The 249,537-nt window shown below is 37.4% G+C and overlaps 5 protein-coding genes across 13 annotated transcripts; 2 read left to right on the plus strand and 3 right to left on the minus strand.

Annotated features, from left to right (window-relative positions):
* Nucleotides 1-35,881: 35,881 nt before the first annotated feature.
* LOC131667773 (neurocalcin homolog) lies at nt 35,882-209,247 on the minus strand. 9 transcript variants are annotated; one of them, XM_058941458.1, is made up of 7 exons: nt 208,844-209,247; nt 208,640-208,725; nt 206,095-206,430; nt 84,631-84,773; nt 72,364-72,507; nt 57,945-58,073; nt 48,356-55,432 (listed from the first exon to the last, which is right to left on the minus strand). In XM_058941458.1, exons 3-7 carry the CDS (start codon nt 206,225-206,227, stop codon nt 55,256-55,258), a joined length of 726 nt encoding a protein of 241 aa, XP_058797441.1. In that variant the 5' UTR covers nt 206,228-206,430; nt 208,640-208,725; nt 208,844-209,247; the 3' UTR covers nt 48,356-55,255. The 9 variants fall into 9 exon arrangements, with proteins under 9 accessions (XP_058797447.1, XP_058797446.1, XP_058797445.1 ...); XM_058941459.1 differs by having other exon boundaries at nt 208,640-208,728; XM_058941457.1 differs by having other exon boundaries at nt 208,816-209,247.
* An 883-nt stretch (nt 209,248-210,130) lies between these two features.
* Nucleotides 210,131-211,294, plus strand: LOC131667749 (probable small nuclear ribonucleoprotein Sm D1). The gene is made up of 4 exons (XM_058941406.1): nt 210,131-210,264; nt 210,418-210,494; nt 210,679-210,876; nt 210,979-211,294. The coding sequence occupies exons 1-4, from the start codon at nt 210,251-210,253 to the stop codon at nt 211,056-211,058; spliced, it is 369 nt and encodes a 122-aa protein (XP_058797389.1). The 5' UTR covers nt 210,131-210,250; the 3' UTR covers nt 211,059-211,294.
* Nucleotides 211,295-211,319: 25 nt separating this feature from the next.
* On the minus strand, nt 211,320-216,220 carry LOC131667748 (NEDD8-activating enzyme E1 regulatory subunit). Its single transcript, XM_058941405.1, has 8 exons — nt 216,032-216,220; nt 215,711-215,875; nt 215,329-215,511; nt 214,753-215,248; nt 213,268-213,401; nt 212,986-213,188; nt 211,676-211,812; nt 211,320-211,601 (listed from the first exon to the last, which is right to left on the minus strand). The coding sequence occupies exons 1-8, from the start codon at nt 216,097-216,099 to the stop codon at nt 211,371-211,373; spliced, it is 1,617 nt and encodes a 538-aa protein (XP_058797388.1). The 5' UTR covers nt 216,100-216,220; the 3' UTR covers nt 211,320-211,370.
* Nucleotides 216,221-216,420: 200 nt separating this feature from the next.
* Nucleotides 216,421-217,993, minus strand: LOC131667756 (probable palmitoyltransferase ZDHHC24). Its single transcript, XM_058941421.1, has one exon. It carries the CDS (start codon nt 217,801-217,803, stop codon nt 216,946-216,948), a length of 858 nt encoding a protein of 285 aa, XP_058797404.1. The 5' UTR covers nt 217,804-217,993; the 3' UTR covers nt 216,421-216,945.
* A 9,386-nt stretch (nt 217,994-227,379) lies between these two features.
* Nucleotides 227,380-227,963, plus strand: LOC131667733 (uncharacterized). The gene is made up of 3 exons (XM_058941385.1): nt 227,380-227,403; nt 227,507-227,698; nt 227,781-227,963. Exons 1-3 carry the CDS (start codon nt 227,380-227,382, stop codon nt 227,961-227,963), a joined length of 399 nt encoding a protein of 132 aa, XP_058797368.1.
* The last annotated feature ends 21,574 nt before the right edge of the window (nt 227,964-249,537 follow it).

The following is a 249,537-nucleotide window of genomic DNA, read 5'->3' on the forward strand; positions in this document are numbered from 1 at the left end:
TGGTAAAATTTTTTGTCGGCCTGTGTTATTGATCATTTGTTTCAGTACCCAATATCGCCATGAGTAACATGTCCGACCACTCCATAATAGACCCGACCTGCATCAAGATACGGTACTTAAAGCATAAGGCGCTAAGCGAACTCCTGACAGGATTAGAGAGTATCGGACCCATAGAGGAGTTTCATTCACTACAAAATCTCACGAACAACGGTACAAGAATTACTCTCTGCAAATTTACTAGAATTATACATGCAGTTGAAGCAAGAAAAATAAAAAACTGGAATATAAGCAAAATAAGTCGTGCCCATATTGGAAAACCGAAACCGTTACGAACAAATGATTCCAGGTCTACGGAAAAAACCCGACTATTTTGTCGACTTCCCTGGATAATTGAAGAGAGTTATAGAGAAGCCTCATTCTTCCAACACTTCGTACAGTTCGGACCCTTAGTGTATCATAAAGTGGTGCGAGATAACAAAGGAGCCCTTTCTATAGGCTACGCTCAGTATTACAAAGCTGGTGATGCCGCAACAGCCTTAAAAGAATGCGACCCTATTTACGGCGCTAGATACGCTGATGTAAGGAAAAGAAAATGGAACCATAGTGATGAAACCAGGCACCACTGGCTTTGCGACGAATGGATAGACGCATCAATCTATGAGGAACATGATACCACCTGCAAATGGCAGCACCAAAATAAACTCAGGGAAGGAAAAATGAAAAAACAATACCCTAAATTAGAAGTGAGAAGAGTGTATAAAATAAACTCTACCGAAACAAGCCGACCTAATATAGGATTAGACAAAAATGGACCCTTTACAGATCTTGTTACGTTCACAGAAATTAAATCAATGGACCCTACTCCTAATCCACGGGCAACTTTACGAAAAGCCCGACGAATTGACCTAACGGAAGAAGACAGGATAACAGAAATCGACCCTGAAGATAGAATATACTTCGAATCAGCTGTATAAATTATAAGTCATAGGAAAATTTATTGACCCTTTAAATTGTATTATTACTATGTTATTTAGTGGACCCATAACTTTTGATCTGTGACCTATCTCTTTATTCTTGTCTATGTCTAGTCTTCAATCTATGTACTTTTCTCTTGACCACGCAACTAACCGGACCATATTTTACCTTAGGATGGAAGAAATTAACGGAATTTGCCTCCGAGCTGTTGCACCGGTAGACGACTCCCCCACCGCAATTCGAGTCAAATTTGATGACCCGCAACAAGAAGCTGCGGTCATCAAACTATTCAGTACCGTGGGGACCATACGATTCGCTACAACGGTAGCAAGCCCATCCTCCTCACATTATGGAGAAACCATTATTGAATTTCTTCACGAGCATGATTACGTTGCTGCAGTATTACAATTCTTCCCGTGTACCGTAGGGGAATGGTCATCTCACACTTCAGATGAGTACTCTTCGGAGGACGAAGATGAAACAACGAACCCGGTTGGGTTCGCGCCACGATCGACCGCACCGGCCTCTGTGAGAGAGGATGATGCCGATCGACGCTTGCATTTCCTCATACTGCACCGAGATGAACGAAATAAACTATGGCCTGAACAACGGGTCCACAATGACTTCACGCGGTTTGGACCGGTTGATTACATTGAAATATGGCAAGGCTCTTGCGGGCCTATGGGAGTAATTAAATACATATTCGGCTGGAGTGTCACTGCAGCATTGAGTAACCTAAATAAACGTTACAAGGCGAAACATTGGCCACCTCGTCATCTCACAGCCAAACTCCGGAACAGGTCCATGTATGTTTATCATAGTGCCTGCGGACATTACGTTACTAAGACAGAATTGGAAGCACATGGGACCATTTGCCGATACCAAAACAGAAATGTGCTGAGAACGCATTGGTTCTGTGGAAGGCCAGTGCGTACCTTTCCGATTGGGACCAACATTTACAAGAGTGTAATTTGGGGACCTACGATTACAACGGGTCCCCCTTTGACAATATAAACAAGCTGACCTTGTTCTTGCAAACTCCCTCAGCCAATCCAAAGGACCAGCATTTGTTACTCCAGGATCAAGCTTCCTGTCTACTAGATTTAGAGGGACTAGATTTAACAGCTGGACACGATAACCGTCAACTTGCGTTGCGCAAGTAAAAATTGGACCGAATTAACGAGCTTTTGCCTTCTTTCATTAATCATTTTGTTCATATATGAATAAAGAGGACCATTTACATTATCTTATAACCATTTATATTATTTATCATTATTGTGTATATTATTATTTTATTTTTGTACTATCCTAATTGGATCCAAAACGTTACCGAGGACGGCAACGATTCTAAGGGGGGAGGGATGTTACGTGACGGCCTATTATATTACAATTATATACTATCGAATATTATTTTGCTTTCGGGATTTCCGTTAGGACATAGTATAGCTAGCAGTATTCGTATGCGCGACTCGGTGGGAATGAGCGGCAGAGGCTGATTCACGCTGCGTCAGCATGCTGGGACAGCATGCTGCAGTCGGCGTGCTTAGCTAGGTAAGACGAGCCGCTACGAGAAGCGTAAACGTCTAAAGCATATGCGCGAGAGAGAGACGGTATGCTAGGGACAAAGGCTATATAATAAACCAGCGAAAGCAGAGCGACAGAGAATTAGTCAGTTAGAAGCGAGCGCTCAATTAAGAAGGCCGCATATTTTTTCTTACTGAAATTAAAACCATAATAGAAGTTTTGAATATTTAATTGTTTGAGTCATAATTAAAAGAAGTGTCGAGTACGAGTGCTTTAATAATTTTGCGTAAACAAAAAGCCACAGGAATTATCATTTTCTTGCGTATTGGTACGCTATTGGATAAAGAAGATATTAGACAACTAAAATCATAGGAACTAGCATTGTCTCATGTGTTACTACAGCATTGTATAAAAAAAACATATCGGACTAGTTGATCTGATCAGATTTAAAGAAAAAGTGATTGGCCATTTCACGAAGCGAATAATATTCTGGACCAATTTATATTTACAATAATAATACGAAGTAAGTAATACTTTTTATGTAACCGAAAGAATACTAGACATCGCGACGCGAAAATTACGCGTCTGAGAATATATATATATATATATATATATATATATATATATATATATATTCTGTTTAACTTATTTAAGTTTTGAAAGAATCTAGAATAAATATTATAATTGTAAACATTCATAAGTGTATCCATATGCTTCCCCACTATATTAAAGAGAATCGCTATTACATTTTTGGTTTTAATAAATAAGCGAAGAACGTTATAAACGTTCAATTATTTATTTCACAAAAACGTTATCGAGTATCGAATTATAATTAACTGAGATTTCATTATTGACGCGCGAACGGGCCGGGGTGCCCGAAAGCCTGACTACCGCCCGAGTCTAAGGCCGCTCGGCTGTTAAAAGAGCCTTCGTACGGGACAAACTCGACTCGCGCGAGTTGTCACCTATCAGTCACAATGGTATAGTTCATGCCTGGATGGTTGTAGTAGTAGTCCTAGTTCGCATTTACTATTTAGATTAGCATCTAAAGCAGGTCCTCCTACCGAACATATAAAGGTATAGTGTGTTCGCACACAACTTTGCAATGAATGGTGGTCCATCTGTATATACTGTTTTTGATCCGAACTTAATGCCAAGTACGGGTATTCGTGTCTAATATATGCAGATTTTCCAGTTGAGCTTGGTGATTGCTGTACCAATACTGAGTGCAGACGGTATAGATTATAGTAATTTTTGTCAACTAAGGGTACATGAATGACAATATATGTCTTCCTTTCTCGCTGGATCGCGTCAATACTGGAGATTTTAATAATTTCTTCAATTCGGAGGTGTTCTGTTGGAATTGGGAAATTGAGGTCCGGTACCATGAATTTTATATCATTTGCTATGTGGTGCAACATGTTAGGATCTATAAGGTCCGGATGTATTTTGCCCCTTTTTAACGCATGAATAATTTCAAGAAGTTTTTCCGAGCTTTTGATAAGATGATCTAATTTTGCCTCTAGCATTCTTCCAAGTGAATGTGTTGAGTTTTAAAGTGATTGGGCACGGAGACGCTATGCGCTCCGTACTTGTGTGCGTATTTGGAGGACGAATAGATGAAGGTTGAAGGTCACAAAGTGATTTAGTTTTATTCAACGTTATTGCACTGGTAAAGGTTTATTTGAACTTATTTGCAAGCATGCTCGATCCGCCAGAGCTGTAGGGACACGAGCATGGAGTTACTGATGTATCGCGCGCATAGCTGAGGCGCGATAACGATTGATGTAACACGACGCGTGTTGGAGCCGAGAGAAAAGGTGAAACTGCTTGGCTACTGGCGTCGGAGTGTGTGAGGCGAGCGACTTAGCTGAAGTCGCTGCGGGGGGCCAACGTCTGCTTCCGCGCTTGCCGCGCGTGTTGCTGAGACTTGGCGCCGCCTGATGCTTGTAGCGGCAAGCTGGGCGAGGCCGCCACAGCCACTCCCTCCCTAGAAGTTGCCTGAGGAGAAGGCAACGCCGATGAAGGTCCTAGCTGGGTGTTGAGTGGGTTCGACCTCGGTAGTGCTGCGGTCAGCGCGGGTGTCGTGGCTTCCTGAGAGCTCGATAGTTGCGCACGCGGCACCTGAAACGATACTGTGCGAGGCTGGGTGGTTGAAACGTGCATAGGCGTCGGTGTTGACTCATCGGCAGAGATGTAGGCAGGCTTCAACATCGACGTCGACGTGGTATGAGGGCTTCCTCCTACGTCTATGACGTAACGGTGGTCGTCCAGTCTCCTGATGACCCTGTATGGTCCTGCGTAAGGCGGTGTAAGCGGAGGCTTGACTGGTGCACCCAGCTTGAAAACATGCGTGCACGTGCGGAGGTCGCCGTGCCTGAATTGCCTTGCCTTGACGTGATGCGAAGTGGGTGTGGGTCGTATGACTTGGAAGTGCTTGCGCAGGCGGTCTAGGAAGGTTACTGGTGACGTAGATATGTCCTGTGCCACGAAGAATTCTCCTGGGACTCGGAGGGTTGTTCCGAACGTGAGTTCCGCAGGCGATGTTCTGATATCTTCTTTAAAGGCAGTCCTCAGTCCCAGCAGCACCGTGGGTAGCAGCTCTGGCCATGGAGAGCTTGGCTGACACATCAGGGCTGCCTTGAGTGTCCGGTGGAAGCGTTCCACCATGCCGTTGGACTGAGGGTGGTAAGGCATCGTGCGGATACGCGTCGCGCCTATCAGCTTTGCTAGCGAGCTAAAAAGTGCAGATTCAAACTGCGGTCCCTGATCGGTTGTGATATTAAGCGGTGTGCCAAATATGGAAATCCATCCGGAGTAGAACGCAGCAGCAACCTCTTCTGCAGCGATGCCCTTAAGCGGGATTGCTTGCGGCCATCTAGTGAATTTGTCGATTAGAGTTTGGCAGTACCTGTACTCATTAACGAGAGGCATGGTGATCAAATCCATGCGTATGTGGTTGAAACGTGCCTCGGGCACGTCAATGCTAACTGGTTGGTTGCGCGTGTGCCGGTTGATTTTGGCGCGCTGTCATGGAATGCATTCCCGCGACCAGGTGAGCGCGTTTTTCCGTATGCCAGGCCAGAAGTACTTTTCGCGGAGCTTTCTTGCAGTTTCCCTTCCGCTCGGATGCGCGGGGCCATGGATGACATCGAAGGCTGTCCTCCGGAGGGCAGGTGGTAGGTACGGTCGTACCGTACCGGTTGAGATTTCGCAGAGAAAGCGGTGTCCGTCGATCTCGAGCCTCTGTAGACCGCTTATTGATTCAATCTCGCAAGTAGGTAGAGCTTCGTGAGCTGCTTGAGCTTCGCTTATGCTTTTTGCGCTAAGCCTAGTGGGCATGTCGATTTCGCAGATCCTTGACAGCGCGTCGGCGACGACGTTCTTATCACCAGGGATGTAGGCGATCGTTGTGCAAAATTGGCCTATGTAGTCCAACTGGTGTAGCTGCCGCGGCGATGCCTTGTCCGGGCGCTGCAGGAAAGCCTTCGTTAGTGGCTTATGGTCAGTCCTGATGGTGAACTCTTTTCCTTCCACAATGTGGGCGAAGTTCTTCAGTGTAGCAAAAACTACCAGCAGCTCGCGGTCGTACGGGCTGTAGTTGCGTTCAGCGGCGGAGAGCTTGCGAGAGAAAAACCCTAGAGGCATATAATTGCCGTCTACATGTTGTTCGAGCGATCCGCCTATCGCCGTAGCCGAGGCATCGGCTGTAAGGAAAATGGGCGCATTCGGGTGCAGGAAAGCGGTCGATGTGACGTCAGCGAGAGATTGCTTGGTGTTCACGAATGCCTTTTCCAGCAGCGGCGTCCATTCTATAGGAGTTTTGTCCTTCTTCTTAGTGCTACTTGCACTTTCATTCAGCAGCGCTTGCGATTCGGCTGCGTGAGGAATGAGTGACCTGAAATAGTTAATTGCTCCCAAGAAACTCTTCATGTCATGTACCGTTGAAGGCTTTGGGATATCGAGGATGGCTTCTACTTTTTCTTCTGGCGGCCGGAAACCGTCGGCACTAAGTTTGTATCCGAGAAAGTTGACCTCTGGTTGGCCAATTTGGCATTTTTCCCAGTGGATCTTGAGGCCGTTCTTAAGCAGGATGTTGAGTACAGTGCACACGTGCTCGAGGTGCTCCTGCATGTTACTCGATGAGATAAGAATGTCGTCTATAAAGACGGAGACAAAGCTGAGCTGTCCAAGTATGCCATGCATAAACCTTTGGAACGTCTGTGTTGCATTTTTCAGACCAAGTGGCATCCCCAAAAAGTCGAAGAGACCGAACGGAGTCGTGGTCACTGTTTTGGGAACGTCCTCTGGCGCCACGGGGATCTGAAAATAAGCTTTTTTGAGATCTATCGTGGAGAAGATCTTTTTACTGTGAAGAAGGAGAAGCAGATCGTTAATTCTTGGGATCGGGTAGCGGTCCGGAACTGTTTGAGCGTTGAGATTTCTGTAATCTCCCGTTGGACGTAACTTTCCAGACGACGATCGCACCATGTGGATAGGGCTGGCGTAAGGGCTGCTCGATGGCCTGATGATGCCAGCTCGAAGCAGCTCTTCGTACTCCGCCTTAGCGGCTTGAAGTTTCTCACCCAGCATTTGGCGAGGTTTGGCGAAAACTGGTGGTCCAGTCGTGATGATGTGGTGCTGAGTCTTGGCCGTTGGTCCCATGATGAGACCATCGTTGGCCACGGATTTCTTGAAAAATTCATTGATGAGCTCTTGGCATTCCTTGGCGGTTGCCAGTTGGGCTGGAAAGACTGCAGAGATTGAGGATGTTTCAACGTTCTTGACGCTACCAGGAGCGACGAGATTCATTGTAACATCGAAAAGTTTGCGCCTCTTAAGGTCTGGCACTAGACCATAGTACCCCAAGAAGTCCGCTCCCAAGATTGGGATTTTTACGTCCGCCTGGACGAAAGACCAAGGGAAGGCCCTGCGTAGGCTTAAGTCGAGCTTAAGTCGCTGGATCGTCCTGCGTCCACGCCTTGTGATGGGTGATCCATTAGCTGCCGAAAGGTGGATGGCATCCTTGGTTGGCTTTCCCTGACCGTGAGCCGGGATGATGGAGACCACTGAGCCGCTGTCGACCAGAAAGCGTAGGCCTGAAGTGCGGTCGCGTATGTGCAGCCTGTTCTCCTTAAAGTGGTTTCTCGGTGTGGCTAGGGCGACTGAAGAGCTGCTGCCCGTCGCCTGAGGAGGCAGCAGCTTTACATGTTCCCCTGGGCCGGGAGCTGTTGCTGTTGGCCGACGTAGGTGCAGAGGCGGTTGCAGCGATTCGCGGCTGCACCGAATCTGTGGTGATAGTAGCACCTTCCGTTCGTGTGTGGCCGTGGCTTCGAATTCGAGCGGCTGCGTTGGTTGGCGCCTCTTTGCATGCTGTCGGTTCTGGACTGGCGTGGTACTGCAGCTATATCCGCGACTTTAAGAGACAGGTCGCGAGTGGCTGTAATAAGTTGGAGCAGTAAGGATTTGATTTCTGATAATTCGGAGGCGCGATTTTGAACTGCGGCAACATCGGCCGTTGGATTGACCGCTACAACTGTAGGTGCGATTGGTGTTTCAACGATGGCATCAGCAGCGTCGAGCAGCTCGTCGGTTGTGCTGGCCTTGAAGATTTTCAAAATACTTTGGGCATGGCGAGGCAGCATACCGATCCACTTGACTTTTATTAAGTCTGTTATCGCATTTGGTCCTGCAAGGTCAACCATCTGCCTGTACAGTTGTGATGGCTTCTTGTCACCAAGGTCAAGACGTGTCAACAAGCTTTCAAGTTTCTTGTCGGCCGTTGAGCCGAAACGTTCGATGAGTCGATTCTTGAGCGTTGTGTATTTGTTTATAGTTGGCTCAGCTCGCAGAATGTCAGATATTTCACGGAGCTCGGTCGTTTCAAGGGCACCGATAGTTAAGTGATATTTTGAATCGTCCGCACGTATGCGGTTTACCTGGAAAGACGACTCGAATTTTTGCAAACCGAAGCTCGGGCTCTTCCGTCCAAAATGGCAGGATTTTGCATGCCTTGATTGCGGCGATGTCGTTTTCCACGGCGCTGTTTGCCTGGTTGTCGGCCCCGTTGTTTTGCAGGTTTTCCATGACGATTTCCTCGTCGCTGTTGTCGAAGTTGAGCGAGCGAGGTTGAAGATTTTCTAGTTGAACTAACCTTGGATTTTTTACCGTTGTCGACGCGTCGTCGTTGCTTGATTGCGATCCGTCGAGTATCGGCGTTCTGATTGTAACGTCAAGGTCAACGCTATTGTCCCACGCCGGTGTATCGTCGCGCGATGCAAGAAAATCCTCAGATTCTCGTTGATTTCTTGGCGTCGAAGAGTTGCCTCTGAGGCCGCTTGACATGCCACGTTGAGAAGCGTTTCGAGGTTTCTCGATTTCCTTTGTTCTTGAGCGCCCGTGAATTTTTGAGCACCACTCTCAAACTTCTTCAGGAGACTCCTCCGGCAGGAGCAAGTGCTCCTGTAGCAATAGAAAAGCCCGCTGTTAGACAGCGGAACGAATTTCCGCGGATTGACCGCAGCATGGGAACTCGCGACCCTCACGCACACGCGAATGATTGTTACTACTCTTTTTTACGGGGTCACCAATGTTGAGTTTTAAAGTAATTGGGCACAGAGACGCTATGCGCTCCGTACTTGTGTGCGTGTTTGGAGGACGAATAGATGAAGGTTGAAGGTCACAAAGTGATTTAGTTTTATTTAACGTTATTGCATTGGTAAAGGTTTATTTGAACTTATTTGCAAGCATGCTCGATTCCCTAGAGCTGTAGGGACACGAGCATGGAGTTACTAATGTATCGCGCGCGTGGCTGAGGCGCGATAACGATTGATGTAACACGACGCGTGTTGGAGCCGAGAAAAAAGGTGAGCACTGCTTGGCTGCCGGCGTCGGAGTGTGTGAGGCGAGCGACTTAGCTGAAGTCGCTGCGGGGGGCCAACGTCTACATCCGCGCTCGCCGCGCGTGTTGCTGAGACGTGGCGCCGCCTGATGCTTGTAGCGGCAAGCTGGGCGAGGCCGCCACAAATGTTTTGAAAACATGTACTCCAGTCGGGCATTTTCATTTTCTAATTTCCTGAATTTTTGTCGCATTTGGAGGTTTAAATTATAAATCCTGTCCCCGTGGACTTCCATCATTTTATATAGTTTATCCATTCCTGTGGTAATTATATGGGTCTTATCATTAAAGAGTTTAATGATATCTTTTTGGTCTGCATATAATTGATCTATGTTGGCTTCTATTTTATCAGTTTCGTCAATGGTCACTAATTCAAATAAACTATGACTCAGTCTTCCTATGCTTCCAAAAGGTACCAGTCTTTTCGGCCTGATATTTTTAGGTCCTTGGACATCGGGTGGCTGAATAAGTCCCATGTTTTCAATAGCTCCTTGAATCTTCATTCGTATTTGTTCAAGAGCGATTGTCTTCAGATCAACGTGATCCATGCCGATTATATTACCGCAAGTTTCCTCATTGAGATGCCCAGTACAATTTTGCAGTTGTGACTGTAGGTCAATTATAGCAGTGGTCTTCGCCAAGAATAAATTGAAGTTGATAGATATGTATATTTTCCAATCCGCCCTCTTTATTCTCATTGGATCTATTCTTTCGTAGTAAATTCCTGGGTTGTTGTCTAACTTCTCTATAGAATAAGCTTGGGGGTCCATAATAGACGGGGCAAATACGGAGAGAAAGAAAAGTAAGATTAGATACATACTAAATGAAAGGAAGTATATTAAAAGAAATAGTACCTGAAAGAACAGGACAAAGTAAATAGTATAGACGAAGAATATAGAACAGATAAGATAAGTGAGTAATTGTACTTATATAGTTACCCCTGAAGTTTAAGTTTATCCATATGCTTCCGAATTATTTTCCCATTGGGTAATTCTAATAAAACGTTCTTATGATTCAAAATTTCAACGATTTTTAGAGGTTTTTTATAATAACTATCGGCTTTTCCTAACCGAGGTTCGTTTAGTATCCAGGCGTAATCACCGACTTTCCCTTTGAAGGGTCTAGCGTGTTTATCATACTGGTCTTTAGATTTTTCCTTTTCACGAATTTGATTATCACCCGCCGCTATCTTTAGTTCTGTCAAACGTAAGACTAGATCGCGTAGGTATTGGTTATAGGTCTCTAATTTTTCCTCCCTAGGTATCTTCATGGGGAAACGAGCGATTCGTCCATAAACTAGTTCAAAGGGGGTGTAACCAGTTCCATTATGTATACTTGTATTATACGTAAAAACCGCGAAGGGGGTTAATCGATCCCAATCGTCAAAACGTTCCGAATATATTCGTAAGAAATCGATTAATGGTGCATGGCTTCTTTCAAGAGACCCATTGGTCTGAGGTCTATATCCGGAAGTTGTTAAATGATGGATTTTGAATAAGTGTAATAATGATTCTACAATTTCTGAAAGAAAGCTTGTCCCGCGACCCGACAATATTGCTCTAGGGGCGCCGAATTGGCATATTAAGTGTCTGGCTAACGCATCAGCGATAGTGGTTGCTGTAAGGTCCTTTATCGGCACTACAATTAAGTATTTGGTCAGATTGCATTGCATGGTCAGCAGGTGAGAGTTTCCACCAGGAGTGGTTCGTAATTTTCCTACGGTGTCTATTGATACCTTGTCGAACGCCTCGATTGGTGTGTCCGTAATCAGCATCGGTTCCTTAGTCTTGTGGCGATCAATTTTCTTCTTAAGACAACTTGGACATTTCCGTACATAATTTAATATGTCCTTTCGTAGTCCTGGCCAATAATATCTTGCTCGAATTTTTTGGTATGTCTGGTTAATGCCCTTATGGCCACCCACTAGGCTGTCATGTAGTGTTTTAATTATTTCCATCCGCTGGTTTGCCGGTGGGAGAACCATGTTCCCATAGCAAACAATTACTTTTATAGGACTCTTTTCAAAAATTCTTTTTAATATTTCCGTTAGTAATCCAGGTCCAAGGTCATCAATATAGTCCCCTCGTCTAGCAATCCGGAAACTTACTATATTTCTTTTAATCAGTACCTTCTTCAAATTTGTAAGTCCAACTTTCATAGCCTCTATAGTAATGGAGTCATTATAACTGTCTTTTATAACTACAGAGAAAATATTACGGTTTTTATATTTGGTCGTTAATATTTGTCCGACCTTAGGTTTCAAAGATTTCATATTGCGTAGGTCTATGGCTCCAATTTCACTTAATAATTTCGAGATAACAGTTTGGTTATTACATAGTCTCGTGACATAAATATGATATATGATATAATAAATATGATATAAACATGATATATTTTGCAGGTCCTATTGAAGAATTTCCGCTCCCGATTTCACTGCTTGAACTCGGGTTCTTATAGTCTTCCGGTCTTCGATATTAGTTAATTGGTCCTGTCGGCGGCAACGGGAAGAATAATTCATCATCTACGGGTGTTTTCGAGAAGTGTAACTCCACAGGGCTCTTATTTCTAGGGTCTGACTCATCGGGTATACCCTCAAGCCCTCCGAATCTTTCCATGAGTCGAGGTCCTTTAACCATAGGAGTACTTCTGGCTCCCGGTATTCCTGTCTTAATAGTCGGAGTTACTGATATCTTTCGATATCGTGGCTGCCTTAAGGTTTCTTCAGCTTTCTTAATTCTCTCGGGACTTTCTTCCTTAGTCCTATCCGAGAGACGTTGATTTTCACCTTCATCCGGGCGATCTGTGTCCGAGCTACTGTCATGTTCTAGATGAGTTTCCATTAATTTTTGCGAATCTTCCACTAGCTTCGTTATCCTATTCGCCATTACCTCATCAGAATCATTTATTTCATCATATGGGTCAAGCCTCCATAATGTCTCTTGTAGTTCTTGTGGGGGCTCGTCTCCATCTGAGAAATGAGAAGGCATTTCTATGGTTCGGTTGTCTCGCGCAAGGCCCATATCGTCCCAATAGTAGGATTCATTATCTAAACTTTTATGTCTTTGCAAACTGGCTTCGAATTTTTCTGCCGATTCCCACACTTCGTTTGCCGACAAACTAGTCCTTTGTGCCGGGGCCCGTTCTTCACAACTTTTAGTAGAACTTTCATTTTCTGATAATTCATCGTCTTCTCCAGAGTTCCCGCTGGTTTGAGGTCCACTAACTTCTAGCTCTATTCGTTCAGTGAATTCTGATTTATCACTCTGACCTTCATCGCTTGAGTCGTCCACTTCCGTTTCGGTTTCTCTTCTCAGCCCACTATGCCGCGGATCTTCTATCGGGGGTCTGTCATCCGTACTGTCTTGGACATTTTTCGGACCTTTATCCTCCATCCTAGTTGAGGGTAACAAGGGTCCCTGAGAGGAGCTTGTTTGTTTCATTCCGATTTCGCTGTCGTAGTCTGAAACACTGGCACTAATGTTTTCCTTCTCCAGTCGATCTAAAATATCCTGGACCCGTTTGTGTCGTCCACTCGGCAGGTATTGTCCAAAAGATGAATCTTTAACGAACTCGCTGCTATCGATCTCCTTCACGACAACTTCGATGGCAGATTCATTAGTCGACGTTACTCCTTCCCGCTCTGTAACTTTAGGCAAGGTTTGCTTGTCCGATTCACCGGTTTTTAATCCGGGATCATCTATTGCCGCATCCGATGTAGTTTTTCGTAACGCCTTTAGCCTCTTGGGTAAGGGTTTATCCTTGTATAATTTAGTCCCTTTTTCAACTCCCAATTTGAGTTCAGAAGTGCCGGGTCTGGGCTCATTCGGTAATCGGAGAGTTTTTTCTGTGGTTTTGACAGGCTTCTTGCTTCGGGTTCTTTCAGCAATGGTACTATGATCTAAATTTGGTTTTTCCTTATTCGTCTTGGCCCCAGCAGGTCTTCCTCTTGTCCTTGGCTCATTTGGAATCGTATGAGCCCTCTTACGTTTACCAATCGATTCCCGTGGCTCTACTGTCTCTTGTTCGTCAATTTCTTTTCCTCCGGTCTTACGTTTTAGCATCATTACTTGAATCTTCGGAATATTTTCATTCAGCTCTTTCTCTTTCCGAGCCTTCTCGTCCAAATACTCCTGTAAGTTAATCGGATTCCTTGAAAGTGTGTCTGCATTGTAGTTTAAATTTCCAGGTTTATACTTGAATGTATATTAGTAATCTGTGGATTTAAACATCCATCTCATAAGCCTTTGTCCTAGGTCCTTGCGATTATGCATAAAGTTTAGAGGTTCGTGATCAGCAATCAAGGTAAATTTCTTGCATAAGAGATAAGGTCTAAACTGATTCATTGCGTATAAAACTGCAACACATTCCTTTTCCGTGGTAGTATAGTTTCATTCTGCTTTATTTAACAACCTAGAAAGATATGGTACAGGCCTTTCATGACCATCCACTTCTTGTGATAAAACTATTGCGCAATCCGAAGCATCTGTGGTTAAGGTAAAAGTCTTCTTAAAATCAGGAAAAGCTAGGATAGGGGCCTCACAAAGCATCCGCTTCAGCCTTTCAAAAGCCTCTTTCTGTGGCGGTCCCCAGTTATATGCTTGATTTTTTTTCGTTAAGTCACTGAGAGGCTTGGCTACCTTCGAGTAGTCCTGGATAAATCGACGGTAATATTCGGAGAGTCCAAGAAAAGATCTGACACTTTTCACTCCATTGGGCGTTGGAAATTTCTTTACGGCTTCAATCAATTTAGGGTCCGGCTGAACTCCTTGCGCACTAACAATGTGTCCCAAGAATTTTACTTCTTGACGTTGGAAATTTCCAGTTGTAAGACTAACCCTGCGTCGGTAAGTCTCTCAAACAACTTCCCTACCTTAACTTCATGTTCGTGTAAATTCTTAGCGTAATCTATCACGTCATCCAAATACACTAACATTTCTACATTCAGTAGTCCTCGCAGCAACGCATTCATCATTCGTTGAAACGTCGCTGGCGCGTTCATTAGTCCTTCCGACATTCTGATATAATGAAAATGTCCATCAAAAGTTGAAAATGCCGTCTTCTTCCTGTCCTCAACTCTTAAGGGAATTTGTTGAAATCCACTGATTAAGTCAAACGTCGAGAAATACATCGAACCTCCCAACTGATCTAGAATATCAGCATTATTGGGTAAAGGGTAGGCATCACCAATAGTCTTTTTATTTAATTCTCTAAAGTCGATGACCATCCTCCACCTTGGTGTGCCATCACTTGCCGGGCTTTTAGGAACAATCCAGAGCGGCGAGTTATAAGGTGAGTTAGATTCTTTGATTATTCCTTCCCTTAAGCGTTTTTTTATTTGTTCCGATATAAATTCTCGGCGCACAGGAGGATGCCTATACTGTTTGGTATTAACTGGTACTCTGTTTTCTAAGTGTATTTCATGTTCTATCAAGTTAGTACATGGTAAAGGTTCTCCAGGGAGTAAAAACACATTCGGATATTTCTTCAATAGCTGTTTAATACTCTTGAGCTCGTGCGAATTAAGGTGTCCTGTTCTATTCAATTGCAATAATTGATTACGCCGTTTCTCGGGTTGATCCATAGTCCGCGATCCCTGAAAGCTACCTTTCTGATCTGAATTCGTGTCACTAGAGAATTCCGACTTGTATAATCCAAATGGAATAATTTCCTTTGGGTCCACTTCTATGGTTACTTTTGTCTCGTGGGTATTGATGGCCATAATCCTACAGGTGTCATGATCGTTAATGACTATGCCTTCCCCAAGAAATACTTTATCATCCGCCACATTTATTCTAGGTAAATATCCTTCCGCGAGTGTGCTCTTCAGTAAATTAATCTGTATAACTTGGCGAGTCGTTGGTGCTAAGGTATATCGTACCGTGCCAACCGGCAGTCCCTCTTTGCCATTTGTAATCTTATTATTCACGTTTTCATTACAATCCAGTCGTTCTATTCCTCTGTCCAGATCCGCTGTAGTTTCAATATCCGATACCTCATCTTCACGAGCTCTAATACTCATAGCTTGTATCAGGTCATCTTGTAATCGGTCAATGGGAACATCATTCGGTAAAAACGATATCGGGTTCATTACGTCGCTGTTACGTGACGCTTCATTGTATTATTTTTTTTATTTTGTCAAATAATATTTCGGACCCGAGATTTCCGTTCGGACATAGTATAATCAGCAGTATTCGTGTGCGCGACTCGGTGGGAACGTGCGGCAGAGGCTGATTCACGCTGCGCCAGCATGCTGCGACGGCATGCTTCGGTCAGCGTGCTTAGCTAGGTAAGACGAGCCGATACGAGAAGCGTAGACGTTTAAAGTATATGTGCGAGAGAGAGACGAAAAGCGAGGGACAAAAGATATATAACGAACCGGCGTAAACAACGAATCAATCCTTAGTCAGTCAGGAGTCAGCGCTCAACTAAGAAGCCTGCAAGAGTTTGAGAATATTACAGTAAAATTATATCGAAATACCGAGTATCGTTATTTCTAACGATTTTTTTTGCATGAACGAAAGTCATACCAGGACTCACTTTACTTGCTATTGGAATACTATTGGAATATTATTGGATAAAGAAAATATATTGGACCAGTTTATTGAACGAATTCGAAACCAGTGATTACCTATATAATGAACCTAACAATATTTCGGACCTAGACAACAGAGTGAGTACTTTTGAGCTCTATCCTCGATAAGGTGAAATCTCTTCCTTATTGTTATTTTATTATCTCTCTCTCTTCGCTCTAATACTACTAAGCATAATCAAGGTTCCCCTTTCGGCGAATCCACGTGATTGCGTACCGGGACCAAGTGTTTAAGCGCCACTGACCGCGCAAATTAAAATACTTATTTAATAAAACGCGAACCACATAGTACCGCAATATTATTACTAGAAGTGTTATCATACGTATTAAAGTATATATATATATATATATATATAATCCTATCTAACGCACCGGTGTAAGTTCATTTAAAAAAACCGGCGAAGCCCCTTCCCTTTTTGCTTCCCGATTACCGCCGCTATCCCCTCGCAAGGTCGAACTTCGGATATTATCGGCGAAGACGCGATCCATTCGGTGACACGGTCGGGGTACCGTACTGAAGGTCTAGTCCGCCCGAGTCAGAACCACTCGGAGCTAAAAACGGTCTAGCACGTGCCCGTTTTGAAGAGACATCAAAACTGTCACGTAACAAATGGTAGCAGAGCGTGGTTAGTATCTTCGATTAGTTGCCGTTGAATAACCATATAAATTTATTCATATGCCGGGTAGCACGAGTACTAATGTAACAAGTATCAATAATCTATACTATTAGAATATATGTATTTTTCATTAGTGTGCGATATATATAATCATGTAATACTATATGTATTGCATAGCGTTAATATATTGACGCGTATTAATTAATATTAATTCATATTGATAAATCTGTCGTCTCTTTTTTTTTATCGTTATTAATATTAAATTTTTTTTTTCTTCTTTTAAATTTTTTTTTCTCTTCTCTGCCTTTCCTCTCTCTCATATCTTGAAACGCGATACGGGCAATAGGACGCTCGTTTTTGAGCGAGGTAAAGCCACGCCGGAGACGCGAGAAATTTTTTTTTCTCACACGGAATTCGTCGGAGTTTCGTTTTCAATCGTACGTAAGCGTAATCAGAGTGTTTGCGCCTGAAACCGGGTGGGTCTCCTTATCCGCTCTCACATTTTGTGATTGGTTGGCAGAATGGCATTGGCAACGTGATCCTTCGCTTACAAATGCTTGAAAGTGAAAACGCGGGTTAGAAAATTCCCTTGATTTATGAACGGTCGTTTATAATTTTGACATGCGGGTCAGCGAAATATTTTATTTCTTTTTTTTTCTGCTGTAATAGGGGACTGACCCTTGGCATTGTCCCGTGTCGTTCGGCTATTAAAATTTCCCTTAATGATTTTTGTGTTTACTTTTGCTACTAAAAGTATTTATTAATATAAGAATAATATCTTTATTAGGAATAATATTTTATTAATATAATTTATTTATTGACTAATGAAACAATGTAAATTAATTATTAAAACAGAAACTTATAAAGAAATATAACGGATTGTTGCTGATCAAGGATAATAAACGTTATTTTGCTAATTATAATTAATCAATAATTATAATTGGTACTTTGTTAATGCAATGATTATTTGAATAAATTATAATCGTAGTATTATCAGCTTTATCCATTTATTATTGATTAATTAATAAAATAAATAAAATAAATAAAAAAAAAATATATAAAAAAAATTTTAAAATAATAAAATTTAAAATAATAAAATAAAAGAAAAATATAGGACCTAGGACCTAGACCATAACGAAATGGAGTCGGCAACCCTCCAGTTATTGACTAATATGTCAGCAAGTTTTACTTTGCAAAGTATTGTGCAAGGAATCACGGAATTCAACGGGAAAAATGTTCCCCTAAAGGACTTTATTCAGGACATCCGCAACGGAAAGGCACTTATAGCTGATACACAAGAACCAAATTTTATTCGCTTGATTATAGCGAAATTAAAGGGACCAGCGAGAGATTGCATTTACGGTAAGACCGTAAATACAGCCGAGGGACTAGTTAAAATTCTTAAGGAGCGATTTGCCCCGTGTAAGGACTTCTCTTACTATGATTCCAAGATTCATAATTTGCGAATGAAAAATGGGGACACGGTCGGAGATTTTCACGACCGCATCAATATCCTATTAAACTGCGCACAGAACGCGCTGAAGGAAGAACTTGGAGCTGATTATAGTGATGTCATGATGACCCTGATAAAGAATTCCACACTTAAAACCTTCATTGACGGGCTGCCGAAAGAAATCGGGGACTTAGTCGATATTAAGCAGCCGAAGTCTCTTGAGGAGGCTTACAAGGAAGCCCTTCGCATAGAGACTAGAAATAAGAACAAGCCAAAAAATGAGGACCTTAGTATGGGTAAGTGGCTGTCGATTAACCGTGGATTTAATGTTGGGTATATTCAGGATCAGCAAGTTGAAGCTGAGGAACCATACTACGAGGAATGGGAAGAGGTACCCGCGGAAGTGCAACAATTTCTTATCCAACGACAGAACGGACGATTTTATCAGAATAATCAACGACAACAATACCAGAATCAGAACCAGGAAAGCCAGGCTAGACAACAGGAAAATCAGTCCCAGGGGCAGAGGCAGTTTATGTTCAGAAATTGGAGGGGACGCCAGCGGAATAAAAATTTTCAAGATAACGGCAGTCACCCAGGACGATTGTACAATCCTGATACGGACATGTATCAAAACCCTACGGGACGAAGATACGGGGCAATTGCCTACGACCAACAACAGAGATTCAATGAGTTGAGACCGAACCCACCGTATCAACACTTTGGAGGAAATCCTGGTAATTTAAACTCCGATGGGGCTCGCCCTGGAGTGACTGCGGTGGGCCCATCTCAGACATCCCCGGCTTAGAATTATCGGCAGCAACAGGCGAAAACTCTGATAACGGAAGTTCGACAGACGCCGGAAGCGGAGAAGCCGGGAGTACCGCCAGCGAAAGTGATGACGATACTGAAAAATTCGGAGACGTTGCTTCCGAGTCAGTCGTCGCAGTTGCCATAGATCGGGGATCTGGCGCAATAGATAATAAAATCCATGCGCCTACAGGAGTAAGATTTCGAATACCCGAGACCGATAAACGGTGGACCGTATTTATGGTCGATAATGGATCGGCTGTAAATTTTATAAAATTTAATGCTTTACATTGGACTACGAGGTTCGACCCAAGAGAGTCGACTACGCTGAGCGGGATAACTGCACACACTGTTCCGACTCTTGGCACTGTATTGCTAACAATAAATGGCAAGCCTGCAAAATTCCATATAGTGTGGAATAATTTCCCCATTGAAGAAGATGGCATGCTAGGAAGGGACTATTTAATAGACACAAGTGCAGTTATATCATATTATAATGGAACATTAATGGTAAACAGTGATTTAATGAACCCGATACCATTTCTACCTACTAAGGTGCCCATGGAGCACTTACAAGACAATCTTATCAAAGCTATGCGCATAGTACCGAAAGACGATGAAATATCGGAACTTGAAACTGATACGGACCTGGATTATGCGATAGAGCAGCTTGCAAACGAAAGGATTAGTAACTCTAAGCCCGGACGAGTGAAGAACGTGGTCAATCACGGTACGGTCAGATACACAATAGGACCAAGATCTCGTCAAATTATTCAAATTAACTTGATCGAAACCGAGTTGACAGAAGGCTACCTGCCCAGGATTGACGTGAAGGACGAAAAGGTATTTCTTGGAGAGGGAGTAGTCGCAAATGCAAATAATACCTGTAAAATCATGGCAATTAATACACACGATGACGAGGAAGTTACCATTGAAGTGGACCCGAGAGAAATTTTGCCATTCGAGCAGTTTAAATCGCAGTTTTCCAGCTCTGACGGCGAAGGTGTTTCGGAATCTAAAGTTACCAGGCAGATCGATGACCAATATAAGAAGAGGGGAGAGAACCTCTTACAATTAATCAGGACCGGACATCTTAGTCCAAGCGAGCTCCAAAGCGTTCAGCGATTACTAAAAAGGTACCCACACGTATTCCTACTACCCGGAGAACCATTGCCCTGCACGGACTTAATAGAACATGAAATTCATCTTGAAAATAGAATTCCCGTAAATACCAAACAGTATAGGCACCCTCCTGTTCATAGACAATTTATTTCTCAAACGTTAAGAAAACGACTGGAAGACGGAATAATAGAGGAATCGAATTCACCATATAACTCGCCACTTTGGATAGTACCTAAAAGCCCGGGAAGCGATGGAACCCCGAGGTGGAGAATGGTCATCGATTTCCGAGAACTGAATAAAAAAACTGTCGGTGACGCTTACCCTTTACCGAATATAGGGGATATATTAGATCAACTAGGGGGATCCCTTTATTTTTCAACATTTGATCTTGCGAATGGATTTCAACAAATACCCTTAAGAAAAGAAGACAGGCCCAAGACAGCGTTTTCGTCGTTTGATGGGCACTTCCAATATAAAAGGATGCCGGAAGGATTAATGAACGCGCCGGCAACATTCCAGAGAATGATGAATGTATTGCTGCGCGGGCTCCTAAATGTAGAGATGCTAGTGTACCTAGACGACGTAATAGTTTATGCTAAGAACCTTCATGAACACGAAGTGAGGGTTAGTAAACTTTTTGAGAGACTATCGGATGCGGGACTAGTCCTACAGCCCGACAAGGTGAATTTCCTTTGTAGGGAAGTAAAATTCCTTGGGCATATTGTAAGTGGTCGAGGAGTCGAGCCAGACCCTAAATTAGTCGAAGCTGTAATGAAGTTCCCAAGGCCAAAAGGAGTGAGAAGTGTTAGGTCTTTTCTAGGACTGTCCGGATACTATAGGCGATTTATTCAGGATTATTCGAAAATTGCCAAACCCCTCAGTGATCTTACCAAAAAGGGACAAGAATATGATTGGGGACCTGCACAGGAAGAAGCCTTTGAAAAGCTTAAAAAACCCCTATGTGTAGCCCCGATTCTAACATTTCCGGACTTCAATAAACCATTCACGCTAACTACAGACGCCTCAGATTACGCGATTGGAGCGGTACTTTCACAAGAAGAAGATGGAGTCGATAGGCCTGTAGCTTATTTGTTGAGACTGCTAAGTAAACCCGAAAGAAACTATACGACCACTGAGAAAGAGTGTATCTCAGTTTTATACGCGATGAATCAGTTCCGGCCATATCTCTTATGCAACAAATTCACGCTAGTCTGTGACCATGAACCTTTGAACTATATGCATACGCGCAAGGACCCTGGACAACGCCTTATGAGATGGATGTTCAAGTTCACGGATTACCAATACACCTTTAAGTATAAGGCGGGAAAATTGAATTGTAATGCCGATGCACTGTCAAGGAACCCGGTAAATTTACAAGAATACTTGGATGAAAAGGAACAAAAAGAGAAGGAACTGAATGAAAACATACCGAAAATTCAAGTAATGATGCTGAGAAATAAAGTGAGTAAAAGGAAAGTCACTAAAGAACAGACCGAAGAAGATCCAGAACAACCGTTAGCAATACGAAGAAGAGCGCACACCATATCCAGCGAACCTAGACCAAAAGGCAGGCCAGTAGGGGCCAAAACGAATAAAGGAAGACCACAGTTGGATCATAGCACCGTAGCAGAAAGAACGAGAAGTAAAAGGCCTGTACCTACGACCTCGAGATCTACTAAGAATGTTCGCCCAAATGCCTCCAATACTGAAATACACGAGAAAACCTGGGCGCCAGCCGATAAAGAAAAGATGCGATCGAAAAGAGTCCAAGAGCTAAGAATTACGAAGCGGAACTTCCCACAGACGAGTCAAGTACAGAACCCACGAAGGAGATCCAACAGAAAAAACAACTGACCAACCAAAACTATGAGTCCGTGGCAAATACTTCCGAAATAGAAATAGTTGTAAATGAAAATGCGAATGAGGACGAGAAACAAAAGTCGGCCCGTCCTAAATTACATTGGCGCGTGCAAGAAATTTTAAATCGATTGGACCGAGAGAGTCAAAGTTCAATTATGTCGGACTCTGAGGCGGATATGAGCAAACTACGGCCCAGTTCCTCGAGACGTTCTGTAATATCCTCTACTGGTGTAGAGGATAGGGACGCGAAAGAAGCTCATGACAGTACAGACAACCGACCTCCCATAGAGGACCCGCGATATAGCGGACTAAGAAGAGGTAAAGAAACGGAAATAGAAGCGAGTGAGTATCAAAAATCTGAAATGAAGGGTCCGAAGACAAATAAGGCTAGCGGTACGACGACTGAGGGAGCTCTATCTGAAACAACCGAAGAGTCAATTGAAATACCGATCACTGGACGCCAAACTAGCGCGAGTTCTGAGGAAACTGAGGATGAAACCTCCGAGGAAAACGCAAACGGCGCAGGTCAAGAGGACCACGATGGTTTAGAGAAGGGCCCAAGCACCAGTCTGACAGCAGACGAAGTCTGGACATCGGCAGAGAAATTCGAAGCCAGTCTACGCCGACATAGAAGCTTGGACAACGTATCGTACTTTTGAGACGATTTGGGTCTAGCCCAAGATAACAAAACCATAGAGATGCCTTCCCATTTTTCGGTGACGGTGACGAACCGTTTCCGGAAATACAGGAAACACTATGGGAATTCGACCCATACGACGACGAAAATGAGACTAATGAAGAAATGGCTGGACGAATAAAAAAATTGGTGGAAAAATCTCAAAGGGTCGTTGCCTCTCAAATTGAACAGAGTAGTGATAGCGATGAAAATGACGCGTCACGTGAAAACCAGAGGCAACACACAGAGTATTCAAGCGAAATCAACAGAGAGAAGCGTGACGACATGACGGAAGTGGCGCGCCATAGAGAAATTTCAGTGACTCCGAGCATAAAGGTAGGAGCACCAACTGCCAAAAGTACGCCCATGACTCAGGGGTGACGCCCCATAGTGAGTTTCAAGGGACTAAACGCTATCACTGAGGAATCGGCTACGAAAGATGAAACGCCGGTAGAATTACATTTTTCACAAGCACCCGTAGAGGATGAATTGTTTCTCATGGTACCCCCACCCTTGGGACCACTAAATCAATATAAAAGACCCGAAAATTATCGAAATCCGACTTCTAGTAGCGAGGGTACCAGCGGTGACCAAACGTTGGGACCTGCGAATTATATTCTTCAAAATAATGTCAGCACGAGCCAACAGTGTTTGACTTATAAGAGGGATAACATTGTTCATTTTATTTCACGGAATTGTGACAATAAAACCTCTGTCTCCAAGCTATTAGAGGAAATTGGAGCGATAGACTTACGGAACATGAAGAATCAAAAGCCAAAAATTGGACAGATTCTAACGACCGAGTACAAAAATAAATACATCTTCTCAATCGTCGTTAAGGACAAGTACCACGACTCCACTAGTATCGAAGCCATTAAAATAGGGTTAATAAACTTAAAAAAATTGCTCCTGCAGAAAAAACTGAACAGTTTTCGTATAGCTCGGAGAGGAGATTATTCCGATGACCTAGGACCCGGACTATTAACCGAAATATTAATAAGAGTATTCGAAAACAGTCCTGTAAAGGTTACAATTTGCTACGGTAAATCCATTATACCCCCAGAGGACGAAAGAAAAGAGATTATCCGAACTCTACATGATAGTCTTATTGGAGGGCATAAGGGAGTCAATCAAACTTATCAAAAGATAAGGGCCCGGTATCATTGGGCTGGACTACGCAATGATGTGCTGGATTACGTCAGAAGGTGCCCGAAATGCCTCGAGAAAAAAATTGACCGGCATAAAACAAAAGAGCCAATGTTAATTACAGATACGCCGATAGAGGCGTTTGATAAAGTGTCAATTGATACTGTAGGAAAGCTCCGGACCACCCCTGGTGGAAACTCCCACCTGCTAACGATGCAATGTAATTTAACTAAATACTTAATTGTAATACCGATAAAGGACCTTAAAGCAACCACTATTGCTGACGCGCTAGCCAGACACCTAATATGCCAATTCGGTGCCCCTAGAGCAATATTGTCAGATCGTGGTACCAGTTTCTTGTCGGAAATTGTAGAATCACTTCTACATCTATTCAAAATCCATCATTTAACCACTTCCGGTTATAGGCCTCAGACCAATGGGTCACTCGAAAGGAGCCATGCACCCTTGATAGACTTTATACGTATATATTCAGAGCGCTTTGACGACTGGGACCGCTTGACACCGTTCGCGGTTTTCACATATAATACTAGTATCCATAAAGCGACCGGTTATACCCCGTTCGAATTAGTATATGGACGAATTGCTAGGTTCCCAATGAAAATACCGCGAGAAGAAAAATTACGAACGTATAACCAATATTTGAAAGATCTTGTTTTACGTCTTACCGAATTAAAGATAGCGGCCGGCGAAAATCAAATACGTGAGAAAATCAAATCAAAAGGGCGATATGACAGACATTCTAACGCATTCAATGGGAAGGTAGGAGACTATGCATGGGTCCTAAACGAACCACGAATAGGAAAGGCCGATAGTTACTACAAACGACCTTTGAAAATCATCGAAATTTTAAATCGAAAAAATATTTTATTAGAATTTCCGAATGGAAAGAAAGTACGCAAGCACGTGGATAAGCTAAAATTGAAACATTGACTATATGCTATTTAAATTCTACCTTTTAAGGCCATAAATCTACACTTACTATCTCGTACCTTACAGAAAAAAAAAGTTCTTCCTTTCCAACATGCAAAACTTTCTCCTTCTTCTCCTATGCTCTTTACTCGCATTATCTGTTACGGACCCCCAAGCTTACACGATAGAAAATTTGAGCCAAAATCCAGGATTATATTATGAAAGATTGGACCCCATAAGAATAAAAAGAGCAGATTGGAAAGTATACCTTACGGTTGATACGAAGTACTTCTTGGCAAGGACCACCATAATACATGACTTTCGTATATTGCTTGGGAATTGCACCAAACACCTAGATGGAATTACGTGTAACAACCTGTTAAATAAAGATATTTTGGATATAAAAGAGCTCACGCTTCAACAGCTACAAACGGAAATTACTGAATCAATCGGAAACATGGGAAACATCCAGCCACCCAGAGTTCGAGGGCCCGGAAGCATCAGGAACAAAAGATTAATACTATTTGGAGGGATAGGAAGTTTAAGCCACAGTTTGTTTGGATTGGTAACTGTGGATGAAACGAATAAAATAGACGCGAACATCGATCAATTATACCAAGACCAGAAATCGTTAATCAACCTCTTTAACAAAAGGACACACATTATTACCACGGGAATAAACAAATTATTCAAGATGATAGACATACATGGTGACAAAATCTTCCAGCTTGGAACCCAGATGCAGCAAAAATTTGAAAAATTAGAAAATGAAAACGCACGCTTAGAATATATGATTTCTGTACAATCTTTTGGAAGAATGTTGGAATCTAGATTAGATTATTTCATTAAAGGTTCAGAAAGATTTCTAGAAATTCTCCGCGCATTAAAAGAAGGAAAAGTGCACCCAGATTTAATAAGCACTGATGTGCTGCACCAAATAGTTAATGATATCAAACATACGGTAACGGACCTTGATTTTCCTATCCCAACGGAGCATCTCAGAGTGGAAGAAATAGTTAGAATTTCGAAAATCGATGCATCGCATCGCGAAGGAAGGACATATATAGTAGTGCACTTGCCCCTTGTGGACAGAGATTACTATAATTTATATAGCATGCATTCTATATTAGTACCACAATTATCGATCTCTAAAAAAGGGTCAGCATACATAAAATATAATTACCCTTACTTAGCCTTGAGCTCAGACCAAAAACAGTTTATGCAAATGGACCATCAATCTCTATTAGATTGCACTCGAACTCACTACACCTTTGTATGCTCAGTAAAAGGACCCCTTCTAGATGTTAATCTGCATAAGAACTGTGAATTAGGAATGCTAATACAACCATCCGCCCATGAATTGTACCATTGTGATATAGTACTGAAAAGTCAGGAAACGACACAATGGAATTATATTTCGATGGACGGATCGTGGATTTTCTCTGCTCATCAACTGGACACTATACGAATCGCTTGTCCGGACCGAATGGACCAGATGATCCACATACAAGGGCTAGGGATACTCAAAATCGCCCCAGGCTGTATTGGATACTCGAGTGACGCGACTCTGTTAACAGAAGCAAAAAAGGAATGACACGAACATTTATCTATATAAACCAGATTTGAACCTCAACTTAACGACTCTATACCCTACCGTACATCACTTATTCGATTCAGATATAAAATTAGAAAAATGGGTCCCGCAATCCGGAATGTGGACTAGCCAGGAAAAAGCCTTAAATGATATTATGGAGAAGGCAGAAACTATAAGTCAACACAATAAAATTACTACCTATCAATCCGGACTGATCTACGGAGGACTAAGTATCAATATTATTATGATAATGTTACTAATTGCACTTGCGTATAGATGGTGCACTAACTGCACATGGACCTCGCATAGCACCGAAATCACAAATCACCCGACGCTCGTAAATCTAACCGAGACTCTATAGCAAGAACCACATCGATTTTCCAAAGTCTAAAAATGACTAGGACTAGGAAGAATTCTAAACGGACGGATGAACCAAGACAATCTATTGTTCATACGTTAAGCGACAATTCATTGGACCAAAACGAAACAAAATCAAAAGCATCATCTACACCGAAACCTAACCTCCAAAAGCGACACGACAATACCCTTGCACTGCAAACCCAAATCGCAGAATTAACTTAATGACTATTAACATATTTATATGACCAACTCACGATCTGTTTCAGAAAAAAAAAGGGGTGAAGAAAACACGACATGAGTGAAGTAATCAATAATACGGTACAGGACCCTAAAAGTATAAAAATTCTTTACCCTAACCACCTGCCATTAAATGGACTTCTATACAGATTGGAACAGATCGGACCAGTTCAGGAGTTTCATGCACTAAAAAAAAGGGCCAATAACTGCTTAAAATTTGTGTTATGTAAATTCGATCAGGTCAAACATGCTAAAATAGCTAGGAGGACTAAATCATGGACCCCTGACCTAATAACTAAACATTCGCCGCGCATAGAAAGGACCAGAGTTTTTAGAAAATCTTCACCAAGACCAATTGATAACACACGCTTATTCTGCAGACTACCGTGGAGTATCGAAGAAAATCGAAGAGAAGTAGCCTTTTTCGAGCATTTCGTAGAATTCGGACCCTTGCTGTATCATAAAGTATTAAAAGATAAGTCTGGATCATTGGCTCTGGGATATGTCCAATACTACAATGCGATTGACGCAGACAGAGCAGTAAAAAGTTGTGACCCGATATATGGCGCAGAATTCGTGCAATTACAGAAACGGCGTTGGAATCAGGACTACGAAACCAAACACCACTGGTTATGCGACGAACAAATAGAGCTTACGATTTACGCAGACCATGACAAGACTTGCACGTGGCAGCATCAGAAAAGGATAAGAGAGAAAAAGGCTAACGAACGTTATCCAAAATCAGAAGTTTGAAGACCATCGTCAAACCTTATAGTTATAAACACGAACAATACCACGATTGATCCTGAATCCAAGCACGTGAAATCCAATGACCAAGCTGATACTCCAACTGAAGATGAAATAAACATAAACATTGACCAAGAGCGAGAATATTTAGAAACTTATGTATAAAATGGGGCAAAAGGGAGAAAGCTGATTACACTAAAATATAAATATAAATCTATCCAAAAAAAAAAAAAAAAAAAAAATATGAACATTTTGTAGCTTAAAGGAAATTCTTTCAAACCAAGTGTGATCACCTTTGTCACTTTTGTTAATCTTAGTTATACGCGCGCCGACGATTAAATAATACCTTGAATAATTGCATGTTTGTAGCTACTACCCGTGAACTAATTGTAAAACCCCGTTTAACGCTTCTCGTAGTACATCCCTCTTCCGATTTATCTACATTTTATCATTTATCTCTCTAAAGGACCATACTTAAAATTTACAGAAAGACCTTTAACATGGACCCACGGCTCAGATATGACGTTGAGCCAATGCTTAACGAAAACTATGGTCTTACAGTGATATACATGGACCCGAACAGGAAAGCGGAAGCAATGTGGCTCGCTTGCCAATATGGACCCTTAGAAAAGATGATTGACGTGGCGATTCCCGAGAAATTCAGGGAAAGCATAGGATGCACAATCTTTTACTTTGCGGACCCCATTCATGCCCTGGAAGCAATCGAGCACTTATTCAACAATCGGAAACCGTTTTCCAAGGAAATTCTGGGACTGGAAGAGGACTTACCGACCTATTATCACCTTGAGAAGGTAATATTTGACAGCAACGACCTCTCGGAAGCCGCCAATGAACCAGACTTATCTGATGACGAGGATGGGTAAAACACCGGCGTGAGTAGTGCCGCCCTGGTCCCCCAACAAAAAAATCTTGGTCCTAAACACAATCGCCTAAATAGGATTCACTTCTTATTACCCTATAATTGGACCGAAGTAATGGCAAATAAGGCCTTACTAAAGTTTGGCCCTATGGATTACATAAAGTACGTCCCGATGCGGAATGGAAACGGTTTAATGGGGTTCGCCGCATTTATCCATACCTCCGACGCAGAAAGGGTGGTCGTGAATAAGCTTGGCCAGTATTTAAAGGCCAGACTTATTCGCCCCAGGATCGTAAAATACGGCGAAAACGTGTTGGACCTCTACGAAAAGCACGATCTCTGCGGCCACTGGATTACCTCTAACGAACGTGGCAAGCACGTGTTACTCTGCGATATGCAGATTGGAAGTAACTTAAGAAAACACTACTTCTGCGGCAGGTTCATAGAATTAAGAGAATGGGACCAGCACCTAAAGGGCTGTAGTATGAAGAATTTTGATTATGTCAGTAACGTAAAAGAACAGACATTAGTCGACCTCGCTGGGCCCCCAGAATCAGCAGCAAGGACCAACAATACGGCGCAGGCCATCTCGGATGATTTAGCACGGATAACAATCTAGGACCAGGTTATTCCCTTGTTAAATACATGTACACACCCCCACCCCCTCTTTATACGCTATCATCGATTATACTAATGGACTAGGAATAAAGGACCTTGTATATTTACTAATTTAGTCACTAATTTATTCCTTACCGACCCATTGCAGACCCTGTGGCTCTTGATACATTGCCGAGGACGGCAACGATTCTAAGGAGGGAGGGATGTTACGTGACGCTTCATTGTATTATTTTTTTTATTTTGTCAAATAATATTTCGGACCCGAGATTTCCGTTCGGACATAGTATAATCAGCAATATTCGTGTGCGCGACTCCGTGGGAACGTGCGGCAGAGGCTGATTCACGCTGCGCCAGCATGCTGCGACGGTATGCTTCGGTCAGCGTGCTTAGCTAGGTAAGACGAGCCGATACGAGAAGCGTAAACGTTTAAAGTATATGTGCGAGAGAGAGACGAAAAGCGAGGGACAAAAGATATATAACGAACCGGCGTAAACAACGAATCAATCCTTAGTCAGTCAGGAGTCAGCGCTCAACTAAGAAGCCTGCAAGAGTTTGAGAATATTACAGTAAAATTATATCGAAATACCGAGTATCGTTATTTCTAACGATTTTTTTTGCGTGAACGAAAGTCATACCAGGACTCACTTTATTTGCTATTGGAATACTATTGGAATATTATTGGATAAAGAAAATATATTGGACCAGTTTATTGAACGAATTCGAAACCAGTGATTACCTATATAACGAACCTAACAATATTTCGGACCTAGACAACAGAGTGAGTACTTTTGAGCTCTATCCTCGATAAGGTGAAATCTCTTCCTTATTGTTATTTTATTATCTCACTCTCTTCGCTCTAATACTACTAAGCATAATCAAGGTTCCCCTTTCGGCGAATCCACGTGATTGCGTACCGAGACCAAGTGTTTAAGCGCCACTGACCGCGCAAATTAAAATACTTATTTAATAAAACGCGAACCATATAGTACCGCAATATTATTACTAGAAGTGTTATCAGACGTATTAAAGTATATACAGTCGAACCTCTGCTACTGCACCCTCCGCAACTGCCCGACCTCTGCCATTGCCCGTTACCTAGCCTCTCTAACTGCCCGATTTATGACTCGAGCGCAGTGTCGTACGCTCTCGGTCGCTTACCTGGCACCTGCCGGCGGCGTACTTTTATGGGTCTGGCGCCGACGCGTCGCTCTTATATCTTGCATATCTTCAAGTACAAGATGACTCCTTGAAATTTGTGACTTATGATTTACACTCCTTGTAATTTATGACTCTTGTAATTTGTGGGAGGGGATATGTACCTAAATTTGTAACATTTTCTCCGGGCCCCCCTCGAGACCAGCGCGGCACGCCACTCAATGCCCGTACCTGACGGAGCGCTCTTATTGGCTAACGCCAGAGAGCCCGTAGCGGGCAGTGGCGGAGGGCACCAACTCCCGAAAGCGTGCAGTAGCAGAGGTCCGACTGTATATATATATATAAACCTATCTAACGCACCGGTGTAAGTTCATTTAAGAAAACCGGCGAAGCCCCTTCCCTTTTTGCTTCCCGATTGCCGCCGCTATCCCCTTGCAAGGTCGAACTTCGGATATTATCGGCGAAGACGCGATCCATTCGGTGACACGGTCGGGGTACCGTATTGAAGGTCTAGTCCGCCCGAGTCAGGACCACTCGGAGCTAAAAACGGTCTAGCACGTGCCCATTTTGAAGAGACATAAAAACTGTCACGTAACAGTCGCTATTTACCATTAGGCTGTTATGATAATACGAAATCACTGCATTGGTATCGATCAAGTAATCTCTGCCTAACATCCCGTCCTCTTCAATAGGAAAATTATTCCATACTATATGGAATTTTGCGGATTTTCCATTAATCGTTAATATCGCCGTACCTATGGTCGGAACGGTGTGTGCCGTAATACCGCTCAAGGTAGTGACCTCCCTCGGATCAAACCTCGTAGTCCAATTTAATGCACTAAACTTAATTAAGTTCACGGCCGATCCATTATTAACCATGAACACGGTCCACTTTTTACTGGTCTCTGGTATACGAACCCTTACTCTTGTTAGCTCATAGATCTGATTATTTCCTGTGCCAAGTCCCCAATTTGAGGAAACTACGATGACTGGTTCGTTAACGATTGTGGATTCTTTAGTATTGTCATTACTTTTGCTGGGGGTACTCCCGGTTTTTCGGACGTCGATACTTCCTGAATTTCGGTCAACATCGTCTTCGCATTCGGTTGAACTTTCTCTTGATTCTGGCGGCAAGTCTGACAGGGGCCCGTTCCATTTGCCGCTGGGCGAGCCCCATCTGAGTTTAAATTACTTGCATAATTGTGTTGCTGGTACTTTGGATTAGGTCTAAGCTCGCCTCTTTGCTGCTGGTCGTAAGCTATTGTTCCATAGCGTTTTCCAGACGGATGATGATAAGAGTCTGTATCTGGGTTATATAGCCGTCCTGCGTGTGGTCCACTGTCCTGAGAATTTTTGTAACGAGGCTTCCAATTCCTATTTTGGTTCGGTTTCTGCCCTTGAGATCGACTCTGTTGCTGTCCTTGATTTCTCTGTACAAATAATTGTTGGATTTCTGCGGGTAATTCACCCCACTCATCCTCTAATTGTTCCTCTTTGTCGTTTTGTTGATCTTGAACGAAGTTAACATTGAGGCTGCGCAATAAATTCGTCCATTTATTAGGGGTCAACTCCCCATGCCTCGCCCTTGATTTGTTTCTGGTTTCTATACGTAATGCTTCCTTATAAGCATCTTCCAGGGTTCTTGGCTGTTTAATATCTACTAAATCTCCAATTTTTTTTGGCAATCCATCTATGAAAATCTTGATAGTCGAATTGCGCATTGGGGTCATCATCGTCTCGGTGTTGTCTCCTCCGAGCTCTTCTTTCAAAGCATTCTGTGCACAGTTCAGCAAAATGTTTATCCTGTCATGAAAATCTCCAACAGTATCCCCTTGTTTCATACGCAGACTATGGATCTTGGAATCGTAGTATGCGAAGTCTTTACAAGGTGCGAACCGTTCCTTTAAGATCCTGATTAAGTCATCGACTGCCTTAATGGATTTTCCATAAATGCAGTCACGTGCGGGTCCTCGTAGTTTAGCAATTAGTAACCGGACAAAATTCTGTTACTGTGAATCTGTAATCAATGCTCTTCCATTGCGGATATCTTGGATGAAGTCTCTGAGCGGCACATTTTTCCCATCGAACTCCGTAATCCCTTGTACTATATTCTGTAGGGTAAAACTCGCCGACAGACTAGTCAATAACTGTAGAGTAGCCGACTCCATTTCGTTATGATCCTATATACGTTGCTATCTTGCTATGTATCTTGCTTGCTTTTTCCTATAAGGTAGCACTAAATTTTCTCGCAATAGTTTATGGATTTCATGTGCCCCAGGGTCCTTTTATATATATATATATATATATATATTTTTTTTTTAATATTATAGATAATAAATGAACAAGCCGATAATACAATGATAATAACTCCTAACAAGATAATAATTTATTCAAATAATTATTATCAACAAAATACCAATTATTATGATTAATTAATTATAATTAACAATTTATTCAAATAATAATAACCAATAAAATACTAATTATTATTATCAATCAATAACAATTTATTATATATATATAATTATAAAATTTTTTATTTTAATAATTAATTTATATTATTCCATTAATCAATATATAAATTATATTAATAAAATATATAAATCATTAATTAATAAATTAATTTATTAACCAATAAAATATATATCCCATTAACCAATGTATATCTATCGTTTAGTAATAAAAGTAAAAGTAAAAATAATTAAGGGAAATTTTAATAACAGAATAGTACGGGATAATCCCAAGTGTCAGTCCCCTATTACAACAGAATAAAAAAAAGAAATAAAATATTTCGCAACCGCGCACATCAAAATTTTAAACGATCGTTCATAAATAATACCCCAAGGGAATTTTCCTAAGCCGCGTTTCGACTTTCAAATATTTTTAAGCAAAAGGATCACGTTGCCAATGCTATTCCGTCAACTAATCATGAAATGTAGGAACGGAAAAAGGACGCACCCGGTTTCAGACGCGAAGACTCTAATTACCCTTACGTGACCAAAAAACGAAACTTCGATGAATTCCTGAGGGCCCGATCGTGTGAAAAACAATTTTTCCACGTCTCCGGCGTGGCTTTAGCCTGCTCAAAAACGAGCGTCCTATTCACCCGTATTGCGTTTCGTACAGCACGGGAAAGAAATTATATTTTTCTAATCGTAAATATTACACAAGACTAAGGTGTGAGATATGAGAGGAAAAAAAAAAAATATTAATAATGATGAAAAAGACGGCGGATTAATTAATATGTATTAATATTAATTAATACGCATCAACATATATTAACACTATGTAATACTATATATTACACACCAATCAATAATATATATATACTAATAATATAGTGTATTAATACTTTTAATTATTACTATTCTTTTAATTATTAAGATTTTATCAACGCGAGAAAAGCGAAAAGATAATGCCTGAGAAACCACGCTCTGCTACCAATTGATAGATGACAACTCGCGCGAGGCGAGTTTGTCCCGTACGAAGGCCTTTTAACAGCCGAGCGGCCTTAGACTCGGGCGGCAGTCAGGCTTTCGAGCACCCCGGCCCGTTCGCGCGTCAATAATTAAATCCCTGTTAATTATAATTCGACACTCGATATCGTTTTTGTAAAATTAATAATTGAACTTTTTTAACGTTTTTCGCTTATTTATTAAAAGGAAAAATGTAATAGCGATTTTCTTTAATATAGTGGGGAAGCATATGGATACACTTATAGGCGTTTATAATTATAATATTTATTCTAGTCTCTTTCAAAACATAAATAAGTTAAGCAGAATAGAGATATATATATATATATATATAAATTCTCAGACGCGTAATTTTCGCCTCGCGGTGTCTATTATTTTTTGGTTACATAAAAAGTATTACTCACTTTGTATTAATATTGTAAATATAAATTGTTCCAAAATATTATTCGCTTCGTGATGTGGCTAATCACTTTTTCTTTGAATCGGATCAGATCAACTGGTCCAATATATTTTTTATACAATACTTTAGCAACACGCAAGAAAATGATAATTCCTATGATTTTCGTTGTCCAATATATTCTTTATCCAATAGTGTAGCAACACGCAAGAAAATGATAATTCCTATGATTTTCGTTTACACAAAATTATTAAAACAATTGTACTTGACACTTCTAATACTTAATCGCAACTCAAACAATTATATTCTCAAACTCTTATTACGGAATTCAACTTCAGTAGGAAAATATGCGGCCTTCTTAGTCGAGCGCTCACTCCTAACTGACTAATTCTCCCTGTCTGTTTTCGCCGGTTTATTATATAGCCTTTGTCCCTTGCATACCGTCTCTCTCTCGCGCATATGCTTTAGACGTTTACGCTTCTCGTAGCGGCTCGTCTTACCTAGCTAAGCACGCTGACTGCACCATGCTGACGCAGCGTGAATCAGCCTCTGCCGCTCATTCCCACCGAGTCGCGCACACGAATACTGCTAGCTATACTATGTCCGAACGGAAATCCCGAGAGCAAAATATTATTCGATAGTATATAATTGTAACATAATAGGACGTCACGTAACAGTAACGCACACTAAATCATGCTATGTAAACTATATATAGTTGTAATCTCTTTCCTAATGTATTTTATAATGTAAACTATGTATTTTCTAACAAATGTTTCTATTGTTAATAAAGGGTATAAATACAAAGAACTATCGCAGAGCGACAGTTCAGTCTTAAATCCTCTTCTTTCTTCTTCTGAACGAACTTAGTTCCGTGCGGATACCTCTCAGGAACTTTGTCTCACATTTAATAAAGATACTTAACATCTAACTTATTCGCTTCATTTCGACACCCAGATTCTAACAATTACTACAATTGCGCGTACAAAATTGTGAAAAAGTGTACATCTAGTTTAATAGATGACAGCAGTTTATGCATGCGCAATTTCCACACCTGCTTCACGTCTTCATAAGAGGCATGCCGGTAAAACCGTCGATCACCTTACACTATACAGGATATCATATAGAGTAATCGAAAAGCTGGACAGATAAAGATTCGTTATCTATGTTGACTGCGACCTCTAAACTATCTCGATTGAGAGATTGAAACTGGTGTACATAGCAACAGATAATCCGGCGGTGCAGCTCCAGGCCGGGCATCCCCGCGTCGTTTTGTATCTTTTTAGCTGCTCAGTTAACCAATTCGGATCCCGAACCCAGACGATCAACCTTCATCTCAGCAAGAATTACCTTAAGATTAGGCAACTGCCGGAGAGGGAGTGGCTGTAGCAATTTCGCTCAGTCGCGCTAGCTCTAAGCTAGGAGGCGCCAATTTGCAACACTTTCACCCGCATGCAAGGAAGCAAATTCCGAGGCCACGCCCACTGTTGCTATGCGGTTCGCACTCAGATCGGCTCAGTCTTACCTGTTGACCACGATAGCTTAAGCACATTGAGTTTGTGCGCCCGAAAACCGACTCTTGTACGTATAGCTTGTAATAAAAACTATTCAGAAATCTAAAATCGTAAACAAATAAAGGTTTTATTTTCAAAATTACTGATCGTAGTCTCCTGTTTTTTATGTGACTCAAAGGAAAGTCGTTTTAGGTTTAATAGTAAGTAGTATAGTAAGAAAAATATTTCATCCTTTTGGTATTTTTCTCTCATGTTAGAATTTATTAAATTACCTTGTGGGGTTTCGCACAGAATAGACTTTGAACAAAGTTTAACATAGAATTGATCTTTATTCATGAACATTTGATGCAAAAAGTTTTCAACGTCATAAAACCATGTAATAGTATCGTTTCTTTCAATAATAGTTTGTACAATTCATCGATACATGTGCGTTCGTATATTTCGTTAAAGTAGCCGTACACATTAAACTTCATCGAAATCGCAGCATTTATTGATAATTTAATACCTTTTTCTAGAACAATCGTTACTGTTTTTATTTTATTCCAGATTACATCTACATCGCTTTTTTGAAAGTATGATAATAAGAAATTTCGATCTTTTCTCTTTTGTGATATCATGCTGCTGATGTATACGATTCAAGTATTATTGCTTTAAAGTTTATGCAAGAGGTATAGAAATTGAAGTATTTCAGTGCGTGCAATTATTCAATTCATCTTTGAATTTTGGAAAGATTTTACACAATAAACCACGTAAGAGACGCTTTTAATTACATACGACTATTGCGGCAACAACGCTATGCACCGTAAGGTTTTAGTTACTATTAAACCGTGGACTTTTGCGAACCTTATTAAAAGCGTTCTCAGAGAAGAGTAAGTTTTATTTTCTACAGGTAAGAGACACTACAAGAGTTGAGTAAGAGAAACTTCATCGTGAATAGAGATAAGAAGAAGAAAGCGTTCGTTCGTCACATAACTGTAATTAATTTTTTGTCTACAGCGTATGATTCGTTCATATTTTTCTTGATTTTTCATTATATTCTTTCCTTTTATTATACTGCAGTGTAATCTTTTAATTTTTAAATCTTTAATATTAATGAATTTATCAGTATTTCTTTTATTAACCATTCATTTGTCGCCGTATCAATTATAACACATTATATTATTTTCACACACACAAATTAGCCACGAGTGTTTTAGAAGCGGCCCGATTTTTGACGTACAATATAATATCTATAATATAATTAAAATATAACTATCGTAATTCATATTCATTTTTTTTCATCTGACTTAAACTAGAGTGAGCACAAGACGAACAGATTTACATCTTAGGAAATACAATTGAGCAATTATAAATCTATAACGCCACCTTCAAAATACAAATGATAAAATCGCGGATTCGTCAGATAGTGCCTATACTGTCTCTGTTCGTAATCCAAATTGATTTAAAATAATCACAATTCGTCAACAAGATAATAGTATTATTTATCCTTTATCAAGTTAAAGTCTGCTTAAAAAAATTTTTCTTCGCTATCGTTTGCATTTGAAAAATACAACGATAGAAGAGACGATTGATTATGTGCTACAGTTTCGCATCAACATGTTAATTTATATAGCGTCGTTTTACTTTAATTCGTTTTGTTAAAATTGAATGATTGAACGCGTGCGTTCGTTTGATAAGCTTGTTTTCATTCTCCGTCGTTGGTATAATTGATCGATGCGTAGAATGAACAAGTAAAACAATAATGAATTTCCTTGTTGAGTAAAACGCAGATTCACTACAGATGTAAAACAATATATTTAAGGCATACATTTTATGATCAGGATGTTGTATGAAGAAAATGAAGGAAGCTAAAAAAAGCGCCTTTCTTTATACAATACGCGCGATACGCTTTTCGGCTTCAATTTGTTCAAATTACATTCAACACTCTTGACTATAGACTTTATACATTCTGTTTTACTTTTTTTTATCGCATACTTCTAAAGCAAATCCTAAGCGTAATCACATGAACAATATTATGATTTATGAGGTACATAAATAAATTGTACATTCTACACTCACAAATGAATACAATTATTGACATTAAAAAGGTTTTCATTCGAGTTTCTCCAAATCTTGAAATTTATTTTTCTCCATAAATATTTCTATTTCCGTTTATCTAACTTAATAAGTGCGAAAGGGAACAACTTTCCAACAATTTGTTTTTTGTTAATCGTACACCGTCGAGCCTTTCTTCATGATGCATTCACCACGAATCACTCTATTTTTTTTCTCTCGAATATGACAATTACATTGTAGTAAAGTTAAAGAGCGACAAGTAACGACAAAACGATCGCATTATGTATAGAATCGAAGGCAAGTTAGAGAGACATAGAATAAGTAAGAAAGAAGAGGTTATAAAGTGGAATGGACAATAGTAGCGTATGGCGGAAAGGCTCAATAGTGCTCGTGTAGTACATAATGTAGTACATACGTCGCGCGTATACTTCGGCGCGTTTTTTTCATGATCATCGAAATCAGTCATGTCGTTTCGCTTATTGCGTTAACTGCGCGAGGCGAGAATCACAGTCTCGTATAGCAATGTCTCATACGCTTCCGAAACCAACTTTCAACTTTTCTATTTGCTTTTTCGAGAAATAAAAAAGAGAGTTACGTTAATAAACTCTTATTTTATACATTATTACAGTATTATTACAACATGAATTGCATTAAAATTTGTTAATAGTGTGAATCAAATAACAATTGCGGTTCGTAACAGTCGTCTAAATAGATATTCGTTTCCATAACAACAAGTCTTTCCAAAGCAGTGGAAAAGGATTTACATATTAAATTCTCTTGTATTTGAATACCATCTTACAAAAATAAAAATATTTAATTTTTTTATGGTTTTTGCTTGCTATTTCTCGAGGAAGCAAGTAAAATCGGCAAAACAAATGTCAAGTTTCATCGAGTTCAGCGTAAAATCAACGTTGAGCGTGAGGATGGTGAGGCGGCAGCGGTGACTGCACGTCGGCGGCAGTATAGCTCTCAGCTCTGAAAGCCGTAATTAAACAAAGCGCAACGCTGCGGGCAATGCCGAGTCGAGAAAGCGACGCGACGAGTGTCGGAGCGCAGAGACTGTAAGTCTTGCATCGCACAGCTCTCAAGCGACAATGATAATATGTTATAATCTTGACGCTGATCTACACACAGAGGCGCACGCACACACGTGATGTTTTTGTCCTCTCAGCTCGACAAACATATCACGCTGGGCGTGAGAGTCTGTGTGCGTGTGCGTCTCTGTGTTTCGTGGCGACTGCAATCGGACTAGCCTTAAAGCATATTTTGCTTTTTCTTTTTTCATTTTATCTTTTTTTTTTTGTCTCTTGCAAATAAATTAAACGAATAACGGACTAGCTTGCGGTTGACGCAAGCGACGCAGGGCCCAGCTGCCGTGGAGAGCTCACAGTGTCACCGTTAATGTACGACTGCAATATCTCGACCCTACTCGTATCGTTAAACCCTTGCTGATGCAATTGCTTTGTCTTTATGACTTATGCCTATCGAGCATTGTATAATATACGTACCAAGTTTCAAGCCAATGGACTAGCTTCATGAGCTAATCGTAGAGTTTACGAGTCAGACTGATCATTCCAAGGAGAAATAGCTACTACGCGCAATCTTCGCATGCAGCTTTTTCATTTAATTAAATAGTTACTTTTTTCGCTGACCATTTAAAGAAGTTTAGTAAATTAACGCAAGGCTACTGCTAATTTATTGATTTTATCCAACAAATTTGATTGGAATTTTTTCCTCTACAAAGACTGTATCAATTCAATTTAACGTATGTTAGTAGCTGTAAATGTTGTGTTGTGTAAATAAACAGGAACGAAAGACATCACGCATCAACTTTAATTGACAAGTAGTATAATAGTAATCAAACGGTTAGGCATAAATTTATAAATTTACTAAAAAAAACAGATATTAAAATGAGAAACAAAAAAAACTTAAATATCGGAACTTATCACAATAAAGTTATCAATAACACCAATCTAGATACTGTATTTCTGTCAAAATATGATCTAGTTTATTAAAAAAAAAATAAATTATAAGCTAAATCTTAATCGAGCTTCACAAACTATAATACACAGCTTAGGATGAGTTTAAACTGATAATTTCATCAGATCAAGTAACATTGACATAAATTTATATATTTGGCACTGCATCAACTCGCGATTAATGTGATGCCAATTGAAATAGTGCTATAAAATTACTTAAAAAATAATCACCTCAGATCTATAATAATACAATTAACAGCGGAAATCAGCCTGTGGTTTCATTATTTTAGTAAAACAAATAATTTCAGATCATTAATTACAGCATAACAGTTTGAGCCTTAGGTTTAATTATTAGAGAAGTTACAGTTGGTAAAATCAATATATGAACAGATATTTGTTTAATTATTGAGATGCATATGAAATAAGACTTGATAAAAAGGAATTATAAGATGGTAATAAAATAACAGGCGTGGATGCAGATAAAAATGATGGAGCGACTGGAACACACAAGAAAAGAAACTGAAAAAAGTGGCAGTCGATGGCGACAACTGCAGCGCGATAGTGACCATATCTCCATGGATAAAGTAATCGGGCTTTGACATTTTTGAGTAGGCTCGGGTGGTCGAGCATAATCGGCATGGCAATTGTTTGAGCGGTGATGACTCGTCAGGAGAGAGGAGTTCGTGTGCAAGTGAACGAAGTGTTGGTGTCGGTATGTGTGGACTTTGACGCTGGGAGTGTAAGTGTAATTGCGTGCTGGTTGAGGAATATCCGGATCAAAGTTTGCAGGCTCGTCGGTTGAATGCTGGACTGACTGAGATGGCGGCGGCGGCGAACTCTGCGCACCCGCCAGGGTCTCACTAAGCCTGCGTGCCTGGGTCGCACTGCAAGAGTCGCACGATCGACGGGTCGCTCTTTGCGCCTTCGATAAATTCCTCCAACGACAGCTTGCCGTCCTTGTTCTTGTCCATCTGCCGGAATATCTTGTCCGTGCGTTTCTCCGGCGTCGACTCGTCCTCCGGCATCTTCATCACCGAACCGACCATTTTGTAGATTGCCTGGCAACATAAGGTTTTTCAAATCGATTAGTACTTTCCTGCCGCTAGCTATACATCTATTATAAATCTTATCAACCGATGTGCTTTATTTTGAATGAAATTATGCATTTGGAAATAATCAGAAGATTACTTGGTCAGAGACAACATTGACGATACTGCTTGACGAAATACAAGTAGAACAGTGCAATATCCGACAGTAATATTATAACCGAATTTCAAATTTGAACGAACGCAAATAGAGACTGAAGAAAATAGGTTCCAAACAGTGCTCTTTGTCAGACATGACGTGATGACGTGTAAAAATAACATATTCGTTGCGCCTCCACAGTCACAACATGCACCGTCAATAACAAAAGGTAAATGGATTTCCGAACACAGCCACACATCAGAACGAATTGGCACGATGGGCAACCGACCTTGATTTTCCAATAATTCGTCGTGCCCGCCCGCAACGCAACTTCGAGTCACCGGTGTTGCTGTCGTCAATTCAATTTACAGTGCACCGGTCTGTGCCAGAGCTGAGCATCGGACATTATTTCATTGCGCCTACACTTTAGAACTGTACGTTCTTCCGACAATCATTTTGCATTCTCTATACTGACAATAAAGTCGGACTGGATGAAGAGAACAGGAAAGCGAGTGAAATTCTTACCGTGACAATTTCCAGCATTTCCTGCCTCGAGATGTAGCCGTTGCCGTCGAGGTCGTACATGCTGAAGGCCCATTTGAGCTTCTGCTCGAGTTTGCCACGCGAAGTGACGCTCAGGGCACACAAGAATTCCCGGAAGTCGATAGTCCCGTCACCATTTACGTCGAACGTCCTAAAGACGTGCTCTGCAAACTGATTACACAATAATTCTATTACTTCTACTACACAATGCTCAGTTTCGCTCGTATTGCCGAGTGATATATTTAAAAGTACAAGTGATGGCCAATACAGCAACTGTGATGTTGTATATACTAAGAAAAGTTCTTTATAAAAGTGAAGTGTGTTTTACATTTAGCCCTGACTGGTAAGTTTTTCTCCGTGAATTCGGCTTATTCAAATATGCTAATATAACTTCCAATCAAGTCTAAAGTATTTTTAAAAAACTTTTACCTCCTCCAATACTAAACTAACTTTTGCTCAAGCAGGATTAACACACTTCTTACGAATAGTTCATTGAGCACGTTGAATCAAGCTATTCGTCTCACGACACCTACATCTATATCAAATTCCTTGCAATTTGTGTCATTGAGCGTTTACCTAAACGTCAGTTAATGTCGACTTTCGTATTAACTAAATTCTTTTTTAATGAAGTAAATGAATGAATTATTCGAAGTAACATAAATTCTGCTCATAGTTCCGAGGAGGAGGTAAAAATAGAGCTGCTTTGCCGTGGCTTTGCAAAAGTTACGCTTTATTCAAAGACTGCAAGTGAGGCACAGCATGCAGTTTGACATATTTCACTTTAGCGACGCAAAGCTTTGACCTAATTATTGTTGTTCTAACCAACGACTAATTAAAATTCATTTCATCTACTTCGAATTCGGTTAATAATTTTCAATAAAACAACGATCTTTGTATCAAAGCCAATTGCGCTTGTAGTTTTCATTAAATGTTACTTGGATTCTGTAGTGTCGTTTGTCAAAATTATTAACCGTTTTACGCTCAATAAATTCATTCGTACAGTTGAAAGTCATGTCTATCATCCAATACCATAATTTCGAAAAACTACTTATTTTCAGTCTATTACTATAGTTACTATTTCAAATAGTAAACATCGCACTGCATTAATAATGCAACAAGGCACCTGTCTAACAGTGCGATATATACTGTATATAAAATATTATTTTATTTGCACTGGTAAATAAATGAATTAAAATATGTACCATCTAATTCAATTCAATATCACTGAAAATCTATTCGTTTGAAAAACTGTGTATTATAGTGTAGATACAAAAATAAGGTGAACCAGGTGAAGATAACTTGGATCAAAATAAAAATTCTTTAATTTAAATAAATAAAATTTGTCACAAGTTCTAATTAATATTTTATAATAAAAATAATTTCATTTCACTTCTTATGTACGGAACTAATGTATACAGTTCCGATCATAAGGAATGGAACCCAACCCTTACTTTTTTTATTGTCTATTCTACCATTACACGTAATACATATTATAGTAAATTACCAATTAGAACCTGTAGAATATTAAAAATCGTTTTTTGGGAGGTGATTTTTCCATTTTAAAGGTGTTTCGAAAAATAATCTCGAACGGGTCGACTTTGTTATTGTAATCGACCTAACGATATTATTTTCAGTTTTTTTTTGGCTCTGTAACGTCCGGGTTACTTTTTCAGGAACTTATGAGGTAGACGTTATCTTAAATTTTTCTCTCAAGGCTACGGTAGACTGTAGACTGCCTTTTTTCGCTCGCGCACGCCTTTTTAAAACTTGGGATCGGTTGGAAAAAAATACCTTTCTCAATCCCTCAAAAATTCAAAAATTGAGAAGAGTGAAATGGGTAGCAGGTTTTTAATTGACTTCTTGAGATCTTTCTACTTTTCTCTTTTGGTTTTCGGGCCCTAAGTGGTGGGGGTTGTAGAGAAAACCGAGGGCCTGTGCCTAAAGGCACGGACCCTAACTCGAAAGATGACTATTCAAGTATTATTTTCGTTCTATTTTGTATAACTAATGTTTTTTTTCCAAATATACAAAACTGTCCTTTATATGTCTTACATTGCGTCTAACTATGTTTAATAAATAAAACTCAAATTCTATGTATTCTTGGCTTGTAATTTAATTAATGAATTTTAATCTTCATTTATTCATTATAAAATTGGAATCACAAAATTGTGCATTGTAATCATGGTTTTTACTAAAGCCATTTATATAGAAATTGCTTCATATTCAACTTAAATTAATAATTAGTGAGCTAAAACCATATATTTAAATTATTGTTAATAAAATGTGTTTTTTGTTCCTTTTGACTTAAATAAGTTTTACACGAATAATTAAAAAATGTGGACATAAAAAGGCATTATGATTTTAATATGATTTAATAATACTTATTATTTTATTTATTAAAATCAATCCCAATTATTGCATTAAGTGTCACGTAATAGATTCATATAATTTAGTTTAATAATATAGGAATATTCCGACTATTTATCAATTTATCTGACTTATTTAGCAAAAACGGTTATAAAAATTCGAGATATTTTCATTATTGTGCTGAAACTATGTATCTGAACAAAAAACACGCGAGAGGTTTTAAGAAGCTACAATTTTTATCTATTATTCTATAATTTTCTTTATTTTGTAACTTAAATAAAATTATATAATTTTCTTTCCTGTGGTAAATTTTTAAGCTTCTAAAAAGGTAAAAACCGTTAGGAAAATCGTGAAGCAGGATGTAGATTAAATTCCAGAGCCTCCTCTCGCTAGACCTAAACTTAGTCAAAAAAAAATGTTATGATCATTCTGCATAGAGCCGACATGAGCGCGACAAAGGGGCGAGCGTTCCATATCGTGGGCCATCTGTTTTGACTCTTAAATTACAGGCCTTTTCCTCTTTTCGACACAGAAAGACTTTTCTTATCCTATACCCGTACTAAAGAGTCAATTGCGCTCGTAATAAAAATAATAAAAATAAATTCTAAATTGTAGCCATAAAAAAAAATTGAGAACAACTAAAATTATGGCCCGACGTTACAGACCATTTAAAATTATTTTTCATAAACAGGCACAAAAATAGTAAGACTGTTGATAAAAAAATAAGGGTTGCATTCTTTATGATCGAAACTACATACACTAGTTCCATATTTACATGAAAAGTGAAATGAAATTCATTTCATTGTAAAATATCAATTAGAACTTGAGACAAATTGCAAAGTTCGTTTTTGAGAGTGGACATTGAGAACGGATATCACCTCCTTCAAATGTTTATCCGCAGATAAACAAAACATGTGTTACTTATTTTTCCATGATCTAGAACATATCAAAAGAATATTGAAATCGGTGAGGTCGGGTTGTGTGGGGGTGGGGGGTTGTTCCTTGTTAGAAACGTGTTAATTTTGTGCGCGCATAAATAAAATCCATCAAATTTGCAAGGTTGAAAATTGTTTAAAATGTGAACAAACTATTTGTCCATCCATCCTTTTACGGCAGAAAATGTACTTACACAGAGAACCTTTGGCAAAGAAAAACGACTGTAAAGTAGAAGAAATAGGAAGAGGAGTTCGAACGAATAGCTACTTTAAATAGGATAGATCTACGTCGCGTAGTTAAGAAAGAGCCAGCAAAGGATACATAAGATGTAGAGTAGAAAGTATACAGAGTAGAGATTGATAGAAGTTGAGAGATTTACCGGGGCGATGCAAAAAAAGAAAACTATCGGGAAAATTATGGTACGTACAAACATATGCTTCCAGGAAGATTGATCTGTCGAATAAGCGGATTTTAGTCGTGCGGTTGTGGTCGTGATTTGCATACTTTTCGAGGAGTTGCGAAGAGGTCGTAGTCGAAAGAAAGAGAAGCGATATGACAAGGGCCAATAGCGAGCTGAAATTCCATTAACTAGTAGGCAGCCCGCTCGTTAATGCCTCACGTGCAAAGACGCCCCACGGAGCAGCTACACGTCCTAGTTACCGACTCGCGGATCAACTTATTCGGTATGGTTTCGGGCGAGATCCATTCGTACATGCTGGCAAGTCACCGTATCTGCTCTAGCTCGTTCAAAATATATGACTAATTGTTTGTTATATTTTGTTCGTGGATCTCCCGTAACAATACTGGCGACTGAGGTATCGATTTGTAACTTGGACCAGCACAAGTTTCATTGGAAGTGTATGTTGTAATATAAAAAGTTTTTTAAACCATTGGAAAAGTGCATGCGATACATAGAGCAGTTATACGGCTATGTAAGTAATCAATTTTTATCATCGAAGGACAATTGTAGAAAGCGAAAAACTCGATGAATAGCCGTATAATCATTCCAAAGTGTCAACTTAAAGCATAGGAGTGTCTACGAGAGGTGTGTGCTCGTGGGTGTGTGTACGTGTGTGTAAGCACTAACATTAAATGAAGAATGATGAAAGAGTGCTGCAAAAGCTATTGAAGGTGGAATATTAAAGACTGCAGTTATAACATATATAGAGAATCAAAGGTGCTTTCAATATATAGTCAAAGCAGAAGCTCGATAATATATAGAGTGAATGAAGTACTGAACACACAAGAAACTTTATTGCTGGAATAGACAAATAAATAATAGCACGAACTTGTGAATAATTTTGAATCGATAACTATAATTTTATAAAGATATAAATATATCTAGATTGAAGGAAAATAAAAACTATAGAGTGTAGAAAGTTGCGAAGTAAGTTCCTCAGCTCCATCGATTGCTAGCACCATGCTTATGGAGAAAGCACGTTACCTTTGTCCACGCCAAGTCACCATCGATTTTTTTCAATAATACGGGAAAAAACATTAAAATTCACACGATATCAGTGGCTTTCTTTCAACTACATCAATGTGTCGTTAATTCTTTTCTTTTTTACATTATTATTTTTTCGTTACCTATTACTATGTGCCTATAGAAATCGCAATGAACCTCTTACCTTCGACGCGTCACCGTAAGGAAAAAAATTTCCATATATCTTCTTGAACTCCTCGACGGTTAGATGTCCACTTGGGCAATCCTTCAGAAAGCCTTTGTACCATTCCTGGATTTCAGCATCTGTGAATGGCACATTGACTAGTCAAGCAACGGAACGACACTTACGTAAATTTAGCATAAATAACCATTCATCATACGTTGAAATTTGATTTTAAATAAAATCTAAGATTTACAAAAATTTCCAGCAAATACCAATGTTCGTAATTTTTTCAACTGAGATTAAGAATCGATACTGGAGACCTGAAATTTAGTGCTTTCAAATTTTATCCTACGTAGATTTTTATCAAATAGTAAGATCTAAATACAATTAATTATTCAAATTTTAGTCATATTGCAGTTTCTCTTGATTCAGTAGAATCTCATTGTTATTAAATCATGCTGAAGACGCAAATACATTGGTGCAGCTGGCTACCAAATAGGACACGGAAATGACAGTAAACCGAAAACGTAGAATTTGGTGGAGATAAAATTTATGAACGGTTAAAATTACTCTGCCGAGCACTATAATTTAAAATGGTCAAAGCTATTGTAGGAAAATATTTGATTACAATGAAGATGAAAAAAATTATTGCTGTCACGTAAGATAAATATTACTAGAAATTTATACACAGAAAAGTTAAAAATTAGTGCAAGATTTTCGGGTTTAGCCAGTTAAATAGCTCTTCCAGTTGAACAAGTATAAAGTTTGAAAAGATCGATCAATGGTATGATTAACAAACAAAAATAAAAAATATGAAATTTAGATTGTACAGACGCCCAACATAACTACACTAAAATCCGATTACATAGTTTCAACGGGATGAAGTCGGAACTAGGAAAAGCAGACCGCTAGTAAATTAATTAAAGTTTACAACGAAAAGGCTTTCGGCCTGCGGCGCTACATTCTCGATTAAACGGCCATTGAAAAGCAAAACAAGGCTTGAAATTGACAGAGACTGAAAATATTGTTATAATGAGAAATTGACTAAAATGTTATTTGTAGTCTTAACATTAAAATAAAATAAAGATTTTTGATTGAAATTTATTTCATATTCAGTAAAGCAACGTAAAATGATAGAGTAAAGTATGATTGAATGACTCATGTTCTTTTCGTTGTCTTTGTTTATTGAAGAAGTGAAAAATGTCACTTGAGATTTTAAGACAAAGGTTTTAGAGTATGTAAATAGTAATAAAAATCTGAAATCTACATCTTTGCGAAATGTTAATAACGTTATATTGAAATAATTATTTGATTCAACATCTGGATAATTTTGACCAGTCGGGTTAAGAACATTAACAATATTTTTAATCAAAATAAAATGCGAAAATTGTATTCCCATAAAAGTGGTATTGAATATTAGTTTTCGATTAAACTTTTATCGTGAAGAAAGAAAGAGATGTAGTGTTCAAAAGAACAAAAATAAGGGTAAAAGCTTGTGAACCGTAATTACTCGTTGACCAAACAAAATACATTCGAAGAGAATCAGCGAAGACGTCTGAAGGCTAAGCATGCGTGGAAAGAAGCTTGTGCGCGAAACGAGTGCCGAAGGATGAAAAGATTGATTACCTGAGAATTCGGTGCTCTGCTTAAGATCCTCGAGCACCTCAGGCTTGAGTTTGCTATTTTGTTTGCCCATGGCTACTGGCAGACGAGAGCTGCTGTTGGCTGCTAGAGAGTTAGCTGCCGGCACCTCTTGCCGTGCCGGCCTCCCCCCTTCTTGTCGAGTCGCGCTTTAGTGAGCCCCTCTGAGTTTCTTTCCCGCAACAGTTCACCTCGCCAGCTTACACCTACAATATTACAACCATCCAACGTACTTCACAACTTGTTCATTTCGTATTTAGCTTTCGATAATGCTCGTTGCTGCCCTTTTATTTCGCAAAATGGAATAGTTAAATCATTTTGTCACAAAAACAACATAATATTTGAGCATTTTAAGGTTGGAGTGTAAGGATAAAAGTTATGTAATCAGTCATACTTCACACATTCTCGTATCGTAGTTACCTAAAACAGAAAGAGGTTTGGCAATGGAATGAATTCAAATGTTAGAGCATAGTGCGATTTATTTATAATAATAATAGTAATTCATTATTGTTATTTTTCATAATCGTAATAATAATATCAATAATCATAAAATGTACAATCAACTATAATAGTAAACATAACGAATAATGATACATCAAGTTGTTGGCTGCAACGGCCATATACAAAACATTAATATTCGTGTGTTGATACGCAACGTAATTGCCACTTCACCATATTCTCGTCTATCTACCAATCTCATCGAGTTTTTTGTTTTGATTGACTCTGAGCGAATATATAACATTATTTCATGCTGTGAGACTGCCGTTAAGATCGATGAAAGAGGCATAGAATTGAGAAAAAGTGAAAGGATAAAAAGAGAGACGGTAAACGTTCTGGTCGTCACTGCGGGGACGAGTCTGACCAAACTCCAGTTGAGCTACTTAAAATATATAATCAGCGTATTTTTAAGTCTTATGATCTTTTGATAGCAATCTTGAATTAGAGTAGTATAGTATCGCAACACACGAGAAGAAACATTTCTTTCAATAATGCTAATGAAATCAGGTAGTCTATTAAAATATTCATCAAATACTGCAATTCTAATTAAAGATTAAAAATGGCATTACGACAATGTTTGATTACAGAAAAAAATGACCATTATAACAATTTTTTTCGAGTGGAACTCAACTGGAAGTGGCTCAAACCTCGAAATACGTATTGATATTTAATTTCACATAATAATTAACATGTGCCTATATACACGGGTGTATTATCGTATATACACATACACCAATTAGTGTAAATGATGAGTATCAATGTATTACGAAGAGTTTATCTGTTCTACAGAATTATTAAAATTAGTTTGTGCAGAACTGATTCTGTTCTGTGCTATTTGTTTCCGATTAGACACATAGTACAATTTAAAGAAGGTACCCACTTATAATATACTATAGTTAAATCTTATTTCAATGAATTTCTCTTTGAAAATAGCTAACTTTTATGAAGTACATATAGTGGCCCACATGCATTTTGCGTGGACAAGATAAGCCAAACAAAAATTAGTTTCCTAAAATGTATATACAATCATAAAAATATTACACATTTTATTTGATATATTTTTTCCAGGATGTTTTCAAACAATTTTGCATCAGCACTTACTTTACCGATTTCGACTAGATGTAGGTGTTTTCGCACAATTTTCAACTGATAAATTGCTGAGCATAGTCATACTGGATGAGATATTCGACAATTTATATGAAATGGAGTAAATGATTAAAGAAAAACGCTTGCTAATCTGCTTTTAATTAAATCTCTGCACGGTAAACCCATGTGTGTTTAAATTTAAACGTTTAAATTCAGCGACAATGTATTTCTTATGAGTGACGTTACAATTACATACTTAAAACGTTTAAATTTAAACACATAGGATTTTAAGGTTTTGCCGTGCTGAACAACGTAAAAAATCAACAATTGCCATTCAGTTATTATCTTACGCTAACTTCTTATCATAGGCAGTATATAGCAATGAAAATATTAACATAATCTAATTGTTTACATCTTTCTATCAATTATACAAAAGAAATATTTGAATAATAATTGCAATATGCTCATAACAAATTTTTTGGAAAAAAAATCTCTTTATGATGCTGCATTCACTGAGAATAAGGATTATCGGCATTTATCGATTAATATTTAACCACAAATCTTCTAATCGATTCACCAGATTATTAATTATAGAATATATTTTTATTCTCTATTGAGCGATGGCAGACATTTTTAACATTCATTATATCGATGAAAACCTTATCCAAAATTCATTCTTTACAGAGAGCGTGGAATGTTAATGAAAGGCAAACAATTCTTCCTTCTAAATTGAAATGACGGATAAAAAAACAATTAGATAATATATTTAGCAATATCGTATAGCTATCATGTTTTTTATATAATTTTAAAAATAATATTTCCATGAAAATTGTGGTGAAACGATCGTCAAACTTTTCTAAAGTTTATAATCTCTCTCGAGTGGAAGATAAATTCAGTTGCTTCATTGGTTTCAAATATATTCATTCAAGGCTCGGGTACAAATGAGCGTCAGTTTTGATATAATCAGTATACGTTTATACGTTGAGATGAATTTCAAAGTAAATTTCAGACGAGTAAAATAAAGATTTATAATCTCGAGATTTGTTATATTAAGTTAGAGTTGAGCATGAATGAAATAGTACGTAAAATTTATCTCAACTGAAATAAACAGTTGAAACGTAAATTATTTGTACATCAACAGAGAAATGTTTCACACACTGAGGCCAAAATCGACGCTACAACCTTTAATATAGTTTTGGTAAACTGTTCGCATCGCGTACCAAGCCATTTATGTGTAGCATACTCGAGGCCCTTAAGTACGCGCGCAACATAATTTTCATCATAATCAAGACAACTTTTAAGATACTTGTAATATTTTCTGTAGATTACATTACTTGAATGTAATTTCAACATTTAAATTTACAAAACTGTCTCGATGATAAATGACAGGGAAATAGTATGCTAGCAAATTATAAGTCTTGGTGGGAAAATAGTTTTTTCTTAATTTTAGAGGACACAAATGTGCTCAGTGGATGACATTACAGTAACAAAAAACTCTCGCTCACCTGGATAATAGTAGATTGTCAGTGTTAGGTATAATGTAAAGTAACTCCACAGACTTTTGTTTTCCAGAAAGTCGAGCAGCCAGTTAATTGCAAAACTCAAATTATTAAAGTCTTTATCCACTTTATCTTATTCCCGGCTGCGCGTTCTATTTATCGTCATTCTCTTCATTAGATCCAGCGTACTAATTACTTATTATCGCGGAACACTCATTTTTTTAAGCTTCCTTCCTGCCGGATTTAACTTCGCTGGCGTATCGCGCAAGCACGTAACGTAAGTATTTCTTTCTCCCACTCGCTTGTGTCCTTTTAATGGCTCTATTTACGTATCTGGCTCGGAGTATCAGCTTTCTCGGCGACACTTTTTTCTTTTTCATTAGAGGCCTTCCGAGTTGGCGAAATTACTTATTTGATCGGCAATACCGTTGCCGTCTAAGTCATTCTTGCTTTTTACGTTTTAATTGAGTCGATTTATTTAAATATAAGTCGAGCAGATGAGTGCTATTGACTTTTGGATTTCTTTAAATAGAAAAAAATTTTTACAGTCAACTATTTGTATTGATGAATGTATCATTTTTAATTAAAATTCATTTAAGGACAAAAAATCCAATAAGCAACATAAAATGTCGTTATAATTGATAAAAAATAAGAAACCGGAAATTTTTAGACTGCAAATATATCTAAATGACTTTATTGAGAAAAATGTGTAATATTTTATCACAAATTTTAGACTTGTTATTATAAAAAATACAAATGAGAGATAATTCACGGGAAAGTAAATTAAATTAAAATTCACTGAACTCATTGATTATTATAGTCTGTTTTTCTGTCAGAATCAGAGTAAATAACATATTTTTATAAGTGTGCAATGATGAGAAAATCATATAAATATGACATTATTTTCTTTAATCATGAGAAGTTATTTTTATCTTGCTGTAATTTGAAAGTGTGGAAAAAATAAAACAACGAGTAAAGGTAAAAAAGAAATTAAAATATCGACACCTTTTCTACATTTTTTTAAATTACAATGTTAAAAAGTCTGTCAAATGTACAAAAACACAAAAATCGAAATGCTGGAACCGATGGAATTGTTTTGTAACTGAATGATTAATAAATACATTTTGAAGACAATATGTATACAATATTGAAAAGAAAACGAACGGAAAATTATAATTAATTAAGTAAAACTAACTATGAGGAATATGAGATTCAAGATAAGGCTTATGAGTTGAAGAAGCAGAGTAGAAAAATACAAAGTACAAAAATGTGGAGCACAATCCATGTTGTGGATTAATGTTTTTTGCGCGTAATTACCCGTTTTCAACATCTATTTTGTAATTCGTGGGGAGTAAATAATCGATATTATTTCTCACAATAATGATTTTCACCCGAACTTCGTTTCTCTATATTTTTTTATGGCAGACTTTTATTTGCACGTGCAAAAGATTCGCGATAAAGGTTTCGATTGTCAATGCTCGACTTTCGGATGGATTGCCATGTGGCAATTCCTAGCTCTTGTTTGTAATTTCTTAATTTTTTTATTAATTCAGCCACATTCCATTACGGTTATTATGTGGTTTGACTGATTTTTCATGCGAAGATTAGTAAAAAACTTTTTTTTTGTATTGTTCATTCTTTTATTTAGAATAATACTAATTCTTCAGACAAAAGCATTTTCCCTTAGATGATCAATAAATTAAGCAAGTTTTTTGTGGTTTCAAGTACGGCAAAGATTGACATTGACAGAAACTGAAATTTCATTTCACTAATGCGCTCGAATAAAAATCGCATAGACACATAATATTTTATTCGAAAATGGTTCTCATTATCAATTTGATAAGAAAGCTATAAAGCTATATTGAAATTTAGAATTGATAATTTGTTCATGTGGTTGGTATTTGATATTCAAAATGCTCGAAATCAAAGGAAAAGCGACAGAGCATACGTTCTTCACTGGGAATTGACTTGAAAGTTTGATTACACTTATACTAAGTATAGCTTACAATCGATATTTTAACGATAGTTATAAGAAATGCATATTGTGTGTCAAACTACGATGATAGACGATAGATTTATTCGAGTAAGTCTACTTGATTTCGACAGAGAAATATTTCTAGCGTATTATACGTATCCACGATTATGCTCAAATATTCATATAGTTAGGTGTCACGTATGTGAAAGAACAAGATGATATGTATCTAACCTAAAGAAATGCGACAAGATATACTCCGACTGTTACACGCATCATTAGTTTTTCCTTCCATCGATCTGATTTTTCTGTCCAAGCCCAAATATAGTTCCTGAGACCCGAGCTCGATTCTTGAAAACTCGTTGAAATGAGTCGCAGAGAGCGAGTATTAAACCATTGTAAGTAATCGAACAGCTGAATTCGAGTGAAATAAGAGTTTTACATCTGCATGAAATTCGATTGTTCCAATTATTTTCATGGCGACGAGTGTAGTACAAGTGAAGTGATGCCGTTGTCGCGGGGCTAACGGGCGTCAATTAGAAATTCCGTTAAAAACCTTAGAAAGGCTTTGTAGGCAATAGTCGTCTTTGTTTCTGTGTCAGCGGTTCACCCGACGCTTTTAATTTGTCGAGCCAATCGATCGCTAGCGATGATTGTGTAATTGCAAGTTTCGGATTGCTTCATTAAAGTTGCCATACGATTCTTCGCCCAAATTAATTCTAATTAAATAGAAACAGCGGAGAATCAGTTAAAGCACCAAAAGGTTTGCGATTATATCGCTCGTGCTCTCATTAGTACAATCATATTTTCACTCGTCGTCGCTAGATCCTCTATTTATAACATGCACTTGGTCAAAGGCTATCACTAAATCTATTTTCGCACGCGTTTATTTTATTTTAAGTTGAGAGCCGATCATTTACGACAGATATTACACTCTATTACAGGAATAAGCCTAGCCCCGCTGAAATCTTTAAGCTGACATGGAGATACATTTTATAATTTTTGTTCGAGCTGATACACGCGATAACGACATTGCACGCCGAAAGAAACAGCCAAATGAAATATGTTCAGTCGCAGCTAGCTATCAGATATCAAAATGTAAAATACATTTGCGAGTTCCATAATAATAATACTCAAACGATAGAAAGTTTAAGTAACAATATCGTACAGCTCTTTGAGCAGTTATTACGATGTGAATTTCTTCTCTTCTAGATTATGCACTCGACAACTGAAAATACAAAACAATCGAAACTCATCAACGAAAATTGCCTTTTCGATGTTGATTATTTGCAGCTTTTATCCGATCGTACGCTCCTCCGATGTGAAATAAATTGCGTTGCGTTTTGTACCACCACGCTTACCGATTATCAGACACCAGCGAACAAGAAGACAAAAACTTTCGAAGCTTTGCTTATTTATGAATCGGCATCTGGTGGCAAAATTTTGCGACACGGCATTCTGATGTTTTTTTGCTCAACTGTCTCTTGGTGTTTTCTTAAACGAACAGCAAAATCGAAAGAACTCGTAACAAATTTATTCCTCTTTATTCTCTGCTAAATGTAGATCGTACATAAGAGCTAGAGTTGAAAGAAGTCTGTGGGAGGAGGAGAGGCGAGTACGTATACGCAATAAAGGAATAGGTCGAGCAGAACCGTTTGGGCCGATAGTCAGAGAAGCAGTCTGTTATTGATGCATGCGAGGATGCGTGACGCGCGTATAGCTGGCAAGTACATTCGTGTGTGTATGTATATGCAGATTAATTTACAACGGTCTGATCGAGAGATGGCTTTACAAAAATGCTCGTTACTTTTGGAAGCTATTCGCATCGGCTTGTCAACGTCGGTTTAGTAATGTACCTATATATTTATATATCGTTTATATAATATATCTTAATAATAGTAATGACAATAATACCAATAATAAAACTAATAATAATGCTGATCTAAGCGTCCGTAAGACGACAGCAGACCGGCTAAAAATCGATGTGCGTCACGTCAAGATAAGGAGTCTTTGTCTTACTGCACTATACATATATATATATATGAATATGTATATGTATATAACGTATGCAGGTATGCCTGAGACATTCTGTGGTATTTGTATGTAGTACGCATCGCGGTTACGAGAGCGGAAAACTGTTGCAATGGGGCGCGCGCGCAAGTGGCGCCTCGTCGTCCTCTTTGTTCTTTTTTTTTATTTTCTGTTTGCTTTTTATTATTTTTTTGATGGTGGCCTGTCTTTTTATCTGACCCGATGATCGAACTGATCGGCCAGATGTGTCGCGTGGTGACAGCGATGTTTTTGCCATTGTTGGATTAAGGCGCGAGCATCTTGGACAGCTCCTCGTCCTGGAGGCAACCCTTGAGAAACTCGTCCTGCGTGAGCTGGCCGTCGTTATTCTCATCCATCTTGGCGAATATGTTCTTGGCTCGCTCCTCTGCGCTGTCCGCCGGCCTGTTGCTCGAGCAAGCGCCCAGCATATCGTATATCGCCTGAAATCACAGTAAACACGCAAAGTTCACTCACGTTAATGCCTTACATTGATTCGTCAATACATGATACAAAAAAATTTTATATACTCATACACATGCATGTCACAGTAATTGATATTAAGATTACACGAAAGTGTTATTTGTACGCGAACTTTTTTTCCCGATAGACTATCAAGGCGCAAGCCACTATTTTTGCTTTTGCTGTATAGCTGGTCGGCACATAGGCTCATATTGATTTCGCATTCTATACACAAAAAGAGAACATCTCTCATCCAATTTATCTTTCAATATGAAAGAATCATTTTTCTCTCTTGTTTCCTTTTCCAGGCATTTTCGCGTGCATGTCTTTCCGCTCGCATATTTCAACTGTAGCCCTCCCTCCTCTCTCTCTTCTCTCTTTCTCTTCCTCTCTATATCACTTTCGATTGTTTCGTATAGTTAGCTAATTCCTAAATTATGTAGCGGCTTAATGGAATGTAAATTTTTTAGTGCAGTGTATCCTCGGATCTAACTTTATTACTTCATGTGCTATTTATTCGCGATCAAAAAAATAAACGCGATTTATGTGCGATTAGCCTCAGTAAAAAGCCTTTCAAACGCATATGCACCGAAATCATGCTGGGCACGGGGGCGGGAGCAGGGGGTTATCGAATGACGGTGCATCGTTCATCAAATGGCCGTGAAAGCCATCTATCATTCACAAGCACCAGGATATTTTCCAAAATTTATGGGGAGCTGCTTAAAAATCAAGCATACTTGTCTCGAAATGTTAGTCTTGCAGTGATCTGTTTAACTATTTTATAAATAATGTATATGTTCACACATGGCTACATGCTTCTTAAGGCTATAGAGAACGTAGACTAATGCGTATATGATACCTTGTGTACCTTCGTAGCGTTCAAAACGAGCATAGTTCTTGAAGTAACAATAACAGTAACAATAACAATAAAACGTTAACTTGCGCGGAATCAATATTGCTTATGAATAATTAAATTTTGGCTGTGGATGCTGCGTGAATCACTAGCTTACAGGAAAACGAGGTGCATTGACGTCAGGCGCGTGAACAATCTTTTCTAACGCCACGTGCTCTACTGAATAATACAAAAGAGGGATATTTCCTAGCAACTTCGAACTAACAACCAATGATACGAAAAATAATGAGGTAACGTGCGGATCTTTTCGTTATAGTATAAAGTCTGTAATATAATGTTAAAATGGGTGCTCTCGGTCGGAATAATTAATGACAGTTTACGGTTGAACGCGAACGCATATTTATCGAGGAGGCTATTTGAATTCATTGACAATAATTACTCGGGGAATTGGCTGTCGTTACTGTGTGCGCCACAAAGCCTACATGCACAGACTGCACACACAACCGAATGCTGATCAGGCGTAACGCTTTGGTAGAGGGCCTCAACTAAAGACCTGTGATACGCGCCCTGCTTCCTTAGCTTTGATCGTCAACAATGACAACTTACAGAATTCTAACGGTTGATTAATAATGTCGCTCTGTGTGTGACCTAATGATTATCAAAACTGATAATTACAGGTATTTACGCGAACACTTATTGTATCGTGGTGTCGCGTCACATTACTCGCGAGTCTGACCATATTTTGTGTTGTACTACTTACACGCCGTACATTACTTAGCTCGTCAAACTGATCGAAATAACCTCTTTACTTCATATTCGTTTACGCTTTCAAACACTACGAGTTCCTTACAAGATTGCTTTTATATAATGGTTGAACTCGAGTTTTGTGTTAGAATAAAAAGTTGCTGAGAGTGCTTTGTGATAACCTGTGCGTAGACTAGTGCCGCGGAAAAACTTTTGTCACTTACTCTTTTTGGCGGTACAATGCGGAAAAGTTTTCGACTGCGACCGAAGGCAATTGAAAAAAAGTAATTAGCGACAATTTCACAACTACACGGCTTTCAAAAAAAAAGTAAAAAAAAATGTTGCGACGCACACAGAATTGCATTTCTCATAATTCTCCACGCTGAGTAAGGCTTTTAAGCGCAATTTTCCGAAGCGACCGCTGCTCTATCACGACTGGTAGGCGTTGAATTTGCGAAGCGCAGCCACGCTAAATGTAACTAAATGGCCATATCGCGAGCTTTCCGCTATTTAAATTCACTTTTTTCTACTTTCAAAAGTGCTAATGGATTACAGAGGTTACTCAAAAGTACGTTGAAACCATTAGAGTAACACTAGACACAGATAATTTTCAATGTAAATAGTTTCGAGTAAATATCTTTGTCATCAATTACTATGGTTTTTATTTCAATAACAATTTTTAGAAGCGACGAATTTTGTAATATTTGTAACAACTATTTCAAAACCTACCCGGATTTTAAATCACGAATCTTTTATCTAACCTTTTATGGACGAATTACAAACATATAACCGGAAGAGGACCATTTTGGTTTAAGATTTTCCAATTGAATTCTTTGATATCTACATTTTTGAAAATGTAAAAATTAAATATTTATTAAAATGAAAATCAAATTTACCTGGACAATTTTCGTCATTTCCCCAATGTCTATAACACCATTGCCATCAACATCATACATCCTGAACGCCCATTTGAGCTTTTCCTCGGGCGTACCACTAGATGTGACGTCAATCGCTAGCAAAAATTCCTGTAACATAAATAACATTCACTGAACATTCATAATAATCACTAGTAGTGTTTCTATTAACGAGGAAATTACAGTAGTAAGTATAGTTTTTTTCATATTCAAATGAAAAATGTGAATTTATTTCTGAACAGCGTTGAATTAAAAGTAACCCAGGTACACATAGCCTTGAAAATCTTGCGTGACGGTAGATCGTATCCGTAAACGTATGTGCTTATGTAAGTAGTACTTACGAATGATTTCAATTTTGTACTTGTAAGGGGTGAGGTTTTAAGCAGAAGGTTCTATTATTGTTCTTTTTTGGTCTCTTTTTAATCAAGAGTAATCAACGATACAAATTTTAGCAATAATTTAATAAAAACTTAGTCTAAACAACGAGGAATAAAAAACCCCTGTGGAAAAAAAGCCTTCGTAGTTTTACAAGAATGGTACGATGTTCGTGCAAGCGATATAAACTCGAATAATCGCGGGGAAAACAACTTGCCTGCGTGAATGAAGGAGTCCTACCGCCGACTGACTTTTTCTTACTCTTACTCTAATTTTCGTTATCCCTGCGGCATGCCGAACTCCGAATTCGATTGTTCAATGCTAAAGTTGTCGCATGAGGATGTCGATTATTTATTTCATCGTAATTATTTCAGACACATTTTTTCATGAGTCGATAATATGATAGCTAACTAATAATACCGAAGTAATGAAGAAATATTAAAATTTTGTGGAGTCATTATCCCTCCTCATAGGTGATCCCGACTACAAAAAATTATCTAAAAAAATAAATACAACTTTGTATAAAATGGTGTTTCCACGAGACAACGGAGACGGCGACGTTCGTGCACAACTCGATCAACTTCGCTGCGATACTAAACGGCTCACTCAAAAACCCGTATGTAACAGCAACAACAGCAGCAAAATAACGCTAACAATGCAGTAGACCATGCAGTCAACGCAGCCAACCCGATCCTTGTCAATTACGCATCAGCAATTCATCGTGTTGCATTTTTAGAAAGACCGTCTGAGCATGAAGTTTGCACAGGTCGATTCACAATTCTTCATCTCCAACATCACAAATGAAGTAACGAAGTTTCATTACGTTATATCGTAACTTGAGGATATTATCAACAATCTTTCCATGAAAACTTCGTATATTTTTGACGCCTCAGAAGAACTGCGTATGAGACAGCTTCTCAGTAAAGAGAAACTCGGTGATCGTAAACTATCTCAGTTTCTCCGTCATCTTCGCAACGATTACGGATACGATTGCTATCTAGGATAACCTACTACGTAAACTCTAGCTCCGGCGTCTACCGTCTCAAGTTCAAGCTATTCTCACTCGTAGTCCGCCATTACGTTTGAGAAACTCTACGAGGTGGCGGATAAAATTATTAAAGTTGCAGCTCCTGTATTGATGCACGCTACCACAACTACAACCTCTGTCGAACAACAGCGCATTGATTTGCGCCATCGAAACTCTCATGAAACAAGTTGCAGAACTTTCAATGCGCGGTTCTTATGGTAATGAGAATCGTAGCCGCAGCAGAGGGCGTTGTCAGCCAAGCAACTTAAGACAAGATGCGAATCCTAGTTCTCGTATCTGCTGATACTAAGATAAGTTCCAGAAGAAGGTTAGGAAGTGCATCAAACCCTGCATTTACAAGTCGAAAAACCTCAGGATGGCGTCGAACGGTTCATCTTCGAATAGCCGTTTTTTCATCACTGATCAGATAACCAAACAAAATTTCTTAATCGACACTGGATCAGACATTTGTTGTTTTCCTCGTCGTTTTATTTACCAACGCTTTTCTGCCACCGATTTTGACTTAAGCGCAGCTAATAATAATAAGATAAAAACGTATGGTATACTTCTGTATGGTATATAAGAACAAAGCAAACCTTGAAGATAACCTGGATCTTTCTTCAAAGCAAATAAACTCGCGTGTATATCGGAAAGATAAAATATTACTGTAATTAATCGGTTTTTTTAATACGTTCAAATCGTTCAAATCTATAATTACGAAATAAAACATGAATCATTTACTAACATGTTATGAAATTAGCATGAAACACGAAAACAAATATGTTAAAAGTCAACTATCGTAAATTCCAGCAATAGCGCTACGTATTCCAGGAACATTTGTTCCCTCGTTACCGTCGTAAACATATCATAAAAAACAGTCCAAATGTATTAGATTCATAGAATATGTAAATGAAAAAAGTATTTACTGTATTAACTACAGTAATTTTAAATAAAATCGCAAGTGATTTATAATTATTTACATGTTAATTGAAGTTCTTATAAAGTTTAGAAATTGTATCATAGATTTTAAGTAGGCATAGTCCCACTTTAACCAGTCGTTTTATCTGACAAAGTTTTTATTTTATTGAGCCTCGCGAAATTGCATTCATTCCGTAACTTTGAAATCCAGTTAAAAGTCAATTATAAGACTGTTCTATTTGATAATTATATAAGCCAAGGCTGTAAAAGCCACTTTTAAAGAGTCTTATCAATATCTCCGTAATTTCTGAATAATTTTAATATTAAATGTTTATACTTTCATTTAGCTATCTGAACACTAGAAGTATATTAATTTTTCAATCAAATATTCATGAATATAATCTCGCTCAAGTACAAATTTAATTTACAAGTAAGTGCATTTTTCGAAAGTCAGCTATATATAATGGAAAGATGAGATATAAGCAGGCTATTTCAAGTTGCAATTATTTAAGAGGTTTCGTTAGTTGTTTGCTGTTTATTAGCATTTAAGTGGCTGTAGATTAACGTTTTAACATTTTAACAAGCTCAACTTTATTGAAACTCATGTTAAAGCTCGAATATGACTTAAGTATATTTCAAACTAGTTTTGGCATTAATTTCATCTGGCGTTTCTAATCAGAGTAAAGAGGTTGCTGTCAAAGTGTTGAAACAGCGTTCAATACTTTACTCTCTCTCTCTCTCTCTCTCTCTCTCTCTCTCTCTCTCTCTCTCTCTCTCTCTCTCTCTCTCTCTCTCTCTCTCTCTCTAGCCTACGGGGTTATACCCCATGGCTAAATAAAAAAAAAAAAAAAAATGGTTTAATCTCTCTCTCACGAGACAGACGTAACTGTAAGTAGGGATGTCGTGGACAATTTAGTGACATTATCCTGTCTTCGGTATTTGTGGCTGGAATGCGCCAAATTGTGGCTTTTTCCGAGTGAGTTTTCTAAATATCAACTCCTAAAAAGCTTGTATTGAGAGATTGACTGTTTCTTACGGATGGTACCACCTATCATTTCTTCAGAAATGCTGAGCCTTGGTTTGGTCCGATTATGAATGACAGATTCGTTAGAATATCTAAGTTTTCAGTAATGAGGGTGAATCACAATATAAGCGGAGATGGGGTTGCTCTCTTCATACGTAATGAATCCGAAATGAATGAATGAATTAGGTAAAAAAGCTGCCATTATCTACCACGCAAGGTTCTTTAAAGCATGGCATCCTAGACTACCTATTCTGTAGAGTAAAGTCAGGCGACTCTCCTCTTGTCCTCGTCGGGATCATATATTAACCGCTGAAGATACCCTTGCAACAAGGTAGTTATCTTTTTGATATTCTGCGATTATCCCGTTATCTCTGTAATGATTTTAGTCACAAAATCATTACGGGAGATCTCAGTGTGGACCTAACCTCTGGTTCGAATGATGTCATCATTACTCTTCTCCTAGGTCATCTTTTTAGAACTTGTATAACATGGCTCGACTAATCACGCTGCGAATTCGCATACTTGCATGGATATTACGATGAGTGATAAATGTAACATTATTAGAAATTAAAGAAATTAATAGATATTCAGTTTCGGCAAGCATGCTCTCCTATTAATAGTGTCTCTTTTCGCTATAGAGATTTTCTGAACATAAGCACCGAAAAAAAACTGAGTTATTGTCTGCTATGCTGCAACTAGTCATCTACTAATTCTGTTGAGGTGGATCTGAAGGGAACTGTTTGTTATCTGAATGCCAACTTGATAGAAACCTTCAATATCTTAGCTCCAAAAGACAATGTGTCCTAGAAAAAAGTATGCTTCCTCGTTTAGTCCAAAGCTAAAATGGCTTCTTATCAAGCGTGATGACATACATAGACGCTATAAGCGAATAAGGTAGGTGGAACATTTAGACGAGTTTTTCAGTAATGACGTCAATGCACGTTTGAAGCAAGAGCATAATAGTTTTCTTCAAGATCACATTTCTGGCTTTCTTGATGAAAGTAAAAAATTTGAAAGGAAATGCGGTGTCTTGATCTTTTGTTTGGAAGGAGCGAGGAGGAGCTTCATAGTTTGAGTCTGGATGAGCTGATCACTTAGTGAGGGTTCCAGTCTCGCCATTTGAAAATATGAATAGTGTGATGGAGGACATAGTGACTGTGATGTGGAAGATTTCACTTTTAAACCCGTCACCATTAATGACATTTTCCTTGCAATCCCTCAAGGGGTAATCGCGAAGGCTATTCCGGTGATTGGTAGATATATTGTATCGGTAATAAACTTCTCCTTTTCTCTGAATATCTTTCCTGAAGCCTAGAAGCGGACGCCGTTCATAGCCTCATACAGAGTAATACTATACTGTCAGCTTCGAACTGTCTGATAGCGCTGCTCTGCTTCCTATTCAAGATACTAGAAAAGCTATCCCATGACCAAATCATAAAGTATCTTAACTTGAAAAAATTTCTTGACACCCTTCAGACAGGCTTTTAATATAATTACAGTAGTACGCAGTCTGCGTTATTTAAACTGACACACGATATACGTATGGCCATTGACCAAAAGAGAATGACAATCTTACTCTTGTTTGATTTCAGCAAAGCTTTTGACACAATCGCACGCTTTAAATTACTACGCAAACTCTGCGCTCTTGATTTCACCAAATTGACTCTTCTGTAGATAATTTTGTATTTACGAGGTCGGATCTAGAGAGTAATCCTCAAGGACGGTAACTTAAACTGGAGGGGGACTAATCTGAATATATTATAGGCCTCAAATTTAGGATCTGTGTTGCTATGCTTATATGCCAATGACCTAAAAGACATATGAGATATGAGATTTCTCATCTTTTTTACGCTGATGATTTGCAAATTTATCTGCATATTATATTAATTGTGATATTTGCCAATCAAAGCACCAAAGAAAAAAAAAATGATTAAAGAGAGGTAGAGTTCGCTTCAGGGATAAAGGATGACGAATGAACAATTCAGATGCAATGGATTTATGTGTACACAATTTATTTCCTACGCATATCATTTTATGCTTCACTCATTTTCAATTATCGTATACTATACGCCTAACCAATATACTGTATAAAAGTACGCTTATGTGTATTCATATTTAAGACGCGTTACAATATAAACAAAAAAGACATTGACGAGGGAATAGCGCGATTGACTGAGACAGCTGAGCTGGTATTGTCTTCGGCTCGCGCCTCAATACTCATAAGACCAAAACAATAACTTTTGGTACAAGAACAGATGTTAACAATACCTATGGTGTGGAATTACCGGGTATTGGGGAGCATGGGGGAGGGGGGTCCTCATCCTATTCAGTGAAAAGGTTACCAGCTTGGAAATCGCGTTAAACTTTCTGTTGACGTGGAAATTGCAAGTGGAGCAGATCTGAAAGTAAGCCAGAAAAGCTGTGTACACTGTACGTTTTATTAGAGCGTTGTAACGAAGAATCCTGGCATGATTGTCGTACTGTCGTTGGGCTCACACCGAGGTTTGTGCGCCGTGTCAAGCTGCAAGTGTGTGTGTATAGAGTATACACTCGGCAGCTGAGAGAGAGAGAGAGAGAGAGAAAGAGAGAGATCGTGAGTTGCGCACGCATCCTTGTGCCGATTTTTTAGTCAGTTATTGCTGAGATTCAGCAGGAGCCGTCACGTGCGCTGTTCCGAATCGTTTATTCTCGAAAAAGTTTCCCCGCGCCCTCGCCGATGAGTTTATTTGGAGATGCGCCCGGTATGCGGAATAGTTTATATTCTTGACTGGGTCGCGCCCACCCATGTTGTTTTATTCGGTACCAGTGCGCGTGTGATTCCGGCAAGGCGATGCGGGAGCGCGCGTGAGCGGCCATTGCCGTGGAAAGTGCGGCAGCAGCAACTGGCAGCGAGGTACCTAGCTTATTTTGCAATGATCTGCCTTGATGCCTCTAAAGAATAGCGCAAACGACTACAAAGACTTAGTATATTCATGTGCGCGATATATTTTTGGCGTGCCGCGTAGCGAGCCGATTTTTTCTTACAGAAGACGGTTGGAACGGCTTCACACGGATATATGCAGACTGCGAGAACCTGGCTACCAGGCTGAACTCCTGACTGAATATAAATTCAGGTATCTAGGTAGAACGAAGCAGGCAAAGTTAAGAGTGGTTCAGACGAGAACTAAGAAGTCCCACACATCATTTCAAATCATGGATATCATGGGATCATGGAATTCCGTCTCTGGAATTCTCTTCCCTTAGCTCTGAAACATCTGCCATCGATAAGCTCCTTCAAGAGAGGAGCACGTGAGTACTTTTTTAACGTAACGCGTAGTATCATAGGGGTGGTGCTGGAGCAATTTGACTCAATTGACGTTTATTAATGACAACTATTCTGACTACTTTAGTACTAACTTTGATTATATCTTAACATATTTTATATTTAAGAACTCTCTCTCTCTCTCTCTCTTTCTCTTTTTCTCTTTCGTAAGGTAGGTATGCCATTACAGGAATGCTTGAGTGTTATTATTATTGAACGGTCGCATTATCGAGACGACGTTTTTTAGATAATCCCAGCTATGCGAATTTCATCAAGATCATTGGAACTCTAGGTGTATTGCTGGGATATTTCGAATCTCAAAGGATAAAATTGACGCCTTGCGAGAACTCGTACTCGCTTGGTATGTGTCATTTGAGGTACACGGAGGTAGCGGTAGTGCAGCTTCATTAAAGGCACAAAACAGAGCGGAGAGGAGCAGAGTAAACCAGCTTGGCAGTTGCGTTAAGCAAGCCAGGTGTTATTAGCCGAGGCATGACTCGTCAGATTACTATAGCCATGGGAGTACATGCTAATGAGCTGCTGCCGACTTTTCTCCAAAGGTGAACGTAGCACCATGTGTGTGATTAATAGGCGCCAGTTGCGTTTGCTACTGCGAAACACAGGAAGCTCACTATGAATATTTGACCGAGCGATGCTAGAATGAATTTATGAATCCTTAATAAGCTCTATTTTTTTGGGTTCTATGAATTTTGATTGTTTAAACTCTCTCAGTTGCCCGTCATGATGGAAATCTTTTACCAAACACAACTCTAGTTGACTGTATGCAGCAAGGCGAATATTTGTTGAGCGTAAAAACATTCATACATCGCCATCGAATCTAATCGTGAAAAAAAGAACTAACTCAAATACGTCAAACGAGAGAAGAGCGAGAATAAAAATGTCTTGCAGTCAATTGAACCTATTTCCACTTGCAGAATTACCAATGCTTTGATCTCTTTCGTTCACTCTCTTCCTCTCTCCAGCTGTTCCAATTCGAGGTGCAATGCCTCGTTAGCGAAGCGTTTGTGTTCGTTCAATTAATTGCGGGTGTTAGATATATAATCAAAGTGAAAATAAATCCGATCGATGCGATAATTCATCAGACGCAATTACACCTTTCTTCCCTACAATACGATGGTGGAATTAATTAATGTTGTATTGCTTCCCAGGCCGCAGCTGCATAATTATGAGAAATTTGTCAGATGCCTTCGTTTGAACAACTGCGTGGTAGGGCATATGTAGGTCACTTCTGTCGAATAATGATAAATGATCTTGCATTTGCTTCAATATTTACCACATCAATATTATTACAAATTTAAGTTGATGAGTCTGTTGGACAGACATTACAGGTATAGTTTTCATAATTTTCTTGCTTTCTAATATACCCTCTTTTAACAGATATTAAATAATAGTAAATTTGTTTTGCTCCTTGCGGCAATTTCAACAAACCAATGAAATTGTTATACCACTTGACTGTCCGTCAAAGCAATAACTGAAACTTGACAGCAAATGAAATGTAGCCAGCGAATCGGTTAAAAAATAGAGTGAAAGGAGAGTCGAGCAAGCTTTTAATAATTCGACGTTCGCCAAACGACCCGGGGCTAATCAGCCTGATGCGCAGTAGGTCGAGAAGTATCAGAGTGACTGCAAACAAAAAAGCCTTTACTTGCGCGCTTCTTTGAGCGGTGAGGGCGCGAGCGCGAATCTGCACTACTCGACCCACCTCTCGCCAAATATACTGAATTCGTCGTCGTCATCGTGGTGATGCTAGCGCCAACTAACTCCCTCTTTTTGCTTTCTCGTCACCCCTCTCATCCGCCCCTCTCTCTCTCTCTCTCTCTCTCTCTCGAAATAATTTCACTCGCGGCCTTTTCTGCAACCTTCTTAAGTGCCTCATGCAATATTTATCACTCGCTCGCGAATATTTTACTGCATGCGATCCTGCACAGCGTTGTTTACTTTTAACTAACAAATTTATCGTAATTGTTCAATATATTTTTGAAATATCCGAGAGCCAATAAAACTACCTACTTTTTAGACAACAACAATGGAAACAAAAAGACAGTGTACCGTAGTCATCTGCTATTATCCAGAGAAATCGTTCATTCGTAATCATTTCGCAGGAGGCAACCTCGAATAAAGCGCTTGCACAAGTTATTCCGACAATGAATTGCCGATGTTCGACGATCAGTTATCCACGCGACTACAGCTTTTGTCTTTCTTCTCTCTGTAGTTTTTCGAAAATATATGGCCCAGATATTATTACTTTCCACTATTCCTTAATATACGTTGTTTACAAACACGTCTATTTACGAACTACTGCAGTTTTCGACCGACAAAAACAAAGTATTATATCATCCAAGATTCAGCAAAGAAAGAGTTAGTGGAGTTAATTGCAAGTCTTTTTGAAAGAAAAACTGTTCGTAGTCTCATTCGTCTATTGTAGAGTACTGCGTCTCAAACGAAGAAAATAGTTGCTAAGAATAAAGCAGTAAAAAAAAAAGAAAAAAGAACAATGAAATTGACATTAACCAAGTGAGAAAAGATATAACTAGTGGCGCAGTGCAGGCCGAATCTGCGGGCGAAGGGGTAGGGCGCATTGTAAAGCATCGCACACAAGTAAAGCACATATCGGCCGAGGAATGCCAAAAGTTTTGAGCAACGAACGAAGCCAAGCCGCGTTGGGGCAAGTCTCGAGAAGGCTTCTACGGTAAAAGCTTGCACTGGAATACAGGTCTTGATTTATTAGTGGCCGTCGCCAGCGTCGTGGCCGTTGTCGAAGCCGCCGGCACGGGCTGAAATTCCAAAGTGCATAAATTCTGTCGGCAACCCGAATTGTATTGTGTGTCCCCACCCAGTCGTCCCGCATCGCCGCAGTAAGCAACGCTCCAATATGCAGAGCTCTTATCATTTAGATCAGCAATGCAGAATTCGTTCGACTGCACGATCATAACCAGTTCATTTACTTTACAAATTGTCAGAGACTATTAAAATGTATCCTCATTAAAAGTGAGAAATAAAAGATTATTATTAATTTGAAATGAAGTTTCTTTCGAAATACGAGTGAATGAAACAGTTGCAGAGGGTGCTATAGTTAATTGGGAAGGCAACGAAAACTTTATTAGAGCCCGTTACTTTCGAGCTGCTCTTACTGTGAAACGCCAGCAGTAAATCAATGAAGATGTACAGAAGCCTGCGCATAACTTTTGGACGAATATCAGGCGAGCTGTGAAGGACTGCGTGAGCTTAAAGCTCGACTGACAGAACGCGAGTGAAATAGAGGGGACAGACGGAGCCTTGGAAAGGTGTGCGTTTATAATCCGAAAACTAACAGCGCTTCTCTCTTTCTCGCCTTCCGTCGCGACGGGTAAACTGGGAAACGACTTTCGAGCGAAGTCGACTCGTGGCTGACATCGCGCGCAGTCTTGTTGATTATTATCAAAGTGCTCGCGTACGCTTGCGAGTTTTGACGAGTGCGTAAACTCGGCCGGCGCGGCCTTTTCTGCCTCCTCGCCGATACGGGTATCATACGTACAAAGCACGTAGATCGGGATGCAGCGTGTGCATTCGCGCCATGTGCTTTGCGGTACCTATATATCTCCAACGCTAATCGGACCTCGCGAATCGGGTTCCGCCGTTGCTGCAGCTGGCGCGGCCTATTTGCTTTTCCATCGATTTTATGCGTGCGAGCCGTTGGTTAGCCACGGCTCAATTTCAACGCACCTACGACGACGACGATCGTCGGATTACTCGTTGGAAAAACATTCAATGGTTGGCTATCGGCAGCTTTCATAAATTACCATTTCTCTATGAAGCGTTATTAACCTACTTTCACGATGCCGCTTTGTTCTTCGCACAAACTCATCCAGTTATATAATCATGGAATGATCTATCACATAGCTGTTAACAGTTTAACGCCGATATTTTTCTACATCGAAAAACGTGAAAGCCGTTAGCACGAAAATCATGGCTTCCGCGATCGACAGAGTGATATTAACGAGGCGACAGCGTTGACCAGCTGTGGCCTAAAGGAGAAAGTAAAGGAAAGAAAAACACGTAACGCGAGCGCGGTTGACGTCACTACGGAGAAAAAATCATAAGCCGGATATCGCGTTTGGCAGACACGCGCGAATCCAAAATTAAATAGCTATTAGTTAGAAGCCTGTGGCGATCTTGTACTGACTTCGACCGCCACGTAAGGAGCCACTGGCGTAGACGTAGATTCCATACAACGGGTGCTCATCCGTTAAATTGCAGCATCAAACTGTCTAGAAATCGCTTGGTAGAGACATACGTACATAAAGAAGTTTTTTATGACTGGCGCTCGCTTATCCACGCGCACGACTTCCTTACTCTTAGCGACGACCATCCGCCGACGCCCTTACCTTCTACACTTTGGCGCCTCTTACTATCGCTTCTCTTTTATTTTCTGGCCTCTCAACTTTTTTACTCTTTTCTCGTATTATTCATTCACCAGCGCGTATTATACTTTTTTCAATAGATTTTCCAACTCTGCTATAAAAAATTCATTGTTTTCAGAGAATACTTTATCACTGTGAAAGGAATATTTACTCGTTCAAAGTAACTCACGAATGAAATAAAATTCAAACGGTTAAATGCAGATTTCATATATTGCTGAAAGACGATCAGATTTCGATAATAAATATTCCGATCAAATTTCAATTAGCAGAGCACTTTTCAGTTATCAGATGGACTCTTGCATTCGTGACCCAATTCCCACATCTAGTATTTTCAAACGTTTTTATAATCGAGTTGCTCTGTCATTGCGATTTATTTGAATAAATGATTCCTTCTTTTATTCACTCAGAGAAGAAGTCCTAATTAGAAATATTATCAGGATTTCACTCGTAATAAATTTCCTCGTTAGCCATTTTAGAAAATGAAATTGAAAATCTGTTCTCTTGGAATATAATTGGAAAGGTTTGGCGTGAAAGCCACAGAGAAGTTGATTTACTGTTGAAGTTGGTTCATTTGAATCAGCCGATGTCAACCCACGCCTCACAGCTGAGAGTACGTACATACAGGCTCTGTTTGTTGTCGCATTGTTGAAGCATTGTCGACCTGCATTCATGCTACGTTACGACCGGCACGGCGCCTCTAATCTCTATCTTCCTACCCCCTTCCTCATTTTACACATGCGTGCATTATGAATATATACCTACGAATAGCTGTAAAACTTGAAATCTCCCAAGTTGCGTTTATAAGTAGCATTTTTGCGAGTTTGACGTTGATTCCAGTCTTCTCAGCTTTCCATTTGAAAATTGCAATTTATCTCTTCCCAGACTTCAGGGTCGCTAGTGAAAACGTGAATTTCGACGAGGAATAAACGCAACGAAAACGAAAGTCGTTGAGTCGTCTATATAAATCAGACGGTTCTAATTTAATGATTAATAACGTGAAATGAATAACCGCATGCAAGCGAGGCACTTGGCCCGACACTTTACACGCGTTATTTGACGCGGACTATCCGTCATATTGGCTTACTGGCGTGGTGCCAGACAATTTACCGGTTTATCGTAGTATGTGTCCGCTTCAGCCTCATCTTCGATAGGAGAACAAGAAAACTTCGCAGAGCGGCTTGGGAGAGGTGGCTTCGTGAAAAGTCTGACTTTAATACGACGTTTTTATTCAGGTTGACATTCTCTTTCGAGCGTATTCTACGCGTGCATATTGGCCCATGGCTTACGCCTGTGTTTTCTTTGAACACGGCTTGAAGTGCGCCTCGACGGATTTGCAATGAATAAGCAAGCGTTCATGAACTGGCGCCATCGAGGTTCAACTGAATATTCCCCACATATAGAAATTACAATGAGGTTTTCCCTAAGATAGACCAGATACAATCTCTTATTTGCATAACTTTTCACCGGAAAATTGTAGCTCTGATTGTTTTCGTCCCGTTGTACATGTCCATTCGACGTACAACGCTGACATGGGCGGCGTTAACTGAGAATTCGTACGAGTAGAACGAGAGCTTTCACGAGGACTTGCGAGCAAGCTTAATCGGCTGACCGCATTAGTTACAACATCAGGTAAGGAAATGAAAAATGATGGTCGAATTGAACAATAACAATTGTCCGATCCGCGAGGTTTCGACGGTAAACGCGAGTCTAATTAGATGCAATCAGTCACGTAGCCGATGAGGTATATAAAACGAATACAAGTATCGTGCGCATAACAAGGCGGCAGTGGTCATTTCGAAACGATCCACTGGCCGCGCATACTCCGAAGACTATTATCAAGTCTCTGCCGGAATTACGCGCGTGCAATGAGCGCGCATGAGTGGCTTGATTGTTATGCGGCTCGCATCGTCGACAAGTGGTGGATTCCCCGACCGATTCGCCAGGACTGTGCTATCGGTGTAGAAAGAGAAAAGAACCGAGAGCGAGGAAAAAATAAGAGTTGAAACGTCCGAAAGGAGTGCGGTCGATCGATGAGGCTTTGTAATTAATCCGCTGCAGCAGAATGACAGCGTTGTGGCATCGCTCGTCGCTTAGAAAAAGCAAAGCAAGCGTTTTTGACCCAATTCGTGCTCGCACAGCCAAGCAAGCGCACACACACAGCCTCGCGCGCATTAATGACCAACACTGAAATGCAAGCTTCTCTTTATCCTCCTCTCCAGCTCTTTGTCGTGCTTGCGCGCTAGCTTGTGGGTATTTTTTTCATGGGCGTGGCTTCCGTCGACGTGTCATTCTATTCCCGCTATCGTTTCGTTATCGTTTGGCTTTCTCTATTTTTTTTCTTCTCCCTCGCTGCATCTCCCGTTAAACTGACGTGGCTCTCTACTTTTTCCTCCTCCTCCTCCTCCCTGCGTCTACATAAATAAGCCAAACAACGCGACATACGTACGTCGGCTGCTTCGCTCCTTGCAGCCTATTCCCGCGCGGCTCGAATCTTTGTCGCCGTCGCGCATCAGATACGGATTTTCTTTGTGTCCCGGATATCCAAAGTGGATTTGCGAGCTCTGTTCGCATAGTACCCGCGATGCTGCATTGGCTGCACACAGTGCAATGAAATGTCGTAGACTGCGCTGGAGCCAGACTTCGGCTAACTCGACGAGTTGAAAATGTTGGTCGCATTCGTGCTCGCGGATGGCTCGCGACTCACCTAATGAACGAATTAGAAAACTTTCAGTGTGCGCGATCGTGAATTCGCGCAAAAATAAATCAGAAGTAGCAGCGCGTCCCGCGGCTTTCCAATTAGAGGCCGACTCGCCTAACTTTTACGTAAAGGGAATGTACAAAGTCTTAATGACTCCGCCTCCCGCGGCTAGTTTTGAATTTTTGAATTAATCATATACGAATGAATAGAAGTAGGTGACACTGATACGACGTCTTTATATCCTCGCAGAAGAATCATTAATTACTTGCCGAGCTCCGGGGAGTCGCGAAAAAAAAGAACCGCCCCACAAGAACAAAGAAAGAGGGTCAGGGAGCGGCGAAAGATATGGGAGGGCAAATCATCGTGATATACCTTGGACAATTTTACAGTCGAGCACGCGTAAGTAGAGTTCGACCCAAGATTCAAGACTTTTGGCCTTCCGGCACTTTTTCATCTTTAACTTGGAAAGTAAGACAAACGAAGCGGTACACCACTGAATCAATCACACTGAATCAACAAAAATGTACGAGAAAAAGCTTCTGCAGACAAGTAGTTGAATGCTGCACTCGCTCAAAGGGCATCTAATTTAATTAACATTAATTAATTTAATGAATAAAATAAAATAAAATAATCTTACCTTGAAGTCGATATAGCCGTTTTTATCCATGTCGAATGTGCGGAAAACATGGTCGCAGAACTCCTCGGCGTTCCCTGAGGGGAAGAACATTTTGTACATGTCGACGAACTTGGCGGGCGTGAGCCTGCCATTTGGACAGTCTTGCTGCAACAGATTAGCGGGATTTCCAATTAGATGCACGCATGTACATACGCAAACGTACACAAACGGGGCTAACTTTGTACTGCGATGCGACAATACGTAAACTCGGGGCCGAGTGGAGAATAAATTTCGCTCGAATGGCATTTTCGGCTATGCTGCAATCAGTCGCTCGGCCGAACTTCTGACAAATTCAATCCCATCATCGTCGTCAAGCACGTTGTAACAATCGGGCGTGCGCAGTTAATTTAACGCTATGTTGAGCAGTAATAAACTAACTGCCGCAAGCTGAGCCGCATTCGCAAAGTTCATCTATATTGTTTCGGAAATCATGCAGCCTCGTGCAGTTTACCAATTACCGAATAGCGCACGAGAGTGCACTAGTCATTTATTTTATTCGACAGATAGAAAACGACAATTGGCGCGCCATCAGACTATATCGTCCTATATGCGGTAAAGGCTAGGGCACACGTAGCTATTCGCCTGTGAAAATGACGTCGATATGGTAAAATAGTGGAATCAAGTTTTCGCGCGAGAGAGCCTGGGCGAATAAGGGTCGCGTATTGAATATCTTTGATAAGGGAGGAAGGGGAAAAAAGAAGAATGATCGAGAGAAGAAGCGGGATGGAATTTGCTCTCGCTAAAGACTCGATAACCAATATTGCCGTTTCTCCGACTCAATTCTCGCAGTGAACAGAAGCCGGACTTTCAAGACTATCACGCGTCAGATCTATGCGACAAGAAAGAGACCATCTCATGAAACGTCCAGAGCCAAACGTCGAGATCCGGAACGACGAGGACAGTAAAATGGATGGCTTGACGAGGGTCGCCTAAGTAAGCATGTACTTACAAATTGACCATGACTTTATAACTTTGCTTCAACAGTTATTTGTTGCCTCGTGCAACAAGAAAAAAAAACGCTGCCAACTGCATTGGTGAAATGTCCATTTTCTTGCGATAATATTATTTCCAAGAAATAAAGAGCAAAACCACTACAAATACTGACAGACCACATCTACATGGGCATACAGGCACACAGACATCGTCAAAAAATGTTATATTTGGAATCTATATAATACTTAACGCAAAATCTGCGAGCATTATGAAATTACATTCCTTATAAAAAAAAATATCAGTACAAAGGTTGTCTAGACGTCACAATAAATAACAACAAATGTTTTAATATAAAAAATAGATGCATCGTGGAATAAAACTAGAAATGACGCGTGACTTCGCAATAAATTTTGCGCGTACATGATAGTAAAATTTATTGCCAAAAGTGAGATAAAATTTTTAAATTAGTATTTTGAAAAGTTTGACTAAAAAATTTGGTTATTCTATGACGGATAAAAACGTGGGTGATCGTGTGCCAAAAATAAGATTACAGATATCTACATAGGTGAATTTAGAGCAACATTCGATCAAATTGCCTGAAGGTGAACGAATGGAAAGAGAGGAGAAAAAAAGCAGTAAAATTAGGTTAAGGCGAGCTAGCGCACATAGAGAGTACGTATAGCGTCTTGAGCTCGCGGTAGCAAAAATTATGTCCGTACGTAGCTGGTGGACGTGGCGAATCCTTGAAACCGAGGAAAAATATCGAGGCGATTTTGAGGGCGACCCCGGGACTTACGATCGTATTGCATGCATAGTGCACTCGTGTAAAGCGTTACTTTTTTCCTCTTGTATTTTTTTTTTCAAAAGCTTAAGGCGGCTGAACTTTTGCCGCGTACTTTTCATTACCACGCGCTGCCTCTTATTCAAACAAGTTGATAAAGCCAAAACTACCACAGCGTTTTTACAATTACTCTGCGCGTTTTATTTTATTATAGGCAACGAAGGAACAAGTATTTTTTTTAAACGCGTAAATCAACTGCTGAGGCAACATGGACAAACTTTATATATCCTTTAATCTGAATGAATTATTAATCGTACACTCATCAAGGTTGGTAATAAAAATCTATGTTTCAAGTTTATGCTTATAGATGCAAAATAAGTTTCGTTTGCAGTTGAATGCGCTTGCAGAAAACAAGAAATAATATGACATACAGTTTAATAAAAAAGTCGTTTGCATAAGCAAGCAGCTTTGCTATAGAGAGAGAATGAAATGAAGGTCAGGAAAGAGGGAATGTCATTGCGCGGTGGTCACACATACGTAGAGCAGCACCAAGGCATGCATTGCTGTGGTGGACCGAAAATGCCTCTAGGCGCTCTTAGCATGCACGCAGCTATCCCCTACTTAGCTACTGCACAAATGTCACGTATCTCATTCTCGCTTTTGTACTGCTTTTTTCCTTTCTTTTCTCTTAGCATAATTACATCGTCACCACCACGCAAATTGTATTTTTTATAAAACGTAAACTGTATAAGGAAAATTAAACTTGAAATGTTGCAGTAATAGCGTGCGATAAGAGGAACAATGAAACACGAGTTTGATTAGTGAGGTCGAAAGGCGCAACGTTTTTTCCAACGGCATTTGGGCACGTGAACAATCCATTAGCAGCATAAGGAATCGACAATTGCCGACTGATTTCTTATCCAATGATACGAGGTCCACTTAGACACGTGCTTATCAGCGATTAAAGTAATCGCATCTTCCGGTTCATCTAACTATCCTCATCCGGAACTGATTGACCGTTGGAGAAAGTTGCGCGAAATCTGAGCTTTAATTCGGCTCGCGGTGAGCAATGCCGAGACCGCGCGCCCCTTTGTTCCGTTGCGGCCGATCGATTGGATTTTTGCGCTCTAGAAACTGACTTTTTCTCTCTCGCAGCACGCAAATAGTTGCAAATTTTATCGCGGCAAAACACGCTCGCGCTTGCACTTGCATTTCTGTTTTTCCGAGACTCGAGTATTTTTCTGCAATTTCAGAGTTTGCCTACATTTTTCATCAGCTCGGCAGCTTCGAAAGCGCGCTGCGCGGATCGTTCTCCCGCTTAATTTGTCTATTGATTCGCATTTTAATTAATGCGATGGCCACTCTGTTTGCAGGCTGAGTTGACGGTCGAATAAGCTGAATTGACTCCTTTATTTTTTCAATTTAAACATACAGATAAGTTGCCGGGTGAGTTTTTAATTAGCGTAAACGATTAAAGCAAATTCGTTTGAGCTTTTAGATAATCCATCGAGCAGGCGAAAGTTTTTCCAAGGATGAAAAAAAAAAATGGAGAGTAGAAATACCCTTCCAGTCGAAACAGATAATTTCTCTGTTCACTCGATAAAATCACTCCCAAAGACTCCTAGGACTGGATAAGAGGAAGCCGGGTCCCTGTCTCTCTCACTTACTCTTTCTCATTCTCTGTCTCTCTCTCTCTTTCAATCTCTCTCTCGCTCTCTCTCACTCTGTCTCTCTCCGTTGGTTGCCTTGCGGCGCTCGAAAGTACGGCAACAGAGAGAAACGTGAGAAGAAATTCATTCGAGAATTGACTAACCAAGAGCTTACCCTTTTAGCAAATATTTCAGAGCTATCGAAGCCCGGAAAAACAAAACTAACGTTACTGAGATGACGGAGAAGGAATAGTACAAGATAATGCCACACAATATTTTATCGATTCACAGCATGAACGCACCCTAGTCTAAGAGCTAAAGGGGGTTTCATGGTCGATGTAGATAACATGCTCCACCCAAGTGCATTTTATTTATTTTGAGTTATTCCGAACACGAATTTCGAGAGTGGCTTGCTCAGCTATTAACAATCATCAACTTACAAATATTTTGAAAACGGCATTTTCCGTCTCATAAAAAATCCATAGAGTTTTTCAGGCCCGAAAAATAATGGATAGAACTTGAGATATTGGAATTTGAATTAAATGGTTCAGACGACAGCTTACGTTGCTTATTCGCGTTCGCGCTGCTTATGCCACGTTATCGCTTCAATCTCAACACCTCACATCCTATTCAACATTTCTCAATTCTGAAAGAACCAACGCATCCGTGATTATGTAGAAAATGCATGGCATATTTTCAAATTTTGCCGAGGTGATTCTTTTGCGCAATATGCACGCATATCTTCATCATTCGCCGGGGAATCTCGCGGATATGTAGGCTCTACTTGCTTTCACAGGCGCCGACGAAGGACAAAACCGTCCAATTTGCCTTAAAACAGTCAAAGCTCCATTGGTGCGCGAGCACGCGATCAATCGGTGATCATTTGTGCAAGCGCTCCTCACGTTCAGTCTCAACTATGCGATGGTCCAAAGTGATTTTTTCTTCGCGACGCGGCTTCTTCCCATCTGTCCTCTCGACTTTTTCCATTAAAATCTTCGTCGGCTTTTTTCAAGTAGTTTCCAAACGACCTTCTTTTCTCAGATGAAAAATATGTACACCTGGACTTGTCTCGGTTAGCGCGAATACCTATAATTTTATTACGATGATATAATTTTCGAGGTCGCTTCGTAGAACTCGATAAAAATGGATATATACGATATTTCCGCGCTGGAAATTCCATCGTACAGCTAACAAACAAGATTGTGTACAGGCGTATGTATGGAAAAGCAGCATAATAGCACGAACGAGAGTAAACGCGCGAGGGGTATGAGTATGTTGCACACGAGGCACGCAACAAGAGCAGAAGGAAGCTGAATGTATCGATCGCGCACGCGCGGGGCACATCGCGATATTAGCTTAGGATATTCTGCAAAATCTCGGACCGGATAATATTGCCGGACCAACACGAGTGTCTCTTTTGCTGCAGCAGCGCTGATTCGATATTGCATCAGGTACTTTTTCGCTTTCTATTGCTCATAAAAATATTACATCCTCAAAATATACCGTGGAGCGTAATTCAAAGCAACTTTGCCGAGAAATCGAATTTAACACGAGGTCGATAAACTGTGGTGAACGTTCACGCGATCATTCGTACGATGCGTAGATTGAGGTTCTAATGACAGTACTATTCAATTAGTGACGTGCAATATCACTGAAATAATAAAAGTTTTGTTCAGCACGGCACAGTTGAATTGTATTTCAATTTGGAAGTCCACAGCTATGAGCTCGTCGCGCAAAACTAATTAATTAGCCCTGACAAAGTGAGCATTGAAATCTAGCTAAAACGTCAAGGTGGTCGAGCTTCAAAGAACACTGCTATTACGCGCGCGCAAGATAGATCGAGGCTTTTTGGAATTGGACGCACAAGAAACTAGAGACCCCATTTCAAATTCAATGAGCCACGAGAGAGAAAGCCAATGTTTTTTAATTTTTTTTCGTTAAAGGAGAGTGGTTTTACTTGTTTCTCATGTGCCCGAGCTTTTCATTAACAGCAAGCGTTCTCAGTGGCATTAATTCAGCATTAATCTCTCTTGTTTATTGACACACCCGCTCCATACTTACAGAACCCGAGGCACTTAACGCTGCTGCACGTGTTGGCAAATGTACCTTCGTTTGATGTTACTGGCATGCGCTAGCTCTACATTATCAAGTTTATTCAAAGGTCTGTTAATGCGATAGACGCTCGCCGGATTGGTTCGTTATGCATTTATTTGGAATCTGCTGAACTTGTAAATTAACTGCCACAACATTTTCCATATAAAGAGCTAAAGTTGCGCTCGTGCCATTCAAGCCTTGTTGCGTTTCTAATTTAACACGCAGAGCGAGTTTCTCCAGCCTACTATATACTATAGCGTTCACCTAATTATAGAGCTAAGCTGAATGCGCGCAGACCGCCTCGATCTCATTACGAAGCCGAAAGACACGAAATTTCGCAGCGTACGAGCGCATACACGTGTGTAGCCAACGCAGTGGCTCCTCGTGTTCGCAAACTGCCTGTGGCGAGCGTCTAAACTTTGACGCCTCGAGGAATTTGCGACCACGTGTAGACTAAAAAAAAGACTGCTAGTACGCCGTATTGTTAATTAGTAAAGTCTGTGTGCTGCTCGATGCAATTTCTTAATGAATTTTTCGATACTACGTGCGCGAAGTGCGTCTTTCCCACGCGCTCGGCAGAAAACATGCGTTGAAAATCGCACTTTCCACACGTCGTATCAATAAATACGGTACGGCGCACATGTTCGGGAAAGAGTTTCTCGCTTCGCTCGGTCGTAAATGCCACACGAGACAACAATCTGTTTTCTCGCACTTGTATCTTAATGTACTATTATCTATACTGTTACGTTCACGCGACACAGTCACAGAAGCTCTTTATCTTGAAACTTTTTGACGAAACTCCTTCAAATTTACTATTGAATCTTTATTTTACAATTGTCATTCAAGTGGAATGTCGTTGCCGTAATAGTCAAATTTCCAAAATTGCCCGGGTGTTTTATAGCACTCGGTAGCTATAACGTATTCCTTGTCGATGAGGCCAGTTGCATCAAGACACAGGCCACTTTGTACGTGCACTATCGTTCCATCCTACAAATTAATATGCAATGCATTTGTTATCAATGAATTTGCATTTGCAGATTGCGAGCGATTTTTCTCTATACATCACGTAATTTCCATCTTTTCTGCTCCGTGTATTTTCCACACGGGACCATCTTTACGACAAAAGTGTCCTTCATAACGGTTGCACACATATCGTCTTTTCTCAATGTCTCCGAATCAGTTATGGAGAAATACTGAGGAAAATACAATAAAAACAAGTGATTGTTTGAGTACATTGATTGTTATGCGCGATTGAATACCTGACTCGGCGTGAGATTCTCTTGGCATTTATTTACACTTGCATTGTAAGGCCGCTCCACGTCGTGATCAAGGCTGTCCAGGCACAAATTTCTGTCACGCAAACGTGCTCGCCCGAAAACTTGTACATTTTCGTCAGGTACGAACTTTTCCGGATAGATATTCTGCAAATACCACTTGAAGCTCTTGCATTCAAGTTGTTCGCGCAACTTTATTCGCTCGCTCAAGTCGCCGGTCAGTGTTGTATTGTCCTAATGATAACATGATTTTCGAGACACTTTGCTATACTCGTAAGTGTTATATTTAAAAGTACCTTGTATTCACTGTGGTGTAGGAAAAAAAGTCTCTTGTACTCATCCATCCAAACGTGAGCTACTCTTGCCGTGTTAATTAGGTAAGTGTTCTTATTACTTGGAAACTGATACGGGAAAAATGGCCTGAATATATGCCCAACTCGCGAACAAGGTATTATTTCAAGGCTTCCTCCGCATTGCCATATCTTGAACAATTAGCATTAAATTTCGTAATCACATAATATACATGAGTCGTTTGTTTACGAAACTTACTCTGAACGATATCTCTAGATTTTCGCCACCCCAACCGTTCATTTTATTATCGTAACTGCCAACCTCCCAAAAGTATTTTCTGTCAATGGCAAACAGCCCTCCAGCCATGGTTGGTGTTTTTATTGGAGAAATCGCAGATGTTCGTGATCGAATTTCACTTTCTTGCATTTCCATCCAAATGAAATCTCCTTGCCACATAAATCCACCAACGAAAAAGGTCGTCCGTGCGTTATGTTCGTATGCTAAAGTTTTTTCCGATATTTCGTCAATTATCGGAATAGCAACGACGTTACGGTTCTCTTTTATTCTTTGCAGCAAGGGAGGTAACCTAAAATATTCGTGTTTCCGATGACTTTACGACAAAAAGAAATATATATTGGCAATATTATCCAGCACAATTGAGAGGAATGAAAATTTACCAGCCTTTTGTAACTTCGCAGTGAGCATCGAGGAAGAACAATACATCACCAGTTGCGTTTCTCGCGCCTTCCAAACGCGCTTTGATCAAGCCTTGACGCCCGTGTAAACGTAATAATCTTACTTTGTTTGCTAAACGCGTACGAATGTAATAGTCTAGTAAACCCTTCAAGTCCTCTGTCAATTGGCAAAGTGAAAAGCTCATAGTAGTAAATAATAGAACGGTAAACGTCGATGAAAAATATTCTATATACCTTCGTCACTAGCGTCATCCACCAAAATAATTTCTTTCAGATGATTCGGGGAGGTTTCATTTAAAATACTATATACAGTTCGTAAAAGTACACTCCAAGCTTCATTGTAGAAAATTATAACTACGCTGACTGTAGATAAAATCGTGTCGTAATTCACATCTTTGCATCTAAAATGTTGTTATAGTACGAATGAAAATATAATGGGAAATCTCTTTTCGACGACATTACTTACAAAGGGTTTCTCACGTCAGGCAACTTTCTTTGCAATGGTATTTTCTGAGACACCAATAGATTGATTGCCTTTTTTTCGAATATCTTCTTTGCGCTCAACGTTTCATTTTCTGATAAATATACCGGCTTTCCTAAATCACCGTTGCTTGGTAATGCACCACTTGATTGTTTGTGCAACAACTTCTCATACCTTTATCAATATTAATACAATATAATCCGAACTAAATCGAAGTAAACACTCTGCTGAATCATACCTATCGTTGTAAGGGTAAGCGATGGCGTGATGATTTTTATGTAGTTTCCTTGCTACGCTGAGTATTTTAACTAAAAGTGCAACGATAATAAAAACTAAAACCAGTTGAAGAATATTTCTTCGTTTGAATCTCATTTTCAAATAAACTGGGCGAAAATCCAGAGAACACTGAGTTTCTAAGCGTCAACTTAGTGCCAGCTATTATTTGAACAGTTGTTTGCTGTGATAACGATATAATCATAACAAGTATTTGATGAAGCTATTGAGTTTGATTTGAGTAAATTTAGTTGCTAGGCATTAGTATTTTTATAATTTTCCAGTCCTAAGAAAAAGACGAGATGAGATATAATATTGTTATAAGTTGCTCCTCAGATATCAAACGCGTTAAAAACAATAAGAGTTGCTAGGTGATTTTATTGTTCTCTTCAACTGTTTGTTAGGTGAATCTGGTGATCGATACGAGATAGACTCGCTTACTCTGTTTTTCGAAGTTTCGTACGCGAAACGCGCATGGCGATTTCATGTGCGCTTTGCACCGTAACTAACGCGATAACCGCAAGGATCTGTCACCGTGTCTGGAAAAATAGCGCGCTCACTGATGCGACTACTTTTCCAGACGAGAAGCTGGAAAAACTTCCACAAATTACTGCTAAGGTTACTATTACCGACGCTGCCGGTATGGTATTACTCTTGGTGCTACTCAAAATTCTAGTTAACAACATTAAGCAGATACCTTAAACCTTACAACTTCTGATTTGATCCTCTTTGATAGATAGATCATTCACTTGGTGAATCGCGCTCTGTGGTTGATGACTCGCACTTAGCGGCTGATGCAAACGTGTCCACAAATTGTCGTGTTATTTATAATATTGCGTGAGTGTGAGTGAACAATATTCATGACATAATTGCTTATCAGTTTTCACATTTGAATTCTTAGTAAAGCAAAAAGTAATAATTGTACGTATAAATGTATGCAATCTATTTAAATAAGTGATTGAAAACTGAAAAACTGCTGATCAATACACAAGCGAATCAATACGATGGAAAACCGATTAATTGAGTTTGAAGTGCTTATTGTGACACGTTATTTTTAGACTTGCTTGCGAAATTGTGTTGACGCATGAGTCTTCTGTGCGCTCATAGACAACGTAATGGCACGTTGATAACGAGGAGGAAAGAATTAAAGGTTGCAGCGAGATGGCTTTACTTGTAACTCGTAGGTGTACGTACGTTATGCTGTCGATGATCGCCAAGGGGAATAGATGTTCGTTGTAAATAAATTTCATTGAGCGCGTCCGAGTGCAAATATTGCCGTAGCTTGTGCTGTCTCTCGGCGAATGGAGAAACTTTTGTGCTTCGGAGTGACAGTGACAAGGGTGCCTCGGGGTCAAGTTGGATGATTAAATGCTTGCGTAATCGCTGTTCTGCGACGAACTACATAACCTTACGTAAACGAGTTTGTAGTCATTTTTTATGAAAAATTTCTAACGAACTTGCGTTTCTCAATAAACGCAAAATTTACGCTGAGAAAAGAATAACGTCTCATTGAACTATACAGTCGCGTTTATTTGTAATGTCAACTCGAAGGAAATATCAACATGTAGAAGCATTGAATTGGAAAGCAGGAAGTGACATTTTCGAAAACAAGTTCTTCGTGAAATGTTATTTGACTTTACACGCGCACATACGTATGTATGTGTGAGAAGCTGAAAAGTCAAAGTGGTGGTGTTCCTCCGGCATCTGCTCTCACGTTAGAGAGTTGGAAGAGGTTTCCTCGAGCGAAAGTACGCGGGAAACTGAGCAGGGATGGAGTCGTCTTTTCACAAGATTAAACCATCCAGCCAGATACTCGCAGCTGGTTGGCCAAGGATAAAGTAAATTTTCTCACTTTATCCAATGCATTAGCCGTGTAATTTCGTAGGTGCCACCCTACCTGAAACCTGCAACAGAATTATTTTGCAAACAACCTCAGCGTACCAATCGTCTACTTTCGTAACCTTATTTACACTATGCCTCGCTTGCAATTATGTCAACGTTGTCACAGATTAAATTCCAATGTCGTGTATAGCTTTTAATTCTGTACATTAAACTCCGCGAATAAAGCGGTGACATTGACGAATGAGAGTCACCTCTATAGAACGTACTATTTACGCTCTTTTGCAATGTACAGCATGAGTTAGGAGAAGCCGCTGCGATCCTAGAAATTGAGTTCTTCAGTCAGTATAGATGTACGTATGTAATCGTTAACTCTCACAGATTTCACGAACGTGGTTAAGTGTCGCTATAACAATATATACCATTAGTCACGTTACGAAGATTTGATTATGAAATTGTCGAAGTAGTGATGTTTTTATCACCCATACTCTTTAACTTTTAACTCTATGTATTAGGCGTAACTTTTTGCTTATAAAAGGAGAGTATCAAGAATAATAATAATAATATGCTTTCATCCGTATATTTTCTATCCTCATCGAGGGACTTAAAAGTCATTATTTATACACAAAACTCAACAGGATGTACATACTTCTCTTGAAAACCATTTCATATTTTATTAAGAAAAAGAGACCATCAAAAACACATGCTTTTTTTTAAGTTTAAAGCTTAATATGAATACTTGTACGTGAAATTGAACGAAAACAAACAAACAAATGAATGTTATTTAATCTGGTAAAATCCCTAATAATCTTATCAAAACGGCATGACGAGAGAGGAGGTATTACAGTTGGAACTTTTGAAAGTTGCAGAATGGTGACCTCGCTGCTGCACAATAGTCAAAGTTATATTAATAATGCGAAAAAAACAATGTTTGAATCGGCATTGTTTTCGAGTAAGAATAGCGCGCGGGCAGAACAATGTGTTACACGGGTGGAGAGTTACAAGGCAACGCATCTGCAGCTGCAACAATGTGCACTGACTCTGGTTATTTTCGTGATATTGTAGGGAAAAGTATTTGTGAAAAATAGGGGGAAGGGTGATAAAGGCTGCAATGACGAGAGGAGGATAGAAAGGAGAAAGAGCGAAGAAAGAAGGCGAGCTGTAATATTGCAAATTCATTTGCGTTCCATCAGGCGGCAGCATTGCTGGACATTAAGATAAGCAAGCTCGCGCAGCGAGTCGAAAAGTGTAGGGAAAGAAGGAGGCGGAAGGAGGGGGGGATCCGATAAAGAGACAAGTTTACGCAGATGGAGATAGTCTTCGGAGAGTACGCAGGAAGAAAAATCGAAAAAAGACAGTCGCAAGCTATGCGGAGAGAAAAAGAGCTGTAAGGAAGATAGCTATGTGCTCTGAAAGCACTTGAATGCCAGCTCGTCCCACTTTGCCCGCTCCGCTACAATAACAGCTCTGCGTGCCACGCCAAATGTAAAAGCGCCATCCCCGCTCTCTAAGCCTCCCATCCCTTCCTCTGTTTACCTAGCACCAACGCGATTTCGCAGCAGCTCACGTTATGTTCGCTCGGTTTGCCTAACTTTTTTTTTCGGTGATTTGTTCTACTTTGTTTTCAGGTGCTCTCTTTTTTTCTGCGCATTGTACTTATCACTGACTGCCAATTGTGCCTTTCCGATGAATTTTTTTTACCTTCATTTTCGCTGTTTCTTATTTTTCTTTTTCTTTATAATAACTCAATAAAACACGACCCTGCCAGACGAGAATACTTATCAAGCGTAGCGCGAGTTATAAATTTGGAATGATTTTAAATTGTTTGGTCTGATTGCAGCAGCCGGTATAAGCCTCTGGCGCATTCGAGGAGAAAAGAAGTGAATCTAGTACAAAAGAAATAACGGGTGTGACTTACTTTGAATCCTTTGTACCATTCTTTGATGGTGGCCTCGTCGTATCTCGTGTGGGACTTTAGGAAGTCCATGTCTTCTTTGCTTAGCTTGTCCTTGCTCCCGAAGCAGCCCATTTTTGTGTGTGTATGTGTGTGTGCCGGTATTGCTGCAACAAAAACACACCGACCTTATTTTTACGTGTGTAGTTGTTCTTCCCTTTGCGTAGCCCAAGAGCTCTTTTGCAATAAAACTTGCTGAAACGCAAGTCATTCGCGAGCGTATGAAGCTGCAATTCGAAGGTAGTTTTTGTCTTCGATGCAAAGAGCAAAATTCAGAGCTTATTAGTTTTAACAAAGGTTCAGTGAGCAAGAGTCTTACAGCAAAATATCTCTCTACTCTACGTATTACTCAAAAGAAAGCAAATATGCAACGACAGGCAGGTCGGTCATTCCGCTTGGCTCGCCTCGTAAATTCTTGACACGCGCGAGACGTGCCACTATTTTTCGTATTTACTTAGCCTCCAAGATGGCGCAAGCCTCTTAACAGAAACTGCAATCTCTGTTCTCTCCTTTTCTCGCTCGCTCGACAATGTTTTTATCATTTCGATTCCGCGCGCAATCTCTATACTGCCACTGCTTTGTTCGGGTCTATGGCACTTTCCTCAAATCGTAAAAGCTACTTCTGCCAATGTATAGCTAGCTGCGGCAATAAAAATAAAATAGGCAGACCCTGTATATTTTTCCTTTTTATGGCCCGGAACAACTTGCTTCTTTTTTCAATTCTCCAACACAAACAACTGCCCGATTCATCCCACTCCCCATTCTCAATTATTTAATACGCCTCCACTTGTCAAATGGTTCGATTTACCTCTTACATACGCCCTAAGATGTATTTTATTTGATATAGCCATTGATATGTATGAGATTCTATTTGTCACGGTCTACACCCCCTTCTACGATACGTGCGAACGTTTTTCAGTTAAGAAGCACATTTTCTAGCTTATACGTGGGTATTTGCATTCCATATGAAGTGAACAGCGGGGTACTGCCTTTGTCAACAGACAAATTGAGAGCAAACATAAGTATTGGATTTGTTATCTTATACGTTGATTACAAAACAATTGCAGCTAGGCACATCTCGTAAAAAAACAAAACTCTGTCAATTATTGTCGCTAACGTTCATAGAAACTCGGCAAGTCTTTTTTAATGACGAAATCGAGAATAGAACAAAAAATAAGCGAAGTAACGAGAAAAAAAAATCAATAATAATACAATCAAGCGCGTATTGGAAGTTCTCGGTATAGAACGCAACTTGTAAATGGAATAGTCGCACATAGCTAGGATAGAAAGAGGACGAAACAAAAGGGGTGGTGGGGTGGTTGCGCAGTATACGGAAAAAGACAAGAGCCACCTGTTTGCCGTCATCGACACAATTGTGTGACGTCGTCGCGTCGCGTTTTCGAGTCGAGAGGTCGATAATCGGCGGCTCAATTTTCTGGCCACATATATACATGTATGAAGGCGCGTCGTTGGACATCAACAGGGGGAGTGTGGTCATGTCATTGTGCAAGACTCGTCGTCGCGAGAAAGTGCGCGCGTGTGGTGATGCTGTGGCTTTTGCGGTGGCCATCGACCGCCCGATTTTCCTCGCCAAACTTGCCTTCGCATATCGCTGCTACTATCACACTAAACTTATAGCTGACCCCTACTCTACTATTCTTTTATAACTAGATAACCTGGCTATCAAGTTGTATGTTTCTCCATGTGCAAAAACAAATGATGCAATTTAAAAAACATTACGAACATCGATATTTACCGTTCAATAAAAATGCAATTGGCTTTTGTCATTTGACAAAGATCAATGAACTTTTAGTTACTTTAAGATATATCGGAAAGTATGTACTTAACTAACGCGCAAAGCGATCTCCACGCAGATAAATAGTAACTGTCATACACAAGGTGAGGCTCGTTTTGCCTTCACAACGGAAGAAGTTTGAATGGCCATTCTAGACGTCTGTCTAGCTACTCGCCTGCCAAGACGCCGGCTGTATTGCAACTGCGAGAAGGAAAATATCTCCGGAAACAAACACAGTACTAATTGGTTAGACGTGGGCATAGTTCGTAACTACGTGGTTCCTGGATCGAGAGGGACTGATCTGTTGCCGTTTGGACAGTAATGTCGGAGACCTGAAGGCACTTCACAAGATATACCATGCATACCCTCGCATAATCCTTGTCGAAGCATCGCTGGCCGCAGAGTCGACGTCGCAGAGTTGCGCACACGTAAAATATGCTTCACATGAATATATCGTTCACGTAGTTAACGATGCGACACAAGTTGTGCGCCAAATGCGATGACAAAATACGTACATGCACGCGTACGTAGTGAAGGCGAACGTGCTTCTCGTAACACAACGCAAACAGACAACGAGCAGAAACTTCGATTCGCGACACTGGGGCGTAAAGAGAATAAAAAATCTTACGATTTTCCAAGAGGAAGGAAAGAGGAAAGGCCCTTATCTTTAGAACCTTGTTGTGGATGTTCAATTTAACGCAGCGAAAGGGAAGCACAAATCGGTTATAACTCTCACGGACTCTGTTATCTGTTATCCGTACTGAGGAAACCTTTTTTCGTTGATGACCAGAGGCGCTGTGTTGAGAATTCCGGTTTCTGAAATTTCGGGCTTTTCCGAACAAGTCAAGATGTAAAATTGAGGTCCAGCCATTGGTTAAAGCTTAAGGCGGGTTTCCAGGTAGAGGAAAGTGAAGGAACATGAATCATCTAGACTTTTCGCAAGCCATTTAATTAGTAAACACTTTTAAAAATTTTTGAAATAGGCAATCGCATTTGCAAATCTTCTAATTTCAAATCCAGTGATTCATTTTTTTTCTAAAACATTTTGAAAGATCGAAAACTTTTATTTTATAAAAAGAACCGAAAATGAGTTTTTTTAAAGATAGGGGTAATACAGATCACCCAAAATAAATGTTTCTTACAGTATCGTCTATTTCTTTTTATCTGTGATAGAACCAGTAGTTGTGAGAACAGCGTTAATCGATATCTATAACTATAATATTGAATTTTTTTCACTCTACTTTGGCATCTATATAATTAACTGAATTGTATTTTAGAAAAAATATACAAGCAATCACTAAAACTAATAATTTATTACTAAATCACCTTATTGAATGCATAAAAAATATATACAACATTAACTGAGTGAATTAGCTACTTACGCACATGACATGGCGCGGCACAGCGCGTCGCGTCGTATGCGGCCGTTGCGCTTATTATGCGACCGCGCATGAAAAACGGCTATATAATATTTTTACAACGTTCATCTTAGAGGCATCAAAATTTTTATTTTGTGATGTAGAATAACACGATATTATGGTATATATGATATTGCTTGGTGTTTATAGCTAAAAAGTCTTCTAAGCAATTGATATTACTATTTTGCAATTAAATATTCAACTTTCGAGAGCTGTAATATTGCTCTAAATTATTTAAATGATACACGAGTTAGCTCGTTTTGAAAAACAAAGTATTTTCTTAAAGATTAAACATTTAAGTTGCATTATTGGAAGCCGAGATATAAACGATCTAATGGAAAAAGAGTGTATTTACATTATTTTTGCACTAATTTGTATGTAGCTTTGCATTTAATTAATATTTTTTTAATTAAAAATGGAAAACGTTTAAATTGAAAATTCCACTCAATTTTTTTCATTGGAACTTTGCCGTGTGTTATAGATAAATAAAAAGTTACTTGCATTTAAGTAATTACATAGTTAATAACAAAATAACTGACGAGTTTTAAGTTTGACATCCTCGAAAAATCGATTTTCTGTATCAAAAAGTATTAATATCAACAAAGTTATTGAGGGAAGGTAGAAATGGTTACAGAAAGTGTTGCCAACTCCCAGACAATCGTGACGTGATAAAAGTTAGTAGCGGTCTGCACTTGCCCTCATTTTGAATTACCCTTGTAATTTGAAGTGCAAAGGACTTAATGAAGCAAAGAAATATAGTACAATTGAATGTAATGAATTTTTTTGGCGACCCACATTACCTAAAGCATTGGTAGTCCGTACTTCACTGAAAATATTTTTTTACTTAAAAAAGTATAGAAAAGCTTCATATCGATGAAAAATAATTTTGAAAATACGGTATTGATTTATCAGTAACTGAATAAAGTAAGGAAAAAATATCGAAATTGAATAAATAGCTTACACATATGTTATGTAGGTGGAATAATAATTAAAAAACAATGGTGACGAATAATGCAAAAATTTCAAAAGCCTATAAAAATGTTAGAACCCAGAAGATGATTAAAATATTATGGAATACGGTGTGGAGTAACTAATGAACATAGTAAAAACAACCTCGGCGGCCTGAATCTTCATAAATAATAGGTGATCCATCTTACTCGCAGGGTTCATATTCCCCCACTCTCCTCTACTGCCTATAAGTCTCCTGAATATATTTTCTACAGATACGATGTGAATGATTCAAAGTATAATAAAATTTAAATTTTCATGCCTTCTTCACCCTCAATTTTTGCCCTCGAATTAATTTTGATACTAGATGTCGACAAGTCTATTTTTTTATATTGAAGGAAGGAGGAAAGAACTTTTGAGCTGGCTGTTTTCATAAATATGTAAAAAAAAGAACGCAAAGTTTGTAAAATAGAAATTGAAAGGTGCGTAAGATAATGATACAGAACAAAACATATAGGTATTTACAAAGCGCCCACACATGGTGGGACAAACAAGCTCGCTAAAGTTCATTGATCAGTTTGCAATCCATTGGAAAATAAAGTGAACACGATTGAGATGCAGGAGGGTCAGACGTGCAACAAGACAAGAGCGCAGTTGGCAGCGAAGAGAGTCCCTGAAGAGCGTTTGGGAAAGCAAACGAAGCAAAGGTACAGCATGGGAACTTAAACCATTTATTATCAAGTCTGCCGGAAGAACGTCAGTATACAGTGTGATCCAACACGACATCGCAATAAAGAATGCAAACAAAACGGACGTCGCTCACGCCTATAGATGAGTCCGAGTAAAGAAGCTTTCATTCTATTCGCTACAGCATGCCTATTGTCCGCGGTGCTGTCGCGCACTAGCGCTGACGCAACGGCTTCGGGAACAAGTCGCTCGACAATGCTCACAATGCGCCTGCTGCCGCGCTTCATACTTTCGCCCGTCACTCTCCTTCCTCGCTACAACTCTCTGTATATCCATCGAACATTATTTTGCCATATCGCACGGTACTTAGGCCAAAAACGTCAGTCCAAACTTGCGACAAATTCTGCTAGGGTAGCTTTATTTCTTATCACTTACTGGCGCAAAATTTGTCAACTCCAGAATTAAAGCCTATTTCTCATTTTTAAATATCTCAATCTGAATGAAAATCATCTTTAGATCAACGTTGAGGACATTATAATAAAAATTACCCTTTACATTTGATTTATATTTATTATTGTTAAATAGCTCTGCCAACTAAAATAAAAGTAATTTTCGTGGAAATACTCGGAATAAGTAGTTTTGAGACATATATAAAGTAAACTTTCTCAAGTATAAACTTTTCCATGCTTTAGTATTAGTACTAGTTACGCTGACGTCGCGGCTGTTTACAAACAGAGAATTCCTCAATTAGACTTGAGCTAAACTAAAATACCAAGTAGCTTAGCAGTCACTTTGATATCAGTAAGCAGCGAGCAGCGTCAGCATGAGCCAATAGTGTATTTTTCTCACGAATAATTTTGGAAATGTTGCGATAAATTAAAATGCCAAGTGTTAAATTAAAGTGTTTAATTAAAGAAGGACAATATGACAAAAATATAGGTTTCCTTGTGAAACACAAATAATACTTAGTAGAAAGAAAAGTAAGTATTTTCGCAGACCAGGAAGTTTTGAAGAATTTATTCAAAGTATGTAACGACAATTTTTCTCTGTCTAAACTGCAATATTCTGCAAGCATTTGCACATCATGTCGTTTGGCATTGCAAAAGCGAGATAGATGCGTTGTGTGTGTGTGTGTAAATGCCAATAATATTTATATAAACGGTTCTATTGCAATGTTTTGCTTTATTTTTATTTCTATTGAATGACTCATATTTTTTGGTAAAGATTCGATATTACTTTTATCTTTTGGACAGTCAGCTAGCCAAACACTTGAATTTATTATCGAGTGAAATTGTTGAAACATATCTTTTTTATTATTTTTATTGGAGCTAGTTAGCCACTACGTCCCCGTCGTTGGTCTCGGGATAAAAGCTAAAAGTGTGTTTTTTTTTTTAATTGAAATTACTTAAAAAGAAAATCAACTTGGATTTTCGGATTGACGAATGTAGTCTCAGTAAGTGACAAAAAATAAAGTTGCCCAAGCAGAATTTGAGGTAATTTTGGGTAAAACTTTGGAGCTGTCCCAAACACCGTGTATGAGCAAACGAATCATCGAGTGCGAAAACCTTCGGCTCGTGCAGTACATACACATGCGTGTTTATTGAAATTTCAGACACGCTTTTGCCAAAGCGGCTAGATGGATGTCCTCGTTCGGTCTCGACAGGATATTGCAAGCGCGTCGTTGCCTGATGAAGTAAGCTGCGAGCTAAGGCCTTCAGTGCAAAGTCTGCGATGCCAAGGCATATGTATGCAGCTTGAGCAAACTATTCGTGCAAGATTCAGTTTTAATATTCACTAGCTTCAACGAACAATGGCTTCACTCGACAATTTGAAATTCAAAAAGATATTATCGAAGTACATGAAAGACGCAAGCTTTTATTCACAAACACGGCCAAATGGCAATTTCATAATTAATTCGCCGATTATGACAAAATGAAGGCTGCGTGTGTTGTCCGCTCGGTGCATAAAGTTCTTGGGCGTGCTTCTAGGAAAATCTTGTACGTGCGCGCAGCTTCAACGAGCAGAAACGAATATTACATTCTCCCGAGAACGAGAATTCATCTTGAATTATTTGTCGCACATGTAAGAGTGCATTTCATGAAAAATACAGGAATGAGAAGACGAGCAAAGGATTACAGCTATCGTAGCTTTTGGCGAAGAGCGCAACGGACGCAGCGGTTCTTCCTGATCGCTCATTGGCTCTCGGCATCGGCAGGCCACGTACTGGCGCATTGTGTTTGTCCAGCCAAATCGATCGCCAGTGCCTGCCGCCACCGCGCCGGCAGTGTATAACGTAACAGGAAGCCGCCGAGACGCGCGCGCAAACGGCATACTCAATACGCTACCGCTCTCGTCTATCTATCGGCGAGCTCGCGCAGAATAAAAAGCGCCACGGCCGGAGTTTCGACCCTACCAGAGGACCTCGTACGATTCGCCTAATTTATATAGCATTCTCACGATGGCAATCAAGGAGTACAGGACACGTGCTTGTAAATTAATCGTTTGCCACAAGCCTACCTTTTTTCTCATCCCTATCGACATTCCCTTGTACTGTTAGCTCAATACATTGATTTGTTCTACCTGCATATGTCATTTAAATATCAACACAGTGAACGAGCCTTCAGAGCAGCTTCAAAGAGCGATAATTATTCAGTTATGTCGCAGCGGAAGCAGGCAACAAGAGTTTCTATCTCGAATGATCGCTCGTTCTCTTGGTATCATTCTAACGAAGCGCAATCCAATTACCCGTTCCAGGAGTTCACAATTTGGTGCGCAATAAGGAAGTCGAAGATGGTCTAGTCCAATTTGGAAGGTTACACAGGAAAATGACTTTAAGATCGTTGCCCGATGCTTCAGCAACGATGGCTCCTTCATAAAGGAAGTTTTCCCTCTTCCGGGGAGTTCATAGATGAGTGGTGCTTCGGGCTGAACTCCTTGGTATTGGCGATACATATTACATCAGTGACACCTGCCAGCTACAACTAATCTCCAATTGATAGCCGAGTTATTAACTGGCCTAAGGCCAATTTGCACACACGTACAAGCTCATCTATCAGCCACGTGACACTGCCAAGTAACGAGTAATGCACTTCCAAACTCACAGCCTGTCTCCGTTTATTCACTCGCTCGTCCCATGTACCAGGCTAAACTGCCTGCTGATGTTCTACGTGCACCTATACGTATATATATGCACAGTTCAGTAGGCAGTATTGTTCCAAACTCACTGCTTCACTTTAATCAATCCATACATACACACCTTGCCGATTCTCCATAGCTCGTAAATCTCTCCGCTCAAAATCTCGTTTCATCTCTTATGCTTTGCAAATCATTCGTGATGATTGATCGAATTTCAGCAACAGTTTCATGTGAATGTTTCACGGATGATCACCACACACAACTAATTTCGCTTGTTTGACGCAGTCTGCCGCTACCTATAATCGATAATGTTTGTACGATTAAACGTTGAATAATGCAGTGCGTAACTCGTCATTAGATCGAATCCCGCTGTGCGATGGTTGCCATGTTCCTTCTCCCCATTGCAGACTAATCAAGCACGGTCGATATGCCAAGTGTTTTGTGCGCGAGGCTTGAAAGAGAAAGTCCATTTGGATCAGTGCTCCGAACCGCTGCTTAATGAAATGTTAGATCAAAATATATGAGCAGTACCCAATTAGGTGCCCATGTCCGTGTAACGTATAATTTAAACAAGCGCGCGCTCGCGAGCTTGATGAAGCTAACTCGCGATGCTAAATTAAATTTTCCGCGAAATAACTGTTAAATAAGCGAGCAAACATTTATTACGTTATCCGCGTATTTGTTACATCGGACATAGTTTGTCAACTGGACGCCTAATGATTCTTTGCAGGTTCTTCAGGTGAAACAGCTTCTACCAGGCATTCACGCATGTTGATCAAGATCAACATTGTACAGCGAAATATGGATTGGATTTTGCGTGAAATCAGGTTCAATGGCAAATTAAGCGGAAATTATTGTCGAAAAGCGCATATATGCGACTGGCCAAAACAGACCGAAGATTATATAAGAGGCGTGTAATTTAAGAGGTGCTAATTAATGAAGATTTACGATGTACTTGGAGAGGCATCGAAGCTATACAGCAATAGATGGCTGGTTTTCTTCCGGCAATTACACCTTATCGTTTCGCCAAGCTACATAGTCCGCGAAAAAGTGACGACAGCGACGCAGCAAAGACTTAATAAAAAGAAGTAAAGTAGGTATCGAAGCGATGCCAGAGGAGAAAGAAAAATACGAGCCTCGTAAGTGTGGGCTATTTGCCAAGTACTTGCACAGTGACATTACGCTAAAATCCGCAGTAGCAGCACGTGTCGCAACGAAAAAACCAGCAGGAAAAACCGTCGTTATGTTTTATTTTTCATTCTAGCTATGAATTTACGCTCTATAAGTTATAGCAGAGAGCCCAAGTCGGCCAAGTAGGAAATTGATTTTTGCCCATTACCGAAAGGGGAAGCGTGATAATAGCCAGTGATTACTTGCGAGGAAAAAAACCGTCGACTGCAAATTCGACAAAGCTCGTTTATCCTCGTCTTTTCATTTGCCATTAGTTTCCGTGCAAGGTTCAATAGATGCTATGTATTATCGAGCTCGCATGCGCGGATGATGCGACGGTGAGAATGAGCGAAGAAACGTGCGCGAGGCGGTGCGCGAGCCAAGCCTGGCTAAGAATAGAGAAGCGTCGTCAGCGGACTAAAAATAAGCAGTCGATCGAAAATTTTCAGGCGCCATAAAGCGCGAGTGCACACAATTGAAATTGCACGGCCCAACGGCACTTACGCTTCGTATATATCCACATCTATCACACCTACATATTCTCGGCTATTTTGTGAATGTGTGTATACCGAGCGTCTGACGCCAAGTCATTAACCTAAAAAGCCAAAAACCTGGAAATAAAGGCAATCACGCAAGGTTAATTGACGAGCGAGAGATCGCTGAGCAAGTGGATCAACACGTGCGACGACCCCAATTCACGCACAAATTATAATTGAATATATCGATAAAATAAGTACAAGACTTTTCATTGCTAACTATAGCAGACCACGCCAACCGTCGTTTATCACACTCGTAAATGAAAGTTCGTCGGCAAAAGCCACAACACGTGAAAGCGAGAGAGAGAAAGACTACCGCACGCGTGCTACAACCACCATCGCTACGACCACCAGAAATTCTTTATTCCATGACACCGCGGCAAAGTTTGCGGCACAGGCGAGTCACTTAAATTTTCTTGGGAAAAAGTGCCTTCACAAAAGCTAATTAACTATAAGAGCATGATATGTAAAATTTCTACAGATAGGCACCAGTGCATATATGAAAAATCTAAAGAAATTCATTTTTCCGAGAAGCAATGAAAAATAAGGTTTCTTCGTTTTCCTTTTTTTTGTTTGTGGATTTTACTTTTTTTACACGGAATGACACTAAAATCTTCTGAATTTCATATATTCTATAAATCGATAAATTAGTATAAGCAAGAGCGTGCATACATATGAAAATGTAATCAAACTTTGTCGAACAAATCAGTTAACATGATTTAGAGACAGTGACTCCAGTCATTGATATATCGATGCGATAGAGTCACAATCCTTAGGCAGACAAATTAGTATTATAAATAACAACTTATCCAGACACGCAGACTCAAATCAATACGTCTATATCGCCAGTAAAATCCTAAATACTAGAATGAGAGTTTCTGATAAAGTCTGAACAGCTGCCCTCCCCAAAAATGTTATCATTCAATTATTATTATTATTCAATTATATTTAGATATATGCTTTCAATAACAAGCAGTATCACGCATGCGAGGGCTTTCTTTGGTCGTAGTTTTACGAGCTGAGAGCCCCTCCCACTAAATAACTAGCTTCTAGCGGCATATTGACATTGCGTTGATAAGTAATGTTATCGTTATCGTTCTCTCCAAAGAACAGTGTCGTAATTTATAGACAAATAAATACATATTAATAGATGAATATCAAGTCGCTGATAATCACAGGCACGACATTCGAAAGCCACCAAAAAAGGAGCCGGGGAGTGAGAAGGAAGCGGAAGGCCGATCGATGTGCACAACATACGCGAAGACCTCCGCGATTATTATGGAATTCGACGTGCGTCCGGCTTTCGTTCCGGCTCGTTTTATTTTTGCTCTTCTTCTTTCTCGAGCTTCAGCTTTTAAACTAACGAGAGAGAAAAGAAGGAGTAATCGATATATTTCTTCTACGACCCGGCTAGACACGAAGAAGCCAAGGACACTGGCCATTCATCGACGCTGTTGCTGCTCGTCGAGAGCTTGCTTTCCTCTCTCGACTGTCTCTTTTTTTAAGAAAATTATTTCTACACAAGTGCCCGCTTCTATTTTTCTTTTTTTTATTGAAAGCTTGAACTGGATTTAATTGCCTATTGACTTTTTTGTTTTCCTTCAGCGATTTTATAAGAATCCACGCAAACATCCATTACGGATAATATTTCTCTTTTGAAAGTTTCTCTTGAAATATACACCAGTGGCTTTTATTACCATTATTTTATAACTGCCGTATACATCATTTTTCTTTATTCGCAAACATGAGATTTTATAAATATAGATTTACCGAGGTGTTCGAAATGAAGAACAAAATTTTTAAAAATGTCAGAGTTCGTAGTGTATTGAAAGTAAATAAATAGTGTCTTAAAAATAAAACAAAGCGCTAAAAAAGCTATTTCGGGCAGAGTAAATATCCGCGGCGCCCGTGGGAAATGAAGGCCAACATAAAAGGCCGAGGTTCAAGTGAACTGAAAGTTCGAGGGCTGAATCTTGATAAGCTGAGTTAAGATTTTGGATAAGAGTTGATGAGCAGCAGACATAAAAGAATAAGAAGAGGGAAAGAAAAAAATTACGATATACTTCAGAGGATACATTGAAAAATAGAGAGACTGAGAGAATGAGAGAGAAAGAGAGAAAGAGAGAGAGAGAGAGAGGGAGAGAGAGAGAGAGAGTGAAAAGAAAAATCGGCCTATCAACCGACGATTGAAGGCTGCTATGAGCTCGTAATTCAGAATAGCTACGTCCGTTGATATAATTATACAGTTGAAACTAAGAGCCCTGCAGTAATATAAATCATAAATTTTCAACTTAACATATATCTCTCTCAACTTCTTTCAACTAACACTACGGACACAAGGAAGCACCTAATCGTCTAATCTCATTTTTTCATTCTAGTAATAAATTCAAACGATAAAAACTTTGATTCTGTTTTTTCTTTACAACTGTCAAATCAATTTGTAGAGTCAAGTTAATTGGGAAAGAGAGAGAGAGAGAGAGAGAGAGAGAGAGAAGAAACTCATTAGAGAGAATTCGGAAAATAAGGGCGGAACTGTATACGCGCGCGAGAAAATTGTGTCAGTGAAAGACCTATTAGATAAAAAAAGAAGGAAAGAAAGCAAGGCCAGCCATGGGGAATCATGTGTATATATATATATATATATATATATATATATATATATATATCGAACATTCTCCCCTGCCTCGAGGTCGTAACACGAGTGAGACAGTAGTAGCGAAGAGGAATATCCTCAGGGGACACGACTTTATCACACCCGACCGACACGAACCAACTCAAATTTTAAAATCCACAGAGAACCGAATACTTAAGCCTTGCACGATGATTGAATTCCCCTACATCCATTTTGATCTCTTGGATTTTACTAGCAATGTCTTGATATCATTATTTTACTTTTGGACTACTTGCACGAAACGACAATTTGCGCTGTCGCGCGACTTAACCTTCATTTCGAAAGTGCGAGCACGAATGTGTCGTGCAAAGTAGCTCTTTTTCCGGTATCGAAATATCGCGTTACCGCAACACTTACGTGACTGTGAAGATCAGGTAAAGTGATGGGTTTCGCGTGTGACTCACCTGTAACACAGCAAAGATGTAAAATCCAATAAGAAAACCTACAAATATATACGAAACATCAAACAATTATATTAAACTTTTTCGCGGCAAACAGATCGTTGTCAAACTGTCCGAGCAAGAAAGTTTACTTTATGTATCTGAGGATTAAGTGGGTAAAGGGTGGGAAAAGGGGATCTCGGCTTCACCAGATCCAACACACACACACACCTACACTACACGTATAAACAAGGCGATTACTATTCGAGAGGCTTTCTTCAAGGATGAATTTCGAAAAAGAGAAGACTAGACATGAACGAGGACAAGGTCAAGGCAAGACATCCGTGGCTGACTGTCATCAAGTAAGCGTCCATTTACAAATCATTTATTCTTCGGTTCATTCGTCTTTTACTTGTTCATTGCCGATCAGGTCAATAGATATCATCAATTAGTAAATGCACATCGAGCTCGAAGTTGTGCACTGCTCGAGGCAGCTCACTGCTTTTCGATCGTTCTGATTAATTAAATAGAAATGACATACGTTGACGTTACTAGCATGCCAATAAACCAACTTATACGCACGCCATCGATTGACGAAACGAGAACAGGATGTCGACGTGTATTGACTGAAATTTTAATTCTCATAACGGGTCATATGTATCGAGTTAGTATCTAAAAATTTCGTATGTAGCTGAATGATAACATTGTTCAGAAGAAATTATACAAATGAAAAAATATAGAAAAACAAATGTGAAACAAGTTTTTTGTATTGCGATAAAAGGCATAAAAGCATGTCTTTTTCAAGGCTTCACTCGGACTAATTGCAAGCTCTTATCCATAGTTGCAACTTAAAAACATCGCAAAAGAGAGATCGATATAAGCAGAAGCCTGTAACTCTGCTTGATAGTCAAACATTTAATCAGGCCATTGCAGTTTAAGCTAGGCAGCATAATATACATAATGATAAAATAATCGGGTGTATAAGAATTTAGTCGAATTACCGGCGCTTTTCCGCTGGCGTTCAATTTCCCGAGTAAGAAAAACGAGCTTGTAAATCGTTGATAATCACGCCAACAGGAGGGGGAAGCGATCACGATTACACTCCTATAATTAAACGGCCACCTATCCGTTTGATCGTGGGTAGGAGGGCGGGCAGCGAGTAGATAGGGTTCGCGTTGGGTCAGCCACGCGCGACTGCTACTATAGATTTCTTTCTTGCTGTGACTGCTTGTGCTTCTTCGTTGACAGCATACGGAAAAGCTTATTGCTATGCTACGGTGGCATCTAAATAAAGATACACGCACATAAATGAGCTATCAAAGAGACTCGCGATGGTTTGGCACCTTCTTTTCTAAAAATACACCATAGCCTGCACGTGCTTACATGGCTATCGCCACACTGATTTCCATTAATACTTTCAAGCTACTGTATGTTCCATTTCATTGACACATTATGAATTCATGGCTACTCTTTGCGCTTGTTTTTACCACCCATTATCAAAGTAATTCAAACTGCTGTTTAACTATCGACTGCCAAACATTTGTTAATCGACACAAGAAACTTGAGCACAGCTGGAGCCGATGATTGCGCGAAATCTAATATCTTATATGATACTTGTATGAACTTAAAAGTCAAAACAGGTTATAGAATCAAAAAGTAAATTTGGCCAAGTTTGTCTTGGAAATATGAGCAAGCACGAGGATCACTGCATTTACAGGTTTAATGTGATAGGTCTCTGAATGATGATTATGGCAACAGGCGAGAGCATGAAGGAGACGAGTGTAGTATAGCAGTTGGTCTAGGACTCTTCAATCTGACGTACGACGTACGACGTAGACGCGCACCTATATTTGCGTGTGCGCGTGTAGTCGAAACGGCCAGAGGTAGGCGCGATGAGCTGGGAATTAGAAGGAGCCTCCAGCTGTAATTTGCATGGGTTGCGTTGCGTGCGCTTGAACAGCAATAGCGATCGATCCGAGATATGCTCGATTTTCGTAGGTACTGGCAAGGCCGAGGTCGCGTCTCTGTTTTCATCAAGGCACGCTCCGGTGTACACGTGCGCCTGACCCAACGGAATCTCTTCATGGAAAGTGCATGCCATTGACGCGTGCAGCCGGCATCGCTGATACTGCACCCTCGGCAATCAGTGGTGCTGATTGTCACCCACTATCTTCGTTTACTCGCGATCAACACCGAAAATGCGCTTTCTCGTTCGCTGTTTACTGTTCTCTCGACGAGATTGCTCTTTCGACTGCAAAATAACTGCAACTCCTTCGAGTCCTTTGATTGCGCGAACAATTGTTATTACTTTCCGTCCGTCGGATAGATTTTTCTTCTTCTCGTAAATCTGATATAATTATTATAATGTTATTGTGCAGCCTTGACATTTGTTTAATCGCAAAGTAATAGACGGGACGCGTGGTTTTCGCAATTGCCAGACAGGCCTGATAGTATCCGTACAAGCTCATTCCCCAGCTCCTATCGAGAGTGAATCCACTTGAAAACTGACGAAAATCAGTGCTGATGAGAATGTAAAGGAGCAGGATTTCGTACAATCAAATTAAATCGGCCAAAAAGATATGGATAATTTTCCAAGTGGCATAATTGACGTGCTTCTAGATTGAAAGGCAGATATTCATCACGCGAGAGCTCTCGATCGTATCACGCGCCATTTAATTATAGAAACAGTCGGCGAAGTGCGCGAAGAAAGAATTGCTAGAGTACGAGAAGAGATGACCAGTCGAGTCGTTGCAAATTCAATTATATGTTATAATAAGCGTAAATCGATAAGTTGTCTGGCGGAGCGAAATGAAATAAATACTCGGCTGCAAGCTCCATTACCAAGTGCCGTCAACAATCTATATATACACGTAGCAGTCGCGATCGATTTTTAGCCGCGAGCATGCTGAAGGATTGGTAAAAATAGCATTTCCCGCGGGCGCATTGCTATGTTTTTTTTCCTTGGTAAACGTCAAACTCGTCATCATAGCTATTACATTCGTCATTCTCTTCGCTCGCTCTGCGTCATTATTGACTGGCTAGTGCATTGATCGCTCTGCTTGAAATTTTCAGAGACGATCAATGAGAAGCTGAACAGCGCATCACGGATACGCGCCGTTCATTCAGATTGCGTACATGTCTCGCAATTCAATATACGTGCGTGCCCTTCATTTATACGTTTCTCCAACTCAACGCTCTAAACGCATAAGCCGCGCTTTCGTGATCGCATTTACCTCTTTGCTGCAATGCCACGATCATTTTGTTAGTCATTGCATACAAGTTGTACTCGTCAACATTTCATTGAAAACCTTCATTCATTCGTCACTGTAATACATACAACAGAACCGCATGTGCCTGGAATTACTTTATGAGAAACAAAATATCACACGAGCAATAAGGTTGAGGGATCCGAGCAGAATAAGTTGCTATCGTGAAGTGCTGTTTATGGCTCAAAGTTTTACGTCCTCCCCAAGTTGAAATGAGTTTTGGAAATTTTTAGCTCTATCAACATATCATACGAGGAAATAACGCGATTTATGTGGCCTTTTTCTCACGAAATTGCATTGTGCCACATTAAAATTTGAAAATATTTCAGTCAGTACTCATAAAAAAACTCGCGCGTCTTTTCGTTCGTTCAGCTTTTACTCAACGGGCTAACTTCTAGATTCGGCGAGTTAGAAGATTTCAATTATATTTTCAGACGCTGCTCCACACATATAGATTACGATAAGCTATCTGTAAATTTATCGCCCACACTCGAACTTGAATATTTGATTTAGAAGAAAATGTATTAATCACAGTACAACAATTATTAAAATTTTAGGGTGTAATATTTATCGCTACGATTTATAACTTACTTACGTCGTATCGATAAATATTTCTTCTTTGCGCGTTTGTGTAACGAATATTTCAATAATTTATGTAAGCAGGCTGCACTTCAGTTATCATTGATTGTCTATTAAAAAAAGTAAATTCTGAATACAGTTATACATGAATCTTGGCGGTTTACAAATGAAAAATGCGAAAACGAGCTTTTCTGTTCTAAGGACTTGGCCGCATGGCAGACTTGAAAAGTCTTCTGATCCTTAAAAACTTTTGTACGAAAAATTGAACAAAACGTTATTCACAAAATAACTAGTTGACTGCCTCGATTTGGTTCATTGTGCTCTAAGAACTTTTGTCCGGCACAAAGTATAAGTTAGCGAAGCTCAACCTGCGATTAAAAGGCAGTTTGAAATAATCGTATTACACGTAAAGTGTTTTTATTTATTTATTTTTTGAGTTAAGCAGATAAAAGTAAATAGAGCTATATGAGAATTAACGTCTAACAAGCTTGAAAAAAATCATAAAAATTGAATTTCCATGGTGAGATAAAAGCGTTGGCGGACGAGAGAGGCCCATTTTAACGCGACTAGCGTGCGCGGAATAAAAGAGGGACAGAGGGAGAGAGAGGATGAACGAAAATCGGCCACTCGGCCCGATGACAATCCGCCGCAGTGCACGTATTCTCTATCAATTGTGCCGTGTTCCTCGCTTTTCTATTTTGTCTCTTTCTGTTCCCCCAGAGTCGGACATTGGTGTACACAGTGCGCACACATGGCCATGAAAAAAAACCTCACGCCGTAGCGAGCTGCAGCAGCCAGACACACATTTGCACACGCGTAATGGTTCGTCGGGCATCGACACGTCGTATCTATGTGGCCCTCGTTTGCTCTGTACTTTGCGGTTGGCTGCTAACGTGGATTGACGTTTGGCTACCTCCCGCCTATGCCTTGCGGTCCCACAGGAATATTATGCTTCGATCATAGTAACGTAATAAGTGTCCGCGACGCGCGAGAAGCACAAGCGAGCCAAATTGGAATCGGCGATAACGAGTTAACGAAAGAGCGGCACTGGAACGTTTGCTTACGCCGCTTTATCGAATTTCGTACACTTATCCGTGAGAGCGGGAATGCAAATACAAACGCAGCAGGGTTTGCTGAACGTGGGTGCGTATCGTGCAAACAATGCAATGTTTTTATTTCAGTAAGCGTCCCTTCGGCCTGACGCAAGCAAGCAACAATAATCAAAGTGCTGAGTATTTGAATAAATAGCGAAGTCCGTTGCGGATCGCTATCAAAGAATAGAGAAACCTACACGCATCCCCAAACTGGCGTCTAATTGTAGAAGATAATAAACTCGGTTTTCTTTTTTCCTCTGTACTGGTGTCTCTTTGTACGCGGCGGCACAGTCATTCGCACGCGCATGGACGCGAAAATCAGAGCACCGGACCTTTTTCAGTTAGATCGCGAGCGCATCGAGGCTGACAGACCCTGACACTCGCCGCGAGCGAAGCATTGCGAGACATGTGCAACTATACAAGTATTCTTGCGCACTACGCGCATTCGTATCTCCACTCTTGATTAAGTATACTCAGCTTTATTTAAAAAAATACTTGTTCAGCCAGCATGTTACTTAGTGCGGCCGGCTTTGTCGACAACGAGTAAGGCACGAATCCGTTAAGTTAACGAGCGAATATGCCTCGCACCCTTTCATTAAAATTTTCGTGAATTTCTTCTATTTCCGATGCCACTACGATTAAATCGAGCGGAATATTCTGTCCAGTGAGTTCTGAATCATTTTAATAATATTTAATAAATTGCCATTATCACGGTCTATGATTATAGTGTACAAGTATTTATTAAAAACAAGGCAGTTATTTATTTGACGATAAATTCTTTTGGGAATGTACTTTAACTGAAGAGTTACATTACACGGCGTACTACAACGCGTCAGGCTTGTAATGCAATTGTGCAATAAACTATAATAGTCCTAATTGACTTTTTCAACTTATTAGTTCCAATCAAATTATTGATCGGAGTTTGTGATGATGCGTAACACAAATTCAATCAATATGTTACGAGTCAATTATTTAACTTCATACGGATAAAGATAAAGTGTGTAAAAATGTATTTGGTAAACTTTCTATTTTTTCTATTTAACGATGAACGTGTCTCTCAACAATGATGCCAGTTGATTAATTCATTTAACTATTGCACTATAATTACTTGAGTAAAATTACAATATAATTTTCTCGGTGAAGCATTAAAAGCGCAAAGTAGAACAACGCATTTGCTTGGAGCGTCATTTTTGTAAGTGCTAATTGCAACACGTACAGTCGCGAGAGAGAAAGAGGAAAAAAATAGAGCTTGCGTGACAAACAGATCGATAAAGATAATGGGCGTCTTTCTTAATTTTTCATTTCTATTTTTGTATTTTTTGTTTTTTTTTCGTTTTTTTTTTTCAGGTAGACTTTCCTGCGGACCGAGTAATTAAATTGTAAAAAAAGAGTCTGTTAGAAATATTGAAAAATCAGACATGCCATTGTCGAGGTAAATTAATCGATTAATCGAACATTTATTCGATTTGGAAACGTATATCGGTACTTTTTTATGCAGTAATTACTCAGACTGACCAACTCAATAGAATCTCGTAAAGGAACGGGACCTAATTATTCAACGTTTAGGTGATCGACGAGCATAAAAGAGGGAGAGGGAGGGAGACGGAAAGAGGACTCCAATATGGGCTCTTCCCTTCCTAAGCGGCGAGCTTTGGGGTTTGTTAATAAAAATAGCACTCGCGTGAAGATCCTCTCGGCTTCGCGACAAGACGAGCATAAAACAAATCTACTCGAGTAAACTAAATAATATAAGATTCTAGGCCAAGTTTCGGGCTTTTCCCAACGCCCACTTTTCCAAGTTAGGGCAGCAGCTTTTTGCATTTCGCTCGGGTATTTGTCTCTTCTGCTCTTCTCCTCGTGAGTAAAGTGCCTCGTTTAAAGTAGGATCCATCGCGTTTACAGCTTCACGGACACCGGAGCGCGCATTGTCCCGCAGCTTTTGCATTCACAGAAAACTATTTTTGTTCTTTCTCTCATTTTTTTGACAAGTTGCGCGGGATAAAAGGCGCGCTCTTTACGGCAGTTGCCTCGCGCGCGCCTGCATCGAGTGTCTTTTGCCTCAACTTTTTCATTTATACGCGCTTCCATCCTCGACAAAGCTCTGCCGAGCGGCAATGGAATAATAGACGCAACATCTGTAGGCAAAATCAATATGGATTCTCACTGCAGACACCGAAGAAGAAGCGGCTTTGAAAGATGGCGAGAGAGGATAAGACGAGTTTTTGCTCTCGAAGCGATTGTCCGCTGGGAAGCTCGGCGTTGTTCGTAACGAGGCGGCATTCAGCAATGCGAGGTATGCGCGTCGCCGCGCCGTAAGTCGGCGAAGGATATAGCTAAGTGGGCGAGATCTCACCGAAGATGGTTGGTTCTCCGCGAAGCTCGTTAAAAAATTGAAGGGCCGACGCGACGAAGACAAATAACAAGGAGAGAGAAGAGGAGAATAGTCTGTCGTTGCACGGGTAAAGGGAAACTGGCGGGCATTCATGAGACATAACGACGCGAGGCTGCGTCCCGTTTAGAGCGAGAGCTAGGCAGCGGCTTTCGCCCGCGAAGCAGGCTATGTGTACACAGAGCCAAGCTTTGCTTACAGTTCTCGAAACAGCTTTCTTACCGCTGTCAAAACAGATCAAAGGAGCTTGCTCGCGTTTCCGTGACAGCAGAGCAAAGCCGGGTTGGGTGGCGCGCAGATTAGAGCCAAAGAAGAGAGCTTGAACAGGCGCGAAGAGAAAAGAGAGCCGACTGTCGCGCAGCCAGCTAAAAACGTACGAAAACTCACCTCGAGGTGTGCGTATCGATCGCAAGCAGGCGCTAGGCAGGCAGGCAGGCAGGCAGGCAGGCAGGCAGGCAGGCAGGCGGGTAGGCGGGTAGGCAGGCGGGCAGGCAGGCGGGCAGGCAGGCGGGCAGGCAGGCGGGCAGGCAGGCGGACAGGCAGGAAGGTAAGCAGGCGGGCGGGCACGCAGAGGGAAGGAGGAAGAGCACTGTTTCACCTGCTGCGCTCGGCCGTGTGCCTCGTGTCGCTGCTACTATCTATCTTGCTGTCGCACTGTTTCGGACTGCGGACTGACCGCGAATGGTTTCACGCACAACGGCCACCAGAGATCATAAGCCCGCTTCGGCTGCTGCCTTTGTTACCGCTTGCAACACTCGCAGCCGGGACTAACATGTCACGCACGCACGCAACTATACTCGACTGCTTCGGCGCTGCACTGATCTTCTTGGTGGAAACTCTAGTCCAGCTTGGCTCCGATACGCGAGAATCCAGGCAGACGCACCGAGAGACGGAGCGGCGGATCGTCCGAGGGAAATCAACGCACTGGCACGACTCGTCAACTGGTCGCCAGCTCGCTAGCCTCCTTCCCACCAGCAGCGCCTCCGGCGAACTCCCTCTCTCCAGCCTTTACCCCACCACCCGCACCCCAGCGCGCTGCCTCTTTCATCCGCGCCCGCGCCCGACCACCTATACACCCAGCCAGCCCGACCAAGCCGAGTATCCTCCGCGATTCAGCTCCGTCCCTATACATCCCAACAGCTATTATATATCTTGCTCGCCACGAACCACTCGTTCTTTTTTGCGCCGATCTCCCGTCCGGGCTAGCCTACTACTCGTGCTCTACGCTGCTTGAATGCTCAATTGCGCGTCACGCCGATGCCATCCTTCAAAAATCGCTCGATTCCGCGTTCTTCGGTTTTTCTCGCAACAATTTTCGTCCTCATCTTCGCCAATCCAAGAGCTCGGCAATTTTTGCGCTATGCTCACCTGCTGTTTTTCGTGATCTTCCTGTTCGCTTCGACTAGTGGATAATAAATTTTCCGGGATAAAGGAAGGTTTGGCAGCGTCAGCATCACAAGTATCTTGTATTTAATATTTTTAGGCAATGCGCCTAACATATTACGATCAACCCGCCTGAACTTGACATGCAATTTATAATGATATTTTGAATTATATCTTGCATTTATTGAAAGAGAAGAAAAAAACCAATAAAATCTAATTTCATTCAGACAATGAGTAATAAAAATGAAAAATGTAACGTTATCATCTCTGAGTTACTTCACCAGTGGGACTTTATTCGTTATTATTTCTTATGATGTATATTATTACTGGAGATACGTTACTACTGCAACAACGTACAAGTCGCAGAGAATTTGATTGCGAGTTGCTAAATCGATATTATTTTTATATAATAAGGGTGGGCTATTTGCATTTCTGATGTGTATTTATAGGTTATATTTTATACGTATGAACCCTATAATGGAAAAATCACAGAAAAACTTCACGTGATTAGCAAAACTCGTCAGTAACTCCGCGCAATTTATTTTTTTGTAATCAATTCGACAAGTTGCACGCTTCCTAATCAGTAGAAATTGAATTTGCGTAGCGTTTTTATAGAAATCAATGTGATGAATGGTTAGCAAGAATCATGCGCAATTTTTCCATCCAATCAAAATATCATTATAACTATCCGTTAAAAAATAAATAATATTTCTCGTTATTTGCTGCGATACATGCACATGAAAGATCAGTAGATACGCCTACCACAGGGCTGTAAATATAAATATGTGAATTATTTCTCAAATAATCAGCAATGTCAAAAATCTTAACTTAAATAATACCCCCCCCCCCTCCCCCCCAAAATACTAGTATTGTATTGATAAGTATGGGCTATGTTTTCAATAACCAGTAATATTATAACATTACATACACCCATAGTTATTTGGACTGATAAAATTCATTTAAATAATCCATTCATATCATACATTTGCCATAAGTAGGGCGTAGCTCTTAATTGAGAGGGTATTGTTCCATAGAAATGTATATCTATATTATCGACTAATCTCTCAGGTGCGTGTATTATTGCAATGAGAAATATGAAATTATTGCTTTCTTTTCTTGATGATCATAATGATATTTTGATTGAATAAACAAATAATTTTATCAAGGAAATCTAAATTACGCGGAGTTTTTCTTATCTGTCTAATCGTGCGTAGATATTTTATAATTTTTCTGAATCAATCATCGTCGATGTCCCATTGAGTTCTTTCATCTTTATTGAAGCCTGCGGTTAAAGCCCGAGCATGTGATTCATGACGCTGAGTGATGTATTATTTGTAGAACATGCATGACAATTGACACATTATATAAGCGTGAGAACATGATGATCTCAAACAAGACTGAATAACACATTTGTAAATCTAGCATCACGTACGCCTTTCTCAAAACTGAATCGATCGAATTGAAATGTTTTTTTTTAATAATAGGTTGAAATCTAGAGGCTAGGTTTTGTTAATAAAAACATTTATATTAGTGCGTGGAAGTTGGAAAACAGTAAAATGCAGTGGTTCGGAATCACCATATAATCGGCAGCTTCAGACTACTTCGTGCCCACTTTTAAAAATCATTATATTTTCTTTCACTGCCTTTTAAAATCAATGACAACTATGTCAAGAATTATTTCTTTTAGTTGTGCAACCTATCGAATGAAAGCTCTTGTTGATTTCTACCACCCATATCAGTTCACAAAATTTTTGTAAATAGATGCCAGCTCAATTTATAATCTAGAGAAGTTCACCTTAAGGGGACCAGCCGGTACTGAATAGTGAATATTGAAAGTTTTCTTTGTTGGCATATAAAAATCATTCTGATAAATACATTATCACAAAGCCTTTTTTATCGTAAAGAGCTCAGTAAAAGTTTTCATTTTTTTGCTCATGAGTACCAAAATCTCAATTAGAGACTCTAGAAAGTTTCCTTAATCGTTAATCTTATTTGTTGAAAAAATTAACTTTATCACGCCATTCTGAATGTTAAAACCAACGAAAATTATTTTAGGAAGTCTCATTATCTTCATTATTATCTGTACTAAAGAATGAGTGGAACCGATTTTCAAAACAATTATTTATGTTTGTTAATAAGTTTTCCCGAAATTATGAATTGTTTTCTCTTAATAAAATTCGAAAACCGGCTGAAAGAGATAAGAAAGTAAATTTTTTTTATATTGGCTCCACTTATTCCTTAATACAGGTCCTAACAAATACAATGAATTCTCCCAAAATGATTTCTTTCACTTTAACGTTTAGAAAGGTGTCGTAAAGTAAATTTTTTCAACAAAAATGTTATAATTAAAGAAACTTTCTAGGGCCTCTAAATGATATTTTTAGACTCATAAGCAAAAAAATGAAAGCTCATTCCGAGTCCATTAATATGTAAAAAGTTTCATGATCATCTCTTTCTTAGGACAATTTTTATACGTTAACAAAGAAAACGTTCAATTTTTACTACGAAACACTGGTTCATTCTCTTAATTTCAATGATTTTTCAGTTTATGCAATAACGTAAAACTGCCAAAAAAGTAATTTCTGTGAACTTTTTTGTTCAGGAGCATTTTCCGTTTCAATGCAGCAACATGAAAGGATGTATCCCCATTACAGAATAACTTGTGCGGTTGGACTCACATGTCCAAACAAACTTAATTCAATGAAAAGGAACATATGCATTATGAATAGACATGCATTTCAACTGGATACAATACTGCAAGAATGAATGATACTTATCAGAACTTGGAAATAGTTTATTAAACAAAGTGCAAACTAACTTGTCCAGATATTCTTACTATTGATACCGGAGAGAGGTTTTATTTTTAGATTCAAGTTTTTTTCTTTAAATTATTTTTTTTGTTATACATATCCCAGACTAGTGTACAGGAATTCATTCATCTTTTGGGTTACACTGTATCTATTGTGTAATGTATTGTACTATACTCTGGTTAATAAATAAATGAATAAATATTTGCACAAAATTCTTTATCTTAGTATGTGTTTATTATTTTAAGCAGTACCGAAATGAACAAACCAAGAAGTATAGAAATTTCAAATACAACATAAACTCAGTTTTTTTATACGAATTGTACAAATTCTGTGATTATAGAAGGGAAATTCTTCTATGTTTTGATAACTCTCAAGAGAAAAAAAAAGAAACGTGCTCAAAACCAATCTCTGTACAAGTTGTATAAAAACAGTGCCCTTTAATATTAATGCGAGAATGTGATTTTATCCTCGAGCAAACGTTTTGAAAGGATCACTAATGGAAATCTGTCGCGAAAAACTCGTGCACGAACGCTTGGCGACTTCAAACTTGAAATATCGAGAAAGACTTTTTTGATAAACTCCGGATGATAGTCTGTGATTCGGATTCAATTCAGAGCTGGCAACTTAGATGCTTTGAAATTTAATGAAAATATTGGGAGCTCCTACCAAAAGGAACGTTGAGCATTAAACAAGAACAAACGAAGCGTCAAAGTAATTATCGTAGAACAGACCACAATTATCCAAGGCGTGCATAGCGCTTGCCAAATCGGCAGTGCTCTCTCTATCTCCGCATCCAATCCTTTATCTTCTCTCTCGACGCAAGCATTTCTCTAGCTCTTCCATTCGCTACTTCAATCTCCATACTTTCCCTTTTAATCCTCGGCAGATAACTGCTGCTGAATCTTTCTCCTCGTCTACTTGGGATTCTTACTAAAAAAGTCACTTGGTCGAGGATTTTTTCGCTCCCTCGTGGTTTCGTCGTTGACGACCCTTGTAGTTGGCTACCTCGGCAGATTCTGTCTGACGAGGTTATTGTGCGTCAGAGACATGGATCGAAAGAAGGAAAATAGTGCGTGGCTTGGTCCGAAATGTGCTTCTACCACGCAAATCGCTTTGCTTCTCTTGCTTTTACGAGCGGCTCTACCGTTATTGTATAGATGGCGTGGATACGCCAAGGCTATATAAGCTTTTATCGAGAAGTCCGTTACAGCTGACCTTCCTACACTCACGTAAGTTAGACGTGACGAGCCCCTTTCTCTTTCTCCGCGCCTTTTCCTTCTCACAACTCGCCCAATTTCGCCCTTTTTGTTTTATGCCAAATCACTTTTGATCTAACATCTTGTAGCAAACGCAAAACCTTCAACATTGGTTACTTCTATGCTTCTCGATGTATTTTCTTTAAAGCTTTCGTATTTTCAGACTGACGTTTCCGCAAACGTGGGACAAAGTGCCAAGTGCAACAGTTTTTCATTGATACGTAATATGTCGTGCAAAATTTCTAAAACAGAAAGTAGCCCGATAAAATCATGAGATTGACAGGGTAGGAAAGAAGCATAGAGTCACACCTTCGCCGCTTCTCTTCGGTTATGCTGATTAAAATGACATTTTATAACTTGCATTTTAAAAATAAATACTTCCTGCACTTGTCGCAAAATATATTATATTTTCATCGTAATAACTATCGTCATGTCAAAAAATAAAATGAAACAATAAATACAACAAATGTATTCATCTTAATTACGTTGATTTCAAATTACTTATGTAAGAAAGCTCGCAAATGAAATAGAGCTATATAGACGTAATGATTTGAGAAACGGAGAGCGCCTGAACAACGTCCAACAGTACATGAGCGCGCGCGTGGACGTAAAACAAGGCGCAGGCAGGCAAAGTCGGCTCGTATCTCAGACTAAACTCGGACTTTAAAGTATATTTATGTCTTGACGTGAAATCGATGCGAATGGATGCTGATCGCGCATAAAAACCAGCTGCCAGCCTATGGACAATAATATTGGCTCAACTCGCTCTTAATGTGATTGAAAAAAAAGTACAATTTCTTTAGCAGATCTCCGCTGACAAAAGTACTTTGGAAATTGCGTTCAATCTTGTCGTTAACACTACTCTTACGCGATTGTTAGTTGCGTCGGTGTAACTTCAATGAGTGCTGCTGTTATTTATATCGCTGTAGACCATTAAACAAACGAACGAACGCGTAAAGCCACAAGCGCAGCTCGCAATCTATCTTGCGACGAAATCAATTAGTCTGAATATCAAGATCCTATTCATTTAAACGTCTGCTAACTTAAAATAGGATTTTCATTGGAAAGAACAAATTATGCTGTAGATTTATGAACAATCAAACTTCAGAGCTTTTATTTTGGACGGTTCGAATCAATTAATATGGTCACTGAGAATTGAAAGAAGGAAGAAGCGCGTGCTGAAATATTCGAAGCCGTTCAATTAATCTGGCAAATATTAAATCGATAACCGTGAATACCGAATGTCCAAGTGCTGAATTTGCAATGGCTGAATTATTCATCGAATGATCTGTACGCGTATTCACGGTATCCCTCAGCACAGATTTAACCAAAGAAAATATAGCTATTCGTAGACAACAGAACCATTGATATTCAGCGATCGCGCGTGTCAGCCATTCGAAATAAAAACTTACGTGTGCGCGTATTCAGCTTGTGAGCTTGTAAGTCGATTCGAAGACGTGAAAATTGAAAAGAGCTAGCATGGATATCGATACAACGAAGGTGACTCGTGCGTGAAACACCGCGCGCGCGAGTGATGAATAAATGACTATCAGATGCTGCCACATCTGCCTGATAGTCATTCGTATGTGCGTCTATGTGCAGGCCATCAATAATCGATGCACCAGTAATACACCAGCAAACTCCGAACGTCTATTTTCTCTCTCTCTCTCTCTTTTATATCATTTGCATTCCCTCTCAGTGCAGGGCGTGTAGCACGCGCGTGGATGTGCACGAGAAATGCTTCGTTCTTAGGTCTCACGAGAAATAGAATCCTGCGATTATTAAATGGATCGTCGCAGGGGAAAACGAATTCTTGTTAATCGATTTTCAAAACTTGGGGATTTTCCTTAAATTGAATCGCTCCACTCTCCACGCTACTCTTTCTTCTTCGTTTTCTCGACATATGATGAAAATAAATTGACTTGGCGCACGAAAAAAAATATATATATATATATATATATATATGACAAAAACTTGGGCAGTAGCTTCTGTTTCATTTCAAAATTAACGAAGAAATACTGCGATTAGCGCTCCTAATAAATGGCTTTCTTCCATAGACACATCCATCGACGCAGTTCTTGACTGAACTACGAAAATTTATGCCAAGTGCACGAGAAAAAAAAGTTCTATTTTCGTATAAAGAATGCATTAAAATCCAAGGTGAGATTTGCATGCACGCGGGTTTGTGTATATATATTGCGCCTAACTACGCATAAATATACATGAGAATTTGTACTGATACACGCAATACTTTTTTTTTTAACATCCGTAGCTCTTCTAGCTTATACCCTTTACTTTGTTGGTCCTTTATAGCACATACTTATGCATATGTAAGAAAGACGAATTAAAAAAGAAACGCTAGCAAGAAATATTTGAACAGCGACTTCCTTATTTTTTTTGTCTGTCATTATGTCTTTGTTTCTATTTGGCGTGTTTTTATTGGTTACGTTCATACCTTTTATGAAAATCAAATCAAATCCACTTTTTACAAATCAAGTGCTCATAGTTTACATAAATAAAATTAAATACAATGTTTCAGAAAATATGGTGCATGATAAGTTTGTAAGGTGCCTATTGATTTGCTGAAATTTTTGGCTCACGTTTCAAATATTCAAATGCCAAAGAATCTCAAATATATCTGCGCACAATGAATATACGATAAAGCTTATTACATGGAAAAAAACAAATGTTACCAGTAAAAGAACTGTACTTAATTCGCAATTTTGTAAGCCAAGGGTGCGATCGATATAAGAAATTAATCGAGACAAGAGCGCTAAGGAAAAAGGTGAAGAAAGGAGTAGACGAAAAGAGAAGAAAGCAGGTCAAGAAAGGGAATGAGAAAGTAGAATAGATAGAATAAGAAATATAGTCAACACGTAGCACAGCGATGCAGAGAGAGAGAGAGAGAGAGAGAGAGAGAGTGAGAGAGCGGAGGAGGTGCGGACAAAGGAGTCCGCGTGACGTACACAAACGACTGCTTATCGGGACAACAAGCAGGCAGAGCTTGAGGGGGCGTTTGTGGTTTACTTGCGGTGCATCGTCGCGAGATTATGTAATAGGTACAGAGGTCAAACTTTTTGACGCTTCTGTTCATAAGTATTACAATCAGTTTACTTACGACACGCCCACGTTGTCAACTACATGTGTTTCCAGTTGGGCATGCGTGTCTATTAACTGCCTAGCGGAATATGTATCACCAATTTTTTGCCAACCGACATTACTGCGGCAACTTATAAACCATCAAGTCTCTGCGTAATTTTTATGGCTTATATTTCCATACTTGGAGTTTTTGAGTTGATGTATGGCTCCCACGCGCACGCCTGAAATAAAATTGCCGATTACGGGAACGTAGCCTTGAATTTAATATACATGCGCGTAATGGGACAGCTGCTGTCGATTTGTAATGAGCAGGAGCAATCTTGGTGCTAAAAACTTCAACTTCTGTTCAAGAGACCTGCGAGATAGCGAAGTAAGTTTGCCACTTACTGCTGCGGTGTAATACTATCATCGACAGAATTTCCCGGATAGGGGCTAGTTGATTTCCCTGTCTTATCATCTGCGTCTCGGTTCCTTTGTAAACACCCTCTTGTGAGGTCTTCTAACGTAGTTTTAAAGCCTCACGATACAGTTATATAATACAGCCATTGTGGACTTGACACGGTTTTAATGGGGTGTAAAATATTTCTTGAACCTTTGAACTCGAGAGCCTTGGTTAATTCAGCCAACTTTATTTGCAATAAATTGTATTGATTTATGATTGCAGTCTTACTAAAAAAATTTACACAAGGAGGAAAAAGTTCGTTATAGAAATTACGACGATAGATCTATAAGACTGGGACATTGTACAAATAATTGTTATAGAGAAACCTTAGAAAGAGCCATCAAGGCGTCGCATAATTTTTCCAGTTTGAATAATTGCAAAATAATTTGGACGAAAGTTGGTGGAACATAGCTCACTAAAATAAGCTCAAAAATGTTATTTTTAAAAACAATATTGTACTACATTACTTCACGTCTTGTTATCAAATCTCATCAAGAATATATATTTGAATTGCTAATAAATTCAGATAATAATTTTATTAAGTTTTTACTCAAATTTACTTTTTTTAATCAACTTTTCTTCCAGCATCCGACGTTTCTAAATAGGGTTCTAAACCTTTAATCTTATTTTGTTCAGCAGAGGAAGACCTAAAAATCTATCTATAAATTTTCATTAGAAATGCCGTTTTGGCATTATATAATGCCTAAAACGTTAAAAAAAAAAAAGTAATTTTCGACGAACATTTTATGATTTATGCATTTTTCATGGTTTATTTTAGTTACAATTAATTTTTTGATTGAAATCTATAAGTAAATTTGCTACGGTTTCCTTGCTCAAGAAATTGAGTTCCATCATAAAAGTGTTACTGCTTCAGAAAGATACCTAGAACATTTGCCAGTGATCGACAAAACATTCGGAGTTTGAAATAATCAGAAAGAACAGAGCTGACGAGCTTTATTTTTATGTGGGATGTATGGATCAAATTTCAAAATAATAAATTTCAAAATAATAATAAAATTATCAGAAATTTGAGTAAAAACCGAATTTTTAGAATTGTTACAAGGATGTTACAATAATCTGGACGATGATGATAATGAATATTGTTTATTTAATTCTAAAAGTATATCCATATTCTAGAATAACACATTCCGTATTTATACTGTGATCATTTCATACTTAATAATTAGTAAATTGTCAGTTTTCATTTCAGATGAACATTCTTTATCAAAATAACCAGATATTGTGCTTTGCGATTAGTTCTGCCCGCAAAGCTTCTGCGAGGTACTGAGGCACAAAGTGCGAACAATCACCTAAGACGATTCCCCACAGAACCACTAGGGATTTCTCGTAACCGGAAGATGGAAGGACAGCAGAGATGATCAAACTGCTAGGAAAGCTCGAGCGCTCTCGTTCGATTATATTTACTCTCCGTTCATGGACTGACGCAATTTCAAGTTCGCATCTCGCGTATAGATCCATATATAGACTACACCTCATCGACGACTATTTTTGAGGTGACAATCAAACGTTTAAGCTAGTTTGATTAGCTTTTGTATATCAATGCGAGAAACCGAGTAAATTTCGTTTTAATAGAAAGATATTTCTATATGGCAAGCGCGAAATGATTATGAAAGAATAATGTTTCCACCGTAAAAATTGAGCTTACCTTTGGCATGACAAAAGAAGATTCCGTCAGTTGTGAATTTAATTTCATCTTTGATCCTGAAACAATAGAAAAACTATTTAAATGATAACTTGAAAAATGTACATATAAACTATACAAATGAAAGGAAATATCAAACGAGACTGTGAAACAAATATGCCCGAGCTGGATTTTCAATAAAAGTAAATGAGGCGCCGTTCAAAATGTTGATTATAGACAGCTAATAGAGTTGCAAGTGAAATATTCAGACAATGTAGAAGTCGAATATATCAATGCGGTCGGCGAGAAAGTAGAATGGAAACGAGGTAGAGCTAGTGAAGTTTTATTATCCTTTTCAGAGGAATTCAGGGGAGAGTGCCCGGGGCTCATGATAATACATAAGACTTTGAAAATCAAATGGCGCACAACCCCATCCTGACCTAAATTGCACATTTGCATTAGCTCTCACGCTTTTGTCTTATATTCCTCGATTTTCACAACGAGAACAAACACATGCAGCTCCGTTGCTCACTTTTTTCTGTAACTTTTTTCCCGTTGCTATGCTTTTTTCAGAGACTTGTCTTAAAGAAAAATCGTAACGCAAGGCTATGGCACGTAGAAAATTGTAAGATTATCAACGAGCCTCTATGCGACAGCTCGTTTTTCATTTAGCTCCACCGGGCGGGCAAACATGCAACTATGCTTTTGTACAGATATCTGTGGTACGTTTACGTCAACCATTGTCGCGACGTACTTTGCTAAATACAGCACAGAATATTCTACTTTTCAATATTTCAATATAAACTCACTGCTATAGTGCGCAACAAATTAACCTAGCTTAACAATGATACATGGTCATCTTCAGGAAAATAGTTAGAATGGACTGAACTAATTCTGACCGCAGACTTTGCAGGCTAACCTCAAATTACGGCTGTGGTAGATAATTTAACAGGACTCAGTAGCTAAACTGAGTCTGTATTACTGCCGAAAAGCTGTGTTATGTATCAGAGAAAATGAGCTACATGGGTAAAATCTCACAGCATGAAAAAGCTTTGTTATGACAGATTAACGCTACTTAGTTGAACAAAACTGAAAGATTGCATTTATCAATATATCCATTGAAATATTGAAGTTTCGCAAAACCTGATCTAAATTCTCTTCAATTTAAAAAAAATTTTAGATATAAATATCGAAGTTTGCTATCTAGAAAGTTCGGGATTATCAACAAATAAGAATTTCTGAGGCAAACCTACTAAGAAAGTTTACTCTATTAGCATATTCAGAAGAAAATTAAGCAAACTTGAATCTACGGAACAGTCCACGCTCGACGACTTGTTTTCAGATAACCGAATCAGGAAATGTCGTCCGATTAATCGGCAATTTAAGAGAGAATATTTTCCTAGCATACAAGCCATGGCAATTACGTGAAATGTCCATCCAATCACCAGTTCGTATTCCAACCGTGCGCTTATCTTTTATTCGATCGACGTACATAATTAAATTAAGGCCCCCACTGTTCTACTACACGTATATAGGCGTGATTTGCTCGATAACTTTGATTTATTGGAACGTCTCTTTTCGAAATAAATCAGAAAATAGTTGAAAAGCTCACTTGACTTATTTCCTTTATCTTCTCAAAGATATCTCGAAAAACTTTTGAAAACAGAACTCTGCTTGTTGATGGATTATCAAGACAATCTTTGATACGGATTTATATAGTAAACTACTTAAATTCAAATACCAAGAACTTAATCGTTTTAAATTTTGTTTCTTAGAATGTTTAAGATATGTGCATACTTTTGCTTTGTTCCATGGATAGCGAAGAATTTACAGCAAAACATTGACAAGAGTTGTACGCGTACGTGAACAACCCCGTACACTCTTAAAATTCGTTCATACCGCTTCAGGAATTCGAGCGCAATACAAGTGAGCTAAGTGCGCGCGAACCAAGTACTGGAGGAAAACTTGGATAATTTCAAACCTATCAGAACTTTGCTTGGACGATGCACCCGATGATAGAGCCAAGTTGACTACTCTGCCTACTTGTGCAACGAATAATGATGACTTTTAGTTTTCTTTTGATTAATAGTCCACTGTATTTTCTTGATTCCCTCGAGTTTTCAAACATTTCCATACTACTAGATTTTTCCGCTGCAGAAGATAATAAATTTTTGGTCCATTTCTCATTTTAAGAGACTCAATATTTGGTATTATAATAACTAGCTTTTTTGATTTTAATATTTTCCTCAGAAAATTACCAAGTGTAAAAATGTTTTTATGAAAACTTTTTGCTTACACTCACACACAATTATCGATATTTTTTGCAATGTTTTGCCTTTTCTAAACTTTTCAAATAAATTACTTCTCTAATTTTTTTAAGCATTTTATTTTATTCTTCATAAGAGTTTGTAACATCTGTAGTTATCTATAGCCTTCTGCGATTCAAAATTTGCTTCGTTTTATAAAGTATTTGAATTGATTATTATATTGTTTAAATGCATCAAATTTTTAGTTGTAGATTTTTAGAGAAAAATTTAATTGACAATTGTTTCGAGAAGTATTCGACTATTATTTGAGAAAGAGAGAACTCAATCAGAGAATACAGTTAGTTTACTTTGTCAGGTGTTAAGAGTAAACATCATGAAAACAACTAATTAAAAAAAAAGTCGATAGCCGGTCGGCTTTAGTCGAAGTTGTAGACTGGATATTAAAAGAGCATCACAGAATCTTGATAATTCTCATCCTAAAGGTGAATCGACAGACAAAGCCAAGGCTTATCAGGCGACAATGGCGGATCCGTCAATGAAGTCGGCAGCACTGTGCACAGTCTGAGTAGTAGGTGTGCGTTTATGAAAAGAGCCGAGTATAGCGAGGGCGTATTGGCAGGATTCGTTGACCGTTGGTGAAAACAATGCCTCGACGTTCGTTGTATGCACGAAGAGCAATAGGGGAAAAAATAAGGGAGAGAGAGCTGGGAAACGTCGGCTTATACAGTAGCTGTCGATTCGAGGCCGCCGACGCCGCGGGTTAACAGTCACACCGATTCTATTCATTCAGTAGAACTTAGTACGTACACTTGGAATTTTTCAGCGGATTATGCCGAATGATGCCACCAGAGGAATCTGACGTTACATGTTAATATTTTTTTCCTAACTTCGTCATAATACGATTTTTGTATTTTACTTTCGATTTTTGCATTTTCACTTACTGGCTTTCATTATTAGTCATAAATATCGTTCGACCAATGATTTTTATTTATACAAAATCACATATCTGTTCATGTACAAAAGCCATACAATTGATTATTAAAATTGTCGCATCCGCCCAACTCTGATGGAGAAGTGTCACTTATAAATAGTAAATACGTATGAGACCGTTTTTATAAAATTTACGCTATTTACAATATTATCTTTTCTATTTAAATCTTGTTGAACTATATTATTAATTCTCATAATATTGTTGAATATACCTTCGTTAATCAATAATCAATAAAATTTTTTCTTTTTTTGACTATGTTGTATACAACCAACCAGATTCAATAGCCGACTAGCAAACTATTAATTTTGCAATGAAGATTGTATACTTTTTGATTGTACAACTGTCTAATTATAAATATTTTTCACTGAGAAAACATTTTTACGCTTTTGATCTAGCAATTCAATTGAGTATCTTTCTGTATATGTAATCATTCCTAAACATTTGTAACTTGAACTAAGTTATAATTCTAACTTTCTAAAATTTTTATTATAAAGCCTAGTCATTCAAGTAATTTAACGGACAAGCTTATGTTCTCTTTACTTTTCTTTTTATAATTTCTTATAGACAAAATATCATCTAAGTTTATAACAAATTTTCAACCCCTTTCTCATTAATAACTAAATTTCATAATTTTTGTGAATGTAAAAGGTGCTATGCGAAACTAAATAGAAGACGTGAACTGAAAACTACAAAATACCATTAAAATAAAACTTTATTTTCTGCTATTTTGGTAAACATAAGGAAATAAGCATTTTTAAGATCAATGCAACTACAGAGATAACTAAAGAGAACTTTGGAAAAATTAGTTAGATTAAGCTGCCTTTAAATCATCAATCTAGAAATATTGATTCTCTACAGAAAAGTTTAACTTCTTCATGTTTTCTATTTGGTTTCTTTATAACGTAGAAAGAGAAAATATTTTTATGGCATTGTTATTTGAGAAATTATTTATATAACTCTAAATAATTTCATTTTCATTTTTAGAAAATGTAATTTGCCTTTTGATATTAGAAGATATTTAATTATTTTTTATAAGAATATTTTATTCTTTTATACATTTCAAGACAAACTTATCATTTGTAATTTCTTTCAAATTTGTATAAGGGTAATCTTAGCCTACTCGCACAGCGACTTACATTGTCTGATATTTTTTTTTCTAGAACTTGATAGTATACTTTGTTTAGGATATCCTTCCGAAAGATGTACTCTTCCCCCCTCCCTCTCCTCCCATTCAAATTGGATATTTTATAAGTAAAATTTATTAAAATTCTGCTTTGCCAAGCCTTATGGTTTTCGATGAGACTAGGCTTTCAACCATTTAAACAGATCTGGCTCAGTGAAAACCTTGCTAGTTTCTGCTTATGAATGATCATATCTAGAATATTACGAAAATCCACCATGGATTTAGGGATACTAATGAGGTCTAAACCATTTTTAAATTGATCATTAATTAGTGAGATCATCAGATTAATCACGGATGTAATTGTGCTCGCTAATTTTTGTATTTCACACTTATATTTATTATGAAAGAATATTATTAGTTAGGAATGTTAAAATATAATGTTTATAATGATTTAATTGTAATTTTTATAAAAACAGTTGTTGTAGAAAAACACATAGGAAAATCCCTACTCTCTGGTCATGGTTTAGTTTAATGTAGTTGCTGAGATTTGAGAATTTTGCTTTAGAGGTTTTAATTTAGAGCTTACTATGTATTTTTTCGGTAGAAAATATAACAGCTCCTTCTTTACATCATTTTCATTAAAAAAACTCTCGTCTTTTAAAAAAAGTTGGATCTATTTTGATCACTACAGCTACTGAGGCTATAGAATCATCTCCCGACTAGATAAGCAGAAAGACACATACTAATTTTAACACAAGTTTACACCACTTAGTTTCACTTAATAACTAAGGTTCCGTGACTCGTATGAACACAGTATAGAACAACTATCCTGTTTTGTATCGCAAGCAAGTGTAGGCACAGTTGAAATCAACAAGTCTTTGTGACGTGTCATAAACCTACATAGTTTTTGACTAGAGGTATTATAAATAAATCATTGCTTACAATATCCGACTATCCGCCTTCATGAGGTATATTCCCCATATTATTCAATGATGATGAAATTTTTTTTAGTTTTTCCTCGATGATTTTGCTATCAGAGACTAATGCTTCAGTTGGAGTTTTAGGCTTCTTAGGTTCCTTAGTCAGGTAGATGGTCAGTTTTGCTGCCATGCCTGCATCGACGCTCTTGTGTAGTGCACTAATAGCATCCTGATTTTCTCACTTTGGATAATGTCTCAATGTCTTCGACTGCAATTTTGATTGATTTTTTGAGCATTTTCACAATTAATTCAAAGGAAAAAACTGTCGATTAACTAAATGCACACGTTAAGCCTTGCCCGCATGAAGAAAAAGTCAGGTGAACACGGGGTGTAAATAATAATTAAACAATGTATTTCCAATACTCTCAAGACGTGTGATGCCATTGCGGAAAAGGATAACCCTTTGGGGCATACAATTTTTACAAAATGTCGACCTGTTTTTCAGTCATTACTTATACACAATGATAAATTAACAATCTGTTTGAAATGATTTTTACTAAGTTTAGTACTATAAATTTCCATGATCACAAAATGTATAAAACAAAATGTTTACATGTTCAAGAGTATTTTATTTTGTAATAAATACTATCGTATATTTTCTGTTCAATAAAAAAAGCATGGTGTTAAATAAACATAATTAAAAAATTTATTTATAATCAAATCGTATAGAATAGGAATCTATACAAAACGAACCCGACTACCTAAAGTTTATGCATTATTATCGATAGTAGATTACGTACCCAACCCGGTATAGTATTGGTAAATCCATAGCTTGTGTTTGACAAGTTCGGCTTCGCCTCAGTTACTTAGCCGCCAATACTTTCCCAGTTTAGGTATATAATCTACTATTTATGAAATTCAACGAAGTACGCGCTTTTGGCTTCAGCTCTAAACTTCTCATAGCGACAAAAAAGAAATTTTACGTACTACGTAGAATAAGTACAAATTCGATTTATAAGTAAAATACATTTATTGTACAAGTTCCAATTGGCTAACAAATTTTTAAATGTACACGAGCAATATATTTGTAAAATATATAGTGAATAATATGTAATTAAAAAATTAATTATTTATGTATTATTTGTATGCAAATTAAATTTTTATATCAAGCTTTATTACATTTGAAATGAATTTGGTGATACTCAGGCATGTAAGCTTTGAAATTGCATTATTTATTTCATTCATGATTGTATTATTATATTGTAGTTTCATCAAGTTTAACGAAGCTTAATTAAATTATTATATTCAATTCTTAAATTATTCCGTATTACTATTAGTTGAAAAATAAAGTAATTATGTGAAACATATGAAATATTGTTTGTAAGAAAGGGAATACATAAAACGTTAGGATAAAAAAATGCAATACTTTTTAATTTAAGTGTACACTGGAAAGTTAGAGTCAGTTTTTACTTTTCATTTCGCGTGCATATAATGCATTCAAAATCACCATAGAATTGCTTGTTAATTAACCAAAAAAACTTATAAATACATAAGAATTATTTACCTCAAATAATAAATCCTTTAATAATTTTAAGTTTTGTATAAGAACTTATTTCACCTAATAGCTTTGTATAAAAATATACTGATGTAATTAGTTGAGGTCTTACTGGTTTGAAAATAAATCGTTAATAATACTAGCATAGTGGCACATGAAAATTGATATTTAAAAGTAAGAGGAAAGTTTTGAAGAAAGCAAAAAGATAAAAAAAGAGTTTAACACATGTGTAAAAAAAGATAGATATGGCTCGTTAAGGTATACAGGAAATAGATTGTCTGGGAGGGAGAAGATATCCAGGCGTAGCATCACCAGCAGCTCTAGTGAGCAAGCAAGCAGGATGTGCGAGGGGCGAGAGCGTAGGTAAAGCTGGGTCGCTAAACTATCGATCTCTCTCCGGGTTTGCCCACATCTGCTTCCTCTGCTTCCTCTCCTTCTCTCTCGTTCTCCTCATCATTCTGTCTTTCTCGCACTCTCTGTGGGAAAAGCTGCGCCCCTCTTTTTTCACTCACTCTTGGCTTGCTTGGCCTGCTTTCCAGCCTATTCTCCTAACATCAGAGGCCCATTTTCACGACTCTCATACGGGACTACTGGACATTAACAAGCAGACCGTGTTATCGGTCGCCGAACCTATCTACCTCCCAGAGCTCGCAAGCTGTCCTTTGTTATACACTTTTACTATTCATCGAACAGCTTTTTTAATCGTTTATTTTATTTTCAGTGCTTAAACTTTTTTCCATGCCAAGTGCTTTTTATATTCAATATTTACTGGTTGTCGCTGCTGCAATTGAAAGCGAATAATTATTGGCGATTAATAATGTCGTTCTCTTGAGCGTAATAATTGACCTGGAAAACTTGGAACTAACAAGTGGCTGATTATTTTTAAATTTGCACTGAAAATTCCACACTACGAACTTTTCTGCCCGCGGTTGATTTTTATTTATACCTCACTCGCGTAGCTGTTAATGATTAGTCGCAAGCTGTTAAGATTAGCTGCAAGCTGCCTGAATTTGAATGAGTTAATCTCTGATACTTAATCCACAGGTTCAATATCTTTTTTTCTCTTTCTGCTACCCTACGGATTTTTCCTTTGTGACGCTATACATCTCTGTCGAGATACTGAATTGCAAGCCAGTCCATTCGATGTACTCGCAGAATCGGAGCTTTCAACTGCGACGAGCACCCATTCCAAAAGCAGAACTACTGAATAATCGTAGGAAATGATGGAATATGCAAAAATATACGTTAAAAAAATTGTTATGAGTAAATTCAATAGTTTTTGCTGTATTATCTAAATTAATTTTTTTTAAATTATCTAATTTTGTAATATTACATGTATACATAATTTAAATAAATCATTTGATAAGATCAATAATGTCAGATTGAAATCTTCAAGATTAAAATCGACAACGATTCAGTCCGACCAATTTAAAGCATGAATGACATTTTTGCTGTAGTTTTCTTTTCAACTTCACATATGTATGACATACGCAAAAATACATATAGTAAATGGAGAAATTTATCATCCCAATTTGCTTGGAGTAAGAATGATATTACAGAAATAATACGTTGTGACGAATTAGTTTGATACAATTGCATGGAATCGATTTTGTTTTATTAGTGGTTCGGGTTGGGTTTTTAATGCATTATTATTTACTTCGTGAAGTGATCATTTCTTATTAGGCTTGTAATAAGTAGGAAAGTTTATATAAAATTAATACTAAAAATTCTAATGGTTCGATTAGTTTTATAATTTGAATGTCCACAACGACCGGTATAAGGTGGATCGGATTTCTCTATATCTATTGACTCCGTTCTTTATATTACATTCTTATAAATTTATATAATTCGTAAGGGATTAATAAATTGAAATTATAATCATACATACATACAAGTATTATGCAATTAAAAATTAAAATAACATACGATTTCATATAATAAATTTGGTTATTGCAAAAGATAGTATTTTGGTATATACAGTTATAAATAATTGAAAATGAATGACAGGTTTATATTATAATAGAAAGCATATTTCCAAAACTTATTTTTATAGAAACTTGACCGAACGAACGGAAAGCGATTCAATGTACTTTTATTAAACCTAATCTATCAAAACTTATATTTTTTCTGCGATATCATGCGTATTCAAGACGAAACCATGCAGACAAATTTCTTCGCTTACTATATATTTTCGTGTGCTATAAACCTATATGGAGGGTTCTTAAGCGAGCAAAAAAAATGTATTGGATTTGTTTATAAATATCTCACAAAACTGTTTCCAATTTATATTTTTTCAACTTCTATTTTAATTTCGTAAATTTCACAATCCTTACTAAAAAGGAGAATTATAAGAAGCGAAGCCTCTATTGATTGTGATTGGTTAGTTGAGTCAGTTGGAGATATGGATGAGGGCATGCGATAATATAACGGAATAATTTAGCACGAGAATTTGAAATTATTTATAAACCTTATACAACTGGACAAGTGTTCAGCGCACTCAACACGTATAGTGACTACTAGTACAAAGAAAAGCCATGTTTGCATAGCCATACTTCTTATCAACAAAGGACAATCTGTAGATAAACATAACAAATTATGAAATCGCCAATGAAATTAATATGCTGTATATGTAGCGTTTCTGATATAAAATTAGGGCCGTAGTATAAGTGCGAACTTTCAAGAAGGGCGACTACTTAAGTTCTATTTTAGCGGAATAAGAATTATGTGAGGGAAAGAAAAATAAAGAAAGACGAAATTGAGGAAACAGGCACTTGAGGAAGGCTGCATTAATGGAAACTTGGGGCTCGTGCGAAAACTCGGCAAAGAGCACGGTATAAGCTCGCGCGACTGGTGCAGTCGAGCCGAGGGTCAAGTGCCGTCTTGACATCCTGTTACTTTTCTCCCTCTCTCTCTCTCTCCCGCTTACTCTTTTCGCAATTTGGTCGGCCTTTTCACCCGTCCTTATTCGTAGCCCTTTCCTTCTCTAATTATCACTGTGCCACAGCCTAGTGTAACCTAGTTCGTTATTTTTCACGGATCTCCGTTAACGTCTGCTTTTCACGAGCTAGCAGTTCCGTGCTTTCTCTTCCTCTTGTTATAGATGGAAAAAGCGCACCCACTTTGTTTTCTCGATCTGTCGTTTCGATTTGGCGTGACTCCAAGCTCGTCGCAAAGCTGCATGAAATATTCACTTAGTCACCGCTCTTATAATTCGAATTAATTTTTTTTTTGCTTAAGCTATTTTTGCTCGTCGTGTTTTCTATTCCGCTCACAGCCAGTTACTACAAATTTCAAATTAAATACCAATGGATTGCTAGACTTATGGCTATACGCCTCATAGCACCCAACACTTATGATATAGAGGTCATCAAAGATTTATAAAGACTTTCCAAAATAGCCATTGTTAATGAATATACATCACGATTTTAAATAATCTAATGAAAGCGGCATAAAAAGCATATCGTAAAATTAAAGAGGACGAAAGGTCAATCAAACCGTTGAACGTAATTGAATTTGTAAACAGTAAAAGGCAGTATCGAGATGCTGCATGTTCGTTGAATAATATAGGGGCAGGATCGATGCTAAAGCGAAAGAGACAGGTACAAAAGCATTAAGAAACAGATGGTATCCAGTCGAGTGGATAAATAATTCGTAGAACGAGCAATTAAAAGGAGGATTACAAAGGAAATAAAGAACGCAGGGACGGAGAGTCGGGCACGGCTGAGCGAACAATGAATCCGGTAGAATTATCTGCACAGAGAAGAAGAAAGCGTGGAAAATCGGCTTTCCGAGAGCGAAATCTTGAGAGATTGGCGCGCATGTATTTTATCAAGAAAATTTATCTTTACAAAACGAGACAAAAAAGATCCAACGTTTAATCGTGTGCGCAATCTATAAATAAAAATACGTAAAGCAAGTTATTAGATTTTGCAAGGGGATTGTAAAGCGAGCCAGTCATGGAGAAAGAAAGGGAGGGGGGGGGAGAGTCCAAAGGAATGCGTAAGAGAGTTGGCTGCGTGTCGATCAGGATCGCGTGCTCAAAATGTAAGGGCGAGCGAGCGAGCAGTCGGAGGTGGGCCGTTGCTCAAAAAACCTTCCATTCAGCTGGAGAATTGCGATAGCCGCGCCCTCGCTTCTCTAGATAAATCTAGGCGTGCGAATAAAGAAACATCCGGCAGGATGCGACGATGAATAGCGAACAATCACGAGAGTATAGCGTCGCGCTGGCGCGAAACCCTTTTGGCAAGTTGATGAGACAGATATGTACATATCTATTTCGACGAACTTTCTTTTCGAAAAAAAAGTACTACTCTGAATTAGTTTTAAAAACAGCAAGATTGGCCAAAGTACATGGATGTTGAAATATTCGGATCTGTCCACAGCACGCCAAGTCATAACCCAATTTGAATAGCTCTCGGAAGACTCGCTCTGGTATTTTATTCGCAGAGTACACATCCGGCGTGTTATGTATTCAAACAGCGAGTAGCTTGCGCACACACGCTCGCAAGAGAGCAGGATTAATTCGTAAAAGAGCTCGAAAGGGCTTATGTGCGGCTGACTGCTTGAGTGTGTCTTCATGCAGCTGTAGTTACGCTACAGCGCGGGCTGACGTTTATTTGAACGCGACACTTAGTCCGCTAGCTACTGTCTGACACGAGTCTGATCGCTACTACTTGCTACCGCATCTTGCGCCATTACACCTTTCCTATCTTGCTTGATCGCCTCTTAGATTTATAAATAATCCACTTTTACATGAACGAATCACAGGGATTATTCTTTGTTTATCTGGTTCATGAAACGTACGAAGAACTTATTACTCCAACATCTTTACTATATAAATAACTTACGTGCATATAGTAAGTTTCGCAGATATGCCTTCATTTCAGCGAGAGACTCGAGCACTAGAACTCGGTCAAAACTGCATGTATTAAAGAACTTTACAAAAGTTTGCGCAAGATCTATCTGGTAGGACAAAATATTCCTTCACCAACAGACGTCCGTTCGACTAGCCAAAGAAATATTCCTTATGTATGCGCATACTTTTAACTTTTCTATAATGATTAAAGAACTGGCTAAATATTTTATTATGCGTGTGCCTATTAAAACTAGACTGCCTTCCTCTTGCTACAAAATCACAGCGTAACCATTGGAAACAATTGACCTTAGAAAAAAACATAAATAATTAAAAATCCCATTTGGCGCGGCAGTGACAACATGCTGCACGATTAAGACGTAGAACGTAGGTGTACAGAGAGGCGACAGTATTACCAAACTCTTGAAAACCCATTATAAACGACTTGCAGACTGAAGATTGATCAGGAGGAAAATCGTCGATTTTCAAGTGCCATATCTTGAAGACTAATGGCATCGAGATTGAGAAGTAATAATTTCTCTGAGCTCGCTAAGCTACCGCCGCGTATAGCTTCCACGATATTACTTTCTCGCCACTCCTACCCCTCGTCCGCGCGCTCTGTGTATTACATTGATATCTTCCCAACACAGTTCAGTTTATAGCAATAGACTATGTACACCGACAATTTCGATTGCCATTAAACTAATCATAGATTGTTCGCATCTTACGATGTGCAGATTATGTTATTGAAAAAACTCCATCAAGTACCACTAACGCCTTTTCAATAATCTACCAACTTACCTGTATAACTATTTTAATTAAATCTATCAATTTTTAATAATTACTTAGTCTTAGTTGCCACTGGAAATTACATTTCGTAAAAAACTAACGATTGGGCACGGAAGGTTAGTCTTTAAGTCATTCGAAAAAGTGGTTAGACCATTATATTTGACATGTTTAAAGAACTGTTTTCAAATTTTTAAATTCCTAGACTCATCTGCGGAAAAATAGGATGCTATTTTGTCACCTAAAGTTTTTTAAGGTATTTTGGTCAATTCTTGAGTTAAAAAATATTTTTTATTCAAATTCTAAGTGTTTTCAAGCGTTATAAATTTCTCTAAAACATTTTTTGGCACGAAACTTAAATTTTTAAATGTTTTTAAAATTTCAAATTTAATATTTCCAAAATAAGGAATTACTCAACGGCTGGTGATACCTTTAACAGAAGTTAACAGTTCCTTACGCCACAGTAAACAAAATTTTAACTTTCATTGTTTAATTCTAGCTGGCCTCTTTAATGATCGCCAATCATCCCATTAAGAAACGTGTATGAAAATTTAAACAAGACATTGTCAATGCTATATTTTTTAACTTAACCGATGATGATCTATTGATTAAATAAATATTTAAAAATTCAATTTATTACCAAATAAAATTTCTTAACGAATACCTTAATAAAATTCAAATTCAATCAAAACAACTGTCATTTTCAGTTATTATGCCAAAAATCATGATAATTTATACATTCTAATAAGTTATTATTTATCTTTATTTACAGTTATCAAAACTGATAAATGAAAAAGATTATTTATGTCAATTGTATATGTGTAATGAGTTAAATAAAAAATTTAATTAATCGTTTCTGTATTTATAAAATCATCAAAGAATAAAACAAAATTTTTTTCTTTTTTTTTTAAAAAGTAAGCAACCTTTCTTACGTTTTATTTATATAATATATCGGAATCTTATATTATTACGGTACATAATTTTGTTTAATAACGCTTGCATCACGCATGGAAAAATAGTACGTCCAAAACAGCTTAATAATCATACACAGACAAAACAAGTATGAGAATGAGAGTGTGAGAGAAACAAGCAGAAAGGAGGTGCGCGCGCAACGTCAACGGTTGCCGTGGGGAAAATTACCTGTCAAGTAGTCAAAATACACGTTGATTCGGAAATTGACAATAACTTCTTGGTTTTTCAAATGAAATCAATTTATGATGGCAATTTTCGACACAAAATTCTTAGCTCTACAACTTTTATTCGAAATTGTTTTCGATACTCTGAATTGTTTCGAAGATAATTCGAAAAAATATGATAATAGGGCAATTTTTCACTTCTGCCGATAGCAATCGAAAAATTCAGGTCTTGGCAATATGAAAATTGTAAAAATACGATTAAAAAAAGCGCTTGTAGAAAATTATTCATTAGAAAAGTTTTTATTGTAAAAATACGCTTAAAAAAATATACTTAAAAAGTCAATTGGTATGGGTTGATCCGAAATTGCAATTTCAGAGTTATGTTGACAGACTAGCAGATGAGTTGAATAATTTGAAAGTAATTTCCGATTCATCCACAGAGAAACTACAGAAAAGATTTTTCTATCTCTGAAGATAGAATTCGTACGTTTACAGGTCTAAATTGGGAATAGTTGATAGAATGACGGGAAATGATGGGTTACTTGAAAAATAGAAATAGGACTGTTACTCAAACTCTTATTTTATTCTTTTTCAGATTACAAACTGCAAATTCGAGTGAAATAATCTACTCTGTTCTTGGTTCTTAACGCCATCAGCAAGTCTCCCAATTTTGGAAATCTATTTTAAGATCTTTTGAAAAGGATCACGATTTAGTTCATAAATCGCCAATCAAGATGACTTTATACATAATCATTCAACAGTTCTTTTTTAAAAACTTCATAATATGAGTGATGACAATCTTGAATTAGTTAGTAATGGCACTTATCTTAAAGCACTAAACGAACTCCAATAATGAATATCAACGATAACTATACTCAGATCATAACAAACTTCGTTTATGTAAGCCGTTCACATGTACCACGAACGGTTACATAGTTGACGTTCTAGGTTCCTATTATGCAAAAGAACACGATGCAACTATTTTGGGAAAACATTTAAATGCAAATCATAGTGATTAGAAGAAATTAATGTTCAAAGAAGGTGATTATTTCATCCTCCACTAGAGATTACACAATTGCAAGATGATGGATACAGAGTTCTCATGCTGACATTAAAAAATAAAAGTGATACACAATGATTAGCAAAAGATACAAGCTAGTCTCGACTGGTTACGACATGTCGATGGGGTATCGAAGCTGTTAATGGTGCAAGAGGTCAACAGCATAAAGTTTTTTATCAGTTAAATAATTTCTACCTAAATAAAGCTAGTCTTTACCGTACAATAGTTTGTTTTCTAGGAAATCAATTTAGAAAACGATTGGTCTCGAGTATTTGCATAGACTATAAAACACTCAATTCTATTTTTGCAAGGAATCCCAATGAAATATTTTCAACTAATAAATTGAATTTGCAAATTTTTAGGGACTGTTAGATTATATGAAAAAAATCAGAAGGAACAGCACTTTTGAAATGCTATTCTAAATTCTCAGATATTCTCAGATTCTTTAATAATACGAGTATACCATTTCATAAGGACATCAGAAGTAGACTGTGCAGGTTGGTCATTGCTCGAGATAAAGACATTATTTGGAAAAATGTTAATGAAAGTGAACAAGTAGAAAAGTTTGTGTGAGTTGAAAAAGATATAATAAAATTTTTAATTTAAAAATGATATTATATGTTATATTTTAGTATTACCAAGCAATGCTTTGAAACATTAGCTAATGAAATAGCACATATTTTTAAATATGAATGACCTACTACTTATTTCACTAGTTTTGAATAAACTGTCATAAAAAAATTAATAGTTTAACTTGCGGCAAGCTTTGGAACCATTATAGTTACACCAAAGGAAAGTCGAGATATGACAAATTATTATTTGTAAAAGGACATGGACGACCATACAATGTATTAACTGAAGAAAAATTGGAAACTCCACTTACTGGTATATAAATCAAATTCTTGTTCATATTTTTATTATAATTTCTTGATTTTTGCTACTATATTATTATATTCCTCTTAGGTGATGAACACGGTGAATCGCTTCCCAATGACCTTGAACCTTGGCATAATCTAATAACTAGTTAGGTGCGTTCTTTTCAACCGCGAAAGCTTATGTTAGCCCAACTTTTTGTAATTATGTTAGATTACATGAATAAATTCCAATGCCTGCAAACTCAAGAAGGGAAAGAACTAGTACGAAACTAATTCATTAATAAGTAGTTTTACAAAATTTTAAGTATCAATTATTAATTAAAATTATTATAGTTTGACATTGATTTTGGATTATTATACCCTGATAAGTTTTGTTGTAATAGACAAATGGAATAAAATCAAAGGAGTATTGATTAAAACACTAAATCAAGATGTGAAAGTAATAAATGCCTAGGATACCATATTTCTCGGTCTTTTAGCATTTGGTGACTTAACTTCAGGTTAGTGAAGTTAATTCAAATGAATAAAATTATTGCAAATATTTTTTATTAAACTTGCTTATTAAAAATTGCATTATTCCACAATATTAACAGATAACGTTTGATAACTACTCGTATTAATAAGTTTGACTTGTTTGTTTAATATTGCCTTTATATTTACTTGTGTATTATTACATACAAAATGTGTATTTAATTTTTTACTTAGAAATTATATTATTCAGTTGCATGATTTAATTAATTCTATTTTTGCTTCCTTGGAAAGGAAGCTTTGTTTTCGGTTTATTCAATAATTTTTCCTTTTTCGCTGTAATTTTTTTAATTTTATCGTTCGCGGTTCCATTCTTGTTTTTTTTGATAGATCTACACGTCCTGAAACTGTGTAAATAGATATTTTACCATAGAATTATTGTCAGAAGCTCAGAATCATCGTCAAAGTCATATTTTGATGACGTCTGTCCGTGGGGATGTATGAGTGTATGTGTGTGTGTGTTCTGTCAATCGCCATGACTATTCCAGTCGATAGATTTTGATGAGACTTTTTTCATATGTTTTGTTATGATGGAAGGTAGGTGGAAAAATATTTTTTAAGGCCAATAACCGACTTAAAAAATATTTTATACCCAACCCATTTTTAGGAAAAAGTTGTCAATTTTTTAAAAGTGATTTTTCTGTAAAATTGCTATAACTTTTGATTGAGAACGTATTTTTCGTCATATGACAGCTTGTTTTAAAGCTTTTACAAGTAGCTTTTAAATGAATCATCGCATGATTGAATAATCGATGTATATCAAAAGATATAGTACTTAGAAGAAACCTATTTTCAAAAATTTTATAAAAAACATAATGTTACATTATAGTTGCAATAAAATTATGCATGTAACCAATTATTTCATAATTGCTGTATGAAATATACTGTATTTAATGAAATACAATGAATATAAAAACGATTAATAACGTAAACACAAACGTAAATAACAAAAATTCCAAGGAAGCACACCGCCAGAGCAGCTGGCAGCGTTTTTATAATTCTTTAGAAAAAGAAGATAATGATTATGCTACTTGCTGTGCTATCTTATTAAACCTAAAAGAAGTGATAAAAGGAAGCGCGTTGGGAGAGATGACGTTCAATCGGTAGGAGGTACGCTGATTAAACTATCTATACAAAAGCGTCGAGAATCATTTATACTACATGTTGAAGTAGTGTAACCTATTATTTAAATAAAAACTTGTTATAATTAAATAATTTTTGTGACATATTTTTTTAATTAAAGACTCCGAATTTCATAGAATTAGGGATTTAATGCAACAAGTTTCAACCAGTAATTGTTGCAATTGAATCTACAACAAATAGTATAAATTGCTTTCACGTTGTCATTAATGATCAGATATATAACGTTAGTAGTATACTTGAAGCAATAGAGTTAGTTTTAAGAGTATTTTTTACTTTAGATTGCAATTATCCGCAATATATGAAAACTATTTAGTTTTTTTATAAAAAACTTTATTAAACATTGATTTATCAACTGATAAAGTGACTGTCGATAGAAATACACTTATAGGGTTAATTAAACAATTATAATTGTTATGTTGATTTATTTAAATTATAATGTTTTTTGAATAAGTTTAAGACTGTTTATAAAGTATTACGATGGATATAATCATATACTGTAGGTACGAAATTACCTATGAAAATTATAATTTCTCTTATTCAAACACATAACGCAATGCCATAATACTTCAAATAACATGCGATATTTTTTTACAGGCTATAATAGAATCTATTCTAATATTAATTCGTTTAGCAAGCATATTTATAATAAACATAAATATCGTCTAACAGACGTTAGTGAAGTTATAGTTTTTATTGAAACTAAACTTATAATGATGTAAAGTCTAACGAATTTTATAAAAGCGATTCTAATAAAAATAGTAGTGATAATTAGTCAATCACATATGATTTCTTAGACGAAATCGAACATTTTGTAAGGGAAATTCATTTTTCTTATGTTAAACCATTCGATAATATAATTGTTAAATATAGTGCACGTATGTCAAATTTAAAAAAAATTCCGAGAAAATATGTAATTGACATAATTGACAAAACTAAAATTTTTTTATTTAATATTTTAAAATTATTAAAATCTGAAATTGCAAAAGAGCTTAATAGCATAAGTTTTGATAAAGTAGATATTTATTTAAATGCGTATAAAGTTTATAGTGTGAAAACTTTCATTTAAGAAAAAATTGAAGAGAAGGATGTGCAAGATTGTTACAGAACAAATATGGTATTATTAGCTAATGGCTATTATTACCTTAATAAACAATGGATATAAAATAATGCTTTATTAAATATTGTATTTATTTTTCGTACCCTGTCAAACCCATTTTTTATTAAATTCGTTTTACACTTCAAAATAACGACTTAAATTTTTGTGACACAGATGATTAAAAATCTAACGCGTCATGGGGAATGGTAATTCCCACAAACCATGCAAGAGCCCGTGCCCAAGCGATGTATCACAAATTATTTTTAAAGGGGAAGGTAAGGGAGGCTCTTTCGCTCCTCTGAACGATGACGATGGTCCTCGTCATTAAATTAGCGTTTTGGGTTTCGGCTTGAAAGGACAGGAATGTAAGGCGCACACAATAATCATTCGCGATAACCGATAACAATATTTATTCTCGACTTTTAACAATAAAGAGAGACGACGCGAGTTCACGCGTTGTTCTGAGAGAGAGAGAGAGAGAGAGAGAGCCAGACAGGGCCGGCTATTCCAGCCAGGGCCCCGTCATATTTTAATGTATAAATATATGAGTATGAAGTTCCGAACGTTCGTGGTGAACAAAATACTAGCGTTATGAGGCTATTAAGGTCGGTTTCCACTAATTCTGAAAGAATCTATGACTATCGTATTAATATAAATATGCACAAAAGATTCAAAAAAATAAGTGACATCAATCACAAATTAACCAATTTAACTATTAAAACCGCGTAAATAACCCTTAACACGTATATAAATACATTAAACATTGTACGCATATTATTACCCGCTGCATGAAAACATTTAAAAATAAATAAATGAAACGGGTATTTTAATAAGCATGAGTACTACCACGTATATAGAAAAAGTTTCGCCCATCGGAAATAAATAGCACTACCCTTACGAGCCCTTGAACGTCGAGCTCTCAGCAGAAATTACAACTTATTTGCGTGCGACTCCAAAACACCCAAAAATAAATAAATGAAAGAAATATTTTTATGAAGCTGAACTAGCAAGGAACATGCGAAAATATATCGCCCATCGGAATTCATAACAATTATTCCTTCGTGCCGTCGAACTGTGATCTTTTATGATAAAATATAAGTTTGTATTTTACAAATCATGATTCATTTAAAGCTTTTTTATGAATAATATTGACAATTGCATTTTCTAAAGTAGGTTTTACTTATTATATTTTCTGTAATTGATTATTACATGTGGTGTATGTATCAATGATCTCATTAACTAATCATTGGTAATTTTAGATACGACGTAATTGCCGAGAACTTATGGCACAAACGATAGTTTGCATTTAAAATTTCAAGTATGATATACGAGTATATAGTCGGCCTTCTCTCTGCATTTTCCAGGGCTTAAGACCTGCACTTTCGTTTATCACAATTATTAATGATGTGACTGCATTAAAAGCTGACCACTTCAGTTAACTATCTGTGACTTTAGTCTTCTAACTTACTGCTCGCTACTGCGTGCTATGAAATTTTTATATTTTTTGGACATTCCATGCGCGAGGTCTCGATGACTTCGGGAACAAACATGATTAAAATCTCGCCTCGCACACGTCAATAGAAAAATAAAATTAGATACATATGTTCGAGAAAATGATAGCACCCTCGCGTGGTCTCTTCACCCTCACTTCGCTCGGATGCATATGTCCACACGAGGCTCAAATCACTTTTTTGTATTTAGTATTGAAATGTTCTATTAATATTCCATTTTCAATTCAAACGTACATAATTTGAACGCTCTTAATTAGAATTGTATATAGCATGTTGAATTACTTAACGCAACTGTGTTGTTAGTTACAGTTTTGTAAGGTTTATCTTGAATTTGGTGAATTCGGAAAAGTGATTTTCGTTGATTACATATTACTATTGCATTAAAGACGCTTTTAGTTTAATGGCGTTTAGTTATGAAAAAAATTTCCTTTATTATGTTTGTCTCAAAAACTTATTACGGAATATAATTTTTTACAATTGGTCAATATTAATTGCTTTTCACAATACTTCAGGAACTTTTTCCGTTTTATATTGAAAATTTTTTTATCTGAGATACAATATGTCTATATTTCGATTAATTGATTTCAACAAAAATTTTTTCTATTCATCCGTATGCTGTTCCGTATACAATGCTGCTTTATCTGGTTCTGTACTATTTTGGATAAACTCATTTATGTTGGTTTTGTCTTCCATTTCCTTATATTCATCAACTTGCTCATTAACTCTTACAGCTTCAATTTTTTTCGTCTGAACTCTTTTAGATTCTATAATATTTTCTTGTCTTTTTACTGTCGTAATATTAACACCAGTTCTATCGGCGTTATTTTTTTTTTGTTACTTAAGTTTTCATCTTTCATTACTTTATTTGAATTGTAGCCGTGGGCGCAGGGTGAAATGAACTTTTAGTTGGAGTGAGAATAACTTTATTTAATCCAAACCAAGACTTACAAATGTAACGCGACTCGGCAGAACGTAAACCGCGAAGCTGGCATAAGGCCGAGCTGTTAGCTAGTCTCGAGTTCGGGCTAGAGTCTCTGAAACTCGCCCCAGCTACTTGGCGCTTCTCCTCGGAAAAATCCAATGAAAAGGGCAAGTCCCTCCCACGAGGTTCGTGGAAAGGGTAGCTGGGACCGCGGGTTAACATTAAAAAAACGAAGGGTGGGCGCGCGTTTTCCCTTAAACAAACTCATTAACACGGACGCGCGACCGTCGACGTTTAACCCTTTTCCTCCCAAATAACACAAATTTTTTCTTAACTTTCATCCTCATATCTTTTAATGAAAAAATCGTATGAAAAATTTATCAAGCATCATATCTTGTAGATTTTGACCTCCTCTTTCGAATGCCGTTGACAAAATTTACCTAAATTGTAAGCCGGAAACGTTATAGGCCGGTTTTCCGGAAAATTCACAAATTTTTCGTGTTTTTTTTCTAAAAAAAGTATATTTTGAAATGGAAAAAGTTTGCACACACCATTGGAAACACTGTTATCGGTGTTATGGATGTCTTTTTTTTCAAATGCCGTTGGATTTTTTCCGAAATTTAAAATGGCAAATACAAAATGGTGTTCGAAAGGAAAAATTTTTTTTTTAAACTTGACGAAAATTGTAAGGAGAATGCGAAAACATTTTTCCGGTCGGCGCCCTCGCGAACTACCCCTACAGCCCGTCAAACAACCACTAAACACAGAATTTAATCGTTTTTTTGTTGAAACATCGAATCACCAAGACAGATAATGTTGAGAAATGGTTTTTTATATAAATATTGCTCTAAGGAAAGAGCTCGAAAAATATCTCCGGTCGGCGCCCTCGCGAACTACCCCTAGAGCCCGTCAAACAACCACTAAACACAGAATGGCTTTAAAATTAATTAAATTAATTACCTTGGATGGCCAGTTTTCTAATAGTCTTTGTTGAAATCCGATATGTACATTTGTTTATCTGGAAAAAATTATAACCACAAAAATTACAAAATACATAACTTCAATCGACGAAAGTTTGTTATGAAATTTGAAATAATCAAATTTTATCAATACCACAGTATTTATTAAGATTTCAAGAATGCGAGTATCCATTTTGAAGTCTTAATAATAATTAGAAAAAGTTAGAACATCGATTTAATGACTAGGCGTTCCGCCGCAGAACTAATTTCTATCGACATTTTTGTCAATAACTTTTGATGCACGTTCTGACCTATTCTTTTTAACGCGGTAGTCGCTTTAATATTTAATGAGCTTGATTTGTTCAAAAACTATTGAAATTATAATCATTGGTTCTATCTTATTTTTTAGTTAGAAAGTAAGAAAATATTAATTTCAACGTATTGTCTCATAAAATGCAACATTTTCAATTTATTTTTATTAAAATAATATAGAACCAACGATAAAAATTACATGAGCTTTTGACAAAATCAAGCTTAGTATATACTAATGTGACTGCTATGTTAAAAAGAATAAGTCAGTACCTGCATCAAAAGTTATTAAAAAAAATATTAATAAAAATCGTTGCCGCGGCGCAACGCCTACGTACTAAATTAACGTTCTATGTTTTTCTAATCAATATCAAGACTTGGCAATAGATAGATGCATTCTTTAAGTCGTAATAAATAATGTGTAATTGATAACATTTAAATATTTAAAATTTCATAACACACTTTCGTTAAATGAAGTTATAAATTTTTGCAAGTTTTCAAGTTATATATTTTTTCAGATAAACAAAAGTACTGTTCGCGCCATATGCGCTCCCTTAATCGCTTGTCCTGCGCCTGGTTGGAGAGTTCTTCAAACATAAAACTTTGGGGAAAACCCAAAGAGATAGAACAACAGGTCATAAAGACTTAATCCCAACCATAAAACTTTGTGGAAAACCCAAAAAACAGATATGCAACAGGCAGCCGAGAAAATGTAGAATCGAGAGAGTATTTGGGGAAATCTGTATTACGCAATGAGGCTGTGTAACCCCCGCTCCGCAATTTCCTTCCGAGTTTGATTGGTCCGCCAAGAGGGCCCTATAGAGGAGGGGCTAGACAAGAGTTCACGCCATCTGCGTTGGCGGAAAATAAGTGCAGTTGCAGTCGGAAAATCAGCGCGTCCGATCGCTGAGCAGAGCTCAATTTTTAGCTAACGCGCTATCCCTTGTTAACGTCTTAGTAAGTGTTAATACATTCCCTGTGTGCGACGTACCGAAGGTCTAAGGACAGGCTTGCCTGCTGCCTTAGGAGAGGACGCGACTTATCCTCTGGGGTGTCTCTCACCACGCGGCTCTGTCCATCTTTATCTCGGCGACGACGTAGCGAGGGCTGACCTGTGTCCGAGACGTCGGAGCTACCGAGCGCCTTAAAACACCGGAGAGGCGCCTTCCTTATCAATTTTCGAGAGTGTGCGTACGTTAATCACGGTAATGTATTAGGACATATTGAATGGCCATTCAATCCGCGACCTTTGTAAAGGCTAAGCGAGCCTCCGTGCAGATTTGTAGCACCGCCTACCCTGCTTACATTTTGCGCAATTGTTTTGTTTGTTTGTTGTCTTATTATTTTCACGTTCTCTCCTTTTGACAAGTTTAGTATTTTATTTTGTATTTTGTGTCAAATGCCTTTTCCCCCACCTATGACTGGGGTTTTTTATGCCGGCTGACTTTCTTATAAAAATTACAGTAAAATTTAACATTTAGTCTGAGAATTCGCTATTTCATTTACCTTATACACCTTCCCTCAATTAATATTACCTTCAGTTTATATATATATATATATATCTTTTTCTCTTATTGTGTCCTTAATAGCTTTACTTGCTTATACCTCTAATAAGTAACAAGTACATTTCGAATTCCGACAGAGGCTATTAGAAAGCTGGCCATCCAAGGTATAATTCAAAATTTTCTTGCTTCGAAATATCAATAATTCTCTTAATACGAGCGAGTAAATTACGAAAATCGCTTTTTCAATGCGCGTGAACTGCAGTTGAGGACCCTGACAATAGGGAATTTCCTTAAGACGCGCCGACACGTGAGAGAAAGAGAGAGAGAGAGAGTGAGAGAGAGAGCGAGAGAGAGAGCGAGAGAGAGAGCAAGAGAGAGAGCGAGAGGGAGAGTAAGAGAGAGAGCAAGAGAGAGAGAGCAAGAGAGAGAGAGAGAGAGAGAGAGAGAGAGAGAAATGACGATCGCAACACCGTCAACACGCGATATGGCATAGTTCGAGAGTGCTCGATTTTCATTTCTTTTCAAACTCTGACAACAGACGCACGGACAGAAAAATAAAAATGGGCCAGAAGAATTCAAAAGTCGAGGTAATTATACGATTTCTTTATTTTAATAAATATTAAATAATAAAATTATATAATATGATAATTATATGTATTTGCAGGAAAACGAGCGCAAAAAAATCCACAGCAGCCTCCATCACACGGTGGACAACCGCCGCAGCAGCTCTTAGCGCAAGCTCAACAGCCGCCGCAGTATCCACCGATAATTTTTACACAGGAGAATGGGCAACTTTTTAGAGGAGCACGGTGGAATCCGAATAGAAAGTGAGTTGATTATTATTAAAGAGATACAGTGCGTGTAAAAATGAAATAAGTGAAAAAGAAAAAAAGTGAACGAAACGGAAACACATTATTTATTTTTTTAGAATAAACTCGCTGTTACTCGGTCAATTTTCATCCGATAATATCGATTTCTTGTTTTAAATACGTGTAATTATCTCGCGTATACGTTGATTCTATACAAAAATAACTGTGGAATACGGTCAACTATTTATTTCAATGTAAGTGAACAAATTCGGGTGTCATGTTTTTCGTGCATTCAACGACGAAATGTGTGCGGGAAAGTTTGAGACTTGAATAACGTTCAGCGAGACATTTGTTGGTTAACATTCAAGGAAGATTTCTGGAAAGTTTCAGATCGATTTCATTAATAATTAGTGAAATATAACGATTTTACCAAAACGGCGCGTTCGCGACAATAGCCGCGCAGAGTTGCAGAAAACGAGTAGCGGCGCGGCGCCTTGCTGCGTTTACCAATCAGATAATAAATCATCGAAAACAGTAAATGCAATATGAAAATTATACTGACTGTTATAGAATTTGATATTTCAATATTACTGAAAGCACGAAATCGTGATAGAACATTTTTTTATTAATACATAATTGTAATTTGTTTTAAGCGTTTGTTTTAAATTGCAAGTTGGTATGAAAAAAAAATGTTTTATCACAATTTCGTAATTTGAGTAATATTAAAATATCAATTTTATAACAGTCAGTATAATTTTCATATTGTATTTACTGTTCTCGATGATTTATTATCTGATTGGTAAGCTCAGCAAGGCGCCGCGCCGCTGCTCGTTTTCTGCAACTCCGCGCGGCTATTGTCGCGAGCGCGCCGTTTTGGTGAAATCGTTATATTTCACTAATTATTAATGAAATCGATCTGAAACTTTCCAGAAATCTTCCTTGAATGTTAACCAACAAATGTCTCGCTGAACGTTATTCAAGTCTCAAACTTCCCCGCACACATTTCGTCGTTAAATGCACGAAAACTATGACACCCGAATTTGTTAACTTACATTCAAATAAATAGTTAACCATATTCCACAGTTATTTTTATATAGAATCAACGTATACGCGAGATAATTACACACATTAAAAAAAAAACGCGATATAATCAGGTAGAAATTGATCGAGTAACAGCGAGTTTATTTTAAAAAAATAACTAAAAATGTATTTTGAAATTTTACCGTTATTAATATTTTTTATCGGAAACTTGACATTTTACAATGAAATAGTAAATTTTAAAAAGGTAGCAGTTACCATTGTGGACTTAATGGTAAAATTTATTATTTCATTTTTAAAATGTCAATAATCGATGATCGATGAGTCTTGATTCGAAAAGGTCAAGCGCTTAGCACTTTATTGCATCCAATACTTACAGTTACAAATGAAAAATTTGAAAATTGACACGGACACACGTAATTCATGAATCAAAGAGCGAAAGTTTTGATTATTTATATATATATCTATTTTATATAATATTTTGTTCTATTTTTTATTACAGTTTCAACAACGAGAATAGCGAGCAAAACATGATTGCAAGATTGCAGTTTGTGAGTAATATACATACATATATATAACATTTTTACAATAACAAGTAATAATAATTTTTTTAAATATTTTCATTTTTTAGAAACTGTCTGCAGAAAGAAGGACCTCCAGATACTGGAAAAAGCAAGCCCAATATTGGGAAGGCCAGTACTGGGGCATAGCAAACCAGACAAATTCAAGTGTGAGTATGAATTGTTTATGTATAACATATAAGTTCATACCCGATAGTATAAATAATATATTTCATTTCTTTTGTTTTACAGATAATAATTCCATATCGAAAATGACATTAAATCTCAACTTTCTGTAATGTACAATTATCAATAATTTTTATATCAATAAAATTCTAATTTTTGTGAATCAAATTTAAAGTACTTATTTGTTAACTACAATCTCTCTACCAACCAAAATCCATTTTACATTCTTATTCTACAATAATAATAATTTAGCAGTTAAAATGATATATTATGATATTAACAAAAATACTATAAAAAATACATTATCTTATTATAAAATTTACGTACACTGAGAAATAAGTATGGTTGAATCAACAACAGACACTCTGTTAAAATGGAGCAACAAAGACTCCTTCGTTGTTTCAAGACACCCGATATATCAGTTTTACAGACGCCCTTCTGTTGAATTGATACATGTACTCTGTTCATTTGATAGAACCTCCGTTGAGTCGATGTCATGCATAGCTTGCTTTAACGTAAGGTTATTGGTTCATTCATTTAAAACTTTTTTTGTATCAACCTAACGAACTAAATTCTCTATAAAATTTTTTTTCTAATCTGAATAAAATGTTATATTTGAAATGGGAGAGAGGGAGAGGTAGAGGGGGAAGAGAGATCAGATCAGACTATTATAAACTCCACATACACACAGAATACAAATTTAAACATATAGAAGACTACAGATTATTTCGCACACAATTCCTAACGCATACATATATAAACGCTCGCAACGATCAGGAGAGTTACTCGCCAACTCTCCATTTTTCTTGTATAGTAGGGGTCTTAAGGCTTCTTATATACTAATGGAAAGAATTTCTATGCACTCGCAGAAAAGATAGTAAATTAAGATTAGCCACCTAGTGTCGCTTTATGTTACCAACTTTTTTGCTCTAAAATTCTCGCTACGCTCGCTGCCTCGGCTCTCATACTATCCCGCGCTGAAAACATTCTCTCCTCCGGTGTAATATGGCACCCGTTACGCTACTAACGCATAAATAACTAATATGAGTGTGTATGAGGTATATAAGTAAGAATAATCAAGAAAGAGAGACAAACAGATAGACGCCGACAGCGGTACAATTATTATTTTTTTGAAACTTCAGTTGATTAAATAAAATATTTAGTTGATTCAATAAAAATTCAGTTAAATCAATATCAATGCTATTGAAACAAAAACTTTTGCAGTTGTTTCAACTTTTGAGAAGCATTCGTTTTAACCACCTAAGGTCTTTAGCCATAACATCAAGTTTTCTGTTGATTCAACAAGGTTCTGATATTCTAACATATGTGACGTTAACACAACATAATTGATGTCGAAACAACAGACTCTGCTGTTGGCTTATTTTATCATAGTGAATTCTACCAATTCAACAGAGGAGTCTGTAAAATCATCATTCGCGCAATTGAGCCGATAGAGGGCCAGTCAAGTGAACAGCGGATTAGTTGAATGAACAGCTGATATGTTGAACCAACCATTATTTTTTCTCAGTGTACGCTCCATAAAGGCAAGGACTTCGGAAACCTTATGTAATGAGTCACTCGGCATTGTTTTTCCTAATAATTATAAATTAAAACATAAAAATAATGAAAATCAGCGTTGAGCAATCATTTGATTGGCTCTAGGGGTAGTTCGCGAGGTCGCCGACCGGAGATAATTTCTGAGCTCTTTTCTTAGAGCAATAATTATATAAAAAGCCATTTCTCAACATTATATATCTTGGTGGTTCGATGTTTGAAAAAAAAAACGATTAAAATTCCAAGTTTAGTGGTTGTTTGAAGAGCTGTAGGGGTAGTTCGCGAGGGCGCCGACCGGAGATAATTTCTGAGCTCTTTTCTTAGAGCAATAATTATATAAAAAGCCATTTCTCAACATTATATATCTTGGTGATTCGATGTTTCAACAAAAAAACGATTAAATTCTGTGTTTAGTGGTTGTTTGACAGGCTGTAGGGGTAGTTCGCGAGGGCGCCGACCGGAAAAATGTTTTCGCATTCTCCTTACAATTATACTTTGACGGAAAAGCATTATGCTCCCTCTCATTTATTGGTAATAACAAGTGTCAACGTTATTTAACATTCATTACGCCAGTTACTGTAAGGGTAGTTTATAGGGGTTGTAATTAAATTTTGATGTAAAATCATTGTTCATATCAATATAGTATTGCTGAGAATCAATATGTCGTATTGAAAATTGAAACTTGAAATTTTGAAATTTTCGTTCACTGTGAACGATCCAAACTTCAGACTCATCTTTGACCACGAGTTTTGCTTGTCACTGCTATCTGTCACATAATCTACCAAATTTGATTAGCATAAAGTTGTGTTATCTATTTTATGAAGAATGTTTGCATTTTCAAAAAAACTGTTATCCGAAATGAATACTTGTTCTGAATAGTCTGTCTTACCATCAGATGCAATAAAGGCATTCTCATGAACAGCTATTATATTTGTGTGCGTACTTATATTTTCCTCTAAATTATTTGCATCGATATCGTTACTACGTATATATATAACTTTTGCTGTTGGACATTGTTGTTTGTTATTATCGGTCGTACTAGCAGATTTTTTAAAACCAACTTCATTCGCGTTCATTTTAACGGAATCGACACTAATTTTACTTATAAGATAACTTTTTACCTCACTCATTAATGGTGATTTTGGTGTCCAAAGGCTCTTGTATTTTTACCTAAATTCCCTGTTTGGTTTCTGTTTGAAGTTACCAGTGATCTATATTATGAATTAATAATAATGAAAGTCTTGAAGTGAATTTTGGTACAAATTTAATCGTGCCCCGTTAAGTCAATAATAATACCATTGTAAGATGACATACTGAAGTAAACGTTTACTTATTGCAATAACACACTTCTATTTTTAGCCGAAATAAATTTGCAAATTTTTGAAAAAAAAAAGACTACAATTATTTTAAAAGATCAGTGAGTATAATTCAATTACCACTTGTGGTGTTTACATTGCTTTCACATATAAAATAGTATATCCATACTATATCTATCTATATAATATATATCATCTATATGAGGTAGTATGTAGTATACTACTTCATGTATACAAGCAATGTAAACGTCACAGATAACATAGTCTAGACATTCTGGTATCAAAATAACCTGATTTCAGTACAAATTGTAAATGTAGAAAAAATGACAAAAAGGTTTAGAATGTGGTATCGTAGAATAAATGTCTTTATAAAAAAGGTACGCGTGTATAAACAATTGCTAAGAACCGATAAAACAATGATTTTTCATAATTTTTTGGACATTTGATAGTGAATTATTAATTAGATATTTCACAAAAACTATTAAAATTTAAAGACTGATTTATTAGTGAAGTTTGTAAAATACTAAAGTACAATAAGTTTGTAATAACTGTACAATGTCAAGAAATTAATTCCATTTGTTCGCATCATTTGTATTATCAATTTACGATATGTTTATACTTATATTTTGTGCTTGTATGATATTTATGTATTATTACTTGGAAGGTGATTTGAAACAAGCGTCAACGTATGCTTGATTTATTACAGTTCGAAAGGTACATACCACATGAAAATAACTATTTCCCCGATCGCGGTTCAAATTTCACGCAGACTTGCATGGCCTTGGTCACATGTTCTTTTCCTACGTAGTTCGATGCGTGAGTCGGGTTGACGCTTGTTTTGATTTCAAAAAAACAAGGGAGCCAGGTCACAGAATCGTGACCCTGGCTAGTTCAGTTAGCTGAGAGCCATCGACGAGTTCTGTTCTGTCTCAGTGTATACAATTTCGCCTAATTAAAGCTTACATTTAATTTACATTGTGTACCATCATTTGAATACCATCTTATCTAAATTAAGTTTTATATAAACGCACAAGAGTAGTTGCGTAGGAACAATAACTATTATTTATTGATATATGAGCGTTGGGTGAGCCATACAGATATCAATGGGGGTATGATTTCTCCTTAAATAATGTAGTTTACCAAAGTATACTGTCATAATTGTAATGTTAATCTAAATAGTATAACAATAAAAACAAAGAGAATATATTACGAATCACATTATAAAAAATAAAATATTTGTTTAATTTAGTTTTCTGGTTATGACTATAACGAAGCTGTATTTTTTCTTGAAATTTACAGAGAAATAAGGTCACTAAGTACTTCGGAAGTAGAGATAATTTTTTTTTATTTTTAACAAATCATCGCTAATTTTATTATTAACACTATGAAATGAGACTTAGATAGATGTACAGAAGAAGAATCGAAGTTTGTTAATAAAATAATGACTTTCTGGAACCTTGCAAATGTATAGAATAAAAAATAATTATAAACAACAAAAATAATAAATATCAATCATAAAAGTTGCATTAGTGAGGAACAGATTTTCTTTAAACTTGCCTTGTTCAAACTTCTTATTTCATGAAACAATCTTAAATTTAAAAAATGAATAAAATCGTGTATTTATTGGTTGAGACAAAGAGAATTTATCGACTTCCATTTGAAAGTGCGCTACCACTTTTTCCGAGTTCAGGCTCAGCACCCAAGTTTTCTCCTTCCACCATTTGAATGTCATGCGGTAGCAAAGAATGAGAAAATATAATTTTGTGATTGATGGTGGATTTGTTGTAGACTTTGCAAAGTTGTAGAAAATTAGTTTTTTATCAACAAACTTCGACTCTTTTTCCGTCCATCTACCTAAGTCTCATTCCATAATATTAATAATGAAAGGAGTGCAAATAGAAAAATTATCTATGCTCTTGATGTATTTAGCTACCTTATTTTTGTGTAAATTACAAGAAAAAATACAATTTCGTGATAGTCATAATCAGAAAATCGAATTAAATAGATATTTAATTTTTTTATAATATAATTCGCAATAACGACTTTGTCTCTATTTTTATGCTATTTAGATTAACATTACGATCACATCACTACAAATTTGATAAACTGCATTTCTTAAACATAAAATTATGCCTCTACTGATATCTGTATAATTCAGCCAACGCTCATAAATTAATAAATAACAGCTTTTATAGACGAACTTATTAATATTTTCTTTTGAAATTTAAAAGTTAAGTATTCTGCAAAACTGTATGTTTCTTTGAAAGTTATTATAAAAGGCACTATTTCTATTATATTATTATTTAATATTTTACAAACTTCACTAATATATAAGTTATTAAATTTTAATGGTTTTTTGGAATAACTTGATTATTATGATAATTTTATTACTTTTGCGATAATTCTTGTTTAAATTAATTTTTTCGTAATCGGAAAAAACGATCGTATTTGGAATTGAAATATACGTGCCAATATCTCGCGTAGCTAATTAGTTATAATTAACTATTAATTAAGTTTTTTAAATAATAATAATTATTAATAATTTTTTCTGCAAACGTTATGGGCTTCGGACTTGCAGATTTGTATTCAGCAGCAAAAAATAAGCAAGAAACAACTTCTTTAGTCTAGGGTCATCAATTGACCATGAAAAAGTACCGTGCCCTTAGACTGTGATAGATTGAGGAGAATACTGTAACAACTTGCTATCGCGCGAGCTATTGTTGAACGTGTATCAAGGCTCAGTATCATTTACATAAATATACATTTATACATAAAAAAGTGAGTGGATCAGTCGTTAATAAAATAACCACTGTATTACTACTGTTAAATAGAACAAAAAGCTTGGTGTCGAAATAGTTGGAATAGTTTGGTGTTAACACAGTTACAGTCCAAATCCGCGTATGAAAATGAAAGAGTGTGATAGTAACAGAGAGAAAGACAAAATAAAAAATAGTAAAAGAAGGCTAAATTAAATGTTTTTATAAGTATAACAAAAGATAATCGGAGGCTGACTTTATTCAGAATGTTTGGAAGAAGATCCGCGTCCCGCCTTCCCCCATTTATCAACGGCAGGTAAAAATGGCCGATAGTGCCTAGTGGGGGGTCAAGAGCGTCCCTCCCTTTTTCGGGTCCAGTCTTCGTCGGTGTTGTTTTCTGCCTCCACTCAGACAGTACTGACGAGTGCACTCTAACTCTTTTCATTGTTCGACAAAGTTCAGCAAAATAAAATAAAGCATCTAAGCAGAATATCTCCGCGTCGGCTTAATTACCTTCGCAAACACAGAAGCTAAAAAGTGTGCGTAACATAGATCAATACATACATAAAATTAACGTTAATATTAAAATATTCTATTTACATTTTCAGAAACTTACGGTTGAACGCCGAACTGTGCGGTATCTTAAACAAACGGTTGCACGACTGCAAAGTAAATTGCAGATTTGGCAAAACATAAGCCAGGGAAGCGTACGTAATTTATTTTAATTTGTTTTAATATAATGAAAGGTAAAAATATAAATATAATAAAAAAATTTGCATTTATTTTTGTTATAGGTTATGATACCCATTGATAAAAATTACATGAACGTGTAACAATGTAAAAGATTAATACATCAAAAAACAAAAATAAAGAAGTAAAATTAACTATGATTTATTTTTGTGTGTTTTTAAATCGCACGCGAATAAATTGTAACATTCGCTGAGAGCTAGACGTTCAAGGGCTCTTAGAGATAGTTACTTTTATTTCCAACGGGCGAAATAATTTTTACATTTTCCTTAGTCCAGCTTCATAAAAATACCTCTTTCATTTATTTATTTTTGGATGTTTTTAAATCGAACGCGAATAAGTTGTAATTTCCGCTGAAAACTTGACGTTCAAGGGCTTGTAGGGGTAACTATTTTTATTTCCGTTGAGCGAATCTTTTTCTGTACATGTGGTAGTACTCACGCTTGTTGAAAATACCTGTTTAATTTATTTATTTTTAGGTGTTTTCATGCAGTTGGAGATAATATGCGTACAATGTTTAATGTATTTATATACGTGTTAAGGGTTATTTACGCGGTTTTAATAGTTAAATTGGTTAATTTGTGATTGATGTCACTTATTTTTTTGAATCTTTTGTACATATCATTTATATTAATACGATATTCATAGATTCTTTGTGAATAAGTGGAAACGGACCGTAATAACCTTAGTGCTATTATTTCGTTCACCGTGAAGTTCGAAACTCATACTCATATAAATACAGCATTTAATTGAACGTAGTTTGAATATAGGTGACGTCTTCCAATTTACAAGTGACCAAAAATATGGTCTATTATTATATAAGACACGTTTTCCAACTCGTATATATGTAAAATATATGCGTGCGACATCAATATTTAGTGAGCGATACACGTATGTTAGGTTAAGCAAATTTAGGTTAGAATGATCAGAATTATTAGCGTTGAAATACTTTAGTTGATGTTACTTGAAACTTTCAAAATAGGCTTTGCTAATTATTCGATTTATGAACTAGTAAATATAGTTATGAATATTGGATTGTCTTGTAAATTTTACTATATCAAACAAAATTTATTCTATGAATACATAGATTTTACTATTTCAGACAAAAAAATTTGTAATTTAAAATGTCACTACAGACACAGTAAAATTTTACTATAGGCATAGTAAAATTTCCTATAAAACAAGTTTAGCACAAGATTCTAATATTTTATAGCAATTTTTACTGTAATTGTAGTAAATTTTAATTTCTCTCAGTGTATAATTATAAAAATTAAATTCATTAAAGTGAAAATAAATAGTAAAGTAAGTAATTAAATGTACTTATATTCATATACGCAAATAATACCTCGTCATATTTTACAATGATATTAGGAGAACCTATGCTGTACCAAGCTATAACTGCATTTATCTGGAGCAAACATTACTATGTTCAGCTTAGCTTTAACTCCGAGTGTAAATGTTCGGATTTATAAAAGACATCTATTCATATAAGCCAAACATGAATTGTATATTTACATAGCATAAAATTGTGAAACGCCAATTGAATTAACGTAATAAATAGCAGATTCAGTTTCTAAATTATTTTATGGTTTTATTAACATGTTCAAATATTTCTTTAGAAAGCAAAATTTAAAGGTTGTAAATTAAAAACGATTTACAGCATTTACTAAAGGATATTCATGATAGATGTGAAATTCAGAGCATGCAAACAAAATACTATACAACGTATTTTCCAACCATAATAGAAAATTCTTTGCAAAAATAATTGAAAATATATAAAGCGTTTATTGTACTTAGTAGCTACTGAACAGTGCGTGTTGACAATAAAACTGAAAGCTGATTAAATGGAATGACAGTTGCAAAATAAGGTGTGGCGTTTGCATCGTGACCTTCAGCTAGAAAGATAAACCGAATGAATGGAACGAGTGATGAAAAACCAATACATGGAAATCGATGCTTGGACTCTTATTCTTTTTATTTCACTCGCGATATACTATTCGTCAATGTGTATTTTTCAATAGTTTTCTAACTGCGCTTCAATAACGCCATACAGAAACACAAACTTTACCATTACTCATTTCTGTTCGGACTAAATATTCTTTCAATCACAAATTTTGACTATTATAAAGGATGTTTTGGAAAATGATGTATAGCAAAAATATATCAAAGTGTTAATTTATATGTGATCGTGAGAAAGCTACTACCGAAAATAGACTTGTTTTACGTTTACTAAACCGTAAAAAGTTGGAAATATTTTGGTTCTCCTCTCTTAGCAAACTCCTATAGTTTCATATTAACCAATTGAAAAGCCGGATAGAATAAACTTAATAATTCATTTGTATATATAATAACAAAACGTTTGAAAAAAATGGTTACTTTATTTTTGTAGGACAAATTGTACGAGTCACGCTCTGGTATAGTGATCGAAGGGAAAATTGTTGAGGAAGTAACGTATTATTGTAAAAAAGAATGCTTTAAAAAAGTTGAAGTTACTGGACAGTGAAAGACATATAATAACTTTTAGAGTTTTGCAGGCTATCAATGTCAGAATGTTTATTTGAGCATGGTGCTGAAAAAAGTATTCCTCTAACGACGACTGAAACTTTGCAATAGTAGTGCCCACAGCAATAGATTAATTAATTAATTTCCATGTAATCTGGGAGTATTATTGTGTGCAAACAATTTTTTATTAATGTGCCCAATGTAAGTGAAGGCAGGATAAAAACTGTCCTAACAAAAATCATCACTGGAAAATCTTTGGCCGATGGCCGTGGAAATCATGGTAATCATAACGTATTATCAACCGATGATCTCAAGAATCTTATACGTATGCATTGTAAGAGCTTGCTAGACTCAGAATCTTATTAGTCGAGAGAAGACACGAAGTTAATGTATTTTTATGATTCTAGTATAACGTTGACTTATTTATATGAAATATTCTTAGATTATTACACTGCAATTACACAAACAAAAATGATTCCAATTGGTGAATCTTCTTACTCCAAATATTTCAATCGTCATTTGAATTTCACTTTTTCATTATCTCGTTCAGACGTTTGCAGTCTTTGCTATGAGTATGAGAATCTAGGAAAACGGGGAGATCTTTACGAGAATCATTGTAAATCGATAGAAAGTTATAAAATGTTGAAAGATAAAATGATGGAAAAAGGGGGCAGCTTTACACAGTGTATTCGATTGTGCACAAAATTTGTTTTCATCAAAACTCCTAGTGAGCTGTCAGTTTCATTGTCGTTTATTGTGTCTTCAAGTATTTAACGTTCATATTTCTAACTCAGATGAAAGTTATATATTTTATTTTATTAACATTAAAAATGGCGCAAATACAGTTTGTAATTTACTATATCATGCGATTTGAATTACAAAAGCAAAGCTGTAACAAAATGTTTTTATATTCCGATGCTGCAGGAAGCCAAAACATAAATGACTTAATGTGCATAGTTTTGTCAATGTTATTTCAGAAATATGAAATTTTCATTAAACACCTTTATCCGGTTCGTGGTCATTTTTACTGTGAATGCAACAGAAATTGAGGCGAAAAGAAAAGACGTGAAGTTATTGAAACTCCTAATGAGTACGTCAATTTGATTAAGAATTTATGGGACCCCTTTTTTACAATGATTGATGCTGAGAAATGTGGAGTAAAAGATTTCGAGTCTATTGTAGAAAAAAATTAAAAAAGGTTAGGTGTATCGATATGTGAAGAACTTTATTGATTGTTTGCTTGAAAAAAAAGCACCTCTATTGGCAGAAAATAAAGGATTCCTTTAGTTGAGTTTCGATGTAATTTCATCTGTCCAATTGAGAAAAACACGAATTAAAATGTTCGTCGAAAGAGTCGTAAAAGGTGATACTCAAGAAACATAAGCATTTACCTTGTGAGGATGGATGAAACTAAAATTCCGGGGAAAGATTCTCGTCCATAACAAGACTTTGTTCCGTTAAGTGTACAATAATAGAATCGATTGGAAAAAATTTTGCTATTTTCTTCCCAGCAACTTGAAAAATCTATGGAGCGTACATAGGCGAGTGTATAAGTGGATAAACATCGTAGCGAAACCGCGTGCAAGCCCTAAAAGCACCTTTTAAAGACCTTACTGGTTGCATTGCAAGGAACACAAGAGCAGAAAATAGGGCAAAACGTTTTAGCCGAAAAAAGAAAAATCAGACAGGGAAAAAATATATATATATCGCGCTTTTCATAAGAATAATCGTATCTGGCTCGAATTTCCTACACGCGTGAACATACGTGAACAGACTACTGTAAGCGTTATTTTTTCGTGCTTTTTAATTTCATCAATAATTACAAACTTTCGAAATACCCGATACAAAATTTTATGACGGTTCAGATGGGTGCCGCTGCGCTGACGCCCAAAAATTCGAGAAAATATATAAGCGGCCCTTAAGTAATCTCTTAAAACATGTTCGATACACACAAGCAAGTTACACTTACATAGATGCTGTATACTTTCATTAAATTAGCCGAATCCTTAAGATTTTAGTTTTTGTAAAAAGTGGAAAATTTGGTGAGAAGCAAAAAAGTGAGCGTGAAGGCGTAAGGTATGAAAGTTTGAGAAAATGAAAATCTGGCTGTCAGATGATTATAATCGATCAAAATAGGTTTTATTTAAGTACAACGCGTAACAGATTCATTTCAAACGAATTATAATGAAACTCATTTGTACGAATGCATAATTGAGCTGTCATGAATCGAACAAAATCGAAGATAAATATAAAACCAATGAGAATATAATTATTGAGTAACGGCTAAACATTTCGAATTCATTAAAATAACATTAACCGAAACTGACAAGTTCTCTATAAAAAATGGATATGGCGAGCCACTATCTTTTACTCATAAGCATGCCCATCACAGAAATAAAGGGTTTGCATCACAGAAAGCTCAAGAGCCCATTAATCGCTCAAACTAGATGGCCGCGTCGGCATATCAAAATCATGTATTACCGATACTAATTTTAGTTAGCAAATAAAGCAATCGCTTTTGCATACACTGAATCAAACTGTTTTCGATCGCGACCTCATGAAAAATCGAGGCGTGGTGCTTCACAGTACCATCAAAACCTATCATAAATGTAAACGAAGAGTGAGATAGTCTAGAGAATCGACTATATAGCAAATAGGAAAAGACAACATCTACAGGTCTCTTTCTTGTCCTCTTTCTTGTAATTGGCGTTGCGTATTTAGTATTTAGCAATTAACTTGTAGCCAATTGTTTTAATTTATTGTGTATATCATTTTCTACTCTCTTATATTATTCAAAACTTGATTTTAATTTATAAATTTATAAATTGTGTGGAGAAATGATCGCCAATTTATGTCACTTTGCCTTATCGTTAACAAAGAGCTTGAACGGGCTCAAGCTTGGCAATTACAGTTTTTTCCATTAGCCACGGCAATGGGCCGTTGAGCTGCACCTAGTCGTTGCACACATTGTGTAGACTTCTCTTGCAGCCAGAGTATCGCGCTGTTATTACTTGACAACGGACAAAAAAGTTGAAATCCAGCTTGCTTGGTCGCTTGTTCGATTCAGTCTTTTTCTCTGCGAAAGATGCTGCTAATGCGGCAAGCATGGGTTGCTGACAGGAACAAATGAAGCGTTTTTGAAAGAGTCCACAACGGTAATTGTTTTGCACGGAAGTCTTTTCCGCTTTGATAAGAAATCATGAAGACAGGAGCGGATAATTAATAAGGAACTAGATATAAGCCTTGAATTCCATCGACCGCGTTTTCTTTATCACGAGTTCTCAACTACTTCATCAACAATGGTAGCTCCATATATTACACGCTTTGTTCATTGTCACTCGTTAGTTTTCGTTGTCTACTTACGAGCTTAAGCCACTCTTACAATTCACACAACCGCAACAAAACAAAAACTATAGTTTCGAGTAATGTGAGTTTTATGGATACATGGATGCCGCGCAAATCACTCACAGAGTTGTTCAAGATACACCATTTTGAAAAGTTATCAATAATTTGTAAGCCCTTTTCTTTTGAAAACCTATACCGTCAAAGACTCGTGTCAAACAACAATAAACGTTACTTCAATTTTCAAAGTTACAAAGAAACAACTAAATAAGCGGCCGTGAAAATTTTAATCTCGTGCTGCAGCTTTCGTGTATCTTTTTAATTTAGAAAAAGCGCATACATTTCATTAACAATGAAAAAGCCGTAACGCAAGTTTTTAAATTACTTACCGCCGTGCGCGCTGGCAAACCACTCGGCAGCTTCAACCATAAATAATGAGGCACACTTTATTACTAAAATTCAACGGCATGTGGAGTTTTATAATTTAAAAAACAAAGAATAAAACTCAGAGGTTGAATTTATGCATGTAAACACGTAGTAAAGTACAAAAGGACGAGTTGTGGCCACCGTTTCTCCCTCTATTTTTCTCTCTTATATAACTCACCCGTGAGACAAATTTCCATCATGGAATTTATGTATCATCCCGGTAATACGCCTCACTTCCGGCCTGATCCCGCTTTATTTATACATTGAATCATCATCCTACGCTTACTTTCTGACTGTTCCTCGCTATATAAAAAGCTAAAACAAAAAAATTTGTATTACCATTTACTTAAGTTTGTAATTTCAAGACGTAAAATAAGTTTATAAATAATCGGCTTAAGAAAATTGTCGATGCCATTATTAGTAATTAACTTTTAAAATTTAAATTAAAGTGCTTTGATTAAAAAAAAATATCGAATAGAAACTGTAGCATTTTTCAGAACAAACTTGCTTTATCCGTGGAAGCTTAATCGCTTAGAAGTTTTTGCAATAAAAAGGACGAATAACATGCATGAATAAGTGTGCTACTCTCTGAAAATGGGTGAAGAATATATATATATATCCCATTATATGGGATCAGCATGGTTCATGCACTTGCTAATAACAAATAACGTGACGACGCGCGAAGCAACGAGAGCGAAGGGTTGCAGCGGATTAACAGCTAGCGCCTGATACGTACATACAGAATAAAAGTTTTATGGAGAAATTACAGTAATAGCCTCGTAAAGTTGAAACGCGATAATCGTGCTATTAATTTTTATAGAATAACCCTAATCCATTATCAAGATCTAACGTATATTGTCGGTGATGAATTGTAATTTATAGATTCTTAAAAATTTGTTAAAAAGTCTCATGAAAATTCTAGAGATTCCCGACAGTTTTTATGGTGCTGTTCCGATAATGTTTTACGGGGCAGTAGCTTTATTTTGGCCCTTACATTTTTCATGGTTGAGGATCACGTGATCGACTCCTCGGTTGAATTTGTGAAGCAAGAATGCTGCTATACCATGTGCTATCTCATTATTTCAAAAAAATTAGACTGTAAATACATGTTATTAACACTTATAATCCTCAAAAATAGCCGTAGAAGGGTGAAAAAATTCTTTAAAAAACTAAGTAGTATCTTATTACTTATTGAATTCCTATAATGTTTGCTATTACACGTAAATCTAACCTCTTGTATGACTTGACTTTTGTTTTTGTGTTTACAGAATCACGATAGGGTAATTAAAGGTTTAAATTAATTTTATTTTGAGTTTATGTTTTTTGATTGGAAGAAATTTATGCTGCTGTCATACTCAATATCATAATTTCAACTAAATTTTTTTTAAGAACGGAGGACCATAGCTTTATAAACTACCAGAAAATGTGAAATGAAAATTAGACAGTACTTTTTATTAAAGACAGCGACTATTGAAAGAAGAAAACCACTCTATTATTAATTACTATAACAAATTTCGTTATCTGCAATTATGTGAAGCTAAATATTTGGTATTAAGATTGAAGTATACATGTACAGCCAAATTTTTACTTTTTTAATTTATGTTTTATTAGCTAGAGAATGATTTCGACAAATCTTAGAGGGAGAGAGTGACCGAGAGAGTATAGGAGGAAAGAGACGGGCCAAACAATTCCAGGAAAATTCGGTGGGCTGCCAGCCGAGCCACACGTGCACACTCTTAGTTATGGCAGTTTTCCTTCACGTAAGCTGAGTTGGAGTTGGGTATGTGTGAACCCCAAGGAACTGCACCTCAGGGCAAAATCGAGGAGTGCTACCATAGTTATATTAGCGACGAAGAGCTAGACGAGTGTGAAGGTTGCAAGGGTGAGAGAGCGATCAATGCCGGTGCAGTGAATCGGCAGCAATAACCATTGAGTTTTGATCTTTTGTCAGCGAGTTCTTGTTATATTTACTTGTTTATTGTTTACTATGTTTACTAAATTGCAATATGATTTAAAATGTCATAATATTGAACGAACTCCATTGCAACGAAAAAAAAGGATAACAGAATTATACCTTGGTACGTAGTATAGCGTTATCTATTATAAAACAAACATATAGATAAATAACATATAGATAGTAGAAAACAATAATTAATTTTGAAATGCCATAAAAAATAATGCTTTAAGAAGACTCGATAGTTTGATACCATAAGTAGCTGAGTATTCCCATTGAAAATTAAATTTCGTTTCCGCATTCAAATTTGCTTGAATGTTATATATAAACGTATATTTTATTATTATTAATGTGCGAAACATAGAATTTACTATGAATAAATATTTATTTTACAAAAGCTGTCGTCCCTCCTAATAACAGTAGTAGGTCAGCAGACTAAAGAAACTATCTTTTAATGCAGCCACGTTATGACGAAAATAATACATATATAACGTGTAGGTCTCAAGCCCTTCTAATGCAGAGAGGAAGTTAGATTTTTGTATTTTACAAGACAGTATCAAATGAATATTACGCTCCTGAGTTTCTTATACATATGTGTGAATATTGGATGCCGTATATAGTTTTTTGGAGTGAACTAGATTTGGACATCATCGATAATGAAATAAGCAAGATAAGTAATGCATATATCGATAGTTCAGCAAGAGTGACTAAAAAAAAGCTATTAAAAGGAAATACTAGGTCATGCATTAGCGATGTAGTTCTCATTTTGGATACTGATAGACAACATACTGCAGATGTGTACAGATGGGTATAAATACAAAAGGAACGAAGTTATTCAGTCGAAAGCCTAAGTATCCAGACACTGTTCCTAATGCAGACTTGGTTAAAAAATTGAATAGGCAACAGACTGCCGTTCTGGTGAAGAATGGCATGAATATCAAACGAATGAAGACACCTAGTCAGAAGCTGATGTATCCAGATGCTGTTCCTAGCTCTAACTTGGCTGAGAAATGGGACAGAAAATCTTCAGTAGATGTGGAAATAAATGAAAAAATGAAAGAGAAAAAATTCACTTTAGGAGCTTCAACAACTTCCCGTAAAATATAGCAAATAAATGCCGCCATTCAAGATGATAATTCGAAAAACAATTTACAAGAAAATAATGCATCTGTATTAGGAAGTAGTTCATATGCGAAAGAAAAGTTGACGAATTACGAGGGTCGTTTGAAAAGTCCGTGCAAAAATAAAAACTGCTTGATTTTTTTTAATAAATCTTTTTTATTTTTCAACATAGTCTCCTTTTAGGCTTATACACTTCATCCAACGCTGCTCTAGTTTGTTAATCCCTTCCAAATAATAGGATTTGTCCAAGTCTGTAAAATAGGCATTCGTTTCTGCAATCACCTCCTCGTTTGAATAAAATCTTTTCCCCGCCAGCCATTTTTTCATATTAGGGAACAAATAGTAGTCCGACGGAGCCAAGTCTGGAGAATAGGGGGATGTGAAACGAGTTGGAACCCTATCTCCATCAGTTTTGCGGCCACAACTGCTGAGGCGTGAGCTGGCGCATTGTCGTGGTGGAAGAGGGCTTTTTGGTGGGCCAATCGTGGACGTTTCTCTAGCAACTCGGTTTTCAAACGATCCAATAACGATGAATAATATTCGCCTGTAATGGTCTTACCCTTTTCCAGATAGTCGATGAAGATTATTCGTTGCGAATCCCAACGTCTTCGCCTTTTTCGGAGCAGATTCCCCCTTGGTAACCCGAACCCATTGTTTAGACTGTTCTTTGGTCTCAGGAGTGTAGTGATGTATCCATGTTTCATCTACAGTGATGAAACGACGCTTAAAGTCTTGAGGATTTTGCTGGAATAGCTGCAAACCATTCTTGCAACACTTCACACGATCTCGTTTTTGCTCAATCGTGAGCATTCGCGGCACCCATTTGGCGGATAGCTTTTTCATGTCCAAATGTTGGTGCAAAATATTATGTACCCGTTCGCTCGAGATGCCTACAGTACTAGCAATCTCACGCACCTTCACTCTGTCAGCCATCACCATATCATGGATTTTATCAATGATTTCTGAAGTGGTAACCTCAACAGGGCATCCAGAACGTTCAGCGTCTTTTGTGCTCATATGGCTACTCCGAAAATTTTGAAACCACTTATAAACCATTCTAATCGAAGGTGCACAATCACCATAATGTTTATCAAGCTTCTGTTTAATCTCCTGAGGCGTTTTGCCTTTGAAAAAGTAATGTTTAATCAATACATGAAATTCTTATTCTTCCATTTTTTTACAACCACTCGATTTCTTTGATTGAAACGAATGTAAAACGTAAAGTAATTGGCCGATCTGGCTAAAACTTGGCGTGTGCTCTTCCAAGATATGCCACTAACTAAAAATAACCTTGATACGCACTAGTAGCGCCATCTCTCTGACTTTGCACGGACTTTTCAAACGACCCTCGTATAGTAAAATAATAGCAAAAGAATGCAAAAAAACTACAGCAAAAAAGAGAAAATCAACAGCAGATAAAGAAATTCAGCAGACGAAGAAAAAGAAACAGATAATGAAAAATAAGAGTTACATGCAAAGATTAGCAAGTAAATGAATTAACAAAAGACACTGAGAACTATAAAGACTTGTTATTATCAAAAGCTGCCATAATGAGTACTGACGAACTCAATAACAAAATGATCGACTTGACTAATAATGTTATAACAGCAAGATCAGTATTATCGACTACAAATATGAGTCCTCCTATAATGGATTTTCAAGAAAATTTACAAAATTTAAATGAAAATGATAATTTTTTATGTATTATACCTGGAAATATTACCTATACTGATAATACAAAAAAAGAACCATTAAACTAGGCAACGTAAGCAAAAAAATAATGCAACAGATAATCCTCTGAAGATTCGAAACAATCCCATAAATAAACAGTTAATAGATAAATATTATAACAGTTCTCATATGCACCTAGAGAGATTTTCAAATGACATTATTAAAGTACAAATGTATTACTTCAAGTCAAATTCTTCTACAATTGTGTACATTAAATTTAAATCATGAGCATCTCCATCTCATGATCAAATTAAAATAACGGCAAAGCAATTTTCATCTTTAAATAGATACACTTGGATCAATGGTTTGATTATTGATGCTTATATAACTGTTACTATTGCTTCGACCATTAAAAATTGAAAACAATGTATTTACATACCTACTGATGACACTTTTATGATTCTACGAGATGATTCCGACAGGAGAATCGATAAAAAACGTAAAATTTATAATATACAAATTCTTCTTGGAAAAATAATTTTGATGCCCTACATGTAACTTCACCATTGGCGTTTAACAGTGGCAAACATAGAAAAAGAGACTTTAACCGTATTAGATCCGTATAATAATGGCAATAATCAAGAAAGAGTTATACAAGCATTTAAGAATTTTGTGAAAGAATGCAGTCCTTCTTCAAGTTTTTCTACGTTGAGTAAGATTGAATGAACTATTAGAAAAGTCGAGAGGTTTTTAATATGTGGAGATGATATAACTATGAATTTTCATCCTAAATATTTTGCTGAGAAAGTTGCTCATCAACTATTGTTACTGTCCGAGGATATGGCATCAATTTGTACAAATGTGCTTTTATAAAATGTGGTATAAGTCAACGTTTTTGTTTCATAAACTATCTCGACAAGACTTATGTTTATACAGACAATTAAAAACTATTAAGAAAAAAATATAAAAGCGGCCGATCAAAAACTATAAACACTAGCGTACCTAATAAACTTATTTATAAATTATGTCTTTGTTTTGAATTTTACTCATTTAAATTAGCTGAGAGTTCGCGAAAGATTAATAAAGAGGAGGAAGTAGGGACAGTGCAATAAATTAACAAAGGGTACTCTAATTTATATTATATTTATAAGATAATTAATGAATGTTAAAACGAACAACGCCGACGCTCGCCAAGGGCATGAAAAATTCTAGTTGTAGGTAGGAAAAAAGCCTAAGACGAACTTTAGAACAATAATATAAGAAAAATATAATATAATTAACGATAAACTTCGATACACTTACACGCGACGCAAACACACTTACACACAATGAGGAAACACAGAGATCTCTCGGTATGATGTGCGCAGATACAAAGATGCCGCAGCGAAAGTGGAAGAGCGCACCACTATGGTATCCTCCTAAGGCGACCTCGACATCTCGAGGACGGGGACAGCCCTCGCCGCCTCGTGGAATTTGGGCACAGCAGCTAAGACGAGACCCATTATAGCCGCGTAGGACTGAGTGCAACGCTTCACGGGCACGCACCGCACACACTCGTTCTAGCGTTTAATGAATTATTATCAACGAAATGGACTGATCAAAGCAAACACAGCCAAGGTAAAACAAGGGAAGATAAAATGAACTAGAACTTGAAAAAGCAGAATTGCGAAGCGACCACAAAAAATTATACACAGTAGCGTACGTATAGTGGAAAGTCAAAATTAATAGTTAGTAAGCTAATATGGATACAGCTTTTAAAGCAGCCATGTTATGGACAATTTTCTTTACGTAAAAACACACAAGCCTTGGAAAATACTGAGAGGGAGTTGGCTTTCAATTTAAAAAACGCTGCCAATCCATTGATAGTTAGCTTCCTGTTTATGATTATTGATTAGAATGAAGGACTGGACTATTATAATGTTATTAAGTGAGTTTACGCGCGAATTGTGTTTAATAATTCCATAGAAAGAATGCACATACATACACGTATACACTGATATATATTGATTTAAAAATTTTTATTGTTGTTATTGATACACGCATATTAACAATAGCGTGTGCACGAAAGAATTCATTAACTGTGATTGTATTTTTGTTATAAAATTTATCTGTTTTATTCTTTCAAAATAAATAATTTTATTTTAATTTTTTTTAATTTTGTTGATAAATTTCATTAAATTATACTGTAATTAAAATATAAAAATTTAGTTTTACAAAAAGAATGAACAAACAAATGAAAAATATTTTACTATTTAAAAATATTTACTATTTTACTATTATTCGTTGCTAAAATATGTAATAAACAACAGTCGTTGTTATTGTTTACATTGTACTTGTTGTTGGTCGATCTATTGAGTAATGGATTTCGCAAATATTACGTCAATTTTATCGTTAAGTCCTTATGTATATAAAAGGCAATTATTGTTTAATTATTGATTTCTTACGTATCTATAGTAGTCGATATCGAAAATAATTTTTTCAACATAACCAACATGTAATAATAAACGGTTGTTTCGTTTTTAACTGTACACTTAATCCTGTTTTAAGTTAATGTTTCAATTAATAATATTTTTTAACTCTATAGTAAAATTGACGTTCTAAGCTTTGAAATAGCACCTAGCACGATGAACAATTCTAATTCAGTCAAAAAATATACGTATTTCAGCTCGTATCCTATATAAAGTACATTCACATTATTGACGATAAATCGTCAAATAATAAAAGGATTGATCTGTACAATGAACTTGGTTTATAGTTTGTAAAAAGTAACATCTCTACCAAGTTTCAAATCAATTTAATCAAAATTACCCAAGTTATCGAATAAAGTAAAATGACCTATTTTTAGACGAAACCCTAATTTTTTTAATAACTCGATAGATCAATGGCTTGAAATTTGCTCAAAGTTCTAATGATTATATAAGATAACTTTAGATAAAATTTCAAAAAATTTTATCGTAAATTTTCCGAGATATAACATTTTGTCTTAAATTTATAATAAAGTATATTATACTCGCTTCGCTCGGGCGTAAACGCCACACGAGACAAGAATCTATTTTCCCGCACTTGTATCGTAATGTACTAGTTTTTGGCTGTAGAACAAAAGAAATAATAAGAAATACTTCTCTTTTCTTTGAAAGTAAAACCAAAAACTTCAAAGATAATTTGAAATCTTTACTTGTGCTAAATGAAAAAATAAGATAATGAGTCCTACATTGAAAAAGTATTTAAACAAATTAATAGTGAAATGGAAAAGTTATCAACCGAGAGAAAATTTCCGTGCTTTTGATAATTTGAATTCAGATATAAATTCGCAATCACGTTCTTTTGAAGAAACAGATGAGTATGGTATAAAAAATAGAGTATTAAAACATTTCGAATACTCTCTGTAATAGCTAAATTTATTCCATTACGACAGATATCGAAAGCTTTTTTCTGAAATCCGTAACTTATTAAATGGAATATTGAAATACGCAAATTTTGTTCAAGATCAGTATGGAATGAAATCTGTGGTAATTTTAATGAGAAAATTGTTTTTCCACTATTTTTTATATTCAGACGGTTGGCATTCGAACTGTCGTCGCGTTCGGACGCTTCTTGCGAGCTCGGAAAGTAAACAAACGGATACGCTCGTCTCTCACCACGAGTGCCGTCTCTGTTTTCGCTGTGCGCGCAGGGCAGTGTTGGTGTATGTACTTTAAGGCCCCCTTGCTTATTCAAGGGGGGTCCCCTTACTACGTTAAAATCTTTGAAACCCACTTGGGTTTCATTTGTGACGAACGATCGCTCTTGCCCATTGGCAAAGCCCTCGCACAATGAATAAAAAATCAACAGGCGTCACCTCTCCTCCTTCGAGGAAGGCGCTTTCCTACAGTCAAGTTACTAAAAGTTTCAGTTTGCCCACGAAAAAACAAGGAATAATCTTGGATACAGTTAGTGATGCTAAAATCGATACATACGCCAAAGCTATTGGAGATATTGTCGGCAGTGAAAATGTGATTGGTTGCTCTAAGATATCAGGTGCGCGTGTAAACATATTTTTGAAAACAAGCGAGCTAGTTGACACTCTCACAGACGGCACACACAATGTAAACATCAACCATTGGAATAAGGCCTATGGGAGCACAGATGAAAGGAGTCATCATATCGAACGTAAATCTCATTATTACCAACAGCGCTATCACAGACGAACTCGCCAATCTGAATATTTACAGCAATCCCGCAATTTCCTTCATTCCTATGAGCACGGAGAACTCGGATTACGCGCATGTTTTGAGCTTCAGGAGACAGATGTATCTAAGCGAGGAAGACTTTGGAAAACTTCCACCATCGATTACTGTTAATTTTGACGGTTCTAAAAATCATATATACTTTTCAACTGGCAACATCAAGTGCTTCAAGTGCGGAGAAGATGGCCATATAGCCAAAAACTGTAAAATTGACGAAAATATACAGATGCAAGAAAATACGCACACTCAGGTCACAGATAAAGCTAATAGCAGCAAAGAAGCCAGTGATGACGATCCACCTGGCCACAGCGACGAAAAGATTAATGAGACACGTGAAACAGCTGAAGATAAACTATTGACTCCTTCCTCACCATCTATCCGGGATACTTTTACTTTTGCTACACCTCCTGCCCCGACTCACTTTCTTAAAGATATCGAAATGACAAGCGGCACCGCTACCCCTACAGCAACAAATTCTTGATGTCAAACGCAAATACCATAAATACAATAACCGTAATCCAAGTATTAATTCAATTGAATTTTTCTGGATACCAGCGCATATTGGAATACAGGGAAACGTGGATGCCGATGCTCTGGCAAAGGAAGCGACTAAACTGCAGGTTGCTAGCATTAAAAAGGTTCCGTACACCGATTTATACGAAGAATTTCGAGCACTCTCGCTGAGCAACTCTAACGCTAAGATAACAGTTGAAAGTCCAATTAAAGGCACATTATATTTTGATGAATTCTGTAACAGCGACAAACTTGCCAGGTATACTGGAAAGGGCCTCAAGCGTGACCTAATTGTAACGGTCAACAGATGCCGTGCCAATCACTATGCCCTTGCGGCTTCTCTTGCGCGAAAAAATTTCATAAGCGACGCCTCCTGCCCCTGTGGGCATATCAGCGAGGACCTTGATCATGTGCTGCTGACCTGCCCTAAATATGCTAATTATTGACTATTTTTGATTAAAGGATTGCACACCTTGGGCTATCAACCCCTCTTCTCCTCCATCGAGTTTTTAGCTAAGCTAGACATTTCTGCGTGCGAAATTTTGCTAAAATACCTTAAGAAATGCGATTTAAGCGTCTAATTTACACCCGTATGATACTATACCATTTGCCAAGAACTAATTGAAGAAAGAAGACACGTGATAATGTTAATATCCTCATATAATTTAATGTATTCAGTTTAATGTATTCAGTTTAAGGACTTTGTTCCCGCTACACAATAAAAAAAAAAAAAAAATATTCAGACGGTTATGAAATCAATAATCTATTAGACAGTCACAGATTAATTTCAAAATGCTACGCAATTTTTACCATGGCGATCTCCGCAATTTTTAGGAATCAATTTTCTCCATATATAATTAGCTAAATCGGTTGTAGATCAATCTTAGCGCTTTTATTGGTGTCTTGAGCTCGTTTATACTTAGCGATCTCATGAAAAAAGGCACCCGTAAACAAGTTATAATAAGGGCTACACAATCAAAACACCATTTACAATTTTATAACCAGTAACAATACAATCTATCTTTAGTCCCTTGATTAGTTTCGCTTCTTATAATGATTTTACGAGTATTATAGTTCGGCAGTATTTGAGAACATAGTCATTTAAATTAAGAACATTTTTTTAAAAGAAGAACAGTTTCTAAAATTCAGACCTTTACTTTCTAAAAACAGAAAAAAGGTACTTGAATTAAAATGTTATTTTTAAGATTAGAGGATATTTACAAACAGCGTTTTCTAATGTTCTTTTAGCTGTGAAAAACCTGTTTTGATATTTTACAAGTTTTACTCACAAACATTTTTTTGTTTAATGTTATTACAGTTACAAGTTAGTAAGGCATAATCATGAACTGTTATGTAATGATAGTTTGTGCAGGTAAATATATAATAAAGAATGGATATCTGGATATTGCAACTACTAGAGTAAGGCGTGCGGGATTGAAATAGCTATGAAATGAGGACTGCAAATCAAAGCATATTGTCACGATGTGTGGAGCTAAGTAAAGTAGTAAACTGATTTGGCAATATTACAGGATCCAAAGGATGAGTTATACGCATAGCTGCACGCTGTAACCTGGCAACGCTCGTGTTACAGCCGCAGCTGCGACGGCGACAACGACGTCGCTAGGCGCTCAAATGACCGGAAGCATAATTGTCGGTATTACATTAAAATGCAAATTGACACTGCCGAGCTAGCTGCTGCATGGTGGTAGTAGCAACGCCCCACCACCCGCTTTTTCTCCTATCTCATTCTCTTTCTTTGCGGTTGACCTGCGTCGCCGCGTGCAACCTCTTCATTTGCATATTTTTAGCTTAATATTTTGGCAAATCTAATTACGAAGCATTATGCGCTTTTACAAGCTGCGCGACTCCTTGAAGACATTTTTTTTCATAAATCCCATTTATCAAGTATCCATTTGTTTCCTTTACATAAGCTTACTACTATTTTATCCGCATTTTTTTCTTATCGAAAACTTTTAAATTTACGTACTTTCCATCTCAGCTCGATTCGAATAAATGGAATGATTAGAGTTACGTTAAAATTCTAATGAAATGCCTTTGCACAAAATTCAACAGAATTTCATATCGTGTGCATTTTCATTACTTAGAAGAAAATTAAATTCTATTATCAACTAGCAAATAAATAATGCGAGTATGGTAACATTTGCATCGCCGCAATATTTGTTTTCACAGTAATGTACCGGCATGAGCAGCTGAATTAGTTTATCAAGCTATTCATACGCTTGATCAAGACTGCTCGTCATTGTTCGCCCTTTTAAAAATCGAATAAAAAATAATTTAAACTTGAGCATTTCATCAAATTAGACTTCCTTGAGCAACGAATTGCTGATCTAAATTCAAACGGTTAATCGGAATAACCAAAAAGAGGCCGAAAAAAAGTTAATGTAAACTGTCCACTGGGAGCCAGTTTCGATTTACCAATCAGACGTGGGAAAGGTGCAACTTTAAATTAGCTTCGTTAATTAAGCTCAAACATCGATTTGGAGTTAGTGCGGTACGGTGGACATTGTCCATCTGCTATTCCATTAGTTTTTTCACTGAAACGTATATTTAAACTGTGGTAGAACCAGTTGTAAGCGAGGCCCAATTATTTTTGCGTTTGCCGGAAGTTTTCTGATAAAGTATTATAAAGCTTTCGATCCCTTGCTAAGCAATTTCACTACTGATATTGAAGGCACAAAGAAAAAAAAATTAGATCGCGATAATGATGATGAATGTTGGGCGTTCAGGTCGAAAATACGCGCGTAACTGTTGCTTTACTTTTGCTGTCAGGAATGGAGGCTCGGTATTTCTGGGCCACACACACACACACACACACACTCGTAAGGAGCACGTTCGTTCCGAGACTCCTCTCGATCGTTTGAAAAGATTTATGAATACATTTGAAAAGAATAACCGGCCAAGATTTTATGAAGAAATCAATGGGACTACGCGTCTTTTACGTAGGGACAAAGTGAGAGGGCGCGAAAGTCGAGAGAGGCTATAAATGCACAGAGAGTTTGACAAGTACAGAGCCAACGTCGGTATTGTGCTGTTGCTGTAGGCCTTTAGTACGTACAGTCAAAAGAGAGAGGTAAGTGGCGTATCCATAAGGGTATAACGGTGGCAACAAGCCAAGCGCGAATTCGAAAGCTCCGTCGCAATAGAGCGAGAGGGAGCGTGAGAGAGAGAGAGAGAGAGCGAGAGAGAGAGTCGCAGGTCTCAGCCAGCAGTGGCTTGACTTTAGGCTGCATACCCATGTGCATCAAAACTGGCATGCCGAGTTACGAATTTTGGATTTTGGGTTGCTACTGTTGCGGCCTCCGACTATACTATGCACTTGTGGCCGAATTGTTGACTGTTGACAGCGAAGAAAAAAAGTACGGCTCGAGTTCTGCCTCCGACTGCGCAAACTGTTCCAAATGTGATTCCGTGGAAATGATCGATTAATAGAGTCGACAGTAGCGCTTGAACGAGGTACAAGCAGTGAGCTAGATGTAAATGTGTTTGCGCCATGAGACTTGCTCGGAAGAAGAATTCGATTGAGATCACGAGAAGGGAAAGAAAAAGCAGCAGTAGGGCGGAGATGAAATTTCGAGGAGTAGAGAGGACGAGAGGCGGGAACAGTAGCGGGATCAAAGAATGCGGGAGGCAGAGAGGCGCGGAGAGGGTTTTCGAGGCTGCTGTTTCAACAACAAAATGAAAAAAGTCGGCTTGCCAGCCGAAATGAGAGATGGAAGGAGACACGCGCACAGGGCCCTCGGTCAAAGGCGTTTATTGCACGTGTCACGGGCTGCCCACTTGCCATTCCGAATCGATGACCACCTTTGGGAGATGCGACAACTTTTTGGCGGACCTTTCTCGCTTTCGATTGGATGCCTTCTTCCATTGCCAGTGCGTCACCTGAAACACCCCCCCCCTGCAAAAGCAGCAGCAATAAGCGTGTGACGCACGCGTGTGTTTATGCCAATTATCGTAGCTTTACGCGGATTTGCGATGACAAAACGAAAGTTAACCCGCTAATAATAGAGCGCAGCTATTTATAAGTCTAATGAGCCGAGTGTAATGTCCAATACTGCTCCCGCTGACTGCTGCACGTTTTGTACTTTTGGCAAGCGAGCAGCGATATCGCCGCCGGCCGCGTGCTTCTTGTGCAAGCCCCTCTTGTTGACTTGCGAGCGCGTATAAATATACGATTGATGCCGTCGCGCCACCTTCGTCTTCGAGTCATTTCTCTGTCGGAGTCCAAATCGATCGTCACCGATTGCGTCACCGATCACCTGCACTCATCGCGCACATCGCTTTCCAAGGCGACAACACTTTTGTCTTTATGTGTCTGCCGACATCTATACTCCTCGTTAACCGCTGATTATTTTGCTTAGTAGAGATCCTATGTGCACGAGAGAAAATCTATTTTGGATACAAGTACAAACCCTCTTACATTGCGGAGCTTCCTTTTTTCTCTGCAAAATAAAACTTTTTTATTCTAGGGTATGGCAGTGTTAATGCGTTAATGAAGCATGAGCCGTGTGTCGCTTTAGATAAAATTGAATAACGATTAGTAGAGTGAATTGGCGGATTTGGATAGCCCGAATGGGAGACCGAGACAGACGATTCTGCAAACGGCACGGCGTGGCAGCAGCGCGGGAAATCATTAACGTGCTATACTTACCGCAAGCTCTCTAGCGCGCGCTTGGCTTGTTATCGGCCCTGTCCGAGATTACTGACGTTCTGGCGTTTGGCTCGACTCCCAAGTCGAGCTCGCTCCTTTGCGCCGAGCGGCCTAATCTGACACGTTGCCTCTTCTATATGTCTTCCAAACGCCTCTTCCTTTCGCGCGTCTTTCACTCACCTGCTATTTCGTCTTTTCTCTTTTTCTCCGAAGCAATACGCGACAAGTTTTTGACACTTCGCTAAACTTGAACTTTTTCTTGCTCTTTGTCGAGCTAGATCGCTCTCTTGCTAGTCCACTACATCAACTTTTCGTATTCGTCAATGTTGCATCGTACTTCGCCAATGAACTACCTTTGCCAAAACTCATTGATATTTGCTCTGAAAATAGTCGATTTAACGATTTTTCAGCTAATAAATTTTATCTTTGTATCTGTCAAGACAGTCGACCTCTGACTTGAACTACTCTTTTAACGCCACGGAAATTCAATTTCTCGAGCTACTGACTGTAAATTTCAAGCAGATTTCATCAATTTCTCTTTCATCCTCAAACTAATCAACTATATGTACTTTTTCCTGTATTTATTGACTGTCAGGATGAATAGTTTTTCTTCAATACGAATAAAATTCATCAAATAAAATTTTCGCAATTTCGAAACTTAATAATGTATAAAATAATGATCCACTAATTTGTATTTATAAGTTTAAAAAAATTGTTTTTATTTTTTTATTTAATTGGAATTGTTTATACTTACTTGAAATTGGAAAAAAGTTATCAACTGAAAAAAATCTTCAGAAAAATTTAAGCAATCAAATTTAAGGTTAGCTTTTTCCAATTTATGGTTACTAATAACAAGTTCTTTGCTTGCAGATGGTATTCTATGACTCGTGGATGCTCTTGATGTGAATCCGCTTGTAGATGGTATTGGAACGCTCGTTAATGGCCCTGCAGTGATTCTACATGTACATGATGTATCCTTTGACATTTTTTGCTGAATATTAACATTGTCGTAAACATTCAATATTTTTCTTAGCAAATATGCTAAGTATGAAGTACCATGTGCTCCTTACGGTGGAGGGTTTTAATTTTAATTGTCATTGATTGAAATATTTCTTGATATTTTTGGCAACGTATTTATTTGAACAGTTATTCTTGATTCTTCGTTAACATTTCTTAATACTTCTTTTTTATCACCAGTTGTCAGATGAAGATTGTCTATTATAATTCATTTTTATTGCACTTCAATTGCACATATAAACGGTATACTAACACGATCTGTCACTTTACTTAAAACTGCCACTATCAGCCGTACAGCAAGAGATGCTTTTGCTCAACAGCCGTGAAAATCTTTCAACCAATAAGAAGTTTATTGTACCTCAATTGTACAGACAACCTGCATACATAATACGACCTGTCAGTTTTAGCTGCACAACAAACAGACGCTTTCGTTCTATAGCGGTGAAAATTTTTTAGCTAATCAGAAATTTGCGTCAACTGAGCACACAATAAAAATTCCCCATCCCTGAGCGAAATCAACTCGGGAGTTACGTATTTTCAGCCAAGGAATAACGAAAAAAAAAATAGTTTGAATGTATTAAACAAAATTTTTCAAAGGCTCCTTTACAGTGCATTTTAAAACATTTTAGACAAGAATTGTAGACGACAAGTTGTTGGCTGTGTGACAGTTTTAAAGTAACTACAAACTTGCAAAGCAAACTCTGTTCTCAACGTAAACATAACGTTGTTTATCTAGTCTTGTAAACTTATAGGTTTAACAACAACTCAATTGTTAAAATCCGATTTATTTGTGCAATGGCATACTTTTGCGAGTACCCGCAGTGAAATCACTAGATACAAGGTAGTATTTCGGACACATAAATATTAATAATAACTTGTTTGAACAAGAGTGGACAAAAGACGAACGTGAGAACATCATCGCGTGCGCTACGCGCTCGACGATGTGTACTTATCAACGTTTCGCTTGCGCCTGTTTGCAAACGAGTCTCTGTGTTGTCGAGTTTCTATTACAGGAGCCAATGAGACGACTTTCGCACCCCCGAGGATCTCTTTCAGTTCTAGCTTTGCGGATGAGAAGCGCATATTCGCATAGCATCTCGCGTATGCGAATATGCTATGCGTACAAGAGAGTTTGTTTCGGGTGGACGAGGCGCTCGGTTAAGGCAAATCTTGCAGTCGCTAAGAGACATCACTATATACCCGTTCTCGGCATCTCTAGTATTCTTAGTTTAGTGGAAAGCTTTAACACAAATATCTTTTACCATCGTTGCTTAGTTAATAAAAATGAAAAAGATGATGTTTTTCTTAAAGAGAACTGCACTTTGAGAATTATCAATAATTACGACAATCTCTTAGCATTAAATAATTATAAAAAATTGGTATTAAAGAAAAATGTATTTTACATGACATTGCCAATTTTCATATGTCTAAAAATATTTGTGTTGATGTAATGCACGATATCTTGAAAGGTGTTTGCCGGTATGATATATCACACTTGTTAAATTACTATATTTTTAATATGTATTCAACATATATAAAAGTTACTTACACTAGAAACATTAAATTCTAAAATATAAGGATTTAATTATGGACCATTTTGTAATGTAAACAAATGTTCTGAATTAGATTGAAAATCGATAAAAAAAAGGATGTATTGTTATTTCATCTTCAGAGATATTTTGGTTAATACTAAACTTAAATTTGATAATAGGGTTGGGTTTTTAGTACCAACAAATTATGAACATTGCTTTTGAACAGTTTTTGCCTCATGAAAAAAATAATTTTGGCAACAGACAGTTACTACCCATTATAAAAGATATATAGAGTTTTGTATTAGAGTTTTTAAATAAACGTAGCTAATATATGCATCGCTACGAAATAATTCCTGATGAGATGAATACACGTGCAGAGTTTAGTTGAAAGAGGTTTATCTGCCGAGTGAATTTTACCGGGAGATAGAAAATTAATTGTACATATACGAGGCTAATAAGCTCTCAAGTATACCAGGTGTGTCCGAAAAATATCCGGAATACCTTTTAATCTTTCATTAGAAAGTTTAACCGCCGCCTATCGTGTATCACGGTTAACTACAACTCTTCAGGAACTCGCTCGATACTACAGTTTATGTCAAGAAGTCTTCGATTGTACATAGGATGGTTTTTTTACAGAGCCTTTTTGTCGATCGTCGCATCTATTTATTGCTAAAAATGACCGAAAAAGTTGAGTAACGAATTTGCATCAAGTTTTGCTTTAAACTTGAAAAAACTTGTGCGGAAATGGTTACAATTATGCAAAAGGCTTTTGTAGATAACTGTATGGGTAAAAGTTAAATATATGAGTGGTACAAACGGTTAAAAGATGGCCGCCAATTTGTTGACAGTGATTCGCACTCCGGACGTTCCTCAAGCACAATACCGGAAAATATCGATCTTATGCAACTCGCAATAGAAAATCACCGGTTGACTGTGCGGAAACTAGAATATAATCTTGGAATTTCCAAAACCACTGTTTGGAAAATTTTAACTAAGAAACTGGGAATGACTCGTGTGTGTGCAAAATTAATTTCAAAATTGCTAACAGAAGAGTAGCAAAAGCTTCATTTTGAAATTGCTCAGGACAATTTGCAAATGATTTCTGATAATGCAAATGTATTCAAAAAGATCGTTACTGGTGACGAATAATGGGTTTATGGTTACGATTCCAAAACCAAACAACAATATAAACTATTCACAATAAAATGGCGCGAATTAGTGTGTATCAAGGACTATGTTACTGTATACAATAATCTGTGTATAATAAATCGTGCCTAATTATCCGCACGACGTGAATTCACAAATTTTTTTCTATTACAAATTTGATGCATGATTAATAATATTATTATTATTTTTATCTGTACATATTGATTAACGTGTAAAATTATTAATTGCACAAATACCAGTTTGTTAGTTTTCTCAGTGGTACAGTACAAGTAAACAATTCTGTCAATTCAAAATATTTATGTTGCATTGCGAAACATAACGATGAGTTTATTTTGGAATGAGTATATCTATAACAAAATTCAATAAAAAATTTTAAAAAAATCTAAAACAAACGAAAAAAATTAATCTTACTAATTAATTAGATTATCAGAATTCTCTATCTTTCATGTAATGAATTTAATTTTTAATAAGAATAAAAAAGAATCACTTTGCATTGCGGTTTTCACTGGGTCGCTTATTCGAGTTTAATTGGAATGTCAATAAGTATATTTCAATATTCAGATACACTTATCATTCACTATTTAAAATTAACACTATTTTCACTTTATATAAATTAAAACTTACATCTCTCAATGTCTCGGTACTTCATCAACGTTTTCAATTTATGACATTTACGAAAGTGAAAGAACAGAAGTTTGATAAAGATCCAGTAAAGTATGAAAAAGAAGGTAAAAATAAAAATGGCAAAAAAAAAGTTAGAGAAATAAAGTGAAGTCTACGAGTTTGGTTCATTCCCGCGGGAAATTCAACGGTCGCTTGACACAATCTTAAACTAGCCGCCCGTGGATTGCGGATATGGAAAGCCCAGTTCCAGCTGAGTTCATATAGTAGGCGATGAATCAATAAATTCATAATCATCGTCCGAGGCACGCGAATCTTCTTACTTTCTCTCAACATGAAAACCCGACGATAGTCCAGAAGCTGCGAGATGGGGGAGGGGGGAGGGCAACTTGTAATTTCCGTTCGCAAGTATAGCCAAGTTTCGACAGTATTTCTCGGGTTGGGTTTCGGAGCGATATTCCGAGAGGCGCATCGGACTTGTTTTGCTCGAAACCGATAAATGCATGCATCATTAATGCAATTACTACTTCGCGTTAACTTTCGAATAAACCGCTTGTGCAGATTATACATCGACTTTTGGAATACCACCCGGAAATTCGCAACCGAATCACTTCTTTTTTTAGAAACTATTGGAGACAAGCAATTTAGCAGCATCGTCTTTATGCATTTGCAAATCGCTTTGCACCAAGTGCGGTTGCGGAGACACTTTACCTTTAGTAGCTAAGCACAGTTAGTTGAAAGACATCGGAGTGACGAACTTTTAACGTATCAAGACTATAACTGCACAGACTAATTATAGAGGAAACGTCCGTAAGAATCTAAGATTTTTAAAGATATATTTCCAGCAGCTTGTATAACCTTTAAATAATATCGGTTATTAGGTGTATTTGAGATTGGCGCGCCAATTTGAATTTGGTCTTCCATGACGAGTTCATTGACATACAAAATTGTACAGTCGAAATACAGACGTAGATGGAAGACCAAAGGCTGGATGGATTAAATTGCGTGGTGTAATTCAATGGTACAGCTCGCTCGTGCAGAGCAATGAAAAGGGTAGCACAGTGTAATCCAACGGAGTCGATGAGAGCAGAGGACAAAAGAAGAAGGAAAAAGGCGGTTTAATTGAAGAAAGAAAAAGAATGAAAAACAAGTGAGGTCACTTAAAGCGAGAAAATGGAGTCGCGGCGCAGCGGTGGCGCGAGACGAGCCTACACAGGTAGGAGATGCGAAAACGGATCAACGGTTGCAAATGACTGATTCATCGTGTCGTTACAAAGCTGCATGCGAGCTTCTGACAGCTGGCTGAGAGTCGCCAGTAGCCCTGCACTGGCCACTTGATAGATTAGCGACTGATAGCCAGGCGCACTTCGCATCACGCTGGCGCAGCTCTCACGCGTTATTCAACAAACCATTATTCGTCGATTCTCACGCACCCACTCTTTTAATTACATACCACTCGCATTACGACAGCTTTTAAAGGAATCCATTATGTAAAAAAAGGCGCTTGTATATACATCATGAACAATTTCAAATGCTATAACGATTGCGAGTAAACGTTCGTGTCCGCCGAGCTAGTTGAAATGAATGAGTCGCGAAAAATGGCGTTTCTCGTTAGCGGAAAATAATGTAAATTAATTGATGATTTTAATTGGAAATTCAATTAAAATCATTTTGCGGCGGCCCACGCGGCGCCATGCTACGCGTGCAATGACAAACCAACTGAATCGCGCAATTGATAGGCTTTCCCGTATAGAGGGGCCCCATAGAAGCGAAAAATATTCAATTTTTACTTGAATCATTTGAAAAAATTTGTAATTATGAATTGTGTAAAATGTCAAAGCATGAGGTATGTTCAGTCGAGTGCACACTAGCTGAATCTCGCATGTGACTGAAAAAGCCGCAAAACTATTTAATCTCGTGTGCATTCTATTCGATCAATCTAACTTTTACAATGTTGAAAGAGTCGATTGCAAAACAATCGATTTTTCGATGTAACGAAACCAAGATTTTTCTTTCAAAAAGAAGAAAACAATCAAATATCCAGTGCGACATTTTGTCGGCTATAATTTGCAAATCCTTTCAAGCTTCTTTATTAAAGAGAGACGTACGCGGTTCCCATATCTATGCAAAATATATATAACAACGATTAAATAAGATAATATGTGTGACCTTCGTCAGTTGACAAATAGATTATTTACGATCAACTCTTTCAATACTTATGATGATTATAGGAGCACGGAAGTTTTCGTGATCAATGGATGTACATTTTATTTTATAAGCATTTTCTATGTATTTTGTTTTTACTGATTCCGTATTTCAAAGGTAGAATGCTCGAAACCCGATCATTAATTTGTTATTTATAATTTAATAGCTTAAAACTTCTTATCTAATAAAACTACAGTTTCCATCAGATAACATCAGATTCAAGGATGTCAAATGATTTCTTAATTCGCAACGATAAGCCGGATTTTAAAGAAATAGGGTATTAAAAAAAAAATCGCACGGCGCATCGAACGACAGTCGCGGCAGCCGAAATAATGCGATCACGGGCTCGCTGCTGTACACAATATCCCTCCTATCTATAAATTGTAGTTTTTTCATAGGAAATTATCAGCCTCAAAATAAATACTTGGAAGCATATAAATATTTATTAATAAATTATTATTAATAATGATAAATATTATATTATTGAATAAGGCTATTGATATAATTGTATTAAAATTTTAGGAATTATATATTATTTATTGTGAGTATTTTTGAAAATACAATTTATAGATATTTATTGCGTAAGATATTGCGTACGGCAGCAAGTCCGGGATCAGACTACTTTGGTTATAGCGATTATCGTCCGGCGCGCTGTACGATTTATTTTGTCTTTTTTCGGCTCTAATCAACATCTTTACAAGAGAGAGAGGGAGAGAGAGAGAGAATATGAGTCGACGCGAACCACACACTAAAGCAAACAGAAAACTATCAACATTCGCAATTCGTGAAAAAAGGGTAGTTGAAACCAAACGAGTTTTTGGTAGGATAAGGAAGGAAATACATAGTTAGAGTTTTGCTTGGTTTTCCTATACAAGATGGAAAGCAAGAGAAACTGCGAATGGAAGGCAGTGATATAGCTTGGTCTTTTAAAATTTAAATAGCGTGGCGGCGGCCAGGCTTGCATGATCTTGCGGAGGTGCGACGTATTTACTGTCAACATTGTCGTCGGCCTGGTTTCAACGCTTGCCTCATTATGCCGCTCGCTTCAGCTATTTCGGTCGGCCAAGCGACACACACACACACACACACACACACACACACACACACACACACACACACACACACACACACACACACACATACTGACGGGTCGAGTGGCATCTCGGCAAATCGACCTTAGAGCTACCGCTTGTGTGTGCGCATCTGAACCGCGCAAATTCGTGTGCAGTGTAGTCCCTTTCCGATCAGCCTTCCTTCGCTTTCTCTCTCTCTGTCTCTCTCTCTCTCTCTATCTCACTCACTCGGTGGCGTATAGCTTCACGAACAAGCTCAGTCTCACGATTCGCTTTTTGCCTGTTACCCTTGACTTGGAGCTTTTCTTGATTGCACCGTTTGTTACACCACCACCGCACGACTTTTCTTCTCTTTCAAACTTCGTAATCGTGTCTTGATATTCAAATTACTACAATCGCGCAAAATACCTCCACGAAATTTTATTATCCAAATTTATGAAAAGCTCTTTTGTCAGTAAATTTCACGTAGAGCTTGAATATATTACAACTGTCAACATCTACTTTATCGTGCGCGTTAATTAATAAAATTTGCGAAAATTCCAAATAAAAATGTCCACTCGTAAATATAGGTTAAAGTTATTTAAATCATGGCCATTAAATTATACATCGCAAGTGATATAAATATTTGAAGCATGCTCGAGTTATATGAAAGAATGTTAAGGGTCTTTTGATAAATCTTTTTAAAGCGTAAACTTTTGAAATCGTCTTTGCAATCTTAAATAAGGCCGATGGGATACTTCAAGTATAAGATTTAATAACTTACAAAACATTAAGACTCAATAAATCTGATTATCAACTATATAAGTTCACTTGACGAAATCAAGAAAAGTATAGTGCGTCTTTTGCAAACTTAAGTGTACTCGGTAGTCCTTAAGCATCTTATCGTACTTGACGCTTTTCGACGTTCCAAACTATTGTAAATGAGATTTGGAAACTGAGAAACTTTGAGGACTAAATCATTTAGCAGGCAGTTTTTGGGTCTGAAGTTAGCGAAGTCATAACTTGGAAATCTGTCGTTAATCCTTTTTTTCTCGGTTTGAGTACAAAATCGAATAATGACAGAGCAAGCAGAGCTTGTACATACGGTGATAAAATGGAGACTCACTTGAACAATTATTGATTGGAAACAGCGGAGGTTGTAAGGGTTGCAGTCTCTGTCGCAAAAGGTTACCGACACGACTGTGAGATCTGCCGTATCTACTGCTGCAACCCCGAAAGCTCATAATTTTTACCACCACTGGAATTTCTTCGATCGACTCATCCCTTATCATGCGGCGCTCGTGCTTTTACCGAGCTCCGCTAGTTGTTATCAACTGACTGTACAATTACCCATCAAAGCTAATCAATGATTATTTTTTCAGAAAATGTCTCAAAGTTGATTTATCAACAAAGCAAACAACATAATTAAAAGAGAAAAAGAAAAGTAAGATATTTGTGAGGATTTGTACTTACAGCAGTCTACATTATCACCAGCAAGAAAGTGCAATTCGCACGTGACCAAGAGAAAACAATACTACTCGATAATGGTAATCAAAAATACGAAACGGAGCTACCTGTCACGGAGCTTTTATCAAGTAGATTATAAATGATTTATGAACTTTCGAGAAAAATGAAAGAACTCTAGGAATTTCATGTTTAAACAATACATGCATGGACATGATAAATGTATCGTGTCGCCATCTTCCTCGATGCATCGCTGCAATCATACAATGAATAATGGAAGTAAATAGTGAACGAGTGAAACACGAGCTTTTCAAACATACGTGCTCGCAGTATTAATTGATAGTAAGTAAAACATTCGCACAAATAAGCGACATCTTAAATTTTCACTGAAACTGTCGTTTTTGAACGAGCGCCCATTTCATTACAAGTAGACCTTAAAACTGCTTTGACAGCTCATACATTTAAAATAACTTTATTTCGATTTTTATATCGAAGCACATGAACTTTCGCGGAAAGTACATTTTGATCGATACTGCGTAAAAGTTATATGATTAATCTTGCGACTTCTTTTAAGCCAATCAAGCAAGGATGAATTTTTTTTAGTTCCAAATTAAATTCACAATCTGTCTATGAATAATAAGTAAATTATATTATTACAATTTCAGCACTCAGTTACAATATTACTTGTATTATTAAAAAAAAATGCTTCGCCAGTGATCTGTACCAGTGCGTTAATTCTATGCTATTTTATTCTCGTAGAAAATGATGTTTTATATTTTTAAAATATTGAAGTTGTTGTGGCGACTGAGTAGTTATGGAAATGCCCAGAATTTCGCGGCGAAAAAAATGAAACTCAATCAAAATGAAAATGTACATGGAAAAATCATCTGACTGTGCCATTCTGTATGTGCTAAGTGGGGTAATTAATAGAGTTGGCGGCAATCGTCAATAGCTTGATTCGAGCGGTACTCTTTCTGCGCGCAAAGCAATTTCACTCGGTTATCGCAAGCCAAATTGCTCTAATTTGGCTGCAAACTGGCGACATTGCCTATTGCAGCGATAAAGAACCAAAGGAAAAAAAATAGGAAATTTCTGTAATGGCCATAGTCACGAGCAGCTGCGACTGCGTTCTGCAATCAAAACGATTTCCGGTCATCGCGCGACAGATCAATCCAGTCTCATAATAACGTCTTTTCCTCGCCGAAAATAGGCACTTCTTGACGAGGCTGTATGTGGTGTAAAAAATGGCACTCAAATTTAGTTTTACATTGTATGTAATTTCTGCTTGCAGAAGCAGTCGCTATTTTTATCTTAGTGTGATCCTTGCAATCAATAATTCATGAATAATTGATGTTCCAGGTGCTATAGGGTGGATGAAGCGGATGGCAGAGTTGAGGGACGAGCGGCGATGACTATCGTGAAATAACAACTCTCGCAATGGTTTCGGACTAACGGCAGATCGATAAAATAAAAATTGACGGCGTAAACAGAAGCGGCAGCATCAACAGCTAACGGAGCTACAGATAACACTTGCTTCATTATCCGTGCCGTTTGTTGGGGATTACAAAGCGATTGTCTGGTCCTTTGAAACTAAATAGGCGCGGCGCTCGAGTTGCGCGATGCTCGATACGAGCTGGCGACCGATTAAATGCCTGCGAGTTTCGGATTTGATCGAACACTTGCTAACGGCAATCGACGCTCACGCCACTGCGCGGACAATTAGGATTGATATATCGCCTCAAGATTAGATCGCTAAATAAATGAGACGCTATGCTCGGCCCTTCTCACCAGCGAGATTAATACTAGCTGCAGCCCGCCAATTCAAGCTGGCGACCGAATGACTGAGCATCGCGTAGTGTTCTTCAAAGTTTTACGGTTGTCGTATCAGCTTCCACCGAAATTGGTACGAAAGCGCGACAATAACTCGCACGTGGATCTTCTAGACGCGTTGTAAATGCCCTTTGCCAAATGGCCTCGCAGCGGGGGAAGGTCCTTCCAAACAAGCCAAAGAAAGAACATTTGGCAATTGGAGCGGCTGTGATGTTTGCCCCGAGATATCGGCAGCTAAACTACGGGCGGCGGCGCGAACTTCCCGGTGCGCGCACACGCGAGCACACAGGCGAATTTCTGCGACGGCCAATTCGACGGAGCAGTTGGGCAAGATTACTCGGAGCCGCGCGCGAGCGGGCAAAATCGGACGTCCTTTGTGCCGTTGGCTTATCTTGGAAACGGATTTTTCAAGGCCGGCACGATCCAACGGTCATAAAGCGTCGACAAAGGGAGAGAAAAAGCGAGAGAAAGCTGGCCGCTCGCGAGCTGCTCGCGCTCGATACGGCATTAGGGCAATGTTTGGCTGACATTTCTGGCGGCGAAAGCAGCGCCAGCCGCGCTCACACTCGTCGAGTGTTATTATGCTGCTGCTGCTGCTGCTGCTGCGACGACGACGACGACGACGACGACGACGACGACGACACCTCGAGCGCGCGCGAGACATTGTGTTGTGCATACGCAAAACGGGAAAAAGAACAAGGACAAAGGCTTCGTTAGCGAGATTTTCTTTTCTGCCAGGAATTGAACTAGCTCGCGCCACTCTGCGACAATACCTGAACGCTATACAGCACCGCGCTGCCATACACTACCTTTGTTTCTTTATATTTATAGACTGAAAATATTTCAATGTTTCCGAGGCTGACTAGCTGGCTAGTCTACGTGTGCGCACCTGCAAGCGAAACCCACACGGATTGTAATAATAATAATGAGAATACGGGACGATGTGCGGCTTGACAAAGCTGAGATTCTTTTGAGCGAAGAAAAACTATATATAACTTTCAGACGCACAAGTTACGGAAGAAAGTTACGGACTTTCCCAAGTAATCCGGCACACGATGGCCAACGGTGCTACTCAGTATCTGGACAATGAAGCGGATCAAAGTCAAGTGGGAAGGGCGAAAAAAACGAAGCCTGCCGGGCGTCCGCGGACCGCGTTCGCGCGCAGTTGATCGACATTCTCGGGAACCGAGCGCATTGAAACACGGGAGGTCCGCGCGCGAGCGCCTTGCTGACGCTCTGCCCCACCTGCCTACGGAATTAAATCTCTCTGCCAGGGCTTTTCTCATTTTCAGACGTCAGCACTCGCGCTACGTACCGCCTGACCGTGATTATAAATATTAGGCTGTCGTCTCGGTCTGTGGACACAGCGCTCCTCTCGCTAAATCAAAACCCGTGTCAGCTCTAATTCGATCGATTATTCTTGCGCATGCTAAAGGCGTCGTTCCTTTTAGGAGCACTACTTTACCAAGACTTCCGTTATTATCGCTATTTACGTGGCATGCCAATCTCGTCAATGTTGGATATTACATGACGCCTGCAGATTTATTCTTATGGAATATATTTCAGTAGCTTCGCCACGTTGTAATTTTCAGTGATTTTCCAACAACCTATTAATTCTCTCGGGGGCTTTCCTCTTTAACTCGAGTACTTGTGTTTTCCAGCGGCAATAAACGTTGATCGATGTAAAACCCGATGAAGGAAGAGATAGAGGAAAGATAAAAAAAGGAGAAGCGGAGGGAAAATGAACGAGGGAAAAGGCAGGAAGAGAGTGGAGCGGCGAGGATCGAGGTCTGTTGGTTTTCGGAAGTAGCATTCTTTGGAGGGCTGATGATTCACGAAGTGGTGGTAGTTGGGCGTTGCTGGTAATGTGGACAGGGAACAATGGCGAATCCATTTAGCAGGCGCCGCAACACTGTTTGTTTATCTCTTGCGGCTTGGTTTGGCCGGCGCGCACGACTATGGGCTCGTCAATGAGGCTGCGCGCAGCCTAACGAAGACGTGGCACGGCGGCGCGTCCCGCGTCCTAGTCAACCCCACTCAGTTAGTTACACCCATAGCCTGTCGTAAAATCGATCGGAAATACTTTGCAGAAGAAAGTTGATTCATCGAGCTTAGTGTGGCCGCGTGAAGAAGTGACGAAAAGGAAGGGAGTGATAATGATTTTTTTTTTCGCGCCCGAGCAGCCTTGGCTGCTGCCATACTTACTGCTACCGCCTGGCTGCCGGCAAATGTTTGCTGGAAAAGCATCGAAAGCCTTCTACTGAAAAGTTTGCTGCACGAATTTTTGCCATTGGCAAACAAACACGTCGCCGCTAACGCCATCGAATAGTGCAGGGAAGGAGCCAAGAATGTCAGCTGAAAAACAGAAGGATGCGCGCGCGAGAACACGATAATGGGGTTGATAAGGCGAAAAAGAGACTACGATAAATCTTGCATGCGAGCTTCTACCATGAAAAATTGAACAGATAATGTCAAGCTTGCGAGAGATTTTCGGGTCACCTTACATTGCTGCCGTTTCTGCTGCTACTTTTCACCTCGACCAAAGATGCGCGCACCTTGCTCATCAATTTTCCACCCGATTTATTCGACGCATCAAACACCTTTATTCTTTTACTCGAGCATCGTTGTATTACTTCTTTCGCCCATCGAATACTCTCAAAGCGAATATTTTTTCTGACTGCCGTAAAAAAAGATACTGCGTCGAACGCTTGACTGCTCAAACATTTCATTAAAATGAACATTGACTATGCAATAGAATTTAAGAATGTTTCATAGATATCAGTATACTTCTTCTAAAATGTCCAATTTCAATTAAGCTGACATTCTTAAATATTCAAAATTAGTAATACGTACGTAAAATGCAATTTTCAATCTGGTTAAACATACTAACCTGAAAAAAAGAGTACATTTTGTTAGAAAATTGTACAATATTCACAGGTAAATTGGGAAAACATTCTACGTGCTGCCTAAAGTCAAAAGCCTTCGGTTGTAAGATACAATTGATGGCACTCACGTATATCAATAAAAATTTTGTAAATGTGATAAATCAATGTAATAACCCTACACAACGAAACGACAGAGTGAATAAGCACAAAAAGTATTGTTTTGACAGCTTTATTACATCGAGTAAAAAAAATTCCCGAAGACGCGTATGTACATTAGGCGCTAAACTTATTTCGATCACGTTCTTGTAAATGATGTAACGGATTCATAACCAGTGAAACACGAAGGGCAGTCCAGTGCCAGCTTCTTGCTCGAGAAAACTTCAACCTATTACTTTGATAAATTTTGTTCGATAGATCCTAACTATATCTCACAGACAGAATTGCTAATAAAATAAATGCGACTTTCTTCGATCACGCACTAGCGATTTAATACTGAGTGATTCGCAATGAAAACCATCGCAGAAAAGCCATCTTGAGAAATAAGATGTAGATATACTGGGGAGCTTGGGGTTTACGGCAAATGGAAAAAAGCGAAGAAGTAAATAGCGCCGGATGGCGGCAACGCTAAAGAGGGCAGGGTAGAAGAAATGCTATCAATGAAAAACGATTTCCGGCAATGTGCTATATAATCAGGCCTTATTGCTACGATCGTCGCAGCGATGGATTATAAAGAGAGGGAAAATGCGATAGTAACAGCAATAAGCCTTTACGTATTTTCATCAAATTCCAGGTCGCAGTATGTCTGAACACGCTTCATCTCCGATCATCGCAGTCGAAGACAAAATAAGAGGAAGATGCGCGAATTTGAATTCAACGACTGCGTCAGCCAAGTTTGACATGTTTATAAGGTCAGAGGGGGTAGTGGCAGAAGCGAGATCCAGTTATCCCGGAACTGGCTGATAACGATTTCGTGCAATGGCGCGCACGAGCGACGAGAAGGGGAGGGGGTGAGAGCTCCGCACGTAGGACGTGCCATTATTGGGATTTTGGCAAACTGCCACGTCGCGCCAACTCTGTCTTTCTTTGACTCTTGAGCGAGAGAGAATAGCCACCTCGTCGCGCGCAAGCACACAGTGCGACGAATGCGCACAAGGTCTTCTCGACTAGCTACGCTAAGCTGCAATCCCTCCAAAGATTATAGTGCAAGTTCTGGTTTGACAGCCACACAAAAGAAAATAATACTTAGATCCTGACTCGGGATTTCGTCCTCGTTAGCCTTGACTTTTCTTCTTGAAGCGTCAGTTCCGCAAGACAATTGCGCATTGCAAGCTCGCGTCCGTCTAAAATTATACGAACAACATTGAGCACCCAACGGCAGCGATTTCGTTCATAGAAAGTCTCTGAAATTTGCTACGTTTTCCAGGTCGTCGAGTGCACGCGTGCGTTGTGAAACGTACGTCGTGCGCGATACGTCCGTGCATTGCGGTAGCGAAATAACCATCGTTTGTTTTGTAACGCACATCTAATTAAAATCGAGAGTCGACTTTATAAGGGAATAATGAGGGATCATCGTAATTGTTTTTGGCCATCATACTAAATGAAACGACAAATGGACCTTCGCAGTTGAAAGAGCGAGCGATTGAGCTTGCGGTCGTTAACAATTTTAATTATGAGCACTCGCATTGTCTCTTCTCGACAGATGTGTATAAATGTAAATATACGAAAACAAATGCCTCGTAGAGACAGCTCATGTCTCGAAATATATATTATTTTTATAAGTAAACCTAAGAGCAGAAGGAAAACGGTAAAAGGACAAACGAGTTTGATGTTTCGACAAGTTGTGTCATAGAGTTGTAATACAATTTTATTGACGCGTACGCGCGGCTGTTATTTTGCCCGCAATAATGTTCCACTTGACAAGAAACCAATATCATTATGCTGCTTTTAAAAATTGGCGAAATCCTTGATCGGACCGAGTGCCGGTGCAGTCGGGACAAGGTCGGTAGTGGTAGAAAAGCGAAAGGCTAGCGAGATGTATAATGAGGTGGAAAACGGAACGAGAAAGCTGTACAGTCTTTGAGCTGTGTGCGCTTAATTTCGACCCTAAGTTCACCTCCGACGCATTCACAATATCGATTGTTGCAGTTTGACGGCGTTGCGCTTCTTCGTTTCTCGGTCAACGACACTTCATATCGTTATCATTAAAACATACTATTTTGTAAGCGACATCTTACGTCGTAGAGTGAACGTGAAAAAAAAAAAGTCAAAGCTGCGCATCAGATAGCATGCGCATGCGATAGCATGGGTAATGCACGAACGCTGCTTGCACACGTTTTTCGCGAAGCTTTAAAGTGTACTAATTTCACAGGGTCGAACGACCGTGGCGCACGAGTAATCTCGAGAAAACGCGCACCTCATTATTATTGCCTCTGCCAAGCTATACTTGAAAAACTACGCTACATGTGTATGCAGTCGGACGTCGTAACCGGCGCGCGTTCCTACCTTTTATTTCTACAACCACTTTTTACTTTCTCCGAAGAAGAGACGAAAGGCTGTGATAATCGATAATGAACAAGACAGAGAGAGAGAGAGAAAGAGGAAAAAGAGAGAGAGAGAGAGAGAGAGAGAGAAAGAGAAAGAGAGAGAGAGAGAAAGAAAGATAGAGAGAGAGAAAGAGAGAGAGAGAGAAAGAGAAAGAGAGAGAGAGAAAGATAGAGAGAGAGAAAGAGAGAGAGAGAGAGAGAGAGAGAGAGAAAGAAAGAGAGATAAGCTTGCATATGCATACGAATACATTCAAATGGAAAGAGCATTTTTTCACGAGCAGAAGCATAACTTTCCACGCATCAATTGCTGCCGTTCACGTGTCTGTACGGATTTGCATATCTGAATGTAAATTCATGTATGAATGTATAGGATGCTTTGCCTACGTAAAGTATGGTTTTGGCTAGAATTGCGCGCGCGTTCGATGGGTCAAAAGGCGTATCGATATTTGGCGTGTTCTAAATGCCACTGGCATCGAATCCCAAATCTGACGTGGAACCCAAAAAGGGCCAAGAGAATGCAGGGCCGTCGTCGACTCGTCGAAGGGTCGGCAAGTCAAAGTCGAATGGCTGCTGGGACAAGGGTGACCGATGCTGCTGCTTGTAAATTAAGAGGATCCATTGAAATCCAGCCAAAAATTGTGTAGATGATGACGCGGAGAAAAATTAGGCGGCGGCGAAGTCGGGCGTGTCCATCTGAGAGGCGCCGCCAACCGCGGTCCGCTGGAGGCCAATCAAGGCCGCGCGCCAATGCCCACACGCGAATTATACGTTGGACGTCCTGACTGCTCGCATATCCTTCCACCCAAAGCGTTTTTTAACCCATTTTACGTAACTTTACTACGACACAGGCTCTCGCTGCCAACTTTTGCAGCAGCTTCGATAGCACATTTTTCATCGGCTTCCCTCTTAATTGTCCTTGAAGACGCTGCGAGTCCTTCCTTTCGTTTTCGAAGCTTACACCATTTTTTTCCTCTTTCGACCCACCGACCGACTTCTTTTTTACTGCAGTACTTCAATGCCGCTCTTATATCTTTCCGTTGGCACTCGTTCCACTGATCTAATTCTCAAGATTTTTCCAGATATATAAATTGAAATAATAAAACAAACAAACGACCAGCCAAGCCAATCGAAGCGAACAACGCATGGGCTCGTAAAGCCAAAAAATTATTCAAAATACCCGCTTTATCTCGCATGCGCCAAGTTTCCTAACTTTAAACTTTATTACTATACAATTAGGACCGTCGATTAAATCTTATAACGCTATTTTTTTCATTACCGTTGCCAAGAGATGTTGTTTTGCCGTAATGATCATTTTTCACGTACAGTATCGCTCAATGACATTTGCCACCATGTTGACTAAAAACCCAACAATTTAAAGTTTTATATCTCGATTTCGGGTAGTTGTAAAAAACCCTGTGGGTACTCATTTTTAGGATTTTTTTAGTATCTATCAAGTGACGTAAATTATATGTCTGTTTTTTATTTTTTTTCCAAAACTATGATGTTAGAAGTAAAATATAAAATTGATTTTTTTTGCCAACTTTGATGCGATATAATTTAAAGGGAAGTGATAATAGATAAAATCTGTCTTTACCATTTGAAAGCTTGTCCCAAATGCTACAAAACCCATGCCGAGAAATTTTTTTCATACGATTTATTGAGCTATATCATATTTTATTAAAAAACACATTTTATGAATCAAATCGTTATATTTCGGAAAATATGCTCTTTACAAAAAAACAATAAAGAAAAAAGTTGCTGCATTTTGGTCAAAAAAAGCATTATAAGTTTTTTTTTTCATTATTTTGGTTTAGAATTTTTTACATTACACAGTGACTTTATTTAAAATGTACAAATTATTTATAATTCTATAACTTTGTTAATTAAAAATTTATTTTATAAACAATTGTTACTTGAAAATTTGTAATAAAGTATACAAATAAATAGAAATATCTATAATTAAAAATTCATTTTTATACGTCTCATTATTTATTTATCTTAATAATTAAGTTTTCAATGTTTTATTTTAAAAAATGTAAAAAATTTCAGACCAAAAAAAAAGAAAAAAAAATGTTATCGTTTTATAAATTTATAAATGGTTTTTTTATCAAAATGCAACAACTTTTGTCTTTTTTTATAGATATAACGATTTGATTTGTAACATGAGTTTTTTAATAAAATACGATATAGCTCAAAAAAATCGTATGAAAAAAAATTACTCGGACATGGGTTTTGTATCATTTGAAACAAGCTTTCAAATGGTAAAAACAGATTTTACCTCCCATCACTTCTCTTCAAATTATATCGCATCAAAGTTGGCAAAAAAAAAAATTAATTTTTATTTTTTACTTCTGACGTCATGGTTTTGGAAAAAAAAATTAAAAAACACATGTAATTTACTCCACTTGATAGATACTAGAAAACCCTACAAAATGAGTACCCACAGGGTTTTTAACAACTACCCTTTCAGTTATAAAAGTTTTAAAGTTTTTAAGTTTCAGATATGAAACTTGAAAGTGTTAGGTTTTTAGTCAACAGAGTGGCAACTATCATTAAGAGATACTGTACCGAAAAATAACTTGAAATGACAATAATTATAATTTATTGATGCGCACCGAGTATAGAAACAGTGCCAATTACAGTAAATTGAAAAATTCTCATAATTACAATTCGATGCATCGTACAACGGAAAAAAAATGCCGAAATGGCTTCTTATGAGCAGAGCAAGAATTTGCAAAAAAAACGTTTAGTTCGACGGCTTTATTTATTATGTGAAAACAAATTTGAATGTCAGAGCCGAAAACAATCTTTCTAAATATGTGTACCATTACAAAACAAACGATGTATGAAAGCACGTTTAGCTTGAACGGAACTGAGGCACACGTGCAAAGTAAGTGAATAAAAAAAATTATGTTAATTAGAACTATTATAGTTACTTTCAATTAGGCAAGATCCGTATGTAAACGCGAACGTAAGAGAAAAATGGCGGTAAGCGGAGGCCTGGGCAAGGATATTGTGGCAAAACTGAGAAATAATTTGGCCGCGGAACTTTATCTGCTCGCGTAAATGCATTGGTCGGCACGGCTGCCGCGGTGCACGATAACGTAGACGCGTGCACAGACAGGGTCGAGGAATTTAATCCGCGCAGGTGTGCGCGCGTGTGTAAAGCTCGCAGGAGGAAAATTAGAATCGATAAACTGCACGAGAAGTGGCGCGATAAGACAAGGAGAAGGGAGGTTGCTTACTCGCACGAGCGCCCGTAGTCCGAGCCGTAGGCGAGAGATAGGCCGCGAGTGTGCAGGTGCACGAGGTAGCTCGCTGGCAGGCCTATTCTAATTTTAGCTTGCTCTCGTGTCGCCGCGGGGCACCGAGTCGAGCCGAAATTTGACGGTCAGCTCGCGCGGCTAATTATGCTTGAGTCGCTCCCACGATTTCATCGGCAGCCTATTCCGACGGCTCCTTTGCTCCTTTCTACTGGCGCGCATCCTCCGCCAGCGCTGGCTCCGCGACGCGTATCGTCCGATGAAATCGCACCAAGCTGCCGACTAAGTGCATTTCGCCGTAAAAAAAAGCGCCTGACTAGCGCGTAAGCGAACGTCGAACGCAAGTCCACGCGGCTAGTTTTATTGACGCTCGCGCTTTCTCTCCGCGAGCAGCGGGGCGAAAGTAATGCTCAAAGAGCGTATCGATTGGGCTGCGCACATCGCCGTCGTCATCGCCATCGTCATCGCCGGCCGAGTGCGATTCGCGAGCAGGAGATCGGCCGCTCGATCAGCGAAACGGTTGACTTCTCGGGAGAACGCTAGCGACCGGCGCGGGCGCGTCTCGCTCGCAGTCTCTCTAAAATTAGCGAGGCCAAGCGGCAGCTGAGCGATTGACAATGTTCCGGCGCGAAAGCAGTGCTTTTGTCGAGCCGAGTTATCGCGAATCCGCCAAGTCATCGCCACTCCATCCGCTCTCGTCCCTTGCCCCTAGCGCTGGCGCTGCTGCTGCTGCTGCTGCTGCTGCTGCTGCTGCTGCTGCTAGGGGGAGAAAAAAGTCAGCGCGTGCAGCCTCGAAAGTATATTCTCCGTATGGCGATGATGCTCACTCGAGTGTAAGACTTGAGTATCGATTGACGGCATAGCGTGCATTGTCTTTTGCGTAATACTGCGAATAATAAAGTGCGCGCATCGTCAAGTCGATTCGCACTGGCGTACTACGGCAGGCCGATCGAGCCGTCAAAGTGCCGACGTGATTGCCGAAGAGCAACCAAGAGGGTCAAGCTGCTGAGTTGTAGTCCGTTTATAGCCTGGCAAAATGAAGAGCCTTCACGGATATCAAACTTCTCCCGTCACCCACACTCGCACCCTCCTCTCCTTCCACTCCCACCAGCCCTGACGCAATTTTATCGCTTCTACTTCTTCTGCTACCAGCTAGCGACTAAAAGTGTTATTAGCCCCTTGCGTGCACGCACGTTTTTTTTTGAAGCTTCGTCCTCGCCCTTTTTCAACTTTGTTCAATTTTTTGACTTTCTGATACGACAGTCGACGCGTACATTTGCGAACATTGTAAGGGCGTTTGCAGTTCGCTTCAAAAAGTTCCTTTGACCTGGGTAGTTGATCAAAGATACACTTAATATTGATCTGTAGGATAAAAATTATAGGCTGTAAGAATGCTGTACGTATTGTGCACAGGGTCGCTATTATTAACGGGCGAAGAGAAAAAAATCCAGTGGCTTTTCGAGTTGGCTCCCGAGTGAAGAGTACACTCAATGACTTGTTTTAGAATACGCGTACGCTCACAAGTTGTCGAGTTTGCTTAAATGCCGATAAAAAGCAATTGCGTTGACTTGGGGTTGCTTAGTGGGAGGAATGGGTGATGGCGGGCGGAACGACTTACTAAAGCAGCCGAGCGCATAGGGCCTCAATGACCGAAAAGTTTAATAAAAATTACGACAAAAAGTGAGAAGGAGGTTTCATTTGTTATTACTGAAGATATGAAAATTATCGGAACAAGAGTACACGTTTTTCACCCAAATCTCCATTTTTTCACGAAATAAAATTTTTTTTCATTCACTTATATAAATTTGATGTATATTAATATAAGCAATTATGTTTCCGTTTATAATATAGTATTGTATTTTGTAATATCTATGTATTGTAATGTTCACTGTATAGTTTATAACTCAATGAAAACAAAAACACTTCAAAGCTATTCACGTTCTTCACTGAAAACACGAATATAAAATTAAACAAAACGACAAACTTTGTACTTAAATATGAATGAACATAAAACAAGATCATTCTCAATAGTGAAGAAGTAAAACGTTTCTTTTTTAAAAAAACAATTAGATAATTAGATAATGTTAAAAGTGCAAACAGGTTTTCATCCAGACAAACAGAAAACGTCATAAACTTCATACGTTGTATTCCTGCAAAAAAGCTGTGCTTAAAAATTTCCGCGAGCTTATGACTGAAAAAGCTGAAATTTTACATAATTTATACGAATCTCACAGTTTTTAATTTGATGTTGAAAACGGTAATGCAAAAGAAGAATGAACTCTTACATGGACAGATACAGCAGAAATAATACACATTATGTTAAGTGCATGTTATATCATTGGATATTATGTTGTAAAAGTAATGGCTGACGGCGCGCAAGGTTTTTTCAAAATGTGCAGGTCGATAATACCAGAACATTTCATAGAAGACAATAAAAATTGCACTGCTTCAAAATGATTATCAAACTTTTTGTTCTACTAGAAAAGATAAAATGTTAGCCAAAAATTCCCACAGTATTATCTTACAACGGTGTGTGATTCCTGAATTATACGTACCTCTAGGATACGTGAATCATATTTTCTGGAATGGATTTCTAGGCACGGCTTTTTTGCAGCAGTATAACGTACGAAATTTGTAACGCTTTTCATTTGTCTCAATGAAAAACCGCTTGTACTTTTAAGATTATCTAATTATCTGACTGTTATTTCAAAAAAGAACCGTATTACTTTTTCACTATTGAGAATGATCTTTTTTTACGTTCATTAGTATTTAAGTACTTTAAGTACAAAGTTTGTCGTTTTATTTAATTTTATATTCGCACTTTCAGTGAAGAACGTGAATAGCTTTGAAGCGTCCTTGTTTTCATTGAGTTTTAAACTATACAGTTAACATTATACAATAATAAAAAAAAATAAAAAAAACATTATATAATACAGAAATTAGAAGAAGTATCGTAGCATTGTATACAATACTGTATTATAAACGGAAACATTATAATCGTTTATATAAAAATGGAAAATTGAGTGAAAACGAGTATCCTTGCTCCGATGATTTTCATTCAAGTAAATTTTCATCCTTTTTGTAATAACAAATGAAACCCCCTTCTCACTTTTTGTCGTTATTTTTGTTAAACTTTTCGATCGTTGAGGGCCTACGTGCGACAGAATCCGGAGGTTACTCTAATAAATTCGGTACGCAGCGCGTCACAATGACTAATTGCACGACACGAGGCCGGCGACTCTTAATATTCTCCCCGGCAGCAGCGTCAACGGAAATAGATTCGAGAAAATCGTAAATCGAAGCCGAGCGTGCGGTTTAGTCTGCGGCGCAATTGAGCCTGCACTGTTTATCCTGATTTATTAGGCGCACACCTCGAATCAGGCGTTCAGCGCGGCAGCAAAAGTTTCGCTTGCCCCCTCGACAACGCGAGAGAACAATGATTTATTGTTGAAGAGCGTCCAAGATTACAACACACTTCGTCTCGATACTCAGCTGCGCGTCTCCCCGTTTGATTTATCCGAAACAGCTAGAACAAACGCACGCACGCGCTCGCTACGTCGGATTGAATCGACAGTCGTCGTGCTCGCGCACACGCGCTACAGGATTTTAATAATAAACTTCGTGCGCATTCTCCCTGTCCCGGGGCTAGCTGTCTTTACGATCAAACGCTATTACTTATAATGAGAGAGAGAGAGAGAGAGAAAACGACTATTCCATCCGATTAAAAATAATTAAGCTCGCGAAATAAATTTTGTCTACCAGGCTGTATTGGCTCGATATGAAAATACCCATTGTCCGGCATTAGTCGGTTATTTTCGAAGTACTGTCAGCGTAAAAATAGGCAACGCGTTCTCTTGCGCTTACGCCTCAGTTCTGCTCGCTTCCATCGTCGCAAGCTTAAGCTCCAAGCAGAGAATAGCTTTGAAAAAACACACTCCTGCGCCATCGACTCGCCGGATTGCAATCTCGAGTCAGATGGGTGTCGTCGCGGCTGAACTCGTGTATGCCTGGTGGGCTACGAAATTCACAGTTATGCAAAGCACGCAGAAGGAAAGTTTGTTGATCTTCGCGCGTGGTTTAGTTAATGAGAATATATGGCTGGCAGCCTGCTCATTAATCTGCTATTCAGTTTGCAACTCATTACGTGGGCTTTTGTTGAACAAGAACGGCCCCGCCATATATACAGATTACGTGGCTGCTCGCGAAACAGCCAGCGATGACAGTTTAATAACGGTTTTCAAGTGCGCGTCGGGCCAGTGGAAACAGAAAAAAGCCTCGAGCGCAGAAATACAATCAGCGAGTTTGGCTGCTTATCGGACTTGACGCGAATGGATATTTGTTAAGCTGTTATCTTGCTGCTCTTGCGATAAAGTCGTCTTTTCGTTGACTCAGAACACAACGGACGTCAGCATGAATTGATCTTGAAGTATACTTAGTCAGCCAGCGAAATCGAAAGAATAAATTGCTGCGAAGGGAGGCACATTTCAGGATGGATGGCTCGTGGTATCGTAATAGCATAACGCGCTACAGGCTTTATGCCGCGACTCGCCGACGGGACAGTAAGTTATGATGATCATTAAAAGCCTTTCTACAAAATGAATGCAGGCATTAATTTTAATATAGTTATGATGCTCAGCATTCACGCTCTCCATTACTCGTGCGTCTGTGCCGGTGGCATATCTTTGATAAATAATGAGAAATAGCTTCGCGCGTAACACGTCCTGGCAATAAAGCTCGCCAAACCTGCGTACGAGAAGCAAAGCCAAAAAACATCGTGTGACTGGACGAAAGCCGGTCGCCAATGTCGACAGGATCCAATCGGTCGGAATGGTCAGCATCTAAGATTGGTCGGCAGCGCGCGCTACCACCAACGACAACTCCCTACCTCCGTACCTGTCTGCGGTTCGCTCTGCACATATCAATTACAGCTGGAAGACGTTCTCATGAGATAACTATCTCGGTCGTGCGACTGTCGCTGTATAAATAATCGAAGCTACGTACGCACCTCGCTCGTTCGGCGCCCATAACGTATACGATACGTGCGCGCGCACTCTCAAATGCGAAACGGCACGCGACGACGCACGCAACAACGATAACAACTCAACTGAGAGAACGAGATTGGCCAGTGCTTGATGGCCTGCTCACGCCAACTTCAAAACTATGTGCACACTTTAGCTAATTAAAAAACTTTCCCAACCGCTCTATCTCGTTTCCTGCTACGTCGCTCCACGCCGAGCTCTCGGCCCAGAGATTCAGCCTTTGTTTGCTGCTTAACCTCGCCGATCCCCACACCGAACAATCGCTCGCGTTTTTTTCCTCTTTTCTTCGTCTTTTCCTTTTATTTCGGCGCACGCCTCGCCGCCGCTCCTCCGCGACAATTAACAACTGCGCCTCCTCGGCAGAATGCTTTCTCGCTTCATTGTGACGTGAGTCTCGAGCAATAGCGTCGATCGTGTTCAAATTTCAACGCCAACGCGACTGTCTCGTCAGTTTATCGTTTCATTTAGTATGTTTGGAGCTCCAGAGCATAGGGCGACAATGACAAATCGCGTAAAGAATCATTAACACGTTCAAAGCGATAGCGTATTTTATCAATGTACGAAATTTTGTCAAATTTTCGAGCATTTTTCGGTATACATTCGACTTACGGAATAAGACCCGCATGCGACATTATCTTTGAAATCATAGTTTGAAATAGTTTCAACGTAAAACTTTTTTTGCAAAAATAGCTAAAAATACGACTCGTACGTGAGTCACGCCGCATTTTCAACGCGTTGAAAAAGTTAATAACCAAATGCGTGATCGCACTGACAATTGGTAAATAAATAGATATAACGAACACTTGAAAAATCATGGATCAATATCCGAATGTTAACCGTGACGGGCAAAGCGCAAGCGAAATTTGACAAAGAACTTTCGCTATGTTCTAGTCAGTGCCTTTACTATCAAAGATTCTTCTAGTTTTGCTAAGATCTTACACAAAAGTTGTAATATGTCACTAGCTAGCTCAGGTTTGTGCTTACCGCAACCATATGTATGTTTATATATCTAAAAAATAAATAATTTGAAATGATTTTCAGTCGAGTTGCCGTAGCAATAATACGCTGACGTCACTGTAAATTAACGTAGGCGCGTGGAAGGTCAGATTTAAAGTTGTATGTCACCATTATAAGTTTCAGCACTATTTATGTACGAAACATTTTTTTTTTCAACTATTAGTGTTGATCTGCCCATAAATTTCTGCGATTGACGTTTCCAAGTGTCATAAGTCTGAAGATTATTGATAATCTTATACCAAATAAAGAAATATAACGTAGGCATTTCTTTATCTTGAAAAAAAACTCACTAAAGTTGCGGGTGAAATTCAGTAAGTGCATATAACCTGTGTCTGCGACAAAAAAATGTCAGCCTTGAGCTTTTTTTCCTTTTTTTTAATATGTTTTTTGCGTAGAAAGCATCACCACACAAAGGTGTCCTCACTACTCTACGCATGTTTCCTTCATTAAAAATGTCGGAATATCTCTGCACATGTACACCGAGCAAACTCAAATACTTTTTTTATCGTAGCAGACTCTTATAAAGGTATTTCGTTTCAGGTATGACATATCCAGACTGCTCAAAAGTCAAAACAGAAATTTAACGAGTTTTATTTGGAAATTGCAGATAGCACAAATGTGCGAAGTTTGAAACTACATATTTTACTTGCGTACGTTAACGAACTAGCGAATTTAATAATTATCAGTCTGTTCGGTCGAAGTATGGCGTTTAATAAGCTAACGCTAAAATATAGTCGAGGTAATGACATAGTTGTATCATAACTTTTGTTGTCTTGCTGGTAAGACAAACTCCACTGCCTCGACGTAAAAATGAAAACGCAAACAACTAGAATGCGAGTAGAGCATAATTTGATCAAATTTCTCAGTGTAATTATTAACGATATTTAAAAGGGAGACAGAAGGCAGCTCTCGACTGATAGATAAATGTGCACGGAGCGCGCGAGTGTGTGGGTGAACGAGCGTGTCAGGCGTCAAGTACGAAAAAAAGAAAAAAATGAGCTCGTTTTTCGTTTTTGTTTTTCTACTTGCCAGCCGACGAAAGCCACTGCATAAATTCAGCCCTGGATGCGGCAGCAGCAGCAGCAGCAGCAGCAGCAGCAGCAGCAGCAGTAGTGACGCGAGAAAAGCGTCGCATTTCCCGAGAGGCGGAACACACACATGCACACGCTGTACGAGAGTAAGTACGCGCAGAGCACCTAAACGCGAGAGATGTGAGAGATGTGAGAGATGTGTTCTGAGAAAAGGTGGAAAAAGAGAGCGAGCTGCAAGTGACGCGACGGGAGGCAACGTAGCTAGGTAGACGTGTTCGCGGCGCGGAGAAATTTTCGAGAAGCAAAAGGGAGACGCGAGTGTGCAGACGTCCCTCGCGAGTCAGTCGACCTACCTCTCCCATCCTAATTAAGAGCCTGCTAACTTTTTCTTCTTGCCTGCTCGCGGGGCCGGGCCAAGCTAAGCATCTCTCCTCGGAATCACATCAGATTTGAAGAGTGCTGAGCTTCCGTGGCTGTATGCTATGCATCGCGCGAGGCGCACCGATTACGAGACAGTCAAGCTCGCAAGCCCTCGCGGCAGTCTGACCACTACGCACCACGCCTCCACTTTGCTTTTGTTGCACAAACAGTCAAAACTTACTTTCTGCCCGTCGTTCCCCAGTCAAACTTATATCATTGCGAGTTTTGCGCATCACAATGTTGTAGGAAAAATCACGCTGATTTGTGTTTTAGTTGCCGGACAAACTTTGCAGACTAGTCTTCAGTTGTAGCGATGCTCGTTGTGTGCCACAATAAGAAGCCGGTGCATTTGAACTTTTAGCGCGAACGGGTCTACCGATCGAAAGCATTCGACTGAAAAATCCGATCTGGCGGACCACGGAAAAGTGAAGTTACGTTCATTTGAACAAATGAGTTTTACTTCTTGCTTCAAAGTTATCTCGTTAGAGAGCGAATCGACGAGCGAAAAAGTTGATAGTACGATTAATAGCAAGGTATAATTTGACTAGACGAGAGATCTGGTAAAAACTGATTAGAAACTGATAAGGTAGGAAGGACAATTGATGGTAGGTAGGCGGTGAGCCCGGAGAAAAAGCGGCACTGCGATTAAGTGTCAATTCGGAATAAACGTCGAATGGCAAGATAAGCCGCCTTTTTACGAGCTGGCGTACAGATAGCGTGAGCGTGATTAGTCGACCGAGTTGTCCCTCGAGGACTTGGTTCAACTTTGACTTTAAGATTAATCAGCTGAAAGTGAAACTTGTAGTGCAAGGGTCCAATTCAATTGCCAACATTTCGAAATATAAACTCGGCTGGTGCGCGCGGCTTTACTCCGGGACGTTTTCCCTGCTGAATAGCGTCACGATCATATACTCGCTCGCAAGAGAGTCAGGCGAGATAGGCAATCGAGAAAATTAAAGAATGCCCAGTGCGCGCAATATTGCGTGCCAAAGATAATCCCAGCGCGGATAAAAGCAGCGAAAGCTGCTGCTCTCTAATAAAACCTCTCGGCGAGCTCAACAACGTTGAGGAATAAAAGCGCGAAAAAGAAGGAAAGAAAAACCGACAATCAGCGCCGGCACAAGGCTCTTCGCGGCTTCCGTGTATAGAACGACTACTACTGGCGTGCAGCATCGAAGAAAGAAGCTGCCGAGATTCCTTATAGAGAGTTGCCCAACGACGAGCCGTCAAAGACTGTGTATAGGAACAAAGCTTGCAAGCAGCAACAAGCACCGGGCTTTTTCTCGGAGGCCACAAAGAACGTTTCGACGAGAATCTTCTTCTTCGGCTGCAGCTCGAAAGTACCCCGCCACCTCCAACGCCCAAAAGTAGGCAAGGTAGCTAACTCACTGCGCCCATCGCTCTCTTTCCATATTACCGCAGGAGCGCTAAAACGAGAGCGAGACGCAAGAGCACGCTTTCGAAGCTTAGCTCGCGCTCTCGCGCATGCCGAGCCTGCACGTATTATGCTGATGAAACTCTTCCCAGTGGCACTCCCACCACCTTCGTCTCGTCTTTACTTTTTTTCCTTTCTCGCGCTGCTGCTGCTGCTGCTGCTGCCAACGCGTCGTGATTTTCAAGTGCCTCCCATCCCTCCCCAACCCCATCAACCACCTAAACGGGGATTAGCGTCGTTGAGAATCGGATTAGCACTGCTCTGCGAGCGCAGCCTTAGCAAGGCCATTTTCATTGAAGGAAACAACCTGCGTCAAATGCAGCCGGCACGATGGTAAAACCCACTCGCTGACGATATTTAATTTCATTATAAACAGCTTGTAAATCACACTGATTGCTCGCGGTAAAATTTATCTGCTCGAAATTCGGTTGTAGTAACGTACTACGCACACACAAAGCAATAAAAGCGACGATATTTCGTTGGAAATTTTCAAAGAATTTGGCCTTTGATATCATGTATTCCTGTTAAATATGATCGAAAGCCCCTGATTCTTGTCATTATGCCAAAGCAGCGAAAAGTTTAGACGAAGCGCTCATTTTACGAGTCGTAAAGTCGCTTCATGAGCCATAAAACTGGCCGTAAAATCGCTTGTTCTTTTTCGTCCGAGCAACAGTAACCGAAAATACTCCAGAACACTCCAGAATCTTCAAAAACTAAAGCAATAATTCTCAGCACGAAATATCGATGAAGTTTTCTCCGAGAATATAGGAGTGATCGCAGTTTTAGCGCTTCGCGTAGTGATCCATACATAAAACCGTTGATGGATTTCTCCCTATAGGTATTTGTCCATTAAGACCATCGACTGAATCGATTCATAGCGCTATTACCTCGCCTTGCGAAAGTCTTTAAATAAAACAATATAAATGGCATCTTGCACATTATAAAGCAGGTTTTATGATCTGAAAACTATTCGCTTCGCTTTCTAATTTCAATTTCCAAGTTAAACCATAAAAAAGTAGTTTTTTACGTAATTTCCAACAATTACCATCAATTGGCTAGCTTCTAGAGAAACGATCGAATAAAGAAACAATATTTATGTCGATTAATGCTTTATTAGATAAGACTGCGTGAATATAGACTCTATGGGTAATACGTACCACCTCTTTTTTTTCTATGAAGGCGAGTACCCTGGGTCATCGAGTCTTTTTCCTGTTTATTAGGTACTCAACATATTCCATAAGTTTTTAGCTATCGCCCGTGATCTTAGAATCTTTTATAAGCTTTCGAAATTTTTTGCATATTCATCACAAATGTTTCTTAATTATTATTCAACAGGTAACATATGTGCAAATTACTAATTCATTTCGGTATTTTTTCTTCATTGTACTCAGTCACCGACAAATGTAATGCCGTCTCTGAAATTATGTTTTGTCAATATGGAACTTTTCTATACTTTTTTAAGTAAAAAAGGGCTTGGGAAATATGGGCCACCAAAAAATTTGGTTACATCAGGTTTTGCGGTAGCGACACGCAGGCGAATAGGTTATAAAGCATGGTTGCAAGCTACACTATATTATACAATAAAGTGTCGATTCCGGTTTCCCTCGAAAGTATTTCATCTTCTTTTTAATTTCTATGTGCGTTAGTTACTGACGTTTCTATCAGATAAATCGGAAATCGTGATTATCATATTTCATTTAATACGTTGAGAAATAAAATTTTTACATTGTCGTTTTCTGCGGAACAATTTTAGTTTCAGGCTAGTAAACCACGTTGTGTATCCCACGAGTTCTACGTAGAATACATATAATACATTTCTGTTTGTAGAATCAGATAAGTGAGCTCAATTTTAGCGCTGCTGAACTTTTTAAACTTTGCGTTACTACATATCAGTGTGCTTGCGTGAGTGATCGTAAAAATATCAGCGAAGTATTAACGTAAATAAAAAATTATATAGACATAAAGGTTAATATTTATTTGTTCTACAACCTATAAGTCGTTGTCTATTATAGCAAAAAGTTAAAAATACCTTGAATGAAATCTAATAGGCGAGTAGGTAGAAAAAATAATTGTGAGTAGGAATTTTGTATTGATGAATTTCATGAAATCAATCGTTAATATGTTAATACGTAAATGAATCAAAGTTTTTATAATTTTAATAATTTAAAATAATTAATGCATGTTTAGAATCACGGCCATTTCTACTTACTCGCCTATCAGTTTACATTTCTTGAAATGAAGAAAAGAGGATTGGGAAAAAGATTCAATTGCACCATATTTCTTTGCTTCATTAAGTCCTTTTGACTTCAAACTACGAGGGCAATTCAAAATGGCTGCAAATACAGAACGTACATACGTAACTTTTGTCACGTCACGAGTCCGTCCTGAGCATCTAGTAGTTTATGAATAGCTTTTTATTTTTCTCTGCAAACAATTGGCAAAATATTAATTCTGCAATAATTTGTACTACAAAAAGTTATGATTAGTTCTTTGTACAAAATGTCCAATACACATACATAATATTCGAGTAAAATTAATGTAATATTTTACTTTTATAAAAAATACGTGATATTCTAGCGCTCTTAGGACTTTTACATAGTAAATAAAATTATTTTATTATTTTATGCGAATTTTCGAACAATTTTTTAGTGATCTACGTAACTTTTCCTTTTTCACCTTTTTCAAAAGTGTTTTCATATATGCTTATAAAATAAAAAAAATTTGGTATTTAAAAATATTTAAGAAAATAATTAATCATAGGGTTTTTTAACTCGGTAACTAACAAATGCGAAGGCCATTTCAAAACTTTTAAACATATTTCCTAATTTGCAGGCTCGTTAAAAGTCATGGTGGTCCATATTCTCATACTATTCCCTATGTAAACATCAAGATATGTCTCAGCCATCGCATTAACTTTTGAGACAGCTGACAATCCATTTTCATTCGAATTTGTTTGCTTGGCTTTACAAATAAATGTCATGAAAGTACAATGGTTTTTCTTCTACTCTAGATTCTTGCCAATCCATTTGCTTACTTATCAATTATGATCTTATACAGTTCCTCATCAAGTAATATCTTGAATGGAATTTGAATATTTGGAAGAATAATAACGAAATGATTTTGAAAATTCATGAAAACAACGATTCTCGAGAATGAGGTCTGTGATTGAATCATCGTCGGAAAAGTGTCGTTTGTTAGGTCAAATTGAGTTTACAGAAGGAAGATTTTCAAGTATTAGCTAGAAGAAAACAAATAAATTAAATTGTAAAGCAGGCGGTGGCGTCAGCAAAAGGAAACATCGCAAGTAAGAGCAAAAAAGCTGTAAGCTGATCAGAGGAAGCAGTTGGACTGGTAACATTAGATAAGCCTAAGTGTGATAGAGTCGGTCAATCGAGTTTGGTGTTTGAAGGGCTTCTTGGACAAAGACTATTTAGCAGCTGAAGGGGAAAAAGAGAACGATAATGCTCGTGTCTATGTTTGAGCAAACGCTCGATGTATACGAGAGAAAAGGGAGAAGCAAACTGATTATTTTGATAGGCTGAGCATCAACACGGATAGCTCTACGACCAGCCCTTAACTAATCTTACAGAAGCGCCGGATTGCATGATGCACGCGCATACACCTATCAACTTAAATCATTATGACTTCACTCAAATTTATGACCTGATACTATCAAATCAATGCTGCCGTTCGAGTTACCATTTCGAGTTTTATACAGCGCTTATTCAGCACGAAGTGCACATTTTCACATTGGCATATAAACGAAAGATTGTTCATCGTATATAAGCTTATACTTCGTGTATATCGAGCGTCCTATTTTGTGCTTGCGTCATTTATCTACTTTTGTGTAGAAATTTCGAGATAAAACAACTTTGCACTTGATTGTCCGAGAATCGCATCCGAAACTTTGAAAACGATTAAAAAACAGCTGGTAATTTCGTTAGATTTTAGGTCAAACAGACTGTTTGTTACCGCGAGGCGAAGGAGAGTAATGTATGATAATAATGAGTCGAGCTCGAAAAGTGCTGGCAAAGCAGATAGGGGCAAGGACATCACACGCAGATACACCCAGCAGTATTCCCAAGCGAGAAATCGTGAACTGAGCTTCGTCTGGAAGAAGGGGCATTTGGCGCGAAGTTCGCGCCGACGAGCCTCAGCCTGGCTGCGCCTGCGGATTGGCGCGATAGGCGCGTGCGAGAAAAGGCAGCTTTAGCGATAGAGCGGTTATGGCACCGCGGCCAACTGGGCTCGGGACAGATATACATCTTTGCAGCGGGATTGTCGCGCGCGCGCGCACACTTGGCCTACATGCCCGCCTCACGCTCACGAATTTCGAGCAGAAGCGCGTCTTGAGTGCCGCCGGCAACGTATTAAAAATTTAGCGCGGCAGACGGATAACTTGTTGCTCCCTCGCCGCGCGCTGGCCTTGCGAGTCATTCGCGCTACGACGGTGCTCGGCGTTTTCGTAGACGCAGAAGTAAAATCGCGTCGCGCATTGTTTTTCGGAGCTTGCTAGATGTTCGATTCACGTAACGCCACGCGGACTTACGATATTGGATTTCGCAGCATCTCCCTGCCGACTAGATCGCGCGCGCTTTTGCCGCGTTACTAGCAGCGAATGTTCACACTGCTCTACTTACTGCTTCGATCTGCTTTTTCTCTCTTCTCATAATTGCATCGCGGACTTTGCAAAAGGCGCGTAATCGCATGTCGCCTTATTTTCAGGCGGCGACCAAATATGCAACTCGACTCGCCAGTGCGCCTTGACCACTCGCGTGTTGTATTACTTTGGGCCGCGTCTCTAATTAAGCCTGCTGCGTCGCCCTTTCGATTTTCAATTTCCAATAGTGCATGCGCAGCCTGGGCTGCACTCGCAAATTTATGTGCTAGTCAATATTATCAGAATCCGATACAATTCTTAGGCGTACTACTAGAAACATGTTGCAGATATGGTTTGCAAATGAACGCCAATCTATTCAGCGACTAATCAACTGACTTTTCGCCAGTCCCACAGAACGTTTTAACTGCTTACTCGTTCGGAAAGAGTTTTTTATAAGTCATTTTAATAGCTTCGCCCGCGGGCGCCACACTGTTACACTCTCCCAACCGACAGGAAATGCCTCAATCGAGTTTTTAACACTCCGTTTTTTGCGACAGTTCCCTGCTCTTGACTTTTATTTTCCACAGAGGAAAAGGGTCATCCGGAATACGCTGCTAGCTGCGATTTTCTGACAGATCCATTACCGCAAAATCCATTACCGCTCGTGCATCAATTCATTGATGCCTGTTTTGCGCGGATTATTCTGCGTATAGTAGTATGGCTTTCCCCCGGAACTAATGTACTGTTCAAAAGCTAACGAAACAAAGAGACTGAAGCCGTAAGGAATAATTAACTTTATCCTTAAGAACCCATTAAAGCATCATCGCAGTATTGACCGAATCAAGCCCATGGTAATGTAGAATGGAATTCATTGATTGAATCGACGGTGCCGAAATCATATTGTAATGCAAAGCAATTAAGGAGTCAAAAAGACGGAGCATAATAACGTATGACTCTGACAGAGTAAACTAGCCTACACCGCTGAGCATTTCCAGCTATACTTCTCTTAATTATGTCCCTGTATTTATTTGCTCGTCTAGTAAGCATCAATTCAACCTTAATCGTTTGGTTTTATCGACCAAAAATCCACAGTTACGTTACGTAAGCTTGGCATTGTTTCGGTGTATCTGCAAAGTCATTTTCACTCTCACGATACATTGTAAAAATACGAGCTCCGAGTGCTAGGCAAAGCTATTAAGTTAAATGAATTGGTTTCGAGATCGAATTGTTGCAGCTTCCGAAGGAAGAAAAGCGCTGACAACGCCACGTCATCACTTCTCCAGAACTTTTTCTTACTGCTCTACATCTTGCAGTTTTATCGTAATAATTCTAGCAAAGAATTTGCTGTTATTCTTTACACGTAGATACCAAAATTTAGTAAGAAATATTGTCTGACATTATTTTTAAAAATTTAAAGTTTTGCTCGAATAAGTTAGTATTTAATTTCCAATAAGTTACTACCTTATTGATGAATAAAAATTCGATCATATGCCTTTTGGTCGTTGGCAATCAAGTCTGTCGAGTAATTCATGTATCGCTACATCATGAATATACTGGCAAACATTTATAGAAATGTTCTATCATCGAGAGATGATGAGTTTTTAACCAATCGCTTGAATAAACTATATCATTCATCTTTACGCGTATTTTTTTTCTGTTTATCTGTTTAATGATTTGTGAACGTGAGATGAATATCCATGAAAAACTGTCGCCTGGCAATAATCAATAGCTGGGCAAATGAAGCGTGGATGATTCTAATCGCCAATAGAAATAAAAAGTGGATTTTGATAAAAGATCAACGTCGTTGGGATTGTGATTTTCAATATACGCATATGCTTCGAACAAGCGAGCTTTATCGGAAAAATAAATAGTAGCGGAAAATAGAAGAACACATCGTATGATAGGAATAACGTTGCACTCGCTGTGTACGGTTTGAACGGGTACGTTCGATCCACAAGCTCGGTGTTTGGAAAAAAAATTACGACGGATAGGACGAAGAAAAATAAAAAAAAAAGGCACGATGCAACACAAGGCTTTTGAGGGGGCGAGCTTGAGGAAAATGGTTACTAGCAAGCAGCAGTGCGCAGCATTAAATGGATGCCAGTGAAAAAGCGTCTCGACTCATCCCCCCATAATTCGTAGAGAACACAAAAGCGAGAAGAAAAAAATATAGGAAAAGGGCGGCAACAGCTCTGCCTACTGCGAGTAATGGTCGTTGCCGGACCACGAGGAGCAAAAACAGAAGAAGGAAAGAATGACGAGTACACGCACGGGAATAAGTATATCTAGCTGCCGGCTGTTTAACAGTGCGTCAAAAGAGACCACGCCTTGCGCTGTATAGATGTCTACTCGCGTGTTAGATATACCTACAACTACGGTCAATCGCGAAAACGTTATACTCTTTAATATTACTGAAATATTTGAACTTAATATTACTTACGTGAAATGTGTTGAAGCTTAATGCAAAACAAAAAGTGAGAGAGGGGGGGGGGGCTGAAATGGCTATGTGGTCGTTTGATCGGACGCCCTCGCACTCCGGAAGCTCGTAGCCTAAGACAATCGCCATGTGCTTCCCGGAATAACAATGAACCACCAACTGCGAAAGAGAATATCGCCCTTCTCCTCCTCTTCGATCCTCTGTACTCTCTTTATCTTCCTGAGATGTTGCCCGAGTGTGTTTTCTTTCCAACTCTCCATCTCTACACAGTTCATCTCCTTGCTTTCGACCGCTCCTTGTTTTTTACTCGCTGCAATTTCAGATAACGCTCTCGTTTCTACACCGAGCTTTTCCTATCTAGGCTGTCGATCGCTCAACCTTTTTTCCTTTTTTCTAAGCACAGCTTTCGCAAATTTGGATAAATGTTTCATGGCACTGAACAGCTTTGAATAAACTATATTTAATACTGCTAAAAGAACTGATTAATCTGAACATTCTAACTTGCTCAGTGTATGTAAATATTTTGTATGTTGTTAATTTTTAGAGGTGTGTACAAATTTTATTGTTTCATTAGGAATCTTAGTGTGGTTTGGTTTGATGAGCAACTTTTGGAGAAAAATTATATTCTTCTTTAAAAAAAGTTGCATTAACAGTGTCTATATTCTAAAGAGTATTCTAAAATTTGCTGTCCTATAGAGTCCTATAGTAAATTCTTGGCAGGAAGAAATCTACTAATTAGTAAAATATTTAGATGCTGATTTCTGACCTGTACACAGCAGTGCTTATACATTACGCAATTATTCCTTTGAACTTTGTTAAACTAATCAGATTCTAACAAATTAGGTAGTCAAGTCAATAAACTGGTTTCGATGCGATCCTCGCATCAGTTTATCTGGTATTCCAACCTCATCGGACTTGGCTACATAATACAATTACCAACTACCAAAATTAATTCAATCGAATAGAAAACGATAAATAGATTTGCATAAGTGACGTCATTTGAGAAATCATATAAAACAGTGACCTCAATTACGTAAATTTAAATCTGATTTTCCAAGGTTTTGTTGGGTACGATTGTCAACTCTTTTAGTAACAGACTTTCTATAAATATGTAAATATAGGCAAATAATAACTTTTGCATAATATCTAACAATATCAAACTAACATCGATCATATTTAAAATAAAACGTAAGGAACAAATTATTGCTAACTTGATATTACCATTTCATGAAAAATAAGTATAACATTATGGTCCAATTCAGTGAGTAAGCGTAATATTTATTAATACGTATTTTATATTAAAAATGATCGCCATTAAAGGCTGTGAATAATTACCATGTCAATATTCTGATAACAAAATCATGCGAGTGTACGTCAAATATTGTCGGATTGTTGGAATACAATGTCTATTAATCTGTCGATTATAACGTATCGAAATTCAACGCTTCAAATTGCGTTTAATTTCACTTGATACAACTTGTGTGGCCTCAATTAAATTTAACGAGAATTGAAACAATATGCAGTTGTGAATAACAGAGAGAGAGAGATTTTTATTGATTACTTTTTCAATTAGCGTTTCACAAATTACCCTCTGATTATAGTTTACGTAGTTAAATCCTTCGTTTCCTAGAAATGTTTACAGGAGTTTACAAATAATATTCTTAATGTGACAATATTTAAAGTAATAATCGCGTATTTATTAGTCAAAGGCACTTGGAGCCGGTGAAATATTAATGTAGTAAGTCTGGTAAGTTGTTTACGTCAACACCAAAGAAAGCAAAGCGTGCGTGTATATATACATTCATAAGTATATATGAAAAGTTTCGGTAGAAAGTTTTATTCAGTTTTTATTGACGTATGTATACCTAGGTAAGGTAAGAAAAGAACTTTTGCGGATCAGTTACTGAAACACGTAGGCGTCGGGCGATCCGCAGCAACGTATATAGAGAACCGTCGAAATGTCGAGAACTAGATAATCCTCTTTGGGCGTCGAAATTTTTCTCATTTCCCCTTGGCAAAAGAAAGAAAAAGATATTAGAGACACGACAATGGTTACGGCCGCGTTGCGTACGTAATACATCCAAATAATTAAACACCAGGGATCCCCTAGATCAGCCGCTAATTGTTGGGCGTGTCAGCAGCAAAAACAACACGCGCGCGCGCGATTCCATAGAATACATCAATGGACTGCCAGAAGGAGATGAAATTCAAATGAAATTCAAGAAATAAATAATAACTCACCGACTGTCGGAGCTTTGATGTTTCCTTGAGTTGCCTCCTTGATCCATCGATGGGAGACCCGCAACCATCGCTGATTGATACCTTCGCTGTTATCTATCCTCTTCGGCTCCTCCGCCCATTCATACTTTCGCATGCACACGTACCTCCATTCGAGCACACATTTGGGAGAGAGAAGGGCTGGGGGCGTCGTTAAAGTTTTATCACGAGAGAGCGAACAAAAGGGCTATGCATAGCCATTCGCTTTCAATCCATTAAGCGCCACTTGACACTCTTTCGATGAGTTTTGTTTCGCGAGGAGAACTCGTTTATATTACGGATTAATTGAAGGGCTTGAACCTACGAGTGTTATAAAAAAATGATCTGGCCCAATATCAAGTAAAAGAAGATTCAAATATATTCTTAATCTTTGTACACGTATAGAAGCGATTCCGCCAAAAATTCCTTAATTCGAGAAAGTTTTAGCGAATTTTCAAATTGTGCGCACGCCCTTGCTCGTACGATTTTATCAATCTAAAGAACACTAGGATACCTAAAAAGTGTAAGCTCACCATGCAGCATGCTCGTGAAAAACTTTTTTGCCCATAAAAGAGCTCAAATCCATCAAAAAAGAAATCTAGCTTTTTAGTTTATTTTTCCTTTTTGGGATTTAATAAAAAACAAAAAACGATAGCGTTAATCTGATTTTTAATTGAAATCCGAATGGTCAAAATACGTCGAAACTCAGTTTGGTGTATGTTTTGCTGAAATTGTCGAGCCTTGCAGAGCTTTAAAAACTATAACGCTGTATAAAAACACATTGCCAATGAAATTACAAATTGAACACGTTTAAATGAAAGTTATATTTTGAAAGCTCTGCAAGGATACAAATTTGAAATAAAAGGGAACCATAATATGCTTTCTAACATATTTTAACCCATGAAATGGGAATTTTAAGTCAGATTAACGCTCTTACTTTTTGGTTTTTTTTTAATTCCGATCAACTACAAAAACTTACATTTATGTTTTTATTGAGCTTTCGTGTAACGTCTGTACAGATATAAAAGGAAGTATCAGAAGAGTGGTTCGTGAGTCCAAGAATGTGGAAGCTTGTAGCACAATGCGAAAGCCGTGCAAAATTGAAAGCGTGCTGGCAGTTTGAAGATTTGAAAAAGCGATGGCGAATTAATGCAGCTTTTTGGCGGAATTGCTCGCACATGAGAATGCCGCGACAATAGCGCGACTGATGGGTCAAATAAAATTGTCACTTCATCAGTCGGCGTTCATCAGACCGAGTGCTCGGACTTGCACGTTGAAAAATTGACGTGACCACGAAATTCCAGCTGCTTGCGGGAATATGCCGTGTTCAGCAGAACGGATGTGTGCAAGGCGCTTGCGAAGCCTGAACAAAGCGCGCACATGGCAGCGCCGGGGCAATAATAAACTTTAATCAATCTCTCTCCCAAAGACTTATACACACAGGCGTATCAAGATACGTTCACGCATGCATTGTATTTCTTTGTATTTTCATCACAGCCGACAGGCACGCTTGGGAGAAGGAGGTGAAACAGGAGGGTGGCTAGGACACGCGCTGTTTCTTTCCTCGCTCTCTTTTGCTCTCAAGACGCGAGAATATCGGTTCGCAGGTCACTACTGGCCTCCCTTGTATTTACTTATTTCCTTTTTTCCGTATCTCACCGATCGATTAGTTTAACCGTTCTTGTTAAACCGTTGTCGATGAATATCTCTTCCGTTTTTCTCGCAGACACTCCCCAATGAATTTTCCGGCAAATTTTACGCTCTATTTTTCTCTTTCTTTCTAATTCGCGCGCGCCCCTAGGATTTGCCTACATTTAACACTCTGTGCCGCGAACAGCTTATTCGCGCTGCATGATCATACCGGCAATACGTGCTTAGAGCTCCGAAAAGATTTTTCCAAACTAAAGCACGCGCAACTTTTAATTGATGACAAACATTTTACCCGATCAATTTCACTCATCGTACACATGTCAATTTGAGTAATGTCGAAACTTTGCTGCTCGTTCTTCAAACACCTTGTTTCCATAGCAGAGTGCCAATAATATCGACGGAATACTAGTCATTTACTTTGAGATTGGGTGAAACTGCAATAGGCGTTTGCTTAAATCACATGGTAAACGGCAAGAAACAAGAAAAACAAGCGATACCGACGTCAAACGGAGTACATATAAAAATCGTTTTCTTTGTGCTTCTTGAAGTCTTGATCCATGGTAAAAATGACGAAAGAAACGGCAACAAAAACGCGGCTCCCACGTAAGTTGTCAATGAGCATGTAGGAAAGGAAAGACCGGGGTAAATGCGAGTTTTTTTAGCGAGCGGCCGTGTTTGTTGGGAAAACAGCTGACTGACCGGGTATTAGAAGGCTCGTGAAAAACAACAGACTGCAAAGGCTCTCGCGGCTCTGACGAGAAAAAACATACGGCCGCGTGCAGCAGGACACGGAGAGAGTTGACTGGGTCAAGGAAAACATCGCGGGAGAGCGAGAGAGAGAGAAAGAGAAAACGCGCGGATGCGTAGGAGGAAAACAAACCTTGAAATGCTCACGCGTGCGCTGCTATCTGGAGGCAGGACAACTTGTATCTGGTGTTACTGATGCCGCTGCCACTGCTGCAAGCACTGCTATTTAGCACGAAAGCACTGTTTGTTTAAAGGACGAGCATGACGAAGGAGCGCGCTTGCAAGACTTATAGCGAAATAAACACACACTTTTATGTATCACGATAAAAACTATAACCTCTCTTCGTTTAGAGAACTAGCGAGAGAGCACGTCGTGTTCCCCTTTGCTGTCCGGCCCGCTGCGAGGCGGCACTGGCGCGTATATATCTCGCTCTCTCTTATTCACTCGCTAGCTTGCTCTCGTTGTCGTGTTATTTTATACGAAAAGTCCGAGTTGGAAGCAGCACGCAACTTGCCCTTCCGCACAAAAAGTGGTTTACTCAGCGTATGGTCCTTCAGCATGCTCTCGAGCTCGGACCGTGGTCACTACTGCTCTTTCTATCTCCTTCACTCATTCGGAGCTACTCGCTGTGCTATACGTACGTGCGCTAGCGCGACCGAGCGCCAATGATCGCGGATACGCGCACTCAGTCTGTGCCCGCTGTGGTGTTAGATAGAGGCAAGGTTGGGTCGCTCGGTTGCTGTTGGTTAACACACACACACACACACACTCTCACTGCGATGCTCAACTGCTCAGCGGCTTTTTCGCGCGCACCTCCTATGAAAGTACCAACGAGCTCACACACATGCATACAACTATGTATACGTAAATGTACACGCGCAGCTCGATTCTCGCACTCGCGCAACCGTCGTTACGCACAGACACGTACAGTGTAGTCCTTACTCCCTGACAATATCTCGATTTTTATTACTTCATCATCAATCTTCTTTCTTACAATTCATCCGTTTTCACATTGTTTTGTACTTTAACGTTAATTTAACTGATCTATCGCCAAAAAGCCGACAATTGTTTTGAAAAAAAGTAAAATCGACAATACATTACGAATTCTCGATTTAAATCTTTCCTAGTGGGTCTGATTAGATTGATTTCTTTCACTTTTTATTAATTTAAGCGCGAATGCCAATCTCGTCACACCGATTAATGAACTCTCAACGAATGATTGTCGGTTCTCTTTACCATACAAATAAACAAAACTATTTTGCTTTGCAATAGTAAGTCGATTTTCAAGCGTTTTGTAAATCAATATCATTTATTGATTTCTGGAATAATGGCATTTTTATTAAAACTTACTGGATTTCGCGAAAGAAAAATAATTATTTTTAGTATCTAATGTTATACGTCTCCCAATGTCAAGAAAAAAAAAACGATCGTTTCAGTTTACATAAATTAATTTATTATAAATGACTAATTGTTTACTCAGTAGTGTTTGAAATTAAATGAAAAATAGAAATCTAGGTTGACAAAGTTCAATTTCCCTGGTTGAGCAAGCGGCACAGGTTAGGCAGTGTAGATAGCATAAATGTCAATACCAACATTATACTACAAAATTTGTGCACATGACGCTTTCTAAAAGATTGGTTATGTGTTGCGTACACTTTCCAATTCAATTCCAAAACGATATACCTATGTACCGGTATTGTTAACTTGTACTATCGTTGATATTAACATTAATACGTAGGCATCATGAAACTTGTTAGGTAAACATATCACAATATTCTGTTTCACTTCTAAATTTGAGAAAACGCAAAAATTTATTAATTATTTACACCCGTATTTAACACAAATATCCATGCGTTATTTCTAACCTAACAATGATGCATTATTATTCTAACAACTATTTTACATTTTAGGTTTTTGATGAAGTTGAGCCATGAAACAGTTACAATAGAATTGAAAAATGGTACTCAAGTTCATGGAACCATTACTGGTAAGATAATTCTACTTGTAATAATTTTTTAGTTGTGTAATGTAATAAACATTGGAATTTTTAAATGTGTTTCATAGTTGACACAAAACTATTAATAGTTGTTCAGTGTATTGATTATCACTTATTTGCAAATTTAATTACCTAAAATAATTATATGTTCAGAACTAATTCTTTTATCTTCTAGGCGTTGATGTAGCGATGAATACACATTTGAAATCAGTTAAAATGACAATAAAAAATAGAGATCCAGTCCAATTGGATACCCTTAGTTTAAGAGGAAACAATATAAGGTACTACATACTACCAGACTCATTGCCTTTAGAAACATTATTAATTGATGATACACCAAAAGCTAAAGCCAAAAAGAAAGAAGCAGCTCGAGGTTTGTTTTTTGTTATAAATTTTATTTTAACAGTGTTGTACTTTCAATCTATTGCAAAGAGTTTTTTATTAATGAACTTTCATCTTGTAAATTTATTTTTAGGAGCTGCAAGAGGTAGAGGACGTGGAGGAAGAGGAGCTAGGGGTGGTCGTGGTAGAGGAAGAGGACGAGGAAGACGATAATAATGTTAACTTTTCATTCCAAAAAACAAGAATATTTGGTTAAATTCATTTGTCAGTGGCATTTTTCATGTACTAAAAACTTTTTCTTTTTTCTTTCAATTAATAATCATTTATGAACTATTTAGAACTAAATATATCGATTAAGATATTTATGAGAATCAGATTCCAATTAATTGTAATGATTTGTAATCATCTATTAATTTTAAATGAAAGTTCTAATCAGGAATGTATTAATCTACAACAATAATATACAAATATTAATGTATTTTTTATTAAATACTATAATAAAATAGTAACATCTTTAATTCCATTTTAGAAAGTAAAAGTAGATCCATTGCACGACATGGCATCGTAGATGAAAGTATTATTAATTGGTATGTATTGATGGGTAATAAATTTGACTGCTTCTTGAGCAACAAGGCCTCCAATTGTGGCAGAAACAGAATGTAATTCGGCTCCACCATATCTACAGTACTCATGAACATAATCATCTTTTGATAGTGGTCCACATCCCCATTCACCGAGTAATTTTGATATACATGCCTACAACATATTAACAAATATTGACACAATTTTTTCCACCAAATCTATAAAAAAGAATGCAAAAAATTCATTACTTTTAGTTTTACAATATCAGGTTCTACATGATCATCGAACTCTCCAGGATAGGCATTATATTCACCTTGGAACTTTTCTATTCCCCTTAGTACTACGTAGTGGACCATCAAACTTTCAGGGTTTTCTAAACTTTGAGCTAAAATAACAAATAATTATTCTAACAGCAATTTTCTTAATTATGAAATAATACATTACGATATAAATGCGGGAAAGTAGATTCTTGTTTCGTGTAGCGTTTATGCTCGAGCGAAGCGAGTATTTTTTTATACACTTCGCGCATAAATTAAAAGAACAAAGAAAATTTCTAATTTTTTTGGCAATTTTCAACAGACTGTATTTCAGTGATAAGTTGTCGTACAGGAAATAAAAAAAATATAGCTTTTGAAGCTTGAAGACTCTAGATTTTGAATATTTTGGTTACAAATTTTTCGGAGCACCTGTAGCCATGCAATTCTTGGATAAAGCACCAAAAAAAAATGTTCCAAAATTTTTACCTTATTTTACTCTACGGGCATGAAAAAATTTTTTCGAGCTAGATCAATGCATAGGTCGCATAGCCTGTTCATTCAGCTTCAATTTGCTTTTTGCGGTAGTCAGATACGACCATTTGTCTTTGAGATATCGAATTTTGAATGCAAAAGGATTCTTTTTTACTCAACTGCCGATATCTCTGAAACTACTGGTCGCCCAGCAAACGGATAGGGGGTTTCGTTTTCTGCAGATTTCCTACAAAAATCTGTCATGGTTAATTGGAAAAAAAATTTTTTTTCGTTAATCAATCTTCAGGAAATTCAAAATTGAGTAAAAAGTCGAAAAAAAATGAAATTATTGATTTTTAAAAAGATTAAGTCAAGTTTAAAGAACAAAAATCTTGTTCCCTTAATTTTTTCAAAATTTCAATCAATCGGTCCAAGAAAACCGCTGAACCGATCGATCTAAAAATTTAGGGGAGTCTTTGGGGTACGTTAGACTAAAATTTTTTTCTAACCTAAGTTTGTGCCCCAATATTGCAAATTGAAGCTGAATGAACAGGCTATGCGACCTTTGCATTGGTCTAGCTCGAAAAAATTGTTTCATGCCCGTAGAGTAAAATAAGGTAAAAATTTTGGAACATTTTTTTTTGGTGCTTTATCCAAGAATTGCATGGCTACAGGTGCTCCAAAAAATTTGTAACCAAAATATTCAAAACCGTACCGTATTTTTTGATACGACGTGTGGAAAGTGCGATTTTCAACGCACGTTTTCTGTCGAGCGTACGGAAAAGACGCACTTTGCGCACGGAGTATCGAAAACTTTTTTTAATGCTTACCTATTTCATTAGCATTAATCATTTTGGGATCATATTCATCTGCAATTGATGTTCCTCGCTGTACAGTTAATTCAGATGCATGTCTACAATAAAGCTTAACATCATGCTCAGGTATAGCTTCTGATGGCTTTCCAAGTTGCCTCAATAATTGAAGTGTTCTTCGCCATACTGCTTCAACATCAGCTATTGCTTGTTTACGGTACCTGAATTGATTACAATTGATAAAAATTTATATAGTAAAAATGAATGATATACAGTAAAAATATCTAAATTGATACATACACTTGCAGGAGTGAAACAAATTTTTCTGTATCGGCTATCATATCTGGTAACGCCCCTTTCAAAGGCAATAAACCATCTCCTTCATTTTCCATGAAGTCTCTAATAGCTTTTGCAATAATCCAAAATGAACTGCTCTGAAAGAGAAAAGTTATTTATCATTAAACAACTCTAATGTGACAAATAAAAATACATAATTTTCAATTACACTTTCATAAGATAGTCCAAACATTCTGGCTAAAAAAAAGTCCAGTCATCACAAACTGAGACTAATATTATTTCTTTACGGAAAGATGTAGGTATTGATGATGAACAAGATTATAGTTCATCCAGGATAAATAGTACATTACGATACAAGTGCGGGAAAGTAGATTCTAGTCTCGTTTGGCGTTTACGCCCGAGCGAAGCGAGGGTGGAAAGGTACACGAGACGAGAAACTCTTTCTGGAACATGTGCCGTACCGTATTTTTTTATACGACATGTGGAAAGTGCGATTTTCAACGCATGTTTTCTGCCGAGTGTGCAGGAAAGATACACTTTGCGCTCAGAGTATGGAAAAAGGTATTATCAATATGTAATTGTGAAAAATACCTTATAAATTAAATAGGCTAATGTAAATAACAAATAAATAATTTAAAAGTGATTGCAAAAAAACCTTAAATAAAGAACTGTTTCTTAATTAACTAAAAGTTTCTGCGATTTACAAAATATACATTCCTAATATAGTGTAATAATTGAAAATTGCACATTTGGAGATAAGATTACGGTTGAATATTAAAAAATATTTTGAACACTTCCTGTAAAACTATTGTTGTTCAACAAGCAACACTGTTGAAAATTAATTTCTTACCCTTGTGTACGTTGTTAGCAAATGCTTATTGTTTTCATTGAGATTTGTGGTTTAATGTAAATTTATTTTCCTGATTATTATTCAAATTTAAATTGTTTAAAATAGCCCTAAATGAAAAATTATAAATGACCTAAAAAAAATTTTTAAATTCTACATATAATCCATAGTTTACATAGTATAGGGAATCAATATTTTCACATTACAAAACCTGTTAAGTAATTAATAAATGTTCATTTTTATGATTTTTTGCAATAACTTTGAAATTATTTATTTAATTTTCAAGTATACTTAGCGACGAAAAATAATGAAAATTGCATAGCCTAGCATAAAAACATTATTAAACTGTAAAAAACGTTATTTTTTAACTCTTTTTCGTAATTATATATTGGGGCTACCTTTTTTCCAAATTGAATTGCAGTCTTAGCATCAATACCTATATCTTATCCCAAAGGAATAATACTAATCTTGATTTATTTCGAATGACTCTGCTGTATGGCTAATAATGACATACCGGGACCGAACATTAAAAATATTGCATTTGAAAGTTCTAATTGAATATTAAAGTTGATTTCTTCCACATATTATTGTTCTCAGAATCTATAAAAATATTTTATTATGCAATAGAAATAAATAATTACTTTTGCATTCAAATTAATACAACTATTGTCGTTGAGAATTTTTTTTATGGAACTTGGTACAGTTGTTTTGTAGATACAAGTATTAACTGCTTTGATGGCTTCATCAAAATTTTCTTCATCTACAGGAACATCATTTTCTCCCTTTCTGATACCATTTCTTATCATGTTTCTAAATTCATCTTTTTCAGTCCAATTCTTTGGTATGTCTTCATGGATTTCCAACCATTTTTGTAAATACTTATATAGAATGATCACATATGGTGTGTGGGAATGATCTTTCAAATCAAGAGAATCCAAGTTTATAGAATCACAATGATTTTTCAATCCTTCAAATGGTTTATCAAGTCTTAAGTCGGGAATTTCATTATCTGGATGTCTTTCTACAATAGTATGTTCTTTTACTTGTACTCTAATATATCCTACAAATCCTATTGTTCTACATACTATTAAAGGAATATCAAGATCCCATAATTTTTTAGACAATAAGATCAGTGATCTATTGAAAATGAAAATGTAATAATCATTTTAAATCAATAAGTGTTCATGCACAATATTTCTATTAACTATGATAATTACTTTTCTGTCATTGCACATCCAATCACTATGGTGAATTTATTCAAGAAGTCAGGGTCATTATTCAAAATTTGTTCAATTCCTTCATCAATGTGTTCTCCTCGTACATCTGGATTGAGCTCAGCAAGTTGATCACGTGCAACTTGTGCTCTGGACTTTCCTGCGCTATCAGCATCTAGGAAAAAACTTAAACAAGTGGTAATTAATTTTGATATGCTTTGTACTTTTGCTTCACATTATATTGTCAAAACAGACCAGAAGTCAGAACAAAAACTTTAATTATATGTTTTAATTAATAAATATTATTATAACTAATGTAATGTAACAGTTTTAACCATCAACTATAATTAAAAACATTAATAAATGAAATCTATAGATAACTTACTTTGACCCTATATCTTCATCTGACACTTTTTTCCCATCAATAATGGTGAAGGAACCAATTCCTGGCAGTACTAGTGATTTTAAAATCTCAGTCCCGAGAGCATTTGCATTTATAAGGCAAATATGAGCATCTCCAAGCAGTTTCTGACCATGGTCATTCCATAACCTTTATATTTTAATAAATTTAATAAAGATTAAAAATTGTATGTCATATTAGAAAACTCAGAAAGTTCAAGTTGTAGAAGGGAAATGTTATAAATTAAATATTCAATAGCTTTAACTACAAAAACAATAGTAATAACCTAATTTTTAAATATGTTACCTCAATTGCCTATCATATTTTTTACTTTTCTCCGATTGTTCAGGTGATTTCGGAGCTGGCGAAGCCATTTTAAATACTAATGGAACTTACTTAAGTAAAATATAAATATTAACGACTGATGATTTTAAATCATATTCCTTGAATATGTTGTAAGTTGTAACACTTAATTGCAAACATCACCCATAAAGATTTTTCATCGACAATTCAAACAGTGCATACTAACCTAAATTGAGTTTCACGTTAGCCAATCAAAATTTAGAATTAAAACATTTTTCTCCAAGTTGAGATTTCAAATACATTTTGATAAAGCAATAAATTTACATAATAACGAAACATTTGCAATAAAAATGTAATGCCAAATTTAGAAACAGATTTATAAATTCTTTTATTTATTCGGTTTGATATACATAATTTCAGTAATAAAAAACATTGCTTCAGCAATGCAAAAATGTGCTGTCATAGTTATACATATTTGTATATCAAATTTATTACAATAATTGACTAATTCGATGTTATAATTTTTTCATGTAGTATAGAAATTTACATATTAATAGAAAAGTACATTTATAAACATTCTTCATTCATAACAAAAATCTCAATAATAGTTATTAAAATATTTTTTACATAAAGCATAAGCACACTGTATGCATTTAATTTTCATTTTCCACAATTTCGTTATATATAAATATATGTGTGTGTGTGTGTGTCAACAGATACAAACTGTTGCTATTACAATATATGTATTGTATAATTAATTTATTTTGAATAGTTTGTCTATAAATTTAATAAAGTTTACATTATTCTGTTTTATTTCAATTCTAGACTTTTAATTGGTCCTATTTTTAAAATAACTATTTCAGTCATCTATACAATACTTATAGACACTTAACAATAACAAAGTTGTTAGTTAAATTTTACTTTGATTTACTACAGTTCATACTCCATTCACTATTTCTTTTCCAAATTATTCCATCTTGTGGTAATTTAGATGGAACATAAGGAAGAACCCATGTCCAATACCATTTGTCCCCAAACACATCAATAATATTATGCTTCCAACCCAAATTATAAATATAATTATTTTTATTCCTTTCATTTGGAGTACATCCTGTAAAGACAAGATTGAAATGATAAAAGAAAAGAGCACCTGTAAATAACATTCCTATCACAGTAACAATATATAACATCAAGTAGAATTGATTTATCGAACCATCAAATCCAAAAATAAATATAGCTACTGGAAAAACTAGTTTAATAATTGTCATTGGGAATTCAAACTCTATTTGGCTCCATATAAAATAATTATTATAAACAACTGAATATACAGTTGAGACAAACAGATAAAAAATAAACATTAAGAAGTATCGATGATTTTGATATCCAACACAGCATGCTGTAAAAAGACAGTGATGATCTCTCTTCAATATGCAAGTATTGCAAGTGTTACAATGCCAAGACCGAGGAGGACCTATAGTTTCACACACTGTACAAAATCTCCAGCCTTCTTTAATACTCGCTTCATTTGTTGATATCATGACTTGATTGATACTAGTATCACATAATACTGTGTACGTAAAATTACCAACTATATTAACCATAATGAATGTTCCTAAGCAAAAATGAAGGGTGTATGGTACTGATCCTGTTTGATATAATTGAGGTAAAACAACCCACAATTCAAACCAATAGATCAATGGCACTATTATCAGTAAAAATGACACTGAAACGAAATCACCAATAGCTTTTGGTAGGATTTTCCTCCGTACAATCATATTTGCAGACTTGCTTGGTTACGATTTCTAAATTATATTAATAACGAATGTCGAATCAAGTTTAAAAATATCGTAGCGTAATGTTTACGTATTGACATCACATTCACGTGCGGTCTCCATACATTATCCCACCATCCTGTATATTCTCCTAGTTATTCTATTCTACAGTCGAACCTAACGCACTGCCTGCTCTCGGGAGTAGCCGACCCGTGCACTGCACGCCGCGCGTTAGCCAATCAGAGCGTTGGACCAGGTGTGCGTATACTCCCGCTGGTGAGCGGAGATCTGAGGGGCCCGAATAAATTTGACACCGGAAAATATTATACGCGCTATACTTTCTAGAGAAAAACAGTAAATTTGATGGTTAAAAATGTATTCCTTACTAAATAAAAGTAAATATTAATGCATATTTTCCACGTGGCTTGGGTAATTAAAAAAATGCTTCATTGATGAAAATAAATAATGTTTTTTGAGTATTGCTTTATCGTGGTATTTAAATTTTAATGAAATATTAAGGTTAAAAATGTTTCTCATTGACAAATAAATATTTCAATAATGCTTATTATTCAATCCCGGAAATGCTTATTTTTCAATGAAATTACATATAGAGAAAAATAGGAAACTTGTATTTTTCCAAACCTAAATTCTAAAAGTTGTTTATAAATATTACATATTTACAGTGCACAATTTTGAAAAAATTGAGTTTTCAATTTCTAAAAAATATTTAATAGATCAAAAATTATTAACAGTTAAACTTGCAAAAAAAGTTAATTTTTCAATTATTAACTTTTTAAAAATGTATTTAAAGAAAAAACTACAAGAGACGTTTTCATCTTAAAATGACCCAAATTATCTATAAAAAATTATTTTATTGAAAAAGAATTATTTGTACACGATTATTTAAACAACTGAGTTTTAAACAAAGCCTAGGGGTTTGTCGTAAAAATTATTAGTACCATTGGATTCAGCAGGTAAAAATACATAAGATTACATGGTTTTTACTTTCTGCCGTCTTAGAGTATACGGGATGATACCTGGTTCGCGGATTAGCAGTATACGGCAGTGTTTGCCGCGCAGTGCTTAGGGAGAGAGAGCGCGCAGTGCACGGGAAAAGGCAGTGCGGTAGGAGGTAGTGCGTCAGGTTCGACTGTATTGGTATTCGATGGCTTTGGCGTCGACTCACAGCGACAGCAGCGAGTCTATATCACGGTGTAAGATAGAAAGGTGGGTTATCTCCCTACCCCCACCACGGATTTCGTGTGCCGATTTTGAGGAGCCGCCAGTCACGGCCACGAGAGCGGCGCCACAGGAAAATATTACTCCCGGCCATGGAGACTGTATACAGGAGGCGAGGCCGGCCTATACAGGTCTAAAAAGTTAGCACCCAGAATCCTTTTTTTTAAGCTAATCGATAAACTAATTATACCGTTAGATATTTCGTCAGAATAGCAACAACTTTTCTCTTTGTCGTTTGTTGGTTCGTCCACTGGAAATCCTTAAAATTAATAAAATAAGTCTTAGGTGCTGGCCTTAGCACCCAAACCAAAGTTGCGGTCAAACTTAGAAAATATTAAGTAAAAAAAATTCGTAAGTAAACCGATCGTTAGTTCGTCTTACGAACTAACAGCACCCATAATAAAATCATGACTAATTTGATTATTTAAGCAACTAAAAATAAAAAACTGTTTCGAATATTGGCTCACGTTCAAACGCCAAAACGCGGTACGCATGCTTCCTGAATTATCCCCGCCGGTACGCGAACCCCCGCTCTTATTTTTTACTACACCTGTTTGATTTTAATATATTAAATATTATTTATTATTAAATTATAATTATTTATTATAAATTATAATTATTTATTAAATATTATTTATTATTAAATTATAATTATTTATTATAAATTATAATTATTTATTTTAATATATTAAAATCAAACAGGTGTAGTAAAAAATAAGAGCGGGGGTTCGCGTACCGGCGGGGATAATTCAGGAAGCATGCGTACCGCGTTTTGGCGTTTGAACGTGAGCCAATATTCGAAACAGTTTTTTATTTTTAGTTGCTTAAATAATCAAATTAGTCATGATTTTATTATGGGTGCTGTTAGTTCGTAAGACGAACTAACGATCGGTTTACTTACGAATTTTTTTTACTTAATATTTTCTAAGTTTGACCGCAACTTTGGTTTGGGTGCTAAGGCCAGCACCTAAGACATATTTTATTAATTTTAAGGATTTCCAGTGGACGAACCAACAAACGACAAAGAGAAAAGTTGTTGCTATCCTGACGAAATATCTAACGGTATAATTAGTTTATCGATTAGCTTAAAAAAAAGGATTCTGGGTGCTAACTTTTTAGACCTGGCCTATACCGCCCGTGTTAAAGCGTTCGGCTAACCCAAGTCACAGTCCCAAAGTAATTAGCCGATTTTAGCGCTGCGTGCGGTAGCTAGTGAACTACTAGAAGACTTACAATATGAGCGCAGCTTATCGACCATGGAGACGCATACAGTTTCCATGTTATCGACCATGGTACTGTAGGTGACGAAGATAACCCGCACGCGAATATCTTTTTTTATAAAAAGGGATAAATTAATTTTATAAAAAATGAATACTGTTTTACGATAAAAAAGTCTTGCTTTTTTGTTCGTAAATGTACATTTTCAAAGTTGAGTGAATAACGTTGAATTTCCTATCTTGAAAAAAAAATATATATATATAATAACTAAATTTTTCGAAAAAATTTTAGAAGTTTGTTTAAGTGAGATTGTTACACACACGCACACACACTTAGAATGATTTTCAAGGTCATTTGAAGGTCACAGTGATTTTTTGCATAGGAACCCCTATTTTTGATTCCGGATTTGGAAATAACGAGAAATTCTACGTTTAGATGAGGTATTATGTGTGAGGTTTGATTGATGAAGATGAAACACTTTGACTACTAACGTTCCGATTTTCTACTACTATATAGTTGTGTTATTTAAAATGCAGTAGTGTAAGTATTATAAGATTAATCGTGTGACAACATTTCGAAGCTGTTATTATGTTGTTATTAGCTTGTTATTAAGCTGTTATTATATTTCGAAGATGTTATTCAAAATGCAATAACTTAGTGTAAGTATTATAAGATTAATCGCGTGACAACATTTCGAAGCTGTTATTATAAGCTTTCAATACACACGCACACACACACACACACGATGGGATCAAAATATCGACTACAGAAAAAATCTTTGACTATTGGTAACGTGTAAACATTAGACAGTTTGAAATATATCTAATTTTTATTTTTTGGAGGGTGCCTTCGTAACATTTAGTCTAGGCAATAGTCCAAATGTCGCGTCTCCCAATCTAAAGAAGATAATTAATTCATTTTTTTTTGTCATTCAAAATCAAAGTAATTGCCAATATTTAGTTTTTACTAAATTCAAAACAGGTGACAATTACTAACAAATTAAAAAATAATTATAATTATTGTAAATTTTTATGTTAAAAATCTATGCTTTTTATACAATTGAATTATGGCTTTCGTAACAATATTTTTCTATTAAAAAGATAATTATTTTACACGGTAAAAATTTCGTGGATAGTTGACAATGACCACATTAATCATCGTAACTATCATTAAAGTTAAGTATATCGAATGTTATTTATTATTAGACATCATATTGTTTAATAAGGAAATATAAAAACAAAAAAAACTATAAAATTATTAAAATCGAATGATCGAAAAGCGTATTCTACCCTTTCAAAAAAATAACAAAAACGATATATTGCAAGACTTTTTCATCGTAAAATAGTATTAATTTTCTATAAAATTAATGGATTCCTTTTTACAAAAAAATATGCAAGGGCGGGTTATCTTCGTCACCTACAGTACCATGGTCGATAACATGGAGACTGTATACATATCTCCATGGTCGATAAGCTGCGCTCATTATAAGTCTTCTAGTGGTGCACTAACTACCGAGCGCAGCGCTAAAATCGGCTAATTCCCTCCGAGAAAAAGAGAAAGTTGCCTAGATAAATCAGCTCTGCCTCGCCTCCTGTATACAGTCTCCATGCTCCTGGCCCACACCTATAACAACTCTCAGACTCGTGCATGTGTGTGAGTGAGCATGCGCATTGCTCCTCACGCTTGTTTCTCTTTGCAAATTTCGAGAATTTTTTACAGGTTTTTCATGTTTATTGATTCTATTATTCAAATTCGATGATGATTCAGTATTATATCGAATCCATTAATGTACCTGCTATATTAAATAGAAATATTTATTGGATTTTGCGTGGATAAAAAGTTGTTTTTGTTTATTCTGTTATTATATTGTGTGCATTAGTACAAATTGTTACACCAATTTGTTAAACCTAAGCACCGAATAACTTAAGCAGGACAAGAAAATCTAATTACTTAAACTCAAGCCCCCAAGCTCACAAGTTTATCAGATACTTCTAATCATATTCTAACGTACAAGCACGGTAGCCGAGGCGGTAGCTTTTCGGCTTACAGATTTTGCATCGTGGGTTCAAATCCCATCGCTATGTTTTTTTTTTCAGTAATTGATTGTAATTACATGATTTATAATTCCTTTATTTTCATATTTTTCTGAATAAATTATTGATAACTTATTTATAAACAACAATGTATGAAAGATTGATACTATTTGATCATAACTTCACAATCTTCAATTTAAATTTTCATATCGTAATTGTAATAACGATGTTACTTTTATGTAATACTATCCGTTAATAGTTCTATTTATTTAAACATTATAACGCAAGCTCATCCACAAGTTTGTATCCTAAGCTCCTAAGCATACGACTTTATCACATACTTTTAACCACTGCCTATCGTATAAGCACGGTGGTTAAGGCAACAGCCTCTCGGCCTACGGATTTTGCATCGCGAGTTCAAATTCCGTTGCCTATCTTTTTTGTTATTTCCACAGAAAATTCATCTATTTTATGTTTATAAAAAAATATTGTTATTTGATAAAATCATTATTTTGTATTAAGATGTTATGTTTCATTTTCTGATAGCATACATACGAGTATTAGTACATTATGTATTTATTATTATTTTTATATATTATTATATATTATTATATATATTATTATTTATATATTATTATATATTACTATTTTTCCTACTAAGCTGTGCAAAGTTCGACAACGTCAATTAAAAGTAAAGGTTTGGGAGGGAGGAAAGGGGGGGTTCGAGGGGGCAAAGCCCCCCCGATCCGAAAAATATTAAAAGAAAAATCAACAGAAAAAAAAATTTTTGATGATACCATATTATTTTCTTTGGCTGCTGCAATCAATTCAGGCGGCACAAAATCACTGTCATAGTCTGAATCACTGTGTCCGGAATCAATTTTAGTCCCTTTTCACTCACAAAATAGCTATTTCGATACTCTGTGCGCAAAGTGCGTCTTTCCCGCACACTCGATAGAAAACGTGCGTTGAAAATCACACTTTCCACACGAATCAAAAAATACGGTACGGCACATGTTCGGGAAAGAGTTTCTCGTCTCGTGTGGCGTTTACACCCGAGCGAGGCGAGAATCTACTTTCCCGCACTTGTATCGTAATGTACTATTTCACAAAATAAATGCTAAGCGACTGTATGTAAAACACGATTTTACACAATTGAACGCGCAAGTTTTGACAAGTCTATTCCTGCAACGCAACGTAAACAACACGGTGTTGTGACAGATGAGAGCGGCGTGTTTGCGTCGACCGTGCGCCGCGCATGCGCGGCTGTCATTCCCGCACGCTCGGCCAGCGTGCGCAAAATCGAACTTTGCGCACGATAGTAGGAAAATTTCTTTTTTTCTTGTAAAAACTACGACACTTATTATTGAACTGATTATTGTAATGTGCATATAAGTATTTGTATTATTCAATAGACCCATAAAAACATACAATTCGTTTACTGATCTTTTAGAAATTAACCGCTTATGAATTCGCTGCTGAATATCGACTATTCATAATCGTTTTTCTAAAATTCGCTGAATTTTGATACACGAGATTTTCTTTAACGACGCGTGTGTGGTCTGCTTCGAGTTGAGCATCGCGACAATTGAGTGTCGAAAGCGCACGGTCAAATGTGCATCGACTGTTGCCGTGAATGCGGCACGTTAACATATTACGCTTGGCTATAAGTACTTATTAGTAACTATTTCTTCATATTTCATAGCTCAAGTCGTGAAAATAAATGAATAGTGGAAAATGGGTAAAAAGTGTAGCATAAAAAATTGTAGAAGCAGAAGAGAAAGTATCAAAGTGTCATATTTCAGCGTTCCTGGTATTATCAAAGAATAGAAAAAATGGTCCGATGCATTGGGTGTTCGAGTCAATGAATGTTGGAATATTTGTGAATTACACTTTGATTCAGACGATATAGTGAGTGAAAACCGTGTTATTGATAGTGTTGGTAATGTACACATAGTAAGTACCTCTTATATATTGTATGCATTTACGCAGTGCGAGGAAAATGCATTTTTTATGTTGGAATCGCGTGATACGAACTGAAAAAAAAGTTTCTTTTATTTCCAGAAGTTTTATAAATACGTACAATAATTTTATAAATTATGCATTCGCATTCATCTTTGTTAAATACTGCAGCTTACACGATGTCCGTGTATACACGCATATATATTAGTTGAATAGATATAAAAAGAGATGGTACTTTATAGCCGTGTAACAATGGTGATCTATTTTAATTAACGTTAATGTGACAATTTCTATCGCTTACGGTAATATTGCGAAATGAGCTTCTCGGTTTGTATTTACGTGATACTTTATCTGACCGAGATCGACAGACAGAGATAGAGAAACAACGTATGTACCTTTTGCTCCTTTTTACGAATCTACGCAAATCTGTACGCATCTAGCGCGGTAGATACATGGCAAATGCACTTTGTATACTCGTATCATCATTTATGTCTTGCTATGCTTGTAATAATTAGTCAGAAATGTTCGCGGTAACCAAATTTAGTTTCAACATTGTAACACTGAAAAAAAATGTATATCTAATGCGAGATTCATTTTGCAGGTGCTATTAGAAATCACCTCATATAATCATCATCTTAAATTGTAGGTACCATTGTCAAAGAAAAGGTTAAAACCAGATGCATGTCCTTTTCAACATGTTAGCAACAGTGAACCACCTACAAAAATTATTAAAATCATACAAGCAATTGCAAGCAGTAACGACCAAGCTTCAGCTTCAAAAGAAAACACTACACCCAATATCAAAGAGTCTGCCTGTAAAAATAGCTCAGTTATTAATCAGAATGAATCCATACTTTATTCACAAAACGGTGTGGAAAAGAGCAGTGTTCAAAGTACATGCACAGCTGCAAATGTTGTTAAAATTACTTCGGTTATTACAGTTCAAGAAATGCTCGATTTTCAAGAAAAAGTGTCAAACTCTGTGGAAAACACTGGTACAGATCAAAATAATGAAGAAAATTTATATAAAAAGCTATGTGGTGCGATTGGTAACTTGCACTTCCCGAATGCGAATTGGGTTTTAAACATTCCTTTGCAATCGAATGTTTTGATGTTCTCAGTTTTAGATGCAATGCTTAGTCCATCCCGATCCAAAAATGTCGTACCAATTTTCAAAAAACAGGTAATTTTACAGGTTTATTTATTCATGCTATGATATAAATTGTCATTTATATTAACTTTTTTTTACCCTTAACAGATATTTGTTCATGAAGATTCTAGGATTCAAATTAGACTTTATGATAAAAATATCGATTTAAATAGTCAAGACATTACGGCAGCAGAGATATTCAAAACACAACCAAAGACCGTTGAAGAATTTGAAACTTTTCTCCAAAATCTTGATGCCAGTCCTACCTGCATAGGAGGACCTTTATTATCAATGTATAAAAATGTACACCCTGAAAGTGCTTATCGAGATCGTACTGTTTGGAGGCATAATAAATGTTCCGTAATTTTACAAACAGGAACAATATGTAAATTGTGCTTTGGACTATATAAAACGTTGCCTAAGAATTTGTCTAGAAAACAAGAAAGAAAGATTAAAATTCGATTACCTGTATCTCCTTCCAAACGATTAAAAATTGATAATATCAGGAAAAGAAGAAAAGTGATAGCTCAAAGGTTAACTCGTAAAAAAAAAAAATTAGAAAAAATAATGAAAGATCTACATGATGTTCACCAAAGTTTGCTAGATTTAAAAGAAACTACTTTTGAAGCACAGCTGAAACAACATTCAAAAAATATTTCTGACAAACAGGTAAACAAATTGACTTTAATTTAATAAGTAACCATATGAAGTTCATCGGAAGTTCGCGAGTTAAGAAAATTATTCTGAACAGGATTGAATTGAAATTGAAAAAAAATATCCGTTGATTAAATAATTAACTAAATATACTCTAATTCTATGAAGTATTGGCCCTCGTGTGACAAAAAAAAATTTTTATATTATATACAATTATTTTTATAATTTTTAATCATGTTAAACAAATGTGCTAAGTAAATATAAGTAATTTTTTTTTTGCATTAATGAATTTTAAATAGATAGTATCAACTAAACCTTCAAATAAGTTGCTTGTATTATTTTAATTTTAATAAGCTTCATTTGCATTTAATTTAGATTTTATTAATCCAAGAGTGTTTTGCTGCTGGTAAGAAAAGTAAATCTACAGGACGACGGTACTCGGATGAGTGGCTTCTTTTGTGTTTATTGCTTTATATTCGCAGCTCTGCAGCTTATAATATGCTTAGAAATAATAATATTCTGCCATTACCTTGTAAAACCACTATAACAAATTACTTACGAGCATCAAATGTCAATTGTGGTTTCGATGACAATTTTTTTAAGCTTTTCGCGGAGAGATTGGAAGGTTTGTCAGATCATGCAAAAAACGGCATATTGTCTTTCCATGAAACATCTGTGAGAACGAGTGTGGAAGTTAACACAAAGACTATGACGTTTGAAGGAATGCAAGATCATGGAAAAGAAATAGATAATAATGCTACTTTAGATCGAAAAGCTGACCATGCTTTAGTATTTATGTTTTCTTCACTGGGTGCCAACTTTTATCAATCTATAGCTACGTTTGCCTCAAAAGGTTCAACGAAATCCAACGTTTTATCTGCTCTCGTATTATTAGCTATTATTAATATAGAAAAAGCTGGAGGTAAAGTTCATGGAATAGTATGTGATGGAGCAAGCACCAATCGAAGTATGTGGAAAGATCTTGGAATTTCCGGCAAACTTAATGACTGTCGGTTCCGTTTTTAAAATCCTTATAACGAGACTCGCTTTGTTTATGCATTTTCAGATGCTCCACATTTGATCAAATGTATTCGAAATAGATTAGAAGAGAAAAAAATACTTGAGGTATAATATCTATCAAAACAGCATCTAAAATAATATTTACTGATGAACGTTATGAAAAAACTATATTTTTAATAGGTTGATGGTAGTCAAATTAAATGGAATTACTACAAATGTTTATATTATCATGACTCTCGTAGTGATTTAAGAGTGTGCCCTAAGTTAACAGAACGGCACGTCATACCGATTCAATCCATGAAAATGCGCGTTTCTCTTGCTACACAAGTAAGCACATTTATTTATGATTATGCTTTGTTGTTTTTTATTAATAAGAACTGTATGTCTATTGCGTATAATTTACGGGTTATCGTTTAAAATAAATTTTCAGATATTTAGTAAAAGCGTTGCACATGGACTACAGTATTATTTAAAAGCAGAGGAAAAAAATAATTCAAATATAAATGAATTTGAAGGCTGCGAAGCAACTATCAACTTTTCTCTGCGTATAAACGACATGTTTGATACTTTGAATAGATCTTACCCTCATGAAGGCATAAGAGAAGGCAGCAAAGACTTTCAAGTAATGGCTAGAAAAATCATATTATTCTATTCACTTAACATATAATCAATCTATTTTAAAATTTATTATTAATTTTCTATAGATTCTTCAAGAATCTATTGAATGGCTAGATGCATGGGAAAAACAACAAAAAATTAAAGACCTTTTTTTAACTAAATCGACTGCTGAAGCATTGAGAGTAACTCTGTATTCAACAATTCATTTGACTAATTACTTATTGAAAAGCTGCGGGTTTTTATACGTACTTACAAACAAAATGAAATAATTCTAAAAGTCGAAGTTTTATTCTAAAAACTGTGATGTGAGAAGACTCAATCGTGCATCCATTTTGCGAGATGGACATGAGACAGCTTAGAGAGTTAGTAAAAATTATGGCTTTGCTTTTTTTTTGTAAAATGATGAATTCCAGTGTCAGCTAGATTCCAAAAGCTTCGGCGGAGAATATAGAAGCATGAGGGTCTATTCTAAATTGTAAATTAACATTAAGAGGTTCAGGACTATAGATTGCTAATCCGACATAAAGCCCAGGACTTTTTTTCGATCCATCAGTGTAGAAGGGTGTGTGAGAGTTTAGAAGGTCATGAAACTGTATATTAAATTCATTGTCGAGATTGTCAGCCTTAGCAATAACAGAACCTTTATCAAAAATAATGGATGCATGGACTTGTTGATCTTCAAGAGAGAAAACATAACATGAAGGAATGGGGCTTGAATATAACTTATTTCGGAATGGTTTTAGCTCTAAGTATGCAATAAGAAGAGACAGAATGCGTAGATATTTAGAACGGCTATTGTTTAAACAATCAGCTAACTGACATATAGCAGAAATAAAAAGATGGCTGGTAATTGATAGCGAGCGGAAAATATAGTTGAAGGAAAGTTTATTTTGTCTCAGATGTACGGGATGAGTTCGAGATTCAGCATAAACAATCCTATTGGGGGTTGAATTCCCCATACCTAACGTAAACCTAAGAGCACGTCTTTGAATAATGTTAATTTTCTTGAAAAAAATTTTTTTTTTTTTTATTTATTTATTTATTTACAGACGCATCCCCCTTAATCGGTATTAGCGACATTGGTACATTGATACTCTGTTATAGAGTTACATAAATTAGTTTGTTCAGTAGAGTTGACATTAATTAAGTACAAGATTGTGGTACATGTGTGTTTGTTTGAATCTATATTGTAAGATATTTTTGTTGATATGATGGATACAAACTGGTGTTTACGGTGGTGTATTGAAAATTTTTTTTTTTTTTTTTTTTTTTTATTATAGTTTGCTTATTAGTTGGGTTTCTTGTAGATATTTTATAGCTTTTTTGCATTGATCTGGGTTGTTGAGTAGGCTTGTTATATCATTCAATAATTTGTGCTTTTTGCGTTCGTTTTTGTATTTTGAGCATTGTATTAGTATGTGCTCAGTGTTAATTCTTGTTGAACATTTTTCACATATCGGGGGTTCCAATTTGTTTAGTATGTGTTGGTGAGTCATTGATGTGTGTCCGATTCGGAGCCTGGTTATTATAATTTGTTCTCTTCTGTTGAAATTGTTAGCAGGATTTGTTTGAAAAACGTCTTTTTTTATTTTTTTAGTGAACTGTTGTTGGTGCTATTTGTCCAGTTGGCGTTGTTTTATTTTGTTTATTTTTACCTCATTGGCGCGTGTTACTTGGCTGGTCAGGGATTCTGCTTTTTGTGTATGTGTGTTTTCATTAACTTTTATTAGATGTATTCCTATTTTATTCTTTGTGTTTTTCAATATCTTATTTATATGTTGTATGATTGTATTTTGTGAATGAGTGCTTTGGAGTTGTTTGATAAGTTTTGCAGCTGTTGTATGTATTACTGACCTTATGGTGAGGTTGATATTATTTAGTGTGTGCAGGATCAAGGTTTCGTGAGCTGCTTGAAGTCCATAGTATTTTGGGAGTTTAATTATTAATTTTTCTTGGCTAGGTAAAATGGCGGCTGCGCTAATAGTGTTGTTTGAGGGAATGATCTCGGTATATATGTGGTTGAGGTGGGTTGTGAGTGGTTGCAGTGTTCTAGTCTTGTGTGATTAGATAGATCTGTTGTTAGTTCATCTTCCCATAACATAGGAGTTTGGTTTGAATGTGAGATTATATATGGAAGGAATTGATCGTAGAATATTCCATAACTTGCGAGATGTTTGTAAGCTCGGTAATAGAACGGTTTTTTTTGATTGGGTTTGTTATCGTCGTAAATACTACGTTTTTTGAAGAGGAGAGGGTATGCTTGGTTTTTTGGTGAGTGTAGAATTTTTATTGCATAATTCATGATTGTTTTTTTACGTCTGAGGTGTAATGGGAGAATATTACTTTCGCTGAGAATGCTGATTACAGGGCTAGTCCTGTAGGCTCCTGTTGCTAATCTCATACTTTCATGTAGTAATACATTTAGTCTATTTAGTAAGTTTTTATTTGCAGATTCGTAAGCAACGCAGCCGTAATCTAGTTTAGATTGGATTATAGCTTTATATGTGTTCTTGATTATTTGTTGGTTTGCTCCCCAGTTTCTTGCTGATAGTGTTTTCAATAAGTTTATTCTCCGGATGCATTGGTTTTTTAGATAAGATAAATGAGAATTCCATGATAGCTTTTTATCGAAAATAAGGCCTAATATCTTTACTTCGTTGACTACTTGTATGAGTTCCTTTCCGATATGTAATTTAATGTCTTGGTTGTTGTTTCCGTGTTTCTGAAATAAAATTGCTTGGCATTTTGTAGGTGAGAATTGGAATCCGGACGTGTTTGCGAATTCGTTTAGCTTGTTAAGTCCACTTTGCATGATTTTAACGCTGGTATTAATGTTTTTTCCTTCTAAAAATAGGGTAATGTCGTCTGCAAATGTAGTGCACTGAATTGGAGCATTTATGTGTTGGAATATGTCGTTTAGAGTGATGAAAAATAGAGTTACGCTAATAACTGAGCCTTGCGGTATTCCGTTCTCTATTGGGACTGCTTCCGATAGTGTGATTCGGACTTGAATGCTTCTGTTGGTGAGAAAGTTTTGTATAAAGTAAAATATAGGGCCTGTAATTTTGAAGTCAATTAAGGTTTGGAGAATTTTGCGGCGCCATAGTAGATCGTAAGCTTTATTCATATCGAGGCAAATTGTTAATAGGTGGTGTTTTAGTGCGAAAGATTCGTAAATTTTGGATTCCAGTGTGACGAGGCAGTCTGATGTGCTGCAATTCTCTCTGAATCCACTTTGGGCTTTGTTTAGGAGGTTATTCGTTTCTAAATACCATTTTAGTCTCTTGTTCACTATTTTCTCTAGAATCTTGCACATGCAGCATGTTAGAGCAATAAGTCTGTAGCTGTTTTTTTCATATTTGTTTTTGTTAGGTTTCAATACAGGAATAACGATAGCTCGTTTCCATTCGTCGGGAAATTGTTTTTCTGTCCAAATTAAGTTGTAAATTCGTAGTAGGCATTTGCGAGGTCTGTATGGAAGTTGTTTAAGAAATATGTTCGGAATAGAGTCAGGCCCCGGACTTGTGTTTTTGCTGAGTTCTAGTATCGACTTTAGTTCTCGATATGTGATTTTATTGTTGATAGTGTTGTTGTTTGTGGTTTCTTGTGGAGTTACTAGGGGATTTTGTGCGTTTTTATATAGTAAAAATTCATGTGTGAGGTTGGAGTCGCTTGCTGCGTCAGCGAATTGTTCGGCTAGTATGTTTGACACTTCGTATGAGTTATTTATTATTGTGTTGTTTTCTTTAATTATTATAGATTGTTGTGTGCTTTTGCCTTCTATTGATTTGATTTTTTTCCATAATTCGTTCAGGGGTAGTTGATAGTTCATCGATTTCAGATATTCTAACCATGACTTTGTTTTGTTTTGTTTAATTGTTCTTTTGGCTATGGCTTTTAGGCGTTTGTGTTCTATTTGATTGCTTAGAGTGTTTTCCTTTTCCAAATGTTGAAAGCTCGTTTTGCGTTTTTGACAGCGGTTTCGCACTCTTTATTCTACAACGTTGTGTTGTATTTTGGAGTTTTTTTTTTGCTAGTGGGAATGCTTTCGTTTGCTGCTTGTAGGATGATTTCTTTAAATTTATCTATTATTTGGTTGATATTGGAGTTGATCTTTCGAGAGTTGTCATTGAGTAGTGATTCAAGTTCGTTGATTTTGGAATTGGTAATTTCTTTATATTTTCCCCAGTCGGCTTTATAGAATTTTCACCTGTGATGATTGATTTCTAGCTCTGTGTTATTGGTAGGAAAAAGTGTTGTAATTATGGGGAAATGGTCACTTCCGTATAAGTAGTCTAGTACTTCCCAGTTTAGATATAGCGTTATGTTGCTGCTGCAGAGAGTTAGGTCGATTGAACTGGGGTTTCCGGAGGAAGCGTTGCAGTATGTTGGTGTGCCATCGTTGAGAAAGTCTATGTTGTTATACATCCTCTCGAATAAATTTAAAAAATTTTTCTAAGTCGTCCGTGTATTGTTTTATTATTTCTATGGGTTTTTTGACATTATGTGTTTTTTCGAGAAGACTTTTGAATTCGTCGTAGTTGAGAAGAACTTCAGCAGTGTTGAGATAGTCTTTGATGCTGTATAGTTTAATATCAAGCTCGTCGTTAATGTTTTCTTGTGAGTCATAGTCTTGGTAGATATTTTTTTCTTTTTTGGAGGAAGATTTTGTTGCAGTAGTGGTATCTTATTTAGATAAGTTTGGGTTGCTGGGTTTCCGTTTATGTTTGTGTGTTTCTTTTATATATTGCTCGGATGGGTTTTGGATGGTTGCTTTTGGAGATTCGTTGGAGCTAGTTTCAGAGCGTTGTCTTTTTATTGCTGGTGTGAAGTTAATTGACGCATTAGTAGCAGTGGATTCGTTGGTAGTTGGACTATTATCGATAATAGTTTCAGCATCATCAATATTTACATTTGAGTCAGCTGAGTGAGCTGTACAGTTATTTGCGAGGTGGCCTTCTTGATTGCATGAAAAGCATTTGATTGAGTCTGTGCTGGCGTATATGAAGTAGTTGACTCCTTCATAATAAATTTTAAAGAGCTCGGGTATTTTTTTAATGTCTTCGGGTTTAATGTAAGCTTGTTTACGCCAACTACCCACGTATTCATATCCGGTTTTAACAATTGTAGCTTTCAGTGGTATTACCGGGGAGCCCCTGGTAACTTTTAATTTATCAAGAATATTTTCGATGACATGATTTGGGATGCTTGGGGAGACATTAGATAATATGATTCTCTTGTATTTACTTACTAATGGTCTGATTGGTATCACCTGTTCGCCTATGTTAATAGTTTGGAATTTATCTGTGATGTCGTGTACTAGTTCCTTATTGGCCAGGTAAATACAGATTCGGTTTTTGGATATTCTCGATGCGAATAGTATGTTTTTTGGTTGTACAATATCTCCTATGGCACACGTGTAATCTGTAAGTGTCAGTTCGCCGATGCAGTCCATAAGAAGACCTTGATCTCTTTTTGGAGTTTGGTCTTTTTGCGTAATTGATGCGTAGCTGGAGGTGGAGGAGTCGAATGAAAACGTTGGTATGACATTTAGTTGTTGATTCTGAGTTGGGGGTGTCATGGTGTTCATGGTTGTTTTCTTTGATGTTGTATTTTCGCGTTGGTGCGAAAATGTATTGGGCTAAGCCCGGACACGCGAGACGTAAACACTACACTTGCGAGGAGCAATTTTAATACACGTCTGTTCGCTATAGAAGCTACACGTGGACTGTGAAAAAATTTAATGAGGTGCGGGTAATGCAACAAAGACCAAAATCAATAGTAGCAGAAATAATTGCGTTGTAAATCAATAGTAACGATCTTGGATGGCCACCTCACCAAGTGGTGCGCAGTTATCTGATCATATTTATACTGATAGAAGTTTTCCCAATCAAATAATTTAAATGAGCAGACCATGAATGGTTTTTGTCTAACGTCATTCCGAGGAACTTAGCGCTAGAAGAAACCGATATTTTTGCTGAATCTATTGTTAATGATAAGTCTGAAAGATCCTCGACTTTGTTGGTGTGGATGTGACTATTTTGATTTTTTCAAGCAATAAAGTTAGACCACTTTTTTTGAGAAATATATTAATTCTAAAATGTATGAATATAAATTAAATAAATATGAATATAAATTACGAATATAAATATAAATCTCTTATATAAATTATGTTCTAAGATTCAGGGTAATATTAGGATCGGAAGCGGTTGCAATCAATGCGATATCGTCAGCAAATTGAAGATATTCGCTGTTTGCGAGAATAAGAATAAGTTGGCTAACACTAATACTATATAAAGTTAGACTGGAAACGCTACCTTGCGGTACGCCTTTCCTTGTTGAGAAAGGACCAATAATATTTCCATTAATTTTGAAAGTAGATGAGCCTTTCTGATGTGAGGTTAAAATAAAACCATTTTTTTTTTGCTCGCGAGAGAGAGAGAGAGAAAGAGTGAGAGAGAGATACGAAGCGATACTCGACCGCCGTTTACACGTATGAATAAAGCTTGTGAGGCATCTTTAGGAGTTTCAAACACACCATAATCTAATTCTGGTTGAATATTAAAAGAAGGAGAATTATTTTCATTAACAACATTGAGAGGGCAAGAAGATGAGTAAGCAGGTGACGAAGGTAGAGACATGGATTTCGTAGCCTATCCTGTACATTGAATGACGTAGACCCTGTACTTTGAGCGTTATAGCTTGATGGTTAAGATAAGCTCATTTGAGATTGTAATGAAGGAAAAGAATTTGATGATGAGTGTTGCTGAGACTGAGGTGATACACATGAAGAGTATGATTTGGAATACTGAGTTATGTATTTGGAATGATGAGGATAATTATGCTGATAAATTAAATGAGCATTGGAAGGATTTGAGTTTGGTGGATGATTGTACGCAGCATAAAAACTAGGAGAAGATGGACAGGGAGATGAAATTAGTGGTTGTAGACTGGGTGAGTCATAGCGCAGGAAAGGGAAATGAACTGGTGTAGTGGGAAGATCAGGCATTGAATTGCTAGTAATTTTTTTCTTTTTGAAGATTGCAAAAGACTTGGAAGGTCAACATGGAGAAGAGTCCCTAAATAGAATATTAAGAGCCTCTTGAATTGACAAATTATTGTCAGCTGCAAATTTTCTAACATCTTGTTGGTATAAGTACTCAGGATATTTGTTAGATGTGGGTGAGTGATCACCTTTAAAATTAATACAATCAGGAATTTGGTTTAGTCGAGGACATATATCAGTTGGGTCGACCTTGGTATTGTGTTGAAGTCTGCCACAATTACAACAGAGAGTCTTGTCTTTATATTCACTCAAATGAAACAAGGAACGAGGAAATGAAACAATTGAACAACAACAAATGAAACAAATGAAACAAACAACGAGGAAATGAAACAATTGAAGCACATCTTGGAAGGAAAAACTTATGTTGTAACTGGGTGACTTGCAGAGTAGACGTATACATTTGGCGGTAAAGACTGACCATCAACTGTAAGTTTGACAGATTAGGTAGGAATAAGTCCAATAGTGTCATCAGGTTTGATACCTTTACGATGATGTGTCCTGACTTTAGTTATAGAAATGCGATAATGGATTATGTTCAAAAGTTGCGAGGCTGAAAATTCAAGAGGAACATTCTTTATTCGACCTTGTTTATTACAACGAGAGGGAGGAATAGAAGCTCTGATGTAGTTAGAAGCCAATTTAGGATCATGAATAAGTTTATTAGCAGCTTGTCTAGTTTGAGTGAAATGGACACTTTCTGAAGACCAGAGGATTGGATACAGCCAAGAAAAAAAGAATTACCATATGAATTAGCAAGAAGTTGACCAATTTTTGTGGCATTCAGTCTTGACTTTACTAAACTCTTGTTCAAAGGTTCAATAAAGACTATATGTCTTCATAGCCAGTGTTCGTTGTTGAGTATGATGTGTTTAGTGAGTTTACAGATTTATCTAATTTGGCAAAGTGAACTTCAGGATTAGCAATACTCTTAATTTGTGTGGGAGAAATCAAACTGTTTTGGGAGCTATCGACAAGCTTATTAGGATTAATAGATTGGGAATTATTATTAGGTAATTCAACACTAGATTTATCAGGTGGTATGCCACTAGTTAGCTCTGTAACCATAACTTCAGTAATTGAATCATCAACTAACATATTTTTACTCTGTGAATCATCATCATCTTCAGAGATATTTCCATCACTTTGAGACTTACATCTTTTTTAATCATCATTATATTGAACTTCATTCAACCTTTTATTCTTGAACTTACCACTGATTTTGTAATTGTTAGTATTTTTTCGCCCCATTTGTGAAGTAATATAATAGGATCAAATCAAATCATAATCGTTAGGAAAAGATGCATGGTGGCCAGAAACCACCTGTAAGAAGTTATATTTGGATGACAGAGTTAGAAATATACAGGGATTAGAGAGAAACAAAAAAGATAGTTAAAAATAGAAGTTTTATAAAGTAAAATAGTTATTACTAATAAAGAAATAAAAAGGAAAGATAATTAGAGAAATAGATAAATAAATAGAGAAAATCCAAATAATGCCTCAGTGAGATGTATGTGACGCAGCTGCCAACATAAGACTCCACCATCCTGTATATATTGACTACCAGAGCTAACTAACGATGGGTGATTTTAATCGATGGATCATGATAATAATCGCTAATTGATTATTTTCGTAAATAATCGATTATCGACTCTATCATTGGAGTCACTGATTAATCGTAGCTCGATTCATTTTTAACTCGTAATCGAAATCGTAGTAAAACTGCGCGACAAAAATTATTTTGAACTTTTTAGCTACGGAAGACTGGTAAATTAAATCCCACCCCGGTGATATTAAAAAATTGAAAATATTCAATTAATTGGCAGAAATATCCGCATAATTATAAATAATTTTTTGATTTCTAAGTAAAATAGAAAAGATTGAATGTAAATAATTCAGGCTTTACTGTAGGCGTGAGTGTCTGAGTAATTACCGAAATCAAACTGTTACTGATCTATTAGTATATGGTTATATACTGTATAAATGTTTCAGAAGATTAATAATAATTTTTTTAAATGTAGAGTTTCTTTAGAGGACGATATTCAAGCTCAATGTATGTGTACCAAATAAAGTCTAATTATATAATTCAGAATATCCAATCAAATAGTTAAACATTGAAAATAATAATAGTTGGATTCAATAAATTTCGTTATTTAAACACTGGATAAATTATAATTATTTCAATGTTTCCGCCGATTAATCGATTATCTGATTGTTTTCGATTATTTTAGCTCATTAATCGATTAGCAGATTGTAATAGAGTTTAATAATCGATTGTGTTCGATTGATTACTTTTGTGATAATTGCCCATCATTAGAGCTGCCTAGCGCGTACCGATAGGGAATGTCTACAACCCAACTCCCATTACGACAGCCCACAGGGTACGAACAAAATAAAAAAAAGTACCACCAGAAAGAAAATTATCTGCACCCTCTCAAAACATATTTATTTGTAATTGAGCTCCCCTAAATTATTTTAAGAAAAAGTAATATAGCTATTAAGACTTTTTTAAAACAACGATTACTTTGTAAATAATGCGTTCTTTAAACAATTTAAAAATGATAATAATTGAACCCTGGTTGGTCTAAATTGCACCCTTTTTACTTTTTGAATACAATTAGATCTAAACGAATACAATTAAATCTAAAATATTTGCTTATAAAATTGGCTGGCACGCGGTCATTGTGCAGGCGCAGCCGCATATATTTGTATAGTGAGGCTCGCTCTCAACATCAAGCTCGAAAGGAGAAAGAAAGCACCGTCCCTGATGGACCAGACTTCGAATATGCAGTCAAAAAAAAAAATAACTTTAAAAAAATATTTACTTAGTTATGGTATTAATTTTCATTCGGCCTAGTTTTATTTCTTTAAAAACATCTGTATTTTATTAATTTCGATTTATGACACTTTTTTGACATTTTGCGGCAAGTACAACAACATAATTAATACATTTTATCCAAAAGTTGAAAGCTATAAAAATTGAACCCTAGCCGATCATAATTGCACCCTTCTTACTTTCCTATGAAAATTACATTCAAACCGATAAAAACGAAAATAGTAAAAATGACTAATTTAGCATTTGAAATTCAATGGCCCTCCGTCAACAATACGCATGTACGTACGTCCGAATATATATTGCATCCTATTTTTGATTCCCGAGTAGTAATACTATTCGCTTTATTTTTCTTTTCGTCCCCTTCAATCTAATTGTCATGGAAAAGTAAAAAGGATGGTTCAATCTTTATACCTTGTTACTTTTTGATAAAATCCTTAATTTGCCAAGTAATCATTGCAAAAAATATGCAAAAGAGTGCATTAAGTCTCATTCTCAGGAAAAGCTGACAAAATGTTTCCAGTTAAAAGATGTACGACCATTATAGATATTTGTATTGTCTATTTATTTATTTTGTTTTATCGCAGGAAGTGAAACGATAATCTCTTTTTTCAAAAATTTTTTCTAGTTATTTACATAAAATACCCTCGAGAAGACAACACGACAAACATGTAATTTCAACAAAAAATATCATTATATCTTATTTATTTCTAATTACAAAATTTCAGAAAAATCATTATTTTTAATTTTACCATCTTAATTTTTCAAAAATTCGCAGCTAACGTTGTTGAATATTTACTTTTAATTTATTAACTTTGGAAAGAATAATTTTGAAAAATGAAATGACAGAAAGATTGTACTTTCCGTAAATTAAATTATCCCATTCGTAAAATACTATAAACTTGCTTAGACAATAAATAATATGAAAATAATTAATTGACATTTAATACGAGTAACGTATCCAAAAGTACATTATTCGCATTCAAAAACTTTTAAGAGAAGTAAAATTCAAACTGGTTAAAAGATTTATCGGCAGCATTTACGCGTTTGCAAACAAATGTCCACTCTACAAATCATTCTACCAATTGCAGTTAACATCCATTGTAATCCCGGTCACGTCATGAGCATGATATAAAGTTACCGTGCACAAAACGATTTGGCATACAAGTTGCCGTGCAAATTGTCGTGCACAAAACGAGTTGGCATGTGCTGTACATTTTTTTCTTTTTATTTGAAAAAGAAAATTTTAGAAATACAATTGATTGCAAAATTGTTCGACCAAACATAGTTTTATGATTAAGTATGTTTTACTTAATGCAAAATAAAAACTTAAATATATAAATGTAAAGCATTTTTATTGCGTGATCAAAATATGTAATTGAAAAATTTTTAATAGCGCATAACAATTATTTGTAACAGAATCATTAAATTTCACTCAATTACAAATATCCGGCCGAATTCCACCAAGGTACAGTGGAATTATCATCAAGGTATAGTGGAATTTGCTTCGCTGTATTGTATGTATGTCACGGCGCCCTCTAGTTGTTCTTATTCTGGAGGGTAGAGCGTTAATTCATGTCCTGTGGTACTGGATATAATCCCGACCAGGGACTCTCGCACTACCTGCATCTACCCAATAGCTGCTAGCGGTGACTTTAGCAGCCTCACGCAACTCGCTTCCATCGTTGGATTGATGGAGCCGGGACGCCCAATAACGTCGCCGATCTTCTGGATCCGTAAGTGACTGCCCATTATATGTGAGCAGCCCCTCAGCCCATCGGACCAGCTTAACGTTATACAGATGTTGAGTGGCGTCCCGCACCGCAGGCGATGTGGAATGGGCCATTGCCAATAATCGGGCATGCATTTGTCCCGGCACAGATGTTATGAAAGCCGGGACTCCCAATCCACCATCCCTGCATTTGGCGTGGAAGTACCCTAACGGAGTATCCTTGGGCAAACGCAGCCACCTGCGAACTGCGATCCTCACCTGTCTATCCAATGCCCTCAAGACCCTCGCAGTGGTCCGCGAAAGCACCAGACCGTGATACAGGCGAGGAATAAGAAAGCAGCGAAGGATCTTAAGTCGCTGTTGAGGCTTGAGAGGAGCTCGAGTGCTGTTATTTAGCTCTCTCTCTAAATATCCACCCGGCTTTTTGATACCTAATGGCGAGATGTTAATGCCTAGGTATCTAAACTGTTCCGTGGACCCAAGTTGTTTAATGGGTCCACCTTGGAGCTTAAATAACGAGGTGCTTATGACTTTATAAGTTTTAGCTTTCCCCGCTATTTGGATGGAGATGGCCTGACTTTTTGATGAATTAAATTGCAGGCCATACTTGCGGGCCTCTTTCTCAGCAGTCTTCAGTAGTGTTTTCATCCCAGCCTTAGAGGACGCGAATAATACTATGTCATCCGCGTATGCCATAGCGTTAGTCCGATGTTGATGGACTCTAAACCCGATGTTGTTGGGTAGTGATCTCATGACTCTGTCCACAACCATGGCAAACAGGATGCTTGACATGGGGTCTCCCTGCCTTACACCCCGCTTTACCACAATGGGTTGTGAACATTGTCCGGCCACTTGGAGCACCGTTCCACATTTCCGGTACATGTTGTCAATATACCGGACAAGGCTAGATGGTATGCCTTGTCCCCTCAACGCCGATGTAATGGCATAATGACTGACGCTGTCAAATGCCTTTGCGACATCCAGTGACACGGCATGCATTTCACGAAGTGATGTCTTCGCTACGTGCAATACCGTGTCCAGAACCATTGTGTTTTCAGCGCAGCCATCATGTAGGCCTCTCTGTCGCTCGTCGATGATATTGGCTTTAACCAATCTCATCGCTATGATCTTATGTAGTTGACGAACGACAACAGAGGCCACACTTATGGGACGGAATTCTGATGGTAGTGAACTCCCATCCTTCTTGGGGACAAACACCGTCCTGCTGAGTAGAAGTTGAGATGGAAATTCCCCAACAGCCAGGACGATGTTGTAGAACAGTGCCCTCAAACGCATTGGCACACTCCTCCACTGTCGGCTGGAAATGCCGTCTAAACCAGCAGCCGAGGCGAGCGGTATCTCACTGTCCCTGATGTTATTGGGACAAATCGGATCTGCAAGCCATTGCAAAGTCGGGTCCTCACGAACGACTATTCCCTCTTCCAAATGTTGGGATGGAGCATTGAGAATTGGTTTCCAAAACTCAATAAACTGCTCCATAGAGGGCTGAATGGCGTGCACCTCGCCATCCAGGACTAACTTAGGCGCTCGTGACATGTCCTTGGTCCACAAATTTTGCATGGCAGCATATTCCCGCCGCCTCTTACGCCAGTTCGAGATATGTGCAGTCGGCGTGTCCCTAGGTACTCTAGGGACATGATGTTCTATCTTGGGTGGAGGAAAGACCTTCATTACCCATTAATGACAATCATCAGGTGTAATTTGATTGCCATCCAGGAGGGCCTCTGCAATCTCGATCAGGTCAGAAGCCCGATGAGATGTAATCTCTCGAGCCAACCCGATCGAATGCCTGATTGCATCGATGTAGATGTTAATATCATTGCCCTCCTCCTGTGACAAGGGAAGCGTTAGATGGCCATCGCTATCCCTGGACACTTGATGGGTGGTTGGGTTGATGTTCGACCCAACTACATTTGAGGAGGGACCTGGGGAGGGGCTTTGTAAAGATGTTAGTTTTTGCATTACGAGGGCTTTATACGTCTCCTTCATTCGAAGACCCTTCAGTCGCTCAAGATGACACCCAAGCGACTTCAAAAGGGGCGTAGATAACAGATACTGCCGTATAAATCGGACATTGCCCTCGTGAATGGTCTTAGCCTCCTCCATGGCGACCAGTTCAACCTCCTCGTCTCTCCATCTCACCTTTCGATCTGCCAACTGTACTCTCTCATTAGCATTCTCAGGATGAGTTCTCCTTAAATGAACTCCAAGGCCGATCTTAGTGACAAACTCTCTCGCACAAACTAGACACTTGTGACGGCTGTTGTTGTTGCCATCACTTGAGGGTAAGACCGGACGGTCACGGTCAGTTGCCGAAGCAGGGCCGGCAATCCGAGACCCCAGTGGGGCTACCGGCGGTGAATCACTTGACTCACAAGAATTGTTATTTTCACTCGTGCCTGCTTCCTGTGAAGTATAGGGAAGGCAACCCCATACTCCATAATATACCACCTTCCTAGGGGGGATACCGCCACTAACTAGTGGGAAGGTTGGTCATGTGAGAGGGCTGCTCTCTCACGGTATCCCTCCGCCTTGAAGACTTTAGCTACATTTGAGCCACGTCAAATGTATTACTAGCGGTACCACGAAGAGGTAGCTCCAAGACTTGATATATATATATAATATAATATTAATATAATATATATATTAATATTATAGGTTGCGAAAATATGTAGACATTAAACGTGTTTTACCTTCGCTATATTAGACGCTCAGTAACACTTTGACAAGATACCGAAACACACTCCTTTAGCGATACATATACTGGTAATGAAATTACATAATGAAGGAAAAGTTTCACCTGAAACAGCAAAAACTTTAGGTACCGGAAAATCAACAGTTAGTGATTTATTAATAACTTTAAGACAACAGATACTTTAGAAGCCAAACATACTCGTAATCTTGAGCGGCCTAGAAAAACAACTAATCGTGTTAATAAAATCAACGGAAAGGTTGTCTCAGACGTGAAGAAGAATGCCGCAGTCAACACGCACGCGATTTACGCGAAGAAAATTTGGCTGACATTACGAAGGCTGACAGAAGTGAAACTTTTTGGACGTGTCGGTTTTAAAAAGCCACTTATCAGCAAGGAAAACAGAAAAGATGAAGGCTATTATCAGTATAGTATAAAACTCTAAATTTTATATTTTCAAGCAATAATTAAGTTCTCGTAATGTTTACATTACATTACGAGAATTTTAACGACAATTTTTAAATTTAAAAAGTAGTATTTCACAACCATTTATGATATAAAAGTACTTACCTATTTCAGACTATATACAGAAATATGCCAAGAAAAAGAAGTGTATTACACAAGCTGGTCAAGCTATCCGTACGAGTATGTGGTAAAAATGCTAGTTAATATATTATGGAAATAAAGGATGAAATCGGTAATTTCATATTTCACGATGTTTTATTTGAATAACAAAATAATATAATTAAAATTATTAATAGAAACTGTTCGTAATTTTCTGTCTATTATCGCGCTTGATGACTCTGGGATCCGTGTAGTTATTATAACAGACGTTGTGCACACAATTTTCACGATACGGAACTTTGAGGTCATGTCGTCATCTCCTCTCGCTCAGCTTGCTTCTAGTAATGAGGATCGACACTCGGGCCTTAATTTTCGGATGCCCCTTGTGGTTCTTCCATAGATAACACATTTGTCTGGTTGATCCTCCATTTCTGTAAGCCCAACAAAACAAATATAATATTAAAAATATATTCCAATACACTTGCTAGGTAATTAACAAAGGACGATATAGTAAGTAGAAAAAAAGGTATTAGAAGCACATATAAGAAAAGATAAATGAGAAATAAGACGAAAAAGAGAAAAAAAGGCAGGCAAAGATTTGAGTCAGAGGTGGACCGACAGAAAGAGAGATAGGCAGCGAAAATGGATAACAAACCTGCTTAGCTGTTTGTAGCGATGGTAAGTGGCTGGGCACGTGCGTTGTTGCAGATGTAACTCGTTATCCGACCTTAGCACTCTCCGAAACTTATTGAATACCGCACAAAATTCGCAGCAGTCACGAACGGCCGGACCAAGTCTCTTTATAGTTCTCTGGTTTCCTACTAAATCAGTTATTTACGTATCTAGGGAGAGCCTCAGCGGATTATCCGAGGCTCTCCCTTGATGCATAATAGTTATTTTCAGTTTAGGACCCCGTATGCGCCTGATTACGCGCAGAGTATATGTAATAAATAATGTGATTATGGTCGAGGAGAGACGCGCAGAGTATACTCAGCGCTCGTACCTACTGAGTATACTCTACACGTAATCAGGCGCATACATAAAACTCAATAACTTCGCAGCACCAAAATCAGCACGACTGACTGCTTTGCTGGCTATTTCGTAAATGAACCTGACTGAGTGGACAGCACAACTCAATTCTTACCCAACGTCCCCTACTCTCCTACTCACACTCTCTTCCCTCCTTCAACCCCATCATAGCCGTCCTAACTAACTCTTATTATTAGTCCCGCCTCGAAATTGAACGAAGATGGCGCACTCTTACTCTATCGTTGCTTTCTTCTCCTTCTCCTTCTCTTCCTCTCGTACCCAGCTGTCACTCACATATTTGCGTGTGTATCAAACATTTATTTAAAAAAAAACTAAATTTATTATAAATATATATTTATGTAATGACACTAGCTATTTAATTTTCTATACAGTATACTTACAATTTGATAATTTAATGTAAAGTATTTGAAACTCATTTATATCATCCGCGCTGTGTTTAGTTAAATTTTACTACTTTGAAAATAAACCATTTTGACAAAATACATAAATCTAATTAATACACATAGTTATATTACACTTATAATATTACCACTTACGATTATTTCCAAGTAACTTATTTTTTAATAAATTTTTTTAGTATTCTTAAAAGATTTTTTTATAATCCCTTGTTAAAGGCGTGAGGTGGAGAGAATATTAGGCATACATTAGGCGCACTCTAATTATAATAAAATCGAGACAATTGCAATGCAAAATCGCATAATTATCAGATGTATTGAAGCGACACTTATTTATGCAGATTATTTAAACTAAATAATCGGCATAAAAACCTCATACGGCGGTAGTCTAAATTTTAAGGTACTCGAAATTCCTCATTATTAGACGAATCGTAAATCTGAACATTTTTATCAATATTTTTATCATTTTTATCAACATTTTATTAATATTTCTATTATTACGATTTAGATACTGTAAGATATACAGTATCCGAATCGTAATAAAGTTTATTTATAGTTTGGGAGAAAAACGTTAGTGAAGTTTGAAAAAAAAAATTTCATTTTTTATGAACAATATTTTAAAAGATTAAATAATTTATGCCACTTTGTGGCCATTTTAATCGAATAGAAATATGAAATTTATATAGAAAATTTAATTTCAAAATTCTCGCTTGCATAATTTTCGGTACATTTTTAGATAAAAGTAGCTACATTCTTTTTTTCCTTTAAATCGAATCATAATTTTGTCTTCATCATCTTGCAGAGCGACTCCAAAAACAAAAGTATAGTTATTTTTGTGAATTTTCGTGTTTTTAACATGTTCTTCATTCATATATATAAACAAAATTTCGGTGCGTAATCTTTTGAGGTTTTCATCAATAATTCTAATAATAGATGCCAACTCGTGAGTGGAAAACAATTTCTTAAAAGAAAGATTTACCTAGAATTTATTTCTATATAATAGGATGCTGTATTTTTACTTGTTCTCGTTTTCATTTATTGTTTATCGAATTTTTTTTATTTAACAAGTTAAAAAATATTTTACGTTAGAATATATTGTGACGTACTATGTTATTTTTATTAAATTATTAAAAAGATTTTGATAATTATGTCTTGTATCTTACAATATATATAGTTCGAGCATAGCGTGTACATACAAAAATTAAGAACACCTGTTGAACTATACATATAAAAAGCATGTATTGTATAAAATGTTGATTGTGGATTTTAGTATACTTATGTAATTTATTAATCATGCACAAAAAATTAATGTACAAAATATAAATGTATGAAAATTTATTTTCAATAATGATACTAGACTAATTAATATGTAGTTGATGAATGATATTAAGGCGAGTATTAATAGCTTTAAGTGCTTATAATTTAATACAGGTATTATTAAAAATATTTTTTTTTAATTTAATGTACCATATTTTTAAATAATTCTCTTTTAAAACAGTAAATTGACGTTTTGTCATAAAAAAAATGTCTTCATATTTTTTCAATCAAAAAATGTTCATAGTATATTTACTCATTTATCAATACAAATAAATTACATGAAATTCTGTACGAAAATGTACAATTAAACTTTTAAAATTGCAAAATTTATTGCAAAATATACATAGATATATAAATATATTAAGTTTTACAACAAATATTTGACTATATTTATATATAATAATAAAAGAGTTTTACTCAGCAAATAAAAATATAGTATAATGTAACATCTTCATTAATAATAATAAAGTAGATAATTCAAAATTTATTTAGTTTTTTATCTAACGTCTCATACATTAAAACTCGCATGTTAAAATGTGCATGAAAATTTTTTAATTTGTTAGCATTTATATATTTAATAATTTACAGTTAATTGACAATTTATTCAATTTAGTTATATAAACATATATCTTAATATATTTTATTTACGATTATTTCAGACGGATGTCAATTGCATTAATCGACCACGACTCAAACAGTTTATTTTGCATATGCGTGGTATAATCATAACTGCAACTATTGTTTTGATCATTATGTTTTTACTTTCATCAAAAGCTGGCTATTAACTTATCATCAACTGTTTTATTATAAAAAAGATATTTCATTTTAATATCAGTGAATAATGCATTTAAAAAGGTTATGAAATTATTGTTTGATTACTGGTTTATTAGTCAGTTACTGTAAGTATTTATTGAATACACTAATTATCGTTACTTTTTTACTTATTTTAACCTTTTAATCTTTTAACTTATTAACCTATTAATATTCACAGAATGGTTTTTCTAGAGCCGAGTTCGAATTATTACTACGTAATGAATTTGAACCGAAAAAATTCAAAAATCACTGTTTTCTATGTTTTCGAAGGTGCTCTTTCCAACAGTGTTGGTGAAAAGTCTCGCCAAAAAAGTTTTGCTACCGAAAAATCAAAAATAAGGTAAAAAAAGTTTAATTGTTCAATTAATTTTATTTTTCAAATCAACTTTTCGATATCTTAACTTTTTTTTATATGCCTGAAACGTATGTAGATCGTGGTCTCGACATCTAAAATAAATAATAGTAATTTCGCCTGTACGTGAAAAAATTTTATTTGAACAAAATGGCAATCGAGATAAAAATTTTTTTTGTGGAAAATTTATGAATTTTTTTCGTGAAAACTATTAAACTACGACGTTGGAAGTTAGCATTAATATAACATAACAACTTAATAAAACATAAAATCTTCCATGTTAAAATCAAAGAAAAAGGTTTATGCACCGGAGTACTTTTCTTTAAACAATATATATTTACAAAATTGACTTTCGTATACTAAGCTTTTTATATAATTTTTTTTTAATAAATACCTTTGAAATATTCATTTTTATATAGAATTCTAGTAAAAGTATCAGTCATAAGGTCAATTTGAATTGTTTTCATTAACAACAATACCTCTCAAGTAGCATTTCTCAAACTGCAGCTAAAGCTCTATAAATAAATATACATATAATGTATGGTTCATAAAAGTATCGAATATAATAAGATTAAGCCATTGTAAGTTTAAGTATAACAAATAAAATTAATAGGAAAAGCGTAATCACAATATTTTTCAATGTAAATAAGGCTGGAAATTTAAATCATGAATTTCTAACTAATAACGAAAGTATTTTTAATGAATTGAAAAAAAATTACGATAAAATAAAATGAAATAGTACATTACGATACTAAGGGAAACTCGCTTCGCTCAGGCGTAAACGCCACACGAGATAAGAATCTACTTTCCCGCACTTGTACCGTTATGTACTAATTCCACAAGGCGTGCGAGAAGTTCGATTTCCCGCACGGTTATTCGGCGTGCGGGAAGTAAAAGTAGGTAGGGTTAAGCGTGCGGGAAGTAAAAGTAGGTAGGGTTAAGCGTGCGGGAAGTAAAAATAAGTAGGGGTAAGCGTGCGGGAAGTAAAAATAGGTAGGAGTAAGCATGCGGAAAGTAAAAGTAGGTAAAAGTACACGCAGATCTATTGCATGTGCTGACGCTTAATGGCCTGTTATAAAAGACGAGACGAGTATGGATTTCCCCAATTTGAGCACTATTATTTTCCGCACGGAGCGTTAGAAAACGCAATTAGCATGGGGACGGAATGCGGGAAAATCCATAGGGTTTCTCAAAGAAATATTATTAAGAAATATTATTAAGAAATATTTCTCAAGAAATAATTATTCATTTTGTAACTAATAATTCAAAAGTTTTTCATATTTTTTTACGAACGAGGGAGGGCACCAGCCGAAATTTCCTTTCCTTCTCTTTCTGCTCACATAAACCTACTGCACTCGAACTTCCCGCACTTGTGTGAAAATAGTACATTACGATACAAGTGCGGGAAAGTAGATTCTGGTCTCGTGTGGCGTTTACACCCGAGCGAAGCGAGGGTGGAAGGGGACACGAGACGAGAAACTCTTTCCCGAACATGTGCCGTACCGTATTTTTTGATACGACGTGTGGAAAGTGCGATTTTCAACGCACGTTTTCTGCCGAGCGTGCGGGAAAGACGCACTTTGCGCACGGAGTGTCGAAAAATAATGTACGTAACTTGTGCGTGAAGTATGTGATCGTCGCACGGGCATTGTCGCAAACTTCACCCGTGCAGAGATCATCTACTTCCCATACGCGTTACGTAATGTACTATATTTTTCTTGAAAAAACAAACATTTTTTGTCAAAAGAGTTTTTTTTTACGATGTACACATTCAGAGATAAACGAAATTGAAAAAAGAGTGACTTAAAAAATGAAATCAGCATAACTTTAGGTCGGCTCAATAAAAAAGAATTTTGTTGCACTCATTTTAAAAAGGAGGCAAATACGTATTCATCCCATTTTATTTTTCAAAAATCTGCAGACTCCTTCAAAAGTTAGAAAGTGTTTCTTGCAGTTTGAAAAAAATGAAAAAATGTGATCCAGTTTTTTAGTGTAAAAAATACTATTTTCAATCGTTTAATAAAAACTATCGAAATATGAAAAGTATTGCTTTACCCTTTAAAATGAGCTTCGCGGGTTCACTTACGACTATTTCCGTGCGAGCTACAAAATTAAAAATTTTTGATAATTTCACTATAGGCTGGCCAAAAACTTATGTACGTAACTGTATGTATATTTTGCAATATATAAATGTTAATAGTTTAAGTTTAATTATACATTCTTGTATATAATTGTATGTCATTGATTTGTATTGACAAATAAATAAAAATACTATGAACATTTTTTTATTAAAAGAACATTTCGACACTCCGTTCGGAAAGTGCATTTTTCTTGCACGCTCGGCAAAAAGCGTGCGTTGAAAATCGCACTTTCCACGCATCGTATCAAAAAATACGGTACGGCACATGTTCAGGAAAGAGTTTCTTGTCTCGTGTGGCGTTTACGCCCGAGCGAAACGAGTCAAGTCGCACTTGTATCGTAATGTACTGGTTCCTATTCTTTAACAGATACACATTGTGTTTAGGTATTATTAATATAATATACGATATAATCAGTGAGGCTTTTCAAATGACACTATATCAATCATAGGATTGATATAGTGTCATTATACGTACCTTGAGAACTTGGGACACATTCCAAGCATGTAATAATTGCAGAAACTGGAAGAGGTCTGAATTATGTATTATAATTTTTTTTAATTACCTTCACCAATTTGATAAAGCATGTCAATAAACTAGAAATCTTATTTTATTACTATTTAATCATATAAAACACATAAGAAATATATTTTTAAGTTTATTGATTCATACTTAAAATAACAATTCGCTGAAGTAATATCATACTTTTAAAAGTTTTCAAATGACATTATTACTTATTGATGATCCAGAATTTTTACGGTTCCAAAGAAGAAAGAGTATAATTATGGAGTATTATGTATTACAAATGAATACAAATAATATATATACATACTCTTGGCTTTTTCAGGAAATAAAATGCAAATTTTTATGCAG

This window comes from Phymastichus coffea, unplaced genomic scaffold (genome assembly GCF_024137745.1).
Source record: "Phymastichus coffea isolate CEN01 unplaced genomic scaffold, Cenicafe_Pcof_1.1 PCOF00070, whole genome shotgun sequence".
Classification (NCBI taxonomy): Eukaryota; Metazoa; Arthropoda; class Insecta; order Hymenoptera; family Eulophidae; genus Phymastichus; species Phymastichus coffea.

Excerpts from the sequence above, each read along its gene's own strand:
- LOC131667749 (XM_058941406.1), top strand. Across the intron at positions 210,495-210,678 it reads AGTTCATGGAACCATTACTG|GCGTTGATGTAGCGATGAAT; the intron begins GTAAGATAATTC and ends TTTATCTTCTAG. Across the intron at positions 210,877-210,978 it reads AAAGAAAGAAGCAGCTCGAG|GAGCTGCAAGAGGTAGAGGA; the intron begins GTTTGTTTTTTG and ends ATTTATTTTTAG.
- LOC131667756 (XM_058941421.1), bottom strand. The coding sequence starts at position 217,803 with ATGATTGTACGGAGGAAAATCCTACCAAAAGCTATTGGTGATTTCGTT.
- LOC131667748 (XM_058941405.1), bottom strand. The coding sequence starts at position 216,099 with ATGGCTTCGCCAGCTCCGAAATCACCTGAACAATCGGAGAAAAGTAAA. Across the intron at positions 215,249-215,328 it reads GGATGTGCAATGACAGAAAA|ATCACTGATCTTATTGTCTA; the intron begins GTAATTATCATA and ends CATTTTCAATAG. Across the intron at positions 213,189-213,267 it reads TTTGTTTCACTCCTGCAAGT|GTACCGTAAACAAGCAATAG; the intron begins GTATGTATCAAT and ends TAATCAATTCAG.
- LOC131667773 (XM_058941458.1), bottom strand. The coding sequence starts at position 206,227 with ATGCGAAAGTATGAATGGGCGGAGGAGCCGAAGAGGATAGATAACAGC. Across the intron at positions 84,774-206,094 it reads CATCAAAGCTCCGACAGTCG|CAATACCGGCACACACACAT; the intron begins GTGAGTTATTAT and ends TTTTTGTTGCAG. Across the intron at positions 58,074-72,363 it reads ACGGCTATATCGACTTCAAG|GAATTTTTGCTAGCGATTGA; the intron begins GTAAGATTATTT and ends TTTATGTTACAG.
- LOC131667733 (XM_058941385.1), top strand. The coding sequence starts at position 227,380 with ATGCGCGTTTCTCTTGCTACACAA. Across the intron at positions 227,404-227,506 it reads GCGTTTCTCTTGCTACACAA|ATATTTAGTAAAAGCGTTGC; the intron begins GTAAGCACATTT and ends ATAAATTTTCAG. Across the intron at positions 227,699-227,780 it reads AAGGCAGCAAAGACTTTCAA|ATTCTTCAAGAATCTATTGA; the intron begins GTAATGGCTAGA and ends AATTTTCTATAG.